Below are 277,127 nucleotides of genomic sequence, written 5' to 3' on the forward strand. Positions count from 1 at the left end.
GGACCAGGGCCTTGGGAGCTCCCTGGCTGGTGGCGTTAGGCCAAGTCTCCGGTCTTGCACCTGTTCCTGTTCCCCCAAAGCTAGCTTCTTGAAAAGGGGCCTTGGGCCACATTGCCACTGCGGCCCTGGCTCATGGAACGCAGTGATGTCACAAGGGCCGGGCTGCAGAAGGGAATTGTTCCAGAGGACATCCAGTCTGGGTGCTTGAAGTCTCTGTGGCTAAAGCGGGAGGCGGTGCCAGAGCCGGACAGAGTCACCACCGCCCTACCGATGACAAGGCAGTGAGAGCCTGTGGGGAGAGGGAGGGCTGAAGGCCCCATGAGCCCCAGCCTCTCTCGGGAAGCGCCTGGCAGCAGTCCACTAGGCACAGAAGGTACTGAGAAACCCCATTCTTGCCTCCTCCTCCCCTCCCCAGGGTCTCCTGTAGCTATTCACCTGAGGATCTGAGTTCAGTCCCCACCCCCGGGTAAAAGCACACCCCTGTGAGAGGAGCCCTAGTTTGCACTGGCAGCTAGCAACAACAGGCAAACTCCAGGCTTGGGTCGGGGGCATGGTGGGGACCGATGATGCGGCTAGGGAAGACACGCGCCTCCAACCTCTGGCCACAACGCGCCTGCACACACCTCCCACGCAGGAGATGCCCTCGCTAACACCCAGTTTGTCTCGTCTCCCGTGCCAGCACCCATAGCTGGTCTGTAGGTTCTCACATCTTTGCCGGGCCAACTCCGCCACTGTCTACTTAACTCTGTGAGGGGGCAGGACCTCTGCTGTGTACACCTGACTCCCCCCACAACCCGACCCCTGTCACCTTGTTTGAACACCCGTGTGCCTGGTCCCTGGCAAGAGGATGTCTGACCCTAAGGAACATGGTGACTCAGAGGGTGGGAGCATTCATGTAGCAAAAGCCATTCTGAAGACCAAAATCTACAACAAAATGAAGAAGTCACAAAGACCTCAAGACGCAGAGACAAAGGCCCCAGGTGGGAGGCCAGTGGGGGTGAGACCTTGTGAAGGGGGCAGCTGTACCCGGGGAACGATGGTATCTGTGGCCAGATGACCAACTATCCAGACCTTGTCGACCTGTGGTCGTAGTCGCCGTGACTCCATGTCCTCCTTTCTGTGGGTCAGGGGACAGGGAACATCAACCCTCCTGTCCTTTGGCCTTGGAGGGTTTGGAGACAGTGACCCCTGACCTCTACGGTCCAACCTTCACGGGGTGGGGGGAAGAAATGACCTCTGACCCCATGCCCTCTTGTGTTGGGGACAGTGACCACCATCCCTCCTCCCGTCCCATGGAATGATCTCTGACCCTGTCACAGGTAGCTGCTACTGGACGACAGAGCTTGATGGCGAGGTAAGGCTGCGCATGAGCAAGAATGTGGAGAATGAGCCTCCGGTCACCGTGCCCGACCTAATCATGAGGGCTGCCACCAAGTACTCGCACTACCTGGCGATAGGCTCCAAGTACAAGAAGAGCTGGCAGCTGCTCACCTACATCGAATACTACGAGGCCTGCCGACGCGCAGCCAAGGCCTTCCTCAAGGTACTGGGCGTGCGCACCCCAACTGCTGTGCTGCCAGCGGCATGGGACCGCGTGACGTGGCTACTGTCGCCCTCGACTTCCGGTTGCTCATTCGCACCACTGAGGGTCACATCTGCCATTAGTCATGTGGATTACTTGTCACTCCCTGCCTCAGTTTCCCCACATACAAGAGTCATTCTGCATATCAGACATGCATTAGTGTGTGAGTCCACAGAGCTTGAGGGTAGTTTTGCAAGTTTCTGTATTACATGTATTTTGTGTCTTTTAATCTTATAAGTGTATAAAATGCAGAGCTCTATCAGGTGTGCCCCATGTGTACTGCCATATCATACAGAAAAATATATTCATATAAATATTGAAATCTAGCGTGTGATACTCATAAATATGAGAACCTTCACACAGGGCATATGTGTTGTGTGTATACTGTATGCTTTCCTACATGCAATATAGAGAAGTAGGGACTGGAGATGTGGCTCAGCGGTTAGCGCCCCGGCTGCTCTTGAAGAGGACCAGGGTTCAGTTCCCAGCCTCCAGGTGGTGGCTCCCAACTGTCTGTGGTTCCAGCTCCAGGGACCCAGATGCCCCTTCTGACCTCTGTGGGCACATACGGTGTACAGGCACAAATGTAGGCACGTCTTTTAACAAAGAATGATTTCTGCTAAAAAAAACTCTCAGTCAGCGCAAGGTTGGACGTGTCTTATGTGTGTGGCCAGCACAGCCATCTCCTTGCCCTGTCTTTCTGGCTACCTGGTGTTGTGATAGCATCTTTGCTAGTTGGCTGTTTCCACTGGAAGTTACCATTCCACCCTCTGGCGTTTGTTGAGTAAATGACTTTAAAAACGTCCATCCTTCAGAATGGGGAAGGGCACAAAACCTGAAGTGACCTGCGGGGTCAAACTGGTAAATAAGGTCAGGATGAGTGATCTGGAGCCTGACGAAGAAAGAGCAGGAGGTTAGAGTGGATTTTTAAAGTGTGATAGCCAAGGAGGGTTTCACTGACAGTAAAATTTCAACCAAGTTGGGGAAGCAGCTATCGGGAAATCTAGGGAGGAACATACCAGGCCAAGGGCACACAGCATGCAAAGGCCCTGGGCCAGAGGCTACATGCTATGCAAAAGATACAGTCTGGGGAGTAGGGAAACATGGGAGATGACAGTGGGTGGGTGGGTGAGTGGATGGGTGGGTGGGTGGGTGGATGGGTGGGTGGGTGGATGGATGGATGGATGGATGTGTGGGTGGGTGGATGGGTGGGTGGATGGATGGATGGACGGATGGATGTGTGGGTGGGTGGTGGATTGACAGCACTGAGGATAATAGGAAGGTGGACAGATGGGTACGGAAGAGTGTGGTAGAGATACCCTGCTTAGCACTACTACTATGTGGTATCTGGAGCTGGAGAAGGAATGGTCCAGGGAAGGAGGCTGAGATTACCAGCTAAAGACTCCTGTGAAGTTAGGGTGAGGATAGCTGAGCCGAGTCTCTCAAAGGTGTCTCCTCTCTCAGGTGGGCCTGGAACGCTTCCATGGTGTGGGCATAATGGGCTTCAATTCCACGGAGTGGGTGATTGCCAGCATTGGAGCCATCATGGCAGGGTAAGGGGCACTCAGCCTGGCCCAGGTGGAAGTCAGTTCTTTTTTTTTTTTATTTTTTTATTTTTTTATTTTTCGAGACAGAGTTTCTCCGTAGCTTTTGGTTCCTGTCCTGGAACTAGCTCTTGTAGACCAGGCTGTGGAAGTCAGTTCTTGACAAGGTTTGTCAATGACACAGCCCTTACTATGCTCATTCTCCCTTCCAGACATTCTCTCCCCCATCAAACTCATATACACTCTCTGGAGCCCAACATTCATGCCCCTGCCTCTAGATATTCTTTCAATATCCTAGCACTGAGCCATCCCTGAGCTCACGTGGAACATTAGTGGAAGCTTTGAAAGGTGTTACCCTGAACCCCACCTTCCAAGGAGGAATGAAGGACCCCAAGAACCACACAGTTCCCCAAAGCCCCCACTCACGAGGTCTGCAGCCCCTGAATTCTGCTTCCAGCGGCATCTCTGTGGGTATCCTGTGCAGCATCTCACCCAAAGCGTGCCAGGTCATTGCCGAAGCCTCCAAGATGGACATCATCTTGGTGGACAATGACAAACAGCTCCAGAAAGTCAACCAGGTGAGAGCCTGGGGCGCACGGGCTCTGGGTGCTCCCAGGGAAAGGACAGGTATCGGCATAAGACACCCAAAACCGAGAGACAAAGAGAAGGCAGGGGAAGGAAACAGGGAGAAGGGCAGGGTGTTTGTCCCAGAGGACAAAGGACAGGACCCAATAGGAAAATTGCAGTTTATAAAGGTAAAACAGGAAACCCTGGTAGGAAGAGGTGTTTCATTTTAATTGTCCATGTTAATTAAGTAAGCCAAAGAGGGGTTCTGACTGCTGGACTTCCATACTTTGATAGCTGGACCTTGGTAGTCAGTCACAGAAGGAGAAAGTGGGCAAGTAAGGGAACAGACCTTGGCATGTAGCTTTAGCAATGCAATCTAACAGTTTCTAGCAAGGCAGAGGGAGTGGGGGAGAGAGGCCAGGCCTGCCCCAGCCACATGCTTGAGTGAGCTCATGCCCCTCCACTCAGGTATGTAGATCTGGGACTCTGTTGGGCAGTCCGTGGGGTCTGGGACCCCGGATGACCATGCCTGCATCATGAACACAGTAAGAGAACTAAATTTTAAAAATTCTATGGGTGGAGAGCAATAGAGGAAAACAGCAATGCCATGCATGTGTGAGCATGCGCATTCGTGCATGTACACACACACACACACACAGTCATAAGTGAAATAAAACAGAAACGAATGGTAAGAAACCGGGCTGGTGGCGTGTCTCAGCAGTGGGGCCTGCTGGGGCAGGGGCCTACGAGCTGGCTCAGAAGCGTGTGCACTTGCAGCATTCCGCTGGCCGCACCTGCAGAGGACCCAGGTTGGGTTCTCATCACCCACACAGTGGCTTGGGACCACCTACTGTAGCTCCAGTTCTGGACACCCCCTTTGGACCTCCACTTTGTACAGGAGCAGTGCAGACGCACATATGATAAAACTAAAAAGAATATGTATTTTAAGAATGAATATATATATTCAACACTGGGACTGAGCTCGGTGGGCACAGTACTCACCTGGCATGGATGAGGCTCTGGGTTCTATGCCCAGCAACATGGAAACCATCTGTGGTAGTAAGACCAGTCAGGATTTCAAGGTCACTTTCCATTATATAGTGAGTTTGAGTCCAGCCTGAGCTACAGGCATCCCCCCCTTTGCTGGTGTTGATCCCATGGTGTCCTGCAGATCCAGGGCTACCTGAAGCATCTCAAGGCCATCATACAATACAGAGAAGACATCCAGGAAGTACAGCCCAATCTATACTCGGTATGCCCAGATAGGGACGTCAGAGATGGAAAGCCAGCCACAGGCCCAGACAGAGAGGCCAAGCCTGGTGCTGGGTGACATTGAGAGTCCAGCAAAGCCAAAGTGGGATTTTTTTTTTAATTTCCCCACCCCAAGTGGGATTCTTTAAGTGTGTGTCCTTACGTGTCTGGCACTATGTTCTTGCAGTTCCTCTATTTTGGAACATTTATCAAATGGCCTTCCTTTTCCTGACTGATATTCCAGGGTACCGATGGAGCTGAGGTGGCTGGGCTGGGTGGGTCTCTGGGCTAGCCTTGACTCCCCCAAAGCCCATTGGCTAGCCTTTCTACAGTGGAAAGGCTTCCTGGACCTCGCAGATGGCATCTCGGATGAAAAACTGGACCAAATCATCGACTCACAGAAGCCTAACCAGTGCTGTGCTTTGGTGTACAACCAGGGCACCATAGGGACCCCAAAGGTCATGATGCTCAGCCACGACAACGTGAGTGCAGCTCCCCGAGGGACCTGAGGGACCGGTCCAGCATGGTGGCTCCTGGAACTAAGGATCCAGGCCTGACTTAGCGAAATGCCTTTCAGATCACATGGACCACAGCAGCCACCGTTCAGAGCCTGGGGTACAAGTGTCCACCTGATGGTCAGGAGGTCCTTGTGAGCTACCTGCCGCTCTGCTACGCTGGGGTCCAGATCTTAGATATGTGGGTGGCCATCTCCGTGGCTGGAACAGTCTACTTCCCCTCATCGGAGGCAGGGAAGGGGAGTGGACCACCACAAGCCCCTGGCACAGTGAGCTCTGGGGGTGAGGGCAGCAAAGGAAAGGGGGCTAAGGATCCTTTGGTGTCTCTGGGCCAGCTGAGGCAGGTATGAGCATGGGGCGAACTAACAAGAGCTGGTACAGCCTCTGTCCTTCCCATTTCTGGCCCTTTTCTTCTCTCCCTCACTTGGGACAGGGGCCTCTGTGGCCTGGTGCTGCCTGTCACCTGCGCTGTCCTTGGCCCCATCCTGGCCCCCATGCTGAAGCTTCCCGCCTCATGACTCTTGTGTGCGTGGGGGTCCCCCAGCACCCCATCCCGTCCCATCCAGGGCTTCCTGACAGAGATGCTCCGCGAAGTCCAGCCCACCACGTTCTGCGGCATCCCGTGGGTGTGGGACCGTATGCTGGACAACCTGAAGACCAAACACCTGGACTCCACCGCCTTCCGCAGGAAGATCGACCGCTGGGCCATGCGTGTGGGACTCAGCACCCACAGGAGGCGGCTGCAGGGGTGCGGCAGGCTCTGGGGGCAGGGAGGACAGAGACCAGGGGCGGGGAAGCAATCACACCATGGCCATGGCTCCGCTTCTAAAGGCAGGTCCACCAGCCACTGTGCTTCGGCATGGCCAAGAGGCTGACCTTCGACCCTGCCAGGAAGTTCCTGGGTCTCAACCATTGCCAGCAGTTCCTGAACCTGGGTCTGGGGCTGCCGAGGGCCACGGTGGACTTCTTCCTCGGCCTGAACATCCCCATCTTTCAGCTGTACGGCTTGACCGAGAGCAGTGGACTGCACACTCTGTCCAGCCACCAGGCTTTCCGACTCCTGAGGTGGGTCGGGTGGGAGGCTCTGTCTCCTTCCCACCCCTCAGGACAGCAGCTGGTCAGGGGTCCCCTGAGCAAGGGACTGCTGCGTCCCGTGGGCAAAGCTTCCCTTCACCTTTCTCCTGGATGTTTCTCTCTGCGGCGAGGGGCAGAGGTGAGAGGAGGTGGAATCCAGGTCCCTCTGAGTACCAAGCAGGTGCTGGGCACCCACACATGAAGGGCAACCTCCCTCAGAGCAAGCCTGGCAACAGACTGGGAGATGGGGCCTCTCTACACATTGCTTCGGGTTGTGCTTGAGGAGAGACACAGCAGTTTTGAAGGGTTTCTCTGTGTAGCTTTGGAGCCTGTCCTGGAACTCGCTCTGTAGACCAGGCTGTCCTCGAACTCAGAGATCTGCCTTCCTCTGTCTCTAAGTCCTGGGATAGAAGGCGTGCGCCACCAACCCCTACCCCTTCCCTGGCTTTGTTGCATTTTGTTTTCTGAGACAGGATCTTCCTGCACAGCTATGGTTAGTCTCACACAGTAAACTTTCCTAAGCACTGTGACGACAGGCAGGTGTCATCACATCCAGCTTTGGGCTGAATGCTAAAACAGCAAACCCATTCTGATTGGTTGTTTAGGATGTGCCCAGTGGAGAGAGGTGGATGACCAGCCTGTCGGGCCTCGGTCTGATCCTGAGGAGGCAGGGGGACATTTGGTTGTATGTCCTGACTGCACGTTGGCACCTTAACCTTAATTATTTCATATTTTTCTGCACTGTTTTGTTTTGACTGAGAGACAGTAAGGGGGGTAGGAGAGGAGGAGACAGGGGAGGCCCTAGGGGGTATCATGTCCTGGTGGGGAGCATGCCATCCCTGCTATCCCCTCCACGCCCACAGCTGTGGGAAGGCACTGCCCAACTGTCACACAAAGGTGGAAAAAGAGAACCGCGAAGGCATCGGAAAGTTGTCTATGTGGGGCCGCCACATCTTCATGGGGTACCTCAAAGACAAGGCAAGCACGGAGAAGATGATGGACAACCAGGGCTGGCTACACACAAACGACCTGGGCTTCTTGGATGTTGACAAGTTCCTCTATGTCATGGGGAACATCAACGGTGAGGAACATGACGCAGAGGTGCAGGCTGCATATGACACAAAGAAGAAGAGCTGGCCCCACTCCCTCCAGGAGGGGATGTCAGGGGATGTACCCCAAGCAGCCCCAAGAAACTACTCGATGTGCCTTTTCAGAGACAAACGCTTCTCGTTCCTGCCACAGATATAATCACGCTGAGTTCGGGCGAAATGGTCAACCCGAGTCCCATTGAGGAGCGAGTGAAGACGCGCATCCCCATTGTGCGCTACGTGATGCTGGTGGGCCAGGATGCCCCATACCTGTGCGCCCTCCTCACGTTAAAGGTACCCAGCGGCTCCCCCAGAGCAAGTCTCTGACAGTACCGAATGAGATGGGCTGGATGGGAGTCATTCAGCTCCTCAGTCACCGTTTTGGTGGCTGTTGTCTCTGTGACTAAATACCTAACCAGAGCCATTGAAGGGCAAGGGCAGACGGTCCATAAAGTGAGTACCGGAGCCTGGGCACGCTGGAGCACACCAGCGAGTCCACAGGCCAACAAGAGACCATGCCTCAAACCAAAAAAGGACACTGCCAGAGGAATGCACTGATGCTCTCTGAATTTCATGCACGCACACACACACATGTGCGCACACGTGCGCGTGCACACACACTTTTGTTTTGGCTTTAGTTTTCAAGACAGGGTTTCTCTGTGTAGTTCAAGCTGTCCTGGAACTCACTCTGTAGACCAGGCTGACCTCGAACACAGAGATTCGCCTGCCTCTGCCTCCTGACTGCTGGGATTAAAGGTGTGCACCACCATCGTCTGGCTTAATTTTTAATTTTTTTTATTGAGTGTCTGTGTTCATGTACCACAGCACCTGTGTGGACTGCATCCTCTCCTCCCACCTGCACACAGTCCCAGAGATGGAACCCACTGCCTTGGCCTAGCAGGGCCTTCACCCACTGAGTCACCTCTCAGCCCTGCTCCCCCCAGGGACCCCTGCCCACATTCCTCTCCGTTATGCTGGAAACCCAGACACACTCCAGGGGTGTGTTGTCGTGGTGACTGCAGATCCTGTTCTGTCAACACTAAACATTTACCCTCTGTCAGCTTTCCTGTGGAGTCACACCCCAGCTCTGGCTGTGGGTTCTGTGGAGAGGTAGAGTGCCTCAGAGCATAGAAGAATCTAGAATATTCCCTGTAGACCAGTGTCCCTCAAAGCATGATCACAGGGCCATTGGCATCAAGGTACCAAGTTGAGGATATCAACCACAGCCAGGCTGAGGGGAAGGTGGGCTGCACTGGAGAGCTGTCTCTGTGCTAAGCCTGATGACTTGAGTTCCATCCCCAGGACACACATGGTGGAAGGCGAGAACTGACTCCCAGATGCCTCTGTAGGCTTGCATGGCCTCTGAGCTGCATGCTCTGCCCCTTCCTAGTGGGTTTGGCGGGACTTTCTGATACACTGGCCACTGCAGCCTGAAGGACGCGCGTACCATGGGAATGGGCCTGGAAGGATGCTCACAGAACACCAACTCTGCCCGCCTGCCTCCGCAGTGTCAGATCAATCCGGAGACTGGAGAGGCTCGGGGCGCCCTGACCAGCGAGGCCGTGGCCTGTTGCCGGAAGCTGCGGAGCCGGTCCACCTGGCTGACAGATGTCCTAGAAAACCGTGACCCCTTGGTCACAGAGTTCATCAACCAGGGCATCCAGGACGTGAATGCGGAGGCACCCTCGGAGGGCGCCAAGATCATTAAGTGGGTCGTTCTAGACAGCGATTTCTCTGTTGGCGGTGGGGAGCTCGGTGAGTGAACGGCAGGTATGGGTGGGTCATGGGCCCGCTCAGCCTCCCAGCCCCAGGCTTCCGCTGAGTATGGGAAGGGTCTGTGGTCATGTGGCTTTAGCTGATTTTTCCAACAAAACACATTTAAAACAAGTGTGGTGGTACACGCCTATGAGCCGAGCACGTGGGAGCCAGGCAGGAGAATCTAGAGTTCAGGAGCTGCCCAGGGTAGAGAGTGAGATCCTGTCTCCCTGGGGTTGGGGAGATGGCTCAGTTTGTAAGGGTGCTGACTGTGCAACCTTGAAGACCTGAGTTTGAGTCCCCAGACACCATTTACAAGCAAACAACAAACCAGAGCATGCTGTTTGACCTTTAAAGTTCCTTTTATTTTTATGTGTATGAATGTATGAATGATCTACCATGTCTGTCCTGTGCCCACAGAGGCCAGACAAGGGCGTCAGATTCCCTGGGACTGGAGTCACAGTGGTTGTGAGCTACCATGTGGGTGCTGAGAAGTGAACCCAGATCCTCTGCAGGAGCAGCAGTGTTCTAACCACTGACTTCTCTCCCAGGGCTAGGGAGGCTGAGACTGGAGAATCCCTGATCCTCCCTAAACCATCATCTTTGCCTACTTGGTCAGCACCAGGTCAAAGAATGAGACCATTTCCAAAAACCGGGGGTGGGGCTAGAAGTAGAGGCACACACCTTTAACCTAGCACTCAGGAGGCAGAGGTAGGCAGATCTCTGTGAGTTCAAAGCCAGCCTGGTCTATAGTGTGAGTTCTAGGAAAGCCAGAGCTACATAGTGAGACTCTGCCTTGGGAAAAAAACCAAACCAAACCAAAACCATCGGGAGCTCTCAGGAGATGCTAGCTAAGTGGGCTAAGGGAGCTGGTGCCTGAGGACCACATGGGCTCACGTAAAAATGGGTGCTGTGGGGACAGAGACAGGAGGATCCCTGGGGTTCACTGCCAAGCAACTTAGCTCAGGGTTGAGCGAGAGCCCCTCTGAGAGTGATGAAGCTGATGAAGCACGACATCTGACGCCCCCTGGGCCGGGTGAGCTCAGAGGTTAAAAGGATCTGCTGCTCTTGTAGAAGATCCAAGTTCTGTTTCCAGTGGCCACACACACACTGGGCAGCTCACAACCATCTGCCAACCCCAACTCCAGGGATCTGATGCCCACTTGTGGCCTCCATATGCACACACACAGAACACATAGTGTAATATAAACCTTTAAAAACACCTCCAACACCCAATCCCTGCTTGTACAAAATGCAGTGTGCTGATCCCAATCCCAACACTTTCATCACAGACGAAGATGGGTCAACTCCAGACACAATTCCTGACTTTCTGGGGGAGGTACAGAGGCAGCATCTGAGTGTTGGAGGATTTGGGGCTGGGCCCACAAAAATAGTACATGAGGCTGTTTGGATCCTGGGTCCCTGGGGTGGCATCTCTATGCCTGTTTTAACCACTGGCCCATGACTGAAGGAAAGGACTCATGAGGTACCTTAAAGTGGGTTTCTACTCTCCAGTTCTCTCCCAACCCCAGTTCCCATGCACCCCTAACATGCACATGGCTCAGATGTCTGTGAAGAACTCCTGGGGTAGAATACGAGGAGACTCTCACAGCCTTGCTTTTGTCACAGGGCCCATGTCCAAACTGAACAGGGCCATTGTGACGAAGATATACCAGGAGGACATCCAGAAGTTCTACGAGATAAGCACCTAGCAGCCCCGTGCAGCCCGTCTTCACTCAGGTGCTGGTAGTTCGTGGTTTTCATTCTGCCTATTAAAGGACAATTTCTACCCAGTGCTCTGGGTGAGGGCCTGGGCGGAAGGCATATCCTGCCCTCTAGTGTTGGAATCAATTGTAAAGGAATAATTAAATGTGTTTGCTTAAGAGGTGGCTCTCACCCAGGGGTGATTTTGTCAAGGGACACTGGGTAACATCTAGCTGTCGTGACTGGTGTGAAGCGGGTAAAGGTCCAGGACACTGCCCAGTGCTCAGCAGGGCCGAGGCCCCTCAGAAGCCTGGATAAGATCCTAAATTGTAGTGACCTCTGACCCAAGGATCATGTTGACACCTCAAGCAAAACTCCCAAACTGAAATGGCTCCCACCCTAGACTTTATTTTTACTTTGAAAACTACACTCTTTTTTCCCGTGGCCATAGTCTGGTGCACAGGCCCTTACACCAGAATAGTTTTCAGTCAGGCCTCCAGCCCTTCACTGGGGTATTCTAGGTGGGACTCCACCCTGACCACGCCCCCAGCCCCTCACTGGGGATTCTATGGGGGCTCCACGCTGACCACGCCCCCAGCCCTTCACTGGGGATTCTATGGGGGCTCCACCCTGACCACGCCCCCAGCCCCTCACTGGGGATTCTATGGGGGCTCCACCCTGACCACGCCTTCAGCCCCTCACTGGGGATTCTAGACTGGAGCTTGAGTTATAGTGTTGTGAGCTGCCAAGTGGGTGCTGGGAACTGAACGTGGGTCCTCTGTAAGAGCAGCAAATGCTCCTAACTACTGAGCTGCTTCTAATCCACTTACACACTAAACGAGAAGTTGAGGAATTTGAGACCTACAGTTGCAGAAACCCCTGAGTATGGGTAGTTCTTATACCTGTCTGGAGGTGGAGATGGCAGTCCAGACCAGCATTAGTAGGAAGGAACACCTCTGTGTGAGGCAGACTAGTGGTTCATGGTAAGGTTTCAAGGCGAGGCTTTGGTGTGGTCCTGTAGCTGTGTTATAAGGTAGGCGACACTAGCAAGAACACACATGAGAAAGAATATGGTGAGCTCAGGGGATGGGATGGCCTCCAGGATAGCAGTCATGTTCACATGAGAACATCAATGATCCCTCAAGGGATATCACCACCACTGGGACATTAGCTGAGTAAGCACTACCACAGGCTGCTGCTGAGTGCAGGGCAAAGTGCTCATTTAGTGCAGGGTCCTGGGCTCTCATCCTCAGTACCATACAGACCAGTGTGGGGTGCACACCTGCCAGCCCAGCATTCAGGAGGGAGAAGCAGGAGGACCAGGAGTTCAAGGCTAGCCTGGGCTACACAACACTGTCTCAAAACAAAACCACTGTTAACAAAAAATGACTGGAGTGTGAAGAGGGCGAGGCTGCAGTTGGAACATGGCCTGCCCTCAGCAGCACTCTCTCAGAGCTTGGCTCTCCATGGCTGTTGGGAGGTTTGGGGATTCTGGGTGCCCTCTCTCTTCATGTGCACACCAACTCTTCAGGCACTCACGGAACGTACATAAAGACTTCGCCAGAAGCCAAGCTGATGTAGCAGCCTGACTGGAACTCACTTTCGGAACTGCAAGCCACACAAATCTTTTCTTATTTATAAATTACCCAGTCTCAGGTCATTTGTTATAGCCACAGACAGTATTATTCAGTGATCCAGATTCCCAACAAACTTGGCTAAGTCCAAATTTAGTAAATTCAAACTTTATGTGCATACATGTCTTTAATAAAAACAGTGCACATGTATGCCTGTGGAGACCAGAGAGCAAACCTTTGTTCTCATTTGGGAACTGTTCTCATCTTTTTAAATACAACAGGGTCTCTCACTGAACTCACTGGCTGTCAGTGAGCCCCTTTTGCTGCCTTGTTTGGGGATGGGGTGGAGAGGGCTCAGTGCTAATGAGTGCTTGCTGCCCTCCCACAATCACACCACACAGCTCACAAGGACCTGCAGCTCTAGCTGTCCTCTGGTACACACCAGCACTTCCCAACGCGCGCGCGCGCACACACACACACACACACTTCGTTACACATGGACTGTGAATTCTGAAATGGAACCCAGGTTCCCAGGCTTATACAGTGATTTTTTTCTCAATGTCTCCCAGCTCTCAGATTTTTTGAATTGCCCATGGATCTCTCTGCAGGGCCCTGCCACCTGGGGTAGACAGCAAACATGAGTGAACACTCGTCTGACAGTTACCACACCAACAGCTTTCTGGAACCATGTCTAGCGGGCTGTATCCTGATAAGCAAAGTGGTCTGGGAAGGAAGTGTCAAGCCCTAGAGGCCCGAGAAGAGTCCATTTTCACTGCTGAGCATGAATCCCCAGCTACTACTCCTGCTAAAAGGACTCAAGAGGTGGCTGCCCCATGGGCATGGTGGCCAAGGCTTTGGGTTTCTGTATGCCACCCATATCCAAAGTCTGTGAAAACAGATCCTGTGAGGGCGACACCAGAGGTTCACAGGCTCTACAAGGTGCAGGAACTTGGGGGTCCCTGCAAAAGGTGCCCTCCTTCCACTCCACCCCCTCCTTCCCATCTCCACCCTTCTGTCGACCCATCGACCCCTCTGCAACCCCAAGCTATGTCTGTAACCAGCCCTCAATACCTGTTCCCAAGGGAAGAGCACAACTGCATCCCCATAGGCTCCTGGTGTGGCTATTTCCAGTGTGACTGAATCAAAGGTGGGCGACCCACTACTCCCATCTCACTTTATTTTCTATAAAACTCCTCCATAATTTCACAATTTAACAAAAAGTTTAAAATGCGGGACAAACAGCCCTGCAGCTCATTACAAATACGGCTCTCTTTGTCCCTCTGTCCAGGGCTCGTCTGGGCCGGTGACATGTCTATTCCTGGAGACATGTCTTGTGAAGCCCTGGGGAGGGACAGGTATCCAATACCTTTGCACCCAGTGTGGTGAGCTGGTTCAGGAGGCTGCAGCACAGGGACTCGGGATGGGGGTGGTCCTGGTACCACCCCTTCCTATGGACCGGTCCCTAGAGCCCTCAGGGCTCTGGGTGCAAGCTGCTTCGTTAGGCTTCCAGACAGCCAGTATGGGCCCCAGAGTGGCTCTGGAGGACAGTGGTGTGGCCTTCTGGCCAGAGGAGGTAACTGAGATGGGTGGGTGCTTCCAGGAGGGCCCCAGAAGCATCTGGAAGGGCTGGACACTGAGGCCCAGGGTATCAAGAGGGCTGGGCCACTGGTGACCGCAAGAGGAAGAATGGTACCCTGGGCTGAGGCTGTTTGTGACCCTGGCACATTCCCTGTGGATGCCGACGGCTGCCACGATGCCAGGGCCTTCTGACCAAAGGCTTGGAGGCTGCAGAACGCCTGGTGGAGAGTATTGTCGGCCTGTCTGGGAAGAGATGTGGACCCAAGCCCTGCCTCCTCAGCTGGAGGGAGTCAGAAAGGGGCTGGGGGTGGGGGTGGGGCTCTCCTTTTCCTGGGGGTAAGGGAAGCCTTAGAGGCTGGGGTGTTCCTGACAGGGAGAGGGAGCTGGGAGGCCAGGCCTCCAGGGGTGAACCCACATTGGGGAGGAAGCAACATCAGAGAGGCAACTGTGAGCCAGCTTGGGCTCTGGCCACTTTCAAACACTTTGGGGCACGAACACTGACAACAATTAGACTTGGGGTTGGGGTGGTACTCCAAGCTCAGGCATGGGAAAGGGGCTGGCCCGGCCCTCGGCAGTTTATAGGGCATAAGCCCAAAGCCTCTCAAGGCCCACTGTGGAGACAGAGGCCATCTGGCTGGGGACAGAGGCAGTCTGGGACTGGGCCCGCCTCGCACACACCATCCTATCATATTTGGCAAAAGCTCGTTTTCAAAGTTCAAAGACTTGATCAGCGAGAGAACAGAGGAGGTGGCCCATGGGAAATGGTGGCCCAGGCGTGCCAGCACGGCCAGCCTTGGAACTGTGGGTGCTTGGCTGGCACATGGCTACACAGGTGGCCCTTGGGAGCCCAAGACTGGTGCCCATCGTAGTGTTCACTGGCCTGGGGCCATGAGAGGCAGTGGCATCCTGGAATCTAGAGGGGAGATCCTCCATGCCTCCAGCAGGGGGTGGCATGAGCCTCCCCGGCTGCTGGACACACTTGGAGCACACACAATACACAAGGCTGCATGGCAGGACACTAGGCACAGGGCCTGCCAGGCAGAGCCATGTGTTCATGGCCAGCCCTGGCCATGCTGACAGACCCTCGAGTCTAGGAGGCAGGCCACAGAGGGAGCTCTGTGAACTGCATGGAAGACTGTGGTCATCCTGGCCACTCAGAGAGGCCCAGGCAATAACCTGCCACTCAGCCCCACCCACAGTGGATAACTGGCAGAATAAACAAGGGGCTGTAAGCCACATGTGTCCTGTGTCACCCCCTCCTGTGGAAGTGTGGCCCACAGCCCCTTTAACACCAACCACTGAGGGGTACCAGGGCACCATGGTGAGCTGGGGGTGGTACCGGGAGCGGGAGTCATGGCGGGCCAGCCCTCATGCCCAGCCCCTCCCGTGCCCATGCCCACCGTGGCTCCACAGTGGTGGCCGGGGTCATGTGGCCACGGCCTCCAGGCAGCTCTGCAGCTTGCGAACGGTGCTCTCGTCCAAGGAGAAAAGGTCAAAGTCGAAGGTGGTGTTGGTGACGTTGAAGTGACCAGTCTCCTCAATCAGATTGACGATCTGTAAGGTGGGTTTGGTGGACTCAGAGGACAGAGCTGGGTGCCCCATGCCCAGGCCCGGGAGGGGAAGGCGCAGTACCTGCTGTAGCACATTGCGCTCACGCAGAGCCATCAGCCTCCGGTGCAGCTCCACCAGCTCGTCCGTGTAAGCCTGGGGAGAAGTACATCAATGGGCTGTGGTCACTCAGGCAGTACAGCTCCAGGACCCACCCACCCCCATCCTCACAGGCCCAGACACGCCCACCTTATCATAGGTAGCCTTCTTCAGAATCTTTTCAGGTTTGCTGCAGGGCTCGGGGCTCCTCCGGCCAGAAACCTGTGGGGACCCCAGACCTGTGAGCTCTAGCACGGCCCCCCAACTCTCCCAGGATAACCATAGGGCCTGGCTCAGAGCCTGACCCCACTCACCTTGCTGCTGGGAGGAGGTGGCTTCTGCGGGTGCGGGGGCTCACGGCCAGGCAGGCAGGAGTCAGCACTATTGTCACTTTCACTGTCGCTGAAGCTCAGCCTAGAGAAGGCAGGTGCTGTCAGAGCTGACTCCTGCTACACTACACTGGTGGGAATGGAGTGCCCTGTGTTCACACTGCCCTGCCTTCACCCCTGGCTGAGCTCCAGAGCTGTCTGACCCGCCCCTAGCTGCAGAAGACCCCATGCTGACCTTGAACACTTTAGTGACCAGCTCTGCTGGTCGCTGTCCTTAGCAGGGATGTGTGCTGAGGGCCAGAGACCCTCGGGGCAAGTCTTAGCCCCTGCTGCAGCCCTGCTGTAACCCCTCCAGCAAAGCAGTCTGTGCAGACATCACACAAAATGATGTCTGATCTGAGTACCCAAGTGACTGGTAGGTATCTTAGCCCACAGCAGGCAGTAGTACTGAATCACATGGTACCCTGACTAGAACATGTCCGGTCGTCACTCACTGATTAGACTACACTCTCAGCCCACTCCTGCTACCATCCTCTCAGTATGCAAGAAGTTCCTGAGGGACCCCGGGCAAGCACAGTGGCCAGTCGTCTCCTGGCACATTCAATAGCACACTTTGGTTCCAGCATTAGTCCTTGCACCATGTGGGCTCTGGGCTCAAACCCAGGTACTCAGGCCTGGTGGCAAGTGATTTTACCCACTGAACCATCCACCAGGAGGACAGCATTTCCTCCCTCAGCTCCCAGTCAGTTGGTTCTGCTCTAAGGCCACAAGTGGGGCTCCAGGCCAGGCTGTTACCAAGCAACCACAGCCTCAGGCTCCCCTTACTTCAGCCTCTTTCTGTGCTCAATAAGTGGCACCTGGGGATGCTGGGCCTCAGATCTCTTTAGGGAGCAAGGTATCCTTGTGTGCGACCCTTTCCTAACAACAGGGACAATTCCAGCTCTGCTGGCTAGCAGGCTCCCACCCAAGGCCTTCACAAACACCCTGAAGATAATGTCCCTACAGGGTAACTATGGCCCCTTTGGAGGGGACTGCCTGTGGACTCTCAAGAACCTGCTTCCCCCTTTTCTCCCAGGGTCAAGTCCTCTCTGTGAGCAGAGGCCAGATCCTTGTGGGATTTAGGCTTGAATCTCATGGTTCTTGGGTGTAGGGTGCTGTGCGGGGTGGCTCACTGTAGATACGCAAAAGCTATAGCCCTGGATGACGCGGAAGGAGCTATGGTCAAAGTTTCTGGGACTCTCCACAGTAAACCATTAGATACACTAACCTAAGCAGCATGCCCAGTTCTGCCTGTCACAGCCTAGTGCTCAGCCTGTTGGAGGCCTGAAAAGGAGAACCCAGGCAGAACTCCCATTCTAGGGACCCAGTGTAAGGACATGCTTACTAGGAGCGAGAAAGGTTGCCTTAACCCTGACTTACCTGGGTAAGGCCACACTTAGCACGGGGGAGGATTATGCTGCTCTGTCTCTGGCTCCTCTAAGTAAGGACATGCTCACCATGGAGGAAGGCTGCCTTAATGCTGGCTCACCCGGACCCCATGCCTCCCACTCTCCAGCACACCTCTGCTATACCCAGTTCTCCAGCAGACAGCTAACCTTAAGCCAGGGTGGTGCATGCCATGATCAAAAGGACAGCCTGGCCAGCTCCAGAGTCCCCCAACCTGTCCTGACAGTGAAGGCCAACACTCAGACGGCTTCTGCACCACCCAGACTCCTCACCTGGACTCTCGGCCTGGATTGGCCTTGACAGTGGTCTCCTCTCCTGACGACGAGTCATCCTCATCCGACTCCTCAGACTGCAGATCCTCCACCATGGAGCGCAGGGGGCCTGCAGCAGACAGGGGAGAGCTAAGCCTCTGGTTGCCTACCCCAGGGCCACCCCAGACTTATCACCATCTGTAGGGTCCCCGACCCCTACCTTCCTGGCCCTCCTCACAGGTCTCAGGCTCCTGATCTGCGACTGGCCTGAAAGACCCCTCCATCACAGCAGCCAAAGCTCAGAGTCCCAGGTGGCCCATAGCTCTGTCTGGGACCACAGCCCCACCCAGCCTGCACTCCTTTGTGAGGGTACTCAGCGCCTCAGAAACCCTGTATAATGCTCTGGGTCCACCGTCCTCAGAGGCACCCAGTTGCAGTCCCCTACATTCGGCATCTTGGTTTATATTCCTGTTGCCAAGGCAACAAAGGGACACAAAGCCCTCAATTACCTTGGTCATGTGATGCCAATTCAGCTGGTTCCCTCCCTAACTAGCAGGCAAGAACCTTGGAGAGTATGAGTTTCAAGGACTCCATCCCCCAGTCCAGCCCCTGTCCCCAAAGGAGGCTGCCACCATGGGAGGTAGGCTCATCTAAACAGCTTGGCCGTGCTTGGACCTGATCCCAGTCTGCTGAGGCAGAATACAGAAGCCAGCCTAAATGCCCCTGGGAAGGCCCAACACACAGATAGATCATCCTGATAGATCAGAACAGGCTGGCTCTACAATGCTGAGTGACCATTTCTCAGGAGTGAGCACCTCTCTGGCTACAGGCCTGTGGTTCCCAGGGAGTGACATGACTACTGGTTGATAGCATGGCCCAGGAGAAGGATGCCAGTCCAAAGGAAGGCCTGGCTAAAGAGCGCAAGCCCAGGCTGTCTTTCTAAAGCAACAAGCAGTCCAATTTCCCGAGAGCCATGCCTCTCCCGGGCTGTGCCTACTGTCGACCTCCATCCACATCTACCACTTCCAGCTCCCCAGACCCACCTTGGCTGTGGTTCTGAGATGGTTCAAAGTCTGAGTCGGAGCTGGAGTCAGAGCTGGAGCTGGCGTTGGCTGGGCTTGACTGGGCCGACTTCAGTCCATGCCAGGGCAAGCAAAGAGGGAGAGAAGAGACTGTCATCTTGTCAGTCGGAGGAGGGGCAGTGAAGTGGTCACATGGCCCCAAGGAGCTAGGACAGGAAGGACGTGCTTCCCTGGGGCTGAGTGATGACAATCAAATGTCCAGACTCTGCCCAAGCCTTCCTACCACCCACCAGATGCACAGGAGTGATGGTGGGAGCTGTGTGTTACATGTCCTGGAGCAGGGCACACCTTGCCTGGTCTTCCTGTGGCTGCACAGGGATGGACTTGGCCAACAGGGGGCAATGACGCCAGGACAAGACAAGGCAGGAGGCTGCCACTGAGTCCTTCAGTGAGTGCTGGGAAAGGTGTGTGTGGTGTGTACAATACCTCAGGTGTGATCTGTGGTGTGAAGTCTGTAGTGTGCAATGTTGTATATGGTGGGGGGACATGATCTTGACACACATTCACGGTGGGGGTAGACTAGTTACTGCGGTCACCAGCAAGAGGCTGGCTACGGGAGGAAGCAGAAAAAGCAGCAGGTTAGTAGATCTTCTAGAGCCTGTCCCTTACCTGGGACCGAGTGGCTACAGCCCTTCCCCTGGTCAAAGGTGAGTGTGGAAACAGAACACACCTGTTGTGGTAGAGTTCAGGACTGAGCTGAGTGGCCCTCAGCCCTGCCCAGAACATGGGGCAGGACAGTTCCTAGTCTGCAGAAAGCAGAGTCCCCTGCCTGGGAGGGAATTCCAGGCTAAAGGCAGAACTGTCCTGCTCAGGGCCCACTGCAGCTTGGCCTACTGGAGGCCAGGTGTGCCCATGAAGTCTCTCCTCACCCACCTTCCATGGCCAGTAGCAGTCCCTAGGGAACCTGTCCTAGCCATCCATGACTGTTGTCCACTGTAAGGCTCTCAGGGTAGGACTTCACAGCCTGGACCTGGAGCCAGGGCACCCTCCCTTGAACACACCCAACCCCATTTATTTCCCCTGGGCAGCAAAATGAAGAAAGATGGCTGCTACCTGACATTGCACCAGGTCAGGGTAGGCTCCAGTTTCAAGCCTGCAGGCTTAGGCACAGGCTAGGAGCTGATGGGGACAGGTGCCCCTCCGAGGCCTCAGTGGGCTTGTGGTGGTCCACAGACCTGGTACCTTTCTTACCACAGAGAGCCCAGGAGCAGAGAGTACCATCATCCTACTGCAGCCACACTTCCCACAACCACAAGAGCCTGGGGTGTGGACAGCAGGTGGCAAGGCCACCAAGCTTACAATAGCAGCTGTGGCAGACACTCTGATTGGGGTGCTCCTGGGCCATATACTGTCTACACTCTGCTCCAGTCTGAGAGGGAAGTACCCACAGAATGGCCTGTGAGCCCTGCCTGGGACCAGAATACCAGCCCACAGCTCAGGCAAGGTGGGCTAAGTGCAGCTGCCCTAAGTGCCGTGCCCTGCCCTGGTACCTGGAGGAGGGTGTTTTATTACCCAGAGCCACAGTTTCATATAGCAGAGGCTGAGCCCTGGCTCAGGTGGTCCCGCACAGCCCAGCGCCTGAGGGCTAAGCCCTGGGAGCTGCTGACAGACTGCTCTGCTCTGTCTCTGCAGAGCTGAGACACTTCCCTGAGAACTGTGGAAGGTGGCCAGCACTCAGCAGGCAAAGTGCCAGAACTCCAGGGGACAGAGCACTCACCTCTGCATCACCTCTACAGCTAGGAGCCCATGTCCGTGACACAGGCAGACAGCCCCCCAGAAAAAGGTAGAATGAATCTGTACCCTGCTGCTCGGCACAGGTGCAGGGGACAGGAGGCTCCCAGAGAAGCTCTGGATGGCTCCCTTCTGATGGGAGGAGAGCAGGGTCAAGGCACACCAGAAAGGCAGGACCTCAGAGAGGGAACTGTCAGGTTCATCTTGAATCAACAGTGCTTGCCTAGCCACCAAAGTCACAGCCTGCCCAGTGGGTGGCACCAGGGCTGGGGTTCTGAACTTCAGTACTACATGGCCCATAGCACCTAGGGACCTCAGTTACTACTGGATGGGCAGGGGAGACGGCAAACTGGCAAGCAGCACCCAGCACGACCTGCTCACCTCTGACCGGAAGGAGGCCTCATCCTCTGAGTTTGAGTCCTCAGCCTGCTGGGTCCGCTTGGCCTCTCGAGCCTCACTGTCTGCCTTCCCCTTGTCACCTTTGCTGCTGCTCTTGTCCCTGGGCACCTTCTTGTCAGGGAAGGAGGAGGAGGCGCGGGGTGAGGTGCCAGGGGCACGCCGGGTCCCCTTCGATCCGCTCTTCTTAGGTTTTTTGGCACTGGGCTTCGGTGAGTCCGTGGCAGCGGGCCGCTTGCTGGAGGCCTTGGGCAGGGTAGGGGGCTGGGGTGCCCCCTTGGGGGACAGGCTTTCCAGCTTTGTCTCCTTTAGGGCCATTTTGGGTTCCTTGAAGGCAGCCTTGGGTGCTGGGGCCTTCTCCTCCTTGGGCAGCTTGCGCACAGCGTCCTTGGCACTCTTGGGCTCGCGCTCTGGCTCCTTGGAGCAGCTCCTGCTCTCTGAGTCCTTGCGCGGCCGCTCGCGGTGCTCCCTGGCCACCTTGTGAGGTTTGGACGCCTTACCACTCTCTTTGTTGGCGTCCTGCAAGGCCAAGGGCAGGGAAGGTGAGGAAGATGTGTTAGCGGCACCTTAGGGCTGCCGGACTTAACCACCCAGGCCCAGGCAAAGGCTGATTTGCCTGTCTGAAATGTGTAGAGAGAACCTGCAGAGTGAAAGGGTACAGCCAACAGATACAGTAGAGCTATGCCCACAAACCTGTGTAGCCACTATGGCCACCAGCGCCTACAGCTACCTGCATCTGGGAGACCCAAGGCTACACCAACCAGGAGGTGTGGTCAGCCTCTCTCGAGGCCCTAGTTCACATTCTTGGTGCTCGCAACCCATCCTGGAGCTGAACCATCCTGGGCAGCCAGCACCTCCAAGCTGATGGGGTGGGTACAGTACAAGGCACATGACCCAGGTGGCTCTTCTAAAACTAGAAGAGCTCAATTGACAGGCATGGGCACCCCAGGGAGACAGAGGCACCACCCAGGCAGAGCAGTCCTGTTCTAGCCATGGAAACCAGTGGGGAATGCCCAGCTTTCTGCACCCATGTTCCCCCCAAATGTGGGAAGGAGTGCCTACTCCAAAGAGCAAGAGCTCAGCAAAGAGGCCAGTGCCCACGACAGCATCAGCAGGGCCACAGCCCGAAAGACAGTGCTCTCACATGCCCTCTCCACATCCCAGTCACCAGATCATTCTGGAGTGCTCAACTTGTGCCTCCACCAGTCCAACCTTCTCTTCAGCAGGTACAGCAGTGGCCAGGCAAAATAGCTCAGAGCTTGCCAGGTGACAGCTCTTCCCATGCAGGCCAGACCCCAGGACACAGACAGGAGAAAGTACCACAGAGGACACCAAGCTCGTGGGAAAAGCCCCTGGCAAGAAGGGCTCTGCAACATGCTTAGACCACTCAGGTGTCTAGGGACAGATGAAGCTGCCTCAGGACTGTGGCCTGTGCCATGGCCATGTTCCTGCAAACTTAACAAGGAACACTGCAGGGTGATGAATGCACCATAGGAACTGGAGGGAGGAGGACTGTGTCCCAGCAAGCCACAAGGAAGGCAAGAAATGGAAAGCAGGTGGGCCTCACCCTCTCTTGCTGAGGACAAGTCTATAGGCAAGAGTGGCCAACGAGAATGTGCCCACAGTTATGAGAGGTTGACAGGATCCACTTCCCTAGGGCCATGCCTGGGCAACTACAAAGTTCCACAACTAGCCCTCCAAAGTGAGACCCAATCTCAAACACTGTGAATGCAGTTGGTGTGGATGGAACCCTCATGGGCTCGATGCTGCCCTCTCTTCAACAGTGATGACAGGCACTTCAGAGAGGCTGCCAAGGGCTGGTGGCCTGGTGCCCATCAAGGTGACACAATCTGTGCCTCCAGGGGACAGGTCTGGGTGGTCCTAGCTCCAGCCACAGGCCATGACAGACTGCTCAGTCAAGTTAGTAGAGGGGCTGACACTCAGGTCTGGACCATGCTCTAAGGCTGGGGCTTCTGGGAGTCACAGAGAAGAAGCTGTGCTGCCTAGAAATCTGTGCAGCCCCAGGCAGCACCCACAGAAGTGGGTACAGAAGATCTGAACACCAGGGAGGCACGTGCACAGGAGACATAGCACCCTTAGCCTTCAACACTTCCGGGGACCCTAAACAACAATGGCTGAGTGAGAAGCCCCAGGCTGCTAGCAAAGCCTGGCCTCTCCTGCAACCTTCAAAAGTCAGTCAAGGGTGACATCAGGGCCTGGCTGGGACTCGAAGATGTGACCAGCTTGAGGATGATACAGGCCTGCTAGCCTTGTGGAAAGAGCTGGAAAGAGCCTGCCTAGTGCTTTCTTCTCTTCCTGTGGTATCCATGGATAAGATGGCCCAAGGGTGCTTGAGTCTCACAGACGCCCCGCTGACAATGCCCTACAGGCAAGTGAAGCAAGAATGTGAAATGAAGGATAAACAAGGTCACGCCGAGAAGTGTCCCCAAAAGGCCAAGCCCACATGTTGTGAGGTCTGGGTGGTCCTAGCCTGGGTGGTGGGCCCAGGGTACTAGGTTCAGATGCCATGGTGGTGCTGATAGCATTGGGCAGCGTGTGGCTGGGGTGGCTGCTCCAGGAGGCCCACCGAGAACCTTCCGGAAGGTCAAGTGATGGAACGAAATACGTGTCCTTGGGATTCAGCTCAATCGCATACATGCTATTCCCTGAATCCCCCAAATCGGTTTTAGGCCAGCACTGCTGACCAGCAGAGCTAGAAGTGGCAAGGGCAGGTTTGGTCTGGCCTTGTTGGAGCTAGAAGGTAGCTAAGGGACCACTGATGGAGATGCCCTGCCCAGTGACCAAATCACTGCTGAGCAGGAAAGAGGGCCCAGGAGGCCTGACTCAAGAGGAGCAGGGTGCAGGATGAACAGCCAGATCACAAGCACTATTCCTTGACGCTAGCTAGCGAAGCGACAAGGATCAGGAGCAGAGGCTCGGGATGTAGGCGGCAGGTGTGCAGGCCAGGCTCAGCAGATGGTGGAAATGGCCTGCAATTGCCAGTGGCCAGGTCCATGCTCCGCAACGTTGGCCTTCCACCTCACTAACCTTGGAGCCGTGGGACGGTTTGTTCTTCTTGGGGTCAGAGAAGGCAGAGAGTGGAATTGTGGGTAACATGGGGTAGTCGGGGCTGGGCCTGGACACCGTGTCCACTCCTTCGGGCATTACCATCACCTAGTGACAAAGAAGAGACAGAGGTTATCCACAGGCCCCAGGCGATGGGCTGGCGGCCGTGGAGCTGGCCTCCTGGGGAGGGAGAAGGAAGCCGGAGGCCAGCTGCCCAGAAGAGTCACAGGTTTATCCTTATGATGGACAGTGGCAGGGACCAAGATGGCCTTAAGGCCTCCAGGATGGACCCTAGCCAGCAGACTGCAACCCTGGTCAAGAAGATTCAGAGTCTGTGGCAAAGCAAGAGATGCAGCTGGGGCCACAGGCTGTGCTGAGCACAGAGGAGGAGGCTGGAGGGAGGCACAGCAGGAGAGGCAGAAGCTGGTGGCAGCAAAGTGGCTTCTGAGGGATTAGCACAGATGTGGCTGGGGACAAACTTTTCTCACTTCAGGTACAGGCAGTTGCAGCTGGCCACATAGAGCCCAAGCAGCAAGGCAGAGGCCAAGAACAGGGCCAAGGGCAAGAGGGGGTAAGAGAAAAGCTTAAGTGGCCAGAGCTGGTCACTGCGAGCACCAGCCAGCTCAGGGTCGCGGGCTGAGATGAGGACTGGCCTGAGGCCCAGAAGTACTGCCCGGCTTCAGCAGATCTCAAGACACAAGCAGTAGTTTGGGAATGGACTCCAAACAGCAAAGTCACATAAAGATGGAGGCCAACAATTGAGGACACGATACTGCATAGAATGCAGCAAACAGAGGGAGGATGGGGCTGTAAGAAAAGGGCTCAGGCTGGCCAAAAAAGTGACGTTCAGCCCTGAGCACCTGGGCTCTGCAACCAGACACACCTGTCCTCTGGGGATGGGGATGCCCCACACCACTCGACACTGCACTGGAAGAGGGCAGGAACTTGACCTGCCCTGCTGTGACTTGCTCACTGGAGCCTGCCCAACCACAACAGAGGTGAGGCTCCTATGAAGGCTGTGTGTCCCCAGCTGGGCCTTGTGAACACCAGTTCCTAGAAGCACCTGTGAGGTTCTAGTCCCAGGACACTGGTCCTATGAGAAAGCGACTTCTAGGACAGGGTAGGAGCAGAGTGCAGGAAAACCCAGCTCCAGGGTAGCCAGGCTTCAATGGTCCCTGCATGGCTTGCATTCTTTTCCACTTGCCAGCCAGCTTGGCCTCCAGGGCCAGCAGCTTGTGTTCCCTGCCAAGATGCCCGAGGCCAGATGGGGACGGCACACAGACAAGACGCCACATGGGCCAGGTTACCTGGTACAAACAACCCCAGGCCACAAGCGGACGAGACCAAGCTGGGCACTGCTGGCTGCCTGGCTATGGCAGTGATGGACCCCAGTCTGCTCCTTCCTAGGGACAAAGTCAAGTATAGAACCTGGAGCCACTGCAAGAACATGTGACCCTAACATGATGTCACCTCCAGTTCCCCAGTGCCCACAGCTCCTAGACAAGCATTACCCCCACAGACATTCACAACCCAGAAGGCCAACAACACAGAGTCACAGTTACCTGGTCCTGGGAGTCACCTGAGAGCCATCGTCCCATAGCCAGGCCACCTGAGGCTGAAAGTGTCTGGCTGGCCAGCTCCCTAGGAGCACTCTAGGACCTCACTGCAGTTTCTCTTCAAGGCCGGCTGAACACAGCTTCCCTCCCTGTTCCTCCTATGCTGTGTCAGATGATGCCCTGAGAACCTTCTCCACAGTTTGGGTAATACCTCCCCTGGCACCTGAGAGGCTTGGAGAGGCCTGAGACGCTGACGCTCCCAAGAAGCTGACCTGGGGCCCTGGGGACGCCCACACACGCTGTGGATGCGCAATTCCTAGTGTAGGGCAGCAGAGGGTGGAGCTGCCTCTGCACACACCCACATACCCTCAGTCATTCCAGGACCTGAATGCAGAGCAGTATCGTGTCTGCACGTCCATCCCAGGCTGCCACTGCCCTGCCACCACATAGGCAGTCAGAGAGCTTCATCGGCAGCACGCAGGGTTTGAAACTCACTTAAACCCTTGCCTGAACACAACCACTTCCATTCTGAGGAGGGAGTTCCTGAGAGACCTGGCTATACAGAACCAAGAGAAAGGGGATGCCTGACTCCAGAAACATATGCTGGCTGCCATGTACCTAGGGAAGAGGGCTAGCCACACACTCAGATACCACCAGAGCCCCAGTCCTACCATACCACAAACCCCCATACCTACACACACACACACACACACACACACACACACACACAATCTCAGACACTACCACATACTCTGTCCTATGTTTACACACATCTCAAACACGACACCACACAGCCCACCCATCTCTACCTCTGCACCTGATACACCACATGATGTGCTTACAGCTCACAACACCATGATTTCTTAAGCCACATATAACCTGCATGCACACATGTGCACTGACATACAAGACGACAGGTAGCCATACAAACTACCCACTGCCCCTCCCCATATTCTCACACCCCTTGCCAGACCATCACAGGCCTAGGCTAGCACCTTGGTATGCTCTGTGACCTTAGGTCACCGAAAGTGGCTTTGCGACCTTCTCCTTCAGCAGCCAGTTGAATCGTAGTTGTCTGCCCTTGTCCATGGGCCCCTCCACGTCCTCAGGCTGCTGCCTGCCCCACCAGTTAAGGGCCACCCAGGCCCAGCCATGCCAGCAGCCAGCACAGAGCAGAGGTGGCGGGCAGGCGCACTCACCCCGCCAGCCATGAGCAGCTTGCAGCGAAACTCTGTGGTAGGATTGTTGAAGGTGAGCTTCTCGCAGCGCAGGTGGTTGACAGGAGGGTTGCCCTCCAAGTTGAGGAACAAGTCATAGGTGAAACAGACCTTCCTCGGTTCCTCCTAGAACACAGAACATGGAATTCCATCAGCAGTGAGCAGGAAGCCAGAGCACTGGACAGGACAGGGCCTTCCCAAGCCTGCCCCACGCCTCCTATCTCTCCAGCCATTAATAATAGAGCCCTTCGCTCCCGAGAGGGCTCCGAGCCTCTGGGATTCCCCTTCAACTCGCGAAGCACCAGTGAGGTTGCTCTTCTTCAAGTCTCATACAGCAAGGCACTCCCTGCACTTTCCTTACAGACCCCCACAAACACACTCCTCAGGTCTCAATCCTGTGAGCAGTGCAGGAATGGGGGTCAGATCCCATGGTTTTACCACAGGAGGTCCTCAGGAGCCACCACAGAAACCAAAACCCAGAGGCTTTTTATGTGCAGTAGTGTGGAAGCCACAAGGAACCATTTTCATGGTGACTAGATGCCCCACTGCCAGGTGTGTGTAAACAAACTACACTCCAGGCTGGCCTTGAACTCTCAGTGTTCCTGATTCCACTTCCTGACAGCTAGGATAAGGAGAGCACTACCACACTGATACCCATCCCCAGATACAGGGCAGACAACTGACTTGTGACATGGGTGTGAGGGCAGTTTCATGGAGGCAAAACAACCTCATCAAACAACAGTGATGGTACAACTAGATAGCAACATGAAGAGAAACAGAACGGAACCCACCTCACCTTGCAACCAGAAAGTGGCTCAGCAGAGACAGGCACTTGACCATGCAAGCCTGAGGACCCACATGGAGGGAGATGGTGGCAAGTTTAAGAAACCAGGGACACCAGATGGTCGTGGCACACGCCTTTAATCCCAGAAGGCAAAGGTATGTGGATCCCTATGAGTTCGAGGTCAGCCTGGTCTACAGAGCGAGTTCCAGGACAGGCTCCAAAACTACAGAGAAACCCTGCCTTGAAAAACCAAAAAAGAAAAAAAGAAAAAAAAAAGAAAGAAAAGAAAGGAAGGAACACATAAACCAACCAGGAACAAGAAAAGAGGGATAGTCCTGGTTCCTAAAAGTTCCAGAAGCTGCTGAGAACTGAAGGTTCAAGAAGGTGACTGTAAACTGGGCATCCAAGATGCCCAAGGCCCAGATGGGAGCTGTAACTGCTGCAGCCATTCATGGCTGATGGGAAGTAGTCATCACATAGCAGCCAAGTGCTGGGCACGCAGGGTGGACACCTCCAAGCTGAACACCAGAGGCTCTAGTAGTCTCCCGTCCGACTCATGGCGGGGAGTGTCTAGTCAGTCTGTGCAGTCCCAGGTGTTGGGGATTCTTGGGTAGGCAATGGCCAGCCTCAAAGAGCCCCTCCTCCCTGATTTCTTCTTTGGATGTATTAGCAGGAGAGCACAGATACTTCAACATCCCTGATGGAGGACCAGTACTCCCTGAGGGATAAGAGGCCTTTGGCCCCACTTCCCCACTCCCAATTCTATGGAGATGGGCCCAGCTCAGCAAATGACAGCAGCGGGAAATTTAAACCCACAGTAAGCTACATGTTAGCTAACCAGTGAGATTTAAAAGTAAACACTCAGCTCCCAGAAAACAAAAGCAATCTTAGCAAACAACAACACCTCACACAGAAAGTCAGGCTGCAGGACAGGAAACCTCTGTGAGCGGCAGCAGGGCAGGCCCCAGTCTGCTAAGTGCTCCTCCAGTGGGTGAGGGAAGGGGCAGGGTCTCCCTGGTTTCCTGGGGATATGTAGGTCACAGTTTGCTCAATGGTGGCGTGTAAGCTCTGGAGACCCAGGGTGACTCACAGCAGGGTCAGTCAGCTATGTGACAACCCTCAGCAGCAGAGTGACCGCTGGATGTCCTTGTTCATCTAACACTAACACAGACACTGGATGGGTCCTCTAGTGTTGCAAGTGAAGGGCAACAGGGGTGAGGCTAACCTTGAGGATGGGGATCTCACTTTTGGACATGGGTTTCTGCAGAGCCTGTGGAACAGACAGGCTGGCCTAGACGAATGGGGACTGTGCCCCCCTCTTGTTCTGGCCACAACACGAAGCAGAAGATGAGGGGACAGGCTAGCACAGATGCGACAAGAAGCCAGCATCTTGCACTGACTCCCTCCCCTGGCCACCCTTAACTGGGTCCCAGATATCACTCCATTCACAGAGGGGGCCTGTCTAGCTGTGGAGATGACCGGGCAGTCAACCTGCATTCCCTATAAAATGGACATCAGGGAGACAAGCGGGCCAAGGAGGAGCGACAGAAGAGGGAGTTGCTACTGTGCAGCACAGGGTCTGTGAGCTCAGACAGTGCCCTTGGCATCCAGTGCCCAGCTGAGAAAAACTGCTCACAAGATGAACCAGTACCCCAAGTGGGTGGGACTGGACAGCACCAAATGGATACCTTGGGTGTTCAGCAAACAAAGTGGGGGGAGGGGCTCAGAGACAGTGACGGGAAGAGGAAAGAGGACTAACCACCAGTTTAGTCACCAACGGGAGGGTCAGGCCAACTGCACCCCATCGTTTCCAGCTGCTGCTCTCTGGCGGTACCTTGAAGGGTTGTGCAGAGCTGGCCCAACAGGGGAAAAAGGCTAAGTTCTTGGACATGTGCACACACACACACACACACACACACACACACACACACGTGTGTGTGTGTGTAAAATGTCTTCCTCAGTTACTCTGTACCCTATTTTATGAGGCAAGTTCTCACCAAATCTAGAACTTACCCTTGGTCTCTATCGGAGCATAGGGATTATAGACACACAACACACATGCAGTGCTCAAGTCCTCATGCCAGTATGGCAAGCTCCTTCCTGGCTGAGCCCTGTTCTCCACTTTAGTTACCCCTGCTGACTCAGGACAGGTGAGGGATGACAGAGGGAGACAGGGGCCTCCCTGAGGACGCAGCATCTGAGAGCTACACTCCAGGACATGAGGGCCAGCAGTGTGCTAACCATCCCCCGAGTTTAAGGCCCACAGACACTTCAGTCGACCCCCAATTTGCCTCAACTCCAAGCAGCTTCAGCACAGGCCCCTCGTGTATGCACTGCAGCCACCTGTAATTGCCACAGTGGGCAGCGAGCCAGCATCTCTCTAGCCTCAGAAAACTGCAATGCCACCCAACTGGCCAGACCAGTGCTGGTGCCAAGGAGTCCAGGAGTGCACACAGCTCAGGAGAAAGGGCTTTGGGACAGGCTGGCCCCAAGCACCTGAGCCCATCTCCCACCCTGACTGTGAGAACAGCAGCCACCACGAGGACCCCAGTATGCTGCGAGCTTGGTTCACAGACTCACAGTTAGCAGTCAGATAATTCTGAGTGTGGCCTGAAATGACTGCAAGTTCACAAGAGATGCTGTAATGGGGCCATCCTCAGCATCATGCCCTTATGTGACAAGCAGCATCACTGAAAAAGAGTGAACAAGGATGGGAGGTGGCAGAGAGAGGAGAAGGGAGGGGAGGGGAGGGGAAAAAGAGCCCCTGAGACCCAGCCAAAGAGCCAAGACCTGTCCTGATTGCTGTTTTAAATTCTGAGCAAAATGGACTAGTAAAAAACATAGATACAAAGCGGAAAAGCCATATAGGTAGACAGACAGACACATACACACAGAGAAAAAAAGACAGATACACACAAAGACATACAGATACAAACACAGAGTCAGACACACACCTGGGTTGGGTGAGGCTCAATAACAGCACATGTACTTGGCATGTAAGAGGCCCTGGGTTCTACCCTCAGCCACCACTTCAGACAGGCTGCCCATCTATGAGGTACCAGGAAGCACAGTGCAGGTCTGTAGACGCCCTGATGAGGCATCAGTCTTATCTCCTACAGACACGCAGTGGACTGTTTACAGGTCACACACTGAGCCAGCTGAGTCGCCAGGGCTCACGTCCAAACATTGTGGGAGTAGCGAAAAGGCGCTGCAGGCGAGTTGGCAGCTGGCAGACTGCTCTCCACTTCTGCACAAATTCTACACTTCTCTATACTACAAACTGCTCAGTGCATACACCCAGCTCTGTCACATTCTCCTCAGAGCTCTTTGGTACCCGTTGTGTCCTATGGGCTTTTCTCCTGCCCTCCCCTGGGTCACCTGTGCCACCAGGCTTTGCTATGTACCCAGGTTTCCGTAGCATCAGGGACAATCTGAGCCCCACTGGCATCTGGTCAGAATCAGGCCACATGTAGGTATACCACCCATACCCACAAGGCCTTCCCAGAGACCTGGTGAAAAAGCTTTCCCTCTAGGGCCCCAGCAATGTGCACTGGCACCTACTTTTGCTACAGCAAGAGAAGTGTCATCTACCCTGAAGGAAGACAGGACAAGAGACTGGAGGACAGGAGATCCTTGGGTGTGAGGGACAGTGAAGTAACGGCAAGAGAAAGACTGAACAGCAACGGACCCTGCAGGACAGAGGACCCATGTGACGGCGGGAAGCATCCTGAGACAGTCCAGGGACCCACCACCTGGCCTGGAGATGACTTGGATTAAGAGCACTTGTTCCCAGCACCCATAGCATGACTCACAATGGCCTGATAACTCCAGCTCCTGAGGACCAAACACCCTCTTCTGGTCTGCACAAGCACACACACGGCACACAGATATACACATAGGCAAACACTCATACACATAAAACAAAAATAAACAAATCTTGCAGAAAAGAGAAGAAAGAATGAATGACCCCAAGCACAAAAGAGTTCAGTCATCCTTGGCCACACAGAACTTGAGGATAGCCAGACTGCACAAAGCCCTGACCCAAAATAAAGCCAACAGACAGGAGGAGGAAGGACTTGGGCCACCGAGGAACACTGTGACAGCAGGGCAGTAAGGAGAGCCACAGGAAGCCTACAGTGCACAGCTCAGGTGAGGAATTACATGCTGGGAATACCTTCAACAAAGCACGGAGCCTGAGCAGACCTATGTAAGAACTGGGAGCTTGGACACATCTTGCCCCGATAAACCGAAGCCCAGTGACAAGTGTTTATAAAGGCATCCATTGCCAAGCTAGGCCCAGACCCACACACAGCAGAGCCAGAGCCAAGGGTTCCTCACACTGCCGCCAGACAACCCAGAGGCAGAGGTGGAGACTGGAAACACATGAGAGGTTGCCAGAATGAGTTCAACAGGCCGTGTTTGGGGAACTGGGGGGATCAGAACCACTATAGACCCAACATGTGGGCCCCTATTTAGTGTGCAAGTGTGATGGGTATGTGACTCCAGGAGAGATTGTAGTGGCACACAATGGACCTAGGAGACTGAGGACACATGGGTCTATCCATCTTCACAGTCAGATCAATCAGCTTCTAGGTGCACAGCCCTAAACCAAGAAAGAGACTCACTGGCTGGCATGTGGTTGTCAGCAGGGAACAACTATCTCGGAACCCGCCAGAGATCAATGTGGCTGTGAGAAGGGCTTTCCTGGTCCAAGAGGAGCGGGACAGGGACATTGAGCACAACCCTGGTTGGCCCCAGCCTCCTTCCCTCCAGTGTAAGGCCCTGAGGTCTCCTGGGACAGGTGCAGGGAAAGCGTGAGGTGGAGATGGGACACAGGCTGCTCTCCAAATCACAACACGAGAAGCAGCTCCCAGCAACAGCACAGGGTTCAGCAACAGAACAGGAAGATGCAGTAGGACCCCCGGAAGAAGGACTGCCAGGTGTTCCATGGAGATGGGGGAGAGGCCGGGAAACCTCATGCCAGGCCGAAACCATGTGACACACTCTTCAGCAAGCAAAGACTCAGACAAGAGTCACCAGGGAGCTGAGCACAAGGTAGCACTTGTCATCCAGTGTGCAGGAGGCTGAAGGAGGAGGATGCAAAGACCAGGTTAGCCTGCACAGAGTGAGGCTTTGACTCGGAATAAAAAGAAAAACGGCACTGAGAGCAAAGATGAGGGGGGGACTCATTCAGCTCCAACTGGCTTGTGTGAGGACATTTACTGTAACCAGCCTGTAGCAGTAGGCAAATCCGCCAGGAGACAGCACGGTAGGCAGTTAAGAGCACTCACGTGACCCAGTACCAGCTTCTTCTGATCCCTGATGGTTCTGGACACACGGTACACAAACTTGTACATTAAAAACAACAAACAAAAGCCCATAAAATAAGATAGCTTCTTAAAACAGAACATACAAAGACCCAAGTGTGAGAGCCAGGAATGGCAGCACATGCCTGTGGCTCCAGCCATGGAGAAGCATAGACAGGGGCTCAGGAGTTTGTTCATCAGCCTGTCCAGCCACCAGTGAGCTCAGGTTCAGGGAGTGAGACCCTGTGTCAAAAATTAAGGACCAGAGGGGCTGGAAAAGTGGCTCAGTGGTTAAGAGCACCAACCAACTGCTCTTCCAGAAGACCTGGGTTCAATTCCTAGCACCCACATGGCAGCTCACAACTATAACTCAAGTTCCAGGGGATCTGACACCCTCACATAGACACACAGGCAGGAAAAATACCAATGCACATAAAGTAAAAATAAAAAAGCTTTTTTTTTAAAAGATAAAGTAAAAATAATTTCTTAAAATGAGGGGCAAGGCAGGGAAGACACTTATGTTGACCTGTGGCCTTCACACACCAAACACAGAGCACACAGAGTAGAGTGGAACTTAAGGGGACACTATGAACAATGCACATGGACAGATTAGTCACCTGGATAAAACATGCATCTTTCTACAGCAAAGCAGACCAGTCACAAGAGAGCCAGCTCAAAAGCTAGAGCATCGAGGTTTGGTTCCCAGCACCCATCAGTCTCTAGGCCTACGGGATCCAATGCCCTCTTCTGGCCACCTTGGGTACCAGGTACACATACGGTGCACAGACAGACATGCAAGCAAACACTGAAACACATAAAATGAAAATTTTCCCTCACACAAAAAAGTAGAAATTCTCAAAAGATTCACCATACACAAGAGACTCAGGCAGCTGTCAGGAATTCCCTGGAAACAACAGGCCAGAAGTAACACCTGCATCTCAGTACTGGGCAGGCTGAGGCAGGAGGACAGTGGATTCTAGGCCAGCTTGGGACTATAAACATATCCTGACACAGACAAACAGAATCTAGGACCACAAAGCCTCCCTGGCACACCCTACGAAACATACAAAGACAACAGCTCATCCTACTGAGCTCAGCAGGGTAAGAAGAGGGGTGAGCACTCCTTAACACAGTTTATGTGACTGGCATCAACCCATATAGAAACCAAGGACACCACAGGAAGCCACCAACTGACACTGCCTATGAACACAGATGCAAGTACCCTGGGAAAACACTAGGCAAGCAAGCGGACTCAAGCTCTGAAGACGGTATACATCACACACCCAAGGAGAGGCAGGGGTGCAAGGCAGAACACACAAAGCCACCTGCAGTGGTGCACTGGAGACAGGAAGGGAGCAGCCTCAGGGTGTTCTTGATAGTGGCAGAAAAAAAGCCTCTGACAAAGTTTAATACCTCTTCATCATGAAAGAGAACTGCACAGGAAGGTAGGGGCAGGTGTGATATAAGAAAGCTGTGTTAGTCCCTGCCACTTCCTCCGTGGTCAGGAAACAGCTCCCACTGAACTGACACAGATGCTGCTGAGGTCCCTGCACTCACAGGTGCTGTGTGCAGACACTGCGCAGGACCATGTGTACAAAGGCAGGAAAAGCTTTTGTTTTTTTAGTTTTAGAACTGGGCTTCCTAATCCAATAGTAGTCATTTACAATGGACCCATAACAGATGTCCCGCTCAACAGTAACAACTGGAAACTCACCAGAGCAATGAGGAGCTGGCTGTGGATGACAGAAGGACACTCAGGAAACCCTATCCATGCACACGCACCTAAGCTCAGCACTAATGGCCCTACTGAAGCGCAGCTGTGGGGCTGTGATGGCTCAGCCAGCTGTCACATCGCTAAGATCTGGAGGTACCCGGGAGGCAGGACTCTGACATACCCATGCGGACTACCTTGATTAGGAAAAACCTGCCCACTGTGGGAGGTATCACTCCCTGTGCCGAGACCTTGTGCTGTATTAAAATAAACCAAACAGTTCAACAAGATGGTCCCAGAGGTAAAGGTGTTTACTGCCAAGTCTGAGTTTGATCCCCAGGACCCATATGGTGAAAAGCGAGAATGAATTTTTGTATGTTGAGCCCTGGCCTCCTGGTAAGCATACACACAAAATAAGTAAGCATAATAAAATGTATGCACATAAAAATGAAGTTGGGCATGATGGCATAAGCCATTGATCTCAGCACACCAGAGACAGACTCATCTCTGTGAACGGAAGGCCAGCTGGGGTCTGATCTACATAGCGAGCTCCAGGCCAGCCAGGGCTACATAGTGAGACCTTGTCTCAAAAAAACAAGTGTGAAAACACACTGTCCCTGGAGGGTCGGGGTTCCACAGGTGAACACATTTCCAGGCATGTGTGAAGCCCAGTCTCCTTCCCCAGCACCAAATTAGTCCACAAGTGAAACTTGTGTAGCGTTCAGGGTCGGCTTCTGTACTGGCTGGTTTTGTGTCAACTTGACACAAGCTAAAGTCATCAGAAGACGGAGCCTCAGCTGAGGAAATACCTCCATGAGATCCATGAGAAATGTAAGGCATTTTCTCATTTAGTGATCAATACAGGAGGGCTCAGCCCATGTTGGGTCCTGGATTCTATAAGAAAGCAGGCTGAGCAAGCAAGCCATGGAGAACAAACCAGTAAGCAGCACCCCTCCATGGTCTCTACATCAGCTCCTGCCCTGTTTAAATTCCCATCCCGACTTCCTTAGATGATGACCAGCAATGCTGAGGTCTAAGCCTAATAAACCCTTTCCTCCCCAGCTTACTTTTTGATCATGGTGTTTTGTCACAGCAATAGAAACCTAACTAAAACAGCCTCTATGACCTCAGACAGCAACTGAGTCACAGACCTGATAACACAGTCATTCACACACACAAATTATATATATATATGGAAAAACCATGCTTGGTGGTGCACACCTTTAATCCCAGCTCCCAGCACTCAGTAGAGAGAGGTAGGTGGATCTGAGTTCAAGGTCAGCCTGGTCTTGAACTCAGAAAAGAAACCTTGTCTTGAAAAAAGCAATCAGATAACCAAATTTCATAGAAAGGTGCGATCTTTGTACATAAGGACACAAATAAGAAAACAACTGCAGACAGAAGAAGACACCTGCCGGCTGCATCAGGCCAGGATACACAAAGAGCTTGTAGCAACAGCAGATCTGAGAATGGAGCATGTTCTCTAAAGAGAAATTACCAGTGACCAGAAGATGCCAGCCCTGTGAGCCAACGGGGAATGTCAAGAATCTCAACAAGAGAATCCATCCATCCATCCTTGGGGAGGGCCATGGCTTAAATAGAGAGCAGGCATGGCTGAGGCCACACAGACACAGGAAGTCTCATCACAGGTGAAAAGAAAAATGGTGCAACCAGCATGAAGGAGCTGGTCACGGAGTGAAGCCAGAACCCAACTCCTACCACTCCCCCCACTCCTCCCAGGTCCCTGCCAGTGCCTCCACCAGCATCTCCCAGAACGAACCAGTGCAAGCGCGTAGACGCCACTGTGGCTGCCACGGTCACTCCATTCCCAACAACAGGTGAAAAGCTGCAGGGCTGATCCCCACCTGGGGTCCCATGTCTGTAACTTCTGCAGGACAGTCTGACATGCAACAAACCTGTCTGCTGCCAGTGCCTCTTGACAAATCTCATCCTTTCTGACAACAGGGTGTTTAAGGGTAGCCCCTGAGAGTATGCTGAGTGCAGGAGACAGGTGGGATGGACCTCAGGTGTGGCTGGCCACGTGCAAACAGCCAAGGTGCTCTCTACATCCTGATAAACACTGTTAGACTCAGCATGATTCAGGCCGGTCAAGAATGGCGGCTCAGCCACCTCAATGATGTCCACAATCAACAGACATTAAATGAGGCACATACAAAGTCACCCACTGACCAGAGACAAAAGGGCTGATATGAAAACGTGGTTTCCCCTGGGACTGACTATCCAGTCTCTAAGTAGAGCTGGCGCTGAAAGCCCTGGAAACACATGAATAGATGTGCATGGAATGCACCACAAAGGGGCCCTTGTCCACTAACCCATCAGAACCTAAGCTCACAGCCCGAGACCCTGAGAGGTCACTTAGCCACTGTGACACCATCAGTCCTGAGATTCAAGCATAGTATGCCAACCAGAGCCCGTGTTTTTTTCTGCTGTTGTTGAGGCGGGGGGTGCCCCATAATCCCGCCTGGCCTCCAAGAACACTGACAACATCCGAGGACCATGTACATCTGCACGTCATGTGCAGTTCCGCACATCATGTGCAATTCCGCACATCAGGGGTAAGGTGGCAGGTAGATCTGAGTGCCTCCAGTGTGTCACCTACACGTCTAGCAGCCACCCAGAGCAAGATGCAAACCACAGCTGTGTGACTAGCATGGCGCCACCCTGAGGCAGGAGATGGTGGAGAATGGTGTAGGCCTACAGTCAGGAAGCTCGTGATTGCACTAGGGCCTGGCTCAAAATTTTTCCAGTGTGGTGCTTAACTGACACTCCTCCCCAGCAAACCTCCCCAGAAGAGATCCACAAGGCAATGTGCAAACACAACCTGCAGACCACACTGAGGTCAGGGCACTGACCTGCAGACTCAGAGCAGCTCCTCTCCCTGTCTCTCAGCATGGCAATATCTACAGCATGGGTGATGAGGAGGCAGGACCATGCTCAACTTAAGCACTGTTGGTGTGACCACAGCTCAGGCTGCTCCCTCCAGGGGACTCACTCCTGAAGGGACACAATTCCCTGGGCCAGCCTTTGTCCTGGGAGTGTGTGCACAGGCAGGAAACCATCATATAGATGTCCATACAAACTCCAAGAGCCTCACCACTTGAGAGAACCTGTGAGGAGTTAGTCAGAGCCAAGAACTGCCCCAGGACATATGGGGACATAACACTGTGTGCATGATCAGCAGCCCAGAGACAAGGGGTTCATGACAGCGCCTGAACTGCAGCTCATATGAAGCCCTAAGGATCCCTGAAGAACACTCAGGGACAGAGAATTCAACCACTTGTCTTGCACCTTCCTGAGGTCCCAGGGCAGTACCTCTCCCCTAAGGAAAGGGTATAGGGACAGAGCTGCCTTGGTACCTAGTGTGGTTGTGGGGTGAAGCAGACCTGTACACAGGCACCTTGAGCTCTGGGCCCAGAGGGCATGGTGGCACATGAGCAACCAGCTCAGCCTGTACTTCATCACACCCACGGGCTGCTGGAAGCTTGAGAGCCCCTCCCCAAGGAGCATGAGAAGCAGAGACCAAGCTCATAGTGGAGCCCACCCCATCTTGCTGACACACTTGACCAGCCAGGTGCAGACACAGCTCTGCTTTTGAAGCCCAGGAATGTGCTGGGTGCCACCCAGTGGCCCTGATTCATCCTATCATGGCTAAAGTAACTAAGAAACACCAGGAGTTTGACACTCCCTTTATTTTAAAGGGTGCCTGGCCACCCTCAGCATGAGGTCTGTCCAAGACACCAGGATACAGATGATAGCCCCACCCTAGGAAGTGCCTCAGATAGACTGGGGGACAGCAATAGGAGAAAACAGCCTCCACCCAGGCCACTGTACAGCGCCCCAGTCCAGGAACTCCATGTTGTCCCACCCCTGGAAACTGGGAATACCAACAGCATGTAAGGACACAGGGACATATCTGACTACGACCTTGCAATCAGAAAGTCAGACCACTCTGTCCTCTGCCAGGCACAAAGTCAAGACCTTCCCCATGCTCAGAGCACTGTGCTTTCCATGGCATGACATGTTCACCACAGTCTCCCAGGCTATGAGCACGACAGGCTCTAGAGCAAACCTCTGAGGGCTGTGGGGAGCTGGGTTGGAACAGTGCCTAAGAACCAGAGCCCAACCATCCCACATGCCTGGCCAGGCAGGGAGATGCCCACAGATGTCAGGGACACAAGGCCTCTGAGCACAGGGGGCTTACAAACAGCCCTTGTGACTCCAGGACGTGGGAGCCTGTCAGCCCAGAAGTGGTTCAACAGCCCCAGGACAGGCGACAGTCCCCTGGCCCGAGCCTAGACCATAGCAGGAAAGACTGTCGTGTGTGTACTAATGCTCAATCACTGAGGGCTGCAGGGAGGAACTCATGACCTTGGCTTCATCCCTGCTGCCACGGCATGGCTGAGACTTGGTGTGCTTACAATCCACTGAAATGGCACTTGGTCCCATGAGGCAGCACACCTGAGCCTGTCCCCAGAAGTCCCTGCCAACAGAATGGTTCGTTGCTACTCTCAAATCTCCTGCAGGCCTGATATAAACAGAATGAAGTGTGATGCTCCCAGATGCGCAATAGGGCCTGGGCAGACGGCTTCACTGTGAAAGTTCACAAGCATGAGGCTGCTTACTCCTGAGCCTGAAAACTGGGAGACAGACAATGCCTGGAGCTCACTGCAGCCAAGCTAGAGAGGCCATTTTCTCACACGGTAGGACGGAGAGCCACTGAGTCTCTGAAGACACACTCTGGCCTCCACATACGCACATGTAAGCATACCCACATACACACTTCAGGAAAACATACTCTCACTGTACCACCATTCAAGGGGTCCACAAGGCATCACAGACCTCCAAACAACTGAAAGAGGGTGTATAAGAAGGTTCACCGGGTGGAAGTGCTTGCTGCCAACCCTGAAGGCCTGAGTTCAAAGCCCCCTGGTAAAAGGAGAGAATCCAATTACCACAAGTTGTCCTCTGGCCTCTAAGTGAGTGCGTGTTTGCACAAGCGTGTATGTGTGTTTCACTCGAGTGTGTACACAGAGTAAATACTTATAAGAAATACAGAGAATTATAAGAAAACTGGCACGGCGCAGATTCCCAGCATCCAGAGTGAAAACTCTGGAGGAAAATGCCTGGGTGCCCTGTGCCACTGCTGGCTGCTGTATGCACTGAGGGAGCAGTACAGACGCAGGCTGTTGAAAATGCACTCATGCTGTGTGCTGCCCTCGCTGACCCTCGCAAAAAAAAAAAAGTCCCTTTCTGCATGTCCACTACTCCTGTGTGCCCCACTCACTCAGGAGCACTGACAAAGCTTCCCCAGCCTCCCCACTTGCCAGTCTAGGGCATTTAGAGAATCAGTAGGTCTGTGCAGGAGAGTGGGGTTCTTTCCTAACTCCATAGCCTCAGGCTCAAAGGGATAGGAAAGTCTTAGTTGGGGGACATACCACACAGCAATTACAAGTTCTCCCCTTGGGTGCTGATAGTCTACAAATTGGTCCCCTACTGAGATTGCTTCTATAGAGAGTAGCTAAATGTGCCTCCCTGTCACACTGTGTGCATAAACATCTCCCCACCCTGTCCAGCCTTCCTGCTCAGTTGCATTCATATCCTCCCCCCCCCCCCCCCCAGGATGCAATTTCTGTTTCGGGACTGGAGATTTCTTCCTTTTTTTTTTTTTTAATATTTATTTATTATGTATACAATATTCTGTCTGTGTGTATGCCTGAAGGCCAGAAGAGGGCGCCAGACCTCTTTACAGATGGTTGTGAGCCACCATGTGGTTGCTGGGAATTGAACTCAGGACCTTTGGAAGAGCAGGCAATGCTGTTAACCTCTGAGCCATCTCTCCAGCCCCGGGACTGGAGATTTCTGTGTCCTTCTTCATTCCCACTCTGCTCCCTTAGATCAGGTGGCCTAAGATCCACTTGCTCCTCTGGGCTGATAGGGACTGAAGCTAGCTCAACCTCTGGTTTTGCTTCTGCTTTTCTTCCTGTCAGTGTCCCCCTAGGCAGTGTGGGCTGGGACCATGATCCTTGCCTCAGCCTCTGAGCTGGGCTGACAGGTGCTTGCCCCTAACCCCATTTCTTTCATACACTGTCCTGCTCCACCCATAGTCACAGGTACTTCCCACCCCCCACCCACCCAGTCTCTCACCTTGTTTTTGAAGTACACTTCGATGAGCATGATGAAGCCTGCATAGCCCGATTCCTCCACTTTGTAGGGGGGCTCCTTGCACACTGTAAAGAGAGTAAAAATCTTCCATCAGCCCACCACAGCCCCTCCAGGCCCTCAGGCTGCTCTGCAGGAGACCTGGCTCCAGGGACAATGGCGCTCCAGGCCAGGGCTTCTGGGAAATGACAGGGCAGAGTGGGGTCAGGAAGAAGGCAGGGCAGGGTCTCTGCATGGTCAACAGAGGGCACATCCAGTGATACGCACCTTGGCACCAGGAATGCCAGGCAAGGGGCTCAGGGGCACCTCCCCAAGATCCTCAGACACACCAGCCTGAAAAGCCTGCTCTACTGTCTACCCAGTCTCCATTCACCCTGCCCACGTGAGGCTGCTCAAAGACAGCAGTCATGGAAGCAAAAGAGAAAGGAGAAAGGAAGATGAAGGGGGACAGGGAGCCGGCAGGAGTCAGAAGGAGATGACAATGACCTTCTACAATTTGTGTGACTGTGGAGACTTAGCAAGACCTATGGGGCTTAGGGACCCCTGAAGGCAAAACTGGGCAGACAACTCTGCATGGGACCCAGGCAGGCAACTGCAAGGGCTGGGCTAGCCTGTGGCTCCTCAGGACTGGAGCTGCAGGGCAGGCATGGGACAGGCAGGCCCAAGACTCCCTTCTCCCTCCTCTGCCATGGCTGGGCTGTGCAGCACACTCACTGTTTCCTCCAGGGTTACCCTGTTTCCCTGCCCTAGCAGTAGCTTGGGGACACCTGCACCAGCACTTCCTGGGGACAACACATGAGTCACTACAGCCACAAAGCAATGCCTATGCTTGTTCACTCATTCTCCATTCACCGCCTTGTTCCTGGGGCAGAGGGGCTAGGACAATGTCAGACGGGCCACTGCAGCAACCACCACCCTTGCTTTTTCCTGGGAGAGCAGCATCTTTGAACTGACGGTGGTGGCCCAATTCCTGGTTCCCACTAGTCTGGCTTCCATTCCCCATACAGGCTTCCTGCTGGAGATACCTTGGCCTCCTGGTACCTGAACTGTTCTTCCTAGTGTCCTCAGTCTTGAAGCACCACATCCCACTGTTTCTCCTAGTGTCCCCAGTCTTGGTGCCTGTCCCCCCACTGTTTCTCCTAAGGTCCTCAGTCCTGGCTCCCCCCACCCCACCCCACCCCCAATTCAAGGCCACCAGGCTGTTCTCTGGTCAACTTCCAAACATGGCAACAGCTCCAGATGGGCCCACGGTGCACTAAGTGCTGCAGGTAGGGTTTCTTTGCTGTTACCCACCCCTGCATTGTCTAGCACCAGGTCCTGCTGGGCAGCTTCTGCTCAATCAGCCAACAAACCAATCAATCTATCACCTGAATCCTGCACCTGGCTCCCCTTCATGGTGCCCACTGTGGCTCTCTACCAACCCAGGGGCCATCTCCTAGCTCCAGCTACCTGCAAGGTACTTCACCACTCTTAGACTCTCCAAAGATAGGCACTGGTTCCTAGGTCCCAGTCCTACTGAGCAAGCAATGACCAAAAGTCACCCCGCCCCCCCCCAGAGCTCAGTACTGTGTTCCTCACACACTGGGTGTAAATCTTGCTCCATCCTTCCAAGTCACAAGATGCTTTGCTTTAGTCTCATCTCTAGGACTCTCCACAGACAACAGTTCAGAAAGCAGCCACCACGTGCCACTAGCTAAGGCAAGCCAGTCTCTCCATATCTTCCTAAGAAAAACAAACCAGACTCTCCACTGCCCAACCCACTGACAGTCTGAAAGCTTCAGAGCACTTCTCAATGAGGTCTATGTCAAGATGGAGGGCAGAGAAGAAAAGTCCTGTTACCTGCTGAGAACAACCCTTTTCTTTTCTTTCTTTTAGTTTTTTGAGACAGGGCTTCTCTAGCTTCGGAGCCTGTCCTGGAACTAGCTCTTGTAGACTAGGCTGGCCTCAAACTCACAGAGATCCGCCTGCCTCTCCCCCGAGTGCTGAGATTAAAGGCGTGCGCCATCACCGCCCGGCTGGAACAATCCTTTTCTACACTATGAATATATATTACTCTCATTGGTTAAAATAAAAAGCAGACAGGCCAGTAGATGGGCAGGAAGTTAGGCAGGAAAGTCAACTGGGATGGGAAGGAGAGTGGAGTCAAGAGAGATGACAGTCAGCCGCACAGGAAGCAGACATGCTAGAAGACAGGTAAAGACACGAGCCACGTGGCAATATGTAGGTTAATAGAAACAAGTTCAGTGATAAGAGCTAGTTAATTATAAGCCTAAGCTATTCAGCCGATCAGTGGTTATTTGGGACTGGGCAGTCAGGACAGGAAAATCTCCATTTACAGTCACCACTGAGCCTCATTCCTACCCACATACTCTAATCCCAACACCTTTCAACAGGACCTTTAGGTCTTGTGTATGAAAGGCCACGTCCCAGCAGGAGAGGTCTGGGTTCCCAGGGTCTCTGACCTCCAGGTCACTAGCTGCTCAGGGGGAATCTCTCCAAGTTTTTTCGCATCTCAACCCACCCACATAAAGGAAGAAGCCCTCCTGTGTGTCTAAGGTTCCGAAAAGACTTCACACCCTCCTCCAGTGTCCAGCAGAGACAGACAGGGCTCTGCAGGGACTCTCTGTGCCACAAAGTCTCACAAGGCAAAAAGGAAACTGAAATCTGGACTAGCAAGATGACTCAGAAGGAAAAGGAGCCTGCCATGGAACTGACCTAGAACCCACATGGTAGAAGAGAAAACACTGTCTTCTACCTTCACACAGGCACCATGAGCACCCCTCCCCCAACACACACAAAAGAAATTAATCAACGTATTTTTTTTTTTTTTAAGGAGCTGGAGAAATGACAGATCTTGCAGAGAATCCCAGTTCAGTTCCCAGCACCCTCACAACTACCTTTAATTCCTGCCCCAGGGGATTCAATGCCTTCTTCTGACCTAATGGAGCACCTGCACTCTGGTACACACGCACACACGCATGCACGCATGCACACACACAGAATGAGAAATGTAAAACTGGTAAAATATTTAAAGAATACAATGTTAGGGGCTGGAGAGATGGCTCAGTGGTTAAGAGCATTGCCTGCTCTTCCAACGGTCCTGAGTTCAATTCCCAGCAACCACATGGTGGCTCACAACCATCTGTAAAGAGGTCTGGCGCCCTCTTCTGGCCTTCAGGCATACACACAGAATATTGTATACATAATAAATAAATAAATATTTAAAAAAAATACAATGTTAAAGATGAGTAAATTCAATGGAAGCTGCTTGGGCACGAAGTGAGCAGGAGCAGCAGAACGCAGGTGACTGACAGCTGTTTGGTAAGTACATGGCAGGCACTACAGCATGAAAGCCAGTGAGCAGGAGCAGGGGTTAGAGCTGGGCTCCTCAGTCAACCATGAGTGCAAACCAGAAGGAAGCAGGTGGGACTGCCAGGCAAAGTGGGCATGGCTAAAACATGAGCCTGGCTGCCCTGGAATGAGAGGAGGTTCCTAGAGCTCAAGTGGAGAGTGCTAGGCTGTGCTGTGCTAGGCTGTGCTGGGTTAGGCTGTGCTGTGCTGTGTTAGGCTGTGCTATGTTGTGCTGTGCTGTGCTATGTTGTGCTGTGCTGTGCTAGGTTGTGCTGTGCTCCCAGCACAGCATTCTAGCTAGAGGAGTCAGAGGTACAAGTTCAAGGTCATTCTCAGCTACAAACTGGAAGTCAGTTTAGGCTGGGGTCCAAGACCCTGACTCAAGAAAATTAAAAAAATCATGAACCAGGCAGTGGTGGCTCAAGCTGATTGCCACAAAGTTTGAAGCCAAGTTGGGTGACACAGTGACTTCCTATCTCAACAGGTTGGGCCTGGCTCACTTGATAGTCTTTACCCAAGGAGCATAAAGCCCTGGGCTCCACAACCTGGGTGTGGCAGTCTGGTGTATTCACACCTGTCACCACACAGCAGTCCAACAGCAGAGGCAGGCAGGTCAGGAGTTCAAGGTCATCTTCAGCTGCAGGGCTAGTTCAAGGCCTGCAGAGGCTCAAGAAAAAAAAAACTAACAATAAAGCTCCAATCTCACCAGCATGGTGTGACTGGGTGGCAATGGCCTTTCCAGTGAGCCAAGGCTTGTGGTCATGGAGGCACTGGGCTGACTAGGAACAACCTCCTCATTAAAAGTCCCCCAAGGTCCCAGAGTGGGAGGGGCGCAGAGGTGGAGGGCACAGAGGAACGTCTTGTGAGGGAGGCCTGAGGGTAGTTGCAGTGCACCACAAACTCTACAGGATGAAGGGAGGGCAGACAAATACACCCAGGGAAAAAGCAAGTCCAGGCCACAGAAGATGTCACTGCGGGGCAGGGTGGGGCACCTGTGACTCCAGCACTCAGGAGGCTCAGGGAACCACAAATGATGAAAAGCACCTGCCTTCTGACCCTGCAATGACCTCAAGTGCTCTCACCTCAAGTCAGAGGTGGGGTCCAGAGAACAACCAGCTGACCCTACCCTGAGCCCGATCCGTAGTCAGAGCTGCAATCTGTACAATCAGCCTCACTATCCACCCCCCCCACACACACTCTGGAAGGGGGAAGCGCATGAATGCAGAACCATGGTGGGGTAAGGGGCAGCCACCCCAAGAGTACTGTGGAGGTTCCTAGAGAGACAAGTCTATGGAAAAGAGGCTATGTGTACTCAGTAAACACTGTGGAGGACTCAGGTCTCTGCAGATGCCAGTCCCACAGACAGGGCAATTGATGTGAGCTTGGCACTGGGCACGAGCAGGACTAGCCTAGATAGCAACACAGGGCCTCATCGTATAGTCCAGGCATATCCATCAATGCATGACCGTCTAGAGTACAGAGGCTGCAGGGAATGCATCACTGCAGCCAGCTGACCTCACTTTAAAACAAAGGTTGACAGGCAGCTTGCACCGCTGAGCTGACTGCTCACCTATGAGGGCTGTCAGGAGGTAGGTGCCCGTCTGACACGTCCACGAACACCTGCTATGCGAGGCAGCCATGCCTGCTATGTTCTAAGATGGAGGAAACCAAGGTGCTGGGGGACGATGAGGGAAGCAGACGGGTGGATGGCTAGAAGGATGGATGGGTGGGCAGGCGGGTAGGGATGGGGAATAGCTGTGTGGCTGGCTAGGTGGGTGAGGAGAGTGGTGACAAATGTGTGGGTGTGGGTGGGCGATGGAATGGTAAGTGGCAGGCAGGTCAGTAGATGGTACCTGAAGAGAAGGAAAAAGAAAGGCAGGTAGAAATAGAGAAGATGAGCACAGGGGGAGAATTATGACGGACAGCACAAAGTCAGAAAAAGAAAAAATAGTAAAGCAGAAAAAAGAAACCCCCACTGCCCTTAGAAGTGCTTGGCCCCAAGCCGGGCGGTGGTAGCGCATGCCTTTAATCCCAGCACTTGGGAGGCAGAGGCAGGCGGATCTCTGTGAGTTCGAGACCACAGGCTCCAAAACCACAGAGAAACCCTGTCTCGAAAAACCAAAAAAAAAAAAAAAAAAAAAAAAAAAGTGCTTGGCCCCAAGCATAACCTTCAATGTGACATCCGTCACCCACTGTGGGCCCATAGTCAATATCCATGAGCTATAGTCCACATAGCAATGTCGAAGGTAAATGGTCCGGGAACAGCTCTCTCCATCTGAAGAATAGATCTTCACTACAGAAAAGCATTCTGTCCATTACTAACACACCCAAGAAAACAGTATTTGTTGGTAGCTGATCCCCCCCAGTGAGGAGCCCCTGCATAGAATCCACCATCCTTGGAGTTGGGGTGTAACCCAGCTGTAAGCACCCACCTGAAGTGCAAACCTGTGTTCCACCATCACACAGCACAAAAAAGAAAAGTGCTATGCACTGCAGGACAGGAGTGTGCTCGGCTTGAGCAGCGCGGAAGGCGATCCAGCCTACACACATACTTGATAGAGACCATCTGCCAAAGTCTGCCAGGACGACTTTCCACAGAAAAGTCACCTTTAATCAAAAACCCCAACAGACTGTCCCCCGGGAAATGTGGAGAAGAGTGATGGGAAGCAGGTGCCGCAGCCTCGGTGAAACGGTACCAGAGAGATGCATGTGCAAGGACAGTAGATATAGGAGTGCCTGTAATCCTACCCTAAAGAGTATACGGTTTTTATTGAAAATAGATTCTTTCATACATTATATTCTGATTAGTTTCCCCTCCCCCAACCCCTCTCAGATCCCCACAACGTCCCCACCCACCCAAATCCACATCCTTTCTTCCCCTCTTTCATAAGAATACAGGCATCTAAAAGCAACAATACAAAATAAAACAAAAACAAACAAACCAGAATAGAAAAACGCAAACAGTAAGAAAAAAAAGGAGCTAAAGAGAAAGCACAAGAAATAGTTGCAGATGCTGAGACATACACGTTCACACACAGAGAAATCCCACAAGTAACATAAGCCAAAGATCTGTAAGGGGGGGACCCAAAGCACTGTAAGATAAAGGGAAAAAAGACCCTCCCAAAATACTACTGAGTTCATTTTGTGTTGGCCATCTACTGCTGGGCATGGGGCTGCCCTTAAGAGTGGTTTGTCTACCCAGCAAGACCCTCAGAATCCTTAAACCATAACCCTGACTGCTTCTGGCCTGGGCTGGTTCTTGGCTATTCCAGTTCCCATGAGTGGGCGGAGCAGTCACTAGTCACACCACCAGGCTAGAATTGGAGGGACACTGGTAGGGAGGACCAAGGAAAGGGCACTCACCACGCTTGGGTTTGGGGAAGCTGTCATGCAGTCGGAAGATGACCTTCTCCACGAAGTGCTGGATGTCACACTGCTCAGGGCCACGTACGAAGACCATCCAGTCATGGGTGAAGCCCTCAGTGGTGGGCTTCTTGCGCAGCTGGGCACGGTGCCCCAGCTCTAACTTCACCTGGACAGTGCACTGAGGGGGAGAGAGAGAGAGAGGCAGGGCCAGGTCAGCATGGAGGCAGAGTTACACACTGCTACCCTGCACTCTGGCCTCCGGGACACTGTCAATGCTGGCTGTGGGAGCTTCTGTGTGCTTCCAGGATGCAAATACACAGGTACTACACTCTCAGCATGAGAAAGGGCGCAGGTCCTGGCTCCTCCCACCAGCATAGCAGCTGTGGCCCCTTCAACTCCATGGACATCCCAGCTGATTCATCACTAAGAGGACAGAAAGGTCCTCTCCACAGGGCAGTTTTCCCTGGTCACCTCCCACAGGCTCTGTGGCCCCTGCTGACCACTTGGACCTCACAGAGCACAGCTAGGTCCTCAGCTGAAGGGCCCACAGTGCCGGCCTAGCCAGCACAGCAGCTCCTGAGGGAGCGCTCTCATTCTCCCCACTCCTGAAGGTGTATGACAAGGGATCCTGAAACCCCAGGTGGCTCAGGCCAGCCCCAAAGTAAATGCAAAGACACTAAACTCCAAGAGATTCCCAACACAAGGGCAGGGCCACCTCCAAAAGGCAATCAACTAGAATGTCTGCAACACGGAAAACCCTCTCTAGGCACATTATTTGTGCACACGTGCGTGTATGTGTGTGAGTGGTGTGCACAGGCCCAAAGTTGACACTGGGTTCTTCCCCACCATTCTCCACCTTATACATCGATGAAGGGCCTCTTGCCTGAGCCAAGAGCACGTTTGTCTGGCTATTACATGTTGCTAGTTTGCTCAGGTGGTCTTAGTTTTTAAAAACCTGACATAAGCCAGAGTCTTCTGAACAGGGAAGTTCAGTTGAGAAAAGGCTTCTATTGGATTGGCCTGTGGTGTTTCTTGATTAATGATTGACATGTGAGTGCCCAGTCCACCATGGGCAGGTGGTCCTGGGACGTATAAAAAAGCAGAACTAAGGAAAGCACGGGGAACAGGCGTCAATTTCCCTCCGAGATGGGCTGTGATTGTGAGGTTGGCAAAATCAACCCTTCCTTTCCTGCCCCAGCTATCTTTGGCCATGGTGTTTACCCCAGCAACAGAAAGCCAGACAAACAGGCCATGAGACCTCTGCCTCCCCAGCACTGGTCTGCCTCTGATATGAGTGCTGGGAGCTCAACTCCACCTTCATACTTGCACAGTGAGTGTTTTAGCCAATGAGCTATCTCCTCAGCCTTTTTAAGTCTTTAATGTAGTGTATGTGCATAGGTGGGTGAACATGTGTGTATACATGGAAATAGTGGACAGCTTTGAACGACACCTCAGCAATACTATTTACCTTTTTTAAGATCTATTTTTACTTTATTTACGTGTTTATCTGTGTATTTGTGTGTGCGGGGCTAGGGACCGGGGGAGGTCAGAAGAGGGAACCAGGTCCCCTAGAACTGCTGTTATAGGTGTTTGTCAGTCATCCTGAGGATGCTGGGAACCCAACTCCAGCCCTCTGCAGCAGTAGCAAGTGCTCTTAACAACTGAGTTTCTCCAGCCCCCCAAGGCTGGAATCACGAATACACACTACATCTAGTTTTTACTCTTTACTGAGCCACCCCTTCAGCCCAAAGAGAACTTTCTTTTTTTTTGCGGGGGGGGGGGTTGTGTTGTGTACTGGGTATTGAACAAAGGCTTTAATGCATGATAGGCAAGCACTGTATCACTGGGCTACAGCACCAGGCGCTCCCTAGACATTGATTTTTGAGACAGGATCTCACTATGGAACCCTGGCTAGCCTAGAACCTGCCCTGTACACCAGACTTGGATGCAGGGGTGAGACTTAAGGTATGTACCACCATGCTCCACCCTAGCCTTCTCCCTCCACTCACCACCAGCTAGGTCAGATAGGTTTCTCTATGTAGCCCTGGCTGTCCTGGAACTCACCCTCTCTATACCAGGCTAGCCCTGAACTCAGAGCTCCTCCTCCCTCTTGAGTGCTGGGATTATAATCATGTGCTATCACTACTAGCTATCCTAGGCTTCTATTTATTTATACATTTATTATTTTGGTTTTCCAAAACAGGGTTTCTGGAACTCACTCTGTGACCAGACTGGCCTCAAACTCAGAGGTCCGCCTGCGGGGATTGAAGGTATGCACCACCACACCCATCTTTACCCCAGCCTTTTTTTAAAGACAAGGTCTCCCTATGCAGCCCAGGCTGGCCTTGAATTCCCCAACCTTTGGCAGCTGAGAGCTGGGATCTCTTTCTCTCCCGTCTGACCCCACAGTTACCCAGGCTAAGCTGGCTTGCTAAGTGCTCTACCTAGATAAGCAAGACAATCAGGCAGGAGGTCCAGGCTGCCTGCCAGGAACTCCACACACTGGTCTCTGCTAGCCCTCTCCAGGGTCCCAGACCCTAGAGGTCCCACCTATGCCCCAACTCCTCTCCCAACACCTGACCACATAGCCCTCCAGAATCTGTGTACTCAGATCTCTGCCAAGACAAGCATCCTTTGGTTTCTTACGAAAAGCTCCATGGTTCTAGGTCTATTGGAGGGCTGGCAAGAGGGCAGGCAGGTAGGAGATGCGAGGGAGTGAGTAAAGGCAGGGCCACCTGAAAGACGTGCTCGACCACAAATGGTGAGTGGGGTAGAGGCTGGAGAAAGGGAATGGAGGACTGGCAGGAGAAAGCAGCTGGACCTAAGTGCAGAGACCTATCTCTGGGACAAGGGGGCAGGGCTGCAACTCTGCAAGGAGGGGAGAGCAAGTACTGGGGACATCCAGGGGAACTACACATCAACTCCTAGACACACATAGCTGGATCTGGTGCCTGCCAGTGACTCAGCAGAGGACCAGCCTGTGTTACATGGATGCCTGTGTGGACACACTGAGCACAGGATGGAGAATGTTCAACCTGACTCTGGAGCAATACTGAAAGCACCCCAGCCATTTGTGATCAATAGGGCCACTGCTGGCTGGAGGCTCCCTGGACTCATAAACACTGGTGACCCTACTCTCTGAGCCACTTTGGAATTTCGGTCTGCTGTGGGCCTGTCTCCCTCAATCTACAACTTGCAGTTGAGCTCTGGGCCAGCTGTCTGACAGTACTGGTGACATGGGGTTCCCAGTTGGGTCACAGCACAGGCAGCACAGTGGCTACTGCGAAAGAACAAATGACCACAGTTCCATCGGAGCTGGGGACACAGATGCCAGAACTTCACGGCACAAGCCAAAGTAAACAGGAGGTTTCAAGGCTGTGGTAGACTGTGCCCAAAGCACTGGCTGATGACAGTGATGCCCAAGGGGCCGGTGTCAACTGGAGCCACAACACCCCTAGCCGAGGACGCCACAGTCTGGACCAGCAGCGTCCCAGTCTCCCATACCTAACCATCTTTGTCCTTCCTGAGCTGGACCCTGAGAGGCCACAACTTTCCAAAAATAGTGGTAGTGTGATGTGGGAGTGATTTCTTATTAATAAAGAAACTGCCTAGACCCATTTGATAGGCCAACCCTTAGGTAGGCGGAGTAAACAGAACAGAATGCTGGGCGAAAGAAGCTGAGTCGAGGAGTCGCCATGATTCTCCCACTCCAGGCAGACGCAGGTTAAGATCATTTCTGGTAAGCCAGCTCGTGGGCTACACAGATTATAAGAAATGGGCTAGTCCAGGTGCGAGAGTTAGCCGAGAAAAGGCTAGATATAATGGGACAAGCGGTGTTTAAAAGAATACGGTTTCTGTGGAATTATTTCGGGGAATAAGCTAGAGCTAGCCATGTGGGCGGCAGGGTGCTGGGGATGCAGCCCCGCCGCTCCTATTACAACAGTAGTGGGGCAGCACAGGACCTGTACCACCAACATGAGAAAGGAACTTGAAGCTGCAGCAGCTTGAGTTGAGCCCCAGCCACCCAGGGGCCATTACCGCACAGGCCCCTCCTTGCTGTCCTCTACCTGGAACCCTTGAGCCCAGCAGAAGCAGAGCCACACTTGAGCAAAGCGAGCAGCTGGTCCTCCAGGAGCGGTGCTGATGCAAACGGCACTCCCACAGCCAGCACAGCTCTCCTCACGCTGCCTTGCCCTAGAAGGTCCTGTGCACTGTGAGCACTTGTTGCATGGATGCCTCTGCACAACCCAGAACTGGGAACTAAAGCGACCCTGCTGCCTGCACCCAGGAAACCCAGGACCTGCCCAGGAAAGTGTCACTCATCCTGCTGCTGGAGATCAGAAGCCAAGGGATGCAGTGGCCTGAAGGCTCAGAGTGCCATCTGGGGACAGTTAAGCTTGGGCTGGAGGCTTCATGCTGCCAAGCCAACTGGCAGAGGGCATTCAGATCTAGAATCCCAATCCAGCCACCACGCAACCAGCACGTGGGGCTTTCCTGAGAGAGACTGCTCTCTCTAGGTGTGGATGGGCAAAGGGCCAACATATCGCATTTCACAGGTCTGTGTGATTCCAAATCCAGCCATCCACCCATCCATCTATTAACCCACCATACATTCACATATCCTCCAATCCACCCATCCACCTACCAATCCATTCATTCACCCACCGCATCCACCCATCTGTCTGCTCCCACCTATCTACTTCTATCACATCCAAACACCCAGCCCAGCTGGGGCCCAGGAGGCAGTCATTAGCTGTTAATTTTCCTATAGGCTTTCACCGGATTTCTGAAGGGAATTCTTTGTAACAAATGCCCTTTCCTCTGGGAATTCACATGTTACCCTATGGTGTAATTACACCTATCACCTGGCTCCTGGAGCCAGTACCTTGGTATGTACCTGGCTCTCCCCTTTAATAAGAAAAAACGTCAGGCCCGCCCCATAGCAAGGTCAACACACACAGATGGGGAAGGAGCCAGAACCCAGACCCAGGACCCCACAGAGCATCGGTGACACAAGACCAAGTCAACTGAACTCTCTAGAACCTTGTCCCTCTAATCCCAGACAGGGCTCCAGGGGAAGCAGGTGCCCTAAGATGATCACTAAAGCGAAAAGCACCGGACTAAAAGACAAGATGAGTCTGGAGGACAGCCAAAAATAAATAAATAAATCAATCTAATCAGCAGCTCTGGCCCCGTGCGCCAACCACTGTCACCCCTTCTGAAAGGGCACAAGGCTCAAAACAGAGGGACGAGAAGAGGCTGGGAAGGAAGAGGTGTGCTATCCACATGGATATGCCTGGTACTGAAGACAGATGGGGAGTGTCCACAACACTAGGACAGACACCATGTGTCTCCTAGGGATGTGGACAACAGCCCTGGGCAGGGGTGTTTCAACTGTCGGCAATCCCAGTCCAGGCCCCTCACCCCTGCAAAGCAGAGTAAGAAAGCCTGAGACTAGCTTCAGAGGACCAGGGATGTGGCTCCAGCTCCAGCACCTTACCCACAGCCTCCTATGGAGAGGCAGTAACACTCAGGACATCAGGAAAAGATGCTGGCTCCGACTGTCCCAACCTCCCCACCTGAGCCAAGTCTCTGCTCCTGGTGTGCAGCACAGCCAGGCTGTGGGCCTGTGTGCCACCTGCGGCCACACTGCACCCCTTCTGAGGCCAGGTCTGTGACTCTGGGAAGGGGGCTCCCAGGTTCTTTGGGGATCAGGAACACTGGATGCTGACACCCTCTCTAGCTGTCTGCTGGGGAATCCCACTGGACTCTCAGACCCTTCCCATTTTCCAGCATTGTACCCAACAAACCAATTCCATTCCATCCATCCCCAAGGTGACTAGCAGTCCTGGCCATGGCCCTGCTCAGCACAGAAATCCAATACAACAGACAGCACTGGAGGGGACAGGGTGGCACGAAGGGAACATCTCAGACACTTTCCCGGCCTTCCTATCCATAAGAGAAGCAAGAAGCCCAGAGGAAAAAGCAAACTACGACTTATGTGCTTGCCTCTGCACTGACCTCAGAGTCAGCACCCAGTGTCCAGCCCACTGCTTCCCTGCAGGGTACAGCCCTGCACTCCCCACACAGGTCTCCCAGCTGCAATGGGGGCAGCTGCTGGGTTCTCTGGAGCTGGCAGAGAAGGAAGGGCAGATGACATTGCAGACCAACAACCCAGCTCAGAGCCACCAGAGCATTTCTGACGGCAGGGTCCTGTCTGGACAGCCTCCGGGATGGCCAGGTGCTCAGTCATGGTGGCTGCCTGGGACCTGAAGTCTCAATTTTTCACGTTACTTGGCTAAAAGCTAAAAGCAGCTATAGTCACAGCTGAGCTCAGGCTGAGAGGAACCTTTTCCCCACTGCCCCTGAGACTGCCACCTTTACTCAGCATCCCAGCCATGAAGTGACAGCACCCAGCACATCACAGAGGGAATGGCCTCCAATCTCTGGTGGAGACTCTGGTAGGGACAGAGGCCATGCCCTGCACTTTTGAGTGCAGAGGGTGCTGAAGGGACAGAGACTTTGCGTGTGATTCAATCAAGGAAGAGCCCAGGTAGCAAGCAGGCTTGCAAAGCAGTCTGTTCGCTAGCAGAAAGCCAAACACACCAGATCCAAGAGTGATGGCACCTGCGACCTGCCCTTGGATAGTGGGACACAGGAAGGTCCCTGGCCCATGCATCTGAAACTACACAGCCACATGGCCAAACCAGACAAAGCCGCCTTCATGGCGCCAGCAGTCAGGAATGCCCCAACCTGCCCTTGCGAACAGCAGAGGAAGCCATCAGCTGCCACCCCCACAGCCCCATACCTTCCCAGGACGAGCGCCCCTGAAAACTCGGGCTTGGGAAGGAAGGGGGAGATGTGACCCTGGTGGGAGTAATTTGAAGATGGGGAGGAGCTCACTTGGTGAGATCTGGATGATACCGGCACAGGGGCCAGAAGGGACTCAGGAACCAACAGCAGCACTGGTTACCAAGTGGGAGGGCTGCCAGTGGGAGCCTGGGGAATCCACCTGTGGCTAGGTGAGGCTGACAAGCGATGGGAGTGTGAGGGGAGGGGTGGGGTAGGGGGAAGGAAAGATGGTACAGCACGGCTGGCCCGAGATCACACAGTCAGATGGAGAACAAAGCTGCACTAGGATCACTGGACAGTCTTAAAACAGGTCCAGGAGCAATGGTGGCCAAACCCAAGGGACGTAACAGGAATCTTAGGGATCTGAAGAGCTTGTGGGGTACCAGATAAGAGCAGAGACTGCCCTTGGTCTGTGTCTGAAGGAAGGTGCCACCCTTCAGCACTGGGCACAGAGGAGGGTGGGCAGCAGGGTGGGTCAATGGGGCAGCAGAAGTCAGTTCCCGGAGGCAGTCATGTGCACAGGGGTAGGAGAGCAGGGGCAGGCTATGCAGAAGAATGGGGACGTGGCCTGAAGTAGTATCTCAGTTGGGAGCAGGTCTAACTGGGGCAAGAAACATTCAAAACATTTGGGGCCAACTGGTACACAAGTACCTGTTTGGAGGTTCATGGAGTTTGGGAAGCCTAGGGCCACAGGTTCAGGAAGAATTCCCTCTGCAGAGGGAGGGCCAGATATGGGGAAGTGTGTGGCATGTAAGGGTATGAAAGGGGATTTGGGCAGACCGAGAGTTCCTGGACGCTTTACTCGAGTCTCCACAGGTTCAGAGCCACGCTGGGATGCCAGAGGCTGGAAGTTCCACTGGAGCTCTGAGACATGTTTCCAAGGGTTCTGGGCCAGACAAGGGTGCCAGGGGCTGTGGGATGCACTGGAGTTCTCTGAGGGGAGTCTGCCTAGGTTTTGATCCACAGGAACTGCGAGTACCCAGGGGTTCCCAGACAGCCTGGGTGGCTCTGGAATTCTGATGGACGCCAAAGGATTCCTGAGGATTCTGAACCAGAATAGGACCCCTAAGGTGCTGTGGGTGGCTATAGGGTTCCAAGTCTTCCTGGAGAGTTGTGGACCCGGCGGGGGAATCCCCAGGGTGCTATGGTAGCACTAAAGCTCCAAGGGGGAATCCCAAAGGGTTCCGAACAGGCTGGGATGGCCAGGGTGCTAAAGCCCTGGGATCCTGAGAGGCGCCTCGGGAGTCTGTGTGTACACTGGGGTTCTAAGGCATGCCTCCGGGACCTCTGAAACGAAATGGAGTTTCCCAGAGTGCTGTAGCCCTGAGGTCCGGAGTGGTGCCCAAGGGGTTCTAAAGGGTGTCTCAGGGGGCTCTGGGCCAGGCTGTGTTGCCCAAGATGCCGTGGCGGCTCCAGAGCGATGTAGATTCCCCACTCAAGAAAAGGGTTCTCCGGGGTGGAGTGGATGTCACTGGGGTGCTGGAATGCCCCCAGGGGGTTCCGTAGCAGACCTGGGGTCGCGGTGGGGGAGGGGCGCGTGGGGTCGCGATGGGGGAAGGGCGCCCCGATATGGCGATGGGGGAGGGTCGTCCCGGGGTCGCGGTGAAGGGGGGAGGGGAGAATCGGGCCGTGCACGCGCACATCGAGCGCGCGCGGGGCTGTGTGCGGGCAGGGCCGGCTGCCGCGCCACAGGAGGCCGGTCCCGGGCGGCGGCTTCTCACCTGATTGTCCATGGCTGGCGCCCGCCCCGCCCCCGGGCCCGCGTCGCTCCCGCCGCCGCCGCTCAGCGCCGCCCCACCGCCCTCATTGTCTGTCGGGCGCCACCGCCGCCGCCGCTCCGGGCCGCCCGCCCGCCCGCCAGCCGCGCTGAACCGGAAACCGCCGCCAGCCCGGGCCGCTCAGCGACCGCGGGCCCCCAGCGGCCGACTCGGGCCCGGCCTCGCCAACAGACACGCCGCCGAGCCTATCGGAAAACCGGACAGCCGCGCGCGGGGCGGGACTTCCGTACTGGTGGGGGCCCGCCAGGCTGCAGGCCGAGCGACGAAGCCGTCAGCCAATAGGAAGCAGGCGCCGTAGGGGACGGGCGGAGGGAGGGAGGAAGGCGCGAGGCGAGCTCGGTCGAGCGGCGCGAAGTGTGCGCTGCACGTGGAGGGGGCGGGGCCAGGAGGCGGTGTGACGCTTGCGCGCTGGGCCCCGAGTGGCCCCGAAATGGCACTACGGCTTCGGGTACGCCGGCGACAAGTCGCTGCCGTGTGGTGCAGCGGGAGGTCAGTTTACCGATCTGGGTCGTACAAATCTAATGGATTGAGCGCGTTTCTCCCTCCCAAGTCTACAGTTTGTGCATCTGTAAAATCCGGATGGTGGCGTCAATCCCGGGTCTCCCGCAGCCGAGGCACGTAACTTCAGCGCCCTCTTATGGCCTCCTGGGGCACTGCACACAGGTGCAGGAGCTTGCACACAGACACACAGAATTTAAGATAATATGTCTTTTTTTTAAAGATTAATTTATTTATTATGTATACAGTATTTTTCCTCTATGTATGTCTGCAAGCCAGAAGAGGGCACTAGATCTCATTACAGATGGCTGTGTGGCTGCTGGGAATTGAACTCAGAACTCTTAACCTCTGAGCCATCTCTTCAGCCCCCTAATTTAAGTCTTTTGAAAAACATACATGCAGGATTGTCCAGTGGTTCTTCCTGTGGCTGTAACAGTGCACATTTGAAGTGGTGCCATTCTAAATGGCCAGCAGTCTCAGCCCCGGGAAAGGACCGAGTCAGTGCTCTTCTGTAGACTAGAGCTGTTTGCTGTTTGTTTGTTTTTGGTTGGCTGGTTAATTTTGTTTGTTTTTATTCAAGACAGAGTCTAACTGGGTAGCCCTGGCTGTCCTGGAACTCGCTCTGTAGAAAAGGCTGGCCTCAAACTCACAGAGATCCTACTGCCTCTGCCTCCAGAGTGCTGGGACTAAAGGTGTATGCCACCACAGCCAGCGACTATGACTATGGCTGTTTGAATACCCTGCCATACTGAGGATTGAACCCAAGGCCCCCACTTTCACGCTGCACACACAGACCTGTTCTCACTTTTTATTTGGAGGCCAGGACTGGGGCTTAAGTCGATAGCCTAGACTCAATGCCAAAGCCTTGGGTCCCAGCCTCACACCTCATAAACCAGGTTCAGTGGCACATGCCTGTTCTCCTAGTGCTTGGTAGGTGGAGACAGGAAGATTGTGAGTGCAAGAGAGCATGGGGAGGAAGCTCCCTGCCCTCCCGTGTTTGCAGAGTCAGGGCGCTAAGCCACTTTCAGAGAGACTAGGTCGGGTAAAGGGACATAACCGAGGAGGGACAGCCGTGCGAATGCTGAGAGGGGCTAGAAGGGAGTGGCATCTGCATACTTTCCTGGAGAGGTGAGCCGAGGGCTCGGGTCTAGTTGTCCAGATCTCACGTTAGACTGGAGGGACTCAAACTCCTAAACGTTCTCCTCTGGCTTCCACGTGTGTGCCACGACAGGCATGCCCACGCGCCCAATAAGAGCCAATGGGGAAGTCACCCCAGTGTGGCTGGTGACTGACTAAACACAGCGTTCGACAGGGTAGCAGAGAAGAAGACGGTATGCTAGGACATCTGCAGACAAATGGAAGGATGTCCTAGCTCCAGTGACATGATGCTCAGTGGCGTGGACCAGACCCAGAGAATACACACTGCAGCATCCCACTCCCAGGGGGCGGAGCTGGAAACACATGCAAGCAACGCTTGAGAAACGGAGGCAGGGCAGTCTCAGGTCCAGCCTGAGCTACAAAATAAAACCGTATCTCAATAACCCTACCAAAACACCAACCTTGCCCATCAAAATCCCAGCAAAATTCTTCAAAGACCTCAAAAGAACATTACTCAACTTCATTTGGAAAAGCAAAAAACCCAGGATAGCCAAAACAATCCTGGGCAATAAAAGAACTTCTGGAGGCATCATAATCCCTGACTTCAAACTCTACTACAGAGCTGCAGTACTGAAAAACAGCCTGGTACTGGCATAAGAACAGACAGGAGGACCAATGGAACTGAATAGAAGACCCGGATATCAATCCACACATCTTCGAACACCTGATCTTTGATAAAGAAGCAAAAAATATCAAATTGAAAAAAGAAATCATATTTAACAAGTGGTGCTGACATAACTGGATGTCAACATGTAGAAGAATGAAAATAGACCCATATCTATCACCATGCACAAAACTCAAGTCCAAATGGACCAAAGAACCTCAACATAAAGCCAGCCACACTGAACCCTATAGAAGAGAAAGTGGGAAGTACACTGGAACACATTGGCACAGGGAATCACTTCCTAAATAGAACCCAAACAACACAGACACTGAGAGAAACAATTAATAAATGGGACCTCCTGAAACTGAAAAGCTTCTGTAAAGCAAAGGACATGGTCAACAAGACAAAACGACAGCCTACAGAATGGGAAAAGATCTTCACTAACCCCACATCAGACAGAGGTCTGATCTCCAAAATATACTCAAGAAATTGGACACCAAAAGATCACATAATCCATTAAAAACAAATGGAGTACAGACCTAAACAGAGAACTCTCAACAGAGGAATCTAAAATGGCTGAAAGACATTTAAGGAAATGCTCAACATCTTTAGTCATCAGAGAAATGCAAATCAAAATAACTCTGAGATTGCATTTTACACCTGTAAGAATGGCCAAGATCAAAAACACTGATGACAACTTATGCTGAAGAGGTTGTGGGGAAAAGGGAACACTCCTGCATTGCTGGTGGGAAAGGAAGCTGGTACAGCCCCTATGGATGTCAGTGTGGTGATTTCTCAGAAAATTAGGAAACAACCTTCCTCAAGACCTAGCAATACCACTTTGGGGTATCTATCCAAAGGATGCTCAATCGTGCCACAAGGACATGTGCTCAACTATGTTCATAGCAGCTTTGTTTGTCATAGCCAGAACCTGGAAACAACCTAGATGCCCCTCAACTGAAGAATGGATAAGGAAAATGGTACATTTACACAATTGAGTACTACACAGCAGAAAAAATAATGACATCTTGAATTTTGCAGGAAAATGGATGGATCTAGAAAACATTATTTTGAGTGAGGTAACCCAGACCCAGAAAGACAATTATCACATGTACTCACTCATAGGTGGTTTTTAAACATAAAACAAAGAAAGCCAGCCTACAAACCACAATCCCAGAGAACTTAGACAACAATGAGGACACTAAGAGAGATTTATATAGATTTAATCTACATGGGAAGTAGAAAGTAGAAAAAGACAAGATCTCCTGAGTAAATTGGGAGCATGGGAACCTTGGGGGAGGGTTGAAGGGGGGAGAGGAGCAGAGAAAAATGTAGAGCTCAATAAATATCATGGAAAAAATTTAAAAAAATAAAAAAAACAAAACCCACCAACCTTTGAAGGTGATGCCTGTCTTAAGTCCTTCCCTCCACTCAAAGGCACAAAATCAAGCCTCAGTAAATGAGCTCTTCAGACAGAGAAAACCCAACCCAAGCAATAAAAATAGAAAAGTCATGGGGGAGGGGGACCACCATTTTGAAATTTCTAGTGAGTTACATATCTAGTTATTTGGGTTTTTTCAACTTTTAAGTTTTCTTTTGTTAAAGACAGGATTTCACCATGTAGGCCTGGCTGGTCTAGAACTCCCTCTGTAGATCAAATTGGCCTTAAACTCACAGACATCCACCTGCCTCTACCCCTTAAGAGCTATGATTAAAGATGTGCACCACCACATCTGTGTTATTTGGGGGTTTTGACCGAGTCTCATGCTGCACTCCAGCCTGACCTCAAATCTCTAGCCATCCTCCTGCCTCTGTATCAGAGGTGCTGAGACGACAGCTGTAGGCCTGGCTCTCAACGACTGCTCCTGTTTTCTAGCGGGTCCCTGCAAGTGCTCTGCACTGTGTCCATGGAGGCCGGAGAGCTCTGTGTCCCCTAGCAGTGGTAAGAGATTGTGAGGGCCCAGCGTGAGTGCCGGGAACCGACTGTGGGCCCTCTGCGAGAGCTGACATCTCTGCAGCCCCTACGTCACCCAGTCATGTGGCAGTTACTGCTGTGTGCTAGCCACTCACCTGAATGGCAGGCAAGCCCAGGCGACAGTTTAGTGCTCTGGGACTCCCACTGGGTTTGGGTTATGCTCACCCACTTCTTTTAATAGTTCACTTGGTGGCCAAATTCCCGAATGTACTCCGCAAGCACACCTGTTTCCAAACAGTACACAGAGCGACTTGGAATCCTTGGTCCACATCTGCATCAGGCTGCACACCTTCCCTTCCCCAAACGAGAGGACGCCTCCCCACCTCTGGTGACAATCGAACTGGGAGAGTTTTTTTTTTTTTTAAATATTTATTTATTATGTATACAATGTTATGTCTGTGTGTATGCCTGCAGGCCAGAAGAGGGCACCAGACCTCATTACAGATGGTTGTGAGCCACCATGTGGTTGCTGGGGATTGAACTCAGGACCTTTGGAAGAGCAGCCAATGCTCTTAACCGCTGAGCCATCTCTCCAGCCCCCGAGAGTTTCTCTTCCAGAGTGTTCCCAATGTGTTCAGCGTTGACGATTAGAAGGGCCAGTCTGCCCTGAACTGGTTTGGGGTGCACGCACACGGTAAGGCAAAATTGTGTCTTCTGGCAGCCTTCTGGGGAAAGCCCTTATTTTCCATTTATTTACCATTGTATGCCTGTGTGTGATGCATAATCACATTATGGGAACGGACATGGACAGTAGAAAATGCTATATGACCTAATCTACCAATCAAAATAGAGAACCAGGACCTGGGAGGATGGTTCAGCTACTAACAACACACCCTATTCTTGCAGAAGACCATGGTCTGGTTCCCAGACCCACCTCAGGTTGCTCACATCCACATGAAACTCCAGCTCTAGGGCATCTGTATTAGTACTTTCCTATTGCTATGATAAAACACCATGACCAGGACGACTTACAGAAGGAAAGGCTTAATTGGGCTTGCAGTCCCAGAGGATCAGATGTAAATGAAGGCTGCCCCAGACCCAAATAATCACACAGAAACTATACTAATTACAACACTGTTTGGCCAATGGCTCAGGCATACTTCTAGCTAGCTCTTACACCTTAAATTAACCCATTTCTATTATTTTATATTTTACTATGAGGCTCGTGGTTTGTTACCTCTTGCTTCTGGGGTGGCTACATGGCATCTCCCTGACTCTGCCTTCTTTCCTCCTCTGTCTCGGCTTGGATTTCTTACCTTGCTACATCCTGCCCTGTCATAAGTCAAAGCAACTTCTTTATTAACCATTGGTAATAAAACATATTCACAGAGGGCTGGAGAGATGGCTCAGAGGGCAAGAGCACTGCCTGATCTTCCAAAGGTCCTGAGTTCAGTTCCCAGCACCCCACATGGCAGCTCACAACCATCGATAGAGAGATCTGGTGCCCTCTTCTGGCCTGCAGTCATACATGCAGACAGAACAGTGTATACACAATAAATTAATAAATTAATTAATTAATTAATTAATTAATTATTTAATGCCGGGCAGTGGTAGCGCACACCTTTAATCCCATGGGAGGCAGAGGCAGGCAGATTTCTGTGAGTTCGAGGCCAGCCTGGTCTACAAGAGCTAGTTCCAGGACAGGCTCCAAAGCTACAGAGAAACCCTGTCTCAAAAAAACAAAAACAAAAAAACAAAACAAAAATAACATATTCACAGCATACAGAGGGGACTCTCACATCATTCAGAGTTCATCATGGCGGAGCAAAGGCAGGGAGGCAGGAACTGCTGAGAGCTCATCTCTAGATCCACAGCTAGGAGACAGAGAATGAAAGCCAAATTGCAGGAGTCTTTTGAACCCTCAAAGCTCAACTCCATGTGGCAAACTTCTTCCAACTAGACCACACCTCCCTAATTCTTACCAAACAGTTTCACCAAGTGGGGACCAAGTAGTCAAACCCATGAACCTGCTGGAACCACTCTCGGACAAATCACCACAGGATCTGATGCGCTCTCGGGTATACACAGACTCTTGCATGCATGTGGGGTACACACACACACACACACACACACACACACCAGATAAATAAATAAACCAGGTGTGGTGGCACATGATGATCCCAGCACTCAGGAAGCAGAGGCAGACAGATCTCCGAGTTCAAGGCCAGCCTGGTCTATAGAGTGAGTTCCAGGACACAGAAAAACCGTCTCTGAAAAAAACCAAAGCCAACCTAATGAAAAAAGATAAGTAAATAAATCATTCCTTTTTGTTTGTTTTTGAGACAGGGTCGTGGCACTTGCTCTGTAGACCAGGCTGGCCTCGAACTCACAGATAGCCACCTGCTACCACCACCACCTGGCAAATAACTCTCTTTATGAGACAAGGTTTCACTGTGTAGCACAGGCTGGCCTGGAACTCACTCAAGATCTACCTGCTTCTTCCCAAATGCTGCAATTAAAGTAAAGTAGCCTATAAACATGCCATGCCCAAGAAAACAGAACTTTATTTACTAAAATTTATTCATTTATTTTACTAAGATTTGGGCTGGGTGGTGGCACACACCTTTGAGCCCAGCACTCAAGAGGCAGAGGCAGGAGGATCTCTGAGATATGAAGTTCAAGGTCATCCTCAGCTAAATAGGGAGTTTAGAGCTAGCCTGAGCTATATGATCCTGACTCTCAAAAAAAAAGAAATGTCATCCTGATGCCTCCTGAGACTTAGGACAACAGTTGATTTCCCAACAGAGACACAGAAAAGGGAGAAAGCACACAAAACTGTCCACAGAGCTATTCCTTTCACCCCCCTGCCTCAAAAGCTCTTTTAGTGGGAGTCTTAACTTTCTGGGATCAAACACCTTTCCCTCAGACGCAACAATTTTACTGATAACATCACAGGTTCACACCAGGTGGTGGTGGCGCACACCTTTAACCCCGGCATTTGGGATGCAGAGGCAGGCAGGTCTCTGGGAATTCGATGACAGCCTGGTCTATAGAGCGAGTTCCAGGACAGCCTGGGCTACACAGAGAAACCCTGTCTCAGAAAAAAATAAAGAGAGAGAGGGTCATAGGCTCACAGGTGTTCCTCCTTCACTCAAGACTGGACATCTTAGGGACACATCTGAAGAACATCTGGATTTGAAAACAGGAAGAGGGAACCTAGAAGCAGGGGCCCCGGTTCCATCCCACTCAAGCAGTCCAAGAAGCTTTTGGGAAGGCTAGATCTGACGTGAAGTCCAGGCTATGTTCTTGGGCAAGGCATTTGCCTTCTCTGAGCCATAGTAGTAAAAGGAAAGTATTCTCGTGCGTCTGAAGCACTGCACGGCAGAGGGTTAGGTAGCATGTCCAGACATTTGTGGCGGATGCCAAATGAACCACAGATGAAAAAAATCCCATCCATTGTGAGAAACCAGGCACAGTTAAGCCTGCTTGTTAGCCTGGGCTAAACAGAAAAGCCCTGTTTGCAAACTCACAACAACACCTGATGCCACGAGTCTTTCTCCCTGGATGAGCTGAGGAAACACTTGTCCTGCCACTTCAGACCCCGCTCCAGGCAGCGACAGCTAGCCTGCCTCTCTTCCCAGGTTGCCTGTGCCGCCAAGGTACTGGAGGGCTTGCTAATTCTGAGGAGGGCACTCCCATATGCCACCCATGAAGGGAGCCCCTTCCCCGTGTGTGACCCCGCGTGTGTGACCCCGCAGCAGCATCCCGCCTGCCACCCATGAAGGGAGCCCCTTCCCCGTGTGTGACCCCGCGTGTGTGACCCCGCAGCAGCATCCCGCCTGCCACCCATGAAGGGAGCCCTTTCCCCGTGTGTGACCCCGCGTGTGTGACCCCGCAGCAGCATCCCGCCTGCCACCCACGAAAGGAGCCCCTTCCCCGTGTGTGACCCCGCAGGAGCATCCCGCCTGCCACCCACGAAGGGAGCCCCTTCCCCGTGTGTGACCCCGCAGGAGCATCCCGCCTGCCACCCACGAAGGGAGCCCCTTCCCCGTGTGTGACCCCGCGTGTGTGACCCCGCAGCAGCATCCCGCCTGCCACCCACGAAGGGAGCCCCTTCCCCGTGTGTGACCCTGCAGCAGCATCCCGCCTGCCACCCACGAAGGGAGCCCCTTCCCCGTGTGTGACCCCGCAGGAGCATTTTCAGTCACTCTGGTTTTGAACCACATATCAGTGTCCGCGAGTGCCCGTGCGGTTTCGTGTCACCGCTACCATGTCAGGAGTAGGGGGCTCTATGTCTGCTGTCGGACAGAGAGGATGGCATCCTATAGATTAGAGTGAACTAAAAATAAAATCAGGAGAGTTCATTTGTGATTTCTTTATTTTATGTATGTGAACGTTTGTTTGAATGGGTGTCTGCACTTCAGGTGTGCAGTGACCGTAAAGGCCAGAAGAGTGCATTGGATCTCCTGGGACTGGAGGTACTGACAGTTATGAGCTTTCAATGGGTTCTGGGACTCAAGACTGGGTCCTGTGCAAGAGCAGCCAGTGCTCTAATTGCTGAGCCAATGCCTCCAGCTCCTTATTTGCATCTTTTACGTTTTAGGATTTTTGTCTGTAAATCTACTACACTGGTCGCAATGTGTGTAACCACAGCATATGTGCGAAGGGCAGAAGACAACTTGTAGGAGTTTCTTTCCATGCCACTTCTGTGGATCAAATTCAGCTTGTCAGACTGGACCACAAGCCATCCGAGCCTTCTTACCAACCCACACTTGCAACTTTAATTTACGTAGGTGATGAATTAAGGGAGGGAGGAATAGAGGGAAGGAGGAAGGTGAATGGATGGGTAGGTGGGTGGGTGGGTGGGTGGATGGATGGATGATGAATGGGTGGATGATGGATGGATGGGTGGGTGGGTGGATGGATGGATGGATGGATGGGTGGGTGGGTGGATGGGTGGGTGGGTGGGTGGATGGGTGGGTGGATGGATGGGTGGGTGGGTGGATGGATGGGTGGATGGATAGGTGGATGGGTGGGTGGATGTTGCGGGAGGTCCTCCCACTCCTCCAGCCTATCACCACTGAGGTACCAGCCCATTGGGGCATGGTTTCTCTCCCTTTAAAAAAGCGGCCACTTCCCTCTCCTCTCTCTCTTCACTTCCTGCTCTGCCGACGACTAGACTCCTTTCCTGGTTGCGTAGAGGGCTGTTGCCTGGGACAGTGATCTGTAAGTTTTTTCCCCTTTAAATAAATACCACCCTAATAATCATAACCCCAAATTGGTATGGCATTGTTTGTGACTTACGCCTTCAGGTGGATGGATGGGTGGGTGGATGGATGGATGGATGGATGGGTGGGTGGATGGATGGATGGATGATGAATGGGTGATGGGTGTGAGAATGGATATTCCCAAGGTTATACTTCACACACATGAGCTAATTTTAATCAACAAAAACCCCAGGAGGAAGAAAATTTTATTTAGAAACAGTGTTTGAACATCTGCACTAGGAAAGGCCACACCCTCATGACTATCCAAGCTGAATACTGTGGAGCAGAAAGTCAGATGTAGGTATGTCTATCTCCGTACTCTTCGTCACCATGGAAACCAACTGTGCTCAGTAGCCTTCCTTCTAAGTGCCTAGAATGGCCACCATGCTCCCCTCTCACACATCCTGCTCCATGATGTCACTCAGGTTGGCCCTCTGTTCTCTCCCACGGCTCTTGTGTGCCTCCAAGGCCTGGGTGTGAATGGCTCAGAGTACATATCCCTGCGCCTAGGGGTGGAGCCTAGAATGTTTTCTAGGATACTTCCCACCTTCCCAGAACACGGTCATGCTCACATTGAATCTATAACATTCATAAATAGTCCCAGATGTGTGAGATGCCAGAGAACAAGCACCGTGCTTCAAGCAGGTGCTGTATCAGCCACATACCCTACCCACCCACCACCGCATCGTGGCTGTGGAGAAGCTGCGGTTCCAAGGCTGAAGGAGGACACAGGCCAGTCATGCAGCACACCAGGCATCCCCCACCCCTCAGTCACCAAATTAGCACTCTGAGCCACAAGAAAATTCATCTTGTGGCCACAGCAGGACAAGGAGTGTGGATGAGGGAAAGGAGAAGCAACCACAAGCGTCCTAACTGAAGTAAGTCCCCGTCTTCTGTCCTCAGAGCGCAGACATCTGAGTGGCTGGTCGGAGAGTGGAGAACCCACCAAGGCTCAGCAGTTTTTGTCGTTGTCCTGGATCTCCACATAGGGTAGCCCAATGAACCAACTATCCCGGGGCCAGTAGTGGACTTTGAGGGTTTGACCTGGCATCTCGTACTTTGCATCCAAAAGGGCCATGGTCACGATACCGTAAGGGAAGGTGATGCTTATGAGGACATGCCTATGGGTAAGGGAAGGGTGGTAAGAAATGAAGAGATGGCCCGGCCCAGTCTTCTTGGATTCTTGTGGATGCTGAGTGGTATCTATAGTTCCAGACTGCTAGGTGTAACCTCTCGCCACCACCACCACAGCCCAGTCTTTGGGTCTTGTTCCTCTTCCCCTCCTACATCCCAGACCTCTGCTCTAAATTCTGGCATCTTATCTCTGACTCGGGGGGTCTTCAGATCCAAAATGGGTGCTTTACCAAATGCTATGCAGGTAGGAGAAGTGGATCCGCTGCCAGAAACTGCAAAGCACACGGTCGCTTATCCAGCTGGTCAGCGCAGCAGCCCATAAGATCACAGACATCTCAATCAGATGCCGAAGGTCCCCATTGCTGGTCCTGGGGACAAAAACAATGGCTGAGTCAAGGGTGTGTGGGTGGATGGATGGACAGATAGACAGAAAGATGGATGTATAGGTGTGTGGTTGGGTGGACGGATGATTGAACAGGTGGATGGATGGGTGATGGGCAGATGGATGGATGGATGGATGGATGGATGGATGGGCAGGTGGATGGATGGGCAGGTGGATGGATAAGTGGATGGATGGATGGATGGATGGATGGATGGATGGATGGGCAGGTGGATGGATAAGTGGATGGATGGATGGTTGGATGGGTAGATGGATGGATGAATGGATGGGTAGATGAATGGATGGATGGATGGATGGTTGGATGGATGGATGGGCATGTGGATGGATGGTTGGATGGGTAGATGGATGGATGGATGGATGAATGGATGGATGGGCAGGTGGATGGATGGATGGATGGATGATGGATGGATGGATGGGCAGGTGGATGGATGGATGGATGGGCATGTGAATGGATAGGTGGGTGGGTGTAAGATATAGGAGAGGTTTGATGAGTACATTTGCATTAACACCGTATCCTAAGTGACTGATGGGAAATTCCTCTATCCAAGAGATGTATCTCATAGGTTGGGAGAGGGAAGGAGCAGAAGTGTTTTCTAGGGACCTGGTTTGCTGTAGGTTGGCTCTGAGGTGTCCCACAAAGTCCCTTGTATTAAAAGATCTTTCTTTGCCTCCACTCTGTAGGGAGGGGACGGAACCTTTCAGAATAGGAGCCTAGATGAGGTCTTTAGGTCACTTACAATGTGTTCTCGAAGGGGGTTGTGGGAATCCCATCCCAGTCAATAGGGTCATGACTTCCAGCTGGCTTGACTAACAGTCTTCACATGTGCTGCTCTGTGGTTTCTGGGCATGATCAATGGCTTCTAATTGGGTTGACCTGTAGTTTACAGTGTGTGACCTATGCTTCATAGGAATTTCACTTAGGAGTTCTGGATGGTTTGGCCTATAGATTTTAGTTGGCTCAACCTATGGTACAGTCACTTAGACCTATTTTATGTGGTTGGCTTGGCCTATGTAGTTCACTGTCTGCTTGTACTATGGTTTGCTGTTGTCTTGACCTATGGTTTGCTGTTGGTTTGACTTAGGGTTCCCTGTTGGCTTGACTTAGGGTTCCCTGTTGACTTAACTTAGGGTTCCCTATTGACTTGACTTAGGATTCCCTGTTGGCTTGACCTATAGTTCGCTGTTGGCTTGGCCTATGGTTCACTGTTGAATTTACCAATGGTTTCCAGATGGTTGAACTATATAGTATACAGTATGGTAGACCAGTGACCTCTGCCGGGATTGGCCAATGATTTCTAGTTGGCTTGGCCAATGTGGAGTCCCAGCAGGAACTGGAAGGATCGGATCAGGGCCCTGTAAAAGGACACTCTCCCTAGCCACCTCCTTATGGCTTCTCAATCCAGCTGTCCCAGCAGCTGGAGGCCAGAATCTCTGCCAAGGTGGTGCTATCCTGAGGATTACCTATTACCAATTCAAGTTAGTTTAGTTGAATTTAGTGTACATTTTCATTTTGAGGCTGGGTCTCACAATGGATGTGAAGCTGCCCTTGAGCTCACCATGTAGCCCAGGCTGGCCTGGAACTCATGACTCTCCTGCCTCGGGATCCTGCACTTCTGCTGCTCATCTTTCCCGGTCCCCCAGTACCATCGAGTCTCCCAATACCCAGAGATGCTACCCTTATGGCCACAAGGATCCAGCCCCACTCTCAGGATTTCCTTCACTCTGTCCTCTCTTTTTGTAAAGAATCTCCTTTTTTGAAATGTTTCTCAGTTCGTCCTATTGAATAGCCCTGAATTGCTAAGACCCAGCATGAGTTACAAATACAAAACATAATTATCATGGCTCTATTTCAGTGGTAGAGAACTTGGCTAGTGTGTAAGGGTTCTAGGTTCACCCGAGGATGGTGGCGCACGCCTTTAATCCTAGCACTCAGGAGGCAGAGGCAGGCAGATCTCTGTGAGTTTGAGGCCAGCCTGGTCTACAAGAGCTAACTGGTTCCAGGACAGTCTCCAAAGCTACAGAAAAACCCTGTCTCAAAAAAACCAAAAAAGAAAGAAAAATAGAAAAAGAGGTTCTAGGTTCAATCCCCAGCACTTGGGGCAAGGGAGGGGAACTATAATTATCAAAAAAAAGTTAAATTCTGCTTTAATACAAGGGCAGGCAGAGGCAGGAGGATTTCTGTGAGTTCAAGGCAAGTCTGGTCTACATAGAGAGTTCCAGGGCAGCCAGGGAGACGCAGTGAGGCCCTGTGTCAAAAAAAAGAACCAAAAGAACATGTGTCTTAAGGAAAGGGGGTGAGCTGTGAGCCCAATGTGGTGCCGCACACCTGTATGGCCAGAAGGAAGGAGTAACAGGAGGTCAAAGTCCTTCTCTGCTTCACAGCCAGTCCAGGTGCACTGAGTCCGTGAAACCCCAAAGCTAAATTTAAAAAAGACACTCTGGGCGGCTGAGATGGCTCGCAGGTGAAGGCGCTTGCCGCTAACCTGACAACCCCAGTCTGATGAGCAGGACCCACTCGTTGACCTCTGGCCTCCACACATCACTGTGACGCACTTAAATAAGACGAATGAATGACTATAAAGCCTGTTTTTAGGTAGACAATGTTTCAGGCAGACAGACTGACTGCTCTGAACCCGTCCTGTTAATGGGTCATCATGGGGAATGGGCGCCCCCTGCAGGAGACTGGAGTCAATGACCGCTAAGAGCACAGGACTCCAAAGGGGTTCAGAACCAAAACCCTTCTAGGCAGCTACAACCACCACTTGTGTTCTATAAAAATTAATTGCTTTTTTAAAAAATAAAATGATGCTGGGAATAGAACCCATATACTACTATATATTAAGCAGGGACTTTACACTTGAGCACCCAGCCCCTCACTGAGAGATTCTAAGCTGGGGCTCCACCCTGACTATGCCCCATCCCATCACTGGGGATTCTGGGCGGGGCTCCACCATGACCACGCCTCCAGCCCCCCCCCCCCGCACTCACTTCTTGTACTCCTTGTGCACTATGTAGAGAATGTGTATGGCGATGCTGTTGAGCGCATATGCATTGATCGTGGGCTTCACAAACGTCAAGAAGGTGCTGATGATAGTGGTCGTAATTACAAGGCAGCTGAAGTAGTACCTGAGGGAGGGAAGGGATGGGCAGGTGTCCCAGAGGTGCTGGAGGATTCAGCGAGGTCACCTTGGGCAGCCAAAATGGATTCTACAAACCCAGAACTCTGAGGAGTTCAGCTGGGCTCAGGAGGAACCTCCGGGTTCCCTCGGGTCTGCTCAGGAAGGACAAGATTCAAGAGAACCCAGAGGTACCAGACCAGAACTAAAGAAAGCCTGGAGTGAGCTGGGAGGAAGAAGTCAGAGGACTCAGGGGCCTGGAAATGTCAGATGAGAGGTTCAGGGAAGCTTGAAGAGTTCAGAAGATGGGGAACAGGTATCAGTGTAAGGATTACGAGGGTTCTTTGGGTGTAGAGGACCCTTGGCATGGGTTCCTAGGATTCCCCTTCCCACAGGTGACTTAAAACTAGGAAAAACTTCCTGCCTTTCTGGCGGTAGAGGAACAGGTATGTGGAAACCCAGGAAAGTCATGAAAGATCTTTGGAGAATTCTCAGGTGGCCTGGTGTTGAGAAGGAACTTGAAGCGCTCTCGAATGGTCTCAAGTGGAGGATCTGGGATGGGAGACGGTCACACGGGGTCCAGAGAGGGCGCGTGTGCGCTACCTGTTTCCTTTGATGAACTTCGGGAAGTAGCAACGGGGCATCCACACGCTGTAGCCACTAGCCAGCAACCACAGGATGGAAATTTCATCCAGCAGCTGCCCCAAAAAGCTGAGTGTCATGTGGAAGTACATGGAGAACAAACCTGTGGGGAGGCGGAAGCAAGCAGAGGCTGTCAAGAAGGGGCACTGTTTCCAGAACACTTTCACAAATTCACACACCAACACATACCTATGACCATGAAGAGGACCGAGACACCGTAAATGGCCCAGGTCCGTTTCTGGGCATAAGGATGCATGAGGAACATTATGATAGGTCCAAAGATGAGGAAGAACACATTGCTGAACTGCAGGAGAAGCAAGATGCAGGCTGGTTAGACGAGAACAGAGCAGGGACTCCAGTCCACCTAGAGCTCCCCCATGGCGATTCCATCATCCGGGCTGTCCAGGAAAGAACCTGGATTTGTCTGTCACTCAAATATCAACTTCCCAGAGCATTTTCCTGATTTTAGTTTACTACTTTTTAAAAACAGAGTCTCACGATATGGCTGTCCTGGAACTTGCTATGTAGACCAGGCTGGCCTCAAACTCACAGAGATCCACCTGCCTCTGCCTCCCAAATGTTGGGATTTAAGGTGTGTGCCACCAACCAGCCTTCCCCTCATTTAAAAAAAATGTTATTCATTAGTATTCCTAGACTTTGATCCTAACATTCAGGAGGCAGAAATAGGTTGATCTCTGTGAATTCAAAGCCAGCTTCATCTATATAGAAAATCCCAGGCAGCCAGGGCTACACATTGAGACTGTCTCAACAAACAAACAAAAATCATTGTTTCTAATGGAATCCTGAACCTTTGGCATACTGTTAAAAAAGAACTCCACCCCGACCATGCCCTCAACTTCTCACTGGGGGATTCTAGGTAGGTCTCCACCATGACCACGCCCCTAGCCCCCCCACTGGGGGATTCTAGGCTGGGCTCCAACCTGACCACGCCCCCAGCCCCTTCACTGGGGATTCTAGGCAGGGGCTCTATTCTGACCATGCTCCCCACTGATCCTGCCGTCCATTCCTTCACTCCAGCCATTATTCTGTTGGTTCTTTCATTTACTCAGTGAGGGTAGTGTTGAGGACTCACTAAATCTTTTGCAGATATTCTCCCTCATTTTTCCCTTAGTGGATTAGAAATGTTCAGGACAGACATGGTGGCGCACGCCTTTAATCCCAGCACTCTAGAGGCAGAGGCAGGTGGATCTCTGAGTTTGAGGCCAGCCTGGTCTACAGAATGAGTTCCAGACATGTCAGGGCTACACAGTGAAACCCTGTTTCAAAAACCAAAATTCAGTGTGGTGATACATGCCTGTAATCTCACAGATCTGGAAGCTGAGGCAGGAGGAATGCCAGGAGTTTCAAGCCATCCTGAGCTATGTTGTAAGTCCCTGTCTTTACTGGACGGTGGTGGCACAAGCCTTTAATCCCAGCAGAGGCAGGTGGATATTTGTGAGTTCAAGACCAGCCCAGTCTACAGAGCAAGTTTCAGGACAGCCAGAGCTGTCAGAGACAAGTAAATTCAGCAATACCTGTGCACAGCATCCATCTTGTCTAAGGAGAAGAGGAGAAGGCTATCTAAACGATATTTAAAGACTATGGGGGCATTACCCAGGCTCAAAACTAACATTCCACCATTGTCTAAAAGGGACATGAGGGCCTGAAAGAGCTCAGCAATGAAGGTGCTTGCTGTCAAGCCTGATGACCTGAACTAGATTCCTGGAGCCCACATAGTGAAGGGAGAACTGACTCCCACAGATGTCACCTGCCAGCCCTGCCAGCATGCATGCATTCCATAACCACAAAGCCTGAGAGCCAAAATAAACTCCTTTTTAAATTGCTTTTGCTAAGTATTTTCTCACAGAAACACAATAGGTAACCACATGAGTTCCTCACCGCCATCCTCTCTTCTTCCCTCTTGGCTAAATGGTGATATGCTGTGGCTTAGTCATGTAAAAGGTAAATCCTAGAGACTAACAACACCTAAACCATGCTGATCTGAGTCTCTGCTTTCTTCTATTGTAGCGAAAGTACTTGTCCGGCTCCCTTGCAGCTACACACAGCCATGTGTCTTGGTTTTGACCAATGAGATGCAGGCATAACTGTTGCTTCCTGTTTGTGTTTCTAAAGGTATGGGAGTTGCTCTCACTCTCTCTCTCCACTTCCTGTCCCTCCCCTCCACTTCCCTCTTTTCCTCTTCTCTCCCATTTCCCCTCTCTTTCTTTCCTTCTCACTCTGCATCCTGACTCAGCCTCCTGAGGGCAGATGTTACAGATGTGCCCTGCCGCGTGAGTAGAAATGCAGAAAGGTAGAAATGGGCTGCCGGCAAGAGGGCCATGCGGGTGATGCTGCTTATGATTGCCGCTAAGGCTGTTCACCTAATCCCATCCCAGGACCGCATGTGGTGGAAGAAAACTGACTCATGAAAGCAAGCCTCTGGCCTCCATATTTCATGCTGTGGCACATGGGAATGTGTGCACACATGTGAATTAATAAAGAAGGAACGAAGCAGTGTTCTCCTAGTGCTGTGAGAGAGCCCAGAATGACCTTGAACTCTTGATCCTTCTGCCTCCACCTCACAAATGCCAGGACGGCAGGTGGTGCCACCATGCCTGACTGAACCAAGCAATTTGGGCTTTATGCACGCTCAGCTATGCCCAGCTTTTTATGCAGGGGCTGTAGATTTGAATTCAGGCCCATCTGCTTGAAGAGTATGTTTATCCCTTGAGCCATCTCTGCAGCCCCTGGAGGTTTTATTGAGTCACAATTAACAGGTGTGGGTGCTGAGTCCTGCACAGACTATTCCTGGAGACTTGATGGGGGCCATGAGGTGATGGAGGAGGGTCATCTGTCTATGTGTTACTTTCATTGGTTAATAAATGAACTGCCTTGGCCCTTTGATAGGACAGAAAATTAAGTAGGTGAAGTAAACAGAACTGAATGCTGGGAGGAAGAAGGCAGTGAGGCAGACGCTATAGCTCTCCTGTCCAAGACAGACACAGGTTAAGATCCTTCCCGGTAAGCCACCACCTCGTGGTGCTACACAGATTAATAAATATGGGTTAAAGCAAGATGCGAGAATTAGTCAATACGAGGCTAAAACTAATGGGCCAGGCAATGTTTAAAAGAATACAGTTTGTGCCGGGCGATGGTGGCGCACACCTTTAATCCCAGCACTCGGGAGGCAGAAGCAGGTGGATCTCTGTGAGTTCGAGACCAGCCTGGTCTACAAGAGCTAGTTCCAGGACAGGCTCCAAAGCCGCAGAGAAACCCTGTCTCGAAAAACAAAAACAAAAACAAAAGAATACAATTTGTGTGTTGTTATTTCGGGTATAAAGCTAGCCGTGCAGGAGCCGAGTGGGAACACAGCCCGCCACTCCACACAACAATGAGTAAATCAAGAAAAGACATAGACACAGACACTTAGAGAAAAGTTGGGGCCAGATGGGCCATGCTCGCTGATGGAGATGTATCAGCAACAGCCAAGATACTCCACACGTTTTTTATTTGTCCGGGTGGAGGAGGCAGGGCTGTGGTACACAGCTGAGATGTGGTTCACCTGGTTCCCAGGGAAGTCTCTGTAAGGGGACCATCTCAGGCTGTGGCGATCTCTGAGGAGGGAGTTGAGATGGCTTGTTTTTGCACACAGTCAGCATCCACACTTGGACCAGCAGCTGGCTCCACTGGTTCCCTGAGTCTCACCACAGGAGGCTTTGCTGCTTCCTTGGATGTGAGGCATCGGGGTCCTTGACACAGCTGTGGTCATGTCAATCACACACAGTCTTAGGGCTTCCTCTGATCCCCACACTTTGGGTCTAAGTGGCATGGACTTTAATCCCTGCTACCTTGCTGACTAGCCATGAGGCTTTAGAATGGTAACTGGTTCCCCAGCACCCACATCTGATCTGTGAAATAGACACAGTCCCCCTTCACGTTGCTGACTCAAAGGCTCCAGGACTTACTGGCCTCCGTGGCTACAGTTTCTGTCTAGTCAAGAGCACTTGCCAGTTAGCAGTTAAGAGCACTGGCTGCTCTCCCAGAGGACCCAGGTTCAACTCGTGACCCCCATAGGGCAGCTCACAACTGTCTGTAACTCCAGTTCCAAGGGATCCAACACCATCACACAGACACACATGCAGGCAAAACACCAAAGCACATAAAATAAAAATAAAATAAACATAAAAGAACACTTGGCGGCTCTGGAACTGCCTGTGAGCCCAGCTACTCCAGAAGCCGGCACAAGAGACCAAGATGAAAGGCAGCCCCAGAGACAGTTTAGTGGGTGAAGTGCCATGCATGTAGACCTGGGTTCAAATCCCCAGAACCCATGCAAACCTAGATAGGCAGTGGAATCCAGGTCTCTTACTGAGTGGCAAGAGACAGAGACTGGAGAAGCACCAGAAGCCCACCAGCCTGGTGTGCTCAGCTCAGAGGCAAACAACCAAGAGAGGCACCTCTAAGGGAGGTGGACAGCAAGGACTGACACCCAGGGCTGTCACCTGACCTGCACACGCATGCCATGGCCTGTGTGTCCCACATCCGTACACATGAGTGCACGCACACATTCACAAATATATATATTCTCCAGTGTCTACATGTGATCTGTGATATAGACCTCAGGCCAGTGCGATGGCTAAAGGTGCTTGCTGCCAAACATTGCTTGCTGATGACCTGAGTTTGATCCCTGGAGCCCACATGGTAGAATGAGAGAAGCGACTCCCATAAACTGCCCTCTGCCAGTCACATGCACACTGTGGCATGTGCATGTGCACACACATGCACAGACACACACACACAAATAGGTATGGTTTTTAAAAATATACCCATGCTCATGCAAACAGGTAGGTTACAAGATAAGAGAAAAAAGATCTGAAGATGAAGGGGACTGGTTGGGAAGAGGAAGGGGACCCACAGGAGTGGGGGGAGGGCAAGCGAGGATGAAGGGCTTTGGTCAGAACATGCTGTATATGTATGAAAGTGTTACGTGGAACCTGTTACACCAGATAATTGACATCTGCTACCAAGAGCTAAGGCTGAGACATCATGCAGAGAGAGCTTGGAACACACAGCTCTAAATGCGATGTCTCCATCAAATCCTTGCCCCTCAGGACTCAGGGAACCGCACGGAAGAGGAGGCAGAAAGGGGGAGAGCCAGGGGTGTTGGAGGACACCAGGAGAGCTAAGCAAGGCTTCCATGAACTCACAGAGACTGCAGCAGCAAGCACAGGACCCTGCATACATGACCCTGCATACACGTTACAGCTGTTAGCTTAGTGTTTATACAAGACTCCTGAGTGTGTGAACATGTAGGTCTCTGATTCTTGTGCCTGCTCTTGGGCTCTTTTCCTTCTGTTGGTTTGTCTTGTCCAACTTCTTGTGACAATTTTTGTTTTATCTTTTTAATTGTTTGATTGTTTGGTTTTTTTCAAGATAAATTTTCTCTGTGTAGCCTTGGCTGTCTTGGAACTCTGTAGACCTGGCTGGCCTTGAACTCAGAGACCTGCCTCCTGGGATTAAAGGCATACACCACCACCTCTGGTGGGTTTTTTTAAATGTTTTCTTTCTTTCTTTTTTTAATGTTTTATTTATTTATTATGTATACAGTATTCTGCCTGCATGTACACCTGCAGGCCAGAACAGGGTATCAGATCTCATTACAGATGGTTGTGAGCCACCATGTGGGTGCTGGGAAATGAACTCAGGACCTTTGGAAGAGCAGTCAGTGATCTTAACCTCTGAGCCATCTCTCCAGCCCACCTCTGGTGTTTTTGTTGCTGTTTTTGTTTTAATTGTTTTTTGAGAAGGAACTTAAAGGTGGATGAGTAGGAAGGAGGAGAGGATCTGGAAGAATTTAGAGGGGAAGATTATGATCAAAACACATTTAAATTTAAAAATTCTTTTTTTAAAAATATTTATTTATTTATTATGTATACAATATTCTGTCTATGTTGTATGTCTGCAGGCCAGAAGAGGGCACCAGACCTCATTCCAGATGGTTGTGAGCCACCATGTGGTTGCCGGGAATTGAACTCAGGACCTTTGGAAGAGCAGGCAATGCTCTTAGCCACTAAACCATCTCTCCAGCCCCCCTAAATTTTTTTTTTTGGTTTTTCGAGACAGGGTTTCTCTGTGGCTTTGGAGCCTGTCCTGGAACTAGCTTTGTAGACCAGGCTGGTCTCGAACTCACAGAGATCCACCTGCCTCTGCCTCCCGAGTGCTGGGATTAAAGGCATGCGCCACCATCGCCCGGCCTAAAAATTCTTTTAAATAAAAGCTAAAAAAATAAACAAGACTGGGTGAGGTAGAGCATGACTTTAGCCGCAGCCTGAGCAGCAGACGCCGGCAGATCCCTGTGAGGCAGCCAGGGTTCCAGGCCTGTTTCTCGTCAGCCTGCTTTCTCTGCTGTGATGAGCTATACCATGAGTGACGCAGCCTGGAGGGTAGACAGCTTATATCATCGTCGCAGACCATCATGAACAGACGCTGGGGCAGGACTGCTAGACAGGAACCTAGGGGCAGGAGCTGACGCAAAGGCCATGAAGGGTGCTGCTTACTGGCTTGCTCGCCCTGGGTTGTTCAGCCTGTTTTCTTATAGAATCCAGGACCACCAGCCCAGGCACAGCACCTCCCACAGTGGGCTGGGCCCTCCCCATCAATCTTTGATGAAGACAAAACCCCACAGCTTGCTCCCAGACTAATCTGAGGAAGGAATTTTCTCAGCTGAAGTTTCTTCTTCACAGATGACCCAAGCTTGTGTCAAACTGACAAACAAGTACAGCTACAATGACTTAGTAGTTTAAAAAGAGGAGGGAGAGAGAGAGAGAAAGAGAGAAAGAAACAAAAAGACCCCAGAAAAATAAAAGTAGCTTGGACTAGGTAACAATAGAAGATGGACACCTCTCAGAGGTGGAGTACCCACCTAGAATCCAATGAGGGACTGAGGGTGTGGCCAGGGGTGGAGCCCCGCCTAGAATCCCCCAGTTAGAGGGCTGGGGGTGTGGTCAGAGGTGGAGCCCCGCCTAGAATCCCCCAGTTAGAGGGCTGGGGGTGTGGCCAGGGGTGGAGCCCCGCCTAGAATCCCCCAGTTAGAGGGCTGGGGGTGTGGTCAGAGGTGGAGTATCCACCTAGAATCCAATGAGGGACTGAGGGTGTGGCCAGGGGTGGAATCCCGCCTAGAATCCCCCAGTTAGAGGGCTGGGGGTGTGGTCAGAGGTGGAACCACGCCTAGAATTCCCCCAATGAGGAGACAGGTGTGTTGTTCAGTCTAGAGCTCCTGGCTTTGAAGAGGTCATAGGTTTCATACCCAGTGTACTGTAAGCCAATAAACAATCACTGTAATCAACCCTACTTCTTGTGCCTCTGAAGGAGGCGGGGAGAGGTGGTAGGGAAAACCTGTTGGGTGTCCCGAGTCAGGAACTGTCTGCAGGAATCACTTTGACACCCTTGTCCTACGTTCTGGCTCTCACAGACTCACCTGTCCTCTACCCCCTGTTCCAGGATCGCTCGCTGCCATTCACTGCCTGCCTGGGTTGTGGGTTGGGGTGGAGTACCTGGAGGCAGCACCTGCTTCAGGACAAGACTTACTGTAGGAATTACTGTCCACGTGGTGGTAATCAGGCAACCTCCCTGCCCAGTTAAGCAAGAAGGGCTTTCAACCGGGCTCCTGTGCAGTGTTTTGCTGTGTGACCCTGGGAAAGTAGCTAAGTCTCTCTGAGCCTTTATTTCCCTCTTGTTAGAATGTGGAAAGAGTCTCTTATCTCAGGACTCAGCACCTGAAGCTGGAGGATAACCAGTTCTAAGCCAGCCCAGGCTATGTAGCAAAACAGAGGGTGGAAAAGAGTAGCTACTTCAAAGGCGTTTTATGAGGGTTACAGTTAAATATACTGCATTAGATAGGATTAATAAATGTCAGTGGTAATTACAATCATGTTTGCTGTGGAAATAGCTTCAATTATTTTTTCATTTATTTGCTTATTGGGGTAAGAGGTTACATGACATACCTGTGGAGTCAGTGAGCAAACTATGGAAGTCAGTCCTTTCCTTTCACCACATGGGTCCCGAGGATCAAACTCAAGTCATCACGCTTAGCTACAAGCCCCTTTCCTGCCAAGCCCTCTTGCTGCACAGTCTCAAGTTTTATCCAATGCTTCAACACACCACGAGCTATAAAGGCTCGTTCACTCCTGTCTGTACTTCCTTGTGTTTTGTTCTGTTGAGACAGAGTCTCTCTGTGTAGCCGTGGTTGTCTTAAAACTCACAGAGATCTCCCTGCCTTTGTCTCCGAGTGCCAGGACTAACGACTTTCACCAACACTGCCTGGTTAGATCCAGTGGTGTCAGCCTGGCTGTGGTGCAGGAATGAGGATCAGAAGTTCAAGGTCATTCAGAGGCTGGCCTGAGCTACACAAGGCCTAACTCAAAACAACAGTTCATTCGTTCAGTCATTGACAGAGAATGGAAAAGTTCAACTCTCCCATCCAGGATCCTGGCCTGACTTCTTGATCCCCTTGACAGCAGCAATGTCTCTCTGCCCTTCTAAAACACCACATCCACCCGGGGAAGGTTTTCTATCTGTTTTGGTCCCCTCTATGTCCCAGAGCCTAGAAGACGCTGGCAGCTTCTTCCTTCCTTGGCTGGTGAAGAAGGAAATGAAGAGACTATTGTCCCATTTACCTGGATGTCTCTATCCACCCCAAGAGCCTAGCAGGGCAGAGGCCACCAACTTACAGAGAACTAGAGGCTGGGAAGATGGCACAGTAAGCAAGTATGCGCCTTGTGAGTTCAAACTCTTTTCTTTCTTTGTTTTTTTCCTCTTCTTTTCATTTGTTTTTTTTTATTTGGTTTGGTTTTCTTTTTTGAGACAGGATTTTTCTGTATAGCCCTGGCTGTCCTGCAAACTCTGTAGACCAGACTGACCTCAAACTCAGAGATCCACCTGCTTCTGCCTCCTGAGTGCTGGGATTAAAGGTGGACGCCATCATCCTGCCAGATAGGGGCTGGAGAGATGACTAAGGGGTTAGAGCACTAGCCATTCTCCCAGAGGACCCAGGTTCCGTGGCACACACCTTTAGTCCCAGCACTAGGGAGGTAGAGGCAGACAGATTCCTATGAGTTCAAGGCCAGCATGGTCTACGTAGTGAGTTCCAAGACAGGTGGAATTCACAAAATGAGACCCTGTCTCTAATAAACCTAAATAAATAAATAGCAAGCTGGACCTCACCTGACATTGACTTCTGGCTTACACACATACGCACACACACACACACACACACACACATACACACACACACACACACACGCACATGCACACACAACCACACACACTCCAGAGAAGTCTATCTCTTTGGATTGGGGCACACACCCTTCACTAGCAATTATGTAATTCTGGCCTCTTATCTGCCAGGGAATACTGTGGGTGTGCCCATTTCCATATCTGTCTCTTTGTCTGAACTAACCTGTATTTAGCCATCCTTACTCTACCAGTGGAGAAGCAGGAAAGCAGAGGCTGCCGATAGTAGACCAGAGAGGGCTAGACTCCCAGCCTTGGTACACAGCGCTCAAGGACGAGCCAGAAGTGACCGACAGTGAGCTAGCTCTGAGGACGACATGGGCAGGGAATGGTGGATGGCAGTCCATGGCCCTTCCAGCGCTCTGCCCTGGCCCCCAGCTCCTGCTTGCTCCTACCTCCTTGTGTGTGCTTGGGCTGTATGATTCCCATGTATCTTCCCAGCCCCCTTGGGGCTGGAGAGAGGACACCTCAGCAATTCGGAGCACTTGCTCTGCTTGTAGGAGCCAAGTTCAGTTCCCAGCACCCACATCAGACAGTTCACGAGCGCCTGTAAGTCCAGCACGAGTCAGCCAGTGCCTTTTTCTCAAGGCTCCTGGACACATATAGCACACACCCACACAGATACACAGACACATAGACAAACAAACACACATGTGCAGGTAAGTAAATAAATATAGTTCCTGGGAGCCTGGGAGCCTTGAAACTCCAAGCATTTGGCAAACCCAAAGCCAGCCGGCCAGTGCAAACAGGGGCAAAGTGTAGGTCGCCCTCCACCCCACTGCAGCCAGCTCTCCTGGGCCTTCCCACAGGTCTACTTGGTTCCTTCAGCCCACGGACATGCATCATCCAGGTACCCCAGCCAATGTCGTGCTGTGACGCCCACCCCTCAAGGAGGGTCCATGGCTCCTTGCTTCTGGCTTGGCCCTGGTTCCGTCCGCATACAACCTGGTCTCTAATTTCTTCCACACCACCAGCCAGGCGCCCTTCTCCTGGGCACCGTGGTCTCAGACCATTTTCACTCCCATCCTGATTTCCTGGTGCTGCCATTTCCATTTCTATTACCCCTTTCCTCAGTTAGCAGTCAGGTGCCTGGAACCTCGGCCACACACCCGGCTTCTGTGTAGTGTATCTTCCGCTTGTCCTGACACACACACACACACACACACACACACACACACTTCTGAGGGCACCCACACGCACATGCACGTACCCCCCCACACCCACACACATATGCATAATTTAAAATTTTAAAGAAGTTTTTGGTTACTTTGAGACAGGGTCTCTTAATATAGCCTTGGCTGTTCTAGAACATGCAATGTAGACGAGGCTAGCCTTGAACTCACAGAGATCCTGCCTGGTTTTGGAGCACTGGGATTAAAAGCTTGGTTACCATTCCTGGCCAAAATAAGTCTTTGCAACGTGTAATTTAAAAGTTTGTTCAGTGGGAATGGTGGCGTGCTCCTTTAATTCTGGAGCTCTGGATGTAGAGGCAGGAGGTTCTTGGTGAGTTTCAGGGCAGCATGGTCTACATAGTATGTTTCAGGACAGCCAGTGCTATGTAGAGAGACCTTGTCTAAAGAAAAAAATTATTAAGAATAGACAAGAAGGCCGGGCAGTGGTGGTGCACGCCTTTAATCCTAGCACTCGGGAGGCAGAGATAGGCGGATTGCTGTGAGTTCGAGGCCAACCTGGGTCAACAAGAGCTAGTTCCAGGACAGGCTCCAAAACTACAGAGAAACCCTGTTTTGGAAAACCAAAAATAATAATAATAATAATAATAGACAAGAAAGCTGAGCAGTGGTGGCACACACCTTTAATACCAACACTTGAGAGGCAGAGGCAGGCAGTTCTCTATAAGTTCAAGGCCAGCCTGGTCTACAAAGTGAGTTCCAAGACAGCCAGAGCTCTCAGAGAAACCCTGTGAGGAACACCACTCTCCCGCCCCCCGCAGAAAAAAAAAAGAAAAGAAAAAAGAGAAGACCAGTGCAGTGGCATTGCCTGTTATTCCAGCAAATGGGAAACTGAGGCAGGAGAATTTTGAGTTAGACTAGCCTGGGCTATGAGCCAGACCCTGTGACAAGTGCAGGTGATTCATTCGCAAAGCCACCTTCTCCTACTCTGGGCTGTGGCTCAGGAGATCACTGTAAATGTACTCCACTTTTTCCTGGAGAGCCTTCTGGTGATTCGCTTGTTTTATTTTGTCCATGTGTGTGTATCAGTGGAGGTTTGAATGGAATCGGGATTTATAGCCCCATAGAGAGTAGCGCTATTAAGAGGTGTGGCCTTAGTGGAGGAAGCGTGTCCTGTGGAGGTCTCAAAGGCTAAAGTTAGGCCTAGTATATCTCAGTCTCCTGCTACCCACTGATCACGACATAGATCTCTCAGCTCCTTTTCCAGCACCGTGTCTACCCGCATGTCACCCTGCTCTTCCCAGGATGACAATGGACTAAACCTCTGAAACTGTAAGCCAGCCCCAATTAGATACTTTCCTTTATAAGAATTGCCGTGGTCGGGCTGGAGAGATGGCTCAGTGGTTAAGAGCATTGCCTGCTCTTCCAAAGGTCCTGAGTTCAATTGCCAGCAACCACATGGTGGCTCACAACCATCTGTAAAGAGGTCTGGTGCCCTCTTCTGGCCTGCAGGCATACACACAGACAGAATATTGTATACATAATGAATAAATAAAAATTTAAAAAAAAAAAGAGTTGCCGTGGTCATGGTGACTCTTTGCGGCAACAGAAACCCTAACTAAGACAAGGGACAACCTCGGGTGTCGTTCCTCAATGGCTCTCCGTCCCTTCAGTTTCCACCCAGTCCCTGAGCTGACTGCCACACTCAGATCACGCCAGCTGCAGACATGCATTCACGTGGTCACAGCCTCCATCACCTGTTCCCATCTATGTGTATAGGCAGTGTGACTCGACGGCCTGAATTGCTTTCTAAGTTTATAAATCCTGTCTGCTGGGCTGGAGAGATGGCTCAGTGGTTAAGAGCATTGCCTGTTCTTCCAAAGGTCCTGAGTTCAATTCCCAGCAACCACATGGTGGCTCACAACCATCTGTAATGGGGTCTGGTGCCCTCTTCTGGCCTGCAGGCATATACACAGACAATATTGTATACATAATAAATAAATAAATATTTAAAAAAAAAAATCCTGTCTGCTGAGATGGTTTCTCATGCTAAAACTAATTGTCAGGGTGCAATGACTAGCCAAGGCTGGACCATGGTTCCTACAGTCTATGTACTGTATGCCAACATGGAGCAACAAGAAGGGGATAGCCCACATACACTAAGAACAAACTTGTATCTGGGTGGTGGTGGTGCACGCCTTTAATCCCAGCACTTGGGAGGTAGAGGCAGGCGTATCTCTGTGAGTTTGAGGCCATCCTGGTCTACAGAGTGAGTTCCTGGATAGGCAGGGCGGTAATGAGAAACTATGTCTCCAAAACAAAGAAACAAACACACTTATTTTTCTCTTTTTTGACAGTGTCTCCTGTAGCCAGGCTGGCCTTCAACTCACCATGTAGCTGAGGCACTCTTGGGGATAATCCCCCTGCCTCAGTCTCTGAAGCACTGGGATGATAGGCACACTGTGATTGGTTTTCTTTCCTTCCTTCCCTTCCCTTCAGTTTCCACCCTGTCCTTTTGACAGCTGCATCCAGTAGTCCAGGCTAGATTGGAAGTCACCACCCAGGCCATGGTGGCTTAGCTCTTGGCAATCTTCCCACCTCTCAGCTTCATGAGGTTGGCAGGCATGGGACATCACCACACCCTGCTTCTGCCAATAAAGTTTTATTGCTTACAACCTTATCCAGGCTCATTTACATATCCCTCAGGGCTCTCTGCCTTGGTGCAGTGGAAATAAACCCTGGAAAAAGACCCAGTTCGCACAGCCAGAAACTCTCACCAGTTAGGTCTCTCTGGTCCCCCAACCTCCACACAGACGAGCGTGCAGAGACAGAATAAATACATGGATAAATAAGATGTATTAGGAAAAATTAAAAATAAGGTCAGGTGTGATGGCAGGCGCCTTTGATAGCACTTGGGAGGCTGAGTTCTGATGGAATGGATGTGGATCTCGAGATCGCTGTCTGGGCTACAGAGTGAGCCCCAGACAAAACCAAAGAACCAAATGGATTCATACTGAGGAACGTTTCATTCTCATTTCCGGACTGCGTGTGAAAATGTCCCAGTGGCTGAGGGTGTGAGGTCTCCCTGTCCTGGGCTGTGTGGTGACCAGATGTGATGGGCGCTGCTGCCCACTAGGGCTGCTGAGGGGGCTGCACGATGGGCATTTGGAGATGAGAGGCCGGGGCCCAGCCAAACTTGACTCAGTACACGCTAGGGACCTTTTATTGGGGACCCACCACAGTGGACTGAGATGACTAGAGAATTTCTGGGCCATAAGGGCGTCTGGGAGAGCAGAAAGAGTAACTGTAGAAACCCAGTTCTCTCCTGCCTCTCCCAAATGGTCTAACCAGTTTCAAACTGGTCTAAACACTAGGTGGTAACGAGAACCATGGACGGACCACACAGACACAAGCCCCTTATTGGGGATTCTAGGCGGGGCTACACCCTGACCATGCCCCCAACCCCTCACTGGGGGATTCTAGGCGGGGCTCCACCATGACCACGCCCCCAGCCCCTCACTGAGGGATTCTAGGCGGGGCTCCACCATGACCACGCCCCCAGCCCCTTACTGGGGGATTCTAGGCAGGGGCTCCACATTGACCATGCCCCAGCTCCTCCCTGGGGGGTTCCAGGCAGGGCAGAGGTCACATGACAACTTTTGATTCTCTCCTTCCAGCATGTCAGCCCCAGAGATTGAATTCAGGTTGTTGGTTTTTATCCCAAACCATCTTATCAGCCATTTCTGCATTTTGTTGCAAGGAAACACACAGACGCACACAGAAACACACACATGCACGCACACACACACATGCACACACAGAAGTGTGCCTTGTATCTGCCAAGCTGAAGCTCAAAGTCTAGTTTTAGGTACTAAGCTAGTTTCCAGCTATCTTGGTCCCCTGGAGCACCTGTTGGAGTCTCCGCGTCTCCCCACAAGGCTGTGTGGATCAAGTGAGATTGTGGAGGTGAAAGGTCTGTACGATGTACACACAGCAAGCGCTGAGTAAAAGCTAGCATTGGGTGTGGTGGGTGCGGGCTTCCAGTCCCAGCGTTCGCATCCAAACGCCAGAGGACACGCGTGGCAGCTAGCCCGGGCTGCATGTTCCAGAACCTGTCTCCAGAGAAGGGAAGTGATGATGCTTGCTGTGGTTAAGCAGCTGTCTTCCAGGCAGTGACAGCAAGCTCGTGTCGCCTCCTCTATCTGCCTGCATCTTTCAAGTTTCTCCAACACTGTCGCTGTGTATGAAGACTGAGAGCTTAGTATGCCCAGTGCTGTGTGTCAGCAGGTATAGGAAGGTAAAAATCGCAGTGGTTCAAATAGGATCATGGAAGGGGGAAAGGGGGATGCGTTGAACATCCTTGGCTGGAGTATTGCAGATAAAAGGACAGGCATCCTTACTTCCCCCAGAAAGTCTACCTAGGTTCAACCTCACTGACTCCAAGAGCCTCCTCTGGGAGTTCCAAAGGCTGCCAATGCACCCACCATCACAGCACCATTCCTCAGAAGTGAGTCTAAAAACCTACATTGATCTCAGTTCTACATGACGACGAATGAATGAATGGATACAAGCTGAGACAGCCAACTGCTCAAACAAGATTCCCTGCGGAGGAGCTGTGTCTTAATCCAACATTTGGTAAGCCTTTCCCATCCCACCCTGGCCAGAGCCCCTGCCCAGGGCCTTACCGTATTGTAGAACTCAGCCACCAGTTCCGAGTGCTGGAAATTACTCTCGCACCAATCCACCTCAGAGCTCTGGTAGGCAAAGATGCTGGACATCTTTGCTCTGGAATCGGTGCACGCGTCTTGTGCCTGGCAGAGGCGCGCCAGCCGAGTGAGTGAGCCTACGAGTGCCCAGCCCAGACGAGGTGGGGACAGAACAGCTCAGGGCCCCTGGAGCAGGCTGAGAGGAAAAACCTGCTGGACGGCTCAAATATTGCACCAGGTAGCCTGGCAGATGTGCACGGCAGGGCACCGAGGCCGCCCTGGGCAGCGGCTGAGGAGGTGGTGCTGTTCGGGTTGGGCGACAATGAGAAGGGTGGAGGCCACCAAAGCAGGCACTTGAGGAGCAAGACGTGAAGGGACTAACAGCTTTAATACTGTGTATTAATACTTTAATACAGAGCAGCGCCCACTGGGTAGAGCGCTCCGCTAACACGTACAAAGCTCCGAGGTCTACCCCAGCACCTACGGAACTAGTTGTGGTGGACACGCTTGACACCCCGAAGTTCAGTAGCAGAGGCAGGAGGATGGAGCATTTAAGGCTGGACTGGGCTACGTAGTGAGGACCTCATCTCCAAAGAAAAGGTAAAAATCAGGCTAAGGTGCTGGAGAGATGGCTCAGGGGTTAAGTGTAACATCAGCTGCTCTCCCAGAGGACCTGGGTTCAGTTTCCAGCACCCGCACGGTGGCTCACAGCCATCACCCATAACTCGGTTCCAGGGGACCGGACTCCCATCTTCTGGCCTCCGTGAGGCACCAGACACGCATGTGGTACACAGACTACGAACAAGCAAATGTTTCAAACACATAGAATAAAATAGCACTTTAAAAATGTCTCAGGAGGAGCAGGGCTGGACTCTGTTGGGGAGGAGGCACTGACCTGGCCTGTAGGAAGCCCCGGGATCCATGGCGGGAGATGACAGCATACACCTGTCAACCCGGTATTCAGGAGGTGGAGGTGGGAGGATCCGGAGTTAAGGCTACAGAGTAAGCCTGAGGCCAGACTAAGCTAATGAGACCCCATCTGGGAGGCAGAGGCATAGGGGTACCTCTGAGTACAAGGCCAGCCGGGTTCCCTGGGTTACACAGAGAAACCCTGTCTCAAAAAACAAAAGAACCAACCAAATAAACAAACAAAAAAAATCACCAAATAATAAGTCTGCAGAGGTTCAACAGTTCCCATTTTGCAGTCAGGGAGTAACCTTCCGTGGTGGTAAAAGCTCTGGTTGGCTTTTTTTTTTTTTTTTTTCCTCATTGGTGTTTGGGACAGGCTCTCATGGTGTAGCTCAGGCTGACCTGAAACTAGCAATTCTCCTGTTTCAGCCTTCTTAATTCTGAGACAGCAGAAGTGAATTCCCATCCCAGGTTCTTTTGACGTAATTATCTGGCTGTCAGAGAACCGGGGCATGTCCCCGGGATCTATCCCCATTGGGCTTAGCTCTGCCCTCTTGGAGACCTTCCTGTGTGACCCTGTGCTGTGGAATGTCCTTTGAGGTGCAGGTTGTCTTCCCGCAGAAGTCATCTAGGGATGAGGGAACCTGGAGACATCCCACGTGGGGTTCCTGAGTCCTGACTTCTCAGGACTGAGGGAGAAACTGCAAGGCACCTACCTGGTTTCCTAACTTGGGCCATAAATTCACCTCTCTGATTCTAAATTTGCTCTCCTGTGGTTTAAGGGGGTTGATAACCAGCTGCTGGGAGCACAAACAGGGCTTCACCTCCATACTCTATGGCAGTAATCCTTTTCATATGCATTGCATTGGTGCATTTATTTATTTGGTGCCTGTGCAGGTCCGAGGACAACTCTCAGGACTTGCTCTTTCTACTGAGAGGCTGGTGGCCAGGGCCTGCAGCAAGTGCCTTTACCCAGAGTCCTGTGGTGCAGCCAGTGAGCTTGCTCCTCGAGGACACCACACATAGGTATGTGCTTTCTTCTTTTTCCCTTTTTTTTTTTTTGTTTAGTTTTCTGTTTTTGTTTTTGTTTTTTTGTTTTTTTTTTTTTGAGACGGGTTTCTCTGTGTAACAGTCTTAGCTGTTCTGGAACACACTCTGTAGACCAGGCTGGCCTCAAACTCACAGAGATCCACCTGCCTCTGCCTCCTGAGTGCTGGGATTAAAGGTGTGCACCACCACTGCCCAGCTGGGCTTGCTTTTCTGCCTGCCTAAGTATAGAATTTAGGATGGACTCCAACATACCATCCTCCTGCCTCAGGCTTCCAAGTATTGGGATAACAGGCTTGGACAACCATACTCTGCTTTAAGTTGTTATTTTCCTGTATATAAGAACTCTCTCAGGGGGCTGAAGAGATGGTTCAGAGGTTAAGAGCCCTGACTGCTCTTCTAGAGGACCTGAGTTCAATTCCCAGCAACCACAGTGTGGCTCACAACCATCTATAATGAGATCTGGTGCCCTACATGCCAGAGCACTGTATATATAATAAATAAATCTTAAAAAAAAAACAAAAAACCTCTCTCTGTGTGGTGTTAATGATTGGGATGAGTGTCTTATTGGGGGATTCTAGGCAGGGCTTCACCCTGACCACGCCCCCAGCCCTTCACAGGGGATCCTGACAATGCCCCCAGCCCCTCACTGGGGATTCTACGCAGACACTTTATGGTTGAGCCATGCCCCAGCCCAGAAAACCATCAGCAAATAGAACAGTACTCAGCATTCAGTAAACATCCACTGAGGCTGAGATGTGGTTCCGTGGTCAAAGCTTGCCTTCCACAAGTCCACAGGGGCTTTGGTTCCATCTTTACCACAGTAGTAAAATAAAATAAAATGTGATAATGCTAAAAGAGAGGAAATTATGCACTCAGAATGCTGAGGGAAGAGGAGATGAGTTCTCTACTGCTCTAGACCACATGAGATGCCATTTAAAAAATATATTAAATAATGCAGATGTGGCAACACACATCTATAATCCTAGCACTAAGATATTGGGGTAGTAGGATCAGAAGTTTGAGGCCTGCCTGGGCTATGGGAGACTGTCTGAAAAAAAGGAAAGAAAAGCCCAGGCATAGTGGCGCACGCCTGTAATCCCAGGGAGGCAGAGGCAGGCGGATCGACAGAGCAAATTCGAGGACAGACAGGGATACACAGAGAAAGCCTGTCTCAGAAAACCAAACCAAACCAAACCAAACAAAAAAATAAATAAAATAAAAATAAATGAATACAATAACATAAGGTAAAATTTTAGCCCGACTTGAGGCATGCACCTTTAATCTTAGCACTCTGGAGGCAGAGGCAGATAGATCTCTGTGATTTTTTTGAGGGGGGGTTCGAGACAGGGTTTCTCTATAGTTTTGGAAACTGTCCTGGAAATTGCTATATAGACCAGGATGGCCTCGAACTCACAGAGATCAGCCTGCCTCTGCCTCTGAGTGCTAGGATTAAAGGCGTGCGCCACCACTGCCCAGCTGATCTCTGTGATTTTAAAGCCAGACTGAGCTACATAGACAGTTCCAGGCTGGGCTACATAGTGAGATCCTACCTCAAAAAAGCCCAAAATATCAAAAATAAAGATGGAGATGCTGCTCAGCGGCAAGTCCATGCCTAGAATCTGCAAAAGCCCTGTATTCCATTCCAGTACTGAAGAAAGTGTGTGTGTATATGTGTGTGTGTGTACATATATATGTATATATGTGTGTCTGTATATGTATGTATGTATGTATGTATGTATGCATTTATGTGTTAGGTTGGGAGCGTAGGCCCCAGTCCCTGGCAGCTATCTCAGCCCCCAGGCCTAGTCTGGACTTCAAATCCAGCAGGCCAGGTCCTGACCCCTCCCTGGGGGTGGGGTCAGGACCACTCCCCAGGGTACTTAAGTGACCCCCCAAAAGAAGAACACGTGGTCTCCCTTTCTTCCTCCCAGGGGTTGCGTTTCTGTGGCTTCCCGGTTTCCCCCTCAGGGCCACCCGAGAGTGCAGATCTCCCATTAAATCTGGATATTTCTTAATTTGGCTTGTTTTGATTTGGCTTGATTGGGAATTTTTGCATCGTCAGGGAGCTCGCGTTAGGAAATATTCCTAACATTATGTATGTGTATGTGTTCGGGAAGACCACTTATTTGTTCCCGGCTGCCCAGAACAAAAATAATCACACAGAAATCTGTATTAATTTCAATACTGTTTCGCCAATAGCTTAAGTATATTTCTGGCTAACTCTTATATCTTAAATTAACCCATTTCTATTAATCTGTGTATTGCCATGTGGCTATGTCTTACCGGCAAGGTTCCAGTGCATCTGTTCTCTCAATTCTGCCTTCTTTCTCCCAGCATTCAGTTTAGTTTTCCCCACCTAGTTCTATTCTACCCTATCACAGGTCAAGGCAGCTTCTTTATTCATTAACCAATAAAAGCAACACATATACAAAAGGAGGCAGGAGCTGGTGCAAAGGCCATAAAGGGATCGATCCCATGGCTTGCTCAGCCTGCTTTCTTGTAGATCTTAGGACCACCAGCCCAGGGTTGGCACCGCCCATAGTGGGCCGAACCCTCCCATATTGATCACTAATGAGGAAAAACCTTACAGTTGGATCTCTTGGGGTCATTTTCTCAACTGAGGCTCCTTCCTCTCTGATGACTTTAGGTTGTCAAATTGACACAAAACCAGCCAGTACATATGTATATGCATATGTATGCTACATATTTGTGACTATATGTGTGCACTGTGTATATGTGTGCATGTATATATGCATGAGTATATTGAGGTATGTATAGACATATGCACTGTATGCATATGTGTATATATGTGTGTATATGTGTTGCCTTAGTTTGGGTTTCTATTGCTGTGGAGAGACAACATGACCACCACAACTCTTATAAGAAAAGCATTTAACTGGGTGGTTCACTTATGGTTCAGAGGTTCAGTCAGTTTTCTTGTCAGGGAGCATGGTGGTAAGCAGGCAGACATGGCACTGACTACATCTTGACCAGAAAGCAACAGGAAGTAGACTGAGGTACTGGGTTGTTGTATCTTGAGCATAGGAAAGCTCAAAGCCTGCCCCCCAGTGACACACTTCCTCCAATAAGACCACACGTCCTAGTAGTGCTATTCCCTATAAGCTTATGGGGGCGAATTACATTCAAACTACCACATACGTATGTGTATAAATGTGTGTACACATGTGTATGTATGTATGTATATATGTGTGTACGTGTGCATATGTATGCGTATTTATATGCACATATGTGTGTGCATACGTATGTATATGCATGCGTAGGTGTAGGTGTCTGATGCTCTTGACCTCTTGTTCCTCTGGGACTGTCTCTGTTCACACTGCCCCCTCCTATCTTTTTGAACTTGGAGATCCTCCCACATCTGCCTCCCAAGTGCTGGCATTAAAGGTGTCTTCCTCATTTTTAAAGTTGTGTGTGTATGTGTTTCTGTGATGTACCTGTGTGGGCCTGCAGGACACATCTGTAGGTCAGAGGGCAGCTGTGTGTAGAGAGTTCTCTCCTCCCCCCTTTCATGGCTCCCAGGGTTCGAACTGGGACGTCGGACTTGGGCAGCAAGCATCTTCATGTCATGAAACATATGCTCACTCCTCTGTTGGCTTTCAAATTACATTGTGTATTACCCCACGCATGCGTGTGGAGGCCAGAAAGGAGTGCCCATCATTCTCCTCCCAGCCCACCCTTCCAGAGCCTGGGGCTGGAGTCCCCGCCCACACAGCAAGCAGTCCCCAGCAGAGCCATCTTTCCAGCCTCTTCGCCTTGGTTTTTTGAGGCAGTGTCTGTCACTGAACCTGGCGCCGGGCTGGCTGGCTAATGATCCCAGGATCCTCCTGTCTCTTCTTCCCCAGTGCTTGGGATACAGGCACCACGCCCAGCACATCAGTGCTCCTAACTGCTGAACCATGTCTCCATCCCAGGGAACGTCTTAATAATAAGCTAAGGGTTGGAGTGACAGCTCAGTGGTTAAGATCACCGGCTGCTCTTGAAGGGGACCTGGAAACTGAACCACATGGAGCAGTTCTCAGTGGCCTGTAAGTCCAGCTGGAAGAGGCTGGAAAGATGACTCTTGGGTAAGAGCCCTTGTTGTGTCATCCTGAAGACTAAGTTCAGATCCCAGTACTCGTAAAACAAGCCAGGTGCATCCGCAGATGCCAGCTACTCTGGCTCTGAGTGGGAAGAGACGGGGCTGCTGGGGACTGCTTGCTGTGTGGGCGGGGACTCCAGCCCCAGGCTCTGGAAGGGTGGACTGGGAGGAGAATGATGGGCACTCCTTTCTGGCCTCCACACGCACGCGTGGGGTAATACACAATGTAATTTGAAAACAAAAGAGGGGTGAGCATATGTGGATGCCAGAATGGAAAGCGAAACCCAGGGATGCTCTCGAACTCCCCATCCTCTTGCCTCTGCATCCCGAGTGCTGGAATGACAGGCATCTACCAGCGTGCCCAACAAGCCCTTCTCTTTTTAAAATTTAACTTTATCTTTAAAAAGAAACGGGTTCTTTAAAATATTATGGGTGTGCTTGCGTCTGTGCAAGTGGACGGAAGGGGGCGTGTGATTTCTTCCGCCCCGCCCCACATACACCTGCAGCTGGAGTTACAGGCAACCTTGAGCTGCTCCATGTGGATTCAGTTTCCAGGTCCCCCCTCTCTTAACCACTGAGCCGTCTCTCCAACCCTTAGCTTATTGTTAAGAAGTTCTCTGGGTTGGAGGCATGGTTCAGCAGTTAGCAACACTAGCTACTCTTCCAGAGGACCTGGGTTCAGTTTCCAGCACCCACATGTCAGCTCACAACTGTCTGTAACTCCAGTTCTAGGGGATCTGATGCCCTCACACAGATACACATGCAGGCAAAACATCAATGTGCATAAAATAAAAATAAATTTTAAAAAATACTTTTTTTAAAAAAAAAAGTTCTCATTATGTAGCCCAGGTTGGCCTGGAATTGGCAGTGATCCTCCTGCCTCATCCTCCTGGGTGCTGAGCTGACAAGCAGGTGCCCTCCTGAGACTCAGACATTAGGGAAGACAGCCAGAGGGAACACTGCATGGCCATTCCTGCCTCTGTGTACCAGGCAGCTTGGCTACAATCAGTCCTACACACCCAGAACCTTTGAACTTGACCATTGGCCAGAAATCCCAGCTGGTGACAGGCGTGGAGGCACACACCTGTTCCAGCACTCTGCAGGTGGAGGCAGGAGGATCAGTTGCACAGAGTGAGGAGACCACGCGTGTCCCAGTGGCTCGACTCCTGTATTCATTATGTGCGCACGGGCCACGGCAGGTGTGCAAGGACAACTGGAGGGAATGGGTCCTTGTGGGTGGTGTAAGGTCTCAACTGAGGTGAATGGCAGAGGTGCCTGTTTAACATATCAAAGCTGGACCCGGGCTTCGGGCTCTCCCAGCATCCCTCAGTCCTTACCTATTGCAGGGTATGGCTGGCATAATCCCACCTTCTACCCTGAACTCTCCAGTCCAGGGGCTGGGCTGCCCTTCCCCAGAAGCTCCTCTGTATATAGGTCAGACAGGTTGGTTACCCACCCCTTTTGTACCTTTGGCCTCCTGGCTGCTACACTGGTTCCCCTCTGTCCCCTCTCCTTTCCCCTTCTTCCGCCTCACATGGCTCAGGGTTCTGTTCACTCTGCACGTGTCTGCTCCAGCTGTGCTCTCCCACATAAGTAGAGCACACTTTCCCCCTCACCACACCTAGAAGCAGTCCTGTCCTTCCTGTCCTTTTTATCTCTTTTCTTCATTCAGGTCCTGGGGATGAACTCGGGTCCGCAGTTTACCGGCTGAGGCCTCTTGCCTGCTCTTGCCTATATTTTATAGGACAGCCTTCTCCCTCTGACTCACAAACTCGACACACTTTGCAAGGTAACGCGACGGCACATGGTGCAATGGCACGGACCCACCATGCCAACACTTTAAGGTCATACTCAGCTGTGGAGCTGGTAGCAGGCCAGCCTGAGCTACATGAGGCTCTGTCTTTAAAAAGGCTTTAAAAGCCGGGCGGTGGTGGCGCACGCCTTTAATCCCAGCACTCGGGAGGCAGAGGCAGGCGGATCTCTGTGAGTTTGAGACCAGCCTGGTCTACAAGAGCTAGTGCCAGGACAGGCTCCAAAGCCACAGAGAAACCCTGCCTCGAAAAACCAAAAAAAAAAAAAAAGGCTTTAAAAAAAAAAGAGAGAGACACTTTTAATAAGAGGGGCTGGGAGATGGGCAGTGGAACAGTGGTGGGCACACACCTTTAATCCCAGAACTCTGGAGGCAGAAGCGGGTGATCTCTGAGTTTGAGGCCAGCCTGGGCTACGAGCGAGTTCCAAGATAGCCAGGGCTACACAGAGAAACCCTGTCTTGAAAACCAATGACAAAAAAACAAACAAACAGAGGGGAGGGTCATAAAACATCTGGGGTGGCAGGAGTCCCTCCTCCTGACTAGCCCTTTGGGGTGGCAGCGGCTTCCCCCTCCTGACTTGCCACAGCTGCATAGTGTTCTGAACAATCACTTGTGGCCTCTGAGTCAAGGGAGTATAAGAGATCATAAACCAAAGTGTGCGGGGCTCTCTCTGCCAACTTTTTAGAGGGTGGTCACCTGTGTTGTGTGGGGCTTCTGCCATGCTTCTGAAAGTGATCCAATAAATTCCACCAAGTCAGACTGGGGTGGGGTGGTTTCCAGGTGTCCTGTCCAAGGTAAGTGACATGTATTCACATTTCCCAGAGAAAAATTCAGGCAACAACTTTCATTCTCTTTTTCTTCCTTCCTTTTTCCTTCCCTTTCCCTTTTCCTTCCTTCCTTCCTTCCTTCCTTCCTTCCTTCTTTCCTTCCTTCCTCTTTCCTTCCGCCATCTCTCTCCTGCTTCTATTACCCAGACTTTCCTTAAACTCAGTACTTAAGGTTGCCCTTGAACTCCTGGCCCTCCTGCCTCCACCTCCTGAGTGCTAGGATGACAGCCGGCTCTCTGAGACTGTTGTGGCAGAGGTGACTCTTGCTAGGACAGATGATTCCCACAAGGACAAGCCAACGCCCACTGGTGTCACTTGTTATGTAACTCTACTTTCAAAATCAGAGAGTTGGCACTATCGACATCTGGAGATTTTAATCTGGTTTGAATTGCCTTGACCTGGATCCCTTGGGGTTTCTCCCCATTTCCCTGTGTGCAGTTTGTGCAAACCACACAGCTATTATAAGCTTAATCACTAAATTCCAGAGGAAAGGTAGTGGTGGCTCCTGTCTGTCATCCTAGCCCTCAGGAAAGACGCTCTGGAATTGGATGCCAATCTTGGCAACATAGTAAATTCCAGGCCAGCCTGAGCTACAGGAGACCCTGTCTCAGACAAAAACCACCAAATAAGGAAATTTAGTAACCCCTTGAAGAATAGAAAGGGGATTCCAACCCCACCACATCCTACTTCAGCTTGTTTAAAAGGGATTACAAGGTTATTGCATTTTAGAAAGAGCCTATGACTTGACAAATTTTTTTTGTATTAAACAATTCATATGTGAAAAGGAATAAGACTTACTAGCAGTGAGCCTGGCATGGTGCTACATGCCCACCATCTCAATAGTACTGAGGCTGAGGCAGGTAGATTGCCATGAGTTCCAGGTCAGTCTTGTCTCAGAAAATCAAAAGTAATACATGCCAATACATATACACAGCTGAACCAAGTCCTCAGCCCACTGAGGTTTGAATAGTGACATTGAAGGACTGTGGAAGTGGAATAGCAATTGATAGTACTTGTTGTGTAGATGGCAGTTTCTGTCCTGTCTGGTCCCGCAGCCATTCAGTCTGAAAGAAACACACACAGGCTTATATTAACTATAAATGGTTTGGCCAATTAGCTCAGGCTTATTATTAACTAGCTCTTAGAACTTAAATCAATCCATAATTCTTATCTATGCTTAGCTATGTAACTTGTTACCTTTTCTCAGTAAGGCATTCTCATCTTGCTTCCTCCGCATCCGGATGATAATAACGTCTCTGCCTTTCCTCTTCCCAGAATCCTCCTTCTCCTTGTCTGGTTGCCCCACCTATACTTCCTGCCTGGCCCATCAGTGTTTTATTAAACCAATACAAGTGACAACTCTTTAAATGTACAAGAGCATTATCCCACAGCAGATAAGGAAAGGGGAGATGATGTGGGATGCTCTTCAGTATATGTGTTGTTTTTATTGGTTGATGAATAAAGCTGTTCAGCCAATGGCTTAGCAGAGTAAAGCCAGGCAGGGAATCCGAAGAGAGATATATAAAGAGAGAGTAGGCAGAGTCAAAGAGACGCCATATAGCTGCTGAAGGAGAAAGATGCCAGAACATTACCAGTAAGCCACAGCTTCATGGTTAAACATAGGTGAATAAATGGGTTAATTTAAGAGGTAAGAGCTAATTACAAACAGTGTTGTAATTAATATAGTTTCTGTATGATTATTTGGGTCTGAGCAACCAGGAAATGAAAGTGCAGTCTCTTTCTAAAAGTGGTGCCCAACCTGGGGCTCGGACCCATGACCCTGAGATTAAGAGTCTCATGTCTCAGTCTATCGACTGAGGTGGCTGAATGGCTGCAGAACTGGGTGAGACAGAAACTTCTGTCTACAGAAACGTTTGGCAAGAATTTCCATATAAAGCCCGAGAAAGCTAAAAAAGAGGATTCTAGACAGACAAGAACTGAGACAAGTGCAGCGTCTTGGTAAGAGACATGGTTCTTATAAAAGAGGTTTCCTGACTCAGGATTAGCAGCAAAAACCTTGCAGCTCTTTTTAGAGGCTTTGCCACCAAACACTTAAATGGTATTTATGAGTAGCTGATGGCATGCTTCTTGGTGGTGGCAGGGACCTAGAAACTCCAGAGTTGTAGCAATATACATGGCTCCCACCTGTACCTCTGCCATAAAGCTAGACTCTCAGGAAGCTAAGGGTGGGACGGAGTCAGCCACCAAAGTCACAGCTTTAATCCTAGCCATATTGCTTAGCAGATTAAAGACTCATGTGGTTAGAAAAAGATAGAGATGTACAGTAAAGACAGATTCAAATGAAAAAAGCCTCTAAACGGTTTACAGTGTGTTTAAAAATAAACATACGTTGGTAGAGAAAAGAAACAGGATATAGAAAGCACATACGGGGAAAAAAAGAAATAGGGTTTGATGGCACACACCTTTAATCCCAACACTCGGGAGGCAGAGGCAGGCAGATATCTGTGAGTTCGAGACCAGCCTGGTCTACAGAGTGAGTTCCAGGACAGTCTTGGAGTGAGTTCAGCAGGAAGTAGCCTTGGAAACTGTAGTAATAGGAGCAGCGGTGGGGCTGTGTCCTGCCACCCAGCTAGCTTTATACCCGAAATAATTACATGGGAACTGTATTCTTTTAAACACTGCCTGGCCCATTAGTTCCAGCCTCTTATTGGCTAGCTCTTCCATATCGATCTAATCCATTTCTAATATCCCTGTAACACCACGAGGTGTCTTACCAGGGAAGATCTTAACCTGTGTCTGTGTCCGGTAGGAGAATCATGGCGACTCCTCGACTCAGCTTCTTTCTCCCAGCATTCTGTTCTGTTTACTCCGCCTACCTAATTTTATGTCCTATTAAAGGGCCAAGGCAGTTTCTTTATTTAACCAATGAAACAACAGATAGAAAGATGACCCTCCTCCATCAGAAAACTACACCCACATTCCAAAAAAATTTGATTATGAATATTTGTCTTTGTTTAGTGTGTTGGTTAAAAGTTGCTATCAATAATGGTCAGGAAAAAAGCTAAACAAAAGAGATTAGATTCAGGGTCTTATTTTGAAAAGAAAAAAAAGGGAAATGCTGTGAGATAATGCTCTTATATACTGTAAAGATTTGTCACTCACATTGGTTTAATAAAACTCTGACTGGTCAGTAGCCAGGCAGGAAGCATAGGCGGGGCAACCAGACAAGAAGAAGGAGGATTCTGGGAAGAGGAAAGCAGAGATGTTGTTATCATCCAGATGCAGAGAAAGCAAGATGAGAATGCCTTACTGAGAAAAGGTACCAAGTCACATGGCTAAGCATAGATAGGAATTATGGGTTAATTTAAGTTGTAAGAGCTAGTTAATAATTCACCTGAGCTAATAGGCTAAACCGTTTATAGTTAATATAAGCCTGTGTGTGTTTCTTTCAGACTGAATGGCTGCGGGACCAGGTGGGACAGAAACTTCCATCTACACTTGCTGTTTTCAATTGGGCCTGTGTTCAGTTCCCAGCCAGGCAGCTCACAATCATCTGTACTTTCAGTATTTAATCCCAGCACTCAGGAAGCAGAAGCAGATAGACTCTGAGTTTGAGGCTAGCCTGGTCTACAGTGAGTTCTAGGACAGCCAGGGCTACATAGAGAAACCCTGTCTCAAAAAACAAAAGAAAAAAAAGTGCACCACCAAGCCTGGCTTGTTTTTCTTTTAACAATTTTTTTTATATTTATTTATTTGTTATATATACAGTATTCTGTCTGTTATGTCTGCGAGGGCACCAGACCTCATTACAGATGGTTGTGAGCCACCATGTGGTTGCTGGCAATTGAACTCAGGACCTTTGGAAGAGCAGGCAATGCTCTTAACCACTGAGCCATCTCTCCAGCCCCCTTTTAACAATTTTTTTAAAAAAATCTTTCATTCTTTAACAGTTTCATACATTTATGCAAAGTATTTTTACTCAGATCCATTCCTGTACCTCCCAGTCCTTCTGGCAAAGCCTCCTCCCACCTTCATGTCCTTTTTCTGCAACCCTCTGAGTCCAGTAGCTGCTGCCTGCTGGAATACTGAATGCTCTTATCCAGGCAGCCACAGTTGCTGTGAGGTCACGAGTGTGCGTCGGACATTTCACAGCCTTCACCCCACCCTCCAGCTCTCGCAGTCGTTCTGCCCCCTCTTCTGTGATGTCCCCCAAGCCTTGGAGGGCAGTGGTGCTGAAAATGTCCCGCTTAGGACTGAGCACTTACACCTGCTTCTTCCTCTGCGTTCTGACTCGTGAGTCTCTGCAAACAGGCAGGAACATTCCAAAGGCAGTTTCACATCCAGTGAGCAATGAGAGGTAGGTGTCTCTCCTTGGCCTGTGATTTCCGAAGGTGGGCTCTGGGTCAGCTTACAGCACCAAGCATAATTCCCTCCTGTAGAAATAGCCTTGACTCCAACCAGAAGGCTGCTGGCTGCCCGTCACTCTCGGGCCACTATTGCACCAGGGTTGCTATCCTGCCATTTGTCAGAGTGGCAGTAGTCAGGGTCCACAACCGGATAACACAACTGATATCTTTTCTTTCCCAATAGACTGAATGTCACCTCCTGGCACTATGAAATCAAACCAGCAGGGAGGAAGGCCCCAGTTCCAGCTTGGCTTCTCTGTGTCCTGCAACCAAAGTAACTGGTGTCTTCAGCAACTAAGTCTTGTCACCTGATTATGGTAGGCAACCAAGAGCCTGTGTTGTTGTTGTTGTTTTGGTTTTTCAAGACAAGGTTTCTCTGTGTAGCTTTGGAGCCTGCCCTGGAACTCACTCTGTAGACCAGGCTGGCCTCGAACTTACAGAAATCCGCCTGCCTCTGCCTCCCAAGTGCTGGGATTAAAGGTGAATGTCATCACTGCCTGGCTCTGAGCCTGTGTTGTTGGAAGAGATCTAGGGAGAAACATTTCAGGCCTTTGATGTGCTTTCCTGGCCTTTGTGCAAATTTAAATGCAGGTTCTCAGTTACCAAAATGTACCTTTCTCAGGGAGCACAGTGGCTGATCAGGAAATCTTTCAGGAATCCTGGGATGCACCAGAGACTCCCATTTTATAGGCAAAGAAACTGAGACTCAGGAATTCAGCAGCGTGCCTCAGTTCATTCTTTGATAGCTGTTGGACCTAGAATAAATTCCTTAACATCTCTGGGCTTTAGTTTCCTTTCAGTGACTCGGAGATGAAGTAGTTGCTATTTCTTGGGGCTGCTAAGGATATTAAATAAGATAATATGGGGCTGGGGCATGGCTCAGAGTTAGAGGCCCCCCCAAGAATCCCCCAGTGAGGGGCTGGGGGGCAAGGCTTGGCGCTGGGAATTGAGATGAACAACTGTGTAGAATGTCTCCCTATGAAGCTCTTGTTCTTTTGTTTTTTGTTTTTGTTTTTGTTTTTCGAGACGGTTTCTCTGTGGCTTTGGAGCCTGTCCTGGAACTAGCTCTGTAGATCAAACTGGTCTCGAACTCACAGAGATCTGCCTGCCTCTGCCTCCCGAGTGCTGGGATTAAAGGCGTGCGCCACCATCGCCCGGCTTTGAAGCTCTTGTTCTACAACTACAAAAGACAAAATCAAAAAGATCAATCAGTGCAACTACTTTAAGTAATGCTTATGTCAGGTGACAACTAATTGGGAAAGTTCCAGAGCGTGCTTCTGGTGGTGGCAAAGGCAGTGAGTTTTTGCATACATGTCTCAGCCTGATATAGGTGTGTTGGGAAAGAGCTCAGCAAAGAGCAGAGGGAGTCCCATTCGGAAGGAAGTGTGGCTACTGGAGCCAAGCGAGTGTGCATGGAAGACTAAGGTGGGTGCAGAGGTGACTGACAAGGAGCCATGATGTCACGGGCTCGATGGCTCAGTTTCACCTCTTCCGAGGACCTCCCAGCACAGGCTAGGCTGGAGGACAACGGAGAAGCAGGTGTGGCCGTGGAGGGAGTTTACGGGATTTGGGTCAGGCGGCGTCAGCTCGAGGTGGAGGGGACAGTATTTCTCGAGGTGGAGGACCGTGCATCCCACAGCAAAAACTGTCCACCTGGAATGGGACAATAAGGGGACGTTTCGGGAGAGCCAGGCACCCTCCAAGAGTGAATACAGCTACAGCGAACATCCAGTGCCTCCGGCAAGATTCAGGACTCCTGCTCTGGGGTCCTTGGAGGCCTCCAGGAGCCCTACCTCAGCGTCCCCACTCCTTAAGCTGCTTTGTTCAATACATTTCTCAGTGTGTCCAAGGCTCGACTTCTAGTAAAGTCCTGCCCCCTTTTTCCGAGCGCCTACACCCGGGAGTCATGGCTGAAAGCACCTGGGAATTGTAGTTCCTAAGACCAGGCGAGCACATGCATGCACCCAGGGATTGCTGAGGGAGCAATGGTGGCGGCAGATGTTTCACCTGAGGCATCACCTCACCCCGCCGTGCGCTGCTTCCCGCGTGGGCACCGAGGAACTGCAAAGCCCCTTGCGGGAACCTGCATGAGACCGAGATACTCTTTCCCTAGTCTTTCGAACGCTAACTTCCGATGAAGACCCCGCCCACAGACTTACCCCCGCCTTCTGCGGCCCCACCCACTCCGTTCTCGGAAGTGGACTAGCGAGCGACTCCCGCAGAGCACGCCGGGAATTGTAGTTCCGGAAGCCACGCCGGGGCGCACGGAGGTATGTGGCCCCGAGTGCTGCTTGGGGAGGCCCGGGCGGCTGCAGGCGGATACGGTGCTGTTTTGTCTCGCTTCGCCGTGCGTTTCTCACTGCCATGGACTGCTGGAACCGGCTCACCCCTGCGGAGGAGCCTCCATGGAACTGTTCCGCGAGCTTTCCCGCTCATCCCCATAGTGGTGGAACAGACGGTACGGGGTCCTGGTAGGGACATAGCGTGGAGACTTGAGGAGGCAGGGCGGCGTGCAATGACCGCTGACCTTTCACCTCTGTTCTTTTCCTACCAGGGTCGAGGCGAGCGCGCTTATGATATATACTCGAGGCTCTTGCGGGAACGCATCGTGTGCGTCATGGGCCCGGTGAGCGACCCCGGTGCGCTCTGGAGACACCTAGCTGTCTCTCCAACCTTTCTCCCCTTGTCAAACTCTTTGCCTCACCGTGCTCTTTCTCATCCCTGGTGACCTCCTAGACCCTAGTCCCTGACCATAAACATTCTTTTTCTTTTGAACCAAACTCTTGCTGTGTAGTCCAGGCTAGCTTTCACCTTGCCATCCTTCTGCCTCAGCTTCCCGGATGTTGGGTGTCAAGTGCATACACCACTGTAGTCTGCTGTTGCCAGCTAGTCTTGTTTTGTTGTCTTCTGCGGCAGGGTCTCACGCTGGCCTTGAAGTCCCTATGTAGCTGATGGTGACGTTTATTGGGGTGAAGGTGTACCACCACACCAGGGTCATGTCGTGCTGGGACTGGAACTCAGTGCCAGCGTTCTACCCGCTGAGCCACAGCTCCAGTTAGATAGTTGAGTTTTTGAGACAGGGTCGTGTGTAGCCCAGGCTGACTTTGAACACTGATCCTCTTGCCTCCAACTCCCGAGTGCTGGGATGACTGGTATGTGCCACCACACCAGGTCCAGGCAGTGCTTAGAGCATGCTAGGTGAGCACTCAACCCAGCCCTGCCCTCAGCTTATTGCCTTCCAGTGTCTGGGGCTCCCTGACCACCCCCTTTCTATGATGGCTCATTAAGCCTCCATCCACCCACCTTCAATCTGGGGACAACTCTGCCCTCCCCACCTGCAGATTGACGACAGTGTCGCCAGCCTGGTGATCGCTCAGCTGCTGTTCCTACAGTCTGAAAGCAACAAGAAACCCATCCACATGTACATCAACAGCCCAGGTGAGCAGGGCCTGACCGTGTTGGGGCTCGGGAATATCCTCTCTCTGGAGAATAGGTGTGAATCAGCTTTCTGCAGAGTCTAACGCTTAAACTCGCTTCGGGCATGGCAGGGTGGTGCACTTGGCAAAGGTGGGCAGATCTCTGAGTTCTAGGACAGCAAAGGCTACTCAGAAATGTAGTATTGTTAGCCAGGTGTGGTGGCGTACACTTTGAATTCCAGTATTCAGTACGCAGGTGCAGGCAGATCTGTAGAGGCCAGCCTGGTCTACAGAGTGAGTTCTGAGACAGTCAGAAAACAAAGAACTAGCGAATTAATTAAAATCGCTCCAAAAGGGCTGTCACTGGCCTGGAACCTTCCAAGTATTCTGGTGTGGCTGGAGAGTGAGCCCCAAGGATCCTCATGTCTCCGCCTCCCCGGTGCTGGAATTACAGGCGTGTGCTGCCGTGTGTATTTTGTGGGTGCTGGGAATCTGAACCCACTGCCACATGCTTGTGTAGCGGGAACTCTGCCACCTATAACCCTATTCCCTGTTGGCTTCTCACTTCAGCTGGGGTGACAGGCATGAGCCCCTGCCCTCTGCAGAAATAGCTGATTTTTTTTTTTTTTTTTTTTTTTTTTTTTTGGTTTTTCAAGTCAGGGTTTCTCTGTAGCTTTGGAGCCTGTCCTGGAACTAGCTCTTGTAGACCAGGCTGGCCTCGAACTCACAGAGATCCACCTGCCTCTGCCTCCTGAGTGCTGGGATTAAAGGCGTGCGCCACCACTGCCCGGCAAAATCGCTGATTTTTAAGAGAAATGTTAAGAGTACATTTATTTATGTGAGTATGTGGTTAGATGGCTGGGTGCATGCCACTCTGTGCGTGTTGGAGGGCAGAGGACAGCCTATGGGAGTCACTTCTCCCCTCCACCATGTGGGTCTCAGGAACTGATCTCAGGCTGTCAGGTTTGGTGGAGCGCGCCCTTACCAGCTGGTCCTTCTCAGTGGCCCAGGGATGGGCAGTGTTGATTGGGCACTAGTCAGGCCAGGGGCCTCTCTCAGAATTTTCTATGTAGTGAGTACACTCATTTCTCAACAAAGTTTGAGTGGAAGGTGAGGATGCTCACCTCTGGTCTACGAAGGGCAGTTGTGCCTTAGAGAGCGGGAGTGCCTGGCCCTACATGGTGATATATGACCTGACCAGAGTTCATAGCCAGGAGGAGGCTGGCAGAGCCGTGTGTGTGTGTGTGTGTGTGTGTGTGTGTGTGCGTGCGCATGTGTGTGTGGTTCCATGTACGTATATGCCTATAACTGATTCTGAAAGAAGGAGTCTCCTTGTGACCCCTCCTCTCATTCCTGTCACCCACCCACCCACCCCTATGATGTTTGTACACATATTTTGCTGGAACAGAACTGGGGTGGAGGAGGATCCTACTGGGCCCTGACTTGCTCACTGCCTGCAGGTGGCGTGGTGACTGCGGGCCTGGCCATCTATGACACAATGCAATATATTCTGAACCCCATCTGCACGTGGTGTGTAGGACAGGCTGCCAGCATGGGCTCCCTGCTCCTCGCTGCTGGCAGCCCAGGCATGCGCCACTCACTGCCCAATTCCAGAATCATGATCCACCAGCCCTCTGGAGGTGCCAGGGTGAGTACAGGTCTTGCTGGGACGTGGGAGGAAGTCTAGGCCGCTGGTCGTTGCTTGTTGAGACAGTATCTCACCTTGCAGCCTTAGCTGTCCTGGAGCACACTGTAGACCAGGCTGGCCTCTAGCCCACTGAGATCTCTCTGCCTCTGCTCTGCCTCTGCCTCCTGCCTCTGCTTTGAGATAGGTGTTTTCATGACTTGGGAGGTGCTCCTTGGGTAGAATGCTTGCTACGCTTCGGCAAGACGCTGGGTCCTATCTCTGCCGCCAGAGGAAAGGATAACTAGCAAAAGCAGAGCCAGGCATGGTGGGCAAGCGCCCTCAGTTCCAGAACTCGGGAGGCAGAAGCAGACAGATCACTTGAATTTGAGGCCAGCCTGGTCTACAGAAAGAGTTCAGGACAGCTAGAGCTATGTAGAGAAACCGTGTCACAAAGCAAAAGAAAAGTAAGATAAAATAAAATTGATCAATGGGAAGGAAGTAGGCTCAGAAACTGCAGGGTTGAAGCACAGGAATAGCTCCTTCACTCTGACATCCCACTGGGGGAGGAAACCCCTCCAGTTCTGGGCTTATCTTCTTCCTGCATTTACCACTCGCTTTTCAGGGCCAAGCCACAGACATCGCCATCCAGGCCGAGGAGATCATGAAGCTGAAAAAGCAGCTGTACAACATCTACGCCAAACACACGAAGCAGAGCCTGCAGGTGATCGGTGAGCACCCAGCCCGTACAGCACTTCCATGGACTGCATTGTCCTGAGCCAGGACTTCCCCAGCTGGACATGACTGTGGTGGGATCACCCTGAGCCTTGGGCATGGGCAGCAGACTCACTGGCTACAAATGCTCTGAGCCTGTGACCCCTTCCAGTGCTGAGAGCCAGGTGTCTCTAAATGGTGGGGGTGAGGCTCAGGGGTGGAGCCCTGCCTAGAATCCCCAATGAGGGGATGGCGGTGTGCCTTAAGTATAGATTTTATGCCAAGTAGTGGTGGCGCATGCCCTTAATCCCAGCACTTGGGAGGCAGAGGCCGGCAGATCTCTTGAATTTGAGACCAGCCTGGTCTACAAACCAAGTTCCAGGACAGCCAGAGCTACACAGAGAAACCTGTCTCAAAAATCAAAACAAAACAAATATACATTTCTTTCCCTTTTTTTTTTTTTTTTGGTTTTTTTTTTTTTTTCGAGACAGGGTTTCTCTGTGGTTTTGGAGCCTGTCCTGGAACTAGCTCTTATAGACCAGGCTGGTCTCAAACTCACAGAGATCCGCCTGCCTCTGCCTCCCAAGTGCTGGGATTAAAGGCGTGCGCCACCACCGCCCGGCCTCTTTCCCTTTTTTTTAAAAATTCATTTTTTTTTATTATATGTATATGTATATGAGTGTTTTTCCAGCATGTATGTCTGTGAATTGCATGTGTGCCTGGTGCCTGTGGAGGTCAGAAGAGGGTGTCAGATCCCCTTGAACTAGAGTTATATAAACAGTTGTGAGCCGCTGTGTGGGTGCTGAGAACTGAACCAGGGTCCTCTGCCAGAACAAGGTCTCTTGGTCCATCTGAGCCAGTTCTCCAACTATCAGCCATGAAAACTGGCTCTGTCGGTCCGTGCTGTTTTGACAGAGTATATTTGGGTGGGGGGAGGTAGCAAGGGATACTGGTGCCAGCAGGGTTTCCCTGGTGCCTGTGACATTCGTTTTTTAAAAATGGTTGATTTGGGGAGCATGTGCCTGCCACAGTGGATATGTGGCAGTCAGAGGACAGTTTGTAGATCAGCTCTCTCCTGATACTCTGTGCATTGTGGTGGTTGAACACACACTCAATGCTCAGCGGAATTGGTGGCAAGCCGTGTGGCTGGCCCACATGCCATTCTTTGATCTCTCTTGTTGCTGGTGAGTGTGGGCATGCGTGTACTGTGACGTGTAGAGGCCAGAGGACAGTGTTCAGGAGGCGATTCTCTTCACTGTGGTAGTGCACACCTGTCGTTCCCAGCACTTGGCAGGTACAGGCAGGAGAATCGGGAGTCATCCCTTTGAGGCCATCCTGGACTACATGAGCTCCTGCCTGAAAACATGTATTTCTTACTGCTGGGGAAACTGAGACACAGAGAAGTTCCAAGCCCCATGGGAAACAATTGTCAGAGTGCGTGTCTTAACTCAGGAAGCTGGAACACGCTGTGGGGCTGGAAGATAAAATGCTAGGAATGGGTATCTGAGTCCTGGGAGCAGGACAGTCAGGGACAGCTGGTGCCTGGAAGGCAACCTTTAACCTTCAGCTCCCAACCCTTTGCCTTGCTGGTGGTTCTGGGGTCGGAATCAGGGCACAGAGCAGGCTAGACCAGTGCTCTATCAATTGACTTTTTTTTAAAGACATGATCTTGGTCTGTATCCCTGGCTGGCCTTGAACTTTGGATCCTCCTGCTCTAGCCTCTCAAGTGGTTTTCTCTTTTAGTAACGGCACTGATCCTGTGGTCCCATCCTCAAAACTTCATAAACCATCTGCTACCTGTGGGGACTTCAAACCTAGGTATCTGGGGAAAGCATCCCAGGTCTCTGCTCTGACTTACGTGTACGTACTGCTTCCCACCAGAGTCGGCCATGGAGAGGGACCGCTACATGAGCCCCATGGAGGCCCAAGAGTTTGGCATCTTGGACAAGGTCTTGGTGCACCCACCTCAGGATGGGGAGGATGAGCCAGAACTGGTACAAAAGGAGACTCCCACAGCACCGGCTGACTCTCCTGCCCCAGCGAGTACCTAGGGCCTGACCTCATCTCTAGGAGTGTGGAGACCCAGGACTGCTCCACACTCTGTCTACTGAGCCCAGAGGTACCCCTGGAGAAGATGTGGACTGAGGCTGCCCGCCAGCTTGAGACACTGTGACTTTACATTAAATCTTTGTGGTTTTTGCCCCATGTCTGAGGCACCTTCCTTACCTCTCCAAGACACCAGGCCGCTTCCACTTTGACTCCACGACAAACCACTTTGTTTGTCTGGTTGTCGAGACAGGGTTTCTCTGTGTGAACCTGGCTGGGTCTCAAACTCATAGATCCTCCTGCCTCTGCCTCCCGAGTGCTGGGATTAAAGGTGTGCTCCACCGTGCATGGCTGTTAGCAAGCTTTTAAGCCAGTAGGTAGAACTATGGTTTTGATTATGTGTGGGTTTGTGTACCTGAGTGCAGTACCCCTGGTGGCCAGAAGAGGGTATTGGGTCCCTGGAGCTTCCCTGTGGGTGCTGGAACTTGAGAGAAGTACATCTTACCTGCTGAGCCTGTCTCTGCCCCTGGAGAGGGTAGGTAGTGTGGGCTGGAGGTCCACCAGACGCGACATGGAGGAGCCACCATCCTCAGACCCATGAGACCTGGCTCTTTGCCATAGGATCCAAAAGCAGGCTGGAGCCAGAAAGAATGGTAGGGGAAATTTTTGTGGACTTTTTACCAAAAAGGGAAGCAGAGGATTGGGTATATAGATATAGCTGAAAAAGGAAATTGGACACTTATTTGTGGGAGAGGGGGCAGGTGCCAGTATCCCTGTGGAGATCTGGAGTGACTTCTCTGCTTTGTGGGGGGTGGGGGGATCGGAGGAGTGGTCCTGGGGATCACACCAACGCTACCAGTGCCTTTACCTGCTGAGCCATCTTCGTGAGCCCAGGTGTTATTAGGGTGGTAGACAGTTTTTTGTTTTTAAATTCAGAAAATTTGAGGTGTGGGTTGTATTAATGGGTCTTACTTGTTTGAGCATCTTATTTTTTTTATTGTTTGGACAGCATCTCCTGTAGTTCAGGTTGAAGTTGCCATTCCCCTTCTCTCCGCCAGGGTGTGCTGAATAGCAGCTGTCGGGCCGTACTAGCACGCGGGTTGAACCTCTAACCTTGACTTTACCCCCACGTGACCCCAAGCCTCGGTTAGCCCAGATTCAGCACCTCAAGCACGAACCGGACAGATCAAGTCAGGGCCCAGAGGCGGGACTAACACTAGACGGTCTGGGGCACAGCTAATAGAACGAGCTCAAGTCCACTAGCGTGCGGTAGGAGGCGGGCTCAGAGCTGGCCTCAGCCAATGGCTTGCGGGAACATGAGCCGTCTTTTAAGCGGTCGCCTGAAGATGGCGGTCAGCGGGCGCCTGGCGATGCGGATGCTTTCTGGGTGCGGCTGGGTTCGCGCCTCGGACCCCGCCGTGCTGAGCCGCCTGCGCGATGAGGCCGTGGTGCGGCCTGGCTTTCTGAGCCAGGCGGAGGAGGACACGCTGACACGCGAACTGGAGCCCCAGCTGCGGCGCCGGCGCTATGAGTACGACCACTGGGATGCGGTGAGTGGGCGGAGCCACAGGGGGCAGGGACTATGATGGGACGCCCACGGGGCGGGGCCGTCTAGTAGACGGCGAGCCCTGGGGCGGGACTCGGTGGGCTCGGCCGGGCTAGGACCGGTGTAGTGTGTCTGGGACTGGGGATTGGTCTCTCGCGGCACTGCTTTGGTGTGTGTCGTGGCGGGTACTTGGCAGCTCAGGAGGGACAAAGTTCGGAACACTAGGATCCGGACATCCTATGGGACAGGGCTGATCTTAATGCCAGAGCTGAGGAAGGGGGAAGGTCTGCAGCTGGGTGGTGTGGGTGGGACCTAGAGCTGCGGGGGCCTGAGCCAGGAAGGTGAGCCAGGAGTGCTGAGTCCAGGGGGATAGAGCAGTGCATGGGCTTGGAATCGGAGGACCTTTGTGGGCATAAGGGAATGGGCTGCAAAGGCAAGATTCCTTTGGACATGAGGTCTTGCAGCTGATGGCTGTCGACAAGGTCAGAAGTAGAAAGAAGACTCGGGTGAGGGGGTGCCAGCAGTTGGGGTCTCTCCAGGGTCTTAGTGAGATTGAATTGAGCCCGGAGACTGAGACTCCGAATACTGGGGCAGCACCAGGGACTAGGAATTGGAGCCTGGAGACCAGATGTGCGGTTGAGACCTCTCTGAGCCAGCTTAGGATTATAAATTAAAGCAGGAAAAACTACCTGTGGACTGTGCCTCATTTCCCTCTCCTGGAAGTTTCCAACTATGACCTGAGCTCTCTGTGCAGGCCATCCACGGTTTCAGGGAGACCGAGAAGTCCCGATGGTCTGATGCAAGCCAAGCCATTCTGCATCGGGTCCAGGAGGCTGCCTTTGGCCCTGACCAGACCCTGCTATCCTTGGTTCACGTGTTGGACCTGGAACCCCGGGGCTACATCAAGCCCCATGTTGACAGTGTCAAGGTGGGCAGAAGGCAGTTCCTCAGAACTCCGAGGATCTGGGTGGGCAGGAGGGCAGATCTGAGCCTGATCCCACCCCCTCTTCCAGTTCTGTGGATCCACCATTGCTGGCCTCTCCCTGCTGTCCCCAAGTGTTATGAAGTTGGTGCACACCCAGGAACCTGAGCAGTGGCTGGAACTGCTGCTGGAACCAGGCTCCCTCTATATTCTAAGGTAATGCCTTGCCCAGAAGCCCTCAGATGAGGTCAGGTGCTTCTAACACCTCTTGTTTGTGCTCTCACAGCAGAGGAAGCAGCCACCACCACTCAGAAAAACTGTAGAAATGCTGGAAGGGTTGGATTTCCCCCCACCCACCCCAGTCAGCCCATCTCTTCTTGCAGGGGTTCAGCCCGATACGACTTCTCCCATGAGATCCTTCGAGATGAAGAATCATTTTTTGGGGAGCGACGTGTCCCTCGGGGCCGACGCATCTCAGTGATTTGCCGCTCCCTCCCTGAGGGGATGGGGTCAGGAAGGCCAGAAAAGCCACCCTCAGCCAGCTGACTTCTACGCCTGTCCTCTGGACTTGTGAATAAAGTTGGAAAAAGAATACTGTGGTTGTCTTCAAATTACCATCTGCCAGGGCTAGGGCCCTCAAGAGACAAGTCTTAGAACCCACATAGCCTGGAGGCTTGCCAGGGTGTACCCCATCACACATACTCCTAAAGCCATTAGAACATTCCTTTTATTGCATTAATTGCTGATCCTCAGTCCCGGGTCTCTTCCTTCTCTTCTTCACCTAGACAAGTTTCTAATAAACGTTACCTGAGCCCTTCAAAGCCCAGGTTCCCTCATGCTTCTGATTCTGAGACACAGAGCTGGCCACCTTCAGCCACCACAGCCACAAGCAGCTGCTGAGAGCTGAGGCAGCTGCTGCCAGCGGTGACGGTCGTCGAGGAAGGTCACATCAGCATAGCTGGTGGGCCGGCAGCAGGGTCGACCATGGGCCCGACCCTGCCCACGCAGTCGGGCCAGCACCAGGCTGTGCTGGGTACGGGCCTCTCGGGGACAGCTGCCAGCACAGTATCGGAAGATGACCTTCTCCTCTGAGGCATAGCCCAGGCCCAGCTCAGCCACCGGCAGTGTCAGGCTCCACAGCTGGCATGGACCAGCCAGAGCTCTTGAAAGGCGGACATGGATGTTACCTAGTGCAGGGTAGAACAGGAATATGAGACAAGAGGGTTTTAGAAGGAACTGGGGAGTCATGAGGCGCCCCCAGGAATTCTTACCCTCCTGGGGCTTCCAGGTCCCTCCAGTCTCTGCCATCTCCTCAAACAAGAGCTCTTCTGCCGTTGCAGCCCTTTGAGGATCAGAGCCCCACCCGAGGCCCAGGTGCAAGGACAGGAGCAGCAGAAACATGAGTGTTAGTCTTCCTGCAGCCATTGTGACAGGGAGGGCCCAGGATGCTAAGACCCTGGTCCCCTCAATTTATTCACTGCCTGTCCTGGGGATTAAACTCACTGCCAACACCATGGCTTAGGGAAGCCACTGGGGTTCCACCCACCTTGTCCCCACATCCTCACCCCTAAGAATTGATGGCTTACCCACCCAGACATTCCATAGATCCATTTCCGGATGCCCCTGATTTATGAATGCCCCACCACCGGCCAGAAACAAAGCCCAGAGCTAGCCACCAATCTGTGTCCCCACCCCACCTGCTTTTGCTGGGAAGTGCAGGGACACCAGAAGAGAGTCTCTTGAGGGGTCATGCCCTAGAGTGTGGGCCATGTGGGGCCAATCAGGACCGGGAAGGGCTCATGGCAGATGGAAGAGTCAGTGGGCTTCCATCCATCTCGGATTCAGTTAGGATTAAGGCATCGCACCCTTGTCTCCGGGCCTGGTTGAGCCAGCATCAAAACAGGAAAAGGGAGTCTAGGCGATAGCCAAGGGCTGGGACTCCCCTTCTTGGAAGGCCAACCTGAAAAGGCACAGCTATAGCCAATCTGGGTTTTAGAGCATCAGACCCAAGGGGAAGCTGGAGCTTGCTGGATCCCATCATTCCCGAGAAGGAACAGGTTTTGCTGACTTTTAAACCCTGAGACCCAGCAGTGGATATGGGCAACATCAAACCAAGGACGTTGGAGGCAAAGGAATCCAAGTGGTGCTGGACGTGGCAGTGCATGCTGCCCACTCCTGGATACCTCAGCGCTCAGGAGGCTGGGGCAGGATTGCTGCAGGCTGTAGCCGGCATAAGCTAGAGCGAGGCCATCTCCCACATTCGAAGCCCTGGGTTCCATCCAAATCACAGCATAAAATGACATGAGGTGCATGCCTGTCATCTCAGCACTGGGGAGGCTGAGGCAGGAGGAGCACTAGTTCAAGGCCAGCCTAGGCTATGTGAGACTCTATCTCAAAAGGAAAAGAAACAACAACAATGGCTTTCAAAACCAAAGGTCACTTGTATGCCATGCAGAATCAAGTTTAAAACAGGTGCCCTGAACACGAGGCCCTGCCCCTAACCACAAGGCCATACCCTGCCTGCCCTGGGTGGATGACACCTTAGACCCAGTCCAAAAGGCCAGAGAGAGTGGGGTAGGATGCTCAGTGAACAGGGGCATCCCAGGGGCGGCTAAAGTGGGAGTGGGTTTCCCCTGGTGCCACTGAGAGGAAAGCCTCTCCCCTCCCCTCCCCCCTTCCTCCCTCCTTCCCTCCCAGGCTGCTCAGGACCCAGTTTTCAAGGTAGTACCTGAGGCCAAGAACCAATCAGCCATGTCACCACCCAAGAATGTAAAGTACTCTCCCTGAGCAACGCCCGGCTGGCCTGGGTAAAATATATCACTGGGCCTGTCGGGAGATAAGGGTGACCCCAGGAATGTCACTTGGAAATGGAAAACAGCATCCAAGTGCCAACACTAGGAATAGGTTTGGGTTCCAGTGGCTATGGAAGGAAGCACCTGAGCCAAGAAATGCAACAGTGGCTGGGCTGGATGCAGCGGTACTGTCATCCTAGCATCTGGGAAACTGAGTTCCCGGATAGCCTGGGCTACACAGCGAGACTCTCTCTCGAAAGATAGAAGAGCCATGCCTGCCAGTGGTACATGCCTACGACCCTAGCACTCCAGAGGTGGAGGTGGGAGGGAAGATCATGAGTTCGAGGGCAGCCTCAGCTCTAACAGTAAAGAGAGGACTGGGCACATAGCTCACTAAAAAGTGCCAAGTAGCGAGTCTGAGTCCCACCATTTCACCACTTGTGCTCAAGCACAGCGAATCCCCAGCCTGCACTCCTGGAAGACTGCTGGGAGCTGAGCATTCCCAGACAAGGTCCATTGTAAACCCCACACAACACAATGGCACAGTCAGGGCTGGGCGTGGGCAGGGCAGAGCTTCTCCAGGTGAAATTAACTCCTGAAGATGGCACAGGGAACAAGCCCTGGCCATGGACTGAGCTCAGCGGGTAGGAAGGCTGTGTCCGCCCCAGGGGAGGGCTGGGTGGCAGTGAGGACTCGCTTGCACTCTGGGCATCTCTTTATTCGCGTCACTCTTTGAGGGAGAAGTGCATCTTGTCACCAATCATCTTGCGCTCAGGGTTGAGGCGCTTGAGGATCTGCGCCAGCACATTCACCGTCTGCTCGCTGCTCAGCCCTGTCTTTTTGGTCTGGAACTTTTTCAGCAGGTCCTTTGTGGTCATGGGCTTGCGGGTCAGGTAGCGGCGCACAGCGTCCTCTGTCACCTGGACATCACTGTGGGAGGTGGAGGGAAGGAGGCTCTGGTCACACAAGAGTCCCTTGTGGCCTAGTCCTGTCTTGTGGTCCCTACTCAGATCTGAACCTACCCGCTGCTGGGTGTGGACTTCCCAGACAGGCTCTGAGGGGCCGTGTCCATCCGCAGGCGCTTGGCTGCTGGAGTCTCACCTGTCCGTTTCCCTGCTGTACAGAGAAATGTCAGGTGGGAGCAGGGGAGCAGATGGGGCATCAGGGGTGCAGAAGGATGTGGGCTGCCATTGGCTCTCAGTTCCCCCAGGGACACTCACCCTGTTCCAGCTTGCTGGCTGCAGCCCGCAGGGTGGAAGAGGTGCTTGCTGCCTCTGTACTGGGAGTTCCTGGTCGACTGGGGCCCTTAGAACTCCCCCCTGATGGCTTCCGCTCCCTCTTGGGGGGGGTCTTCTTCTTCTGCAGAGATTAGGGTGTGAGTCTGTAGGCTGGGACTACCACTCCCATCCCAGCCCTGGGCTCTGCCTTACCGCCATGAAGAGTGCAGAAGAGGTCTCGCTGTCGATGTCGCTGTCCTCCGAACTGTCTGACTCATCGCTGCTGTCTGCAGGGCCAGAGGAAGGTCATAAGCAGAGACCCTAGAGCCCACCCACCACCAGTGAGCAGGAGGATACTGTGACCCTGAGGCTCAAGTGCCCCATGTACCTTTCCTGCGCTTCTTCTCCTGTGGGGTGGGGACCTTCTTCTCTTCCTCCTCCTCCTTGTCTTCCTCAGGGGGCTTCTCCTCCTCGCTCTCCTCACTGCTCTCGCTCTGCTCATCCACGCCTGGGGACACAGGTATGAGCAGAGGGACTGCCAGGAGGGCTCCCACCCCCAGCTGGTCCCTGACACCTACCCTTGGGGCCATCCTCCTGCTGCAGCACTTTGGGCTTGCCCTCTGTCTCATCCGGGGAGCTGCTGTGGGGCAGAGAAGGGCAAACATGAAGATGGATGACCACAGGCCTGCCAAAGCCTACCATGGCCTGCCTCACACCTGCCTCACCTGGAGCCGTCTGACATGTAGTCCACCTCCTGGCCCTCAAAGTCCCCATCGTCACTGTCCTCAAAGGCCTCGTCATCTGAGCCCTTCTTCTTTTTCTTCTTCCTGCCTGCCTTGGTCAGTGGGGCCTTTTTCTTAGCTTTGGAGGCTCTGTTGCCTATGAAGGATAAAGAAGATGTGGGGGGATCAGACTGGATGAGCCCAGAGCGTTGTTCACAGCTAGGTGAGGGCTCCACTGCACCCCAGAGCCATGCCACCAGCCCCTACCTTGTATCACTGTGTTGTGTAGGGTTTGAGGGGGAAGGGTTCTCTATCCCTAAGGCCCAGCTCATCCTTTTTTAGATTTTTTTTGGGCGGGGGCATGTTCAGATAAGATTTCTCTGTGTAGTCCTGGCTGTCCTGAAACTCACTCTGTAGACCTGGCTGTCCTTGAACTCAGACCAGCCTGCCCCTGACTCCTGAGTGATTTAAGGCATGCCCTTTATATTTTAAGATGGGGTCCAGGTAGGAAGGCAGGGCTGGCTGTGAACTCTGGATCCTCTTGCCTAGGCCTGAGGTCTGGGATTGTGGCCAGCACACCAAATGAAGTAAGTCTTCATGTGTCATACCCTGACAAGGAGACTGCACCCCGTGTTAGGCCAATTCATAGAGAAAGCAGAGGCTAGTCTGGGCACTTACCCCTCCCATGCAGGCAGCTCAGCCTGCCGCCCTCACCCCACTCCACCAGAGGGGTGACAGTCACTCAGTCACCCAGGCCTGGGACCTGCAGCAGAGCACCCTCGGAACAGTCAAACTGCTCCCCTGGAAATTCTGCTAAGGTGCCATGTGTCACGTGCTTCCCTGGGAGCCCTGTCCTTGAACTAGGACCTCTAGGTCCCCGCTCACCCTCCTCGCCACTGGCATCGCTGCCATCGGAGGACATTTCCAGGTCATCCTCCAGGTCATGGATACGCAGCTCGCTGGGCTTCTTGCGGCTGCGCTTCTCCTTCTCCTCCTCATCTTCGTCCTGGTCTTGGTCCTTGAGCCGCCGCTGCTGCATGATGCTGAAGTGATTCAGAACCTTGTTCCTCCTGCACATGGGGACAGAGACTGAGCACTCTGGGGATGGTAGAGGATAGTGACCAAGTCACTCAGGCGGGCAGACAGGATGACCCCACAAGGTCGCTGATATGAGCCACACAGTATACCCTATGTAGTCTGTCACTACACAGCATGCTCCAGGAATCCGTCTCCCCAGTCAACCAACCAACCAATCAACCACAGAAAAAGACAACCTGGATCACTTCAGACACCCAAATCTTGAAACCATACAGTGTGAACCCTCAGGTCCATGTACACTGAACACTCCTCCAAGCTCAGGGTCTGTTCCAGGCAAATCCAGCCATCACATTGGTTAGCTAATTAATATTCCTTTCTATTTTTCTTTTGAGACAAGGTGTCTCTACATAGTCCTGGCTGTCTTGGAACTCATTATGTAGACCAGGCTGGCCTTGAACTCACAGAGATCCTCTTGCCTCTGTCTCCTGAGTGTTGAGATTAAAGGCATGCACCACCATGCCTGGTAAGTTTTGGGGTGTTTTGAGACCAGATCTCATATAATCCTGGCTGACCTCAAACTTAATAATACAGCAAAGAATGAAATTCAATCCCTGCTCCTCTCGCTTCCACCTTTAGGGTAACTAGTGTGCAGGTGTACAAACACACACCACATCCTCCACAATTAATTTATCTCATGGATTACTTAAGAGCAGGGGTCTTCTGGACAAGGAGCTGCTATGGACACATGCATGCATGGGGAAGAGGCTGCTTTTGACCTTGTAGTCCTGGCCCCTTGAGAACATGCACTGGTCCAGGCTTGCAAGCAGGCACACAGCAACCCCACACATCACATAAATACCCATAGCCCTCCCTGGACGCCTTATGCTGGGCCTCCCCAGTTCTCTGTCCCAGCTTCCTTGCTTCCGTTTCAACTCTACCTCCTAGGTGGCTGCCATTGGGAAGTTGTGCCCACCCGCGGTCACCACTCACTCAGCTCCCAGCTGTCCTGCTGCCTGTGCTGGGCAGGCTTGCTCCAAGGGTATTCACAGTGCGACCCCTGTAGCTCACCTCTCCCATTCCTCCTCAGCCTCCTCAGCAGTGAGTGTGCGGTGTCGAGCCAGCGGTGTGAAATTATACCAGTTCTGCACAGGAAAAGCCTCAAAGGCACCATCGGCACACTGGGTGAAGATGTAGTAGGCTGTGTTCTCTGTCACCCCACCCTTCTTTATGCCTTTGAACCTGTGGAAAGTCTCGGTCAGGTCACAACCCTACCCACAGGGCTGCCTGCACCCCCAGCTACCTCATCAGCACCCATTTGGGCTCTCCTAGGAATGCCTGGGACAGAAGGGCACAGGACACAGCCTCCTTAGCTCAAATCATCACTTGGCCCTCCTCAAAGCTGCTGCTGGCAGAATATGGGCCATGTTGCACTGTTTGCCCTGCTCCTAGCCTATAACCCGCCATGGCTTCTGTGCACAGAACACTTGTCATTGGCTCCATCAGACCCCACCTCCTTTGCCATGGATGGCCCTCTCCCAGGGGGTTGTCCCAAGTATTAAGACCTCATTTCGAGGCCACACTTGGGCTGCTGAGCCAGGCCAACAACACACAGTTGGCTCACCTTCAAGACTAAACCTTGGTCAGGGCGGTGGTACTGGGACGCCCCTTCTGCTGGAACACACTTGGGGAAGGTGCCCCTCAAGCGTGCACACATGTGTAAGAGCACAAGCTGGCCCTCCCCACCATTGGCGTCACTCACTTCCGGCCAGATTTGCCGTTGACCCGGAGCAGCCAGGGCTGGTCCTCAGGCCGGAACTCCTTCAGGACAATGCCATACTTCTTCCGTCGTGCCTCCTCCCGCAGCTTTCGGTTGAATTCGCTGCCTGCTCCGGACTCCGGCATCTCCTCCTCCTGGTAGATCTTCTTGTTGCTCAGATCTCGCTCCAGCCGGGCCTGGGTGGGCAGCAGGCATGGCCTCTCAGCCTCTCACAAGAACACCCTTCTGTCTCCCTGTGCTGGTTCTGTATGCTCCCAGCATGAGGAGTGGGAGTTCATATCCCCAGTACCTTTGTGCAGCTTAGACCCCAGCAGGGAGGGACAGACAGCAAGGCCCAAGTTCAGTGAGATACTGACTCAAAAACTAATGCAGGCAGAAGGCAAGAACTGACTCCTGAAAACTGTTCTCTGATCTGCACACTGTATCCCGCACACACCTGTACCCCAACAAATGTCACTGGGTAACAACGCGGAAAGTGACTACAGAAGACAGCTGATGTCACCCCCGGCCTTGACATGCACAGCACGCCCACAAGCACATGTGTGCACACACAAACAACATACACATCAAGATTCTGGCCACAGGAAATGGGGAACTCAGAATAACAAGAAAACAGACTGGGACAGAAGACCACAGAAACACACAGGTGGCATAATGTCCCTCCGGCCTGATACCAGACTAAGTAACCGTGCTAGCCATAAACTCCCACTGGGCTAAACCCGGCCTAGCTGTGGAGTTTTCACTCAGCCCCTAATCCATCCTCTGTGTGACAGATACCTTTTGTGGACCTTGTCCAAGAGTTTCGCACGACTTGTCCAAGAGTTTTGCATGAATACAAAGCCTATGCAAAAACTTGGTTTAGAGGAAACCTGGAAAACCATGGTTCCTCATCAATCGGGTATTTACACCTGCCATTGTATTTTCGGAAGTGTCATTCAGTCTGTTTTGAGATACAGAGATCTACTAGCCGAAGTGTAAACGCAGGGAAAATAAAAGTGCCCAGAGGCGAAGGGAAACAGCCACAGAGGCTAAGCTCATTCTTGTGTGTCTGAGTCTTCATTTCACAGACCGGCGGGAACCCACACCTCAGTGTGGTGTTACACACGACACATGTACAGAGAGACTGTAGACAGTGTCCACCTGGAGATGAACAGGAGCAGCCCAGACGGTATGAAAATACATTTTAACATGGCACCCAGAATACTGGTGGGCACTTTAAAACTTTGGTCTTTAAATTTCCTGATTTATTGGTGTTTTTGAGACTGGGTTTCTCTGTGGATCCCTGGCTGTCCTGGAACTCGCTCTGTAGGCCAGGCTAGACTCCACTCAGAGATCTGCCTGTCTCTGCTCCCCGAGTGCTGGAATTAAAGGTGTTTGCTTCTGCCACCTGGCTACTATTAACCAGAGAATCCTGTTGTTTACCAGACTGGCTTCACACTTACAACTCATCTGCCTTCCTGATGCCATGGTAACAATCCCGGTGGCTGTTTCCATCTTGTATTTTGGCTTTATCTTTTTGAGACAGGGTCTCACTGTATAGCCAGGCTGTCCTCCTGACTCTACTGCCCAAGCTGGCATTAAAGGTATGTGCCATCACACCAAGCAGGCTTTATCATTAAAAAAACTTTTTTTTTTTTTTGGTTTTTCGAGACAGGGTTTCTCTGTAGCTTTGGAGCCTGTCCTAGAACTTGCTCTGTAAACCAGGCTAACCTCGAACTCACAGAGATTCACCTGTCTCTGCCTCCCAATGTTGGGGTTAAAGGCATGTGCCACCACTACCCAGCTAAAAAACTTTTCAACTGCATTTATACTTGTTGTGGGGGAAGACTTTATATGTCACGACATGTTTGTGAAGTCAAAAGACAAATCTGGAGAGTCAGTTCTTTACTTGCTGAGCCATCTTGCTGTCCCCTACTTTATGTTTTTTAATGCATGGTCCATGTCTCCCAGGCTTCACTTGAGCTCACTATGTGGCCAAAGATGCTCTTCAATTTAAGATGCCCCACCGAATTCCAGCGCTGGGGTTACAGATGTGTGCTACTATGCTCAGCCAAGTACTCTCTCTTCAACTTAAGATACCCCACCGAATTCCAGTGCTGGGACTACAGATATGTGCTACCATGCTCAGTCAAGTACTCTCTCTGCCTCAGCCTCCTCCAGACAGCTGGAATCGCACAACTGCTGGGCTATAGGTGTAGCCACCATCATTTCAGGAAACTGATTACTGCAACCAGCAGCCCCGCCAGGTCCCTGCCCAGCCGCCCAGAACGACAGACTCACCTGGTTCCAGGTAGCAAAGTTGACCTTGTCCGCCGCATTAAAAGCCATTATGTTGTACTTCTTGGTTGTGTTCCTGGAACGGACAAGACAATTCAACAAATCCACCATGACTGCTGCACGGTTGTAGGTAACGCTGGGAACTCATAGAAGACTCCGGAGCAGTGGTTCTCAGCCTTCCAAACGCTGCGACCCTTTAACACAGCTCCTCACGCTGTGGCAATTATTTTTGTTGCTCTTCACAGCTGTAATTTTGCTACGGATCGTAATGTAAATATCTGTGTTTTCCAATGGTCTTAGACAACACCCATGAGAGGGTCACTTGACACCCAAGGGGTTGCGACCCATAGGTTGAGAACCACTGCTCCAGAGTTTCCCTGTCTAAGAAGCTGGATCCATCTCCTCCAACTCAGAAAGAGTGAGCCAGATCCACGGGCACCAAACATGCTCACAGTGCATATCTGTATACCTAGACAAGACATTCATAAAGAATAATAAAGCTTTAAGAAAAAGTGGGCCAAAGGTATAAAAGACCCCTACTGTAGAGAGGGGCACAAGCAGGCAAGGAGTGAAGGCAGATGGGTCTTGGTAGGTTCAAGCCCAGCCCAGTCAAATCAGCTAGGACTGACTACACAGTAAGGCTGACTTCAAGAACCCGAATAGCTCAGTCGGTAGAGCATCAGACTTTTAATCTGAGGGTCCAGGGTTCAAGTCCCTGTTCGGGTGGAAGTTGTTTTAGACACTCATGCTGCCGGGCAGTTTAATCCCAGCACTCGGGAAACAGAGGCAGGCAGGTCTCTGTAAATTTGAGGCCAGCTGGTTTACAAGAGCTAGTTCCAGGACAGGGACAGGCTCCTTAGCTACAGAGAAATCCTGTCTCAATGGTGGAGTGCTTGCCTAACTAGCACCCACCTAAGATTGGTGTTGAAGGATATCGCACTCTTAACAGATGTATAACATCCGTGACTAGTTCGTGTGTGTGTGTGTGTGTGTGTGTGTGTGTGTGTGTGTGTGTGTGTTTTACGATAGAGGATTTCTCTGTGTACTCCTGGCTGTCCTGAAACTCGCTCTGTAGTTCGAGATCCCCCTGCCTCCGCCTCCCGAGTGCTGGGATTAAAGGCGGCCACCATGTCTGGCCTGAGCGTCTGAAACAGGACAAAGTGGCCGACGCTGACATCAACTAAGGTGTGATTGCTACTGAGGCGTGGGCGGGAAGCCGGCCGAGGAGTGTGTGGCGTGGGTGACTTACTTGGGGACACGGACGACATACTCGGTGACATTCTGGTTGCCGGGGCCCTGCAGAGGATGCACGGGTCTGTGAGGCGAGGAGAGGTCGCGGATCTGTCCTGCGACCCCCCAATTCCCGCCTCATCCATACTCACTATAGCCGCCATGGCCGTTGTTCAAGTGGTTCCGGGTCGATCTGACCCGGGGAAGGCAACTTCCGTGTCGTGTTAGTAGGATCTTGTGTTTCTGATTTCCAAACCCTTAAGTCTCAGAAAAAGCTGGGAGAGTTTTAAAAAGACAAAAAAAACAAAACAAAAAAACCCTCTCGGTGCGTGCGTCACAGCCTGACCCGGAAGTAGAACTGCCACTCTGACGGCAGTTACCTCAGTATCCACTTCAGCTTCGCCTCCAACCTCTGAGAGGAATGAAGCCGCCTGCAGCCGGCGTTCTCTTCTATAGCGTGAATGATTGACTCACGGCGCACGGCCACGCCCTCCGTGACGTCACGGCGCAGGCACCGCGGGGCGTCCTGGGTAGGATGGGAACGGCGCCTAGCGGGCGTGTCCTTGGCGCTCTCGTGCGCGCGTGCGCCGAGGGCGCGTTGCCGTAGCAACCGCGGCCGGCTCCGCGGTGGGGGGGGGCTCTCGGAGTGCCTCCGGGGTGGGCGCGGGATTCCGTTTCCTCTGCGTCCCCTCGCGGAGGGAGTCCCGGGGATCTTGCAGCATGAGCCCCTTGTGACGCAGAGCGGAGCCGAGGGCTCAGGGGTGGGGTGCAGACGGGGTCTCGCGTAGCCCGGCCTGCGGACGGGATGGGTCTGTGTGAGTCCACGCTGCCCCAGGCGGGCAGAGCTCTGAGGCCCCAGGAGAAGGGTAACGCGGGGAAGGGGGCGTGGGAGGGGCAGGCGTCCTCGCCGTCAGGGTGTGCACACTCTAACCGGGCAGAGGTGCAGCTGCGCATGTCCCTGCCCCACCGTTGTGGTGCCTTTGGGAGATAACTTGACGGGTAGCGAAGCCAGTCTCCGAAATGGAAATTACAACTCCAGAGGGAGCGCTCAGAGAAAGGGAGTCAGCGGGACGCATAGGAGTTGGTTAAGCGGGGCGGCGGGGAGACACAGACGTGGAACCATAAACTCCTGACTCCGCAGATCTGTCTAGTAGCCGAGACATTGCTTTCTTCGCCATCAGAGGCCGTGAGCCCTGTGTCAGAGGCTGACTAGGAGGACCAACGCAAGTGGAAAGGGGGAAAGAACCATGGCTGACTGTGAGGGTCTGAGGCAGGGAGAGGAAAGGGCTGAGATGCAAGCAGGCGGGATAGACAGCAGCACCCCACGGTGGGCGGAGCAGGGTGCGGCTGGGTGAGTTTGGAGACCTTTCCTTTCCCTTTCATCATCTGTAAAATGGGGTGGTGGAGTTCCTGAGGTGCTCCGAGAAGGTCTGTGCAAATGGCTCAAGAGAATCCCAGCGATGCATATCCCTTCGATGCGAGGCCACGGTCCCTAAAGACACGCACTAGTACCCGCTCTGTCTTCCCTGAACACCATAGATGTCCTGAAGTCCCTCCTGATCATCTTCGTGGTGGGCGGCCCCGGCTGCGGGAAAGGGACCCAATGCAGAAACATGGCCACCAAGTACGGCTTCTGCCATGTGGGGCTGGGCCAGCTGCTGCGGGAGGAGGCTCAGAGGAGCACCAAGCGGGGCCGGAAGATCCGGGACATCATGCAGCAGGGACTTCTGGTGCCCACGGTGAGAGTTCAAGGGAAAGGGGGGCACAGCAGGACAGAGTCCCCACGACGCCAGGGTGTCCTGGTCCCGCCACTGCCTTGTCATGCTGATGTCATGGCATGTTAAGGGCGTCTATTGCTCCAGCCCAGGACCCACGTGGTGGCTCACAACTGTAACTCTAGTTCCAGGGGGATCTGACGCCTTCGTCTAGCCTGAGGGCTCTACGCACATGCACACATGCACAGACATCCATATAGACATGGATAGATAAATAAATAAATAAATAAATAAATAAAACTCTACCCCCAAAAAAGTCATGTTAAGGGCTGTGGCGGAGGTCAGTTGTCAGAGCGCTCACCTAGCATGCACAAAACCCTGGTCCCATCCCCAGCACCGCAGAAACTGGGTGCACACTGGACAACCCAGCAGTCAGGAGGTGGAGTCAGGAGGATGAGGAGTTTGGTGGTATCGTGACTACAGAAAGAATCCATGCCAAGGACCAGAGAGATGGCACTTTGGGGGAAGGTACTTGCAGCCAAGTCTGACAACCTAGCTCAGTCCCTGGGGCCTCTGTGATGGAAGGAGAGAACCACCTGCTCTAAGCTGTCCTCTGACCCCCACACCTGCTGTGGGATGTGCACCACCCCTCCACAACTAGATACATAATAAAGAGATCTAGTAAACTTTGTTTTTGAGACAGGGTTTCTCTGTGTAGCCCTGTGTACTGGAGCTCTGGAGACCAGGCTGGTCTGGAACTCAGAGATCGCATCCAAGTGCCTCTACCTTCCGAGTGCTGGGATTAAAGGTGTGAGCCTCCACCACCCAACAATATCTAATAAACTTTTAAGAGTCCAGCCTTGAGCCTGGCGGTGGCATGCTTCTTTAGTCCCAGCATTTGAGAGGAAGAGGCAGTTGGATCTCTGCGAGTTTGAGGCCAGCCCAGTCGATGAGTTCTAAGATAGCCAGGGCTGCACAGAACGAATGAAAACCTACAAGCAGAAAGGATGCTAGTGATGAAGGTGCTGGGTCCTGCTGCGGAGGAAGGGGGGGGGGGCACGGGCCTGTGCACTGAGTTCCGAGTCCACGCACTTTCCTTCCCAGGGTCTCATTCTGGACATGGTCAGTGACAGCCTGTTGTCTCGTCCAGAGAGCAGCGGTTTTCTCATCGATGGCTTCCCTAGAGAGCTGGAACAGGCCAAAGAGTTTGAGCGAATTGTGAGTGTCCCGACCCCACAATGTCTAGGATATGCGTGCCCGCGTGGAGGTTCCAGGCTACCTCTCCCCCCTTCACTCCTCTTAAAGCCTGAAAGGATGATGCCTGAGGGTCTGAGGCTGGGAGACCTCCTTTCTTTCAGCTCTCGTAGCCTAGGCTGCTCTCAAACTCACAACTCGGACAGGCTGACCCTGAAATCCTAACTTCCTGCCTCCACCTTTTGGGTGCAGGATGGCAGCCCCGTGCCACCAGAGGGTGGAACCCAGCCTGGGCTGCGTGCTAGGCAAGCCCTCTGCCTGCCAGGACTGTGCCCAGCCTCCTCATGCGCAGTAAGGGTCAGAAGCCTGTGAGGCAGGAGTATTGTGATTTCCAGGCTAGCCCAGGCTACATGTAGAGTTCAGCTGTCTCAGACAAACAATAAAAATTGAACAAAACAGGCTGCAGTCTAGAGGGCTCAGCAGTTAAGAGCAGTAACTGTTCTTTAGCTCAGTTTCCTACGTGGTGGCTCACAACCACCTGCAACTCCAGTTTTAAGGGACCCGACGCCCTCTTCTGGCCCCGACAGGCTTCAGTGTGTATGGTGCACATAAACTCACCCAGGGAAAGCTTATACACATACATTTTTGTTCGTTTATCGAAACAGGGTTTCTCTGTGTAGCTCAGGCTAGTCTCAAACTCTGAGATCTACCTCTACCTCTACCTCCCGAGTGCTGGGATTAAAGGCATGTGCCGCCACCACCTGGCTCACACACATGCACACACAAATATTTTTTAAATCATAAAAAAAAAACTAAGGTGGGGAACAACTGTGGAAGGCACAATTGGCCTCCACACTCGGATGCTGGTGGTGCAAGCTGATGGAAGAATCTAGAGAGTGAATTTACCCATGCAGAGAGTTGCCAATGAGCTCAGTAAGCATTCCCACTGCTGTTGCCATGGGGACGTGCAGGCCCCATGTTCCCAAGCCAGTGGTTTTATGAGAAGCTGGGAGCTTTGCTGCAGAAGTAGCATCCCTGCCCCTTGTTTAAATATCGTCAGATCCTTAACATGTGAAGTTGTGTAACCCAAAGGGAACTGTGGGCTGGGAGTCAGGGTGGAGCAGCCTCAGTCCTCAGTGTCTCATGGCCTCCAATTCTGTTTCTTTCTTTCTTTCTTTTTTCTTCCTTCCTTCCTTCCTTTCTTTTTTTTTTTTTTTTTTTTTTTTGAGAAAGGGTTTTTCTGTGTAGCTTTGGTTCCTCTCCTGGAACTTGCTCTGTAGTCCAGGCTGGCCTCAAATTCACAGAGATCTGCCTGCCTCTGCCTCCTGAGTGCTGGGATTAAAGGCGTGTGCCACCACCGCCTGGATTTGGCCTCCACCTTTTAAGTACCCAAGGGTGACACTGATGTCGATGCCTCTGCCTCCACTTCCCCAGTGCTGGGAGGACAGCAAGACAGCACTGTCCATCTGGCTGGCTTTGTTTTTTGTTTTTTTCTGGAGACAGTGCCTCTCTGTGTGGCCAGGCTGGCCAGGAAGTCTCTGCAGTCCTCCTGCCTAGGCCCACTGAATGCCAGGAACACAGGTGTGCAACATCACAGCAAGCTGCTGGCTGGACAGTAGCAGTTAATTCCTTTTTTCAGATATTCAAATTTATGCAGATATTCAAATTTATGCATGTGAGTATTTTGTTTGCACGTCTGTATGTCCACTACAGTTGTGCCTGGCTCCCCCCTTTGAGGTCTGGGTCTGGAACTAGACTTAGAATGGTTGTGAGTCCTCATGAAGATGAGGTCCTCTCCAAGGACACAAGCACTCTACCACTGAGCCCTAACCATGCACCACATGGGTGCACTCGACGATACCTACACAGAATAAGTCTTTGTCTTAAAGACCTGAAGATTGAAGCCTGGTGGTGCTCTGACCCCCCCCCCCCAAAGTCCCCAAGAGAGGGGCTGAGATACAACTCAGGGGTGGAGCCCCTGCTTACAATCCCGCAGTGAGTGGCTGGGTCAGGGTGGAGCCCCGCCTAGAATGTGGACTTCTGAGGACTAAGAATGTGCCTTAAGTATAGATTTCTTGCCAAGCAGCGGTGGTGCACGCCTTTAATCCCAGCACTCAGAGGCAGAGGCAGGTGCTGATCTCTTTGAGTTTGAGGCTAGCCTGGTCTACAAAGTTCCAGGACAGCCAAGGCTACACAGAGAATACTTCCTTTCTCAAAATAAGAGAGAAAGGAGGAGGGAGGAAGGAGAGATTTTGGCTGAAAAGATGACTCAGTAGTTAAGAACACTCAATGCTCTTTCAGAGGACCTGAGTTCAATTCCCAGCACCCACTTCAGGTGATTCCCAACTGCCTGCACCTCACTCCTCTGTGGGTACCAGTGTTCACTCATGTGTAGCACACACATATACACGTAGTTTAAAAAATATTTTAAAAAAGAATGAAGAGTGGGCTGGAGAGACAGAAGTTAAGAGCACTGCCTGCTCTTCCAAAATCCTGAGTTCAATTTTCAGCAACCACATGGTGGCTCATAGCCACCTATAATGAGATTTGGTGCCCTATTATGGCATGTAGGCAAACATGCAGACAGAACACTGTATACATAATAAATAAATCTAAAAAAAAAAAAAGGATGAAGAGGGTTCAGTGAGATGTCTCAGCAGGTAAGGTGCTTGCCACCAAGGCTGGAGAGACGGGGCGGGGGGGGGGGGGGGGGGAGTGGTAGGGCGGGGCCCGTGGAGGGACAGAGGAAGGGCAGAGAACTGTCACCCTTTCCATGTTTGTCTTACATGCTCTGCACATGCAATGCCCACTACTACAAATCGAGCCTTGGCTTGGGTGGGGGTGGGCTCAGAGGGCAGAGCGCTGGCTTCCTATATTCAATGTCCTGAGGTCCATCCCCAGAGCCTGTGTAGAAGTGAACCCCATTAGTGTCAGCTCAAGATGTGTGGAAGACCTGCCATCCCAGCACTGGTCTGGGGAAGTGGGAGCAGGACAACTGGGGTTCAAGGACAGTGGGGGCTTCTTCTTCTTCTTCTTCTTTTTTTTTTTTTTTGGTTTTTCGAGACAGTGTTTCTCTGGTTCCTGTCCTGGAACTAGCTCTGTAGACCAGGCTGGCCTCAAACTCCCAGAGATCCACCTGCCTCTGCTTCCCGAGTGCTGGGATTAAAGGCGTGCGCCACCACGGCCAGTGTGGGCTTCTGAGACCCTATCCAAAAGAAAAAGGAGAAGGAAAAAAAGAGAGAAAAACAGCAAAGGGTCAGGTGAGGTAGCACACACGTTTAACCCCAGCACCTGGAAAAGAGGCCGATGGATATGAATTGGATATGAACTTGTGGAAAGCCTGCTCTACAAGGTCAGGTCCAGGGCTATATGGTGCAACCCTATCTAAAAAGAAAGGCAGGGTGGGGGGGGGGGAGCAAAAGGGTGTAACTAAGTAACAGGTTTTATGGTATCAGCATTCAGGAGGCCGAAGCAGGAGGAATGTTAAGTTTAAGGCCAGTATTGGGTATATAAAATGAATGACCTTGTCTTAAAATAATTAGATAATAGTCAATAAATAAAATAACAAAGAACATATCCAGTATGGCTGTGCACACCTGTGATTTCATCTCCTGGCATTGGAGACAGGAGGATCAGGAGTTCCATGTCAGTTAGGGTGACATGAGACCCTGTCTCCCCAAGTACATGATATGGCTCAGTCAGCAGAGTGCTGGCGTTGCAAGTGTCTGGGCCTGAGTTCTATGCCAAGAGCCCACATAAAAACCCGGGTGTGGGGGGCTGGAGAGATGGCTCAGAGGTTAAGAGCATTGCCTGCTCTTCCAAAGGTCCTGAGTTCAATTCCCAGCAACCACATGGTGGCTCACAATCATTTGTAATGGGGTCTGGTGCCCTCTTCTGGCCTTCAGGCACACACAGACAGAATATTGTATACATAATAAATAAATATTAAAAAAAAAAGAATGTATATTGCTGTTTCTAGAGGACCGGAGTTCAGTTCTTAGCATCCATGTAGGTGACTCATTTCCACTCCTACACCATTCATTGCCAAGGGCCCTGATGCCCTCTTCTGGCATCCATAGGCGTTGAATTTTTATCACAGTCTCTATCTCTCTCTTCCCCAAGCTCATGGCCTCTTGGGACTCTGTGCAAGATCCTCTCCTCACCCTGTCCTGTTGGTTATTGCCTAGGTGGGCAGGGCCCCCAACGTAGTCATGGTGTTTGACTGCTCCATGGAGACCATGGTGCGCAGAGTGTTGCAACGTGGACAGGTGGAGCACCGGGCAGACGATTCAGAATCGACCATCCACAAGCGTCTAGAAACATACTACACCCTGTGTGAGCCTGTCCTGGCCTTCTACCAGCAAAAGAACCTTCTGCGAAACGTGGGTACCTGGAAGAAGGCCCCGCTTAGCCACTTTGAAATGAGGGGATTCTATTTCATGTAGCCCAGGCTGGCCCAGAACTCATGTCTCCCCAGCACTGACAGATGTGAGCCACTGGATGTGCTTAGCTCCTGAAAGCTACAATGGGTTCCAATGCTGCACCTGTATAGCTATGAAGCCCTGATGCTGCCCATACGTCTGGCTCAGCACAGGGGTGTTAGGTAAGGGACATTGGTGGTGTTCTCATCTCTGTGGGAACAAGCATTGGAGACTCTGTCTTCTGCTCCCTGTACCCATGGGGTCTCAACTCCCCCAACACCCATTGCTGTTACCCAGGCTGCAAACCTGCTCACATCAGGGCTTGCCTTGAAGCAGTTATGGGAGCATAGATCTTGCCATGAGCTGTACCCTTGACCCCATGGCTTCCTTCCCCTAGATCTTGGCTGAAGAAGCCCCCGAGAGCATTTTTGCCAAGTGCTGCTTGGTCATTGAGAGTCTGCAGTGAGGCAGGGAGGGGCCAACGTCCATCCCCCACAGTACACAGGACCCAGGCCTGTGAGGTGAGACCTTGGTGATAACAGGGCCCCTTGTGGGCAGAGGGCACTTAACACAGCCAGAGGGGAACTTCCTTCACCTAGAGGTGGCAGCTGTCACTGCATCATGTGGACACTGGTCATTTTATAGTGTGCCATGGTGTGCAAGGGGTCTGAAGGCAGCTTTGGAGAGTGGGTTCCTTTGGGCCTAGATGCTGTGGCCCATAAGCCCCTCCCCCCATCTGGCTGGGGTTCCAGGGGAGTCAATGCACCTGATTTGGGGACCAGCACTTACACCTGCTATGCCATCTCCCTGTCCCTGACTATTTTCATCACAAAAGGTAACTTCACAGGCTGGCACACTGCCTTAGAGCCCTTGGCACTACCCACTTTGTTCATGCATCCCAAGTGGCTTTCACTCATGCAGGCCTGACCTCTACTTCCCACTCAGTATTAGCCACACAAAGGCAAGTCAGGCCTGTGCCCCAATGGGATGTTTCCACAAGGCAGCCTTAGTGACAAGTGTGGCCACATCCATGGGAACATGCGCCCAGGGGACCATCCTCAGTGCCTGGTTCCCCAGGTCCCAGAGGGAAAGAGTACAGACAGCTGGGCAGGCTCCCCAAAAGGAAGGGGACTGCACTCACTCATCACCTCTACCCCACTCACCCTGTGTGAAATGAAAAGGGACATTGGGAAAATGCAAACTGTCTCCTAAAAAACAAGACAAAATCCCCACAGGAAGCCGCTCACCTCCACCGTCACCAGGGTTAAATTCACAGCATCTACAAAGGTCATCTGCTGCAGAGGTCTACTTGAAGGGTGGAAGACAGACGGCAGCCAGTAAGACACGGGGAGGTTTTGTTACCATTTATTTGTGAAGTTAAAAACGAGCGATAAAAAGTAAAAACTGCCATACAATTTTTTTGTTGTTTTGTTCTCATTTTCTCAGTTTATCTCATCCTCAACAGATGACAACGTACCAGGCCAGTCCTGGGGTTGGGGTGGGTATGGGGCGGAGCCAGGGAAGAGCAGAGAGGAGAGAGGAAGGGAGAGGGGAGATACAGATGGGCAGGGCAGGAGGGGCCTGCGACACCCACACCTGGTCCAAGGAATGTTCCAACTCTAACTAAAAAACGAAAAACAGAGATAGCAAGAGTGACTTGTTTCTTTCCTTTAAAAAGTTTATTTAAAAACAAGAATAGGCCCCGGGCAGTAGGGAGGAAGTGAGCCACTTCCCTCAGAGGGTGGGCTCAGAGGCTGGGGGATAGAGATTTATATATTTCTATATATATATCATTTTATAGGTTTTGTTCTGCTCTTTGTGATTTAATTTTTAAACTTTTTTTTTTTGGCAGAGGTTAAATTCTCGCTATTTTCTAAGGCTGGCTCAACATGAAGGATCCCGGTTTTGGAAGGAAAAAGATGTGAGACACACAGAATGAGAGAGGGAAGGCCTCAGCATGAGGGGAACCCCCTGCACCCCGGGCAGCCATTGCTCTCTCACCAAACCAATCAAATTATAGAAACCAATAAAAGCCCCCAAATGGAACAAAAATGGAGGGAAAAAATATTTTCACAGATGAAGTTCATATCCATTTGCTTCAATTGCCTGCGGAGAGGGAGAGACAGGAATGGTCATGGCAGGAGGGCGGCTGGGCTGCAAGAGGCTGCGACTCCAGGCAGCCGGCCAGGAGGCCGGACCCAAGCCCGCACATGCCAGGCAGGGGGCTGTGGCTGTCTGTCTTGGGTACTCTGCTGAAGTCAGACTGCTCCTTGGTGGAAGAGAAGCAGAGGAAGAGGAGGAGGAGGGGTCTGCAGCAGAAGCCAGAGGCATGGAAGGGGCGCACAAGGGAGAAGTGCCAGGGTAGGGAGGAGGGGGCAGAGGAGGGAGGCGGCGGCTCGGCGTCACAACATTCAGATCATGGTGTCCCCACAACACCCCTGTGAGGTAGGTTGGAAGGTGGCAACGATCGTCATGCCCACTTCACAGACAAGACTGGGACACAGAGGCAAGTGCACTAGAGGTGGCCTTGCCAGGCAGGGAGGGCCCAGTCCCCTCAGTGGGTTCCCCTCCATCCCAGCAGAGCCAAGGCCGCCTGCAACACGCAGTTACTTGGACATGGGGGATAAGGATGGTATCTTTAAAAAAATAAAAGAATAAAAAAGAACAAAACCCAAAATAGTGATGCTGAGAAGGGGAAAAAAATAGACATTTTCTTCCCAAGTGGCCAGATTTTGAGCGAGCGGGTTCGGCAACCGGCATGGGCGCCCAGTACAGTCCCCACTTCCTGCCCCTACCCGGGACACCCCAGCAGTTCAGAGTTCCACCTTTTCGGCCGGTGCCCCCAGCACCCGACAACGTTGCACCAACAGCGGCTGCGACTGCTGGAGGAGCCTCTTCCGTGAGCCTCTGCACCCAGCAGGCGGGCGCTTCCCAGCGGCGGGGCTGCGGGGCTCCGGGAGACTCTGGCCACGCGCCCGAGGCTGGCATCAAGGGCACACCCCGCAGGGGAAAGGGTTTCCGGCGCTACCCACTAAGGCAGGATGGACGGTGGCCGGGGGTTGGAAGGAGAAAGGAGGAGGAGGAGGGTGGCAGTTCCCACTTGCCTGCTGCTGTCCCTGCTGGGTGGGAGGTGGCTGTGGGCCACCAGGGCCTGGGGTCTGTCCGTAGTAAGCGGCCTGCTGTCTGTAATACTCAGCCCAGGCGGCGCTGTAGTCGGGCTGGGAACCAGGGGGTGCTCCAGGACCCCCACCAGTGGCCACTTGCGCTATAGGCAGAGAGGACAATGAGCGGCTGGCAGAAGAACCCACACCCACGCGGAGCCCCATCCCCGGTCCCACCCAGCAGCTCACCTTGCTTCTTGTAGTATTCTTCCCAGGCCTTGGTGTAGTCCTGCTGTGGGGGTGCACCAGGTTGCTGGGGCTGCTGGCCTGAAGAACAGGGTGTCAGGGCAGCTGAATCCTGTGTGCGATACCCCACTGCTCCCTGGCACTGAACTTACCAATTTTCTTGTAATACTCTTCCCAGGCCTTGGTATAATCCGACTGGCCAGTGGGCGGAGGCTGGGGGGGCTCCCCCTGCGCAGGTGGGGCTGCAGGGGCTGGGGCAGGGCCTGGCACAGGACCCGGGGGTTGCTGGTAGTAGTGGGAGTAGTAGGCGGCCCAGGCAGCATTGGGGTCTGCAGCTGCTGCAGCAGCTTTGTCTACAGGAAGAGATGTCAGTTGAGGAAGGGCACAGCAGTTGGTCCGATGTCACCCCCAAATCTCCTACACGGTACTGACACTTACTTGGGTCATGGGGAGCAGGTGGTTGCCACTGGGGGTAGGTATTGCCCCAGCCCTGAGGCGGGTACTGATGAGGAGGGGGACCACCGGCACTGTAGGGGAGGAGAGAGGTAGTCATGAGAGCTGGCTCAAGAGTGTGATATGGAAGTCCCTACCACACTTAAAGCTGGGGCTGACCAAGGTCAAATGCAGAGCAGTCTCTCAGGGCAGGGCTGAGACAGGGCCTGTCCCTCCTGTGCCAGGGGCTCCACAAGCCCATACACAACCCAGAAAACCAATGAATACTCACTGTGGGGGTGCTCCTGGAGGCCCCTGGTTGAAGGGTCCAGGGTTGAAAGGCCCCATAGGTCCAGCAGGGCCTGGTCCTCCAGGGCCTGGTCCAACTGGGCAGAGGGGACCCTGAAGGAAAAAGTGGCAGCTGTGGTGAGTGGACCAAGGTGGGGGGGCACCTTTAACAGCACCCCATGGAACTCACCTCTATCTTTTCCTCAATGAGCTGCTTTGCATGGTCAATCTGCTGGGGCGAGCCCCGGATGACGAACAACTTGAAGTTGGGGTCCCCATTGGGTGGCAGCTGCCGAGATATCTCTACAAAGGCGCCCGTCTGCTGGTTAATGGCCTTCACATTCTCACCACCTGGGATGTGGGATGACAGCTAGTGAAGGACTGACAAGTGCAGAACCAGGCAGGAAAGGGCAGAGAGCCTCAGGGACTCACCTCGGCCAATGACCAAGCCACACTTGTGGGTAGGAATGGAGAAGGTCATCTCTCCTCCAGGAGGGCCCCAGTTGCCTTGGCCCCGGCCCCGACCCCGGCCCCCAGGGGGCATGCCAGGGGCCCCTGGAGGACCTGGGGGCCCACTCCGAAGGCTCTGAAGGAGGTCATTGATGATCCGGGCTGCATGCTCACACCGATCTGGAGGCCCCATGATGTGAGCAATCTTCTCAGGGCCTGTCCCGTCATCTGACAGTCACACCAAGAAACAGTTACTTAAAGCAAAGTCAAGCTTCCTGTCTCTGCCTTAGTTCGAGACCAGCTCCCCTGACTTGCTGCCAACATGCAGGTGGACTTTTGCCCAGAACATGCCCATCCTTTCAGCGTGACATGAGTGTCTTCCCACCTTTGGGGTCCACAGAACTAGCTAAACTTGGGGAGACAATGGTTTCCGAAAAACAACCAACAGGAACTGGGCATCAATTTCTATAAGCACCGAGGGCCTGCGAGAGGGAGGGGCAACACTAGTGCCTGGGCCAAGATGGTGCCCACTGACCTTGCTTGAACTGGATGCGTACACCAGCGTCATTCTGGATCTTCTTGATCATCTCTCCACTCCGGCCAATGACCACACCAACTGAATGCCGGGGTACAGGTACCTGGGAGGCCAGGAGGCATAGGGTCAGCCGGTGAGGCCCTAGCTCTGCCCTGCTCCTGCTGCCCACCTCTCTGAAGTGCTTGCACTTACATCAATGCCTCCACCAACTCGAGATCCGTACTCATTGCGGTCCCCAAAGCCGCCCTGGTCACGTTCTCGCAGGATGTCCATCACCATCTCACAGGCTTGCTGTGGACACACAACATTGCACAATGGGTACAGGCAAGTGTACTGCCCCAGCACCGCCTCCCACACCTGTAAGGGTCCTCCACATCCCTTAGAGAGGTGCTCACCCCAAGGAAGAAGCCGAAGGATTAAGGAAAGAATGCTGCTGCCAGCAGCAAGGTAAGACCCCAAAGCCGGCCTGACAGTGGAGCCTTCCAGAGACCATGCTGTCTGGGCACTCACCTGCACTTTGTATGGGTCCCCGATGATCCGCAGTGGCTTGTCCACATTTGTATTCTGGGAGCCATCTTGAATTAAAATCATCTTTACCCCAGCGCGCTCCTACAATGGTAAGTGCCTGTCAGAAGTGGGCTCTGACAGGGGGCTGGGGAATGTGGGGACAAGTGTTCTGCCCTGCGCCGCTCCGCACCTGCAGCTGCTTGATGGTCTCCCCGCCCTTGCCAATGACCAGGCCAGCCTTGCCAGCAGGGATCATGATTTCCTGCACTGTGCCATTCTGACCCCCATTAGCGTTATCATGGAACTGTCCTGGGGGTCCCCCACGGCCCCGAGACACGATGTCATCCAGCATCATTTTCGCCTTTCTGGAGAGAGAACAGGGTGAGCACTCAAGAGTGTGTTTCCGCTGCACACCCCGCTCAGGTGAGCTATCGGGACCTGGGGCTGTTCAGGATTGAGAGGGGTGTGAACTCATCTACACAGTTCTAGGAGCAGGTCAAGTGGGAGGGACACACATGGGTGTCACTAACACCCAAAGGAGACCCAGCTGGGAACTTACTGGACAGACTCAGGGGCTCCGGTTAGGGACACGCTGCGCTCAGGGAGGCCACCACTATCTGCAGAGAAGAGGAGAGGCTCAGTGCCCAGAGAGCTGCTGTGCGGACAGGAAACTTTCAGAACAGTCTGCAACCCTCTCTGACAAATCATTTCACTCCCCTGCCAGAAGACACCCGGAAGGCTGCTTTTTAAAATCTCACTGGGGAAGAGGAAACTTTGGAGGTAAACACGCAGAGCACCACGAGACCAAGGCAGGAGGATGGTGAGGGGAAGAGGGAGAGTCCAGAAATCAGTTCTGGGGCTCCCTAGCAGCATCCGGGATCCTGGCTCAAGTCTGAAGGGAAAATCCTGAGCAAGGCCTTACAGGAGTGCTCCACAGCAGATCCAAGCAGCCTCAGAGCCACGCTGACCCTACCACTCTGCCTTCTACGGCACTAATCCGTATTCCATGGCACGTTAGGTGACAGCATAGAGCCTGCCACCTCGAGAGAGGTGCCCCATGCCTAAGTCTATATTCGCCTACGCTACCCCACATATAAACAGTAAAAACATCAGGTAGGGATATGTCTCAGGAAGCAAAGATACTCATCACCAACCCCGATGACCTGAGTTCAATATCTGGACCCCATCTGATAAAAAGAGCCAGGAAGCAGTACAGGCTCTGATCACCCTGACCAGAGCTGACCTCTGACCTCCACGTGTGTACTGTGGCAGGTGTACCCCCCACAAACACAAAAGAAATAAGTACAATAAAAATATAAAGTATAGGAGGGTTCCAGCCACTGTGGTGCCTGTCGCTCTTAGTGGCAGTGCATCCACCCAGCAGAGCCAGCTCTGTACCAGGGTCCAGGCAACTTTAGATGACAGCCATACCTGGTGAGATCTGAACTTTGCAGCCCGAGTCCTGCTGGATTTTGTTAATCTGCTCACCACCTCTGCCAATGACTGGGTGGAAGGAAAAGAAGGTAAAGACCAGGAAAGGGCACCCAGACCAAAGATGCCCACCAGTGGCCACTTGGACTCCACCCTCATAATGGGGCCCCACACTCACTCAAGCCCACCATGCCGTCCGGGACCCTATACTCTTCTGTCATAGAGGTCCTGTGGGAAGAGACACTGAGCATCAGCCTCCAGCTCTCCTGGAGATGAAGGCCTGGACCCCTGAAGCCCCAGGACTTCTGCTGTACTCTGTTACTAACAACCCAAGGGCAAAAGCTTCAGGGCCAGAGCGAACAATGAAGATACCAGTTTACAAATGGCATGGGTCGTCCCATTTCCTCAGGTAGGAATAAGCAATTGAATTTCTTTTTTCTTTCTTTGCTTTTTTTCCCTGAGACAGGGTTTCTCTGTGGCATAGTCCTAGCTGTCCTGGAACTAGCTCTTGTAGACCAGGCTGGCCTCAAACTCAGAGATCTGCCTGCCTCTCCCTCCCCAGTGCTAGGATTAAAGGTGTGTACCACTGCCCAGCAGCATTTGAATGTGTTTCTGGAGACAAGAACAGATTCCCTGCCTCCACCTCCCATGTGCCAGGATAAGACACCTTGCCTGTGGTCCTTGTTTGTTTTTTGAGACAGGGTTTTTGTGTAGCCTTGGCTGTCCTAGAACTAACTCTGTAGATCAGCTGGCCTTGAACTCAAAGATCTGCCTGCTTCTGCCTCCCAAATGCTGGGATTAAAGGTGTGTATTACTACTGTTCAGACTAAACAATTTCCTTTCTTCTTCTTCTTCTTTTTTAATATTTTATGTGCATTGGTGTTTTGCCATGGGTGTTGGGTGCCCTGGAACTGGAATTACAGTTGTGAGCTATCAAGTAGGTGCTGGGAATTGAACCCAGGTCCTCTGGGAGAGCAGTCAATGCTCTTAACCGCTGAGCCACCTCTCCAGCCCTGCCTGTGTTTTGTTGGAACAGGGTGCTGGGGAGGGAATCCAGGGTGGGTGGTTCTATTGGCTGAGTTACAGCTTCCCCACCTTGGACATTTTCATACCACATTGACAGTCCAGACATCAGTTAAAAAAAAAAAAAAAAAAAAGAGGCTCACCACACAGTTCATCTCATTCTCCAGCCAATGTCTATTGTCAAGAAATTATAGGCTCATTTAAAGATAGTAAGTGGCCTGTCCCAACAACCTGGTCAGATTCACCCTAGGCAATCTGAGGCAGCCGGGCAGCAGCAGAGACCCACAGGCTCTGACTACCCCTGGAGCATCTGCCCAGTCCTAGCCAGTGCTTCTGAGTGCCCAGCGTGGGAAAGGGAGGGACAGGCAGAGCAGTGAGGAGCAATTTTGCTCCCATGGTCACACACCTTGCCCCCACTGCCAGCACCCAAACCAAAGACACCAGGAGGCCAGGGAACAGCTTACCTGGGGGGAGGATGGATGGGTCCCAGTTGAGAACCAATAGCTGAGGAAAGAAATTCAAAGCACAGCCTAGTTTAGAGCCTATTTAGGCTCCACAACCCCAGCCCATGATGTCCCTGCTTATACCAGGGGCAAACAGTACCCAAAACATAGCCCTGTGCCTGGACCTCATCCGGAGGGCACTGTGGCCTCTTCCCATGAAAGCCCCTGTGTAAGCTTTCCAATGTTTCAAATTCCATAGGCTCGAGGACGCTTAAACCTTCTGAGCCACTACACAGGTCTCCCAGACACCCAATGCCCCCATGCCCACACACCAGCGGACTTACAGTCTCCCTGGGAAGCCAGTTTCTTGCTGTCTGGCTGGTCTGTGGATGAGAGAGACTGTCAGATGCGACACCACCCACCTGCACCGCCTCAACCCCAAAGCTGGTGCATTATGTTCCAGGCATAGTCACCACCATCCCGTATGACAGCAGAGATGGAGGGTTAGAAGGTGCTGGCCCAGAGTGACAAAGTTCACTTTTAACATTAGTAATATCACGGGGTCCTTCCAGATTAGAGCTGGACATACCCAGGGAACAAGTGCCCTGCTTAGGAGCAACCTTGGCGATGCTGGACATACCCAGGGAACAAGTGCCCTGCTTAGGAGCAACCTTGGCGATGCTGTGCCCTGTGTCGTCTCCCACAAGGAAGGGACAATTTTGAGAACCTACAGTTTTCCTTGGTCACAATTGACCTGCCCTTCTCTCAGCTACCTGATACCTCAGGGTGGCAGACGGAACAAAAAAACTGGGCAACTTCCCTGTCTTAGAGCCCCACTGGGACAAAGTACTCCTCTCAGTCCCAGGCTTCCCTCCAGGGTGAAAGCCAGTCACTGTCGCCACCACCAGGAGTTACCTCCATCTTCCAGCTGTCTCTTTTGGCCCCCAAAACCGAAATCGGGAGTGTTGTTATTCACGGTGGTAGCAGCATCACCTCCAATTTTGGCTGCAATCTAGGGTGAGGTAGGAAGTACAGACAAGTTACCTTCTCAAGCAACCCTCGAGTTCGCCCCAGCCTTGGCCTGGAGTGGCAGCTCCGGATTTTGGGTATACACTCTGGAAACTTTTAGGAAAGTCTCCCCGCAGACTCCCTGTTCTCCCCTAATGGCAGAACCTGTGTTCACAGGCTATTCTAAGTGCAAAGGAAACAGCAGCTCAGGAGGACAGGAACCCTGGGTCACCTCACACAAGTGGCCTGGGCAGCAAACAGGACTTCAGCGTGGTCCTTCCAACTTTCCTGTCTCTCACCTGACATCTTTACAAAAAATCCGGAGACATCTCAGCCAAACTTTTGTCTTCAAAGCACCTGACATCCCCATATAACCAAAACAAAAGCCCCTCTGGGATACAGCAGAGTTGAGTGCACAAAGCACCTTCACATTATCCCCAAACGAACAAACACACACACCCCAAATCCTGAACTCAGGAACCAGATTAGTCTATAATGTAAAAACCAGGTGTGCTTATCCTTGACAGCATCACCCCAGGGTAGGCTGCATCTTAATCAACACTGTGGGGAAGGACCAGAAGAAAGGCATGCTAGAACCCACCCCACCTGGCAGTGAGGAAGGCAAAGACGACGGAGGAGCCAGTCCTTAGCCCAGAGACCCCTGAGCAACACCATCCATTGTGAGCCTGGGCCATTTAACTTTTAGATGAAGAGAGTGGGGTTGAGCTGGGTCACACCAGCACATGTCACTTCTATAAGCTGTCACCAAACTGGTACGTTCCCAAAGGGAGACAACTCTTTTGAACTAAAACAGTAAAGAGCAGGTGCCTGGTGTCCGCCTTTCCCATCTCACCCCAAGGCCCAGGCTCACAACAATGGGTCCTCTCTTTACCAACCAATTCCAAGAGGAAGGACTTCTCCCCACGCATCACCAAATCCTTTCCCAGGGAAGAGACAGAAATGTTTGGTTTGGGGACCTGTCTTGATTGGAAATGGGAGTAGGGGTGTGTAAAGGGAGTAGGGGTGTGTAAAGCAAGATCCTCTATCTATAGAGTAGGTGTTGAACTTCTGGGAGGGTCCAAGTACGTGCTAAGCTGGGTCCCCACCTTCAAAGCATGCACTGCCTCTTCGAACCCCCTCTGATAGTGGTCCCCCTAGCATACTTGAACGCAACTTTTGCAAACCCTGACGTGGCTCTTGGGGACCCTAATATGACAAGCTCTCATGGGTTCCAAGAAGGGTCTCCCAGTACCCCTGACCTCATCCTTTTTGAAGTCTTGCTGGCTGGGAGTCCTCATTAGCCCTAAGAGCAGTTCCCTAACAGACTGCAAGCCTTCATGTCTCCTAAGAGGGATCCACGACTGCATACCCAGGAGTGGATCTTGGGGACATCCTCATAATGCCCAAGCTCAGGCCTCTGCAAAACCAGAGGACCTCTTCAAATCACAACCCCTCCGGGATTCTGGGGTGGTTTATCAGAATACAAGGCCGCGTTTCCTGAATGGAAATGCAGAGTGCAAGCTTGGGGGTGGCTCTTGGGGCCACTGTCCCAGACCGCGAGCTTTGTGGGTCCTAGAGAAATCCTCCAGTGCACTCAGGAATGGTTCTGGGGAACTCCGAGCCTGCAACCCTCCTATTCTAAGAGACCTGATGCAAGTTCAGGGCTGGCACTCGGCGACCCCCAAAGCTGCCAACCCTCGTCCAGTGCAAAGTCTGGCTTTCGGGGACCCCCTCTGAGTGAACCCCTAACCCGAAGCACGCAGAGGGTCACCCTCATACCGAGGTGGCCCCAGACTCCCCGCCCCGAGCCCGCCGCCCACGTGACCCTCCCGCGACCCCGCGCGCGCCGCCGCCCCCTCCCCCGCGCGCGCACGCGCCTTCGCGGCCTCCTCACCTGGCGGGCCCGCTGCACGGCGTCGGCGAAGGCGTCCTTGCGGATCCCCGGGCCGCCACCACCGGGAGGCTGCGAAGGGCCCCCGGACGCGCCTCCTCCACCCGGGCCGCCGCCGCCGGGGCCTCCGCCGCCCCGGTCTCCCGCGCCCGGCGGGCCAGGCGGAGGGCCTCCTCCCGCACCCGCGGCTCCTCCTCCTCCGCCGGCAGGAGGCGGAGGGCCGGGCGGGGGGCCTCCGGTGCTGTAGTCCGACATGGAGCGGCGCGGACGGGCCTGGCGTGGAGGCTTCAAGCTGAGGAGGAGGCGGCGGCGGCGGCTCAACGCGGGAACAAGGCCTCGCTCCACACGGCCGCGGAGCACGATGGGAAGCCAGCGGCTGGGAAGACGACAAGGGGGGGCGAAGAGGGGCACCTCCTCCCGCCGCCGGCATGATGGACGGCGCGGAGCAGCCAGTAGGATGCGGCTGTGGCTCTGCGCCGACCAATCGTGGGCCGTGAATCCGGGCGACCAGTCAGACTCCCGCAAAGCTCAGGGGGCGGGAGGTACGGAGTGACTGACGTCTATAGGACTCAATAAACCATGGGCTGCCGAACCAGGGCAGACAGTTCGAAGTCACGCGAGAAGACAGGAGGCCAATGAAGCGTGAGTTCCAGATTCGCTGGGCGGCTCCAGAACGAGAGCGATGGCGCTGTCCAGTCACGTGGGCCTGGCGGCGGGGCTTAGCGAAAGCGCTCCTGGCTGAGCGGGCGGGCCCGCGGGGAGATAGTTGTTAATGCCAGCCAGTGAATGCACGCGGGAGGCGGTGCTTGTCGAGACCGGCAGTCCCTTAACCCAATCTCTGAAGCGCTTTGGGGTGATGTGCTTGGATTTGGACTTGACGGCTTTGCTTAGACTCCATGTCCCTCGACTTCGGAGCCAATGACTGAGCGACAGGAGCAAGCGTTCGATGACCGACGTCTCCCTGAACGAGTAGGAGCGACGGAAGTAATAGCGCCCTGTTTTGATGGGCGCGCACCTGCATTGGGTGGAACCCGTTACCAGACGGCGAGAGCGGATTAGCGGGAGCCCTAGTGAATGGCAGCGGACGTGGGCGGTGGTGCCCTGCCGCCGGAACTACGGCCTGACCTCTAGATCAGCGCGCCAGCAGCCTGTCTCTGGAAGCACTTGCACGTGGCCTGCTCGAAGCCTGGGGGAATCAGTTTATGGGGATGTGGGCGGCCCGAGGGTTGGTGAAGAACCCAGGGGTGTCCCCGGCCTTCCCTCTTATCCCGAGGACCCAGAACCTTTATTTCTTCCAGTAATCAAGGCACCAACTCCTCAAACTTACTGCAAACCTGTTGATAAACTGGACCCAGGTCCCAACCCAGGACCCACTCTAGACAGGATCCCTCTTACAGGGGGTCTAAAACCCCCAGCTAACACCCTGGATCCAAAAATCTCAGCCCTACAGGGACTTTTAAGTCTCTTGTTTCCCAGGCCCTCAGGGTGGGGGTTGAATCCAGGACTTTGCTGGACAAGCTCTCTACACTGGCATACGCCCCCATACTCAGATTCCCCACCCTGAACCAGCTAATCCCAGACAGAGACAGCCAAAACTATCTTTATTCTTTGTCCACACCTTCTGTTGGACGAGCCTGCAACAAAGCAGGCTGGAATGTCAAATCAACTCAGACTGTATCCTGCAGGAGGGAATCCCAGCACTTCTAACCCTAGTCCTGGATGGTTTTTGCAAACCAAAGTGGCCCTAAAGCCTGAGCCTTAGGGGCTTTCTGAGACCCAGAGACACTGGGAATTCCATTCTCTTTCTGTTTGGGGCATGTCATCTGCTCAGGACTTGTACACCCAGGGTTTTCTTCATGGCTTCGTACACCACGTAGCTGATACCTCCTGCTGGTAACACCTTCAGTAATGTGGGTGTCATGCCTCTGTACAGCCCAGGCCAGCCCTGTTGACTCAGTATTCGCCGGAAGACTCCCAGCATGGTGGGGTTGGAGCCCTCCACAGTGTCTGGGGATAGACAAAGACAAGTTCAGCACTGGGTATGGTTTGAGATGTCACTGTCAGTGTGAGAGGATCTGGGTCACATTTTGGGCAGTCTTGTCGAGATCGTTTGGTCATTACCATGTATGTATTTTGAGACGGTTTTAGGTAGTGCAGGCTGGCCTAGAATTCCATGTGTAGCTGAGGCTAGCTTTGGACTCCTGATCCTCTTGATTCTACCTCTTGCTGGGATTACAGCACTGCCACACCCCGTTGACCCCTGGCTTCATGCATAGGCACATGCTCCATACTGTGCCAGGCTAAGCTCCAGCTCCAGCCTCAAGGTATGTCACCAAAGATGATCTGGAATTCCAGATCTTCTTGCCTCCACTTCCCAAGTGATGGGGTGACTTCTAATTTGAGAGCCGGGGTTAGATTGGTGAGTGAACATGTGTTTTGGTGGGTTCAGTACTCAGCATAGGCATTACCGATGGGTTTGTGGAGAGGCTGGAAGTTTGTGGGGAAGGATGAGAAAATTCAGAAAGCCAGGATGAGGTAGAGACGGGGCCAGGCTGACCTTGTGCCTGCATCCGTGTGCGCACCAAAGTCAGCGGGTAACTGGCCATCTGGCCACAGGTCGAGGACAGTGTTACAGAGGACAGACTGACCAGGCCACTGGGGTCTGTCATGTCCCTACCCGACTTCTGCCACAAACACCGGAGAAACTGCAAAAGGAGGCAAGAATGCTTTTTTTTTTTTTTTTTTTTTTTTTTTCTGAGACAGGGTTTCTCTGTAGCTTTGGACCCTGTCCTGGAACTTGCTCTGTAGACCAGTCTGGCCTTGAACTCACAGAGATCAACTTGTTTACTTCCTGAGTACTGAGATTAAAGGTATGCACCAACACCACCTGGCAAGAGTGCCATTGATAATGACTCAGAGTCAAGATGGGCACGATGGTGCATGCCTTTATCCCAGCCGGGGGAGGGCAAGGGCTGGAGGACCTCTTTAAGTTTGAGGCTAGTTTCATCTACATATTGAGTTCTAGGTTTGCTGAGGCTACATACTAAGACCCTGTTTTAAAAAACAAACTGCCGGGCGGTGGTGGCGCATGCCTTTAATCCCAGCAGGTGGATCTCTGTGAGTTCGAGACCAGGCTGGTCTACAAGAGCTAGTTCCAGGACAGGCTCCAAAGCTGCAGAGAAACCCTGTCTCAAAAAAACAAACATAAATAAATAAATAAATAAATAACAACAGTCTTTGGATCTCTGAGTTCGAGGCCAGACTGACTTATCGATCGAGTTCCAGGCAGCCAGGGCTACACAGAGAAACCCTGTTTCCAAAACAAAAACAAAACAATGGTCTGGACAGATGGCTCAGCAGTAAAGAGCATTAGTTGTTCTTGCTAAAGACTCAAGTTCAGTTCCCAGCACCCAAATGCTGGCTTAAATATATCTAGAAAAATAATTTGAGCGAAGGGGCAGGGAAAGAGCTATGGACTGACCTGGAGTCAGTGCTCTCTTCTCTGGGGACACACACCTCATAGACAGCCAGATCAGTGCAAGCATAGGGTACGATGCCCAGCATGTTGGGCAGATAGCCTCGGTACAGTGCTTGGGTGCCATCCCGTTCTAAGATCTGCCTGGCGCAGTCCAGAAGTCCTTTATACTGGCCAGTAAGGCGAAGGGTCAGCCGAGTCTTGAGTACCTGGAGAGGAGGAGGAGGTCTGTTTGGTTAAATACTCTCAGGCAGGCTTGTCACCCGCCCTGGTATTGGTAGGAGGAGATATTGTCAAGGGTACCAGGGTTCAGTTGTGCATTTGCAGCACTGGGCCACCTATATGGAAAGAGGGGGCTGCACTGGCCTGATTGTTCTCGTTATAATACCTGAGGGGTTGAGCTTTTTCAAGAAAAGAAGTTTAAACCCAAGTCTGGTTAATACACCCATTATCCCAGCACTGGGGAGGCTGAAACAAGAGGATTGCAAACTCCAGGCTAGCCTGGCTTACATAGCAAGACTCTCACAAAAAAACAGGCTGATGCAGTGGCTCGTTTGGCGGAGGGCGTGCCTAGTACAAAGCCTTCAGTTTCATCTCGCACCCCCACAAGCTGGGAGTGGTGGCATGCACCTGTGATCTCAGCGCTCAAAAGTAGAGATGGGACAGGAAGTTTAAAGTCTTCCTTCTACAGGGCGAGTTCCAGTTCCGCCTGGTAATGAAACCCTGCCTCCCACTCCTTTTTGAGACATGACCTCACTGTGTAGACCAGGCTGGCCTCAAACTCATACAGATTCTCCTGTCTCTGCCCCAGAGTGCTGGGATTAAAGGCACCACCACACCCAACCTGAAACCTTGTCATCAAAACAAAACAAACACCCAAGCCAACGGGACCCCAAGACATCATCTAACCATAATCAATGCCCAAATTCCCACTCCGTATTTGTTTGAGACTGGGTCTCTAGCAACCCAGGCTAGCCTCTAGTTTGCTGTGTTGCTGAGGAGGATGGAGAGCGCAAGGCCAGCCTGGGTTACATGAGACTTCATTTCAAAGCAAAAGAAGAGGCAGTGCAGTAAGGCATTTGCTGCTAAGCTTGATCCTGGCCCCCATGTGGTAGTTCCAGGTCCTGGGGATCCAATGTACTCTTCTGATCTCTGCAGGCACTCAATGTACATATACAGACACACCAGCAGAATTTCCAAAAAAACAGATGGGGTAGTGGTTGAATGCTTGTCTACTATATGCAGAAACCCTGGACTCAACCCTCATTGGTGCCTCTGACCCCCAAGAAGAGAGGCATCACAGTGCTCCTAACCCCCAAGAAGAGAGGCATCACAGTGCCCCTGACCCCCAAGAAGAGAGGCATCACAGTGCCCCTGACCCCCAAGAAGAGAGGCATCACAGTGCCCCTGACCCCCAAGAAGAGAGGCATCACAGTGCCCCTGACCCCCAAGAAGAGAGGCATCACAGTGCCCCTGACCCCCAAGAAGAGAGGCATCACAGTGCCCCTGACCCCCAAGAAGAGAGGCATCACAGTGCCCCTGACCCCCAAGAAGAGAGGCATCACAGTGCTCCTGACCCCCAAGAAGAGAGGCATCACAGTGCTCCTGACCCCCAAGAAGAGAGGCATCACAGTGCCCCTGACCCCCAAGAAGAGAGGCATCACAGTGCCCCTGACCCCCAAGAAGAGAGCCATCACATTCACACACCAACACCAACACCAACACACACAATTAACAATACAACCCGAAACAAAAACGTAACTTCTGAAATACAAAAATGTCTCCTTTTTTTTGCACAGGGTCTCACTTTGTAGGGCTGGCTGTCCCGGAACTCACTCTGTAGACCAAGCTGACCCTCAATTCGCAGAGATCCACTTGCCTCTGCCTCTGCCTCTGGAGTGCTGAGCTTAAGGATGTGGCCCCGTCTAAACGTCTACTGAGGACTGTAGAGGTGAGTGGCTTGGGCCCTGCAAACCTGGAGAGTCAGCGGACACATATGTCCTTACATGTCTGTCACAGCTGGGGAGAAGGGCACAGAGCCACACTAAGGTATGTCCTGCATTGGTAGGAGAGGAGCGAGCCTGTGGCCTGACGTCACACAGCAGCGCGATCCTGGCAAGCTGTAGGGGAGAGCTGAGGCTGACTTGGGAAAACCTTCAGCTTCTGTAAGAAGGAGAGCTTCTGGTCCCCGCATGCACCTACCATCCCGGAACTCAGGAGGCGGAGTGAGGAGGGTCAGGAGATTAGCGTCATTTTCGCTGCACAGCGTGACCAAGGCCATCCTGTGCTACACTTGAAAACAAACAAATCGTCTCACAATCATTTCTCTCCTCCCCACCCCTAGTGTCAGAATTTGAAATCTCTGAGAAAGTTTTAAGTCCGTAGGAAAGTGCATAGCCGATCTCTGGGGTTGTCAGAGACAAGGGATGGGCCATCTGGGGACAGATCAGCCCAGGGCACGCAGCAAGGAAGAGAAGTGCAGGTAGGGTGATGGCTCGGTGGTGAGAGCTTGCCTAGCCTGAGGGAGGTCCCAAGTCCCATCTCTAGCATCCGAGAAAGAAAGAAATGAAGGGGAAAGTTGTATTTAGTGTCTATGATCCCAGCACTTGGGGCCCACGCAGGGTTACAACTGGTGTTCTGGGCTATGCTGTGCTCAAGTTTGAAAACATGTGTCAAGCAAACAAAATAGAGCCAGACAGTGGTGGCGCACACCTTTAGTTCCAGCACTCAGGACACAGAGACAGGAGAATCTCTGTGAGTCTAAGGACAGCCTGGTCTACAGAGCAAGTTCCAGAAACCCTGTCTCAAAAGCTAAAACAAACACAATGAGAGAGAGACAGAGACAGAGTCAAAGGGCAGGAGGGTAAAGGAAAGTGAGGAGGGAGAAGGAGCGAGGAAGGTAACAGGGCCTCGAGGACAAGAGGGAGAAAAGATGGTGAGGGGGTGGCCCAGCACCAGCCCTGGCTACTCAGGTCCTCCGGCCTTACCTCCATGGGGTTGATGAGAGTCTGGGAGATGGCCACAGCCAGGGATCCCGCCATCACCCGCTCCTGGAAGGGCGGGTAGTCCTGCACACTGCAGAAGAAATTCTTACACTGCAAGTGAAGGAGGAGTGAGAGAAGCCGCCAGCCGCTGTGCACCAGAAGGGCAGAGGGTTGTGCTGCACGCTGGAGCCTTGCTCTGTGGAAAGTCACCTCAGACTTACCTGCTCAAACACAGAGAACTTGATGGCGTATTCCGGGGCGATCTTGAGCACGTTGATGCCATTGCCCCTCCAGAGCGAGCGGACACCTCCCTCCTGGATCAGGCTCCGTAGGCCACTCAGCAGGTGCCTGAAGTTACTCTTGGAGGAGTACACCTGGGAAGCGAGAGGGGTGAGTAGCCCTGAGAAATCCCACCAAGTATCCCCAGCCCCTCACTGGGGGGATTCTAGGCGGGGCTCCACCCTGACCACGCCCCCAGTCCCTCACTGGGGACTTCTGGGCGGGGCTCGACCCTGACCACACCCCCAGCATTTCACTGGGGGATTCTAGGCGGGGCTCCGTTGTGACCACGCCCCAGCCCCTCCCTGGGGGATTCTAGGCGGGGCTCCGTTGTGACCACGGCCCCAGTCCTCACTAGGGGGATTCTAGGCGGGCTCCACCCTGACCACGCCCCCAGCCCCTTACTTGGGGGGGGAAGAGGTCTAGGCAGGGGCTCCACCCCTGAGCCAAGTCTCTAGCCTTCTTTTTATTTTATATTTTGACACATGGTCTTCTCACTAAAATTGCCCAAACTGGCCTTGAAGTGGAGATTCTCCCGCTTCAGCCTCTGGAACAGCTGGAGTCACAGGCCTGTGCCGCTATGTGGATCCACCTATTTAGTTCTAACACTTATCTTTTTTTTTTTTTTTTTTTTGGTCTTTCGAGACAGGGTTTCCCTGTGGCTTTGGAGCCTGTCCTGGAACTAGCTCTGTAGACCAGGCTGGTCTCGAACTCACAGAGATCCGCCTACCTCTGCCTCCCGAGTGCTGGGATTAAAGGCATGCGCCACCATCGCCCGGCTCTAACACTTATCTAAAACCCCACTGTGGCCAGCTCTGGCGAGGCTGGTCTGTGAGCCCAACTCTTTGGGAGCCTGAGTTAGGAACACTGTAGTTCAAGTCCTTTCTGGGCTACAGAGTGAGTTCAGGGCCAACCCAAGCTACTTACTGAGATATCTGAAAATAAAAAGTGACAAGGGGGCCACGGGAGTAACCGTCCAGTGGTCAGAGCCCTGGAGAGCTGGCTCGGGTCAAGAGCACCTGCCGCTGCTGTAGAGGAACCTGACTCCCTTCCCCGCACCCACATGGAGGCTCACGACCATCCAGTTCGAGCGAACCCATCGCCCCCTGTTGGCATCCAGTGGCACTGCATGCATGCGGTGCGTGGACATGGGGTCAAATTCTCACTCATATAAAATAAAAATAAATGTGTTTTCAAAAAGAAATAAAGGAGGGCTGGGAATGTTACTCAGCAGCGAGGGCTTCTCTAGCATGTGTGAAGCCCTGGGGTCCATCCTCAGTCCCTTCCATGCCCGCACGTCCCTCTGCAAGCACCTCAGAGATATCACCCACAACCCGCAGACCTCTAAACCTTTTAACTTGGACTGTGTTGCTCTCTGTGACTGGAGTTCTCTGAGCCCAGTCCCAGCACTACTTCCTGTCCCCATCACCCGCAACTGCAGTCTCATCTCCACTTTACGAGACCTCTATATTGAGACCCAGGCTCTCCTGAGCTCCACCAACTCCATCTCCTCCACCCTTCTCCACCATACTGTTCTCCAAAGGGTTCCAGCTCTGCAGACAAACCTGCATGTATACCCTGGCTCGGTCCAGGGGGGCCGTCCCTGTGCGAGACACTGCCCCAGCCATGGCTCCTGAGAGCAGAAACTTCCACAGGGCCCCCTTGTTCTCCTCTTCCAAGACATCCACAGGGACCATCAGCCGCTCTCCTGTGTCCAGAACCTGCATGAACATCCAGTGTCGGGCCACACTCAGCCCTGAAGGAGCTCACTCCTTACAGGGTCCCCTTTGCTTTTCTTTGCTGCCTTGATGTGGACAATTCTTTGGAGGGGGTGATTTGATGGTTTCATTTGTTTGTTTTGTGACAGGGTTTCTCTGTGTAGACCAGGCTGTCCTGGAACTCAGAGATCCACTTGTCTCTGCTTCCCAAGTGCTGGGATTCAAGGTGTGTGCCACCATGAATGCCCACGTGGACAACTGCTTCCACATAAAGCCTGAGACAGCTTGGGAAGTAATTATAGAACAAAATGAAAGCATTGTGCCTGGTTTCTTGGTAGCAGCAATTTCTCGGTTCTACTCTGCTTGCTAGAGGCAAGCAAGCGCCTCATCTAAGAGAGGCTTCCTGACTCAGCTTTAGCTGCAAAGCCTGCAGCTCATTAAGAGGTCCTGCCACGAAACACTTAAACGGTGTTGACGAAAAGCTGAACACATACTTTTCGGTTTTCAGCCATAGCAGGAAAAAAGCTGCGCCGTTTAAAAATGCCGGCTTTCTGGGCTGTCCTGCCAGGGCAAACTCTGACTCTTTTACGCAGGCGGTTTGTGCGGTTTGCAAGCACAGGCTGCTGAAGCTCGCTTGCTGGCTACAGCCAGTACCTCAGCCATGAGGCTGGAAAGCTAAGGAATGGGCTGGATCCAGCCGGCAAAGCCACGCCTTTAATCCTACTGATATTGCTTGGTAAATTAAAGACTCGTGTGGTCAGAAAAAGAGAGATATACAGTAAAGAGAGATTCAAAGACAGAGAAAATTTCTGAATGTTTTAAATTGTGTTAAAAATATATGCAGACTAAAAGTTGAAGTTCTTAAAGTAAAAAACATAAAAAAAGGAAGAGAGTTGTTGTATGTGGTAGCATACGCCTTTAATCCCAGTGCCTAGAAGGCAGAGACAAACAGATCTCTATGAGTTCAAGGTGTACTAGTGTACACCTTTAATCCCAAATGCCTGGGAGGCAGAGACAGGCGGATCTCTGAGAGTTCAAAGACAACCTGGTTTACAGAGTTACTTCAGGTCAAAGATACAGAGAACCTGTCTCAAAAAGCAAAGAGTTAAAAGTAAAAATAAACAAAATAGAGGTTAAAACAAAGCTGTACAAAGATGGAAAATACACAGAGAATTTTGATACTGTATGCTATTATGCTCTCTTTGAATTATTTGAATGCTGAGGAAGGAGCAACAGATGCTAAAAGATATTTATTTATAAATGCTGCTGAACTAATCCGACATAGATATTTTGATGCCTTGACTTTGAAATTTGGATCTAAGGACATGATGCTTTGGAAAGGAGTTTCTTATTTTGTTTTCACAGAGGATGAGACCCTGTTCATTTCTTCTATTCCGATTTGGTATGATGGACCACACCCTCCTGAAGGGTTGGTGTAAACATCTTCAGAAAACTGCTTCGCTCAACTGCCAACTGAGATGAAACTAGCACACAGGTTATACCATGAAAGACCTAATTAACGACGCCCCCATTCAGCAGGAAGCAGTTTGGAGAGAAAAAACTGCGCTCATGTTCCCAAATATGGTTTATAAATGTTCTTTTACATTTAAAGGGGGATATGATGTAGATGTGAATAATTTGCATTAATATAGATTTTGCTTTATTGATAGAGATTTAAGGTCAATTTTGTTATATGTATAAGTGTTTCTGATTTTGATTAAGGTATTGTGATTGTGTAGTTCATTTAAATATGTACTGTATAATTAAGAAATATAGGTTGTTAATGGATAATCATCGATAATAGTAAAGCTTGTAGTCATGTTAGTTAGATTTTCTAGATATATAGAGATATATTTTAGATAGACATTCTTCATGTCTTTCAAAGATTACAGAATAGGACATTTAATGTTTTAATAACCAAGGAATTTTCATGACAATGAGACACTCTGCTCCTGGCAGCACCAATCTACTTCAAGAGGAAGATGGGCATCGAAAAGGCTCCTTATGGAGTTTGATAGCCATTTGGGCAAGAAACTGCTCTTGCCTGGACTATTGCGTAAACTGGACACAGAGAACCCACAGAGAGAGGACTAATGAGGTGAGATGATCTTTCGGGGTTCCTGATTCATGAAAGAGTCTGCGAGACATTCTGCAGGACACAACAGATAGTGACTGAACTGACTTTGAATTTTCCTGCTTTATGGAAATGTCTGCTGGATAGCATGGGCCTGAAGGCTGAAGATGGATGCCCCAACGGTACAGAGGAACTTTGGGTGACTGTCCAGGCAGCGAGATGTCTCTGTCATTTCTAGAGTTTTAAAAGTTGCTTTTTTTTCTTGTTTGCTTAGGTAGTACTGTATCTTTCTGGAGTCTTTGATGGAGTTAAGAATAGTTAGTTATAGTTTTCCTTAGTTATGATAAAGATTATTGTAACTTTTACTTGATAACTGTTTTGTTATATGTAATTTTGCTATGTTAAAGTTAAAGTCTTTTTTTTTTTGTTTAAACCGAAAAAGGGGAAATGATGGAGGAAGGTCATTGGCTAATAAAGGAACTGCCCTGGCCCATTTTATTGGTTAGAGGATAGGTGGGAGGAGTAAACAGAACAAAATGCTGGGAGGAAGAGGAAGTGAGCTCAGAGACTCGACCGCTTTCCTCTCGGGAGCAGACGCCTCAGAGAGAGACGCCATGCCCCACTCCCGGGATGAAGCTCCGACCCAGGATGGACTAGGCTGGAATCTCCCCGGTAAGCGCACCTTGGGGTGCTACACACAGATGATTAGAAGTGGGCTAAATTAATATGTGAGAATTAGCCTAGAAGAGAATGGGCCAGGCAGTGTTTGGAGGAATACAGTGTCCGTGTAATTATTTCGGGGCATAAGCTAGCCAGGCAGGCGGCCGGGGTGTTGGGGACGCAGCCCCGCCGCCGCCCTTATTACTTCACATGCCCAATTGATTTCTTTCTTTCTTAGTGATTTACTTTTTTTTATTTGTGTGTGTGTGTGTGTGTGTGTGTGTGCATACATGTGAATGAAGGTACCCAAGGGGGCCAGAAAAAGCCATTGGTCTCACGGGAACCGGAACTACTGATGGTTGTGGGCCACCATGTGGGTGCTGGGGCCTGAGCATTCAGCCTCTGAAAGAGCTCACAATACTGTGTGTGTGAGAGTGCAGGCATGTGAGTGTGTGCAGTGCTGTGTGTGATGTGTGTATAATGTGTGTGAGTGTGCAGTGCTGTGTGTGAGAGTGTGTGATGTGTGTATAATGTGTGTGAGTGTGCAGTGCTGTGTGTGTGCAGTGGTGTGTGTTTGTGTGCAGTGCTGTGTGTGTGCAGTGCTGTGTGTGCAGTGCTGTGTGTGTGCAGTGGTGTGTGTGTGCAGTGCTGTGTGTGTGCAGTGGTGTGTGTTTTTGTGCAGTGCTGTGTGTGTGCAGTGCTGTGTGTGTGCAGTGCTGTGTGTGTGCAGTGCTGTGTGTGTGTGCAGTGATGTGTGTGTGCAGTGCTGTGTGTGTGCAGTGGTGTGTGTTTGTGTGCAGTGCTGTGTGTGTGCAGTGCTGTGTGTGTGCAGTGCTGTGTGTGCAGTGCTCTGTGTGTGCAGTGATATGTGTGTGCAGTGCTGTGTGTGTGCAGTGGTGTGTGTTTGTGTGCAGTGCTGTGTGTGTGCAGTGCTGTGTGTGTGCAGTGATATGTGTGTGCAGTGCTGTGTGTGCAGTGATATGTGTGTGAGTGTGTATAGGCCAGAGGTTGACATTTCTCTGTAGCTTTAGAGCCTGCCCTGGAACTAGCTCTTGTAGACCAGGTTGGCCTTGAACTCACAGAGATCCACCTCAGCTTTGAACTTCTGACGTCCTGCCTGCAGCCTCCTGAGTGCTGGGTAGTGTGTGTGTGTGTGTGTGTGTGTGTGTGTGTGTGTACCACCTCATGACCTCACCCCTGAGTCCTGGGGTATTGGGTGTGAACCACCTCATGACCTCACCCCCAAGTGCTGGGACAATGGGTGTGAACCACCTCATAGTCTCACCCCCAGTGCTGGAGTAATGGGTGTGAACCATCTCATGGTCTCACTCACCCCCAGTGCTGGGGTAATGGGTACGAACCAGCTCATGGTCTTACCCCCCAGTGCTGGAGTAATGGGTGTGAACCATCTCATGGTCTCATCCCCCAGTGCTGGGGTAATGGGTATGAACCATCTCATGGCCTCACTCACCCCCAGTGCTGGGACAATGGGTGTGAACCACCTCATGGTCTTACCCCCCAGTGCTGGGGTAGTGGGTGTGAACCACCTCATGGTTCATGTGTGTGGGTGGAGGTGAGGGAGGGGCAGGGATGGGTTGGGTGGACCAGGTGTAGAGCTTTTTTAAATAAGACCCCGACCCTCTTAAGCAAGACCTAAACCCTCGAACAAGGTTTACCTCGGGATGGACTCCCATAGCTGCTGAAGGATTCAGGTCTTGGTCTCAGTGTCCCTCGGGCATCTAGCTGGCTCCCAGCTGAGAGTGGATGATTGCCTGGCTTGTGAATTTAGGGGCAAGGGAGGATGAGGTCACAAGAGTGCTTGTGAGCTCACGGGCATGATGGGTAGGCAGTGTAATTGCTCTTGTCTCCCCATGGTGTGCACATCCTAATCCTGTAGCCCAGGAAGAGCTAGCATGGTCCTCTAAATGGTGCCTAAATAATAATTTTCATTTGTTTTGTTTTGAGATGGGTGGCCTGAAGCCCAGACTTGTCTCAAACTCACCAAGTAGCTGAGGATGACCTTGAATTCCGGATCCTCTGCCTCCACCTCCCAAGGCAGGAAGCAGAATGGAGTTAGTGTTGAAGGAGAGCTTCCACACGACAGAAGGAGAGTTCTGGAGGTAATGATGGGGTAGCTGTGTAGCCCAGTGAACGAGCTCTGGGCTGCCCAATCTGCGGACAACAAATCTTCTTTTCTGAGACAGCATTTTCTGTGTAGCCCTGGCTGTTCTGGAACTTGCTTTGTACACCAGACTGGCCTTGAACTCAGACATCTCCCTGCCTCTGCCTCCCAAGTGCTGAGATTAAAGGTATGTCTCACCACCACTTGAAATATTAATTTTTTGGAGGGTGGGGATCAGTGAGACAGGGTCTCATGTAGTTCAGGCTAACCTCAAAACTTGCTATGCAGCCAGCAATAACTCCGTACTCCTGATCTTCTGTCTTTACCAGTCCAAGTGCTGAGATGACAGGCATGTGCCACCTCACCCAGGTTTAAAGAGAGACAGGGTTTCTCTGTGTAACAGTCCTGGTTATCCTGGAACTCTATTCATAGACCAGTCTGGACTGGAACTCAGAGGTGCGCCTGCCTCTGCCCTTGGAGAGCTGGGATTAAAGGTGTATACCACCACAACCCAGGGTGTGTGTATGTGTGTGTTTTAATTGGAGCTGGAGAGATGGTTCAGCCAGTAAGAGTGCATATTGCTCTCAAACTGGGCAGTGGTGGTGCACACAGGCAGAGACAGGTCTGTGAGTTCAAGGCCAGCCTGGTCTACAGTGTGAGTTCCAGGACAGGCTCCAAAGCTACAGAAAACCCTGTCTCGAAAAACAAAGTCGACAAAAAAAGAAAACATAGTGCTCTCACAGAGGACCTGGGTTTAGTTCCCAGCACCACGTTAGGTGGCTCACAGCCACTGCAGCTCCAGGGGATCTGAGGCCTCTGGCTGTCTCACACACAGATCAGATACACACAACAAATCAAACTTTTAAAATGTATTATTTGGGTGTGCGTGTGTGGAGGTCAGATGACTATTTTGTGGGCTTCATTCCCTCCTTCCACTTGCATGTGAGTTTCAGGGACCAGATTTGGGTGGTCAGGGCCTCACTCGTGGTGTGTCTGTGTGTGTGTGCATGTGAGTGCAGTGTCCTCAGAGGCCAGAAGGGGGCACTATATCCTGGAGTTGCAGCTGTAGGTGATTGTGAGTCATCATGTGGGTGTTGAGACTGCAGCTCGGGTCCTCTGCAGGCGCAGCGGGCTCTCAACAGTGAGCCATTTCTCCAGCCTGCTTGCTGTTTATAAATGGAGTGGAAACTGAAGCTTCCGGCTCTTGGAGAAGAGGGAAGAGGAGAGGGGCAGAGGAATGGGAAAGGAAGGAAAGGAGGGGGAGGCGATAGAGGAGAAGCAAGAGAGTAGTGGGGAGAGGAGGGAGAGAGGATGGAAGGAGGAAGTGGGAGATAAAGGCAGGTGGGAAGCAGGGGATAAGGTAAAAGGGAAGAGAGGATGGAGATAGAGATAGAGAGAGAGAGGGAGAGAGAGAGAGAGAGAGAGAGAGAGAGAGAGAGAGCTGTGTCTCATCTCCCCTCCTTGGGAGTACCCCGGTGCCATTCACACACTCATAAGTTTCTAAAAGTCACAGACCTACAGCGGGGTCAACAAAGCTTCTCGCTGCCAAGTCTGACCACTAATGATGGAAGGACCCACATGATGGAAGGAAAGGGCAGACTCCCACAAGCTCTCCTCTGGCTTCCATATGCCCCTCCCTCAAAGAACAAATGTAATTTAAAAAAATGAAAAAGCAACAGTGAAAGAGCTTAGAAAATTTATTCTCTTCCCTTGAAATGACATACACGGGCAGAGAGACGGACTTGGTGTAGGCTGGAGGGAGAGGTGGAAGCCACGGTGGGGTCCTCTTGCCCCTCAACATCCTAGTTCCTTTCACAGTCCTTTGATGGGGTCCCCAGAGATCGGGGAGTTGAGCAGGGCCCCCCCACTTATCCTAAGCTCAGAATCCAACGTTGAAGTGCGGAGGGTATGAGAATGTGGTGGGGAGTCAGGGGACTTTGCTCTCCGTCTGGTAGAAAAATAGACCCCGAGTCAGTCTGGGGTTGTTTCATTTTGCATACTGGATGCTGGGTTTCAGGAAGGATGCTGTGTATTGGTCCTTAATTGTGACTTTCTGAGGCCCGAGCAGGGCTGGCAGTGCTGGCATGCAGAAGGTCCCCTTGGCTGTGTCGCCTGGCTTCACCTGGCAAGTCCCCACCCATGAGTAAGCAGACCAGACCCTCCCAGAGGAACCTCGGCTCTGGGAAGGTATTAGCCTGGCAGGTGGGCAGGGGTATGGAAGACATTGCAGAGAGGGAGATGGGGAGGGAGGTGATTTGGGGTAGTGGTGGAGGAGTGGAGGTGTGTTCTATCTGTGGGGAGATTCAGCATTCATGTGGGGTATGGTGTGGGACATACATACTATTCCCTTACTGCCTGGTGTGGAGCTACTAGTCCAGGGTCTGGGCTTCCAGAAGGATCCCTGATGGTGTGGGATGCAGTGGGAATCAGCTCCAGGGTGTGTCTGGGATACTGGGTGCCTGTGGGATCTGAGATGCTGCCACTGGGCTGCTGGGATCTAGACTTAGGGAGTAGACTGAGAACTTGGGGTGCAGGAGCAAAGGGCCTGGAACCTGGTAGTGTCTGGGAGAGCTTGGTCTTCTATGGCTGGTATCCAGAGAAGGGGTTGAAGGAATCTGGGATCTGAGATTGAACAGCTGTGGCATCTAGAATCCACCCTGGAGCTCACATGTCGGTGGTTCACGGAACCAGAATCCAGGGGGTTAGGACTTGGGACTCTTGGATCCAGTGACAAGAGATTGAGGGTGTGTTAAAATGTAGATCCGGCAGTTAAAGCAGAAGGGCATGAAACTCCAAGTTGAGGTAAAAGAATTGTTTGGGGTGAGGGATCTGGGATCCAGTAACCCAGGATCTTGGCGTTGCTCTGTCAGGACCCTGTGGCTAAGAGTTCCTGGCTTCTAGAATCCAGACTATGAGGCGAGTGACAGGGAGCTCACCAGCAGATTTAGGGTCTCAGGTCTAGTGAGGCCTGAGGGTCTGGTGCCTGAAGAATCTGAGATCTGGGTTACAGGATACATTGATGTGTGCCTTCATGCTTGGGGCACTGGGACCATCTGTTGTTGCACAGGGTGGCCCAGCACCCAGTGGGTGAGGCAGGGAAAAGCAGGATCCAGCTTTGGTGTGTGGATGAGCAGGGTCAAGGGGCTTAGGGATAAGGGCTCAGGGCCAGAATGTGGATAGTTCTGCATCTCAAGTGATGTGTGAGGTACAGCATTTGGGGTCTGGGAGTCTCGCTGTGAAGTTGAGGATCCAGTACTGGGATCCAGTGGCCAAAGGGTGGGGCCTAGTGGTACAGATGTCAGAACACAGGGCCAACGACCTGGGACTTGGGTACTGGTATCCAGCGGCTTGGGTTGGGGGATTAGGAACCACTGGTCAGGCCATTAGTTTCCGGCGGTTGAGGACATCAGCATAGGAGATGCCGTGATGAAGATGAGGGAATCTTGGGGCGACAGGTTCCCAGTCCCTCACCTGGATGTGACCCCCAGGGCCTGCTTCATGTTCTCGTAGACCACGTAGGAGATGCTTACGGCTGGAATGACCTTCATGAAGTTGGGGGCAATGCCCCGGTAGAGGCCCCACACACCCTCCTGGGATAAGATGTGTCGAAGCAGACCCACCATGGAGACCTGTGGGCCACCCTCAATGGAGGCTGTGGGTGGGTTGGGAGCCAGGTAAGATCAAAGCTTCCCCCTCTCATTTTCCCCCTCCAGTCCCACCCGAAGGGATGGGCTAGGTGACTATTTCAAAAGAGGCAAGAGAGTGATATAAAGGAACAACAAGCCCTACCACAACACTATGGATGCCTGAGGGTCTAGGAACTGTCAGTCTTAGGGCCCACATTTGGGGATGAATGAAAACAGTAACAGTAGGTGTGCGTGTGTGTGTGTGTGTGTGTGTGTGTGTGTGTGTGTGTGTATGTGTAAGAGAGAGAGAGAGAAAGTGTGTAGAATTAGGTGTGTGAGAAATCCCCCTTCCTTAAAGTTAGTCTTCTTCTCTTCAGGGCTAACTTCTGCTCATCTTTCCCTCCTCCATCCCAAAGCTGGCTGTTTGGGGGAGCCGTCTGTGGCACCTCAGTCTAAGTCAGGTTTCTACCTCTCCTCTCCTCAACCCTAAATCAACCCTGAACCGTGGAAAGATTGCTGAGCCTTCCTCCTTCACAGGGGATGAAGTTCATGAGCGTACAAAGCATTTATCTCGTTTGCCGGTCGTTTCTCCAGCAAAAACCAAGGAACACAAACACTAAAGTTCCCAAAAACAGACTCAGGGAAACCGGAAAATAATCAGTGGGTGGCAAATACAGAGGGAAAACAGTGGGGAAGCTGAGGCAGGAGGACTGTCCTGAGTTCCAGCCCAGCCTGGGTCTTAGTGTTCTGTGGGAAAGAGAGCTTCCTGCTCTTCTGGAAGCCCAGAGTTCAGTTGCTGGCACCCACGCAGGTGACCTCCTAGCTCCAGGGAGTCCGATGGTGTCTCAACTCCCCACACCCATGCTCATGCACAAGTGCAGAAATAAAAAGAAATCTTTAAAAAAACCCACCGTGAAATAGAAACAAAACACTAGGTTGTCCTTAAGATTGGGCACGGGGGTGCACACCTGGAGGAGGCAGGGGCCAGTGGCAGATCTCTGGGTTCTGGGCCAGCTGGGGATACATAGTTAGACCCTGTCCCATAAACAAATAAGTAAGCAATGACACTGCCCTTCCCTGACTTTGGCTAGCTCTGTTCTCAGCAGGCCTCACTCCCTTGTTTCCTCTTAGCTTTGAATAACAGCTCAGGTTACTGGCAGGCCCAGATATGCCACCGTGTTGCCTGCGGTACTTCCCTGTACCCGATGCCACTGACTTCTCAGGTGAAGGACTCCCTGGTCAGCATCACTAGTGGGTAAACTGAACTCCAGACAACAAGAAAGACCCACAGGAACCCAGCCCAGACTCTACCTCCACGGACTTAGGGGACAGCAGGTGGGACCCAAATGGCTGACTTTCCTACCCCAGCCTCCCGCCCAGGCTTCTCACCTTGGGCCTGCATTCGGGTCCGGACCAGTGCCAGGGGGTAACTGGCAATCTGGCCGCAGGTGCTGGAGATGGTGCCACAAGCCAGGAGCACGAGAATGCCTGGGTTTGCTGATTCGTGGCTGTACTGCTGAAGCCAGCTATTCTTCAGAGTCTAGAAGAGAAAGGAACAAGTGGGTTTAGAGTTGTAGATAGGAAGACCCTGGTGTAGAAGACCTTGTTACCATACCAGCTCTGTGCGTCAAGGTGCAGTTTGTCTTCCCCACCGGTCAGACGCCCCAGCACCTCACTGGGGGATTCGAGGCAGAGGCACCACCTCTGACGGCCCATCACTGGGGATTCTAGGTGGGCGGTCCACCCCTGACCACGCCCCCGGCCCCTCATTGGGGGATTCTAGGCGGGGGAGGTGAGGGAATCCGTCCCTGACCACGCCCCAAGCCTGCTTCTGGGGAGTTCTAGGTGGAGGCTCAACTGAGGGATTTTTTTAAAAAGTAATATTTTATTTTATGTACATTGCTGTTTTACCTGCGTGAGTGTCTGTATGAGGGCATTGGATCCCCTGGAAATGGAGTTACAGATAGTTGTGAGCCGCCATGTGGAAGCTGGGAATTGAACCCCAGTCCTCTGGAAGAGCAGTCGGTGCTTTTTGCTTTTTCTCTGTTTGCTTGCTTTTTTGAGACCGGGTTTCTCTGTGTAATAGTCTTAGCTGTCCTGGAACTAGCTCTTGTAGACCCAGGTTGGCCTCGAACTCACAGAGATCCTACTGCCTCTGCCTCCTGAGTGCTGGGATTAAGGATGTGTGCTACCACTGCCCTGTGCAGTCAGTGCTCTAAGCAGGTGAACCATCTCTCTAGCTCCCCATTTTTGGATTTTTAAAGAAAAAATCTTGTCCAGATGGGTCCCAAATCTATTAAGTAGCTGAGAATGAACTAGAACTCCTGGCCTTCCTGCTTCTACCTCTCTAGATGGGGTACTGAGGTTCTGGGATGGACCCCAGACTCTGTGCACGCTAGGGGAGTGCTCTAGTCCCTGAGCTATACCCTTTGTCCCTCTGAAGACAAGTTAGTGCCTCATCCCGGGTCTTCAGGTACTTTAGCTGATGAGATTTATAAGGATGATGGGCGTGGGCTCTGAGAGCCACACTGTCCTTATATGAAGAAGAGGGACAAAGAGGGGAGAGTCAAGGGATGTCAGACATAGAAACGGGACTGATGGATCTACTGTGAAGATGGAATGCTTCAGGAATTGCAGTGACCATCTGTGAATCTAGCTGCCCAAGACTGAGGCAGGAGGGCCGATTATGCCCGGGGGCTTGAGATCAGCCTGGACAACAAAGTGAGACGCCGTCTATAATGAAAGTAGGTAAAATTTAAAACAAAAGAGGAGGAGCCAAGCAGATGGCTCTGCAGAGAAAGATTGCTGCATGAGCAACAGGAGCTGAGTTCAGAGCTCAGCGTGCACAAAAGAGCCAGATGTGGCCATACACACCTGTAAACACTGCTCTGGAGAGGCCGAGGCAAGAGGATCTCTGGGGCTGGCAACTAGTCAGCCTAGAGAAGTGAGTGAGCATGGGAGCCGAGCGAGAGACCCTGCCTCCCTCCCGTCTCTACCTCCCTCACCCTCACAGGAGCTGCAACCAGGGGAAGATGCCTATTCATATGGTTCCTATGTAGCATATGAGAAACCAAGGGGAAGGAAGCCATGTGCCCCAAACTCTGGAATTTTCTGGAACCTTCTTCCAAGATCTTCCTCTCCCCCATCTTCCTTCTTTCCTCTTATTATTTTTTGGGGATATATGTGTGTGCTTGTGTGTGTGCAGGGGTGCATGCCGACTGGAGGAAGCATGGAGGCCAGAGCTTGGTCAATCAGGTCAAGCTGTCTCACCTACCTTTGGAGACAGGCTCTCTTACTGAACCTGAAGCTTATTGACTGGCCAGTCAGGAAGCTCCAGGATCCTCCTGTTCTGGCTCCCAGCCCTGGAGTTGCAGATGCTCTTCCTAGTGCTTAGATTCACATCCTCTTCCTTGCATGGCAGGCATATTATCAACTCAGCCAGTCCCCTAACTCCCCAAGCCCCTCTTTTGAGGCAGGGTCTCTCTGTAATTCTGGTTGGCCTAGAACTCGCTACATAAACCAGGCTGGATTCATAGTTATGGAAATCCGCCTGCCTCTGCCTCCTAAGTGCTGAGATTAAAGGTGTGCACTGCCACCACCACCAGTTTAAAAGACTTACCTATTTTCATTTTATGTGTATGGGTGTTTTGTCTCCATGTATGTCTGCCTACCATAAGCATGCAGTACCTATGGGGGTTAGAAGAGGGTGTCTGATCCCCTGGAACTGGAGCTATGGGTGGCTGAGAGCCACCATGTGGGTGCTGAGAATATATATGTTAAATGAGTTGTCAAAAGCTGTTATGGACTGATGAGATGTCTCAGTGGATAAAGGTGCTTCCACGCAAGCCTGATAGCTAGGTTTGGTCACTGGAACCCACATGGTGCAGAGAGAGAACCAACTCCTATATGGTACCTGCTGACGTCCACACACACACTGTGACACAAGGACACACACAGAGACATAAACATGACCTGCTCTGGGCTGGCGAGATGGCTCAGTTGGCAAACCTCTTGCACGCAAGCATGGGGAACTGAGTCTGATCTCCAGCACCCATGTCAAAGCCAGGCACGTTGTATATGCCTGTAAGTACATTGCTGGGGAGGTGGGAGGAGGATACGTGGGTTCACTAATGAACCCCTCTAGCCTCCTTGATGAGCCCCAGGTCCCAGTGAGAGATACCATGTCAAAAAATAAGGTGGACAATATCTGAAAACTGACACCTGAGGTTGTCTTCTGGCCTTCACACACACACACACACACACACACACACACACACACACACACACACACATTCACGTGTGCGTGCACGCACACACAGTATTCTGTTGCCAGGGACAGTGGTCATGCCTTGAGTTAGTGGATTACCCATGAATCCAGGCCATTATGGGATGCATAGTGAGCCCCTACCTTTAAAAACAAAAGAGCCGTGTTCCAGTGGTGGAACATTTGCCTAACATGCATGAAGCCCTGGCTCCACACAGCACCACATTGACTTGGGGTGGTAGTGTAGACCAGTTATCCCTGCACTCAGGAGGAGTTCAAGGTCCTCCTCAGCTACCTAGTAAGTTTGAGGTCAATGAAGGCTATATAAGACCCTGTTTTGCCCGGGCAGTGGTGGTGCATGTGTTTAATCCCAGCACTTGGGAGGCAGAGGCAGGCGGATCTCTGTGAGTTCAAGCCCAGCCTGGTCTACAAGAGCTAGTTCCAGGACAAGCTCCAAAGCTACAGAGAAACCCTGTCTTGAAAAACAAAACAAACAAACAAAACAAAACAAGTTTTTTTTAAAAAAAAAAAAAGGAAAGGAAAAGGAGGGAGACAGAAAAAGGGGGGAGCTGGGAAGATGGCTCAGTGGTTAAGAGCACTGGCTGCTCTTGAAGAGGATCCAGGTTTAATACCCAGCACTCACATGGCGACACACAACCATCTGTGCTAGGCAACCTAGCACCCTCTTCTGGCCTCCACGGGTACCATATGCAGTGTGCAGGCGGGCAAACAACCATACATAATGAAACTTGAAAATAACAAATAATTGAAAAAGGAAGGAAGAAAGAGAATGTGCTGGCCTGGAGACCAGGCCAGAACCCACACATGCTTTGGGGAAGATGGTGTCCGAGGCTTATTTTACACCATGTTCACACTCTCAGAAGCTGGAGGGGCCCCAATTCCTACAAAGCTAAACCTTCCATAACTCCAAAGAGGCAAATGTGAACCCCTAGGCTTCATCTGTAGCACCTTAGGGAGGGAAATGGTTATATTATTATTATTCTTGTATTGAGAAAGGGCCCAGGCTGGCAAAGAGCCTCCTGCCTCTGCCTCCCGAGGCATGGGATTAAAGGCATGTGTCACCATGCCTACTTGTTGTGGTAATCCTCCTGCATCAGCTTTTTGATTGTTGGATGACAGGCACCACCCTCCATGCCTGGCTAAAAGTGGCCTTTTTATATTTTTGGAAAGATTATTTTTTTATTTATGTGTGTGTGTGCCTATGTGAGTGTATATGCATCATGAGAGTGCAGTGCTTTTAGAGACCAGAAGAGGGTGCTGCATCCCCTGGAGCTGGATTTATAGGGCACTGTTAGACCTGATGTTGGTGCTGGGAACTGAACTCAGGTTCTCTGCCAAAGCAGTAAGCACTCTTAATGGCTGAGCCATCTCTTTAGCCCCATCCCCATTCCCATTTTTCTATTTGGTTGCTGCTGATTTTTTTCTTTTTTCTTTGGTATTTTGAGACAGGGTTTCTCTGTAGCTTTGGTGCCTGTCCTGTAACTAGCTCCTGTAGACCAGAGACCGGGCTGGCCTTGAACTCAGAGATCCACCTGCCTCTGCCTCCCAAGTGCTGGGATTAAAGGCGTGCACCACCACCACTCAGCTGTTGTTGATATCTTTTAATTTTTGTTTTTCTTTTCTTTCTTTCTTTTTTTTGCAACTTATTTATTTTTATTGTATGTCCATTGGTGTTTTAGCTGCATGTATGTCTGTGTGAGAGTGTCAGATCTTAGAGTTACAACAGTTGTTAGTTGCCATATGTGTACTGGTTTGAATCCTGGGCTCTCTGGAAGAGCAGTTGGTACTCTTAACCACTGAGCCATCGCTTGAAACCACCCCCCCCCCTTTTTTTTTTCCAGAGTCAGGGTTTCCTCTGTGTAACAGTCCTAGCTGTCCTGGAACTCACTCTGTAGACCAGGTTGGCCTCGAATTTGCAGAGATCTGCCTACCTCTGCCTCCTCAGTGCTGGGATTAAAGGCATGAGCCACCAGGTCTAGTCTAAATTTTGTTTTCCAAGCTGGGTGGTGGCGGCGCACGCCTTTAATCCCAGTACTCGGGAGGCAGAGGCAGGTGGACTTTGTGAGTTTGAGGCCAGCCTGGTCTACAAACTGAGTTCCAGGACAGCCAAAGCTTAAACAGTGAAACCCTGTCTTAAAAAAAAATAAACAAAATTTTGTTTTCCAAGACTGGGTCTTTTCACATAACGAGGCTGTCTTAAAACTGAATACCAAGTGCAGGCCACCCTTGAACTCCAGATCTCCCTACTTCAGCCTCCTAAGTCCTAGGATGGCAAGTGTGCGCCACAATGTGGAACTGGAAACAAGGGTTTTTGCATCAGTGACAGAAGGGAGGTGTGATGTCTGGAGGGGCTCTCCAGGGCTTCAAGACCCACCACAGTTTTGAAGTCTACAATTGTCCTTCCTAGCTATGAGAAGCAAAGAGTGTCCTCGGCCAGATCCCAGAACGAGAAAGAAGGGAGGGAGGGATGGTAGGTTATCCACAGACCTCGTAGACGGCTAGATCGATTCCAGCATAGGGGATGATGCCCAGCACATTGGGCAGGTAACCACGGTAGAAGGCACGGGGCCCTTCACGCTCCAGGATCCGCCTTGCACAGTCCAGGAGCCCCTTGTACTGGCCAGTTTTCCGTAGAGTCAGCCTTGTCTTCAGTACCTGGGTGAGAACTCTGTCAACCCCTTGAAAAACTACTATCAAAAATCATCATGCCCAGAAGTGATATCACCTAGAAGTCGCTACTCCCGAAAGCAGATGTCCTGTGGACCTAGCTGAGTCTGAGGAGGTAGAGTGTCTACTTAGTGTACATAAAGGCCTGATTTCCATCCCGAGCACCACGTAAATCAGGTGTGGTGGCTCATGCCTGCCACCCTTGCTCTTGGCAGGCCTATCCATAAATGGCCCGTTACTATGACTACTATGTCCCTAGAAGTTACATCTCAAATTGAGATACCCAGACAAGCTAGACAGGAAACGGCTCCTGGTCCCAAGTCAGGCAGTTAGGGTTACAGTTAGCTCCACACACAGTGCAGAGCGGGGAAATGGCCCAGTACCGCAGGCCCACCCTCTCATGCTGGGTCTTCCTCAGGCCCCTCCTTCTCACCTCCATGGGGTATATGATGGTTTGAGCTGTGGCCCCGGCCAGGGAGCCAGCCACGAAGCGCTCCTGAACGTGCAGCGTCTCTTGCTGCCCCCTGATGGCCCGCTTGATCTGAGGGTGGAACATGGGGAGGTGTGAGGCGCATAGGAACCTTGGAGATTATTGAGCTGCCCGTGCATTCCACTGTTCTCCAGCTGGCACGGAGCTGGCCAGTAGGGGGCGTGGTGCAAGCCAAAGCCCTTGAGCCCTCGCGCTTAATTTCTGCTTCCCAAGGCTGAATATACTCTCGTCTGGACCAACCTGTTCATAAGCCATGAACTTGATGGCTGACTCAGGGGCGATCTTGAGCACGTTGATACCATTGCCCCGCCAGAGGGACAAGATGCCCCCTTCTTGAATCATGTTCCGCAGGCCCCCTAGGATGTTGAGCCGGTTGGACTTGGAGGCGTGGACCTGAGTGGGGAGAGAAGGTAGCTTTAAGATGCTCTCCTAGGCCCAGAACCTGGATGATGAGGTGGGCCCCTTCAGGTCCTCTCACCTGCATGAAGACCTTGAGACGGTCCAGAGGAGCTGTGCCTGTCCGCGACACAGCGCCGGCCACTGCGCCAGCCACCAGCTGCTTCCACCACATGCCGGTAAGTTTCTCCTGCTTGGAGAACTCATCAGGTACCGTCAGGCACTCCCCAATGTCCAGGACCTGAGGATGGGGGCTGCAGGTGTCATGTCCCAGCAGAGGTGGGGGATGCACCTGGGTCCTAAGTGGGGAAGGCTCCCCTATGAATTCCAGGACACCCCAGAGTCCACCAAAGGACCTTGCTTGGAGAGTCCACCTGATTCCTTTTGGATCCTGCCACTAAAACATCCAACCAGCAGTCTGGCTATGATACCCTCGGGTTCCTCTGGGAGATCTCCGTGGAGTTCCACTGCTTTAGCGGTTCTCAACCTTCCTAACACCGTGACCTTTCAAAACAGTTCTTCATGTTGTGGTGATGCCCAACCATAAAGTTAGTTTTGTTGCTACTTTATAACTGCAATTTTGCTACAAATATTTACTGTAATTTTGCTGTAAATATTTACATTTATATGATGTAAATATTTGTGTTTCCTGAATAGTCTTAGGTGACCCTGTAAAAGGGTTGGTGGTTTGACCCCAGTGGGTTGAGAACCACTGCACTAAAGGATCCATTAAGTACTAAAGATAGTAACTCAGTCCACTGAGCCTTACCAAAGGAGCCACGACTCCCACACAAGAGTCAACTGCAGGGCCTGTGAGAGGGTCATTAAGGTCAAGGCCTGTGTGGCCAAGTCTGAAGACCTGAGTTCAATACCTGGGAGCCACGTGATGGAAGCAGAGAGGAAGACTTCCCCAAGCTGTCTTCCGACCTTCACACACACCCCTCACACAAAATAAGTAATTGTTAAAAATAGAATCCAGGAGTGGTGGTGGTGCATGCCTTTAATCCCAGCACTCAGGGGCAGAGGCAAGGGGGCGATCTCTGAGTTCAAGGCCAGCCTGGTCTACAGAGCTAGTTTCAGGACAGCCAGAGGTACACAGAGAAACCCGTCTTGAAAAATGAAACAAAACTAAACAAAACAAAAAAACCTCCAAAAAAACAAAAAAAGAAAAAGGTGCCACTGGATTTCACCAGAGGGTCCCCTGATCTCACCAGAGGAGCTACCGATTCTTACCAAAAGATCCACAGAGTCCCACCGAAGAATCTATTGAATCCTACTGAAGAATCTACCAGATCCCACCACAGGATCCCAGCAAAGGAGCCAGTGAGTCTTACCTAAGGATCTGCTCTCTCAGCGTCTCCTCCATGGGGAGGCCTCTCCTACAAGTCTTCCCCCAAGAGTCTTTCCCAGGAGTCCTCCGAGGAGGCTCTCCCTCCTAGAGTCCAGCCATAGATTTCCCAACTGTGGATCTTTGGGGGTGAACATCCCTGGATCTCCCAAGAGGATCGCACTGGCTTTTTCCTCAGCATGACATCATCACCACGTTGCCATTTTAAGGCAGCGATTACCGTGGCCTGGTAGCTATGGCAACAAGTTGAGCAGAAAAATCTGGTGATAACTGGGTCTATGGTAAAGGAGCTATCGCACCCCCTGGTAGGGAGGGGCCTGTCACAAGAAATCCACTCACCATCCCACCCCAGCTGCAAGGAATCCTGGGAAGCATTAACTATATAGGAAGCAGAAGGCTAATCGAAGGCTCCGTTTTGCAGCTTCCACCATGGGGGTGCCATCCACCATGGGGTCGGACTCAGCAGTGGCGCAGCTGTTTGGGGGTCACCCAGGACCTGTAAGTGACCCCTCTGGGTGCTCTAGTGAAGCTCGAGCATGGGCTTACCACATCAGACCTTGGTGAATCCTTCTTTTGGGTTGTGTCACCTCACCTGAGGCGAGCAAATATTTGTCCACATTTCCCCGGACAAGCAAATGCAATGAGGACCCTGTCAGATCCCACAGACGGACCTCCTCCAGACACCAACAGGCTCCCTCCCCATCCCCAGTGGACTCCTCTGTCCTCCAAAGACAGTGTCTGCCTACATCTTCCCCTCAGCCGCAGCATGAGCCTCGGAGCAGGCGAGGAGCAGCCGGCAGCTGGCAGTTGTGTGGGTCGAGCGTGGGAACACCATTTGGTGTATTTTCCCCCCCATAACCCTAATTCCAACCAACTGGCCCTGGAATCTGAGCAAGACTAATGGGCTCTGAGCAGATAGCAGGGATGTCCGTTGGGATTACCGGGCTCCTGAACCCCCAGATGTTACTGACACCTCCAGAGTCCTGGCCCAGCCCTGCCGGTGGCCCCCAACTTACCGTAGAATGCTTCCAGAAATACAGGACATCCTCCACATTCTCCAGAGAGTGCAGCAGAAAGTGGTCTCGCCATTCCTGCCAATCAATGGTCATGGTGCCATCGCGGTCCATGCTGGAGGTGGGGTGGGCAGAGGCTCAGTGTCCAGGCTGGCGGAGGGTGCCGCTAGCTTTCATGGACTTGGGGAGCACAAAGTGCATTGCTTCTCTTCAGCACTGGTTTGTTTGTTATTTGAGATAGGATCTCACTCTATTGCCCAGGCTGTCTTGGAATTCACAGCAATCCTCCTGCCTAAGTACCTGAAGCTAGCTAGAACAACACCCCATACCTGCATTTATTATTTTTTTTGGTAGGGTCTTACCCTGAAGATCAGGCTGGCCTCCAATTCATGCGCAATCCTCCTGCCTAGCTTTCTGAGTGCTGATATGACAGCCATGTGCCACCTGGCTAAAGCATTTTAAAACCTTCTTCAAATTATTTATTTTAAATTGTGTGTATGTCCTGAAGCGTGATTACAGGTGATTGTGAGCCAGCTGGCTTGGGTGCTAGGAATCAAACACTGTTAGAAGAATAATTCACACTCTTAACCACTGAGCCACCCGTTTATCAGCCATTTTGTCAATCCAGGCTTTTACTTTATATTCTAAGCTGGCTTGAATCTCAGAGCCTCCTTAATGCTGTGTGCTAGGGCTACACTATTGTATCTGACTTTAAAAAATACTTTACTTATTTATTATTATTTTATTTTTTGGTTTTTCTTTTTTAAAATATTTACTTACTTACTTATTTATTAAGTTATACAATATTCTGTCTGTGTGTATACCTGCAGGCCAAAAGAGGGCGCCAGATCTCGTTACAGATGGTTGTGAGCCACCATGTGGTTTCTGGGAATTGAACTCAGGACCTCTGGAAGAGCAGTCAGTGCTCTTAACTGCTGAGCCACCTCTCCAGCCCATATTTTTTGGTTTTTCAAGTCAGGGTTTCTCTCTAGCTTTGGAGCCTGTCCTGGAACTCACTCTGTAGACCAGACTAGTCTTAAACTCACAGAGATCCACCCCTTCTCTGCCTCCTGAGTGCTGGGATTACAGGTGTATACCACCACCGTCCGGTATTTATTATTATTATTTAACGTGCTTTGCCTGTTTGCACCAATGTTTGTGTGAGGGTATCCTGGAACTGGAGCTACAAACAGCTGTGAGCCGCTGTGTAGATGCTGGGAATTGAAACTAGATCCTCTAGAAGAGCAGTCATTGTTCTCAACTGCTGAGCCATCTTATGTGGCTTTTTAAAACAAATTTACTGTGTGTGTATGTATGTGTGTATGTGCTCATATTTGTGCCACAGCTTGACGTAGAGGTCAGGGAACAACTTGCTGGGTTGTTGCTCTCCTTCCACCATGTGGGTATTGGGAATCCAACTGGCCCCATCAGGTTTGAGGGGCAAGCGCTCTTACCTACTGAACCACCTTGCCAGCTTCACATGCCAAGATGTTTGGAGTTGTTTTTAAGGGAAGTCTCATTCTGAAGTCCAAATTGACCTCTAAGTCATGGCAATCCTCCTGCCTTGGCCTCTTAGGTGCTAGGACGACAGGTTCACACCCCAGGTATGATCCAGTCACATTATCTGACTGGCTCGCCTGTGTAAGTCCTTCAAACCAGCCCCGTGTGGGTAGCTGTAGCACCTACCAGCGCTTTTCGGGGTCAGACAGGGACTTCAGGCCACTGGCCTAAGATCTGTTTGGCTCCGAAGTCCAACTTTTCAGCCCCGCCCTCCCTGGAGCCGGGTCTGGGGCTCAGAGGACAGAACTTTCTGGCAGAGGAGGGGATGGGGGTGGGGATGGGTCTCCAAGGGCCTGAAACTCCAGTAACTCACCTGTGTAGGATTTTCTCTGCCTGCTCCAGCGAGATAGAGATGCCCAGCGCTCGGAAGCTCTGCTGAATCTCAGAGACATCGATGTGACCTGGAATGGGTGCCCCAGGAGACCAAGCCAAAGACTGACAAGGGGGCTCCAGAAGCGTGTTTGTGTGTGTGTGTGTGTGTGTGTGTGTGTGTGTGTGTGTAGGTCAGAATCAATGGCTGTGTCTTCCTCAGTCTCTCTCCATGTTTCTTTTGAGACAAGGTCTCTCGCTGAATCTGGAATTCACTGACAGTGAGCCCCAAGATTCTCCTGTCTACACCTTTCCGGTGCTGGGGTCATAGGTGGGCACCACCCCACTCAGCTTAATGGGTGCTGGGGATTTGAACTCAGGTCCTTGTGTTTGCCCAATAGGCACTTTACCCACTGAGTGAGCTTCTTAGCCTCGGGGGAGAGATTTTTGTACCAGTTGTGGGGGCTACTCAGAGTTGAAACTGGGCAGTATTTGGGGGGGGGTCCTCCATTACCAGGAGTGAATGAGTTCAGGGATGATTGCAGAGGTCCCTATGCTAGAAGAGACTAAAGCAATATTTGCTTATTTATTAATTTTTCAGTTCCTCCCTCCCCAGCGTAGGTTCTAGGGATTGAACTCAGGACCTTGTGGTTTTGTGGCAAGCACTTTACCCCCTGAGCCATCTGTCCAACCTTAAGGCAATACTTAAGGATCCTAGAAGACACTTGGTCGCGGGACTGTCTCTGGATCCAAGAGTCCCTGAAGCTACTATACTGTCCAGAAAGAAACATCTGGGGGGTAGAGACAGGGGTTCTCTTCTAAAAGGGATCAGGAGGTGGGATGGCCGGTTTGGGTTCAGATCACCTAGTTGGGGCTGAGAAGAACTCCCAAAATAGCCTGTGAGTCAGAAGCAGCCCTCCCCTTCTCCCCAGCACTGCGGGTTCTAACCCATCTGCCCATCCCCCAGTTTGGAGCCCATCTCACCATCCTGGTTCCGGTCAAGGCTGTGAAACATGAGCAGAAGGCGCTGCTCCCGCTCCTGCAGGTAGCGGGTAAATTCCTCCAGGCTGAGGCCACCATCTGGATCAGCGTCCCCCTCGGAGGAGATGCCCTGGAAGAGAAAAGAAGGGACAGAGGGGACTGAGCAGACTGCACCCCCACAGTGTGTGTGTCTCAATATGCCTCATGGTCCAGGAACTCAGAGCCCCAGTAACTCAAGAAAGGGGTGCAGGGGCCATCATCCCCCACCCCTCAATCAGCCCACTTTTCAGCAAGATGCCCCAAGCCATAATAGGTGTCTGGTTGCTGCCCAGTACTCCGGGTAGGCAGACTGAGACTTTTCTACGTTTCTAAGTCAAGGGAGCGGTTCAAGGTCATAGAACTGTGAAGCGGCAGCCTTGGGCACATTTTGATTTTACACGCCTCCTCGAATAACCCAGGCTAGCCTCCTTCTCTTCCTTTTGGAGAATGACCTTGAACTCGATTCTCCTGCAACACCTTGTCTCCCGAACCTGCCCACCTAGCTTTTCCTTATAAAATCCATCTCCTTGGCAGTCTTGGGGTGGGGGTGGGCTGTCATGTTAGAAACAATCCTGATTCATATAGGGCCCAACAGATCAAAGCCAATAGCCATGGGACCTCTACATTCCCACGGGAAAAGTGGGACCTTAGACTCAAGGTCAACAAAGATGCAACAGGTCTGTTTCAGGTACATCTAGGGGCTCAGGTGTAAGGGACACCTGTGACACACGGAGGAAGGGCCAGTTCTTGCCTCTTTTCACCGCCATTGCCACCTCCCATGCTGGGGCTGGAATCCAGGACCTTTGCACATGCTCGGAAAGAGCTTTACCACTGTGCTGCACCCAGGCTCAAATTCCTTCCTAGATAGGTCGGACCCCTGTAGAGGCAGGGTGGCCTCAGATAGACTGAATCTCCGGCTGGCCGGGGCAGGCTGGGGCAACCAGCCAGGTCCCAGAAAGAAAGCACCAGCGGGGAATGTAAATAAGAGACTAGGGGAGCCAGCTGGGGTGCCCCAGCAGGGTGGGGAAGTTGTGTTCACTGCAGGTGGGAGCGGGTCACCCATCAGATCGTGCGGAGAGCAGCGGAGGGTGTGTCTCCGGGCAGTGGATGGAAAAGCCTCCCGCTCTACGGTGCATTCTCTAGCAGGCACCCAACAGCCCGGGAGGGGGGGGCATTGGGTCCTGGCAGCCGCAGGCACTGCAGGCCCGGGGCCTTGGCAATCTTGTCTCGCGACGCCCTTAGGCCAGACGCTAGCGGGTAGGGGGAAGGGAGGTGACAGAGGTGGTGGGTCCAGCCAACAGGTAGCGTGCAACCGCATTCAGGTGCACTGGTTACGGCGCGGGCGGGCCCTGCAGCGGTGGTCGCTGCCCGTGGTACCTGCTGTGCACTTTCGGGATCGCCCCCTCCCAGCCTGGCCAGCCCCTGGCGCAACTCGTGCACGTCCACGCGGCCGTCCTTGTTGCTGTCCAGCTCCTCGAACAGGCGACTCCAGCGCTGCCGCCGCTCCGCGTCGCCGGAACCCCCCCTCATGGCGCCCGCCCGGGGGGGAGGGGAGGCCCCACAGCGACGGCCTCGGCGGGGGCTTTCCGGCTCCCCCTCCCCCCCGGGGTCCCCGCAGGGCCAGCTCCCGCGATCAACCGCACCGCAGCCTCTGCACTGCGGGGCCGAGCTCCGGCACTTGCTGGAAGTGATAAACGCTAGTCGTACCCGCCCGCCCCAGAACTTGCGTCTCCTCCTCCGACCCGCATTGCTGGGGGGAGGGGGCCGGGGGCGGAGCAGGGGGCGTGGGGAAGGAGTCTAGGAGGCTCTGGTATTGCACATCTGACAGTGCCCGCATTCCTGGAACGATAGGAAAGGCGAACACCTCAGTACTTGGTTTGCCTCAGTTTACCCCTTTTCCTTAAATGGTTTGGCAGGGAATTATCAGGAATTGGGTTTTGTAATCTCATTCCTTTCGACCTCCCTCTCCTATGGACCCTCATCAGGAATTCAAGTTTTTGCTTCTCCCAGACCTACGCAAGAACTCGGAACCAGTATAAGCGCTTCTTTTGCCCGCCCGCTCTCGTCAGATTCCCCAATCGATGACAGAAACAGGAGATCAACAAGGGGGAGCACTCCCTCCCCAACACTTCATCCCGCCCGCGCGCTTCCTTTTCTCGGTGACTCTGGCAGAGAGAAACGCAGGGTCAACGCGCAGTGCGGCTGCAAAGTCAAATTCCTATTGGTCAGAACCGCCTGAGCTGCGCCCGTCCGCTCCACGTAGGCGGGGCTTCCTGATTGAACCACCGCAGCCTCCAGCCCCCGTCTCCCGCAGCCGGCCTGGCTTTCTTAAAGGGGCCGCGACGCCATCCGGACTCTCAGAAGGCTGCTCTCTGCAGATCTGCCTGGAAGGGGAGTCACGGTCCAGAGTCCTCGGCGCCACTGAGAATAAAGACCGAAAGGCGGCCGGGTTCTGGAGGCGGGGCCTCAGCCGGGGACAGTGGTTGCACCTGCTGAAGTCCCGCCCACAAGTTTCGGGTGCAGTTTCTCGTCTTACCGTCAGGGGGAAGGGAGCCTGCTTGACTGCAAATAATAATAGCTAACGTTGAGTGCGCTGCGCATGCCAGCCTTCCTCTTGCTGCTCAGCAGCCCAAACACTGCGAGGTAGGTAGGTGGCTCTAGTTTTTCCCACGCTACAAAGGAAGCACGAGGAGGCCAGCTGGGGTTCCCACTTGGGGCCAGAGCAGAGATTTAAATAGATTTTAAACCACCACTCCTAGAAGGGACGAAGCCTTCTTTATTTATTCTTAGGGGGTTTTGTTTGTTTTATTTTTGTTTTTCCCGACACGGCCTCGCTGTTTAGCCCTGGAAGTCACTATGTAGACCAGGCTGATCTGGAACTCATAGAGATTCACCTGCTTCTGCTTGGATTTAAGGCGTGTGCCTTGACAGTGGTGTCGTAGGGCACTCCAGCAAGTGGACCCCAGCTTCAGCTGTATGCCCATTTGTTGTTGTTGTTACTGATGTTTTGAGTCAGCGTCTCACTCTGCAGGCCTTGAGCGTGCTGCAGTTCAGCTTCAGACTCCCAATGGCTGGGATGTAATCGCGTGCCACCATATCGTATGCGGTTCATGACTACCTTTTACCCAAAGATGCATCCACCCATATCATATGCGGTTCATGACTACCTTTTCCCCAAAGATGCATCCAGAGGTTATGTAATTCCCACCCAGGCTGCGCCCATACATGTGTGGGGAGCAGACGAGAGTCGCACGCAGCCCCCTTCTACCAGATGTTTCCACGCACAGGTGTTTCTTTGTGTGTGCCATGGGGACACAGGTGCTTTCTTGGACACTTCCCTGACAGATGAACCTCATACACAATAAACCAGTTTGTGGAGCTCCCTCTGCGGATGTCCTTCAGTGAGGATGGAAGGCCTTCAAGAACGAAATTCTGCACAGGCGCTTTGTCTAGGTGTCTTTTTCACACAGGTGTGACTTGAAGCAGGTGTTCTCACTACACTACACTTACAGGTCCGCGTGTGTATCTTTCTAGTCCCATACAGGTTGGTTGGTTGATTGATTGTGGGACTAAAGCTAGAACCCAGGGTCTCATGAATGCCAGGGCGGAATCCATGACGGGGGCGGGGGGGGGGTGGGGAATCCCATCACTATGGCTTTCTAGACAGGAACTCTACTCCTGAGCCATGTCCTCTGACGTTTCGTAGATGATTCTAGTGTTCTGGTCCTGAGCCATGCCCCAGCCCTCTTTTCCTTTTTTTATTTTAAAATAGGGGTTCACAGAGCTGCTTAGCCTGGCCTTGAACTTGGATCCTCCTGCCTCAGCCTCCTGAATACCTGCATCACCAGGCCTGACTTCAGGTTTGAATTCTTCAGTGTTACGTACGCATCAGAGCCGGCCCCTTACAGGTGTGTATCTTCCTGGCTGTCGCCACGCCCCCTGCGCCTGCACACCTGTGCTACCGAGGAACCCCGGTGTGCGGTCCTTGCACCTGCTCACTTCCGCCTTCCGCGCTGCTCCCCGGCGCAATGGGGTTCCCGTTACAGGTGCTCCCGCGGTGCGGCCCCGCCCCCTCGGCCCCGCCCCTCTCAGCCGGGCTCAGGTGCACAAGCCGGAAGTGCGCTCCCTGCCTAGGTGGGTGACTAAACTTTCCGGGTCACGTGAGCGGGCGGGGCGGGTGGGATCGGGAGCGACGGAGTGAAGGACAGCGACTCGGGGTTCCAGCCGGGGACCCGGAATTGGGAACCTGCGCCAAGTTCCTCTGAGACGCCCGGGCCAGGTAGGGAGGCAGGGCGCGCAGCCTGGCCTGTCTCGAACTCCTCCTTCGCTTCTCCTGGCCCAGGAACGCGGCCCGAGAGTTAATCTTTAATCTTTGACCCTTGGCGCCGAGGGCGGGGACCGCACTCCAAGCTCGGTCGCCCGTCGCTGGGGCCTGAGCCCAGCGGGTTCAGCCCCCAACCCCACGCTGCGGCCTCTCCTTTGGTCTGGTCCCCAGGTCCCGAGTCGCAGGTGTCCTCCTCGACCCAAGATGCGGTAGGAATTGGAGCCCTGGGGAAGTCCTGCCCTTGGCGCCACCAACTCATCGTCCAAGCTCATGGCGACCCCAGGCCTGGGGCTACTTCTGGCAGTTGGTCTGCCGATGCTGCCCGCTGGTTGGAGCCAAGCGCGTAGGTACCATCTCGGTAGGCGATGGGGTGAGAGGAGGGTTCCCTGGTAGAACACAGCCGGACTGGGCATTTGCGACCCAGAGAGGGTGAAAGGTCTGAGGAATGGGTTTGGATTGTGTTTGGGGACCAGGTCCTAAAGCATTAGGCATTAGGGCCGAACTACAGGTTAGTCTAGCCTTAAGAATCCTGGGCCAGGGTGATGGTGGTGGTGGTGGGGACACTGTCCTGGAAGCCATTTATTATAATGGTCTGGCTAACAGTGGTGAACCTCTGAACCATTTTTCTTTCTTTCTTTCTTTCTTTCTTTCTTTTTTCTTCTCTCTCTCTCTTTCTCCTCCCCCTCCCTTCCTCCCTCCCTTTTTCTTCTCTTCTTTTTTTGCGTTGCTGGAGCTCGAACCCACAGTCTCCTGCAAGCTGGGCAAGCGCTCTGCCATCATGCAGACCCCACACCCACAGTCCAGAATTCCTGAGTCCTTAAGTCTTGTGGAATTTGGAGCTGGGGGTTGTTGGGCAGAGCCGGGAGGTGGAGGAGGGGAGGAGAGCCAGGGCACCTGAGTCTGCATAGTTGAGAGTCTTAAGCAGCCAGGGGACCTGGAGGAGGCCAGAAGGCCCAGCTGACAGGATTGGCAAGGGCCAGTCAGTAGGTGTGGACCCAGCCAGACCTTCCCTCTGTCTCTCTGGTTCCAGTTTCGGGAGCCTTGGGGGGGGGGGGGAGACGGGACAGTGTGAGTCACACACTCCAGGGAAAGGTTGAGCCCCGCCCAGGTCCTTAAGAATCCTGGGCCAGGGTGATGGTGGTGGTGGTGGTGGTGGGGACACTGTCCTGGAAGCCATTTATTATAATGGTCTGGCTAACAGTGGTGACTTTGGCCAGATTATCCCCTACTGGGCTAAGAGTGGCCACAGAAACCAATACCACACTTGAGGGTGGATTGGGTGGGTGGCCTGGCAGTACCAGCAGTCTCTTCCAACTGGAGACTGGGAAGGAGTTTACAAGGCTGAGTGGGGTGTGTGTATGGGGTGTGTATGTGTGTGTATAGTGTGTGTATGGTGTGTGTGTATGTGTATGGTGTGTGTATGTGTGTGAATGGTATGTATGTATGTGTTTATGTGTGTATGGTGTGTGTGTATAGTGTGTGTGTATGTATGGGGTGTGTATGTGTGTGTATGTGTGTATGGTATGTATGTATGTGTGTGTTTGTGTGTGTATGGGGTGTGTGTATGGTATGTATGTGTGTGTTTGTGTGTGTATGGGGTGTGTGTATGGTGTGTTTGTATAGTGTGTGTGTGTGTATGGGGTGTGTGTATGGTGTGTTTGTATAGTGTGTGTATGTGTGTGTGTATGGGGTGTGTATGTGTGTGTATGGTGTGTGTGTGTATGTGTATGTGTGTGTATTGTGTGAATGGGGTGTGTATGTGTGTATGGTGTGTGTATGGGGTGTATATGTGTTTGTATGGGGTGTATATGTGTGTGTATGTGTGTATGGGGTGTGTGTGTATGTGTGTGTATGGGGTGTGTGTGTGTGTGTGTGTATATGTGTATGTGTGTGTGATGACGAGTGAAGAGCCTGGCATAGACTTTTCCTTTTTCTCTTTCACAGCCACAGCCCTGGACCCTTTCAATAGCACGACTCCATCCCCAGACCCTGATTCCAGTGGGGGCCTGGTGAGTTGGGAGGGGGTGCAAGCAGTGAGCGCAGGTGTATGAGAGAGCATGGGCAATAGAGAGACTCTATTATTAGTAAGGTTGTTCCCAGCCCTAGCCCTGGGGTCTGGCATAGCTCAGGCTGGCCTCTAACTTCCTCTGTAGCCAGATGACCTTGAACTCCCGATCCTTCTGCCTTCCCCTCAGCTCTGGGTCTATGGGATGCTGGAGTCAAACCCAGGGTCCACATGCCAGGCAAACGCTCTACCCATGAAGCCACAGCAACAGGATGACTTATGGTCCCAGACAGTGCTGGGCAGTGGTGGCACTCGCCTTTAATCCCGGTACTTTAGGAGGCAGATGCAGGCGGATCTCTGTGAGTTTGAGGCCAGCCTGGTCTACAGAGTGAGTTCCAGGACAGCCAGGGCTACACAGAGAAACCCCCTTTAAAACAAACACACAATAAGAATCCCAGACACAGGGTAGCAAGACCTTTCTATATAAGGGTGTACAAGAATGTTAAGAATATTGTGTCTTGCTGGGTGTGGTGGCCCACACACTCTGGAGAAAGGGGCAGACAGAGCCAGCCTGGTCTACTAATGAATTCCAGGCTAGCCAGGGCTACAGTAAGTTTCTGTCTTAAAAAAAAGAATACTGTGTCTTGCCTTATGGGTATGGTGATACCCATACCTTAGCACTTAGGAGGCTGAGGCAGGAGGATCGCCACAATCAAAGCCAGCCTGGGGTATATAGATGGGACTATATCAAAATACCATAACAGGGATGGGCATGGTGACTCAAGCCTGTTGTCCCAGCGTTGGCATTATGGAGGAGGAGGCAGGAAATTCAGAGTTATTTTTAATTCTATAATAAGTTCAAGACCAGCCTGGGCTACCTGTGACTCTGACCAAATAAACAGAGAACACAAAAGGAAGGAGAAAAGAAGGGAGGACAAGAGAACCCCGAACCCTCATAGGTAGCCCAGAGTGGGCAGGTGTGAAGGGGACGTGGCTAGAGACAGAGGCACCCGTGTGAGAGGTGCTGAGGTGGTGTTTCTAGGTGTCTGAGGACCCTGCTGGGTGACTAGGTGGGGTGAGTAGGGCCCGCATGCAGGTGGTCACACCGGTCCCCCCTCATGTTCTCTGCAGTCTTCAGAGGCTGTTGTAGCCATCGCTGTGGTCTTTTCCATCCTGGGAGTCATCCTCTTAGCGGTGGGGCTATTCCTGCTGATGCGGAAACTTCGAGAAAAGCGCCAGACAGAGGGCACCTACCGGCCCAGCAGTGAGGAGCAGGTGGGTGCCCGTGCTCCACCACCCCCCAACCTCAAGCTGCCCCCGGAGGAGCGGCTCATCTGAACGCCGGGGTGTCGGCCATAGGCTGCCACCACCACCTAGGACTGCCTTGGCACACCCTGGTCCACAGCAGCCACCTTGGAGACACGCCAGCCTCTGATGGCTCAAGAGGACTCGGGGTGGGGAACGCTGGGGGCACCCGGCTGGTGGGCTACGCAGCATGCTGCCTCCGCTTGGCTCTGCATGAAGCTGGGGTGCTGCAGCCGGGGGCCTCACCTCACCATTCATCTCATGTGGTCTTGCTCTGCTGTGTCTCCTACCGTGACTGCAGGCCCAACAAACCTCCTGTCCTTTCTTTCAGTTTTCCCAGGCATCAGCTGAGGCCCGGGCCCCCCAGGACTCCAAGGAGCCAGTGCGGGGCTGCCTGCCCATCTAGCTCCTTCCCCCTCCTCCCTGTCACCCACCTTCCATACTTTGCTGTGTGACCTTGGGGGAAGGCAGCACCCTCTGGGCGATCAGACTCACCCAATGCTTAAAGATAGAAGGGAAGAAAGTTCTTCAAAGACCTTGACTTTGAGGGAAAGGGAGGATGGGGCTACTCACTTTTATATATTTATGTGAAATTAATAGTAAGGTATAATAAAGCGTTTTTTTTTCTTTCTTTTTTTTTTTTTTTTTAGCTTTTGGGAACATCAGCTTAGATGAATTCGATTTGAAGTGTAAGCTTTTTGAGGTCCCTAACAAACTGGAAATGGGGGTGGGGTGGGGGGTGGAGCTTCAGGTGAACCTTAAAGATGGTTAGAGGTTGCTTCCAGGCATGAATGAGGTAGGTTTCTGAGCTGACGGAGGCCCCAGATAAACTTATCAAGGAGAACAAAATCAGCTTTATTGGGAGCTGGGTGCCTTTGCACCCTTGTTTTTACTTTTCAAAACACTTTTTCAGTTCAGCCACGCGAGGCTGCCTGACTGGGGGCCCCTGCCAGTTGGTTACTCCCAGCTCCTTGAGGGTTTGGGCTCGAGTCTGATTACTCAGGACCTGGAGAGGCTGGTTTCTGGGGCTCTCTGGAGAACTGAGGTGTGAGGGAGACTGAATGGGTTGTAATGTCCCGACAGTGTCAGGGTTGTGCTCTGTGGAGGCAAGAAGTTGGGGGCTGTCTGGAGTGCTGGGCACTATGAGGAGCCTGGAGCAAGGGCTTTGTGGGATTCTAGGGTCCAGCTCGGTGGGAGCAGAACTCTCGGGTTCTCGGCTGCTTGGGTCTACTGAAGTGGCTGAAGATGCTGGAGGAGAGATGTCTGAGGGCTCAGAACAGTTCTCATAATAGTTTGCCACCTCTAAAGATGGGGTGTCCTGCAGAGACGGCAGGTCCTCTGGCAAAGACCAGGGCTGGGCTTCCAGAGATTGTGTATCATCTTCTAGTTGCCATGGTGACCTCGCTGGGCTGTCAGGCTGGGAAGAGCAGGTCAGGGGGTGGTTGAGGTCAGGTGGGGATGGGACAGGTTGGGAGGGCACAGTGAAGGTCTTACCAGGCTGAAGCAGCTCTCCGATGCCTCCTGCTGGCAGCAGTCCAAGCTCTGGCTGGCCCTCAGCCGGCCACCACTCTTGGTTTCCATGTTCAGACTGTCTAAAATCTCGCTCAACAGATCCAGTTCTCCAGACCCCAGGAAGCTGCCATCTAGAGTTTCCTCTGCCCAGGGACTCTGGGTGTCCTTGGGGCTCAAGGTAGGACTCCTGGATTGAGGATGGACATCCTGATCTTCCTTGGGCTGCTCCAGGGTCTAGAGAAATCCCTCTTCATCTGCCATGACCCTTGCACCTCCAACTTTGACCTGCTTTAATTCTTACCTTTCCCTGAGGGGTTGGGAAGGTACCCCTTCCCGCCTGAATCTCCTGCTAGGGCGGAGGGGTCTGTTCTGAAAAAGATAAGGGAGGAAGAATGGGGAGGGGCCCAGGAGCTGCTGGGGCTGGAAGAGCGAGCTAGGTATGTTAATGCTCCTCTCTCCTTTTGGTACCTGCAGCCTGAGGCAGGAGGATCATTGCAAATTGAATCCTGGCTGGCTATGGCTACATAGTGGGACGTTTCCAAAAAACAAAACAAGGACTGGAATGAACCTCTGAGTTTGAGATGAGTTTGGTCTAAAAAACAAACAAACAAAATCCCTCAAACCAAGGAGCTGAGAGGATGCAACTCGGTAGAGGGCTTGCCTACCATGCACTGGGTTTGATCTCTAGCACCTTTTAAAATGGGAGTGGTGGATCAGTTCAAAATCATACTTGGCTGTATAGCAAGTCTGAGGATAGCCTGAGCTACAGTGAGATCTACATTGAAATAAAAGGGGAATAGTTTGGTGAACGTTGGGAATGAGTGGGGGAATTGGGGAGAATCTGTGGTGTGTGTGCATGTATGTATGAATGCATGGTATGTGCGTCTGTGGTGTGTGTGGGGGAACAGGGTGGGCGTCCTCACCTGCCCAAAGTGCTGGCTGATAGGCAGGCGCTGTTGCAGGCGATCTGAGCGGCTGATGAGGCTCGGGGTTCTCAGGGAGCCCCCCCTCTGAAGGCCAGAGTCTTCATCCTGTGAAGGGATGCACATGTGGCCTGAGGTACCATCCCCACATTCCTGAATCACCTGTGAGTGGGGAGGCCCCCCCGAGTCATCTCACCTTAATCATAAGCAGGTTCTGCACACCCTTCAGGCCACTCTTAGCCTAGGACGATGACCAGCACTGTTAGATCTGCCACCCACCCCATCTTTGTATCTTCCAAGCTATTTTTGTACCTTTGACTAATGTACAATATTCTTGGAGGGAGTCGCCCTGCCATAAACTAAAGGTTTGACCATCATGTGTTAGGGTTAAAATCAAATGATCTGAACTGTAAAAGCTGGTCTGCGCTCCAGATTTAAAAAAAAAAAAAAGGATGGAAGCTGAGTAACAAAGGTAGTCGAACAATCCTGGCTGTCAGTGTGTGTGCTTAATTTTACTTATGTATGTGTTTTATTTGGAGGGGGGTACATGAGCTATGGCAGTAGGGAGAGCAGAGTACAAATTGGGGTGTCACTTCTCTCTTATGTGGATTCTAGGGATCAAAGGTAGGTTGTCAAATTTGGCAGTAAGAGCCAGCCATCTTGTCAGTCCTAACTTTTATTATTATAAATTTTCTATCTATTTATTTATTTTGAGACAGGGTTTCTCTGTGTAGCCCTGGCTGTCTTAGAACTCACTCTGTAGCTCAGATTGGCCTCAGACTCAGGAATTTGCTTGTTTGTGGAAATCGAGAGATGGCTCATTGCCTGAGGACACTTGCTGTTCTTGCAGAGAACTCAAGTTCAAGTCCCAGCATCCACATCAGGTGGCTCACAACTGCCTGAAACTGTTGGATCTCCAGTGCAGTGCATCCAACACCCTCTTTGGGCCTCCACTGGTACTGCACACGCAGTGCATGTACAAGCAGGCCAGTAAGCACACCAGCACACGGGTATGCCCGTACACACACACACACACAAGAAATGACAGATGAAAACCAAGCATAGAAGAATTTGCGAATGCTTTTAAGTGTGTTTTGTTTTGTGTAGCTTTGTGTAGCCCTGGAACTAGTTCTGTAGACCAGGCTGGTCTCAAACTCACAGAGATCCGCCTGCCTCTGCCTCCTGAGTGCTGGGATTAAAGGCGTGCGCCACCACGGCTTGGTTTAAGTGCATGTTTAATGTCTGTTGGAATCAAAATGTCCAGTCATCTGTGAGTACTCGAGACATCTCTGTCAGGCTGGAGAGCAGACACAGTTAAACTCTTCCCTTCTACAGAAAAAGCTGGAAGTCGTGGTGTGTGCCTGTAATGCTAGGACTGGGGAGAGAGGGGAAGCTTTGGAGCACTGGTCAGTCAGGCTAGCCCAGTCAGCTCCAGGTTCCTGTTTCAGAAAGCAAGGGGAGGGCCAGCAAGTAGTGTAGTGGTGGGGGCGGCTGCCAAGCCTGGTGGCTTGAGTGTGGTTCCCACGTTTGGGACCCACATGGTGAAAGGACGCAACCATTTTGGTTTTTTGAGTCAGAGTTTCTCTGTGTGTAGCCCAGGCTATCCTGGAACTCATTCTGTAGACCAGGCTGGTCTAGAACTCACAGGAGATCCACCTGCCTCTGCCTCTCCAGTGCTGGGCTAAACGTGTGCACCACCATCGCCTGGCTAATACAAGTTGTCCTCTGACTTCCATACATGCACCGCGGCACACATACTCAACATAAATAAATGTAACCACCCAACTCCCTCTCCCCAAGCCACTAGGTGTGGTGGGGCACACCAGTTCCAGCATTCAGGAGGCAGAGACAGGTGGGTCTCTGTAAGTTCAAAGCCAGCCAGGGCCACATAGTGAGACCCTCTCTCAAAAACAAATCCCAAAGTGGACAGTGTGTAAGAATGCCAATCTCTGGCTTCTAAATGCACAGGCACACACGTGCGCGCACATACACACACAACACAGACTCCCTCTGTCTTCCCCGTGGCCACCCAAGTCTCACCGATCTGTACATGTTTCTGACAGCTGGTCGGGTTTTGGCCTTCATTGAATGCAGGAGGGCATCGCCACCTTTCTGTAGGGGGTTGGGGAAGCAAACACCACAGGGGAGAAACTTGGGCCCCAGAGGTCACCACGGCTGGAGCCCACACTCCACTTCCCCCGCCCCCCGGGTGCCTCCACCGGGTAACTTAACAAAGCCCCTTCATGGGGACTGTGGTGGGCGATTAGGTGATGAAGTTGGTTGTGGACAGGATAAGGGATTGCTTTATTACCTTAAGACTCTCTACCCAGAGCTGGTAGGAGCGCAGGGCGCCTGGAGAAAGGGAGAGAGCTGTGATTACCAAGGCAGGCCTACGCTTGGGGAGCTGATGAAGTGAGAGCCCTGGGGCTCACCTGAGGAAGCCCCACAGCAGGCAATGATCTCTTGCTCGAATTGGTCTGAGAAGCCTTCCCCAGCATTGAGTTTCTCCAGTCGGGTTTCGATGAACTTGGGGTAGGGAGAGAGGGTTAGACACAAGCACCAGGAAGTGCCTGCTGTCCCCTGAAGACATAGAAGGTGCCTCCTGAGGCCTCAGGAATCAACAAACTTAGAAACTAGGCATCATCCAACTTGGCCTCTGAAATCAAGATCTGTTCCCAAATCCATCCTCACCCTGTCCCCTAAGCCCCGCCCCTCAACCCATCCTTAGTCCTCACCTTAGACTCCGCCCCCAGAACGAAGCTGCCTTCCTTTCCCCTAAGCTCCGCCCTCAGGGAGAAGCTTCGCCCCTCTCCTTAGGCCCCGCCTCCAGTGTCAGGCAGTCCATCCTATTCCTCACCTTAGGTCCTGCCCCCAGCCTCCCTAGCTTCCCCCCCCCCATCCCCAACCCCCGTCCAAGGCGCACCTGCTTGAACAGCTGCAGGTGTACTGCCCTCTTGTGGAAGGTCTGTAGCGGCGACCCCGGCTTCTGAGCCAAGAAGGCTTCCTCACTGAAGGTCACCGGCTGACCCTGGAAGAAGGATTCCTTCCAGAGCTCCCTACGGCTCTTCTGTCTCTCACTATCTCCATTTCGGCCTCATAACACACCTAGCAAGCACTGATTGGGCGCCTGCTGTGTACCTGACCCCTGTGCAGAGCCTCATGGGACACCTCATCCTCATCTGTAGTGTGGTTATCAGCATTAATTAACGTTGATAGTGTGGGAAGCTGAGGCAGGAGGATTGCTGCTGGGTTACATAGTGAGCTCCAGAACAGCCTGGATTACAAGAGACCCAGTCTCAAGAAAAAAAATCAAGAGGGTCAGGAGTTCAAGGTCATCCTGGGCTACACATTGAGTTTGAGGCCAGCCTAGGCTACGTGAGACTGTAAACCACAAGGCTTGTCCCTGGGCATCTCCCCTCTCCGTTTGCTCACCGGGATGCAAACAAGCGCGTCGCGGTACCCTCCAAAGAGCAGAGCCTGGGCTTTGAGGAAGAGACGGGACACCCCTTCCCCGGGACTCAGCGCCACCTTCCTCAGCCGAAGCCTCAGCAGGGACACCTGGTAACACAGGAGAGACCCTGAGATGGGCAGGGATTGGAGGCTCCATCTGGAGAAGGGAGTAGGAGGTGGGAAGAGGTGGTACTGACTACGTCTGGGGGCAGTGCTTGCGTGTCGTCAAACGGCGTCTCCAGTGTGTTAGAGTCGGCGTTCAACACCACTACGTCTTCCAGTGCTTTCTCCCGAACTCTCTGCAGGAGACAAACGCGGGCTGTCATTCAGAGCCCCACACAGAGTAGGAGGCTTTGAGGAACTGGAGGTAGGGAAAAGAATCCCTCCCCAGCCCTAGCCTTGGGGGTTTCAGCGGTTCACCTCAGAGAGACTGGCGTGGACTCCGATGAGGTAGGGCATGGGCGCACTGTGGAGAGACGGGAGAAGGAGGTGGTGCTTGCTTTAACCCCACCCCCTAGCCCTTTGCCTATGCTAGCCTTATGTAGACCAGGCTAGCCTGGAACTCGTTTTTTAACTTTTGTTTTTTTTAACTTTTTGTGAAATAACCTCACTATAGACATGGCTAGCCTGGAATACAACGAGATCCTCCTGCCTCTGTCTCCCAAGGATTAAAGGTTAGCAACGCTCCAGGCTCTCCCTCTGCCTACCCTTCCTCATCTCCCCCAACCCCCTCTTTTCTCACCAGCAGTAATCCAGCAGGTGTGGGGGCAGCGTGGGGATCAAGACGTGCTCCCAGCGCATGGGGTAGAGCAAAGCACAGGATGCATGAACGCAGGCTGTCAGCTGTGGGGTGAGAAGGAGGGGGAGGTGGTGGAATTAGGCCTTAGATTCCCACTTCAGGGACCTGGATCACTGAGATGGGAGCTTAGACCTCCCCAATCTCTCCTGTCCCCTCCATCCATTGCTAGGGAGTTGAGTGAAACTCAGACCCCTTTAGGAAGGAAGTGGAGACCAAGATTTTGGCCATTTACAACTTCTTGTGCTCAGATAAAAAACAAAACAAAACATAACAAAGAAAAAAACTGAATTCCATGCGGTGGTTCTGCCCTGCAATCCCAGCGCTCAAAAGGTGGAGTCAGGGGAGTTGCTGTAAGTTTGAGACCAGGTTCAGTTACAGAGCGAGTTCTAGGTCAGTGTGGACTGGAGTGGGACTGTCTCAGAAACAAAATAAAACAAACAACACCCCAACAAAACAGGGTGGGAGCAATGACTCAGAGAATAAAGGATCCTGTGGCCAAGTCTGAGGATCTGAGTTCGATTCCCAGGACCCCATATAGTGAAAGGAAAGGAACAATTCCTGCTGTGGATGGACACAGGCCCCATCACAAGCAGAATCAGTAAGATGTAATTTCACAAAACCAGCACCAAAGCAAGCAAATAAACAAACCCTCACACAAAGCTAATACTGAGGATCTGGGCCGGGAATAAGGGCTCGCTTGGCTCATGCAAAGTTCTGGGTCTCAACCCAGAATCATAAAACCCATAAAACCAAAACCCAGCTAGGCAGTGGTGGCATACACCTTTAATCCCAGCACTTGGGAGGCAGAGGCAAGCTAATCTCTGAGTTCAAGGTCAGCCTGGTCTACAGAGAGAGTTCCAGGACAGCCAGGGTTACAGAGTGAGACCCTGTCTTGAAAAACAAAACAAAACAAAACAAAAAACCAACAAAGCAAAAATGCAAACAAAAGCCAAAACACAGAAATACACTTGAGGGACAGGAGAGGCGGCTGAGGAACCAGTTCTCAGCCACCACAAGGCTGCTCACAACTGTCTCTAACTCCTGCTCCAGGGCATCTTCTTCCAGCTCGCAAACAGACAGACACATTAAAAAAAAAAAAAACAAGCAAAAACTTTAAAAATACTGTAGAACATACAATAAGAACAGGAGCCCTGGCAGTGGTGGCGCACGCCTTTAATCCCAGCACTCAGGAGGCAGAGGCAGGCAACTCTCTGTGAGTTCGAGGCCTGGTCTACAAGAGCTAGTTCCAGGACAGGCTCCAAAGCTACAGAGCAGCCCTGTCTTCAGACACAAACAAACAAAAAAGCAGAACAGAAAATAATAATAAAATTGTGTTTACTTGTGCGTGATTATGTGTGTGTGCGCGCACACACACGCTCACTTGTACACATTGGAAGACAATTTGTAGGAGTCAGATCAGGTCCATCTTCCTTTCCACCATGTGTGCCCTGGGTATTGGACTCAGGTCCTAAAGACTTGGCTGTAGGCACCTTTGCTCCATATCACTGGCCCTAGAATTTTTTTAATTTCTCTGTCTATGTATCTATGTATGTATCTATGTATGTATGTATGTATGTATGTATCTATCTATCTATCTATCTATCTATCTATCTATCTATCTAGACCTGAATCTCATGTGTCAGGCTAGCCTGAAACTAGGTATTTATTTCAGGGTGATCTTGAACTTCTGATCCTCCTGCCTTAGGCTCAGGGTACCAGGCTTGGGGTGCTGCGATCACAACACCGTGCCTGCTAGGTCTGGTTAAGGCCATCATGGGAATGGAACCCAGGGCCTCATGCTGTCTAGGCGAAGGCTCTACCCATTGAGCCACATCCCCATCTGGGGCAGAGCTAGGCCAGGCCTGGTCCTTGGTGGATGTGCCTGTACTAGATTGTGCTGTCAGTGAGGAAGGGCCACTGTGCAGCATCCTCATTTAGGAGCCTAGAGTCCCAAAGGGAGGAGGTCCCCGCCCTCACAGTGCTGAGCTTGCTGGCGGTGAGCAAGACCCTCCTCTCAGCCAGCAGTGCTGCGAAGAGCCCCACGATGTTCTCATCCTTAACGGCAACCACCAGCTCCGTGAGATTCCTCTGGGGGACGGAAAAACACAGCGCCTGGGAGTGGAGTGAACAGCCGAGATCCACCATCCCACCTTTATCCTTCACTCTGCGTCCTCCTTACTCACGTTCTCAGGAATAGATGGCAGGCCGGCAGAATCCGGGGCCACAAAACAAGAAAGCTGATGGGGACATCGGGGAGAAGAGTCAGTCAGTCTGCGCTGATGATGGTGGCCTCAACCAAGGCGGCAAGGTGGGGGCCTGTGGGGTGGGGGGAGGCAGCCTCACTCACCAATTTGCTATTCCCCAGAGTAGGCGGCAGGATCCCACACTTGCTCCAGATGGTCGAGCTGCTGCCCTAGGGGACAGGAGTAACTGTGTGGTTGCCCCTGCCCAGCTCAGCTGGCAGCCTCCACCGCCAAGAAGCCAGCGCCAAAGACCTGGGAGCTACTCACCATCTCTGGTTCTCCTGAAAACCCTGGTTCAGGAAGAGGGTGTTGCTGCAAGTTCTGTAGTAGTTCTTCAGCCTCTGAGACCTGAGGGATTTGGGAGGAGTTTGCCCCGAGGGTCGATTTGGGATTCTGAGGGTCTCCACTCAGGCTGTGGGGTCCTGAGAACAGCCTCAGCGAGGGTGAGAGGAATGGAGGGGTGGGGTGGAGCCTGTGGGAGGGGCTGCTCTCACTTGGTTCTGGGCTAGGAGGTCCCCCACAGTATTGAGGATCTTGTAGAACACTTCAAACCAGGGAAGGTGGCTGGAGAGAGAGAAGGCAGAGGGGTTGGGGGCTAGAAAGTGCCCTTGATGGACTCGGTGATTTTATAGGTTTACAGTTTGAGAATTTTTGCACACCATGTATCTTGATCAAATCCACCCTATACCCACCCTTTATTGTCCGCCCCCCCCCCCCCCGCCACCACCACCTTTCCCCTTTCAACTTCATGCAAAGCTGTTTTTAAAACCTACTAAATCAGTCAAGTGTGGTGTGCACATCTTTAATCCCAGCTCTCTGGAGGCAGATCTCTGGGAGTTTGAGGTCAGCCTGGTCTACATAATGAGTTCCAGTCTAGCCAGGGCTACAGAGTGAGACCCTGTTTCAAACTCGCAGAACAACCCCCCCCCCCCAAAAAAAACCCATTGAGTCCACTGGGTGTTATCTGTAAGTGCATGGGATTAGGGCCATCAATTACAAAGTGCAAGTCTCCCAAGAGAAGAATGCTCCCCACCCCGCCAACCATGCTGGGAACTGGGCTGGCTTGATGGTGTGTTCATGAGCATGGGCTCTATTACATCCAGGAGACACTTTTATTCTGGTCCTTCTGGCCTTTGGCTCTGATAGTCTCTTGGCCCCCATGTCCAAAATAGTCCCTCAGCCTTGTGTAGAGGGCAGTGATACACACGTCCGTCCCGTTTGGGGCTGGACACTCTGCAGTCCCAGACATTTTGACCAGTGTGGGTTTCCGTGTTCATCACGAGGCCTGGTGTTTGTTCCCATCTGTTCTTACTTGGTTTCAGGTCCCCAATGTCACCCACCTGAGGATGCAGAGGCAACTCCAGGCGCCGGCCCGCAGGCGGCAGAAGCCAAATCTACGGTTGCCGGCCAGGTCAGTGAGGGCGAAGGTGAAATGCTGGACCGCAGGGCTGGGCGGCTCCCTGCGGGGGAAAGGCTCTGGTGGAGACTGGGCATTTCTCGCGTGATTTCCTTGCCTCCCACTCCTCCTGCCACACCCCACAGATGACCCAAGATAGCATGGTTTCTTTGTTTGCTTGATGTCTGAGCTCAGTATTTTGTGGGTTCCCTTGAGTCAGGAACTCTGAGTCCTGGAAGCCAGTCTCACAGCTCCATCCCCAAGATGCGTGCCCTGTAAGACCAAGGACCTGAGTTCTAACCCCTATGCCCATCTTTGGAAAGAAAGAAAATCTGGAGGCCAGGGATGTGGCTTATCAGAAAAAAAGGTGCTTGCCATACAACCTGGAGGTGAGAGTTTGATCTCTAGAGAACCACATGGTGGAAGGAGAGAACCAACTCCACAAAATTATTCTTTGACCTTGGACTCCTATGGCACAAGCACACACGCCCACCATACACACACAGTCATAATAAAGAGAAGAATTAAATCTGGTGTCCTGGTGAACACTTACAACCCCAGAGCCGGCAGAGCCAGGGAGGTAAATCATGAAAGCCCTGGGGTTGGATGGCTGGCCTGTACAGCATCCTTGAAGGCCTCCAAGCCGGTGAGAGACCTTGTTTCAGAAATCCAGGTGAGTGTGTGTTTAGGAACTGGAGAGACTGCTCAGTGGTTAGACCACTGGCTGCTCTCGCAGAGTTTGGCTCCCAAACCCACAAGGTGGCTCACAATGTTTGTAACTCCAGTTCCAGTGTATCTGATGCCCTCTTCTGACCTCCCTAGGCACCAGGAATGCATGTGGTACACATACATACATGCAGGCAAAACTATCTGTACACAGGAAAGAAATCTAAAACACAAAATCAAACTAAAACAGTGTGGGGCTGGTGAAATGGCTCACGAAAAGAAAAGAAAAGGTGGCCATGTTGTGGTGGCGGCAACAGTGGCTGTGGCCAAGGTGGCACAAGCCTTTAATCCCAGAGGCTGAGGTAGGCATAGCTCTGTGAGTTCAAGACCAGCCTGGTCTACATAGTGAGTTCCAGAATAGCCAGCGCTATGTAGAGAGACCCTGTCTCACAAAAAAACAAAAAACAAAACACCCCAAAATAAAAATAAGTAGAGAGAGAGAGAGAGAGAGAGAGAGAGAGAGAGAGAGGACTGACTTCTGGGAACTGGCACTAGATCTGCCTCTGGCCTCCACATGCAGGCCCCCATGAGTCCCCTCTGAGGGAACACCTGGTTTCCTGAGTCCGTCAGTTCTTGGGTCCCTGTGCCTTTAAGTCTTTACTTGTCAGGGTCCTTTTTAGACCCTGGGAGTCCTTGGGACCCAAGAGCCTGGGAGTCCCCACCTCTCTGTCCCTTCCATACCTTTCTATGTCGAAAGGGAAACAGAACCTGGGCACCATCTGCATGGCCTCCTAGAGAGAAGAAGAAATAGTATCCCAGGGTTCATGTCAGTCTCGCCCCACCCCTCTGCTGGGCAAGACCTGGGGTGACAAGGATGCTCTCTGAATACCTGTTCCCGGAAGTCTGGAGGAAACTGCCACCGGATCTGGGGATCTGCAGGGAGGAGCAGGCTGCCAAGCTGACATCTTACAGCCCTCGGGTCCTCCCTCCCATCCTTCCAGCCTCAGCCCTTCATACTCACCATCCTCCAGGGTGTGGGGGCGGCTCGCTTCGAAGAACCAGTCAAACGCTGCAGGGGGTTTTCTGTGGGCGTGAGGGGTCTTTAGCAGAGGGAGGGGTTCCAGTTCTATGTCTGTGCTTCTCTGTGTGTGTGTGTGTGTCCTCTATTCTGAACAAGTGTGTGTAACTAGGTGTGTTCGTGAGGGCGCCCTGAGGGGTGGAGCTGGGTGGATGCTGCTGAAGAAGAAGGGGGGTAGGCAGAGAAGAGAAGGAAAAAGAGAGGAAGCCAGCATGGTGACCATAACTTTAATCGCAGGCAGATCTCTGTGGGTTCAAGGTCGGCCTGATCTATATATGAGTTCCAGGTCAGTCAGGGCTACATACTGAGACCCTGTCTCCAGATAGATAGATAGATAGAGAGAGAGAGAGAGAGAGAGAGAGAGAGAGAGAAAGAGAGGGAGAGGGAGAGAGACTGGGGACACACATACACACACACACACACACACACACACAGAGACAACAGAGATGGGGAGGTACATTCGTGCCTGTGATGGTGTGTCTGAGTGTGAAAAGCACTTGTGTATGTGTGTGTGTGATTCATACTTGTGATTCTGTCTGACATCTGTAGATTCTTAGATCTGTAGGGCAGAGCTGCAGTGTCTCAAGTGTGTAACCAGTGTCTTGTCTTTTTTCTCCCTGTGCCTTTGAGCATCTTTAAGGCTCGCCCTTGTCTTTCTGAGGGAGATTTCGTGAGGTCCACACTTCACAGCAGAAAAAGGAGAGTAAGGTACTCTGGCATTGAACTGCAAGCCCCTCAGCCTCCCCTTTCCTGCTGCTTCTCGAAGAAGATGCTGGTGTCTCAGCTTTCAGAGGCCGACACACTTTCTCACCCAATTACACCCTGACGTGGGTACCTCCAGCATTTCATCATCATGCGGGTACGAGGCACCCATGAACACCCCCCGCCCCAAGGTTGACACACAGCCTCCCACCATAACTTCTCCCACCTCACTGCCGACCATCCCCTCCGGGGAAACTACCTTCCTAAAACACCTGCCCTTCCTGCGCTTCCGACTCCTAAAATTCCTGTTTCCTTTATACAGATCCAGAGCCAGGAAAGTAGAAGAGGAACCATAGATGCCCTGAGCATACATGTGTGTCCATCCCTATGGGTGGGTGGTTGTGCCTCCTGGGCCCTCCCCTGCCATGGTTTTAGTTTTTTAGTCTCCCCCCACCCCCATCTCAGGCCCAGTAACCTTGCAGCACAGGATGGAGGAGAAAGAGCTCTTACTTCTCTGTGGATCCCATGGTCTCCGTAGGGCTGGCCCAGGTGGGCCCTTTCCCTACCGGGGCTCCTGGGGCTGGGGAGCCTGTGCTTGCTTGGGGCAGGGCCCCTGATCTGCTTAACTTCCTGTGTGGCTGAGAGAGGAAGTTTAACAGGGTGACGTCCCAGGCAAAGGAGGCCCCTGCCCCCACCCACTGCATGCAATTTAGGCGTCCTGGCTTCCTAGCCTAGGTGGGGACAGGGTGGGCGAGAAGCAGGCTGGGAGGTCCCTCTTCACCCTTATGGTCCCCATGGTCACACCCAGGTCCTCTTTCTGAGTCCCCTGAGTACTAAAGGTCTGTGAAGACCACCCAGATAATTTCTCCTTGTTGTGTCTCTGTTTCATTTACAGGGGTGCAACTATATTGAAGGGCAGGGTGAACGCAGGAGTCCTGATGGGGTCCCGGTGGAGGCCTGGTGGAGGCCTGGTGGGGTCCTGATGGAGGCCTGGTGGAGGCCTGGTTGGGTCCTGATGGAGGCCTGGTGGAGGCCTGGTGGAGCCTGGTGGAACCTGGTGGAGGCCTGGTGGAGGCCTGGTGGAGCCTGGTGGAGCCTGGTGGAGCCTGGTGGAGGCCTGGTGGGGTCCTGGTGGAGATGCAGAGAGGCTCAGAACTCAGGTAAAGTGGTGTGTGCACACACCTCATCCCATATACATCCCTCATATATGCACCTCATGCACACACACACCTCATACACACACCAAACCTCATATACAACATACCTTATACACATACACAAGCGTCTCATACACATCTCCCATATACACCCCTCATACACACACACACACACACACACGCACGCACACCCTCATACACCTACCTCACTGAAAGAAGTCACAGAACTGACCAAAGACAAGCCTGGGTGTTACTGACCTTAGGGTCCCCATCTGTACCCGAGGACACTGGTGGCGTGGCTCAGTAGTTGAGAGCGAGGACTGCTCTTGTACAAGATGCAAGTTCAGTTCCCCGCACACATGGGAAGTTCACAACAGCTTCAGTTCCAGGGGCTCTGATGCCTCTGGTTTCCATACACCCATGCATATAATCAAAATTAAAGCCAGCATAATATTTAAAAAAATATATAAAATGATTAAAGACAAGTCAAGTGGGGTTACCCTTCCTTGAAAAGCCAATTAAAACAGCGCATTTAGCCACAACTTTAATCCCAGCACTCAGGAGGCAGAGGTAGGCAGAGGTCTGTGAGTTTGGGGCTAGTCTGGGCTAATAGTGAGTTCCAGGATGGCCAGGGATACATAGTTAGAGCCTGACTCAAGAACACCAAGAAAACCAACCAAAAAAAAAAAGAAAACCAACCAAACCAAACTGCAGAAAAAGAAGATGTATCCAGTGTGGCCACATTGGGAAGAGAGACAACGAAATCCAGGGGCCCTCAGGTCCATTTTCCCAATGTGGGCCACACTCAATAAATCTTACTTGATGTCTTAGCATACAGACTGTGGCCCCACTTTTAGTAACAAGGGAAGAGAGTAGACACCATGTTCCTGGTGTGCAAATGATCCTATTCTAGTTCACAGATAAGGGATCTAGCCTGCTCTGCGATCCCCGTACCCTACCACCCCAAGATCTGGTCTTTGTTAAGTTTCAGACCTGGTCCAACATAGCAAAGAGGACCTGGCCTTCAGGCTCTCCCAGCATCCCTCAGTCCCTGTGCGCTACAGGGTGTGGCTGGCACATCCTGCTCTGCCCTGAGCTCTCCAGTCCAGGCTGGGCTGCCCTCCCCCAGAGGCTCTTCCGTAGATAATCCAGACATTTTAGTTGCACACCTTTTTTTGGACCCCCTGACTGCTTCACTTGGCTCCCCTCCCCGTCTCCTCACATGGCCAGCTCCGTCTGCTCCTGTCCACTCTGGACTCTCCCAGATGCCCCTCCACACATCTACAATAGACCCTCTCTCCCACCACACAGAGGAGCAATCATGTCCTTCCGTTCTTCTTTCTCTTCTTCATTCAGTCTTCAGTGCCCCCCTGCCCCCCGTGGGCCAATCCCCTCCCCAACTGCTCTCAGAGAAGAAAATAAATTGAACAGAAAGCCACATCAAAGCAATGACTCATTTATTGATTGGGGGGGGGGGGTGTCAGCAGAAGCAGGGTGGGGTGGCCAGCGGGGAGGAGCTATCTCACCCCAGGCCACAGGCCTCTCTTTCCTCTCCCTCCAGTTCTTCCCTGGTAAAGCCAAGCTGAACTAAGGCACAAGGGCAGGGACACACAGGGTCTCACAGGAGCTGGGTCAGGATGGCGGAGCTGTGAGGTCAAAGGTAAGGCAAGGTGAGGGGGTTGGGGCATGGGTAAGTCAAGATCTAGAGAATTCTCTGGGGTTATCAGAGGTGGAGAATGGTTTGGGAGCGCAGGGGAATAGCCTCAGGATAAAAGACACGACTGTCAAGATCCAAAGAAGTGAAGCCTGTGTGGGGGCTTATGGGTATTAGAAGAGCTGGGCAGGGGTGGAGGGAAAGTGGGGTTCAGGGGCTAAAGGGGAAACAAGTAGAAGCAACCTGGGCTCTGGGCTTGGTCGGTGCTAGTAGGGCCATGATGAGGATGCTCATAGGGTCTGAGGGGAGGAGGCAGCTTGGGGCAGGGTCAAAGCTTTGCTGGTCTGCCCCAGGGGCAGAGTGATGGCAAGAAGCCTAGGCCACCTCCTCTTCGGCCTCCTCCTCGAACTCTCCCTCCTCAGCTGTGGCATCCTGGTACTGCTGGTACTCGGACACCAGGTCGTTCATGTTGCTCTCCGCCTCAGTGAACTCCATCTCGTCCATGCCTTCGCCCGTGTACCAGTGCAGGAAGGCCTTGCGCCTGAACATGGCGGTGAACTGCTCCGAGATGCGCTTGAACAGCTCCTGGATGGCGGTGCTGTTGCCGATGAAGGTGGCTGCCATCTTCAGGCCCCGGGGTGGGATGTCACACACGGCCGTCTTGACGTTGTTGGGGATCCACTCCACGAAGTAGCTGCTGTTCTTGCTCTGCACACTTAGCATCTGCTCGTCCACCTCCTTCATGGACATCCGTCCCCGGAAGACGGCAGCCACGGTCAGGTAGCGGCCGTGTCTCGGGTCACACGCGGCCATCATGTTCTTCGCATCGAACATCTGCTGAGTGAGCTCAGGAACAGTGAGGGCCCGGTATTGCTGGCTGCCCCGGCTGGTCAAGGGTGCGAATCCCGGCATGAAGAAGTGGAGACGAGGAAAGGGTACCATGTTCACCGCCAGCTTGCGAAGATCTGCATTGAGCTGGCCCGGGAAGCGCAGGCAGGTGGTCACCCCACTCATGGTGGCCGACACCAGGTGGTTGAGGTCCCCGTAGGTGGGGGTGGTGAGCTTGAGCGTGCGGAAGCAGATGTCGTACAGGGCTTCGTTGTCAATGCAGTAGGTTTCGTCGGTGTTCTCCACCAGCTGGTGCACAGACAGCGTGGCGTTGTAGGGCTCCACCACCGTGTCAGACACCTTGGGCGATGGCACCACGCTGAATGTGTTCATGATCCTGTCGGGGAACTCCTCCCGGATCTTGCTGATGAGTAGGGTCCCCATGCCGGAGCCAGTGCCACCACCTAGCGAGTGGGTCAGCTGGAATCCCTGGAGGCAGTCGCAGCTTTCTGCCTCTTTGCGCACCACGTCCAGGACAGCATCCACCAACTCCGCGCCCTCGGTGTAGTGACCCTTGGCCCAGTTGTTGCCGGCTCCGGATTGACCTGGGAAGGGACAGGTTTGGATTCTCAAGCATGGGAAAGGGTGGACCCTCCAACCGGTCAGTGCTGCACCCTAGTGTCTGAATCATTAGACCAGAAAATGACAAGGGTGCGTGGCCAGGCTAGGAGGGTAGAGCCCTGCCTTGCACACGGGAGGCCCTGGGTTCCTTGCCAGAGCAGAAGCCAGATATGCTGGCTTCACCTGTCATTGCAGCACTCAGGAGGTGGCTGCAGGAGGATCAGGAATGCAAGACTAGCCACAGCTACATAGTGACTCTGAGGCCAGCCTGGGCTACATGATGCCCTGTCTCAGTAATTAATAATAATGAAAAGACTCGTAGAATAATGGTAGCATTATTGTTATTTTAATTATTGAATTTACTTTTGGGGACTGTGGTGGCTAATTTTATTTATTTATTTATTTTTACTTTTTGTTTGTTTGTTTGTTTTTCGAGATGGGGTTTCGCTGTAGCTTTGGAGCCTGTCCTGGAACCAGCTCTGTAGACCAGGCTGGCCTCGAACTCACAGAGATCTGTCAGCCTCTGCCTCCTGAGTGCTGGGATGCTGGATTAAAGGCGTGCGCCACCACTGCCTGGCTTTATTTATTTTTACTTTAGTAGAATTATTTTAGCTGTGTACAGTGGTGTGCGTCTTTAATCTCAGCACTGTGCAGGCAGAGCTCTGAGAATTCAAGGTCAGCCTGGTCTCCATAGCAAGTTCCAGGACAGCCAAGGTTACACAGTGAGACTTTTTTTTTTAAATGAACAAACAAACAAAGCTCTATTTTTATGTGTGTACATGTGAGTTCATCAGAAGAAGGTGTGGATCCCCTGGAGCTGGAGTTACAAGTGGTTGTGAGCCGCCTGATGTGGGTGCCGGGAATCTTCGGGTCACTTGGAAGAGCTGCAAGTGCTCTTAACCATGAAGCCATGCCTCTAGACCCCCAGTTGTTTTTCTTAGGTGGTTTTATCTACCTATTTTTTTTTTTTGAGACAGGGTGTCTTTGTGTAGCCTTGGATGTCCTGCAGTTCACTTTGTAGATCAGGCTGGCCTCAGAGTCACAGAGATCCGCCTGCCTCTGCCTCCTGAGTGCTGGCATTAAAGTCGTGTGCCACCACTGCCCGGCTACTTTATTTTTTATACAGGTTCTCACCATGCAGCCCTGGCTGCTCATGAGCCCTGCCTGCCTGCCTGTTAAGTGCTGTGCTGACTGGGATAGGCTGCCACGCCGAACTTGGATCATTTGTTTATTTACACGGGATCTCATGTAGCCCAGGCTGGCCTCAAACCCCATGCGTAGTCAAGGAAACCCTCCTGCTCCACTGAGCTCTGAGCTGTTGGCAGATATCAGGAAACCATGGGACCCAGGGATTTGTGTATGCCAGGTGAATGCTCAGGTGAGTGCTCACCAGGCCGTCTTCCCCCCTGCCTCTGCTTCCATCTGTTCCCCTCACTTCCTCTACCCCAGCCACAGAGGCCTCCTGGTTCATTTTATAGTCAAGACATAAGAATCATACACATTTGTGGAGGGCCACACTGCATTTGGATACAGGGCTATACTGTCCAACGTTTGAATTAGGATAAAGAGAATTATTCCCCCCCCACACATCACTGTTTTATTTATCTTAAAAACATTTAAAATCTTTTCCCTCAGCTGCTTGAGATCCTGTATATTGCCACTGTCTGCAGTCACCCTATGTAATAATACAGCACAACTATTATTATTAACAGCAGTCAGGTGCAGGTGGTGGTGGAGCACGCCTTTAGTCCCAGCACTTGGGAGGCAGAGGCAGGCGGATCTCTGTGAGTTCGAGGCCAGCCTGGTCTACAGAGCTAGTTCCAGGACATGCTCCAAAGCTACAGAGAAACTCTGTCTCGAAAAGCCAACTCCCCCAAAAAACCAAAACCAAAACCAAAACCAAGCAGCAGTCATTTAGTATAATAATAGGCATAAATAATAACTGACACTTTACTATCAAGCAATCATTATTAAGATATGATTAATTTAATTATATGGTTATCTTCAAAATATTATTTTATTCTTTTATTTATTTAATTGAAATTTTTTTTTCTAAGACAGGGTTTCACTATGTAGCCCTGGCTGTTTTGGAACTCCTCAGGTTGGCTTCGAACTCAGATCCTCCTGCCTCTGCCTCCCGAGTGCTGGTTTATTCAAAATTTTTTATGTGTGCGGGTGTTTTGCCCGCGTGTTTGTCTGTGCACCATGAATGCAGAGCCCTCAGAGGCGGGAGCTGAAGATGGCTAAAGGGCCACCAGGGTCCTGAAAGCCAAACAGGATCCCCTGCTAGAGCTGATTGCTGTTAACTGTTAAGCCATCTTGCCAGCGTCGATTATTATGCTATAATAATTACTATAGTTAATAGTGTTTCAATTTTGCCAGTTTCATCCAGAAGCTAGAAGGCTCCTATAAAAAAAAACTAAATAAAACCATGCCCCATAAACTTGAAAATCTCTGCTTTCTCACAGTGCCCAGACCCGGCTCTGGCCTCTCACGTCTGTGTTTCCTGAGGCGGCGACCAGAGGGCGCCCGTGAGCTGAGTCCCTCTGTCCCGTCCCTTCCCAGCAAACCAACCCCCCCCCCCTCCCCCGCTTCCTCAAGACCCCGCAGCCAGCAAGTTTTTCTGGCCCTGCCTTGTTCCCTCCTGCCTCCTTCTCCATCTGCCTTCATTCCCTCTGCTAATGTCACGCGGGCCTCCTTGATGCCCCTCTATCAGCTCGGAGACCTTTGCACTGGCCAGTCTGGCTGCCTGGAATTCCTTCTCCACCGGTATTCAATCCCCTGCCTCACCTCCAGCGGGCCTCTGCTTCATGTCACCTGTGTGAAAGTGAGTGCCTCTGTGTGTGTGTGTGTGTTTGTGTGTGCGTGCCTGTGTATACACACGTGTACGGAGGCCAACGTCTGGTGTCTTCCTGTCTCTCCCACCTTATTTATTTATTATTGAGACAGGGTCTGCTGCATTGCTAGACTGGCTGGCCAGTGAGCTCCAGGGTGTCACCTGTCACCGACCTCCCCAGAGCTAGGGTTACAGACATGAATCCCTGTGCTTGTATTTTTAAATTGGTGCTGGGGTTTGAACTCACATCTTATTCTTGCACCCTGAGGACTTTACCAACTGAGTCATCCTTTGAATCTTCCCCTTTCTTTTCTCTCTGCCTCCCTTCCTTTATCTCCTCCTCCTCTCTGTCTCTCAGACACACTCTGTGCGCATGCTCTCTGGCCCACCTCACTTTTTGTATCTTTCTCTCTTCAGTCATTTCCGGATGCTCCACACTACGCAGGCACAAGTTACCTTCCACAAACTTTGTATCCATCCAAAAGGGAAACTCACTTGTCAAGGCCAGTAGCTGGGGCTGCAGCCTGGAACAAGACAGTCTGCTGCTTGCTCCTACCCCTCCCTGCTGCTATTCACGTGTAGTTGACATTCTAAGGACGGAGGCTGGAGATGAACGGCCAAACACCAGCCCTGTGTCACGGACTCAGAGCCCTTCTAGAAGACAGTGCGTTGTCTGCACAGAACCTGCTCATATCCTTCCTAAGGATGCCATCTCCAGAGGGCTGGGGCTCAGTGGCTGCATGCACGAAGCCCTGGGCTCCAACCCCAGCACCACAGAAACCCACCTGACATCTCAGAACTGGGAAGGTGATGGCGGGGAGTCAGGAATTCAGGGTCATCTTAGGCTCCATAAGTTAGTTCAAGGCCAGCCTCAGCTATATGGAGAGTTTGAGGCTAGCCTAGACTAGGCTGGTGTCCCTAATCAAATCTCCAACTGCCCTGTCCACTCTGACTCTGCAGTAATCGGCTCTTTGATGGTAGCTAGAAAGGAAAGGAAACATGTTGTGCGCCCACAGCGGAGAGGGACTTACCAAACACAAAGTTGTCTGGCCGGAAGATCTGGCCAAAAGGGCCAGAGCGGACGGAGTCCATGGTGCCAGGTTCCAGGTCAACCAGCACGGCTCTGGGAACATAATTTCCACCTGTGGGGATGGCAGATGGAAGATGGCTGGGGTGAGGGCCAGGCCCAGCAGGCTCCAGGACATATCCCATCCCTTCTTGCCAGCCCACACCCCCACAACAGAAGGCGTCCACCTTGCTAGCTGCCCTACCTGTGGCCTCATTGTAGTAGACATTGATTCTTTCCAGCTGGAGGTCACTGTCCCCATGATAGGTCCCGGTGGGGTCAATGCCGTGTTCGTCGCTGATTACTTCCCAGAACTAGAGAGACGTGTGTGATGGCAAAGTTGAGCAGATTTTCCTTTTGCCGTTGTTATTATTTAAAAACAATTTATTTTTAAATAACATGCTTGAACGGAGGTCAGAGGACAACTTGCCAGAGGAGGCTGTTTCCTTCCGACACTTGCGTCCTGGCCATCAGACTCGGGTTGTTGGACTTGGCCATGTTGCCTGCCCTATTGTTTGTTTGTTTGATGTTGGGGTTGACGATGGGAAGGGTTGAGTAGGCTTTTTTTTTTTTTGCAAAAATTTATTATTTATTATTTTTTAGGCAGGGTCTTCTGTAGCCCAGGCTGGCCTGAAATCACCAGCTAGCCTAAGATAATACTGAACTCCTGAAACCACCTTCCGAGCGGCTGGGGTGACAGGTGTGTACCACAACACCCCAGTTTATTTATGTATTTATTGCCACAGGGTTTTACATAGACTAGGCTGGCCTCCCACTTACTCTTTATGGGAGGCTGTTTTGGGGCTCCTGTTTCTACCTCCCAAAGTGGGTCACAATGATAGCCAGGAAGAGCTGAGGATGCTGTGTCTGGAACACCCTTAGCGCCACTTCTCCAATTGTTAACCGTCCTCCCACGGGGTGACTGGGGAACTCAGAGGCACAGCTAAGCGTGAGCCAGCAAGAAGCAAGAGAAGTGGGGGTAGGAACAGGCCGGGACCCCCCAGAGACACTTGGTGCCAGCCCATCCCTGAGGTTGCCCTGGGAGGAGGGGCCGTACCTCTTTGTGCCTGCAGCTGATGGTGACAGTGGCCCAGCTGTGAGGTCAGCTGTGGCCAAGGGACACAAGGCCAGGCCCTGCCCCCATCACCGGCCCCTTTGTTCCCGGCCTGGCTCTGCCCTGGCTCCCCTCCCCCACCACCCTGAGACGCAGAATTCCTGGGCGAGTCTTAAGGGAGCTAAAGACCCCTCTCTCCGTCCTTCCCGTAGCCACCCCCTCTCCAGTTCTGCGCACCTTGGCCCCGATCTGGTTGCCGCATTGCCCGGCTTGCAGGTGCACGATCTCCCGCATGGTGGTGGCGTTGCTGGTAGCTGCTGATGGACGGGTATCGATGGACCTCTGTGGCTCTGGCTCTGGAGACTGGATGAAGTGGCTGCAGAGCTGTCTCTGAGCACCCGGGCGCCTCTATTTCAGCAGAGCGATACCCACGTCACGGCCGGGTCACCCGCGAGCTCCGCCTCCTGGGCCCGCCTGGGATGCTCGCATTGAAGGATGGAAGGGTGGAGGGGAGGATATAGGGAGGAGCCCGGGGATGCAGGAATCTCCCCCCTACCCCGCCCTGCCCAGACCCCGGCAAACGCCTTGTCTGAGACCTCAGGGTCTTGATGTAGCCTCATTACAACTTCCAAGTGCCATCAGGGACTTTTTGTCCCTCTCCACTCTGGTTTCATAGGGACTGCGTGGAGAGATCAACACCATCTAGGACCCACCACACCCCAGCCCCTGCCTCAGTGTCTCTGTCTGCTTCTCTCCTCTCCATCCCAATCGAGCAATTGAGCCCAGCTACTTCCTCAGAACCTTTTTATAGGCAGGGAAGGGTGTTGTCTCTGAGGCCCAGGATCTCCAGAGTTGCTTGGTTTCAGGGTGGCAGGTGTGTGTGGGAGATACCCTGGCTCCTGGTGTGTGTGTGTGTCTTCTGAAACCTTCTACAGCATTCCTTTCCTATTTGCGCATGTTGAGGACAGTTCTGAGGAGCCCTGGAAGATGGATGCCACCCCCAGGAGGGCTTGAAGACTGGCATAAGTGGGCTAACACACACACACACACACACACACACACACACACACACACAGAGAGAGAGAGAGAGAGAGCTAGACCCCACAAACAGCAGGGTGCACCCCACATCAATATGTCTTTGTTTCAGTGTTGATGTTGATAATTCTTTCTTTCTTTCTTTCTTTCTTTTCTTTTTTTTTTTTTTTTTTTTTGGTTTTTCGAGACAGGGTTTCTCTGTGGTTTTGGAGTCTGTCCTGGAACTAGCTCGTGTAGACCAGGCTGGTCTCGAACTCACAGAGATCCACCTGCCTCTGCCTCCCGAGCGCTGGGATTAAAGGCGTGCGCCACCACCGTCCGGCCGATAATTATTTCTTTAATTACAGGGTTTCCTATGTAGCTCAGGCTAGCCTGGAACTAACTATGTTGCCCAGGCTGGCCTTGAACTCATGATGTTCTGGGCTTCAGCCTCTGGAATGCTGGGGTTGATCAACAAAGTGACATCTAATTTTTTATTTATTTTTTTAAAGATTTATTTATTTATTATGTATACAATTTTCTGCCTCCATGTATACCCACATGCCAGAGGGGGGTGCCAGATTTCATTACAGATGATTTGGAGCCACTATGTGGTTGCTGGGAATTGAACTCAGGACCTCTGGAAGAGCAGACAGTGCTCTTAACCATTGAGCCATCTTTCCAGCCCCTCAAAGTGACATCTAAAACCTTTTTTCTTTTTTTTTCTTTTTTTCTTTTTTTGGTTTTTCGAGACAGGGTTTCTCTGTGGTTTTGGAGCCTGTCCTGGAACTAGCTCTTGTAGACCAGGCTGGTCTCGAACTCACAGAGATCCGCCTGCCTCTGCCTCCCAAGTGCTGGGATTAAAGGCGTGCGCCACCAGTTCATGAGTTTGCCTGAGCACTTTTGGAAGTCAGAGCGCAGCCGTGCATGTCGGTCTTTATCTTGTTGGCCATGGGCTGCCGGATTCTTGGGGCACCTCTGCTTTTACCTCCCACCCTCTGCAGGGACTCTGGGTTACACATACTCCCTGCTGTGTTCCTGGCTTTTATGTGAGTTTAAGGGATTTGAACTCTGGTCCTCAGGTATGCGCGAGTGCTTTCACCCATTCAGCCACCTCCACAGCCCCTCTGCCATCTGAGATAGGGTTTCATGAAGCCCAGACTGGCCCTCCACTTGATAAGTAACCCAGGGTGGCCTTGAACTCCTGATCTTTCTGCCTCTACCTCCCGAGTGCTGGGATGTCAGGTGTGTACCGTCATGTCCTGGGTTTATATGGTGTTGGGGATAGGACTCAGGGCCTCATACATGCTGGGCAAGTGTTTGACCCATCGAACCCCAGTTCCAGCCCTACCATGCTGCTTCTCCCTCACTGCAGACCCAAATGTGATATTGCCAATATCAAGGCAATATCAAGCCAAGGACTGAAGATTCTTCCCCCCGCAACCATTTCTCCTTCTCTTCTGCCCTCCCTCCCGTCCTCCCTTTCTTCCTTTCTTTGTCAGATTCACTCCCAGACCAACCTCCACCTCCCCAACCCTCCCAACTTCAAGCCTTCCTGTTTTGTTTATTTCATTTATTTATTCATTTTTATGTAATGTGGGATTTCCCTCTATATGCTGTGATTACCATTGGTTAATAAAAAAAAAAACCTGTCCTGGGCCTGCGCAAGGAACAGAGCTGGGAGTGGGGGAAACTAAACAATGCTGGGAGGAAGAAGGTGGAGAGAGAAGCCTTGTAGCCCCGCTGGAGACAGCTGCTGGGAACTTTAGCCAGTAAACCACAGCCATGTGGTGATACACAGATTAATAGAAATGGGTTAAATTAAGATGTAAGAGTTATCCAATAAGAAGCTAGAGCTAATGGGTCAAGCAGTGATTTAATTAATACAGTTTCTGTGTGATCATTTTGGGGCTAAGCAGCTAGTGACAAATAAGTGGCCTCCTTACTACATTTATGTGTATGTGTGTCTTGCCTGCATGATATGCCTAACCACATATTCATGTAGTGCCAGCAGAGGCCAGAGAGGACATCAGATCCTCTCTGATCTCTTGAGTTGCCGGGGGCTGCTGGGACTGGTCCTCCTCTCTTCCATGTTCCCTTAGCTGTGGGTACTAACACCCTGTTTAGGTGCAACTCAGTCATTCCCCATTCTCAGCTTGTTGAGCATCCATGAGGGGCTTTCACCACTGTTTGCTGCAGACAGGCGTCTCTGGTCAAGGTTGGGGGTAGCTGTTGTCTGTGGGTATATAAACATAAACTTTCAGAAGTCAGTCAACTTAGGAACACAACAGTAATAAACCCTCCTGTCCCCACCCTCTCCCACTTTAAGCCTACGACGTCCCGACGGTGAGTTTTTAAACAGCATGGAATTAAAATTCTGAAAATGTGAAGCAGTAGAACTGACCAGAATCTTCAGTGAGAACCTGGGGGCTCGGGTTGGAGCCTCCACCTTGAATCTCTCAGCAAGGAACTAGGGGCATGGTCAGGGGTGGGACCCCTCCTTAGAATCCCCCCCAATGAGGAGCTGGGGCATGGCCAGGGGTGGAGTACTTCCTAAAGCCTCCCCAGTGAGGGGCTGGGGCGTGGTCAGGGGTAGAACTTCATCTAGAATGTGCTGACCCTTAGTCACATCTCCATTCAGTACTGCATAAAAAAGAAAGGAGCAAGCTAGGCATGGTGGTGCATGCCTTTAATTCCAGCACTAGGAGGCAGAAGTAGGTGGATCTCAGAGTTCGAGGCCAGCCTGGTCTACATAGAGAGTTTCAGGACAGTCAGGACTACAAAGAGAAACCCTGTCTCGAAACCAAACCAACCAGCCTGGCGGTGATGGTGCACATCTTTAATCCCAGCACTCGGGAGGCAGAGGCAGGTGGATCTCTGTGAATTCCAGGCCAGCCTGGTCTACAAGAGCTAGTTCTAGGATAGGCTCCAAAGCTACAGTGAAACCTGTCTCAAATAAATAAATTCAAACCAATCAACCAACCAACCAAACAAAAGGAGCTATTTTACTGAATTCTATGGCAACATCCTTTTGTAGCTGCATTATGGGTATCTGTTTAGGTTTTATTGCAGTGCTTGGAGGTGCCAGTACATGGAGATAGGAAATAGAGGCTCAAGGAGGGTGGAGCGCCTCACTACAGTGAAGAGACATTGCTGGTGCTGGGAAAAGGCGGTGAACCGGAACCTCCCAAGCCTAGGCTCTTATCACTTCACGACCTCAGCTACTTTGTTGCTTGGTATTAGTCAAAACAAAACAAGCTGGTGGCCAACTGGCTCCCCTCTCAAGAATACAATGTTGCCAGGTTCCCGAGCCATCATGTAACCTGCAACAGGACCTCTGCCTGTACATGTCACATGTCCTGTGTTCCCCGTGTCCCCAATCCCCCATCCATGCCGTGTCCACTCCCCCTTTCCTGCCCCCGCGCGTGCTAGGAATTGGCTGCACATGTGCTGTTGACTAATCCTGGATCTGTGCTGTCTTTGTAAGGGGCGGGGATCTGTGCTCTAAGGGGTGACTGTGCTATTGCTCTGCCCCCCACATCCCACTCATGGCCTCTCCCTGGAACATTCTGCTGGTTCCTCACCCTGATCTTAGGATACAACATGGTCTTGTTTCTCTGTGTCCTGGTGGTACCCAGGTGGTGGCCCTGGCTTGGCCTGAGTCCTCTGCAGCTGTGAGAAGAGAGAGGGAGGATTCTGAAAATGACTGTTGTCTGGGGTGTAATGCAGGACTAAGTCCAATCCAAGCCATGTCTGTCACTGTGGAGTATGTGTGTATGCATTTGAGTGTGTACCAGGGGAAGTGTTAGCCAGGGCTGCACTGTGGAGTGTGTGTGTATGTATGTCTGTGTGTGTGTGTGTGTGTGTGTGTGTTTGCACATGTGTGTGGAAGGGGGAAGGTGTGTGTGTGTGTGGACAGAGGAGGTGTTAGCCAGGATCACTCCATTTTTGCCAAACTGACATAGTGATTTGGTTTCCCAGCTCCAGTGACTTCTTTTAGATTCCTGTCCTTTTCACCCTCAGCTGATTCAGACATCCAGAAGGCCAACCCCAGCACATACCAGGGCTGTTCCTCAGTCCTGTGATTTAGAACCTCCCCCTCCAATGTCTAAGGAGGGCCTGGACTCTGCCACGGGTCCCTGGTCTCTCCTCAGAGCCCTGCTGTATTGCTGTCTTGTCTTTCTATGGAGTTAATAACTCTTCATGACAATCTCACCCAGAAAGCACAACACGCCCTCAAATCCACCCTGATTTTATGTCTACTGCTACAGGAAAACACTGGCAGAAAACAATTTAAGGGAGAAAGGAGCTTATTTTGGCTTAGAAGTCCAAGTTATGTTTCAACAGTTGTGGAGAAATCAAGACAGGAGCTGGTCATGTGACATCCACAGTCATGCGCGGAGGAATGAGTGCCTGCACGCTCATCTGCCTGCTTGCCTATGCTCAGCTCTGTGGCCTCCTCTTACACAGTTCAGAATCCCTGCCTAGAGAATGGTGCTGCTCATTGTGGGCTGGGTCTTCCCACGTTGACTAACTCAAGACACTCCGGGTGGTTTTAGGTTGTGCCGTCAAATTGACAGTGAGTGCCAATCTTCACGGATCCAGAAGTGAACAGGACTCGGTGTATTGTGGGGCCTGGCAGAGGGTGTTTGGAGCAGGGAGATTCTCAGAGAGGAGAGAGTCAGTGCTGAGCTGTGTCTGCCTCCTTAGCCTCTTCCTGCAACAGCCACAGGCTGCATGGAAAGCCGGGGAATCCACTGCTCTTGCCCTGGAAGAGGTGGCTCTAGGGGGTGCACTGCCAAAACGTGGGGTCACAAGCAGCTTGTGGCCAAAGAGGGACTGGCCACACCACTAAAGATGATGGTGTTGCTTATCACAGACCTGAGCAGACCAGGACTTCTCTGGTCAGTGCACATAGCTGCAGGCATGGGAGGTAGGTCACATTTTCCAGCTTGGTCCTCTCTTCTTATGGAAAAGGAGTAGACTTTTCACCCAAACCACGCAGAAGCCCGTGGCTCCATCCTCAGCATCACATAAACTAAGTTGGTGACACACACCTGTCACCCCAGCACTCAGGAGGCAGAGGCAGGAGAATCAGGAGTTCCAAGTCATCCTTAGCTATGTGGTGAGCTTGAAGTCTGCCTAGTCTACAGGCATGGTCCTTGAAAAAAAAAAAGTTTGCTGGGCATGCTAGTGCGTGCCTTTAATCCCAGAATTTGGGAGGCAGAGGCAAGGAGATCTCTGAGTTCAAGGCCAGCCTGGTCTCCTTGGAGATTTCCAAGCTAGCAAAGGCTGCATAGTGAGACCCTATCTCACAGCCTCCAAAAAGTTATGCATGTATGTTTCTGGATTGTTCTGGTACATGCTTGGGGTCATATATGGAATCAGTGTATGTGTCTGAGCCTTGGTCTGTGTCTAACAGTTTGATATTACTGTGAAGGTTGTATGTGAAGGTATGTGAGCAGGGGCTGGCGTCTGTCACCTCCTGACATCACCAAACTAGTCAGGCAGGAAAGGGGTTGATGTCAAATTGGTGCCAGCTCTCTGTGAGGATGGTCCACACCAAAGGCCTCCCTGGGTTCCCCATTCCTCTCTTGAGTCTACTTGCCTGCTTCTCCCCTCCCCTCCCCTCTCCTTTCTCACCCCTTTCCTTTCACACATCCCATGCTGCACTTGAACTCCTGATCCATGTTTTGGGAGGACAGAGGGGTTGCATGCAGTTTGTGCCATGCTGGGGATGGAACTTTGAGTTTCATACAAGCTAGGCAAGCCCTCTGCCAGCTGAGCCATGTCCCCATCCCCAGCCCCTTGAGTCTCTTCAGTGTACCACTCGTTGAAGTCGGGTAAAGCCAGGTACCATGAACTCAGCCTCCACAGCCCTGACTCCCTTCCTGGCCTCGAGGATAAGGGGGCTGGTAAAGATGCTTTCCAAGTCTAGCCTCTGCTCCTCAAGAAGGGTGCTTTGGTCACCATCGGTGTTCCTTGTGTGTGTGGGTGTATGGTGATCTGACCCCCCTGGATACTCATAGACATTCCATCTATGTATGGAGGGGGATGGTGGCTTGTGACTGTTGTATTGGACACTTGTCTTGTCACTGGGACAAAACACCCTACAGAGGGAGGGTTTATTGTGGTTCACAATCTAATACATCATGATTTTCTTCTTCTTCTTCTTCTTCTTCTTCTTCTTCTTCTTCTTCTTCTTCTTCTTGCTTCTGTTCCAGCTCCTGCTTCTTCTTCTCCTGCTCCTTCCCCTCCTCCTCCTCCTTCTCCCCCTCCTCCTCTTCCTCCTTCTCCTTCTTCTTGAGACAGGGTCTTAAAGAGCTCTGCCTACCTCTGTCTTCTGATTAGAGGTGTTTACCACTACCGCCTGGCAAAGACTTCCTTCTTATTCAGTCCTGGACTCCATAGGCCTGGGTGGACTTTTCAGTAACATAACAAGATAGAGAGGGCATCAACAGGCCAAAACAAAAACAAAGAAATAAAACAGTCCCAGCCAGTTGTGGTGGCTCATACCTTTAATTGTGAGGAAGAGGCCTGTGAATCATTCTGAATTTGAGGCCAACCTAATCTCCAAGAGAGTTCCAGGGCAGCCAGCTTACATAGTGAGACCCTGCCTCAAAACAACCTAAGGGTCTGGAGCGATGCTCAGCCATTAAGAGCACCAGGGTTCAGTTTACCAAATCTACATGGTGGCTCATAGCTGTCTGTAACACTAGTTCCCTGGGGATCTGTTGCCCTCTTCTGGCCTTCATGGGCACTGCACACAAGTCATGCACAGACATCCACACGGGAAACACATAAAAAAACAAACAATAAATAAAAAATGATAACTCAAAAAAAGAAAGAGAAACAGAAACAATGACACTTGTTTTCAGTTTGGTGAACCAGTGAGCCTATTGGGTTTCTGGGTTCTAGTTAGGGTGCCTCCATCAGATTGGCCTGTGGGGCATTTTCTTGATTGCTGCCTGACGTGGGAGGGTCCAATCCACTCTGAACAATGCCATCCCTGGGCAGGTGGTCCTGGGCTTCCTAAGAAGGCAGGCTGAGCTCTCAGGGGAAAGTGAGTGTTTTCATTTCCTCTGTGGTCTTTGCTTCAGTTTCTGCTTCCAGGTCCTTTTCAGTTAATCCCTGAATGGTGGACCTTGAGCTGAAAGACAAAAAAAACCGCTTTCCTCCCCAAGTTGCCTTTGGTCCAACAGGTTCGATCAGACATGCAACACACAGTCCGGGAGACAGATACACACCTCGGCATGCCAGCATGGCGGGCTGGAAGCCACGCCTGTGCAGAACCCTCTTCTCTCCCATGGACACAAACACACGCTGAGTCCTACAGGGAGGGACAGGCACACAGCCCAAGCACACATACTGGGGCAGGGAGTCTCCCTCTTGCCATCACCCCTTTAGCTTTGGGAATCAGGGAGCTGTGCACGAGGCTGGGCCATGTGCAGATGTAGTGATCGATCTTCTGAACTGGGAGTAGGGGGCTAAAGAAATGGCTCAGTGGCCAAGAGAGCTTGCTGCACTCAAACCCGGTTCACAATTACCACTAACTCCAGTTCCAGGTGGTCTGACCCCTGTCTTCTGGCCTGCCTGAACACTCACAGCATCCACTCACAGACATCGCACACACGTACATGGTGGCGCACGCCTTTAATCCCAGCACTCGGGAGGCAGAGGCAGGCGGATCTCTGTGAGTTCGAGGGCGGCCTGGTCTACAGAGCTAGTTCCAGGACAGGCTCCAAAGCCACAGAGAAACCCTGTCTCGAAAAACCAAAAAAAAAAAAAAAAAAAAAAAAAAAAAAGCAAACTAAGTCTTAGGGAGAATAAGTGACATGGGTGTGTCCAGCAGCTGGAAGGAGGCTTGGAAGGCACAGAAGGAGGTGGAAGCGCAGAAGATGGCCCTGGTGGATTTAGGAGTGCGACTACTGGGAAAGGCAGGCAGGGAAGCAGGCCTTTCTCACCTAGGTGTTACCACGCACCCACCAGATGACTGTGCACGGACCTGGAAGAAAGGCAGGTGCAGTAGGGAGAACGAAGGGGGATGTGGGAAAGACGAGGGCGGGGCCCGGGATGTGGATAGAGAAGTCGGTGAAGCCTTGGGAGAATGGACCTAAGAAACCCACCTTTGGAGATTGGCAGGGAAGTGGGCGGGACGGGCAAGTTGAATAGGCTCCGTCCGGGAAGCTAATGGTGGAGGAAGTAGGTAGGGCTAGGAGAATGAATAGGTGGGAATCCGGAACCCGGAGCAAGCGGAAGGCTGGGGAAGTGGGCGGGGCCGCTGGGAGGGACTGAGAGAGCAGGCCGGCAAGGCCAGAGAGGTTGATAGTGGAAATTGAGCCGAGCCTACGGAGATTAACAGGGAACTGGGTGGGACTTTGGAAGCACCCAGTGGCCAGTGAGCGGGGACCCAGAGAGAATAGAGGAGTCGTTGGGAGGAACTGAGAATCAAGGTCCAAGAGAGAGTGACAACTGGGAAGTGGGCGGGGCTTATGGAGAATGACAGAGCAGGTGGGAGGAACTAAGAGGCGTGAAAGGAGGGGCCTTACGGAGACTGGTAGGGAAGTGGAAAGGGTCAAGGGAATGGGGAGGGACCGGGAGTTTGACATTAGGGAAGTGGGCGGGGCCTGTCCTTCTACAGCATCCTCACTGACCGCATCCTGGGGTCATCCAGGCTTCTCCGGGGTCCGGTCTTCGGGCTGGGGTCCTCCTGGCGTCCATGTTCTGGTGTTATATCCTTTCCAAGTCCCCCATAAGGATGCTGAGCGGATCATGAGCGTCCCTCACTCCATCACCCCGTGCAACCCTGGGGTGAGGCTGCCGTCCACTAGAGGGCGCGCGTGTCCCGCTCTGGGAGCCAAGGCTGAGCAAGGAGCCTGAATGTCTTATTGAAGTACTGTTTTTTTTTTTTTTTTTTTTTTTTTTTTTTTTTTTTTTTTTTTTTAGATAGGATCTGTCACTGGTCTGGAGCCCCAGCTATTTGTCTAGAATGGCTTGCCCGCGAGTTCAGGAACCCTCTAGTGTCCATCTTCCCAGAGTTGAGTTTACAAGTATTTGCCTTTAAAAAACAAACAAAAGGGGGGGGGGAGCTGGGGTCCTCAAGATTATGTAGCTGAGTTATACCCATCAGCATTTAAAATATTTTAACATTTATTTGTATTTTAGAGTATGTGTGTGTGTCTGAGGGTGAGTGCAATGCCTATGGAGGCCAGAGAAGTTTGTCAGATCCCCTCAGATCTGGAGTTACCGGAGGTAGTGAGCCATCAAGTAGGTGCTGGGGACTTCACCACAGCTTCCCAAATACTCAGATGGCAGGTATGAGCCACCTCACCTCAGCTATCCTATTCTCATTCTCTCTCTCTCTCTCTCTCTCTCTCTCTCTCTGTGTCTGTATGACTGTGGGGTATTTGTGGTTGGTGTGAGTGTCTGTTCTATGTCCTGACCGTGGGTGGCATTTATATTCCTGTGTCTAACTGTGGCCGTCCAATGGCTGTTTCCCCAGCGGTGCTGGAGAGTCCCTGCCAGGTGTTGGCCACGCTGGGATTCCCTTTCTACCCAGCTTGGCTGATTTCCCATCAGTGAGCTAGCTCCTGCCTCTCTGAGGGGTCCCCAGTCTGCCCAGCACCCACCCCCATCTTTCTCAGGGGAACACCTATTGCTGACGTTGGAGTTTCCATTCTTCCAGACAGCTGTGGCTACTTTTTCTTTCTTAGTGGTGTTTAGTTGACCACAGGCTGTTAACAGTTGAAAGGAAGGAGGAGGAGGTGAGGAGGAAGGGAGGAGGGGAAGAGGAGGAGGAGGAACCCAAACAAACTCTGTACACTTGGAAATACAAGCTAGTGCTGCCCAGTGATCTCCAGTGTCTCAGGGAGTGTGGAATGGCATTGCAGAGGCCTCTCCACCGTGAACACACTGTCCTGCGAAGCCCTTTGTTTGCTCAGCCCTGAGAGATCTGGTCAAAGGGTGTCACGGGGGTTCAAAGACCTGAGCTACTTGTCTTTGCCGCCGCGTGACTGCTAAACTCGTCTCACTGACATTAATTTGGCCAATTCCCTCTTGAAGACTGGAGAGATAATTTCCGTTCTATGTGTTTTTTTTTTTTTGCTGCTTCTGAGTTTTTTTTTTTTTCCCTTCCTCCTTTGGTTGGTTGAGGAGTCTCCTGTAGCTCAGGATGGCTTCCTTGAAACAAAGGATGATCTTGAACTCTTGATCCTCCTGACTCTACCTCCAGAGTTCTGTCTCTGTGTAGTCCACTTCAGACACAGGTCTTGCTGTCTGCACGCAGGGACTGTGTATCGATTTCAATGGTTCACACTCCACATGCAGAGTGGTCACAGACACACGCGTGGCTGTTGGTGACAAGGTCGGCTGTCCTTCCTGAGTGCCTGCTGTGTGTCTGGTAATGCTTGGGCTCCCTCAGTGTGGCCCTTCTGCTTTTTCACTTCATAGATGGGGAAACTGAGGCACCAAAAGCTGAAGGAATTTGCTCAGGAGGTGGGGCTGGAATTTGAACCTACCCTATGTAATTTCCATGTGCCCACCACGGGGAGCCTGTCTGGTGGAGTGTACCTGTAAGCTCAGCTCACAACAGACTGAGGCAGTAGGGTGGAGAGTCTGAGGCTTCCCCTGGGCTGATAGTAATCCCTTTGATTCAGCAAGATAAACCACAACAGGAAGAAGTTGACGATCATTGATCCTAGCCACTCGGGACGCTGAGGAGGGAGGATTACATGAACCTAGGACTTGGAGGCCAACCTGGGCGATTTAGGGAGACCTTATATATAAAAAACAAAGCAAAATAAACAAATAAAAAGTTGACACTAGTTGCATATGGTAGTGCACACTTATCCCAGGTTCTTAGGGGTGGAGACATGAAAATTGCAAGAGTCTGGCTTAAAGATATGTCTGAAATCCCCCAGTGAGGGGCTGGGGGCGTCGTCAGGGGTGGAGTCCCTGTCTAGAATCCCCCAGTAAGGGACTGAGAGCGTGGCTAGACTTTTGCCTAGCATGTGTGATGTGACTTTGGGTGACAGTAGGAGAGAATGGGATCCTGCATTCCTTCTGATAGGAAACTTTGCTTTTCTTCCTAGAAAATACCAAGGGTACCAGTCTGTTCGGCAGACCGCAGAGGTGGGAGAGGGGCCTCTAGGCCAACACTGCAGCTTTCCTGGTAGCTGCTTTCCTCTGTTGGGCTCTCCCAGGATGTGTGTGGGGAGGCCTGCTCTCCTCCACAGGTCAGGACAGTCTCTGGAGAGACAGCTGGGCAGGAGGTGTGGCTACACCACAGTGGGGCCCTGGCAGGAGGGGAAAGCTCCGCTCGGCACAGTGGGCGGAGCTTACTGCCTCAGACTCCCCGGCACAGCCCCGCAGGATTCCCCTTGCGCTAGGTAGCTAGGTGCGCAGGTGGCTGGTGCGTTCTCTGCTTTCCCCGGAGGGACGGCCCGGAATTCTGTGAAGACACACAGCTCAGAACTGTCCTTGGGTCTGTCGGTCAGCTTCTTTCATATTTCATATTTCAGAGTGGATCTCTGGACCTACATCGTGTGTGTGTGTGAGCGCGCGCGGATACCCACTTAGGTAGGAAGCAGGGAGTCATTTTTATTTAAATTGATGGTGACCCAAGCCTGTCATTCAGTGTTTGGGAGGTGGAGGCGGGAGAACAGGAAGGAGTTCAAGGTTGGCCTTGGTTAGGAAGTGATGTGGCCAGCCTGGGCTACATGAGACCCTGTCTCAAAACATATTTGGGAAGAAGAAGGGATCAATGAGAGTCGGGTGGGACAAGAGGAGATCACGGGGTGTGGGTGGAGAGATGGCTCCATGATTGATATTTTTGACATTACTGCTTTTTTAGAAAACCTGGGTTCTGTTCTTGCACCCACATGGTGGCTCACAACCATCCTTACCTGCAGTTCCAGGGGATGTGACCCTATCTTTCCACGGGGAACAGTCCACATGTTGGTACTGCAGGTGTGCAGGTGTGCAAGCAAAACACCCATACACTTAATATACATAAACATAAAACACTGAAACAGACACCATCACATAAAAATGTGAGAGGGTAATGGGTGAATATGGAGTCAAAATAAATTATATACAGGAATGAAAATGTCCTAATGGGATCTATTGTTACATATAGCTAATATGTATTCATAAAATATGAACAGTGAACAGCTCTCCTTTGCTAAGAATGTATTCTGTGTTCAGCACCACACACAGCAACTTCTCAGCATCCTGAGAGATTTCCCGTTATCTACCAATTTTTGTGGTGCTGGGATGGAATCCACAGGAGGGCTTGCAGAACTGTCAGGTCCTGCAATTGCATGCAGTTCCTGAGTGTGATGCGTTCACACTGACAGGCACCACAGCACATCGAACATTGCAAGACCCATGCTGTTTGCTGCAGCAGGCTCTAGTGCTGCACCCGCTTTACCCACGTTCTTGCAGAATCAGCAACAGTCGTCCTACATGTATCTCCTTCTTTCCCTCTATCCACCTATCCATCCATCCATCCATCCATCCATCCATCCATCCATCAACCCATCCATCCATCCACCCATCCATCCATCTGTCCATCCATCCATCAATCCACCCATCCATCCATCAACCCATCCATCCATTCATCCATCCACCAACCCATCCATCCATCCACCCATCCATCCATTCATCCACCCATCAACCTATCCATCCATCCATCCACCATCCACCCACCCATCCATCCACCTACTCATCCATCAACCTATCCATCCATCCATCCATCCATCCATCCATCCACCCATCCATCCACCCACCCATCCATCCACCTACCCATCCATCAACCTATCCATCCATCCATCCATCCATCCATCCATCCATCCACCCACCCATCCATCCACCTACCCATCCATCAACCTATCCGTCCATCAATCCATCCATCCATCCATCCATCCATCCATCCATCCACCCACCCATCCACCCATCCATCCATCAACCCATCCATCCATCAACCCATCCATCCATCCATCCATCCATCCACCCACCCATCCATTAACCCATCCATCCATCAATTCATCCATCCATCCATCCATCCACCCACCCATCCATCCATCAACCTATTCATCCATCCATCCATCCATCCATCCATCCACCCACCCATCCATCCACCTACCCATCCATTAACCTATCCATCCATCCATCCATCCATCCATCCATCCATCCATCCCTGTTCTTTCCTTCCTTTCCTCTTTCCCATCCTTTTTTCATTTCTTCCTGGGAATACAGTGATCAAGATGCTGCAGAGGATGCCAAATATCAGCAGGGGTAGAAGGCAGTGATAAGGAAGGAAGGTAGTTAGGAAACAGAGGCAGTGCTGTAGAGATCACCGTGTGAAGTTCTCATGGAGCTGGAAGTGACAACACACACTTGTCATCCTGCACACATACTCGGGAGGCTGAACAAGGATGGTCAGGGCAACAGGACAAGCCGATGTGAAAACAAAAGCGAAGAAGTCATTGGGGGTGGTGTAATGTCGGCCTTTGAGGGTGGGGTTCTGTTATCTGCATTATTGGAGTTCTAGATGTTTTCTTCCCAATTCTTCTGAACGACAGCTTAGGCAATACTTGGCTGTGGTCTTAATTGTTAACAGATTGGCCCAGGGCCTGGGAACTTGGCCGATGCTGTTCAAGAGTTGTTGAGATGTTAAATCTTTCTTCCTCCAAGTCAGCTTCTTCTGGAGCAATGTTTTAGGTTTTGGATCCTGTATGGTGGGGCAGAGGCTGGACAGCAGTGTGTGTGTGTGTGTGTGTGTGTGTGTGTGTGTCTGTGTGCGTGTCTCTCTCTCTGTGTGTAGTTCAATATTCAGGGGCAGTGGATGTAGCTCACTTAGTACTTGCCTAGTGTCCATGAAGCTCTGAGTTCCATACCCAGCACCTCACACACCAGTCATGGTGACACAGACCTGTCTGTCACTAGCACTCTGGAGGTAGAGGCAAGAGGATCAGACGCCTGTTTATCCCTGACTACATAGGGAGTTTCAGACTAGCCTTGGTTACATGAGATTCTGTGTCAAAAAACCAAATTAATTTCAATATTGTAGTTTTATTTCCTTTTTTGGGGAGAGGGTTCTCACTACATAACACTGGCTGTTCCTCGTTCATTATGTAGTTTAGACTTTCCTTGAACTCACAGAGATCTATCTGCCTCTACCTCATGAGTGCCACACACCCCTCCCCCATTTTGCTTTAGTTTTGAGACAGTATCTCTCTAGGTAGCCCAGGCTGGTTTTGAACCTCCAACCTTCCAGCCTCAGCTTCCTGAAAGCTGGGCTCAGAGGTGCACACCACAAAGCATGGCTTGTTTTAAATTGTATAAACTTCTCTCTCTCTCTCTCCCTCTGTGTGTGCGTGTGTGTTCTGTCCAGAAACTCGACCAATTTTCCAATCTTCCTGGGAGAATAAAGGCCCTTCCTGGCTCTTCAAGAGAGAAAGATCAAGTGAAGTAGAGAAGTTGTGGCTGAGTCAGGGTAGCGATTCCAGTTCCTCGGTGATGTGGTTGATGAATCCGTGGAGTGGAAGCCTTCACATGGGTGGTTTGGAAGATGTTATAGTCTCCGTCCGTCATTTTTACTCACCGCGATGACAACTGAGATATGAATGAGGATGAGAGGGTGTCCTTACTGCACGGCAGACTCGGGGAAGGGGAATATTCCAGGCAGAGAGGGTCCTGATGTGCCAGAGTCACGTACGTGTGGCCTGGTTCTGAGCAGGGTGAGCATCCAGCAGACATAGGTGGTAAGGCGGTCGTGTGTGTGTGTGTGTGTGTGTGTGTGTGTGTATGAGAAAGGGTGTGTGTGTGTGTGTGAGAAAGTGTGTGTGTGAGGGTATGTGTGTGTGTATGAGAAAGTGTGTGTGTGTGTGTATGTGTGTGTGTGTGTGTGTGTGTGCGCGCGCGCGCGCGCGCGCGCGCGCGCACGCCAGAGCTTCCTCAGCTGAATCACTATGGGTGCCCTGCAGCCACTCGGGCCGCCTGCTGGGTGGATCCTCCAATCTCTCGGGTCACCCAAGTATTTTGCATCTTGTTAATGCCTCCACTCCTCTCAGCTGATGAAGTAGTAAGGGCGGCGACGGGGCTGCGTCCCCAACACCCCAGCCGCCTGCCCGGCTAGCTTATGCCCCGAAATAATTACACGGACACTGTATTCTTTTAAGTACTGCTTGGCCCATTCTCTTCTAGGCTAATTCTCACATATTAATTTAGCCCATTTCTAATCATCTGTGTGTAGCACCCCAAGGTGCGCTTACCGGGGAGATTCTAGCCTATGTCCATCCTGGGTCGGAGCTTCTTAGCGTGTGTCTGCCCAGGAGCCAGGAGCATGGCGTCTCTCTCAGGCGTCTGCTCCCGAGAGGAAAGCAGCGGTCGAGTCTCTGAGCTCACTTCCTCTTCCTCCCAGCATTTTGTTCTGTTTACTCCTCCCACCTATCCTCTAACCAATAAAATGGGCCAGGGCAGTGCCTTTATTAGCCAATGACCTTCCTCCATCAAGCTGAGGTGTGTTTTTTGTTTTTGTAATTCCCCCGAGAAGCTGATGTAGGCTTAAATGGAAGGAAGGAGTGGGTCCGTGGACCTTGTGTTTCTCCCATGCTGAGGTAGGGATCTCAGTGGGTTCTATCCCCAGTATGAAAAACAGCCGACCTGGGGTTATAGGCCAGTTGGTAGAGCCCAGGCCTAGTGTGGCTCTAGGTTCCTTCCCCAACACTGAAAAAACTGGGTGTGAAGCTGCGTGTCTGTGTGTGAGAGTACATGCCTGCGTGTGCGGGTGCGTGCCTGTGTGTGAGGGTGCATGCCTGTGTGTGAGGGTGCATGCCTGTGTGTGAGGGTGCGTGTCTGTGTGTGAGAGTACATGCCTGCGTGTGCGGGTGCGTGCCTGTGTGTGAGGGTGCATGCCTGTGTGTGAGGGTGCATGCCTGTGTGTGAGGGTGCGTGCCTGTGTGTGAGGGTGCGTGCCTGAGTGTGAGGGTGCGTGTCTGTGTGTGAGGGTGCGTGCCTGAGTGTGAGGGTGCATGCCTGTGATGTGTGGGAGTGCATGCCTGCGTGTGAGGATGCGTGCCTGTGTGTGGGGGTGCGTGCCTGCATGTGGGGGTGCATGCCTGCGTGTGAGGATGTGTGCCTGTGTGTGGGGGTGCGTGCCTGCGTGTGGGGGTGCATGCCTGTGTGTGAGGGTGCATGCCTGTGTGTGAGGGTGCATGCCTGTGTGTGAGGGTGCATGCCTGTGTGTGTGGGTGCATGCCTGTGTGTGAGGGTGCGTGCCTGTGTGTGAGGGTGCGTGCCTGAGTGTGAGGGTGCATGCATGCGTGTGGGGGTGCGTGCCTGAGTGTGAGGGTGCATGCCTGCGTGGGGGTGCATGCCTGTGTGTGAGGGTGCATGCCTGCGTGGGGGTGCATGCCTGTGTGTGAGGGTGCATGCCTGCGTAGGGGTGCATGCCTGTGTGTGAGGGTGCATGCCTGCGTGGGGGTGCATGCCTGTGTGTGAGGGTACATACCTGTGTGTGCCTGTGTCCCAGCAGTCAGGAGGGTCAGGCTGTCTAGTGAGTTTGAGGATGACCTGTGGTACGCCAGACACTATGTCAAAACAGTCTCCCCATTTCATAGTTGTTTCCTGCAGGTGCAGAGGTAAACCAACTGGTCCCTCTTTGGGCACAAAACAGCTTAAAATTATTTTAAATTGCATTTTTTTCTTTTCTTTTTTGGTTTGTTTTTCGAGACAGGGTTTCTCTGTAGCTTTGGAGCCTGTCCTGGAACTAGCTCTTGTAGACCAGGCTGGCCTCGAACTCACAGAGATCCGCCTGCCTCTGCCTCCTGAGTGCTAGGATAAAAAGGCGTGCCACCCCCCCCCACCCCCCACCCCCCCGCGCTTGTTTTTGTTTTCAAGACAGAGTTTCTCTGTGTTGTCTTGGCTGTCCTGGAACTCACTCTTTTTTCTTTTTTTTTTTTTAACTTGTGCTCACTTTTAATGATGATATACCATAAAAAAACAGCATACCAATCATTTTAAAGGAAGACATTACTTTTGCATGGTGTCTGGCTGTGTAAATTACTGACTAAAGAACACAGTATTCACCCATGCCTTGGAACTCACTCTGTAAACCAGGTTGACCTCTAACTCAGAAATCCTCCAGCCTCTGCCTCCCAGGTGTCATGATTAAAGGTATGCACCACCAGCACCTAGCAGAATTACATTTTCTTTCTTTCTTTTTCTCTCTCTCTTCTGTTTTTGGAGACAGGGTTTCTCTGTAGCTTTGGAGCCAGTCCTAGAACCAGCTCTTGTAGACTAGGCTGGCCTTGAACTCACAGAGATCCGCCTGCCTCTGCCTCCCGAGTGCTGGGGTTAAAATGGGATTAAAAGTGCGAGCCACCAACGCCCAGCAAGATTACATTTTCTTACCGCATGCTGGTAGTGGTCAAAGGACGTCTGCAGGATAGCTCTGTAGGTGCCAGTTCTCTCTCTCCGTCAGGTGGGTCCCAGGGGCTGAACTCAGGACACCAGGCTAGGTGGTTACGTCATTACCGGCTTGTCTTTTCAGCAGATCAAGACATTGAGGAGTCTGTCCCCAGGGCTTGCCCAGCGTCAATCACCTCTCATTTCCTCTTTTGGGGGCCTTTTCTGATGTTTCTGCCTCCCCTGGGCCTTCAACTCACACAAGAGCAGTGAAAGAATGGGAAATCGAAAATGTGTCGGTGGCCCAGGGGGAATTTCTCCATCTGGGTTCTCCAGTCTTCTGCTTCTGGGGTCCTAAAAGGTTCCTGACAGGAAGCCCCAAGAAGGTGGGTGGGGACAGGCCAAGAAAGGCCACTGGGGTCTTGGGGAAGAGAGGCTGGGTGGGGGTGCTCAGGAGGGCTCTTCAGTTCCTCTGGGAGTGGGGAGTCGATGAATCTTGGATGTCCCCAGAGTTCTTTGCAAAAGCCCTGAATTTAGGGGAACCCTGGGGGCGTCCCAGGGATGGGGAGCTAGGGGTTGGAAGAAAGGGGAGCAAGAGAGACAGGGAGACAGAGGCTTGAGAGTCAGAGACAAAAAACGGAACTGAAGAGCTGAGATAGAGACAATTAAAGACCTCCAGGCAGGGCAGTCTCTGTGAACAGTCCCGTTATCACGCCTCCTGTATATATCCAAACCTCAGGACAGCGAAAAGAAGGGAAACAGACCGTGGATCCAGGAGAGGCTAGGGAGGGAGTGGATCCCGACATCACATGGTCCCATCATATAAACAGCTGTTTAATGTGTCAGTGTTAAAAAAAAAAAAAGCACACACACACCTCAGAAGGAGGAGGAGTGGGGAGCAGAAGAAGGAAGGGGGGAGGAGGGGGAGACAGAAGAAGGAGGGAGGAGGAGGAAGGGAGGAAAAGTAGGGGAGGGGGAGGAGAAGAAGAAGAAAGAGGACAGGCATAGGATCTGGATACCACGGTGGGACTAGAGTGGAAGAGGGGGGAGGGAAAGTTCCCGTAGTCGTGGGGCGGAGCGAGGAGCCCGGGAACCCCGCGGCCGTTCTCATCCGCCCGGAAAATACGCCTCCGCAGCCTATAAAGCTGCCTATAAAGCGCGGGCGCAGGCCGGAGAGAAGCACTGCCCGACCGTGGCCATGGATCAGAGCACACTGGATGCGGAGGACGCCGCGGAAGCTCGGCATGCCTCAAGTACTGTGTGCCCGGCGGAAGCTGCGATTCCCGCCGTTGCTGCGCTCCCATCGGATGCTGCGCTCCTCGCAGGTACCGTGCGCCCAGAGAATGCTGAGCACCCTAAGGATGCTGTGAGTCTCAGGGTTAACGTTCAGGACCCCGAGCTCGCGTGGCCGCCTGCCCCGCACTCGTGTTCCCGCTGCCAGCTGCTCTACTGGCTAGGCGCTTTGCTGTTGCTGCTCGGGGTCGTCTGTGGCCTGATCGTCCTCTTCACCCGTATCCTGACCCCGCCGGCGCTCACAATCCCCACCTCGACCACCCAGGGGACCTTAGAGAAGACTTCAAACCTGACAGTCACCCCTGTCTCCCAAATTGGCTACCCCATCACTACAGGGCAGGTGAGGCACGTCCCGTTCCCGGGGGAATCCTTTCTTCTAAAAGCACCCCTCTGCACCGTCGTGGGGGAAACACCTTCCCCTAGAGCCCTCGAGCGACCACGTTTGACACGCCCCTTCTCCGTCTCGCACTCAGAGACTTCTTTGCGTCTTAACCCCCTCAACTTCCTATGTACATATCGGACCCGGGAGAGGACTACCGAGGGTGCACCGCATTTCCCTACAGTCCCCTCTAGGTCCCCGGGGCTTTCCTCCATCCAAAGTTGAAGGACACCTCAGTGTGGACTGGGCCTTATGAACTCCCACCTGGCCCTCTAAGACGTAGGGGAGCCCTTACTTTGTTTCTTCTTTCCTCCCAGGGGTCTTCCGTGTTCGCCAAACTACAGACTAAAAATGGTGAGTGTGCCTGATGTATCCCCCGCGGGTCCTGCAGAGAGGCTGAACAAAAGGGCCATTGGTGTCACGTAATCTGTGCCCCTCTCTCACCTCTTTAAACCCCCCCCCCCCCCCCCCCCCGCTATCATAGCACGCACCAGCTGTCACCCTAATTGGGACTTCTCCCTCCCCCCTCCCTTCCCCTTCCCCTCCCTCCCTCCTTCCCTTCACCCTCCCCCTCCCCCTCTCTCCCTTCCTCTCGCTGTCCCTCCCTTTCACGTAACCCAGGCTTCCCTTAAATTCATTTTGTAGCTGAGGCTAGCCATTCTCTTACCCGAATAACCCAGGGCTTCAGGCGAGCCCTCTCCTGCTGAGCCCCAGCCTTCGTCCCTTCCTGCCTGTCCCTAAGTTCTTGATCCTCTTCCCAATCTCTTTGCCCTCCTGGATTCCCCCTTCCTGAAGTCTCTCTCCTTCCTCCCCTGTTCTCTTGCTCTTTCTTTCTCCTTTTCTCCTCTCACCCCTCCACTCTCCCCCCAGCACTCCCCTTTGCTTTCCCTCCTCACCTCACCCTCCCACCCCTTGGCTCTCCTCACCTCCTCCCTTGGAGCTTGCCTGCATCTCCACCCTAGACCTCTCTTCCCCTCTTTTTTTTTTTATTCCACACCCACTTTCTTGAGGCCTATCTACCTCCTTCCCTCAGTTTCCTTCTGTTCTGTTTCCTTTTCCCTACCCCCACTCCCAAGGTCCCATTTCTCCATACCTGACTACCCTCAGCAACTCCTTGTTCTTTTCCTAGAGGCATTGCTGAACAACAGGACCCTGAGGTGGTACAGCCAACACGGAGCTGGGCGCACATACCTGTCCCAGGGTCTGAGGTATAATGATGACAAAAACGAGCTGGTGGTGGACCAGGCTGGTCTCTACTATGTGTCCTTGCACCTGAAGCTCAACCCAGTGTCCAAAAACATGGACCACAAGGTGTGGGGTCAGGTCTCTCTTGTTCTGCAACTGAACCCCCGGGAAAACGACCTCGACAGCTGGACCCTGACTGTGGACCTGTTCCCTTGCTCCGTGGAGGCCAACTTAGTCGAAGGTTCCCGGAGTGACCTGATACACCTGAAGGCTGGCCACCGTCTCAGCGTGGAGCTGAGGGCCTATCTGCATGGAGTCCAGGGGCCGTACCATGACTGGCAGCTCTCTCAGACGGACACCACCAGCTTTGTGCTCTTCCTTGTGAAGCCTGGCACCTCGTGAGAATTGTCACCCATATGATAATGGCAAATGGCTGCTGCCAGTCAGCCTTCTTATGACCCCTGGTTGCTGAGGCTCCAAGCTGCTATATCTCATGGGGCCTGAGCAGGGGTCCCCTCTTCCAGTACTGTCCCCACATCCTGTCCCTGACTGGACTCTGTATTTATTGTGAGCATAGCTCAGACAACACTTTATGTAATTCATTGGACAGCATTAGCAAACTACTGGGCAGGGTGCTATCGAGAAACCAGTCACCAAGGATATGAAAAGGAAAGTCTTTATTTATACTAATATGTGAGAAATAAATATATTTGTAAATAAATTTTTTAGAATTACTTTTGTTGTTTAATTTTAAATTTTCACGTCCATAGCGTGGTGTTCGTCCATGAAGTTGGTGCGCGTGTACTGTGTGTGCTTGTCCCTGTGTAGGAGGATAGAGGTTGGCGTGAAGGGTCTTCCTTGGTTACTCTCCATCTTGGTTTTTAGAGAGAGCCTCTCTGAACCTGGAACCCACTGTTCCTGTAAGGCAGTCTGGCAATCAAGTCCCAGGAATCCTGTCTCCATCCCTGGCATCATCCTCCACTCCCTTGGGATTGGGGGCACTACTATACTGTGGCTTTTATGTGGGTGCTGAACATCCGAATTTAGGTCCTTAAAATAATTGGCTAAATAGTGCCACTATTCCTTTTTTGAGACAAGAGTCTTGTGTAGCCCAGGCTGGCCTAAAAGTCCATATGTAACATAGGCTGGCCTCAAACTCAGGCCTCTTCTGAGTCCTGAGATGACAGGGTGGTGGGCATGGTGCTGGGGATGGAACCAGAGTCTCATACCCACGAGACCTGCACTTTTCCTCCGAGTAGTCTATTTCTGGGAATCCAGCTGCGAACAAGCAAAAAAAAAAAAAAAAAAAAAAAAAAAAAGAACAAAGCAACCCCCCCCCCCCCCCAGCCATCCAGGTTTGGCAGAACCAGCAGCACACACCATCTCTAGTGCGAGTCTATGATTTATGATGTGAAGGCATGGGGCTCTGTGCTAGGCCAACACCTTCACATTATAGAGACAGAACCCATTGGAGCAATATAATTGTAGATTTGAAGGAAAGAAGGAGACTTTGTTAAGGAAGTTATCCCTTCCCCCTATGTGCCGGCCAACGAGTGCTGCAGCCTTCATCCGGGACTCCAGGTAATGGCAAGGATGGGAACTGTGTGTGTGGCTGGGCATGTGGAGTGTGAGTCCAACGACAGCCACACTGCCAGTCTCCCAGCGGAAGCCGAGGGTGATGTAATCCACTCGGGCAGTGTATTTGTAAACTCAGCTGATAGAGTGTTTCCTCACTGGTGTGAGTCACCGAGTGCGAAACCCACAGCCACCGTGTCTCAACAGATTTTTAAAAAGTTTCCATTTTATTGTTTCCTAGCTGTGACTTCAGGTGACTTACCTTGCCTATGGGAGGGGGGAGTGGAAATCCCTTTGTCACCCCACCTAAACTGGATTCTGTGCTTTGGGACCTCCGGTTGGGTTTATTGCTTAATTGGGGATTTAGCCCAGAGGAAACAGCAGTGCTGAAGTTAGCTTCTGATTTGTTCTTCGAGGGTGATGGTGGAAGAGTCTGAAAATCAATGTACAGTAAAGCACTTGCTCACTGACACATAGCATGTGGGGTGCCTGTTACCTTCTGAGAGAGATGCTGGGGCTGGGATGCCCGGGAGACCCTGGCTTCCATCACAGCCCCGCATACATTAATACAGAAACACACACACACACACACACACACACACACACACACACACACACGTCTGGATTTGCATCAGACAGGAAGCAATAAAGCAGACAGGGGTTTGCTGCCCACCTGTGAATCAGAGGTTGGAGTCAAATGTCTTCCTTAATCTCTCCATTTTATTGTTTAAGGCAAGGTTTCTTTTCTCAAGCGATATATCCTGACTCCAGTTTTCCCTCCCTTTTGTCTTCCCAGTTCCTGCCCACCTGTCCTTCCCTTCAGATTGACTCCTCTGTCTTTCAGAAACGGGCTTCTTAGAGATAACAACTAATCGTGACAAAATAAAATATAATAAGATGAAGTAAGAGCTTCCATATTGAAGTTGGACACAGCAGTCCAACAGGAGGAAAAAAGTCCCAAGAGCAGACATAGGACAGAGACCCACTCGTTCTCAGCCAGGATTCCCATGAAAACACTAAGCTAATAGCAATAATACTGTGTAGATTGTGCAGGCCCAATGCTTCCTCTGCCCTCTGTGAGCTCAAATGTGTCTGCTTAGCTGATTAACAGCACCTTGTTCTTCTGCTGCCCTCCAAGCCCTTTGTCTGTCGTCTGTCTGTTTCTCTTTTGTTTTTTTGAAATAGGGTTTCCCTGTGTAACTCTGGCTGTCCTGGAACTTATTCTGTAGACCAGGCTGGCCCCTAAAACACAGAGATTCACCTGTATCTGCCTCTCAAGTGCTGGGAGGTGTGGGTCTCCCCCACTCACACACTCACACGAACACACACTCTTTCTCTCTCTCTCACTCTATCTCACACATACACTCACACAACAGCACACTCTCTCACATACACTCACATGCACACACTCACATGCACACATACTCTCTCACACACACTCACATGCACACACACTCACACACACTCTCTCACACACACTCTCTCACACACTCTCTCACACACACTCTCTCACACACACTCTCTCACACACACTCACATGCACACACACTCTCTCACACACACTCACATGCACACACACTCTCTCACACACACTCACATGCACACACACTCTCTCACACACTCACATGCACACACACTCACATGCACACTCTGTCACACACACTCACATGCACACACACTCTCTCACACACACATGCACACACTCTCACACACACTCTCTCACACACACTCACATGCACACACACTCTCTCACACACACTCACATGCACACACACTCACACACACTCTCTCACACACACTCTCTCACACACACTCACATGCACACACACTCTCTCACACACACATGCACACACACTCTCTCACACACACTCACATGCACACACACTCTCACACACACTCACATGCACACACACTCTCTTGAAGTAATATGGGCGGCGGGGCTGCGTTCTCAGCACCCCCAGCCACCTGCCCGGCTAGCTTATGCCCGAAATAACAACACACAAACTGTATTCATTTAAACACCACTTGGCCCATTTCTATCTAACCTCTTCTAGGCTAATTCTCACATATTAATTTAGCCCATTTCTAATCATCTGTGTTGCGCCCCTAGGTGCACTTACCGGGAAGATTCTAGCCTATGTCCATCCTGGGTCGGAGCTTCTTAGCGTGCGTCTGCCCAGGAGCCAGGAGCATGGCGTCTCTCTCAGGTGTCTGCTCCCGAGAGGACAGCGGTCGAGTCTGAGCTCACTTCCTCTTCCTCCCAGTGTTCTGTTCTGTTTACTCCTCCCACCTATCCTCTAACAAATAAAATGGGCCAGGGCAGTTCCTTTATTAGCCAATGACCTTCCTCCATCACTCTCTTACACACACTCACATGCACACACACTCTCTCACACACACTCTCACACACACACTCTCTCACACACACTCACATGCACACACACTCTCACACACACTCACATGCACACACACTCTCTCACACATACTCACATGCACACACACTCTCTCACATACACTCAGATGCACACACTCACATGCACACACACTCTCTCACACACACTCACATGCACACACACTCTCACACACACTCACATGCACGCACACTCACATGCACACACACTCACATGCACACACACTTACATGCACACACACTCTCTCACACACACTATCTCACACACACTCACATACACACACTCACATGCACACACACTCTCTCACACACACTCTCTCACACACTCACATGCACACACACTCTCTCACACACAACTCACATGCACACACACTCTCACACAACTCACATGCACACACACTCTCACACACTCACATGCACACACACTCTCTCACACACTCATATGCACACATAGCACACTCTTTCACACACACTCTCACATACACTCTCACACACACTCTCACACACTCTCACACACACTCACACACACTCACATGCACACACACTCACATGCACACATACTCTCTCACACACACTCACATGCACACACTCTCTCACACACACTCAGATGCACACATAGCACACTCTTTCACACACACACTCTCTCACACACACTCTCACACACACACTCTCTCACACACATTCACATGCACACACTCTCTCACACACACTCACATGCATACACTCTCTCACACACACACTCACATGCACACATAGCACACTCTTTCACACACATGCTCACAAACACATACACTGTCTCTTAGACTCTTCCTGCCTCCTCTTTTGTGGTTCTGAGCGCTGAGAGGGAGGGATTTGTTGGAGATGTCTTATTTAGACTTTCTCTGCACAATGTCTGGCTGTGGATCTCTGAGGCAGGGTTCCTTGCTGACTCCTGTCTCTGCCTCCACAGGACATACTGCTAAACCTGGCTGTTTCCATGGGTGCAGAAGATTCGGACTCAGGTCCGAGCATTTTCCCTGCTGGGACATCTCCCGCAGCCTATGGGGTTTCATCTGCTCTGAACACTCCAGGAGCTGGCAGTGAAGATGCAAGTGTCTTCTGTGGGTCATACCTTTCAAAGATGGAGGCAGAGGGGGATGCTGGCAGCCTTCCATCATCCCTTAGGAGTGTGTATATGGTGGACCGTGCAGTGTTGATGGAGCAGAGACAAAGTTTTCTCTCTCCAGAGCACTGTATACCTGGTCAGAGCTGAGCTCAGCCTCTACTTCAGCTGGTGCCAGCTAAGCTGTGTATACCTGGGCAAGTGCCTTGGCTTCTCTGGGCCTGCTGTTTACAGTGACAACCACAGAAGCTGAGTTCATCTCAGGGGCTCTTGGGGCTATTGCATGAGATAATAGGCTTCCTGGTTATTTATCAATAATGAAAAGTTTTGCACCCCATAAGCCTCTCCACAGATGCAATAATCCAAATTAGACCAAATCAAACTGAATTAGAAAAAGCCCAAGTTGAATGGATATAAAGGCTCCGGAATGGCTTTCCAGTCCCCCTCCACCCTCAGAGAGGAGGTGGGAAAAGAAGACCAGAAAACCAGGTGTTTGTCCTCTGGTGGGGGCAGTTTAAATACCCTGTGGGAGTAGTCATCTCAGGGGTGGAGTCTGGACTAAGGCAACTCCCAGGGAAGGAGGCTTGGGGTGGAACTTCCACCTGAACATTCCACACTCTTTGGATATGTGAATGTGAGGATCTGGGGTGTTGTAAGAGGCTGCTTGTTTGTTTCTGGCTGCCCAGACCCCAAATAACCACACAAAATCTGTATTAATTAAATCACTGCTTGGCCTGTTAGCTCTAGCTTCTTATTAGCTAACTCTTACATCCTAAACTAGTCCATCTCCATTAATCTGTGTATCACCATGTGACTCTGGCTTACCAGGTAAAGTTCCATCCGGTGGCTATCTGGTGGGGCTACATGGCTGTTATTCTTTCAGTCTGTGCCCTAGCCACACCCACTCCTTTTTAACCTCTGACCTCCGCCCACCATCGCTCTCTTCTTGCTTTTCTCTCCCAGTGTACACATGGGGCTTTGCCTCTCTCCTCCTCTGTCTCTCTCTCTTTCTCTCTCTTTTTCTTTCTCTTTTTCTCTCTCCCTCTTTCTCTTTCCCTCTTTCTTAATAAATGTTTATGGCTATTTCCTGTGTTTATATGTCTGTTACTGCCGCCACCGCCAGCGCGGCTCGTGCCCTCCAGGTGGGAAACTGTAGCCGCTCGTTGATTCCGCTAGCCCGCCCCGGGGACCGACAAAGGTCTCTTGGGGGCTAGCAACTGCTTTTATGGCTCCATGGATCTGCTCACATGCGCCCACTGCATTGGGGGTTCCACCGCGTGGCTTCCCGCTGCCGCTGGGAACCCCCCATGTATTTTTTAAGAATAACAATGGCTTCTCTCTGACTCCACCTTCTTTCTCCCAGCATTCAGTTTAGTCTTCCCCGCCTGAGTAAGCTCTGCCTTGCTATAGGCCAAGGCAGTTTCTTTATTCATTAACCAATAAAAGCAACACATAGAAAGAAGGGCCTCCCACACTTTTCTGTCTAAATCAAAAGGAAGGTTTTAACTTTAACATAGTAAAATTACATATAACAAAACAGGTTTTAAGTAAGATTACAGTTATAACATTTATGTTTACTTTATCTTTTATCATATCTAAGGAAAACTATAATTATAAATATTTGTTCTTCAACTCCATCAAAGACTCCAGGAGGATATAATATTACCTAAGTAAACAGGAAGTGCATTGTAAACAACTTTCAAAACTCTAGAGTTGACAAAGATATCTTGCTACCTGGACAGTCACCCAAAGTTCTTCCGTACCATTGGGGCATCCATCTTCAGCCTTTAGGTCCATAGTATCCAGCAGACTTTTCCATGAAGCAGGAAATTTCAAAGACAGTTCTGCTTGTATTGGCAGTTTGTCAGTCATTTTCTTCTGTGTCCTGCAGAAGGTCTGGCAGATTCTTTCATAAAGCAGGAACCCTGAAGGACTGTCTCGCCTTTAGGAAACTTCAGCAGTCATTTCTCTGTGGTTCCTGCATGTCCAGTCATCAAGCAGTCCAGGCAGGAGCAGTTTCTTGCCCAAATGGCTATCAAACTCCATAAGGAGCCTCTTCAGTGCCCATCTTCCTCTTGAAGCTATTGGTGCTGCCAGGAGCAGATGTGTTTCATCGTCATGAAAAGTCCTAAGTTATTAAAACATTTAAATGGCATATTCTGAAGGTCTCTGAAAGATTTGAAGAATCCCTATCTAACTGAAATATATCTCTATGTATCTAAAAACCTAACTAACTTGACTACAAACTTGACTATATTTATAGATGATTATCTATTAACCTATATTTTTAAATTATACATTACATTTTAAAATGAGCAGTACAAACACAATACCTTAATCAAGAGCAGAAACATACATATACCAAAATTGACCTTAAATTTGTATGAATAAAGCAAGATCCTTAACATTGCAAATTTCTATAGCATATCCCCCTTTAAATGTAAACAAACATTTATAAATAGTCATTTAGGGAATTTGGGTGTAATTCTCTCCAAACTGCTTTCTGCTTTTGATTGGGTGAAGTAATTTTTTGGGAGTGTTTGTAGGCCCATATTTCATACAAGATATTTACAGCCAGGCTCTCTGGCCATGCTTAATTTCCAAGGCAGCTGCAATCCTGCCAGACAAGCTAGTCACCTAACAAAGGCGCCTGGGGAGAGGTGCTAAATCCAAGCTGGTGACTTAAGTTGCAGGTGTTTCAGTAGTCCTGTGTTCCCAGAAAGAGAATATTAATGAGTTTCCACCTTGGTTTACCTGTGGGATAAAAGGTGTTTGAATAATAAACATGGGTAGATCTTCAGGAATGGATGAAGCCTGAGATGCCCTTCAGATATTGCTGTGTGAACTGTGTCTCATTATTTCCCATGCCTCCATACCGGTCCAGTTAGGGAAAAATAGTTTCTATGTTGGGGCCACGAACCCTGACATAATGGCGCCAGCAATGTGGTGCTGACCACTAAACCCAGAGAAAAGCTGGAGAAAGGACAAGAAGTATGAAAGACAGGGACCAGATGAGTTCTTCCAGGACTTTGTTTCCAGACTGACACAGGCATCTAATAGGTTGATTGGAGACTCAGAAACAGGACAGATAATAATTAAACAGTTAGCATTTGAGAACGCCAATGCTATATGCAAGGTGGCTATAAGACCTTTTAAGAAACAGGGTAATGTTGCAGATTATATCCAATTATGTTCAGATATTGGCTAATCATATACAAAAGGAATGGCATTAGCTGCTGCTTTATAGGGAAAGACAATTAATGATGTCTTATCCCAGCAGGGAGACCTAGCCCCAGGGAGAGCTCAAGCTGCAGGAATGCCAGGAGGCTGTTTTGGATGCGGTCTTATGGAACTTCAGGTCAGACAATGTCCTGATAGGAGAGCAAGCCCTAGAACTAGAAGAGAACCAGGATTGTGTAGGAGATGCAGGAGAGGAAAGCATTGGACTCGTGAGTGCAGATCAAAAAGAGATGATCTAGGAAATCTCCTTTCAGGAAAAGGAAGCAGGGGCCAGCCTCAGGCCCCAAGACAAAATTATGGGGCAACCCAGCAATCTGCACCCCCACAAGGAGATCTATACAGGACCTTTTCAGAGCCACCCCAGGTAACGCAGGGCTCGACCTCAGTTCAGCCGTATACACGGTTATAACGCCTGAGATGGGGATGCAAGCTCTCCCCACAGGGGTCTATGGGCTTTTACCAAAAGGCTCTGTAGGATTACTGCTAGGAAGAAGTAGCTCAACTATGCAAGGGATCTTAGTGGCTCCTTGAGTCATAGATGCTGACTTTGAGGGAGAGAGCAAGATGATGATTCACTCACCAAATGGAGTTTCTGTAGTAAAAGCAGGCCAGAGGCTTGCACAATTAATCTTACTTCCCGCTGTGCAAACCAGTAATCAGAGTAAGAAAGAAAGGAGAGGGAAGGATGGATTTGGTTCATCTGATGCATTTAGGGTACAGACCATAGGTGGTCCTCAGAGACCAGAACTTACTTTGTTTATAAATAGAAAAAGATTTTCTGGCCTTCTAGATACTGGCACAGATATTTCCATCATAACCACCAGCCAGTGGCCTTCTAAGTGGCCAAAAACAGAGACTATTACACAGTTATAAGGAATTGGCCAGACTAGAAATTCTGAACAGAGTAGCAATGAACTGCACTGGAAAGATGAGGAAGGACATGAAGGAACTTTTAAGCCGTATATTATTTCTTATTTACCTGTGAACTTGTGGAGCAGAGATATCATGTCCAGAATGGGAGTATATTTATATTTCTCCAGCATGGCTGTTACTAATCAGATATTTCAACAAGGATTATTACCTAATCAGGTCTAGACAAGGATAATAAGGGAAAGGTTGATCCTGTCATACCAGACAGTAGACTTCCTAGAGTAGGATTAGGGTATTTTTAAGAGAGGTTGCTGAAAGACCTGCACTCCATGCAGACCCAATAATATGGAAAAGTGCCGGGTGGTGGTGGTGGCGCACGCCTTTAATCCCAGCACTCAGGAGGCAGAGGCAGGCGGATCTCTGTGAATTCGAGGCCAGACTGGTCTATAAGAGCTAGTTCCAGGACAGGAACAAAAAGCTGTGGAGAAACCCTGTCTTGAAAAATCCCCCCCCCCAAAAAAATGGAAAAGTGATGAGCCTGCATGGGTGAGTCAGTAGCTTCTAACACAAGAAAAATTATGAACTTCCCAGCAGTTAGTGCAGGAACAGCTGGATAATGGACATATTTCACCACCTAATTCTCCATGGAACTCTCTAGTTTTTGTTATTATAGAAATTAGGAAGGGATGACTTAAAAACTCTTAATGACTTTCAAAGATTATTAAGAGATATACAATGGCTAAGGCCTTATTTAAGGTTTCCTACAGGAGACCTCAAGCCTTTAAATAAAATGCTTAAAGGAGACAGTGATCCAAATTCCAGCAGACAGCTTTCAGAAGCTGCCAGACAGACTTTCTCACAGATAGAGCAGGCTATACAGGAACAGCAGGTGTGCTATATCGATTACAGCCATACATGGCAGGTATGTATTTTACCTACAAGACTAACTCCTACAGCAGTTTTATGGCAGAACAGACCACTTCTGTGGCTACACCTTTCTGTATCACCTGTATTAAAGTATTAAATCCTTATTTTGAAGCAGTACCATGCTTACCACAGAAGAGCAGAATAGAATCTAGGAAATATTTTGGCAAAGAACCAGCTGTAATCTATGTTCCTTACACTAAGCAGCAAATTGAATGGTTATTTCAAATTAGTGATTCTTGGGCAATTGCACTTGTTCAATTTTAAGGTCAGATTACTAATCTTTTCCCAGCTGACCAGTTACTGCAGTTTACTCAACAGCATTCATTCATTTTTCCTAAAACAGTGGCAAAAGATCCCATAAAGGATGCTTTGTTGATTTTCACTGATGGCTCTTCTAATGGAAATGCTGCTTATGTTGTCAATGGCGAAGGACACATAGTACAGACAGAACCAGCTTCAGCTCAAATAGTGGAGCTGCAAACTGTAGCTCTAGTCTTTAAGAATTTTGCTAATAAGGCTTTTAATCTATAGTCTGATAGCCGGTATATTTATAATGCATTTCAAGTGTTGGAAACTGTGCCATATACAGGAACTAGCAATGAACAAGTAAAGATATTGTTTCAGCAGATTCAAGAAGCCATACAACATAGAAAGTTACCGTGCTTTGTGGGACATATCAGAGCACATTCAAGTCTTCCATGTCCATTAGCTGAAAGTAATGCTCTAGCTGAATTTACAAAAATAATTGCTCTATCTCAGATTGAACTCGCTCAGCAATCACATGCTATACACCATGAAAATAACTCAAGTTTAAGAAAACAATTTAAGCTGACCAGAGAAGCTGCTTGTCAAATCGTTAAACAATGTGAAAGATGCCCACAATATCTACCTGTGCTTCATTTGGGGATAAATCCCTGAGGACTGCTTCCTAATCATATATGGCAGATAGATGTAACCCATGTTACTGAGTTTGGAAAATTGAGATATGTGCATGTGACAATTGATATGTATTCAGGATTCATAATGGCTACAGCACAAACTGGGGAAGCTGCCAAGCATGTTTTAACTCATTACTTAAAATGTTTTTCATACATGGGAACCCCAAAGGTAATAAAGACGAACAATGGATCCGCATATGTTAACAAAGCTTTTCAAAGATTTTGTACTCAATGGAATATCATTCATAAGACTGGTATTCCATATAATCCTCAAGGGCAAGGAATTCTGGAGCGTGGACATAGCTCCTTGAAAACACAACTCCAAAAAATAAAGACAGGGGAGTTCTATCCTTAGACGCCACACAATGCCTTAAATCATACATTGTTTATGCTAAACTTTCTAAATACGGATGTCTGTGAGCAATCAGCTGTGGACAGATTGTGGTATAATAGTACAAAGACCACCACCAGATCCCATATTAATATGGGGTCAAGGGCACGTGTGTGTTTTCTCCCAGGATGAAAATCCAGCCAGATGGCTTCCAGAGCGACTAATTCGGTGCATTCAGCAGAAGGACAGAAGACCTGAGGACAGCATAGCTGATAACCACCCAGCAGGAGAAACGGAATAAGAAGAGCTCTAGGAGGAACTGGTGATCCAGCTTTCCCAGCCCCCACAGAGAGGAGTGCCTGATTTGGACCTGCTGCTGCTGACTCGTTACACTATAGGATGCCATTCTGCCTCCAGAGATTTCGGACAAAAACCCTGCTGAGATGAGCTTGCTGTGGTTTGAAATCTGTTTGCTTTAGTACAGACTGAACATTTGAGTGTTCTCAATTTCTGGGACACAGAACTCATTTTGGTTAAAATATTAAACCTAAGCTTTCTCCTCAGGGAAAGAAAGACTCAAAATAAGGAATGACTAAAACCCCTCTTCACTTAAGAAGGGGGCAGACTAAGGGCTTAACAGCTGCTCAGAGACGTGGTATTTGATAACAACAAATGTTACTGTACTCTTACCAGTAATGACCTGATATTTACAACTGCATATAAGATGATGAGAAAAATTGTTATTGCCCAATGGTGCTAAAAACAATGGTACTGACAAAAAGAAATTTAAAAAAGTCAGTACTGACCAGCAATATGAAGTTATGCTATGGAAAAAGATAATTGGAGAGTCAGTATTGACCGATGATGTGAAAAAACTATGATTTTGACTTGCTGTTATTGGCAATTACTGAAAAGAGTTTGTGACACTGTAAATGTTGGGAGTTAATGCACATGCTGAGAATTTTAGATCTAAGTGGTGCTCTCAACCAGCACATTTCAACCCGAGCGATTCTCTTCTTTAAATAGGAGACTATAGCCTTTGGGAGTATAATTACCCATAAAGCATTATAATTTATCCTGACAAAAATGGCTATGATACACAGGACCTGAAAGTATATTTCTCTCCACTAATCTTTTTTATTTACAGAGATCAGCAGTCAATGACAGATTTGAAGCTTCTCCTCCCCAGATGCCTAAGATAGGAGCTCACATACGACAATGTCTGTTCCAAAGACAGGAAAATTTGGGTAAAGGAAGAAGACTTTGCCCAAGCCAGGTGCGTCTATCTGTCCTGTTGCAGAAGCACAGGAGTTATTAAAATTAATAAGAGAGAGTGGATTGTAGGCCCATATTTCATACAAGGTATTTGCAGCAAGGTTCTCTGGTCATGCTTAATTTCCAAGGCAGCTGCAATGCTGCCAGACAAGCTAGCCACCTAAGAAAGGCCAGGATGTATGGCTCCTTCTCTTTTGTTAAAATGTAGATCACCTGGGGAGGGGTGTTAAATCCAAGATGGTGACTTAAGTTGCAGGTGTTTCGGTAGTCCTGCGTGTCTCCCAGAAAGAGAATATTAATGAGTTGTCAGCTAAGCTGTGCTCAGGTCCATTGTCCTTCTGCTGAGTGCATCGAATTAGTCGCTCTGTAAGCCATCTAGCTTGATTTTCATCCTGTGAGAAAACACAGACGTGCCCTTGACCCCATATTAGGAAGGAATCGGGTCCCTTCCAAATCCCATTGCAAGGATCTTTCCATTTGGCTTTAGCAAATGTTGTTTTTGTACCATTATGCCACAATCTGTCTGCGGCTGATTGCTCATGGACATCTGTATTTAGAAAGTTTAGCATAAACAATGTATGATTTAAGGCATTGTGAGGCGTCTGAGGATACAACTCCCCTGTCTTTATTTTTTGGAGTTGTGTTTTTTAGAAGCTATGTATATGCTCCATAATTTTTTGTCCTTGAGGATTATAAGGAATATCAGTCTTGTGAACAATATTTTATTGAGTATAAAATCTTTGAAAAGCTTTGTTAACATATCTGGATCCATTGTTTGTCTTTATTACCTTTGGGGTTCCCATGTATGAAAAACATTTTAAGTAATGAGTTATTACATGTTTGGCAGCTTTTTAGTTTGTGTTGTAGCCATTATGAATCCTGAGTAGGTATTGTTGTTCCTTTTGCAAACTACAGCTCCCAGCATTCCCCTGGACCAGAAGCCGCAAAGGCACAGGACACTTCTCCCAGATGCCCTTGTGTTCCCCGTTAAATGCGGGTGTCGCCACGAGCCCCCTCTCTCTCTTCCCCCCTCTCCTTTCGTCTCTGCACACCCATACCCTACTTGTCGTTACCCCTCCCCCATTAAAGTGCACCCACGTGGGACTGCCGTGTGTCTGTGTCTCCTTCCTAACCCCGCACTGCCTCATGTCTTGCGTGATGTCTCCACTCTCTAATCCTGCAGACAAGAAAGGCAGAAATAAGAATAACAATTGGTGCTGTCATTGACTCAGTAACCTTTCTGTCCAGGTGCCTGAGGCTTTGCCTCTGGGCTTTCTGGCGCCTCCCAGTGCTCGGGGCCTCACCGGAACAAGGTCTGGACCGACAACCTGTGACTGCCCCCACGTGTTCAACGCAGCCATCTGAAAACAACATCGACTGATTCGTGAGTTCACCTGGGTTGGCTTGCCTTCCTATTACGCGCCCAGAGACCGTCTGGCCGGCTCTCTTTGGCACGTCCTGGGTAAGGTTGCTGACTCCTTCCCCCTTCCCCCCGGCCTTCTGCCCTGGGCTAGAACCTGCTTCCGTACACGCCTGGAAGTTTGGTGCTTCCAGCTCTCACCTCTCTTTTTCTGATCTTTTTCTGTCCTCTTTATGGGCCCGCTATGGGGCGGGTGCCTCCCGGCTGCACGGGAAGCCCCCCAAAAACTTAATTGTCCCCTCCCAGCCGGGGTTTTCCCCGTCGGTAGCTGGGTTTGGGTCGATTGGGCAATAACATGGCCCCCTGAGTACACGGATGCCTGTACTCAGGGCTGCCGTGTTCGTGGTACTTCCCGGTGCCTTCTGCGGACAGTTTCACGGTTCTAGCCATGGGTGCTAAGCCTTCTAAAACAATTCCCCCAGACTCTCCTCTCGGGCAGCTTCTGGAAGCTCTGAAACCTCACGCCCTGATTCCCTCCGTAAAACTATCTACGTTAATCCATCTTTGCTCTAAAACTTAGCCAAAGTACAATTTACAGGGTTCCTTCCGGTGCCCTTCTCAGGGTTCATTTGACCCCGACATTCTACGGGAATTGGCTAATTTCTGTCACCGTTCAGCTAAATGGAAAGAAATGATGTACATTATGGCATTTTTTTACGTGGCCATTAAGATTGACCCCTCCGTTGCCTCTCACCGTTCACCTGCACACATGTTCTTATCAATGCCATCCCTCCAGGAACCCTCTGCTCCCGCCATGGATCCCGTGGACAAACCTCCACTCCCCTGGCCTCCACCCCCCCCCCCCGACCTTGAGGGGCCACTCACTCTTGCTCTGCCCAGTTGAGCGACAGCTACGGCTCACCCATTCCTCTTTCCTCCAAGGTCTCTTCTAGGCACAGAAAGGACTCACCTACCACCTCTAAACGTTTCCCTCCCAGGTCCCCAAGAAACTCCCGCTCCAAGACTTTGCCTAGCCCCTCTGATAGAGTCCCTCATAAATATTTATCCAACAGGTCTCGCAAGCAGCTGGAAGTTTCTCCCCGCCACAGGTCACACAGGCAGCCAGAAGCATCTTCGGACTCCTCCCTATCTCTTCCCCGCCACAGGTCGCAAGTTTCTCCCTGCCACAGGTCACACAGGCGGCCTAAAGCGTCTCCTCCCTGTCCTACGCTTCCCCCTCAATCTTCCAAAGCTCCTCTAGGCTCCCTCCATCACTAATCACCACTCTCCCTTTGTTATTCTCTTAAAACACCCACACCTAAGGATATCAGGTTCCTAAAAGCTACAGCAGCCTCCTGTCAGATCTGCCAAAAGATAATGGCCCCCAGTTTACTTCCCAGATTTCTTAGGAATTCACTAAAACTTCCACATACCGGACCACCCTCAGTCTTCAGGTAAGGTAGAACGGACTAACTGCTCTTTAAAGGAAGCTCTCGTTAAGCTGTCACAGGATCTCCACCTCGACTGGCTGCCAAGCTTGAAGGAATTCCTCATTGGATTCACCTGTCACATCTTAAACAGTTCATCTCCATGGCTCAAGATAATCCTTCATACATTGTAACTCAGACAGGACCTTGTTCTCTTAAGTTCCAAAGGACACCGGGCTCAGCCCCCTCTACTCCAGTCTAAGGAAAACAGTGGTCCCAACTGTCACTTCATCCTCCTGTGTTAACACACCCTCCCTTCTTTAAATTCATAAATAACCATCCAGCTGTCGTTACAGATACCATCATCAAATACGGAGTCAAGGGCTCAGGCGGTAAGCAGATTCTTAACAAAGTTCCTTGACATAACAGGTCAGTCGCTGACTGCAGCAGTGACCCCTGAAATGTTAAGGAATATACTGTTAAAATCTATTTCTTTTGAGACACTTTCTTTAAGCTCCAGGACGCCAGCCCGACCCACCTAAACAAATCAAACACAAGCGGATCATTAACGGAATAAGTATCATTTAATTTTTTATCATTCTTAACCCCAGACCTCCTAAGACTCCCCCACCCCAGATCTCCCCTTTAATTTTCCAAACCTCCTCTCCCCTTTAATTTTTTTCCTCTCTACAAATGCGACTTTTGTCTTCCAGTATATTAACGATGACCCAGCTACTCAGAAAAAGCCAGACAGATGCGATTTCTTCCATCAGCCACCTCAAACGCCAGTGGACAGGACATAACCAATGGGACACCAGCCACCTCAAACGCCAGCGGACAGGACATAACCAACAGGACATCGCCAGAATAATCGGATACTCCCTGGATCCCTCGATGCCCAAAGCCAGCAGGAAGCAGTCATGAGAGACCAGGCTATGCCCCCATTCCCTACCCTTTAAGACCCCCCCCCCAATTTTTTAAATAAAACCCAAAGGGTGAAATGTTGTTCCTTTTGCAAACTACAGCTCCCAGCATTCTCCTGGGCCAGAAGCCGCAAAGGCACAGGACACTTCTCCCAGATGCCCTTGTGTTCCCCATTAAATGCGGGGGTCGCCACGAGCCCCCTCTCTCTCTTCCCCCCTCTCCTTTCGTCTCTGCACACCCATACCCTACTTGTCGTTACCCCTCCCCCATTAAAGTGCACCCACGTGGGACTGCCGTGTGTCTGTGTCTCCTTCCTAACCCCGCACTGCCATGTGTCTTGCGTAACATCTCCACTCTCTAACCCCGCAGACAAGAAAGGTAGAAATAAGAATAACAGGTATCAACTGTCATATGCATATATCTCAATTTTTTAAACTCAGTAATGTGAGTTACATCCATTTGACATATATGGTTAGGAAGCAGTCCTCGGGATAGGTAGATATTGTGGGCATCTTTTATATTGTATAACAATTTGTCGAGCAGCTTCTCTGGTCAGCTTAAATTGCTTTTTTAAATTTAAGCTGTTTTGATGGTGTAAAGTATGTGACTGCTGTGTAAGTTTAACCTGAGATACAGCAATTATTTTTATAAGTTTGTCAGCTAGAGCATTATCTTTAGCTAACAGACCAGGAAGACTTGAGTGTATTTTGATATGTCCCACAAAACATGGTAACTTTTTATATTGTATGGCTTTTGAATCTGTTGAAACAATATTTCAACTGTTTATTGTTAGTTTTTATATATGACACTGTTTTTAAGATTTTTAAAGCTTTATAAATATACCGGCTATCAATATATAAATTAAAAGCCTTATTATCAAAAATTTTAAATACCAGAGCTACAGTCCGTAGTTTAATTATTTGAGCTGAAGCTGGTTTTGTCTATACCATGTGTCCTTTGCCATTGACAACATAAGCAGCTCTTTCATTAGATGAGCCATCAGTGAAAATCAACAAAGTATCCTTTCAGGGATTTTTTGCTATTATTTTAGGAAAAATGAATGAATGCTGTCGTGTAAACTGCAGTAACTGGTCAGTTGGGAAAAGATTATTAATCTGACCTTGAAATTGAGCAAACGCAATTGTCCATGAGTCACTATTTTGAAATAAGCATTCAATTTGTTGCTTAGTGTAAGGAACATTGATTACAGCTGATTCTTTGTTAAAATATTTTTTAGATTTTATTTTGCTCTTTTGTGTTAAGTATGTTACTGCTTTAAAATAAGGATTTAATATTTTTGCTGGTGATACAGCCAGATGCACCCATAAAAGTGGTCTGTTTTGCCATAAGACTGCTGTAGGAGTCAGCCTTGTAGGTAAAATACATGCTTGCTATGTCTGGCTGTAATCAATATAGCACACCTGCTGGTCCTGTATAGCCTGCTCTATCTGTGAGAGAGTCTGTCTGGCAGCTTCTGAAAGCTGCCTGCTAGAATTTGGATCACTGTCTCCTTTAAGCATTTTGTTTAAAGGCTCGAGGTCTCCTGTAGGAAACCTTAAATAAGGCCTTAGCCATTGTATATTTCCTAATAGCCTTTGAAAGCCATTAAGAGTCTTTAAGTCATCCTTTCTGATTTTTATCTTTTGAGGCTTAATTTTTTTGGGGGTATAACATATGACCTAGATATTGAAAAGGCGGGTGTCTCTGTACTTTCTTAGGAGTGATAACCAAACCTGTATGGCTTAGACATTGTTGTAACAATCCATATGTCTCTAGTAAAGTATCTTTATTTCTATGAGCCAGCAAGATGTCGTCCATGTAATGAACTGTGTAAACCTGTGGAAATTGATTTCTAACCTCTGTATAGCTTGGGCTATGAATTTTTGGCATAAAGTAGCATTATTTAACATCCCCTGGGTTAAGACACTCCATTGATATCTCCTCATTGGCTCTTTGAAATTAACTGAAGGAATGCTAAAAGCAAATCTTTGACAGTCTTGTGGTGCTAAAGGAATTATATAAAAACAATCTTTTAAGTCTAAGATAATCTTATGCGTGTCTTTTGGAATGGCTGCCCGGGATGGCAACCCTGGTTGCAATGTTACTATTGGCTGCATGGTTGCATTAACCTCTCTTAAATCCTGAATTAATCTCCATTTTTTGATTTTTTTTTAATAACAAAAATTGGAGAGTTTCATGGAGAATTAGGTGGTGAAATATGCCCATTATCCAGCTGTTCCTGCATTAACTGTTGGGCAGCTTGTATTTTTTTTTGTGTGTGTGTGTGTTAGAGGCCATTGACTTACCCATATAGGTTCACTTTTTTATATTATTGGGTCTACATGGAGTGTAGGTCTTTTAGTGACCTCTCCTAAAAATACCCTAATCGTGCTCTAGAAGGTCTACTGTCTGATATGACAGGATCCACCTTTTCCTTATTATTCTTGTTTAGGCCTTGATTAGGTAATAATCCTTGTTGAAACATCTGATTAGTAACAGCCGTGCTGGGAGAATATAAATATATTCCCATTTTGGACATAATATCTCTGCCCCATAAGTCCACAGGTAAATGAGGAATAATATACGGCTTAAAGGTTCCTTCATGTCCTTCCTCATCTTTTTAATGCAGTTCATTGTTACTCTGTTTAGGATTTTTGTCTGACCAATTTCTTGTAACTGGGTAATAGTCTCCGTTTTTGGCCATTTAGAAGGCCATTGACTGGCAGTTATGACGGAAGTATCCGCACCAGTATCCAGGAGGCCAGAAAATCTTTTTCCATCTTTAAACAAAGTGAGTTCTGAGTTCTGGTCTCTGAGGACCAATAGTCTGTACCCAAAATGCATCAGACAAACCAAATTCATCTTTTCTTTTCTTTTAAGACCTCAACATAAAACCAACAATACTTAATCTCATAGAAGAAAAATTTAGAATTAACACATCCTCAGTGGCATACATATTGAGTGAAACAATTAACCAGATCCCTTGAATTGAGAAGCTTTTGTATAGCAAAGGACATAGTCAACAAGACATAATTGAATATACAATTGGAAAACATCTTTACTAATCATTAACCCATTTTAAAAATATATACAGGACTAAGGAAATTAGTCACCAAAAGAACAATTAATCCATTAAAAATATATGTAACAGACCTAAACTGAAAACTCTTAATAGATGAACTTAAAATGACTGAAAACATTTAAAAATTGCTCAAATATAACATCCTTAACCATTGGAGAAATGTAAAACAAAATAACTCTGAGACTCCATCTTATCTCTGTAACATGACCAAGATTAAAAATATTGCTCACAACTTATGTTTAAGAGAAACTCCTGGGGGCTGGAGAGATGGATCAGGGGTTAAGAGCACTGACTGCTTTTCCAGAGGTCCTGAGTTCAATTCCCAGCAACCACATGGTGGTTCACAGCCATCTATAATGAGACCTGGCGCCCCCTTCTGGCTTGCAGGCACAGGTAGAAGGAATGCTATACACATAATATAATAAATAAATATTTTTAAAAAAAGAGAGAGAAACTCCTCCATTGTTGTTGAATTCTCAGAAAATTAGGCAACAAACTACTTTTAAACTCAGCTATACCTCTTTGAGGCCTATAAACAAAAGATGCTCAACCATGCCACAAGGGCACATGCTCAACCATGTTCACAGTAGAATTACTTTATCATACACAGAATCTGAAAACAACCCAAATGTATCTCTTCTACACACATCATAAATGAGATAGCCATAAATATCATTAATACAAATATTTTTGAGTAACTCTAATCACACAAATTGAAAAACCTGTTTAAGAACTTTAAATCCTTGAAGAAATTTAAGCCATCAGAAAATGCAAAGCTCTCCTATTCTCATGTAAAGACAGTGCCAACATAGCAAAACTGACAATGTTACTGAAAGCAATCTACAGATCTAATGCAAATGCCCATTAAACTTGTAACAAAATTCTTTAGACTTTGAAAAAACAATCCTCAACCTTTTGAGAAAAGACAAAAACTCAGGCTAGCCTGAACAATCTTTAAATCCTGTACAATCAAGGAACTTTTGAATGTATCACAACCTCTGACTTTAAACTTTATTGCAGAGCCACAGTACTGAAACAATCCACCTTGGATACGAATTCATTTGCCTACAAACAGCAGACTTTTGACAAAAAGGCAAAATTGTGACATGGAAAACAAGCATTTTAACCTGTTTATCTCAGAGGCTACCTTAATTTAAACCTGGCTTTTTTCTTTCAGTTGAAGCTGTGCTGCACAGCAGGGGGTAGAACACAGGCTCACTTTGTTAGACTGTCTTTCTGAGCTCTGGCGGAAGGATTTTTAACTATCTTTTTTATTTTAACTCGTGAATCATAAAATTAGGAGAATTTCTGAATCCTCTCCTCTGCTCTATAGACTGTGTGAGGTTAAATTTGCTCTCTAGACTTATTCTTGCTTTTGCTTGCCTTTTACCTGCAGGCGGGTTAGATTAACTGGCTACTGTGAGCACGTGGCCTTTTACTGCAGGCGGGTTAGATTAACTGGCTACTGTGAGCACGTGGCCTTTTACTGCAGGCGGGTTAGATTAACTGGCTACTGTGAGCACGTGGCCTTTTACTGCAGGCGGGTTAGATTAACTGGCTACTGTGAGCACGTGGCCTTTTACTGCAGGCGGGTTAGATTAACTGGCTACTGTGAGCACGTGGCCTTTTACTGCAGGCGGGTTAGATTAACTGGCTACTGTGAGCACGTGGCCTTTTACCTGCAGGCGGGTTAGATTAACTGGCTACTGTGAGCACGTGGCCTTTTACCTGCAGGTGGGTTAGATTAACTGGCTACTGTGAGCACGTGGCCTTTTACCTGCAGGCGGGTTAGATTAACTGGCTACTGTGAGCACGTGGCCTTTTACCTGCAGGCGGGTTAGATTAACTGGCTACTGTGAGCACGTGGCCTTTTACCTGCAGGCGGGTTAGATTAACTGGCTACTGTGAGCACGTGGCCTTTTACCTGCAGGCGGGTTAGATTAGCTGGCTACTGTGAGCACGTGGCCTTTTACCTGCAGGCGGGTTAGATTAACTGGCTACTGTGAGCACGTGGCCCCTCTATCTCAGCAGTAACTTGGCGATTCTTTGGCCAAAAGTCATTTTTCCTTTACCTTTTTTACCCATTAGTAATCAATAAAAGTTGCAATTCTGCATCTTTTACATTTACAGATTCTCAATAACTCTGCCATTGCTTTGCTCCATTCTAACTTAAGTTACCAACATATATACCCAAATATTTTTCCTTATCCCATATATATAACTTATTTACAAAATTTTTACACCCAATTTAAATTTGTCCCGCTCTTCTACATTTCTTTTTCTACTCTACATCTTTAGTTCTGAGCGCTCACTACTCATGCATCCACCAATTTCTTTTCTCGTGGGTTTTTTACATCTGGTCATCTCTTTCTTGCTTTTTGGGGAGCGCCGATCAGCCTTACGTTCTCCTCCGTCCATTCTCCAGTTTCTCTTGGGGTTCAGCAGACAGCATTCGTGTTGTCTTTAATCTTGCGGTTTAGTAGTCAGCCCCACGTTGGGCGCCATTATGTAGGAGCCCATGTGGGTCCAACACAGGTTCCCTAACTAGACTGGAACGGAGTCGCGAGAAATAATCAGAAGCAGCTTACACGGTCATCACAGAAGGGCAAGATCTCTCTCCAAAGATCTCTCATTTATTCTCCAAACAGCTTATATATCCTCACATCAATAGAGCGGGAACACATTAGGCTGTTTCCTAGGCAACCAGGTGCCTGGGCTCAGGTCACATCCGCATCTAGCAGTCAGGTAGGCCATGAATTAGCATCTCTATAGGACATCCTCCAAATTACAAAGGAAGGAAGCACCAAACATCCTGACCAGTTTCAGCCAATACCTCTCCTCAGGAGATCTACATCCTTGCTATTGTTAGGTAGAGACAGCTTGTCTGTAGAGCTACATGATCAGCTCAGACTGGGCCTATGGCTTTTGTGCCATGCAAAAATATAGGCCTACAGGCATATGAGAAGGCAGGAGCTAGAAGAAAAAATAGATTGTTATTATTGGCCCTATGAATGGGGCTGGTCATGGGAAGGGGTGATTAACAGCCAGAATGAATGGGGCAGAGAAGTGCCCTGGTTGTGGAGAGGCATGGGTGAATGAGTGAGATGAGAGCAGATGTGCTCTTTAAAACCAGATTTCAGTTGTTGGGTAGGTGCCCATTTGAGCCAGGAGAGGTGGCACCAATGGTGAAGTCCCAGGAGCGAGTGCAGGTGCTGGCGTTATCTGGTCTTGGCCTAGACAGCAGGAGTGGCCTGCTTGAAAATGGGTAGGTCAAGATAGACTCCAGAGACTGTTGTTTTCACCAGACCAGATTTCTTGATACAGCAGCAGAACTTTCCCCAGGAACCTGCAGGTACTGGTAAGACAGCTGGAACAGATTTACATCTTGGTGTCATAGCAAAAGGCTATGGCTTTAGGTTAAAAGGCATGGGCATTTTATTTATTATTTATTTATTTGTTTTGTTTTTCAAGACAGGGTTTCTCTGTAGCTTTGGAGCCTGTCCTGGAACTTGCTCTGTAGACCAGGCTGGCCTTGAGCTCGTAGAGATCCACCTGTCTCTGCCTCCCGAGTGCTGGGATTAGATACATGTCACCACCACCTGGCAAGGCACGGACATTTTAGGAGACAACTAAAGGAAATGGAAAACTCGGAACCTCTGAAGATACATCTGAAACCTGTTAATTTTGGACTATGGAGCCTGTGAAAGAGGCACACCTGTCTGTATTTTTAGCAGGAAACTTAACAAATGAAGTAATGAACTACTAGTACCTTAAGTCGTCCAATTCCGTAGACAGATCTGAGAGGGAGAAGCAAATGAGCAAAGTGAGACAGCTCTTCCAGCTACCCGGGCTATCCCAAGCTTGGCTTTTATTATTTAATTAATTAATTAATTTATTTATTAAAAATTTCCACCTCCTCCCATGTCCCTCTCCCTTCCCCCTCCCCCTTGCTCTCCAGTCCAAAGAGCAGCCAGGGTTCCCTGCCCTGTGGGAACTTCAAGGTCCTCTCCCCTCCATCCAGGTCTAAGAAGGTGAGCATCCAAACAGACTAGGCTCCCACAAAGCCCACCCATGCAATTGAATCAAAACCTAGTGCCATTGTCCTTGGCTTCTCGGTCAGCTCTCATTGTCAGCCACATTCAGAGAGTCTTGTTTGATCGCATGCTTGTTCAGTCCCAGTCCAGCTGGCCTTGGTGAGCTCCCATTAGATCAGTCCCATGGTCTCCATGGGTAGATGCACCCCTCGTGGTCCTGACTTCCTTGCTCATGTTCTTCCTCCTTCTGCTCTTCATCTGGACCTTGGGAGCTCAGTCCAGTGCTCCAATGTGGGTTTCTATCTCTATCTCCATCCATCGCCGGATGAAGGTTCTATGGTGATATGCAAGATATTCATCAGTGTAGCTATGGGATAAGGCCAGTTCAGGCACCCTCACCTCTGCTGCCAAAGAACCTAGCTGGGGACATCTCCTTGGACACCTGGGAACCCCTCTAGAGCCAAATCTCTTGCCAACCCTAAAATGGCTCCCTTAGTTAAGATATCTTCTTCCCTGCTCCCATATCCACCCTTCCTCTATCTCAACCATCCCATTCCCCCAAGCTCTTCCCAATCCTCCCCTTCTCCCTTCTCTCTCCCCATCTCCTCTTCCCCCCACTCCACCCCACCCCCATGCTCCCAACTTTTTCCTGGTGATCTTGTCTACTTCCAATATCCAGGAGGATAAATATATGTTTTTCTTTGTGTTCACCTTCTTATTTAACTTTAGAAATAGTACTTGCCTTTAGTTGTTAAACCCAGGGGGCCTGACAGATTTTCTTGTGGGGGTAGGGTTCAGTCTACCTGTCTTAGCAGGATGAGATGACTGATTCTCCAATGTACTATCGTCTAATTTAGGCAGAGTTCAGGCAGCTGATGAGGTAAAAGGTAGCTTTTTGCTCTGTGGGTGGCTTTGCCATATCCAAAGGCAAGCCAACCATGCATCTTCTTGGAGGAGCTATAGGATGCTGCAGGAGCGGGCTTGTCTATCATAAAAGGCTCTTTTGTTAAATGCCATACTCTCGGATCTGTAAGGGCCCTTGAGAATCAGGGTACCATTACCTGTCAGGTATATCTAAATTTGACTTGTAAGTTAAATTTAGACATATAGTTTACCCTGTCAGTTACAGCCTGCCAATGTGTGAAGTGATGTGGGAGTGATTTCTTATTAATAAAGAAACTGCCTGGACCCATTTGATAGGCCAACCCTTAGGTAGGCTGAGAAAACAGAACAGAATGCTGGGAGAAAGAAGCTGAGTCAAGGAGTCGCCATGATTCTCTCACTTCAGGCAGACGCAGGTTAAGATCTTTCCTGGTAAGCCAGCTCGTGGAGCTACACAGATTATTAGAAATGGGTTAGATCAATATGTAAGAGCTAGCCAATAAGAAACTGGAACTAATGGGTCAGGCAGTGTTTAAAAGAATAGAGTTTCCATGTAATTATTTTGGGGCATAAGCTAGCCAGGCGGCCAGGGTGCCAGGGACGCAGCCCCGCCGCTCTTATTACAACAGAGTGGCGCCCGACGTGATGGACTAAATCCACTTAAAAACCTGAGAAGGCTTAAAAATAAGGGAGAGAGAGTTTAACACAGATTTTTGCTGTTTGTTGGTGGCGTGCTATAAAGAGATTTCCTGATTCGGCGACAGCAGCAGAAAAAACGCTGTCATTTTAAAGCGCAGCTTCTTGGGGCTGTGCTGCCAGTGTGAACTCTGGCTTTAAAGTATTTCAATGGCTTTTATGGGACTGGATGTTTGTGTTCCCGCTTGGGATTGAAAGGACAGTGCTCTGAGACCGTGCTGATGGCTCAGCGCTCCCCGCCTGGACCTGGGCAGATGGCAGAATTAGGCTTAGGCAGGCGGAAGAGCATGGCGGATTCCTTCGACATACAGAGATGTGTTTTCAGACTGTGCAGTGCTCTGTGTGTCAGATTTTGCTGTAACTTGGATGAAAAGAGTTTCTGTGCTGCATGCTCAGTCTCACAGTTAAACTGCTGACTGCAGAGCCAATGTGGACTTGCTGTGTGCCTGGAACTGTGCGCAGCTCAGGGGCACCAAATGGATTTGAGGCAGGAGCGGCTGCTCTATGCTGAACTGTGCTGACCTCAGGCAGGAACTGCCGTAATTACCATAATAACAGCACAGTTAAGGTTTCAACTGGGCAGGACACAGGCGGTACCGTATTACCTGTACATGGTGAAGAACTGCTTAACATTTTAAGAAATGCTCCTGGATAGTAAAAAAATTACAGATTCACAATAAAACAGATTCAGACAGACCACTAAATGGATCACAGTGTTGGATGAGTATACATAGGCTTGAGAGAGAGAGAAAATAAAAATATAGAGAATAAAGTTAATGGTTTTAAAAAAAGGTAAAGCCTTTAAAGAGACAGAATAAAGTAAAGTGATAGAGTAAAAATAAGCCATGTAAAAATGGAAAATTCACAGAGAGTCTGGATCCTTTGTATTATTGTGTTTTCTTTAAAATTTTTGACTGTGAAGGAGCTAAGTACAGAGAGACATTTTATTATATGGGCTGCTAAGCTGAACCTGCACATATGTTCTAAAGGTATCTTGACTTCAGAATTTGGATCTAAGGTTATGATGCTTTGGAAAAGTCCTTCTTTTGTTTTTGCAGAAGATGAGACCCTGTGGATTTCTTCTATCCCAGTTTGGTATGATAGACCATGCCCTCCTGAAAGGTTGCTGTGAACACCCTCAAAAAATTACTTCACTCAACTGCCAACTGAGATGACCTTGGCACTCAGGTTATACCATGAAAGACCTAATTAACGACACCCCCATTCAGCAGGAAGCAGTTTGGAGAGAAAAAACTGCGCCCATGTTCCCAAAATATTGTTTATAAATGTTCTTTTACATTTAAAAGGGGAAATGATATAGGTATGAGTAATTTGCATTGGTGTGGATTTTAAGGTCAATTTTTCTATATGTATATGTATTTCTGCTCTTGATTAAGGTATTGTGATTGTGTAGTTCATTTAAAAATGTAATGTATAATTAGGAAATATAGTTTGCTAATGGATAATCATCAATAATAGTCAAGCTTGTAGTCATGTTAGTTAGATTTTCTAGATATATAGAGATATAGTTCAGTTAAATAGGCATTCTTCATATCTTTCAAAGACTGCAGAATATGGCATTTAATGTTTTAATAATTTAGGGCTTTTCATGACAAGGAGACATGTCTGCTCCTGGCAGCACCAATGTACTTCAAGAGGAAGATGGGCATCGAAGAGGATCCTTATGGAGTTTGATAGCCATTTGGGCAAGAAACTGCTCTTGCCTGTACTGATGCATGAACTGGACACAGAGAACCTGCAGAGAGAGGACTGCTGAACTTGCCTAAAGGTCAGATGGTCTTTTGGGTTTCCTGATTCATGAAAGAGTCTGCGAGACATTCTGTAGGACACAGCAGATAGTGACTGAACTGTCTTTGAAATTTCCTGCTTCATGGAAATGTTTGTTGGATACTATGGGCCTGAAGGCTGAAGATGGATGCCCAACGGTACAGAGGAACTTTGGGTGACTGTTCAGGCAGCGAGATGTCTTTGTCATTTCTAGAGTTTTGGACCTCTTGTTTGCTTAGGTAATATTATATCCTTCTGGAGTCTTTGATGGAGTTGAAGAATGGATAGATAGTTATAGTTTTCCATTGTTATGATAAAAGATAAGGTAGATATAAATATTGTAACTGTAATTCTTACTTGATAACTATTTTATTATATGTAATTTTACTATGTTAAAGTTAAAGCCTTTCTTTTTTGTTTAAACAGAAAAAGGGGAAATGATGTGGGAGTGATTTCTTATTAATAAAGAAACTGCCTGGACCCATTTAATAGGCCAACCCTTAGGTAGGCTGAGAAAACAGAACAGAATGCTGGGAGAAAGAAGCTGAGTCAAGGAGGCGCCACGATTCTCCCACTCCAGACAGACGCAGGTTAAGATCATTCCTGGTAAGCCAGCTCGTGGAGCTACACAGATTATTAGAAATGGGTTAGATCGATATGTAAGAGCTAGCCAATAAGAAACTGGAACTAATGGGTCAGGCAGTGTTTAAAAGAATAGAGTTTCCATGTAATTATTTCGGGGCATAAGCTAGCCAAGCGGCCGGGGTGTTAGGCATGCAGCCCCGCCGCTCTTATTACAACAGAGAAGGACTGGTCTCGACAAAAATATTTCTAACCAGGATAGGGGCATGGGAATTGAAGAAATATAAGTAAAGAATATGAAGACACTTAAAAATAATAAGACAGAAAACAGAAAGTATTAGGAGGGCGTTCCCATGACTGAAATCCTGGAATTTCACATGCGTTTATTTTTCCACAGCTTTTATACTCAACATAAACAGGTTGTGGGGGGAGAAGGTAACAAAAGACGTTATTAATGTGATACAAGGATAACTCACACAGTCAATGGCTTTATCACTCTGAGACATCAAATCATTAGCATTCTGTTGTCTAGGTAGTGAAGGTGCTCTAGGTCACGTATACTGAAGGTGGTCCTTCCCTAGGTGATCTCATAGTTACAGCGGAAGGAGCAGGAGTACATCTGCATATTCTGACCTTCCATCAGGATGGCACTGAGCTATCTTAATTTCAAAATAACCAAGCCATCACCTCCTGAGTTAGGACATGCAACTGCGCCTGTCAGTCTCCAAACTCTCTGACCATCAGAGAAGGTGGAAATCGGCCTGCATTTTGGCCTCCACCTTGATGTCAGTAGAGGCGAGAATATTGGAAGAAATAAATCCGTAAGCCAAAGTATACTGAAGGCTGAGTGTCTCCTTGGCAGGGCCAGCACACGTGGGTCCTCTTACCAAAGATGATGGCTATACAGGCATTTGTATTTTTTCAGAGATGTTGTAATCTGGAGTTACAAGTTTGACAAATTTAATACAAGCACACACACACAGGTACAAAACAAGTATATGGTGGCCACATTATTTACACATACATATTAACAGATGAGTCAAACTTTTTTTTCCCGAGGAAACGGTGCTAGTTGTCCAACTTAAAATTCCTGGAGGGGGCTGGAGAGATGGCTCAGTGGTTAACAGCATTGCCTGCTCTTCCAAAGGTTCTGAGTTCAATTCCCAACAACCACATGGTGGTTCACAACCATCTGTTATGAGGTCTGGTGCCCTCTTCTGGCTTGCAGACATACACACAGACAGAATATTGTATACATAATAAATGAATAAATATTTTTTAAAAAATTCCTGCAGTAGACTCACACTCTGCCACCGTTTTCACTGCATGTCTTTTCGCTGCTCCGTCTCCCCAGCCTTCACTGATCACAAAAGAAGAAGAAATGGCTGGACCTATCACTGACAACGGCTTCGGCTTGTGCAAAGCTGGCTTTGCTGACCGTGACACCTCCAGGGCGTCATTGTGGGCATGGACCAGAAAGACTCCTACGTGGGTGATGAGGCCCAGAGCCAGAGAGGTATCTTGGCCCTGAAGTACCCCATCGAGCATGGCATTGTCACCTGCTGGGATGACATGGAGAAGATCTGGCATCACACCTTCTACAGTGTACTGCGTGTGGCCTCTGACCGAGGCCCCACTGAACCCCAAAGCTAACAGAGAGATGACACAGATAATGTTTGAAACCTTCAATACCCCCACCATGTACGTGGCCATTCAGGTGGTGCTGTCCCTGTATGCATCTGGGCGCACCACTGGCATTGTCACGGACTTTGGTGATGGGGTCACACACACAGTGCCCATCTACGAGGGCTACGCCATTCCCCACATCATCTTGTCTCTGGGTCTGGCTGGCCGGGACCTGACAGACTACCTCATGACGATCCTGAATGAGCAGGGCTACAGCTTCACCATCATGGCTGAGCGGGAAATTGTGTGTGGTGTTAAGGAGAAGCTGTGCTACGTTGCTCTGGATTTTGAGCAAGAAATGACTACTACTGCATCATCCTCTTCCTTGAAGAAGAGCTATGAGCTGCCCGATGGGCAGGTGATCACCATTGGCAATGAGTGATTTCCGTGTCCGGCCTTCCTTCCTGGGCATGGAGTCCTGTGGCATCCATGAGACCACCTTCAACTCCATCACAAAGTGTGATATGGACATCCGCAAGGGCCCGCATGCCAGCACAGTGTTGTCTGGTGGTACCACCATGTATCTAGGCATTGCTGACAGGATACAGAAGATCACAGCCCTAGCACCCAGCACAATGAAGATTAAGACCATTGCTCCCCGTGATCGCAAGTACTCAGTCTGGACTGGTGGCTCCATTCTGGCCTCCCTGTCCACCTCCAGCAGATGTGGATCAGCAAGCAGGAGTATGACGAGTCGGGCCCCTCCATTGTCCACCGCAAATGTTTCTAGATGGACTGAGCAGGTGCCAGTCATGAGGTGATTCTGAAGTGTCAATTTTCCCTGGCAAATGTACACACCTCATGCTAGCCTCATGAATCTGGAATAAGGCTTTGAAAAGAAATTTGTCCTTGAAGCTTGTATCCAATATCAGCATGGGATAGTAGAACTTGTTGCTGATTTTCAACCTTGTATTCAAGTTAACTGCTCCTTTGGTATATGTTTAATACTCTGTGCTTCTCTGGATTTAGTCCTTAGTCATGTGGCTTGGTCACTTGGTGGCTGGGGAGAGCATGCTATGGAAGAGAAGAGAATCCCCAGCCTGGTGGATCTATGTGTGCACCGTGCAGTGATCTGGGCTGACTTCCAGGATTTCTCGAGGCTGGCAAGGGTTCCTGAACCAGTTACCATTTCTTGCCAGTCTGACAGATGGGAAAGTCCCAGTCTTAGGGCTCAGTTTCCGTTCTGGTGTTTTCCCTCCTGACTGCCGTGGGTTGTTACTTGCCTTGAGTTGGGAATGTTTGCATTGACACCTGCAAATGTATTCATTCTTTCAATTTATGTAAGGTTTTTTTGTACTCAATTTAAGAAATGACAGATTTTGGCTTCCTACTGTTGAGAACATTAGGCCCCAGAAACATGTCATTGTGTAAAGAAAAACAAAAGTGCTGCAGGAAAAAAAAAAAAAGACCGGTGCCGTGAGACACTGGCCACTGAGGGGAGGATGGGAACGCCAGTACCGTGGGCATATGACGGGTTTGTTTACTTGTCCCTGTGTTGCCAAAATCTTTAGGCGTTAAGGACATATGGTGTCAGATAGCCCCAATTAAAAAGATTTTATAAAAGGCAGCCCAAGGGCGTTTGGGGATCAGGTCTTGAATTGTAGGTATCCATGTCTCAAGTCCACGCCAGGACGTGAAGCCTAGTGCAATACATCCAGTGTGGGGAGGCTTTGGGTCAAAAATATCAGAGGGGTGTGGGGAAGTCCCTTGAGGAGAATATCATCTGAAAAAGGGGTCCTACGAGACAAGGCAGGTTGTTGTCCTGTTAACAAGTCGGGAGCCTGGCATGGCCACATCGCTGGCAGGACACCCCGAACATTGCAGGAGGCCCTGGGCCTCTGAGGCAATGACTTGGAAAGAACAACTTACCCAGTTGAAGCAGATCTTAGCCTGGTGGAGAGCGGGTGCTGGGGAGAAGGGTGTTTCCCAGTGAGCAAAACAGCTTCCTCGATGGACCTCCAGATGAAAAGCTTCTCTGCTGACGTAATGAACCCAATCAGACCAAATCAAACCAAACTAGAAAAAGCCCAGTTTAGTAGATACAAACGCTCCTAGATGACTTTCCAGCCCCCAGAGACGAGGTGGGAAGGAAGACCCGAAAACCAGGTGTTTGTTCTCTAGGGGGGCAGTTTAAATACCCTGTGGGAGTGGTCCCGAGCTACTCTGGGGAGGGGTCATCGTCTGGTGGGCTTTCTGGGGGGCGGAGTCCAGATTGAGGCAACTCCCAGGAGAGGGGGCTTGGGGTGGAACTTCTACCTGAATAAATAAGATCCCGGAGAGCTGGATTCAGAGGTTCTTCAACTGTGTGCCAAGGTGCAGAGGCAGGAGGGTGATGAGCTGAGAGATCAGGCAGCAATCAAGTGGAAAATTGAAAATGGGTCAGATCATACTGGTTTGTGGATGTTGGCCCCAAACCTTCTCATAAAAGCAATAGAGGACCTGGGGAGGTAGGCAGTGTTATTCTTTCGGTCCCCGCCCTAGCCACGCCTACTCCTTTTAACCTCTAACCTCGCCCACCATAGCTCTCTCACCCTGCTTTCTCTCCCGGTGTACACACGGGGCTTTGTCTCTCTTCTCCTCTCTCTCCCTCCTTCTCCCCCCTTCCCTTTCTCTCTTTCTCTCCTTTTTAATAAATACTTATGGCTATTTCCTGTGTTTATATGTCTGTTACCTGCCGCCACCACCCGCGTGGCGCGCACCCTCCTGCTGGTGGGAAGCTTTAGCCACTTGTTTCATGGCGACTCTGCCAGCCCACCCCGGGGACTGACAACCGTCTCTTCGGGGCTAGCAGCTGCTTTTATGGCTCCATGGGTCTGCTCACATGTGCCCGCTGCATTGGGGGTTCCGCCGCGTGGCTTCCCACTGCCGCTAGGAACCCCCCATATTTTTTAAGAATAACAGGCAGGTCAGACAATAAAGTCTTTCTTTCTTTCTTTCTTTCTTTCTTTCTTTCTTCTCCTTCCTTCCTTCCTTCCTTCCTTCCTTCCTTCCTTTCTTTTTTCGAGACAGGGTTTCTCTGTGTAACAGCTCTGTAGACCAAGTTGGCCTCGAACTCCCAGAGATCTGTCCACCTCTGTCTCCTGAGTGCTGAGATTAAAGGTGCGTGCCACCACTGCCTGTCATCAGTAAAGTGTTTCTTGAAAGTGCAAGGAACCCTAGAACTCATTTAAAAATGCCAAGTGCAGAGCCAGAGAGATGGTTCAGAGTGCCTGCCACTCTTACAGAGGATCTCAGTTTGGTTCCAAGCACTCATTCCAGGTGGCTCACGAATGCCTGTGACTCCAGCTCCAGGGCACTCTCACGCCCTCCTTTGGCCTCTGCTGGCACTGCGCACATATTCCCCACTCCACACCCACATAGTTAAAGTAGTTCTTAAAGAACGTTGAGTGTGGAGGTGCAACCGTGTGATTGGCCTGTCTGAACGGGTAATTCTAAAGACACATGGGTGCTCCCTGCTGGGTACCAAAGTACTGAGGTACTCAGAAAACTCAGAATCACCCTAGGAATCCCCAGGGGTGGAGCTTACCTTCTGGAGAAAGACTAACACCTATTTAGTCAGGGGCTTCACCCCAGCTTCCTGGCATCCAGTTTTGAAATGCTGGGCAAAAAACTCCATTCCAAGCTTAGCTCCCCTGGGAGTGGCCTCAGTCCAAACTCCACCTCCAAGAAAGCCCGCCAAATGGTGACACCCCCCCCCCAGGGTCAAGACCACTCCCACAGGCTATTTAAACTGCCCCCCCCCAGATAACAAACATGCCTAGCTTTGTGCATTTAGCACTTTATTAAACCAACCCCAGTGAGATGTTGGGAGCTGTTGGGGACTGTGGACCCCCAGACCCTGAAAACAACTTATTTTCCTCTGCTCTGAACATGAGACCTGCAGCTGAAAGATCCCGAGAGCTGGGGTGTGGCTAAGAATCCTGATATAAGCTTCTCAGGTGGTCAGTTTTGGCTTTCCTCCCATTCACTCTGTTTTTTCCTGGGACCACCCGAGAGCACAGGTACCCAATTAAACCTGGGCATCTTTCAATTTGCTTTGATTTGGTCTGATTGGGATTATTTGTGTCAGCAGAGAGGTTTGCAAGAAAATACTTAACATTTGGAGGTACCTTGCCTGAGACCCTTGGAGCTTGGAGCTGAGACAGTGACGGGCAGCACCAATGTGGTGGTCGACTCCTAACTCAGCATTTCTAACCGTTTAAAAAATTTAGTTATTTTATGTAAATGAATGTTGTCTGTGTGTATCTATGTACACGGTTTGTGCCTGGTGCCCACAGAGGCCAGAACAAGATGCCAGGTTCTTCAGAATTGTAGTTACTGGTGGCTGTGAGCCACTGTGTGGTGCTGGGGGCTGAACCTCAGTTCTCTGAAAGAGGAGCTGGCGCTCTAACCACAGAGTGGCTTCTCCAGCTCTCCTCTTGTTTGTCTCCTGCCTTCTCTTTAAACCTTGCTGCTGTGTTAGGCTCACCCAAGAAGAATTTGGCAGGGTAGGGGTCATGGGTGTCTGTAGCGAGTCTTTCTCTGTCTGGCCAGTCAGTTCCCAAATAACCACGTGGAGACTTATTATTAATTGTGAAAGCTTGGCCAATAGCTTAGGCTTGTTTCTAATTAGCTCTTATAACTTAAATTCCCCAGGTGGTGGTGGTGAACACCTTTAATTCCAGCACTCAGGAGGCAGAGGCAGGTGGATCTCTGTGAGTTCAAGACCAGCCTGGTCTACAAGAGCTAGTTCCAGGACAGGCTCCAAAGCTACAGAGAAACCATGTCTTGAAAAACCTTAAAAAAATAACTTAAATTCACCCATTTTTATTGATTTATATACTGCCTTTATATATACTATATCACGTGGCTCATGATACTTTCTCTGCGTCTCCTTGTGACTCTGCCTTCTGCTTCCCAGCATTCTCTCTGCCCCCAAAATCCTGCCTAGCTTCGTGCATTTAGCACTTTATTAAACCAACCCCAGTGAGATGTTGGGAGCTGTTGGGGACTGTGGACCCCCGGACCCTGAAAACAACTTATTTTCCTCTGCTCTGAACATGAGACCTGCAGCTGAAAGATCCCGAGAGCTGGGGTGTGGCTAAGAATCCTGATATAAGCCTCCCCTGAGCACAGTAAACTTGGCATTCTTGTATCAAGGATGACCCATGTCTGTCTCTCTCTCTGTGTCTCTGTCTATGTGTTTTTAAGTCTCCAGCTTAGCTCTTGGCTCATGTACTGACCTGTACAGGCATGGGACAGGTGTAATACCGTGTAGGGTGTAATACCATATAGATTGTAGTACAGAGACCTTTTGGGTTTTTACATAAAGGATTATTCTACAACAGGTGTCTGCCCCTTTTCTCAGTGTGGCCACATAGAATTAGTTTTCTCCTTTTCACTACTAATTTGTCTATTTATTTATTTGAGACAATTTCTTACTATGTAGCTCAAGCTGCCTGGACCTAGATTTTTAGAGCAGGCAGACCCAGAACTTGCAGAGGTCTGCCTGCCTTCACCTCCCTGGGGATTAAAGGTGTGTGCCACCACTGTCTGGCTAATTGGCTATTTTAATAGACTTATTAAAGTGCATAGCTGAACCTGGGTTATTGGGGCACAGGTTGTGACCCCTAAGACCAGTAGTAAATTTATAATCCCAGTACTGGGGAGGTAGAGACAGTGATGGAGGAAGGTCATTGGCCAATAAAGAAACTGCCTTGGCCCATTTTATTGGTTAGAACATAGGTGGGTGGAGTAAACAGAACAGAATGCTGGGAGGAAGAAGAAGTGAGCTCAAAGGCCATGCTCCCCTCTCCCGGGCAGACACACGCGATGAAGCAAGCCGCCAGGTCAGACATGCTGAATCTTTCCCGGTAAGACCAGTGCTACACAGTTTATTAGAGATGGGTTGATTGGGATATCAGAATTAGCCAGTAAGGGCTAGAGCTAATGGGGCAAGCAGTGTTTAAATGAATACAGTTTGTATGTTGTTATTTCGGGGCATAAGCTAGTCAGGTGGCCGGGAGCCGGGTGGAACACAGCCTGCAGCTCCATCAACAAGACAGGAGGGGCCCTGGCAGCTTAGTTAAGCCTAAGCAATGAGTTCCAGGCCTGTAGGAGACCCTGTCTCAGAAATGAAAGGGAAATGGGACTGGTCATGGCACCTGAGGTTTACCTCTGGCCTCCACATGCACATGGCATGCACACATGTGTGCACTCAACATAACACACATGCATAGAGTGATGTCTTGTCAAGCAGAAGTCTAGTTAGCTTGTTGGAGGACTGCCTGCATTACAGGGCAGGCTTGAAAGGGGTAAACAGGAATGGAGACAGAGACTCACAGAAGAGGAATGTTCTAGAAGAAGGACAGTTGGATGGATAGGTTGCCCGATATGATGATGGAGAGGCAATGAATGGATAACAAGAGAACTAGTTCCCCCCTTCCCCCTCCCCACAGGGTTTCTCTGTGTATCCCTGGCTGTCCTGGACCTCACTCTGTAGACTGCTGGCCTCAAACTCAGAGCTCCAGTCCTGCCAGGGATATATAGGAGACCTTGTCTCAAAAAAACAAGGGCAGAGTGCTTAGGCTCTGGGTTCCACCCCCTATGCTGGCAAAGAGTGAGGGCATCAGGGAGTTTGTTTCGAGAAGAAAATGAGAAGTCACGGGCTGGGGTGTCCGGTGCAAGGAGAAACGAGAATGCCAACCAGATTTTGAGTCACGAGGCCTGTGGTGGTTTCCTGAGAGTTCTTTCTGGTATGAATGGATGTGGTGGCATCATAGCAACTCCCAACACTGGTAGCACCTAAGGAACTGGAGAGATCCTGCACACAGCTCCTGGGTTTTAGTCATCTTTTGTGGTGGTAAGGGTTGGACCCAGGGCCTCCTGCATGATAGCATGGCAGATAAGTACTGGAGTGCTGGCCACGCCCTTTCACTGGGGGGTGGGAATTCTAGGCAGGGCTCCACCCTGGCCATGCCCCCAGCCCCTCACTGGGGGATTCTAGGCGGGGCTCCACCCTGACCACACCCCCAGCCTTTCACTGGGGGATTCTAGGCTGGGTTCCACACTGACCACACCCCCAGCCCTTCCCCTGGGGGGGGAATTCTAGGTGGGTGCTGTACTGCTAATCCATGTCATTGGGTCTTCTTTTTTAATTTAATTTTTATTTTGAAATAGTGTCTTACTAAGTTGCCCAGACTAGTCTTGAACTTTTCATCCTCCTGCGTTATCCTTCTGAGTGGCTGGGATGACCTGGCTCCGACATGGCTCTCCTAAAGGTGCCTTGAAAGGTCTTTTATGTGGAGAGACCCTGTTCCTCCTTGTTGCAGTGAGGCTTGGTCTAGTTGCTGGGGGTGAGAGCAATGACACCAAGGGCACAAGCATGACTTCCTCCTTTGCTTGTTGACGCCAACCCGTGACAAATCCAAACAGGCTCTGACTTCTGCTTCGTCGGAATCATTGATGGGTTTGTTATTTGTATCTTCCCACCGATGACTGAAGAGGTCAACAGACAGGAAGCAAAAGATGCCTCCTGGGTCCCAGGGGCCGTTTGAGAGCTCACTTCTCATGGGTCGTATCTTGGGCTTGATGTTATGGGGTCTCTGCCACTCAAGCTTATGCATAGTTCTTGAGGAGCCAGAGGAGAGGTCAGAGAGATGTCTCAGTGGGTAAAGGGCTCGAGGACCCGAGCTGGAATAAAAGCTGGGCGCAGTGTTGTGAGTCTGTCACCCCTGAGCTGGGGAGGTGGAGATCTGGGACTCAATGGCACCAGGCTAACAACAGTCAGGCTCCTGGTTCACGCAGGCCCAGTCTCAAAATAGAAAGCCTGGCAGGCTGCCAAGCCCTTCATCACAGCCCTAGGGAGGCAGAGGCAGAGGCAGGCAGATCTCTGTGAGTTTGATGCCAGCCTGATCTACAGAGAGAGTTCCAGGATAGTCAATGTTGCACAGTGAGACCCTGTGTCAAAAAAACAAAACAAAACAAAAACAATAAAAAACAACACAAAGTAAGGTAGAGTGTGACAGACGAAGATATGTGAACCTCTGACCTGGATATATCTGCACCATGAACACATCTGCCCACTTACATACACAGGTTACAGACATATCAAGCATTTTATACCCACAGATACACACTAGACATTACACATACATCCCAGATGTTACACATACAGGCACAGACACACAGATACACACACAGAGACGCACACAGACACACACCATATACACACAGATACACACACATAGACACACACAGACACACAGATACACACAGAGAGACGCACACAGACACACACCATACACAGACACAGACACACAGATACACACACATAGATACACACACACGGACGCACACCGTACACACACACACACACACACACACACACACACACACACACACATTCAGTGAGACCTGGAGACCAGGCCCTCATGCAAGCTGGGAAACCCCTCTAAGGAGTCCCATCCACAGTCAAGAGACTACGTTCTGCAGTGCCTTTAGTTCCAGCACTCGGGAGGCAGAGACAGGTGGATCTCTGTTCCTTCAAGACCAGCCTGGTCTACAGAGTAAGTTCCAGGACAGGCTCCAAAGCTATAGTGAAACCCTGTCTTAAAAAACCAAAACCAACCAACCAAACAAAAAAGGGAGCCTATGTTTTGAAAACAAGTGTCAATAATCATTCTTTTGTTTCTTTTTCAAGCAGGGTCTTGTGTAGCCCAGGTTGGCCTCTAACTTGCTTGGTTAATTTGTTGAACACAACCTTGACCTTCTAACTCACCCCGCTTCCCATCTTCAGAGCCCCATCAAGCTGGTTTATCTGGGGCTGGGGCTGGAGCCCAGAGCCTTCTGCATGCAAGGCGGTACATACTACCAGTCCTTTAAATAGCCACTTCATAAAGAGATGTGAAGCCAGTATCTAATGAGCCTTCTGAGGCACTGGGAGGAGGTTTGTAGGCGAGGAACCAGACAGAACCAGACAGAGGCATGTGGTAGAGGCTTTTGGCACTCAATTAAGCCACAGTTGACAGGGACATTGACTCATGCTTGTCATTTAAGAGCAGAGAAGCGCTGAGAGACCACTATACTCTCAGACTTGCCTCCTGACCCACAAACCCACGGGGGTTGCTCCTTCCTCAGTCTCGGGGCCTGGCAGAGTAGAGTCACTGCAGAGCGGCTGCAATGGGTCTGGAGGACAGACCCTGAGCCCTGTGGGGTTGTTTCCACAGAATCACAGGCTCCAAAGATGGCTCAGGGGGTAAAGGGCTTGCTCATATCAGGGTGAGGAGCCATTCTCAGAAGTGACATAGTAAAGCCGGGCATGGTGGCACAGGTCTATAATTTCAGCCTTGGGGAATGGAGACAAGAGTACCCCTGGGGTCAGCCTATTAGAATCTGAGCTCCAGGTTCTGAGAGAGGATCTGTCTCCACAATCAAGCTGGATCAATGACAGCTGGGGTTGATCTCTGACCTTTACACACACACACACACACACACACACACACACGCACACACACACACGAGAGGGAGAGATTTAATTTCCAGTGGTAACACATATCTGTCATCCTAGGACTCAAAAGACTGAGGCAGTGTTAGAGTGGGGGTTGAGGGGTAGGGCGGAGGGTGGGGTGGGGAGCGAGACGGCTCAGCGGGTAAAGGCACTACCAGCCATGCCTGATGGCCTGAGTTCAGTTCCTTGGACCTACATGGTACAAGAGATAACTGCCCTTTGTGAGCTGTCCTCTGACCCCCATATGTGTGCAATGACAATAGTGTACACACTTGCACAGAGTCTGAGGCAGAAGGATCGGTGGGAGTGTGGAGACACCCTAGGTTGCACAGTGAAACCTTGTTTCAGTAAAAACAAATAATACAAATGTAACAAAATAATAAGCTAAAACAGCAACCTAAAAGACTAGGAGATTTACCTTGCCGATCTCATGAACCAGTTCTCCTTAGACTGTTTGGAGACAGTGTTTCCTGTAGCCAAGGTCGATCTGGAAGTGACTCCTGACCCCCCCCCCCCATCTTGGACGATAGAGGTGCACCACTGTGTCTGGGGAGGAAACCGGAAGCAGGGGCTTGAGCATGCTGCCTGAGTACTCTGTCTACCGACTGCCATCTACAGCTCCAGAGGCAAATGATGTTTCACTGTGCAGACGGGCAATGGCTCATCTTCCCTCCCCTGAGGATGGACTTGGGGCTGTTCCAGGTCTTGCCTGTGAATGAACGCTGAATGCTATAACCGTCTCTCATGAGTGTCTCCCTAAACAATGTCCATTTCTCCCAAGGCCGGGAGGTTGTTGGTGTTTTCTGAGACAGGGTTTCTCTGTGTAACAGAACTCGTTCTGTAGACCAGGCTGGCCTTGAACTCACAGAGATCCGCCTTCCTGGGATTAAAGGTGTGTGCCACCTCAGCCTGAATGAAGTTTTGGTTTTTGAAATAACATCTTTTTTTTAAATTTATTTTATTTATTTATTATGTATACAATATTCTGTCTGTGTGTATGCCTGCAGGCTGGAAGAGGGCACCAGACCTCTTTACAGATGGTTGTAAGCCATCATGTGGTTGCCCGGAATTGAACTCAGGACCTTTGGAAGAGCAGGCAATGCTCTTAACCTCTGAGCCATCTCTCCAGCCCCGACATAAGATCTTTTTGTAACTCAGACTTGCCTCAAGCTTGAAGCAATCCTCTTGCCTCAGCCTCCCAAATATTGAGGAAGTGAAATAATTGACTCAGTATTCATACACATGTAATTTTCTAAGATTAAAATAGATTTTTTTCCTTTCTTTTTGCTTTTACAAACTGCGATTTATTTTAATTTTATCTTTTTATTTTTTATCTTTTTGGGTCAAGATAGGGTTTCTTTGTAGTCTGTTCTGAATTCACTCTGTAGACCAGACTGGCCTCACAGAGGCCTCCCAAGTGCTGGGATTAAAGGTGGATGCCACCACTGCCCAATTTAGGCCTAGAGAAAGGGCTCAGTGTTAAATCATTGGCTGTTCTTGGCTCACAGCAGCTCACAACTCCAGCTCCAGGGTATCCAGTGCCCTCTTCTGGTCCCCGTGAGTACTGCAGCTACACGTGCACATACCCCCACATAAACATATACACATGAAAGAAAGTAATATGAATCTTAAAAAATGAATCAGAAACTAAAACACATGCACAACATTTGTGACTCACAAAGCCTCAGTTGCCGCTATTATTATGCAATGACACAGTGAACCTGTATATTTTGTTATTAAAGTTTTTATTGTGATAAAATCCACACAGAGTGACATTTCCCATGTTTTCCTTATTGCTGGAACGACAAGCACCTATCCCAGTTCCTGGCTTCAACTTTTCTCATCATAATCATATTTTCACTTGAGTATTTGAGAGAGGGACTCATGCATGCCAGGCTCGTCTCCAAACCCTCCATCCTCCTGCCTCAGCATCCCCAGGGCTACCTGAATCACTTACAGATTTTAAGGGATGTGTTTCTTTATTGGGTGTGTTCATGTGGAGGTCGGAGCACAACTTTCACAAGCTGCTTCTCTCCTCTACCATGTGGGTCCCAGGGATCAAACTCAGGTTGTCAGCCGTGGCTGCAAGCACTTTTCCCAGCTAAGCCCTCTCACTGGCCCTTCATTGATACTTTTGATGGTATTCAGCTTCATTCAGTGGCTCTTCAGTTCTTCACAGCATCTGCCACAACTGCCTATCTTTTTTTTTTTTTTTCCAAGACAGGGTTTCTCTGTAGCTTTGGAGCCTGTCCTTGAACTAGCTCTTGTAAACCAGGCTGGCCTTGTACTCACAGAGATCTGCCTGCCTCTGCCTCCCAAGTGCTGGGATTGAAGGCGTGTGCCACCACCGCCAGGCTTACAACTGCCTATTTTTAGAACCTTTTGATTGCGCTATGTTTGGGGGTGAACGCTTGCCATTCTGGTCCTAGGGATAGGACGGACAAAGAATCAGGAGTTCAAGGTCATCTCTGGCTCCAGAGTGAGTTTGAGGCCTGCCTGGACTCTATGGGACCCTGCCTCAAAAGCTGAAACAACAGAACAGCTCCCCCACCCCCGCATCCTATGCTGTTCCAGATGGCACTCATTTTTTAGGGATGTATTTTTGGGGGTGTGATTAGGGACTGTGAAGGTCTAAGCCTGACATCTGATAGAACATTCTCTTCCTCTCATGCCTTGCTGCTCCCCCCCCCCCACCCCCGTAAAACCTGAGCTTTAGTTGCAGTGGAAGGAAGAGGTCTTGGTAACCCCAGTGCGGTCAAGGAGGGCCCTGGTTGGGTGATGTCTCACTTTGTGAGGTGGTCTGGAGAACTTCTTGTCTCTGATGTCACTGGAGGGGACCAATCTGAGGGGCTAGCACCAGGACCTTGGTTTGAATCTCCAGCACCCATTAGAAAAGCTGGGCATGGCTGCAGGTGTCTGTACCCCTACCATTGGTGGGACAAAGACGGGGTGCTGAGAGCTCACTAAGGCCAGCAGAGCTGACCCGGTGACTCCTGGTTCTCGGGAGACCATATCTGGGTAACAAGACCGAGCATGAAGAGGAAGATACCGACTCCTGCTCCCATCTCCATGTGAGGGTGCATACGCACACTCTCGTGGATGCACACACAGTTACATACGCTCATTCACACACTCATGTTTACACACAAAAACATACATACATAGATACACCACAGACATGCACACATAGACTCACACACTCACATACACACACTCAGTCACACACATGAATGTATCCCCCCCACACTTACACACACATGAATGCACCACAGGCATATACTCACACACCTATGCACACACAGACTCATACACATTCACATAACATACACACACTCACATGTACACTCACACATATATACACACTTACATATATATACTCATATGTACATATGTGTACTCACACAATACACTCATACATGTGCAGTACACACACTTAGTAACACACACCACACACACACACACACACACACGAGTTCAGAAGTAAAGTGAGCCATCAAGAGTTTAATAAGCAGAGGGCTGGGATGATAACTCGGTAGTGAACAGCAGTGGAGTCCAGGTGTAGCTTCGGGGAACAAGCTGGGTGTCCTGCAGCAGCGTTAGCGCCAGCTCTGCGTCACCTGCAGGTTCAGTAGAGACCCTGCCTCAAAGGAGCAATGTGGAGAGCGATGAGAGGGAGGCTGTGGCTCGGTACTGGCCTAGCCCATCCATCGTGAACTTTCACAGAGGCTGCTCTGGAAACTGTGGGCAAGAAGTTCTGGAGAAGGCCGGAGTGTGTGCCCAGCCTCCCGAATGGAAAGACGCCCTGGATGTGGTGGCACTGCCCGGCAGCAAGGAAAAAGAGGAAGAAAGGGAAGTTCAAAGATCCATGTGTCTGAGCCCTTGTTGAACTTGTGTGTGTGAGTGCATGCGAGGGAAAGTGTGTGTGAGCGTGCGTGAGAGTATGTGAGTGTGCATGAGTGTGTGTGAGTGTGCGTGAGTGTGTGTGAGTGCAGATGAGGGAAAGTGTGTGTGAGTGCAGGTGAGGGAAAGTGTGTGTGAGTGTGCATGAGTGTGTGTGAGTGTGCGTGAGTGTGTGTGAGTGCAGATGAGGGAAAGTGTGTGAGTGCAGGTGAGGGAAAGTGTGTGTGAGTGTGCGTGAGTGTGTGTGAGTGCAGGTGAGGGAAAGTGTGTGTGAGTGCAGGTGAGGGAAAGTGTGTGTGAGTGCAGGTGAGGGAAAGTGTGTGTGAGCGTGTGAGTGCATGCAAGTGAAAGTGAATGTGTGTGTGAGTGCTTGTGATTGGAAGTATGGGTGTCTGAGTACACATGTATGAATGCATGCATGTGAGTGTGTGATTGTGTGAGAACCTGTGAGTATGTCTGTGTGTGAACGTGTGAGGGCCTGTGAGCGCGGGTGCGCTTATGTGTAAGTTCATGTGTCAGAGTGTGTGAGTCCATGTGAGTGTGAGTGTGTGCGTACAGGAGGTGTACATCATCCTGTGGCAGTTAGGAGAGCTCCGGGTGTCAGCCTTCGCTTTCTACATTATTCGAGTCAGGGTCTCAGGGTCTCTGTTTCTGTCTTGCTCACGGCAGGAGGTTGCCCCAGAGAATCATGGGATTTCCTTGTCATCCCCTCCCCCTCCCCAGGAGGAATGAGACAGGCTGTGTGTGCCTGCTGGGACCAGCAGCACGCCTTTGTCCACTGAGCCATCACCCGAGTGGAGAATGTGTGTTTTCGCATTGCCTGTGGTTGTGTGACTCCAGGGTCTTTAGCCTTTGAGTGGGGGCTGGTTCCCCAGGTTCTTCATGGAGGTTTCCAGGCATCAGGCTCCAGACTGAGGTTGTGCTATCTATGCCCTGCTCATTCAGAGACTCCTCGCCAGGTGGTGGTGGTGGCGGCGCACACCTTTAATCCCAGCACTCGGGAGGCAGAGGTAGCTAGCGGATCTCTATGAGTTCGAGTCCAGCCTGGTCTACTTAGTGAATTCCAGGACAGCCAATGCTGCATAGTGAGACGGCGTCTGAAATAAATACACTGTATACATGTATGAAATTTATGTCTGAATACATGTATAATAAATGAGCAAAGCTATCCCACAGTTCTCCCAGACTTGGACACAAAGGGGGCGGGAAGCAGAAGCTCTTCAGTGAAGTGTTTGGAGGGTCACCGATAACTTGCAGACCTGGATAGGAAGGACGCTGGCTCAGGCTGGACGCCTAGACTGCAGCCATGCAAGCATCAGGTCTGCCTACGAGTTTCCTGTTCGTGGGGAGACAGCCTGGAGCCCCCATTCTGCATTCTGTGACTGAGCCGGTGTGTAACTTACTTGCTCACGGCTATGACAGCAGCCCTGACAGACGGCAGTGTAAGGAAGAAATAGTTTGATTAGAACATAGTTTGGCGCTGTGAGGTGGTGGCACAGGGCTTTATTCTCAGCACTTGGGAGGCAGAGGAAGGTGGATTTCTGTGAGTTCAAGGCCAGCCTGGTCTACATAGTGAGTTCCAGGCTAGCCAGGGCTAAAAAGAGAAATCCTGCCCCAGAAGACCAAAAGCAAAGCAAAGCAAAACAAAACAAATAAACAAAAAACCCAAAACAGTTTGGCAGAGATGGGTGAGAGGGCTCAGCGATGGGTGAGAGGGCTCAGCGATGGGTGAGAGGGCTCAGCGATGGGTGAGAGGGCTCAGCGATGGGTGAGAGGGCTCAGCGATGGGTGAGAGGGCTCAGCGATGGGTGAGAGGGCTCAGTGATGGGTGAGAGGGCTCAGTGATGGGTGAGAGGGCTCAGTGATGGGTGAGAGGGCTCAGTGATGGGTGAGAGGGCTCAGTGATGGGTGAGAGGGCTCAGTGGGTAAAAGAGCCTGCTCCCAAGCCGGACCACCCGAGTTCTATCCCAGCCACCTCGTGGGTGAAAGGAGATAGCCCGCTCTGAGAGATTTCCCTCTAACTTCCACGAGTGCCGTGGCCCGCTCTGAGAGATTTCCCTCTAACTTCCACGAGTGCCGTGGCCCGCTCTGAGAGATTTCCCTCTAACTTCCACGAGTGCCGTGGCATGCTCTGAGAGATTTCCCTCTAACTTCCACGAGTGCCGTGGCATGCTCTGAGAGATTTCCCTCTAACTTCCACGAGTGCCGTGGCATGCTCTGAGAGATTTCCCTCTAACTTCCACGAGTGCCGTGGCATGCTCTGAGAGATTTCCCTCTAACTTCCACGAGTGCCGTGGCATGCTCTGAGAGATTTCCCTCTAACTTCCACGAGTGCCGTGGCATGCTCTGAGAGATTTCCCTCTAAATTCCACGAGTGCCGTGGCATGCTCTGAGAGATTTCCCTCTAACTTCCACGAGTGCCGTGGCATGCTCTGAGAGATTTCCCTCTAACTTCCACGAGTGCCGTGGCATGCTCTGAGAGATTTCCCTCTAACTTCTATGAGTGCCGTGGCATGCACACACCTACCACTGCCACTTCCAAGTAACTAGTACAGGTAATAAAAAAGAGAAAAGTTTACAAAGCTGGGTGCGGTGCCCCTTGTCTACAATCCCAGTACCGGGAGACACAGATCTAACTTGGCAGCCTGGAATAAACAGTGACCTAGGGCTGTTCCACCAAAGCTGAAGTGGGACTGGGACATCAGCTGGCCCAGCGTGTGTGGGTCCCTCAGTTCAGCTCTCAGCACTGAACACACAAAAGAAAAGAGAAATAAAAAAATAAGGCTGAGAATTGATTGAGAAAGATGCCTATGTTGACTCTGGGGGCCACAGGCACATACACACATGTGCATACACTTCTGGGGACACACACACACACACACACACACACACACACACCATAAAATTCTCAGGGAAGTGTATTCCCCATCCTCTTTCTCCCAACCATGGTCTCATTATGACCTCAAATTCATGGTCCTGCTGCCTCAGCCTCCTGAGGGCTGGAATGGTGGCCATGCTCCACCATGACTCATGACCTCCAGTGTTTTGAGCATCCCCCACTCTCTGCACACACAGCCCCTAGACCTCAATCTGAACCCTGCCTTACCACTGTCAGCAGCCACAAATGGGCCTTCAATTCTATTTATTTATTTGTTTGTTTGTTTATTTATTTATTTATTTATTTAGGCAGTCTCACTGTGTAGCCTTGGCTGGCCTGGAACTTTCTATGTAGACCAAGTTGGCTTTGAACTCACAGAGATCCTCCTGTCTCAGCTTCTTGAATGCTGGGATTAAAGCTGGACACCATCATGATGCTAGTATGGGTCAGTTTTATTTTTTATAATATGCAAAATACCCCCAAACTTGCAATATGTTCATTAGTGTTTTGTGAGACTTTGGACATTGTCAAATCACATTTGAACATGTAGAGTCTTCTGGGGACAGAAGACACTGGCTGGACTTTTCACCAACACTCGTAACAGTAGCAAAGATACAGTTATGAAGTAACAATGAAAATAATTTTATGGTTGGGGGGGGTCACCATACCATGAAGAACTGTATTAAGGGGTCTCAGTGTCAGGAGGGTTGAGAACCACTACTCTGGGGAGTGCTCTCTGTCTCTCTCACCTGTCCCCCTTGCCTGAAGTCCAGTTTATATTTACATACTATTTATACTGCAACCCAGCAACTTGTGAGAATCCTGCAGAAAGCTGGCTATGGTGGCCCAGGCCTGTGACCCTAGCACTTAGGAAGATGAACCTGAAGGATTTATTAACCCAGCACAAGCCTGGGTTGAAAATTGAGGCTTCATATCAAAAGTAAAATCATGCAAATTTTTTTTCTCTAGTGTTGAACATACATCACCCTGATGACTTTTGGAATGATTTCAAGTCTGACTTAGACAGGGTTTCTATTGCTGTGATGAAACACCACGACCAAAACAATGTGGGGAGGAGAGGGTTTCTTACGCTTCCACATCGCAGTCCGTCACTGAAAGAAGTCAGGACAGGAACACACACAGGGCAGGAACCTGGAGGAGCTGGTGCAGAAGCCATGGAGGGTGCTGCTTACTGGCTTGCTCAGCCTGCTTTCTTATAGAACCCAGGACCAGCAGCCCAGGGATGGCACCACCCACCAGAGCTGGACCCTCCTCATCAATCACTAATTCAAAAAATGTCCTACAGGCTTGCCTGCAGCCCGATTTTGTGGAGCCATTTTCTCCATTTAGTCTCCCTCCTCTTAAGTGATTGTAATTTGTATCAGGCTGACATAAAAGTAGCCAGGACAAAATTCTTGACTTCTTTCCTGCTCCCTCCTGGTGACTATGAATCAGCCATGTGTCCCTATAGGGCTACCTGCTCAGATACTTTTTTTTTTTTTTTTTTTTGGTTTTTTGAGACAGGGTTTCTCTGTGGCTTTGGAGCCTGTCCTGGAACTAGCTCTCTAGACCAGGCTGGTCTCGAACTCACAGAGATCCGCCTGCCTCTGCCTCCCGAGTGCTTGGATTAAAGGCGTGCGCCACCATCGCCCGGCTCAGATACTTTTTATAAAGGCTTTAGGTACTATGTGACCTTCTGTCTTTACTGTCACTTCTTGAGTATAATGATGTATATGTCACCAGTGGTAGGATTTCCTGCCTAGATGGAGAAGGCTGCTCATCAGGGGTCCTGCATGGTCAGGGTGGGGTCCCTCCTAGAATCCCCCAATGAGGGGTGGGGCGTGGTCAGGGTGGAGCCCTACATAGAATCCCCCAGTGAGGGGCTGGGATGTGGTTAGGGTGAAGAACATTTGCCTAGAATACAGAAAGCTCTGGGTTCTTTCTCTAGTACCACAAATTAAAAAAAAAAAAAAAGCCCAAAAGAACCAAAGGCAAAAGTCTATAAGCATTGCAGGCAAATTTTTCTTTTATGGAGAGTAGGGAGGCAGAGAGGAGCTGGTTGCAAGGAAGGGTCAAGTAGTGGGGTAGTCAGTCAACATTAGGATATTTTATCTAGATGGCATATGTCAGCCCTTCCCATAGGGAGATGTGCTAGTGGGTAGGGTTCTGGGAAAATTAATTTATGTATATGGTGTGTGTGTGTGTGTGTGTGCGTGCGTGTGTGTGTGTGTGTGTGTGTGTGTGTGTTTGAGATGCAGTTCATCTGTGTGTTTTGAGGCAAATATTAGGAAACTGGGAGATCTGGATCAGACTTCGCATAGGGCAAACATGACCACACCCTGATTCTCAGGGAAGTCACATGGGAAAGAACCATTTTCTAGAACACACATGGTGAAAGAATTACTTGAGGGCTAATTCTGCCAACTCACCGTGAGTCTGGAGGGAAGAGAGCTGCAGGAACAGAGGGAAGGCTGAGGGAGGATGAGCTTTTGATGCCAGCAACTCAGAGGCGTGGAAGAAAATCTCATAAATGTCATTAGATTTGCCTGCAATTTTGGAGAGCAGAGATCAAAAGGAGGGTTCGTCTGGGAACATGACAGTGTTGCCATGTGGCTTAGGAAAAGTACATATATGTGTAACCACAGCCATCTGGTATTTGATAAAGATGCCAAAAAAATACACTGGAGGAAAGAAAGCATCTTCAACAAACTGTGCTGGGAAAGCTGAGCCTGTACGCAGAAGCATGAAATCAGACCCATAGCCATCTCCTTAAACTAATTCCATACTCTGACCCCAAGCCTGAAACCTGAGACTCCGAACTGCTTAGGAGGAAACATAGGTGGTGCCCTACAGGATGCAGGGGCAGGATAAGAGTTCTGACCAGGGGTTAAGGCCAAAATTGACAAGCAAGATCTCATAAAACCAAAAAGTTTCTGTGTAGTGGCATTTCAATTGTATTTTAATAACTAAAGACTGCCTGAAGATCTGAGAGGAAAACAGTGGCACTGGTCAGCCTTACAGACAAGATTATGGTAACACACACCTTTAATCCCAGTAGCCACAATGACACACACCTTTGATCCCAGTAGCCACACTAGTTGCCATAGAAACTGGGCAGTGAATTTCTTTAATCATGGTGGTGCAGCCTTTAATCCCAGCCCTGGAGAGGATTATAGAATAGCTCTCAACACACAGTCGCATTCTGAGATTCCGGGACTCAGGATCACCATTTTGGACAGTGGCTGGCTGTTTTGCTTTTCAAATCTTCAGATTGAACCCCAATTTCTGACCCTGAGTTTTTATTAATCATGCTTCATTTCTGCAGAGCTAAAGAAAAAAATCAACTGGAGGAGGAAGAAACACACAGAGTGGGAGGGTCTTCACCAGCTCCACATCTGACGGAAGATTAATATCCAGAATATGTGCCTAGGAAGAAAATAGAGAGAGGGAGAGAGGAAGAGACAGAAAGAGAGAGACAGAAAGGGAGAAAGAGAGAGAGAGAAAGGGAGAGAAAGAGAGAGAAAGGGAGAAAGACAAAGAGAGAGAGAAAGAGAGAGACAGAAAGGGAAAAAGGGAGAGAGAGAGAGGGGGAAGGGGGCAGTTGAAAATGTGCTAAGGGCCTGGCGGTGGTGGCACACGCCTTTAATCCCAGCACTTGGGAGGCAGAGGCAGGTGGATCTCTGTGAGTTCGAGACCAGCCTGGTCTACAGAGCGAGTTCCAGGACAGGTTCCAAAGCCACAGAGAAACTTTGTCTCAAAAAACTGAAAAAAAAAAAGAAAGAAAAGAAAAATGTGCTAAGGATGTAAACAGAAAATTCTCAACAGAAGAAATGTATATATATCCAATCCAATGTAAAACATTTAAAACTAGTAGTTGCTTTTTAAAAGTAGATTAAGTAATCTACCTTTTTATTTCATCATATCTATATCTTCCCCTTTTCTTTTCAGAATAGATTAAATAATCTATCCTTTTATCCTCGCATATTTGTATCCCGTTTTTTTTCAAAACAATAACTCTGTTCCTAATCTCTTTTGTTCAACTTTCCTCTTGACCGTTACCAATAGCAACTTGTAACCACCCCCCTAAACAATGACAAATATCCATAATCCAATGAAAGATCAAAAACCACCCAACCCACCTTTTGGGAATGTGGGTGTAATGTTCTTAAATTTACTTCCTGCTGCCTGGGGTGATGGCATATTTAGGGGGTCCTTAATAGAAATGGTGTGGGACCATGGTCTATATTCTGTCAACTAGATTTTAAATAAACGCTGATTGGCCAGTTGCCAGGCTGGAGGTATAGGTGGGACAACCAGACAGGAAGTAGAGGCGGGTCAAGGAGAACAGGAGAATTCTGGGAAGAGGATGTAGTTTTGGGCCCAGACACAGAAGAAGCACGAGGTGATTGCCTTGCTGAAAAAGGTGCCGAGCCATGTGGCTAACATATACTAGAATAATGGGCTAATAGAAGTTATAAGAGTTAATAAGAAGCCTGAGCTAATGGGCCAATCAGTTTATAGTTAATGTAGACATCTGTGTGATTTCTTTGGGACTTAATGACTGTGGGAACTCAGCAGGACTGAAACCCCAACAACACAGAAACCTTTGGGTTAATTGTCAAGTCCTGGGAAAGTTAGCTGTATCATTTGTTGTCCATTCTCTGTATGGTGGAAAGTGCAGGATTTGTCTCAAGTCCTGGCTAGAATAGTCTGTTAGGCTGGTTCATCTCAGCTAGCCACTTTGAAATTGTTCTAAGCAGTTTGTAGTTCAAAGCCAATCTTTAGGTGTTGTTTTTCAGAATAGTATTGCTATCATAGCCCTGGAGGAAGCTTCATTGTGGTCCCCATCCTCCTTTTGGAGACTTCAAAGGTCATTGTTAGGTGTGCTTATGGTTCACTGGAGAGAACTGATAGAGACTCAAACCCAAAATCAAGTACAGAAAGGCAGATGAAACCTTTTTCTAGAATTAATATTCACTATGACCTTTAATATCATGACAAAAAGTTTAATATATTTATGTGACATATATATGTATAATATTATGAAAGTTTGGCCTTAGCTTAGGCTTTTTTCCAACTAGCTCTTATAACTTAATTAACCCATTTTTTAAATCTACTTTTTGTCATGTGACTTGGTTACCTCTTCTTCGTAGCGCACATCTAACCTGCTCTGGGTCTGCCCAGGAGTCCTAACTATTGACTGTTCCATTTTTATTACACCAATAACAGCAATATGTCTTCACACAGTGTACAAAAATCCCACAAAAAGATGCTTGGTCCCCAGTTGGTGCAACTGTTTGAGAAGGATTAGAAGGCGTGGCCTTATTGGAGGAGGTATATCACGGGGGGGGGGGGGAGGAGGGGGGGATAGGCTTTGAGGTTCCCAAAGTTCACCTCATTCTCAGTTAGCTCTCACTCTCTTTTTCTCTCTCTCTGCCTCCTACTTATGGATATGGATTTAAGTTCACCCTCTGAAATTGTAAGCCCCTAATAAACTCTATCTTTTAGAAGTTGTCTTGGTCATGCTCCTTCATCAGAACAGTAGAAAAGTAATTAAAACATAATGGCACACACCTACAATCCTAGCATTTAAGTTAAGGAAAAGGGATCACAAAAAAAATCACCCTCATAAAAAAAAGCACAATAAATTTAATACTTTTGGCCTGAGGATGTGGCTCAGTATAAAGCATATGCCTAGTATGTGAGAGGCCTGTCTTGATCAGTGTTCTGTTACTATGAAGAGACACCATGATCACAGCAACTCAAATAAAGGAAAACATTTAATTGGGGCTGGCTTTATGCTGTACAATAGCTCTGAATGCTTGGGACAGAACCGAAGAAGTAGGAGAGAAGATTGAATCATTTACTAAAGTCACACAGCGTCCGAAAGAAACCTTCCCTGATTTCTTACAAAGATTAACCACAGCAGTAAACAGAATGATACCAAATTCAAAAGCTAGACAAATAATAATTGAATGTCTGGCTTTCAAAAATGCCAGTTCTCTACACAAAAGGTAGCCTTTCTACCGTATCATAATTTTCTTCTCCAAGAATTTTATCTTTGGAGATTTCTTTTTCTTTTCTTTTTTTTTGGTTTTTCGAGACAGGATTTCTCTGTAGCTTTGGAATGGAGCCTGTACTGGAACTAGTTCTTGTTGACCAGGCTGGCCTCGAACTCACAGAGATCTGCTTGCCTCTGCCTCTCTAGTGCTGGGATTAAAGGCGTGTGCCACCACCACCTGGCCCAGGCTGGTCTTTGAATTCTCCAGTGTAACAGAGAGTCCTGCTGGGCTAGCGCTGGAGGGTAAACAAGCTTCTTTCTCTATCCAGTAGCCACAATCCCTGCTGGGCCATAGCTGACTCTTAGCTCTGGAGTCAGCACCCAGCCCCTAATCCATCCTTTGTGTTACAGATACCTAAGTGAATCTTGTCTGGGAATTTCCCTGGAAACAAACCCAAAGCAAAACTTGGTTTAGAGGAAACCTGGAAAACTGTGGTTCCTCATGAATCAGGGATTTGCACCTGCCATAGTATTTTCGGAAGCTACATTCAGTCTGTCTTGAGATATGGAAATCTACTAGCTAAAGTGTAAACACAGGAAAACACAAAAATGCTGAAGGGCTAGGAAAGCCTTCAGTCCACAGAGGTGGAGCCCCTGCGGCCAAGAGGCTAAATTCATGCTCAAGGGTCTCCGAGTCTTCGTTGCGTTTCATGGACCCCCATGAAGGCACACACCCAGGCCTGTCCTCCAGCCAGCAGTGGGAGTTTTATATAAAAGTTTGTGCTATCTGGAAGCCCCTGGGCTGAAATTCTTGTTTCTTAGCTGGTTAAAGGGTTCAACCAGTGAGGTGGAAAAAAAAGGCATCCCTTTGTTTTCTGGCCTCCACCTCCCCAGTGCTGTGATTACAAGAACCACTGTCGTCAGTGGGTACAGGAATAGGTGGCTTTTATTTGCTGTGAATTAACAGATGCTGGGCGGTGGTGGTGCACGCCTGTAATCCCAGCATCCAGGAGGCAGAAGCAGGCAGATCTCAGTGAATTTGAGGCCAGCCTGGTCTACAGAGTGAGTTCCAGGACAGCCAGAGCTACACAGAGAAACCCTGTCTCAAAAAAAAAAAAAAAAAGGAGTTAACAGACAAGAGAGTGTGGAACTCAAGCAAAGCCAAAGTTTGTTCATAGTGAAAGTCACAACACAAGCAAGAGGCAAAGTCCTTAGAGAGGTCTAAGAGCTGGAGTCAGAGACAGAGTCACAAAAGGACAGAGGGAGAAGGAGAGAGATACAGATAGAGACAGAGACAGGGAGACACAGAGGGAGAGAGAGACAGAAAAACAGAGAGGGAGAAACAGAGAGACAGAGAGTGGGGAGGGAGAGAGAGAGAGAGAGGACGCACTTGAGGGCTGCTCTGGTCTCTCAGAGTGACCGCTGTCAAATCAGACCCGGTCATGCTCTAACACCTCACCGTGCCGGTGGATAACAACCGGTCCAACAGAAACAGGTGCCAAAGAGTCTTGCTACTGCCAAGTCTATTACAACAACGAATCCGTTAGGTTTCGGATGGGCCCTCCTCAAGTCTATCACAACAATGAACCCGTTAGGTTTCGGATGGACCCTCCTCAAGCGGGCCCTGAGGCTGATTTCGGCAGAATAAAGAGTTTATGAGAAGAGCCATCCATGCTGTGGACAGACAGAATGACCACAGAATGGGGGAAACAGACAGTGGGGCAGGGGTTCATGACAGGAGAGAGAGCCTCTCATCGCTGAGGAGGGTCTCAGAGGGAAGGGGCGGGAAGCAGGGACAGGCCATCCATACCCCTCCAATATACTCACTTCTTCAGTGAGAGATCCTGACACCAGGAACTCACAGGGTCCCATTAGGAGTTTGTGGGAACTCCTGAGAGGCTGCTGGCAGATGCTATGGGCCTATCAGAAGCTAGATCATATTACATCCTTATAGACCCCAGGAAATTTGAGTTTTCCTAGAAAAGCCTGGATGAATGGACCAGTTATCAGAAAAGTGGTTGGTGTGGCTGCCGGGTGGGGGGGGGGGGGAGGGAAGTGTGGTGGAGGTGAGCTGGGCATGGGGGTGGGGTGTGAGTCCTCTTCTCTCTCCAGGAGACAGTGACTGGTCAGGGACCCCACCTTGGCGTGGATTGCTATACCCTCATTTCAGGAGCCTGTAGATGGACTTGCCCTGGATAGCCCTGGCTGTTCTCTCTGCAGGCCAGGCTGACCTCGAACTCCAAGACCCGCCTGCCTCTGCCTCCCAAGTGCTGGGATCAAAGGTGTCTGCCACCACCACTTGGCTAGTCCTTTACTATTAAGTTGGCTGTTTAAATTAGCGTCTTGAGAATGGGTGGCCCGATCTGGCTGTTGGGTAATAAACTGTGCCCCCACATTCACTAATAGGTGTCAGGTACTTTCACTGTATCTGAGACCAGATGGCCTGAGACACCAAGGAAATGGTTGGGTTTGCCAGGGCTCATTTGCATAACGACAATGAATTCTGACCATTTGGGGTGCATTCTGAGAAAGGCTTTCCGAAAGTGGTGGGAGGGCAGGTGCCTTCCCCAGGCCCTGGGGGCAGGGACTCTTAACATGCAGTTGGCCCTGCCACTAAGTGGCTGGAGAGACGGCTCCGTGGGTAGAGCATTGGCTGCTCTTGCTGAGGACCAGGGTTCAGTTCCCAGGACCTACTCAGGGGGCTCACAGTCACCTGTGACTTCAACACTTACACACATGTGTGTGCACAGATACATAATGAGAAAGAAAAAATAGTTTCAACAAGCAACAGACAAAGCAGGCAAGGGTTGGCAGCTGCTAGGTCATGTGATAAAGTGTGCCGGGGTCCCCGAGTATGGGTGCCCTTTCCTGGAGTGCTGTGTGGGAACTGGGGGAGCTCTACTCCCCTCTACAGGCATGGTTCTCGGATGTCAGTTCATCACTGTTGAGCTTCCCAGGAGGGTAAATGGTTGGATATGTGAAGCCTGCAAGGCCAAGTTCACGGTGGTACCAGGCCAAGTTCACGGTGGTACCAGGCCAAGTCCACGGTGATACCAGGCCAAGTCCACGGTGGTACCAGGCCAAGTCCATGGTGGTACCAGGCCCATCAACCACAAAGTGCAGATGTTACTGGAGTTGAAGGCAGACCTTTCACATCTGGGAATCTCCAAAGGCTATGCTGCCTAGGGCAATATGCCAATTAAAAACAGAGGAAATGACAGGAAACTGCGGGAAAAAGATATACTACCCACCCCATGCTGGAACAAACCCCTAAAACAAGAGACTGAAGGACGGAAAGTTTTGATATTTTGTGTGTATGTGTGTGGGTGGGTGGGGGGCTTTCAAGACAATGTTTGTCTGTGTAGCTCTGGCTAACCGGGAACTCACTATTTATACCAGGTTGGACCTGAACTCACAGAGATCTGTCTGTCACCACCTCCTGGCTAAGGAAAGATTTCTTCTGACTCACAATTACAGCTACAGCCCCCATGGGGGAAATCGAGGCCACAGGAGAGCGAGCCAGCTGTGTCAGAGATCAGAGGCATGGAGGCTGGGGCTCAGCTCCCAGTCTCCTCCTTGCTCCGCCAGAATCTCAGCCAAGGGAATAGTGCTACCCACATTTAGTGTCAAGTACCACAATCTAGACAGTCAGACAGGCTGACAGAGCCACAGGTTTCTTTCCTAGAAACTTCGGTGGGGTTGCAATGTATGAGAGAAGAATTTAAAAACAAGTTGTATGGAGGAGGCAGAGGCAGGAGGCCGAGGAGCTCAAGGCCCTTCTTAGCTACACATTGTCTAAGCACCTGCCCTCCTAAGATATGTGTGTTGGTGTGGGCATTTCACCCAGGAGCTTTGCATGCTAAGCATGTGCTCTCAGCTACTGAGATTCATCCCGAAGTCCCCTAAAATGTGTTTCTGTATTTTTTTTTGAAGCAGGGTCTCACATAGCCCAGGCTGGCCTCAGATTCATTATGTAGCTGAGGATGACCCTAAACTCAGTCTCCTGCCTTAGTTTCTCCAGTGCTGGGAGGACAGGCATCCACCATGGCACCTGATTTATGTGGTGCTGCGACTGAACCCCAATTCCTCATGATTGCCAGGCACATCCCAAGTCTTCTTCCGGCTGAAGGTGTAGCTCAGAGATACAGGACTCGCTTGGCGTGCACGAGGCATTAGACTCTATCCTCAGCTCTGAATGAATGACGGCACGCATGAATGATGTTGCACCATGCAGGAATGTTAAAACCATGACACCCAGTTTCCAATAATCCCAGTTCAAATCCTGGCATTGTTGTCTCTGAGCTGGTGACAGCGGACGTGTCTTTAAGCTTCCTGGAGCCTAGGTTTCTTTACATGGAAAATTGGGGAAGTAGCCATGACAAGGCCACTGGGTTAATGTTACCCCTGAGCCGGGCTGCGCTAGTCAAGATCCCTTCTCACTGTGTGACCTCTCTGTCCCCGTTTATCTTCTACAGGGTGGTGACAGACCACATACACACCGTGACAATCAGAGCCCGTGGTGTGCGCAGAGAGCAGGCACACGCGTCGTGTCCTGATCAGACCTGGAAGGTGTGAGTAACAGCAGCGTGGGTGAGGGTTTGTTTTTCTCAGGAGGCTTTCGAGAATTTCTGCTGGGCTTTTACCAAGTTCCCTGGGGAGGGTGGGCACCATTGCACCTGCTCTGCTTGTGGAATGGTCCCTACAGTGTAGTCTGTCCCCCTCCCTCTCCTTTCCACTTCCCTTTCCTTCTTCCCCCATCTCCTGCCTGGACCTCTCTCTCTTCTCTGCTTTCCCCATTTTACTTCACTTTGTCTGATGGAGACATGGCCTCACATACTAGTCCAGGCAAGACTTGAACCCTCTACATAGCTGGATGTGGCTTGAACTCTGGACCCTCCCCGCTCAGCCTTCAAGGGTCCGGCCCTTGTTAACCTTCTCTCACTGAGCTGATTCTGCTGGAGGCAGGGGAAAGGTGGGCCCGAGTTCTTCATCTGAATGATACCCTTAAAATAATCCAAAACTGAGGTTCAGGGGTGCTTGGTGGGTGAATTGGTGACAAGACACCGTCACAAAAGCAGCGGAAAGGAAGGGTTGTTCTGACTCAGTGTTAGGGTGCAGCCCATCGCTCTAGGAGGCAGTGGTGGCAGGAGGATAGCATTTGAGAACTCCCTCCCTCCCTCCCTCTTTCTTTCTTTCTTTCTTTCTTTCTTTCTTTCTTTCATCAGGCCAGCTTTGAACTCACAGAGATCCGCCTGTCTGTGTCTCCAAGTGCTGGGATTAAAGGTATGTGCCACTATGTCTGAAGAGAACCCTATTTCCCAAAACAAAACCAAACAAAAATGTCAAACCGGACCAGCATGTCAGCACACACCTGCCATTTGGGCACTCAGGAGGCAGAAGCTGGACCATCAGGAATGTAAGGTTGTTTTAGGCTACACAGTGAGTTGGAGGCCAGCCTGAGCTACATGAGACCCTGGACTCAACAAACCGAACTCCAAATAAAACTGTGCACATGTGAGAAATTGTAAAAATAAATAAAACTGCCCTTTTCTGGCTTCTGCAGGCATGGCCCTCACACAAGCACCATGTACATAAA

At 50.9% G+C, this 277,127-nt stretch overlaps 15 protein-coding genes, 2 non-coding genes and 1 pseudogene across 33 annotated transcripts; 8 read left to right on the top strand and 10 right to left on the bottom strand.

Moving 5' to 3' along the window:
- The first annotated feature begins 318 nt into the window (after positions 1-318).
- On the top strand, positions 319-11,088 carry LOC121459600 (long-chain-fatty-acid--CoA ligase ACSBG2-like). Its single transcript, XM_041669493.1, has 13 exons — positions 319-373; positions 1,320-1,543; positions 3,047-3,135; positions 3,584-3,704; positions 4,865-4,945; positions 5,277-5,426; positions 5,522-5,728; positions 6,026-6,207; positions 6,291-6,524; positions 7,397-7,614; positions 7,776-7,915; positions 9,130-9,376; positions 11,006-11,088. The coding sequence occupies exons 1-13, from the start codon at positions 319-321 to the stop codon at positions 11,086-11,088; spliced, it is 2,031 nt and encodes a 676-aa protein (XP_041525427.1).
- A 2,686-nt stretch (positions 11,089-13,774) lies between these two features.
- On the bottom strand, positions 13,775-56,432 carry Mllt1 (MLLT1 super elongation complex subunit). Of its 3 annotated transcripts, XM_041669665.1 has the most exons (13): positions 56,225-56,432; positions 47,649-47,829; positions 40,920-41,002; positions 26,936-27,079; positions 24,163-24,288; positions 21,100-21,633; positions 18,949-19,036; positions 17,927-18,035; positions 16,194-16,293; positions 16,030-16,101; positions 15,865-15,936; positions 15,633-15,786; positions 13,775-14,475 (listed from the first exon to the last, which is right to left on the bottom strand). In XM_041669665.1, exons 1-12 carry the CDS (start codon positions 56,234-56,236, stop codon positions 15,658-15,660), a joined length of 1,650 nt encoding a protein of 549 aa, XP_041525599.1. In that variant the 5' UTR covers positions 56,237-56,432; the 3' UTR covers positions 13,775-14,475; positions 15,633-15,657. The 3 variants fall into 3 exon arrangements, with proteins under 3 accessions (XP_041525599.1, XP_041525598.1, XP_041525600.1); XM_041669664.1 differs by having other exon boundaries at positions 13,777-15,786; XM_041669666.1 differs by lacking the exon at positions 24,163-24,288 and having other exon boundaries at positions 13,778-15,786; positions 56,225-56,430.
- Positions 56,433-65,831: 9,399 nt separating this feature from the next.
- Acer1 (alkaline ceramidase 1) lies at positions 65,832-86,297 on the bottom strand. Its single transcript, XM_041669649.1, has 6 exons — positions 86,122-86,297; positions 71,205-71,319; positions 70,977-71,118; positions 70,246-70,383; positions 67,088-67,225; positions 65,832-66,844 (listed from the first exon to the last, which is right to left on the bottom strand). The coding sequence occupies exons 1-6, from the start codon at positions 86,212-86,214 to the stop codon at positions 66,676-66,678; spliced, it is 795 nt and encodes a 264-aa protein (XP_041525583.1). The 5' UTR covers positions 86,215-86,297; the 3' UTR covers positions 65,832-66,675.
- A 15,131-nt stretch (positions 86,298-101,428) lies between these two features.
- Positions 101,429-107,164, top strand: LOC121459451 (caseinolytic mitochondrial matrix peptidase proteolytic subunit). Its single transcript, XM_041669235.1, has 6 exons — positions 101,429-101,663; positions 101,760-101,831; positions 102,547-102,643; positions 104,082-104,269; positions 104,871-104,976; positions 106,841-107,164. Exons 1-6 carry the CDS (start codon positions 101,478-101,480, stop codon positions 107,008-107,010), a joined length of 819 nt encoding a protein of 272 aa, XP_041525169.1. The 5' UTR covers positions 101,429-101,477; the 3' UTR covers positions 107,011-107,164.
- A 989-nt stretch (positions 107,165-108,153) lies between these two features.
- Alkbh7 (alkB homolog 7) lies at positions 108,154-110,065 on the top strand. Of its 2 annotated transcripts, XM_041669239.1 has the most exons (4): positions 108,175-108,555; positions 109,306-109,479; positions 109,565-109,689; positions 109,857-110,065. In XM_041669239.1, the coding sequence occupies exons 1-4, from the start codon at positions 108,307-108,309 to the stop codon at positions 110,017-110,019; spliced, it is 711 nt and encodes a 236-aa protein (XP_041525173.1). In that variant the 5' UTR covers positions 108,175-108,306; the 3' UTR covers positions 110,020-110,065. The 2 variants fall into 2 exon arrangements, with proteins under 2 accessions (XP_041525174.1, XP_041525173.1); XM_041669240.1 differs by lacking the exon at positions 109,306-109,479 and having other exon boundaries at positions 108,154-108,555.
- Positions 110,066-110,194: 129 nt separating this feature from the next.
- On the bottom strand, positions 110,195-112,114 carry Pspn (persephin). Its single transcript, XM_041669241.1, has 2 exons — positions 110,745-112,114; positions 110,195-110,660 (listed from the first exon to the last, which is right to left on the bottom strand). The coding sequence occupies exons 1-2, from the start codon at positions 110,896-110,898 to the stop codon at positions 110,344-110,346; spliced, it is 471 nt and encodes a 156-aa protein (XP_041525175.1). The 5' UTR covers positions 110,899-112,114; the 3' UTR covers positions 110,195-110,343.
- Positions 112,115-112,967: 853 nt separating this feature from the next.
- On the bottom strand, positions 112,968-120,978 carry Gtf2f1 (general transcription factor IIF subunit 1). Of its 3 annotated transcripts, none has more exons than XM_041669216.1 (13): positions 120,679-120,978; positions 120,546-120,592; positions 119,300-119,372; positions 117,002-117,195; positions 116,311-116,481; positions 115,090-115,274; positions 114,208-114,361; positions 114,061-114,119; positions 113,871-113,990; positions 113,696-113,769; positions 113,486-113,624; positions 113,288-113,381; positions 112,968-113,195 (listed from the first exon to the last, which is right to left on the bottom strand). In XM_041669216.1, the coding sequence occupies exons 1-13, from the start codon at positions 120,688-120,690 to the stop codon at positions 112,991-112,993; spliced, it is 1,527 nt and encodes a 508-aa protein (XP_041525150.1). In that variant the 5' UTR covers positions 120,691-120,978; the 3' UTR covers positions 112,968-112,990. The 3 variants fall into 3 exon arrangements, with proteins under 3 accessions (XP_041525150.1, XP_041525149.1, XP_041525147.1); XM_041669215.1 differs by having other exon boundaries at positions 113,288-113,378; positions 114,061-114,122; XM_041669213.1 differs by having other exon boundaries at positions 114,061-114,122.
- Trnak-uuu lies at positions 119,950-120,022 on the top strand. The gene has a single exon. It is a non-coding gene; the product is annotated as a tRNA-Lys (tRNA).
- A 327-nt stretch (positions 120,979-121,305) lies between the features above and the next one.
- On the top strand, positions 121,306-128,063 carry LOC121459916 (adenylate kinase isoenzyme 1). 2 transcript variants are annotated; one of them, XM_041670009.1, is made up of 4 exons: positions 121,306-121,392; positions 122,066-122,265; positions 123,346-123,459; positions 127,623-128,063. In XM_041670009.1, the coding sequence occupies exons 1-4, from the start codon at positions 121,332-121,334 to the stop codon at positions 127,878-127,880; spliced, it is 633 nt and encodes a 210-aa protein (XP_041525943.1). In that variant the 5' UTR covers positions 121,306-121,331; the 3' UTR covers positions 127,881-128,063. The 2 variants fall into 2 exon arrangements, with proteins under 2 accessions (XP_041525943.1, XP_041525944.1); XM_041670010.1 differs by lacking the exon at positions 123,346-123,459.
- A 1,142-nt stretch (positions 128,064-129,205) lies between these two features.
- On the bottom strand, positions 129,206-139,598 carry LOC121459377 (KH-type splicing regulatory protein). 2 transcript variants are annotated; one of them, XM_041669066.1, is made up of 19 exons: positions 139,215-139,598; positions 137,228-137,324; positions 136,657-136,695; positions 136,334-136,373; positions 135,025-135,074; positions 134,847-134,918; positions 133,975-134,032; positions 133,606-133,780; positions 133,419-133,517; positions 133,101-133,199; positions 132,909-133,011; positions 132,356-132,601; positions 132,114-132,274; positions 131,928-132,037; positions 131,642-131,730; positions 131,356-131,556; positions 131,207-131,284; positions 130,961-131,121; positions 129,206-129,962 (listed from the first exon to the last, which is right to left on the bottom strand). In XM_041669066.1, exons 1-19 carry the CDS (start codon positions 139,464-139,466, stop codon positions 129,927-129,929), a joined length of 2,166 nt encoding a protein of 721 aa, XP_041525000.1. In that variant the 5' UTR covers positions 139,467-139,598; the 3' UTR covers positions 129,206-129,926. The 2 variants fall into 2 exon arrangements, with proteins under 2 accessions (XP_041525000.1, XP_041524999.1); XM_041669065.1 differs by having other exon boundaries at positions 129,206-131,121; positions 139,215-139,597.
- A 1,285-nt stretch (positions 139,599-140,883) lies between these two features.
- Positions 140,884-152,564, bottom strand: Slc25a41 (solute carrier family 25 member 41). 4 transcript variants are annotated; one of them, XM_041669442.1, is made up of 7 exons: positions 152,404-152,564; positions 147,515-147,670; positions 145,892-146,044; positions 145,674-145,781; positions 142,728-142,895; positions 141,769-141,916; positions 140,884-141,218 (listed from the first exon to the last, which is right to left on the bottom strand). In XM_041669442.1, the coding sequence occupies exons 2-7, from the start codon at positions 147,644-147,646 to the stop codon at positions 141,031-141,033; spliced, it is 897 nt and encodes a 298-aa protein (XP_041525376.1). In that variant the 5' UTR covers positions 147,647-147,670; positions 152,404-152,564; the 3' UTR covers positions 140,884-141,030. The 4 variants fall into 4 exon arrangements, with proteins under 4 accessions (XP_041525376.1, XP_041525373.1, XP_041525375.1 ...); XM_041669439.1 differs by lacking the exon at positions 152,404-152,564 and having other exon boundaries at positions 147,515-147,878; XM_041669441.1 differs by lacking the exons at positions 145,674-145,781; positions 152,404-152,564 and having other exon boundaries at positions 147,515-147,878.
- A 1,641-nt stretch (positions 152,565-154,205) lies between these two features.
- Positions 154,206-171,347, bottom strand: Slc25a23 (solute carrier family 25 member 23). The gene is made up of 10 exons (XM_041668889.1): positions 170,615-171,347; positions 169,202-169,328; positions 168,222-168,309; positions 166,352-166,463; positions 164,070-164,228; positions 163,832-163,984; positions 163,535-163,642; positions 162,922-163,089; positions 157,539-157,689; positions 154,206-156,175 (listed from the first exon to the last, which is right to left on the bottom strand). Exons 1-10 carry the CDS (start codon positions 170,765-170,767, stop codon positions 155,991-155,993), a joined length of 1,404 nt encoding a protein of 467 aa, XP_041524823.1. The 5' UTR covers positions 170,768-171,347; the 3' UTR covers positions 154,206-155,990.
- A 319-nt stretch (positions 171,348-171,666) lies between these two features.
- Positions 171,667-177,502, top strand: Crb3 (crumbs cell polarity complex component 3). Of its 6 annotated transcripts, none has more exons than XM_041668892.1 (8): positions 171,667-171,884; positions 172,525-172,749; positions 173,010-173,145; positions 173,284-173,371; positions 173,733-173,904; positions 175,506-175,570; positions 176,698-176,841; positions 177,203-177,502. In XM_041668892.1, the coding sequence occupies exons 5-8, from the start codon at positions 173,832-173,834 to the stop codon at positions 177,275-177,277; spliced, it is 357 nt and encodes a 118-aa protein (XP_041524826.1). In that variant the 5' UTR covers positions 171,667-171,884; positions 172,525-172,749; positions 173,010-173,145; positions 173,284-173,371; positions 173,733-173,831; the 3' UTR covers positions 177,278-177,502. The 6 variants fall into 6 exon arrangements, with proteins under 6 accessions (XP_041524826.1, XP_041524829.1, XP_041524828.1 ...); XM_041668895.1 differs by having other exon boundaries at positions 172,583-172,749; XM_041668894.1 differs by having other exon boundaries at positions 171,667-171,880.
- A 149-nt stretch (positions 177,503-177,651) lies between these two features.
- Dennd1c (DENN domain containing 1C) lies at positions 177,652-188,645 on the bottom strand. 2 transcript variants are annotated; one of them, XM_041669163.1, is made up of 20 exons: positions 188,602-188,645; positions 187,139-187,258; positions 186,293-186,362; positions 186,066-186,146; positions 185,903-185,968; positions 185,739-185,792; positions 185,533-185,643; positions 183,499-183,599; positions 183,177-183,222; positions 182,954-183,055; positions 182,739-182,864; positions 182,230-182,334; positions 181,739-181,832; positions 181,618-181,658; positions 181,347-181,418; positions 179,503-179,547; positions 179,307-179,414; positions 178,685-178,752; positions 178,366-178,570; positions 177,652-178,288 (listed from the first exon to the last, which is right to left on the bottom strand). In XM_041669163.1, exons 1-20 carry the CDS (start codon positions 188,643-188,645, stop codon positions 177,761-177,763), a joined length of 2,187 nt encoding a protein of 728 aa, XP_041525097.1. In that variant the 3' UTR covers positions 177,652-177,760. The 2 variants fall into 2 exon arrangements, with proteins under 2 accessions (XP_041525097.1, XP_041525098.1); XM_041669164.1 differs by lacking the exons at positions 187,139-187,258; positions 188,602-188,645 and having other exon boundaries at positions 185,533-185,667; positions 186,293-186,317.
- A 3,592-nt stretch (positions 188,646-192,237) lies between these two features.
- On the bottom strand, positions 192,238-199,289 carry Tubb4a (tubulin beta 4A class IVa). Its single transcript, XM_041668967.1, has 4 exons — positions 199,094-199,289; positions 198,008-198,116; positions 197,768-197,878; positions 192,238-193,884 (listed from the first exon to the last, which is right to left on the bottom strand). Exons 1-4 carry the CDS (start codon positions 199,148-199,150, stop codon positions 192,827-192,829), a joined length of 1,335 nt encoding a protein of 444 aa, XP_041524901.1. The 5' UTR covers positions 199,151-199,289; the 3' UTR covers positions 192,238-192,826.
- Positions 199,290-216,836: 17,547 nt separating this feature from the next.
- Positions 216,837-216,967, bottom strand: LOC121459954. Its single transcript, XR_005976015.1, has one exon. It is a non-coding gene; the product is annotated as a small nucleolar RNA SNORA15 (small nucleolar RNA).
- Positions 216,968-218,334: 1,367 nt separating this feature from the next.
- Positions 218,335-220,780, top strand: Tnfsf9 (TNF superfamily member 9). Its single transcript, XM_041669944.1, has 3 exons — positions 218,335-218,912; positions 219,269-219,305; positions 220,081-220,780. Exons 1-3 carry the CDS (start codon positions 218,478-218,480, stop codon positions 220,536-220,538), a joined length of 930 nt encoding a protein of 309 aa, XP_041525878.1. The 5' UTR covers positions 218,335-218,477; the 3' UTR covers positions 220,539-220,780.
- Positions 220,781-242,779: 21,999 nt separating this feature from the next.
- LOC121459601 lies at positions 242,780-249,995 on the top strand (annotated as a pseudogene).
- The last annotated feature ends 27,132 nt before the right edge of the window (positions 249,996-277,127 follow it).

This window comes from Microtus oregoni, unplaced genomic scaffold (genome assembly GCF_018167655.1).
Source record: "Microtus oregoni isolate MIOR12 unplaced genomic scaffold, Mior012 000019F_ref0000042, whole genome shotgun sequence".
In the NCBI taxonomy this organism is placed as follows: Eukaryota; Metazoa; Chordata; class Mammalia; order Rodentia; family Cricetidae; genus Microtus; species Microtus oregoni.

What these genes read in the sequence shown, in the direction of transcription:
- LOC121459600 (XM_041669493.1), top strand. Translation starts at nt 319, where the DNA reads ATGAGCCCCAGCCTCTCTCGGGAAGCGCCTGGCAGCAGTCCACTAGGC. An exon ending in CAGTCCACTAGGCACAGAAG is followed by an intron (nt 374 to 1,319) that starts GTACTGAGAAAC and finishes ACCCTGTCACAG; the next exon opens with GTAGCTGCTACTGGACGACA. An exon ending in CACCACAAGCCCCTGGCACA is followed by an intron (nt 5,729 to 6,025) that starts GTGAGCTCTGGG and finishes CGTCCCATCCAG; the next exon opens with GGCTTCCTGACAGAGATGCT.
- Mllt1 (XM_041669665.1), bottom strand. An exon ending in AAGTGTACTTCAAAAACAAG is followed by an intron (nt 27,080 to 40,919) that starts GTGAGAGACTGG and finishes TCTGTGTTCTAG; the next exon opens with GAGGAACCGAGGAAGGTCTG. An exon ending in AATCCAGGCCGAGAGTCCAG is followed by an intron (nt 16,294 to 17,926) that starts GTGAGGAGTCTG and finishes TGCCTTCTCTAG; the next exon opens with GCTGAGCTTCAGCGACAGTG.
- Acer1 (XM_041669649.1), bottom strand. Translation starts at nt 86,214, where the DNA reads ATGTCCAGCATCTTTGCCTACCAGAGCTCTGAGGTGGATTGGTGCGAG. An exon ending in TGGCTGAGTTCTACAATACG is followed by an intron (nt 71,320 to 86,121) that starts GTAAGGCCCTGG and finishes CTTCTCCTGCAG; the next exon opens with TTCAGCAATGTGTTCTTCCT. An exon ending in GTGCACAAGGAGTACAAGAA is followed by an intron (nt 67,226 to 70,245) that starts GTGAGTGCGGGG and finishes TTTTGTCCCCAG; the next exon opens with GACCAGCAATGGGGACCTTC.
- LOC121459451 (XM_041669235.1), top strand. Translation starts at nt 101,478, where the DNA reads ATGTGGCCCCGAGTGCTGCTTGGGGAGGCCCGGGCGGCTGCAGGCGGA. An exon ending in TCGTGTGCGTCATGGGCCCG is followed by an intron (nt 101,832 to 102,546) that starts GTGAGCGACCCC and finishes CCCCACCTGCAG; the next exon opens with ATTGACGACAGTGTCGCCAG. An exon ending in GCAGAGCCTGCAGGTGATCG is followed by an intron (nt 104,977 to 106,840) that starts GTGAGCACCCAG and finishes GCTTCCCACCAG; the next exon opens with AGTCGGCCATGGAGAGGGAC.
- Alkbh7 (XM_041669239.1), top strand. Translation starts at nt 108,307, where the DNA reads ATGGCTTGCGGGAACATGAGCCGTCTTTTAAGCGGTCGCCTGAAGATG. An exon ending in CCCATGTTGACAGTGTCAAG is followed by an intron (nt 109,480 to 109,564) that starts GTGGGCAGAAGG and finishes CCCCTCTTCCAG; the next exon opens with TTCTGTGGATCCACCATTGC. An exon ending in GGCTCCCTCTATATTCTAAG is followed by an intron (nt 109,690 to 109,856) that starts GTAATGCCTTGC and finishes CTCTTCTTGCAG; the next exon opens with GGGTTCAGCCCGATACGACT.
- Pspn (XM_041669241.1), bottom strand. Translation starts at nt 110,898, where the DNA reads ATGGCTGCAGGAAGACTAACACTCATGTTTCTGCTGCTCCTGTCCTTG. An exon ending in GACCTGGAAGCCCCAGGAGG is followed by an intron (nt 110,661 to 110,744) that starts GTAAGAATTCCT and finishes ACCCTGCACTAG; the next exon opens with GTAACATCCATGTCCGCCTT.
- Gtf2f1 (XM_041669213.1), bottom strand. An exon ending in TATGTCGTCCGTGTCCCCAA is followed by an intron (nt 119,373 to 120,545) that starts GTAAGTCACCCA and finishes TGTCCGTTCCAG; the next exon opens with GAACACAACCAAGAAGTACA. An exon ending in ACTTTGCTACCTGGAACCAG is followed by an intron (nt 117,196 to 119,299) that starts GTGAGTCTGTCG and finishes CTGCCCACCCAG; the next exon opens with GCCCGGCTGGAGCGAGATCT.
- LOC121459916 (XM_041670009.1), top strand. Translation starts at nt 121,332, where the DNA reads ATGGGTCTGTGTGAGTCCACGCTGCCCCAGGCGGGCAGAGCTCTGAGG. An exon ending in AGGGACTTCTGGTGCCCACG is followed by an intron (nt 122,266 to 123,345) that starts GTGAGAGTTCAA and finishes TTTCCTTCCCAG; the next exon opens with GGTCTCATTCTGGACATGGT. An exon ending in CCAAAGAGTTTGAGCGAATT is followed by an intron (nt 123,460 to 127,622) that starts GTGAGTGTCCCG and finishes GTTATTGCCTAG; the next exon opens with GTGGGCAGGGCCCCCAACGT.
- LOC121459377 (XM_041669065.1), bottom strand. Translation starts at nt 139,466, where the DNA reads ATGTCGGACTACAGCACCGGAGGCCCCCCGCCCGGCCCTCCGCCTCCT. An exon ending in CCGTGCAGCGGGCCCGCCAG is followed by an intron (nt 137,325 to 139,214) that starts GTGAGGAGGCCG and finishes ACCTCACCCTAG; the next exon opens with ATTGCAGCCAAAATTGGAGG. An exon ending in ACCTGCTCCCCATGACCCAA is followed by an intron (nt 131,557 to 131,641) that starts GTAAGTGTCAGT and finishes CTCTTCCTGTAG; the next exon opens with ACAAAGCTGCTGCAGCAGCT.
- Slc25a41 (XM_041669439.1), bottom strand. Translation starts at nt 147,682, where the DNA reads ATGTTCATGCAGGTTCTGGACACAGGAGAGCGGCTGATGGTCCCTGTG. An exon ending in GAGCCAGGGTATACATGCAG is followed by an intron (nt 146,045 to 147,514) that starts GTTTGTCTGCAG and finishes CTCGCTTCCCAG; the next exon opens with GTGTACTCCTCCAAGAGTAA. An exon ending in AGTTCTCTGTGTTTGAGCAG is followed by an intron (nt 145,782 to 145,891) that starts GTAAGTCTGAGG and finishes CTTCACTTGCAG; the next exon opens with TGTAAGAATTTCTTCTGCAG.
- Slc25a23 (XM_041668889.1), bottom strand. Translation starts at nt 170,767, where the DNA reads ATGAGGGGGGGTTCCGGCGACGCGGAGCGGCGGCAGCGCTGGAGTCGC. An exon ending in CCTTGACCGGAACCAGGATG is followed by an intron (nt 168,310 to 169,201) that starts GTGAGATGGGCT and finishes CACCCATTCCAG; the next exon opens with GTCACATCGATGTCTCTGAG. An exon ending in GTCTCAAGGTCTTCATGCAG is followed by an intron (nt 163,985 to 164,069) that starts GTGAGAGGACCT and finishes CTCCCCACTCAG; the next exon opens with GTCCACGCCTCCAAGTCCAA.
- Crb3 (XM_041668892.1), top strand. Translation starts at nt 173,832, where the DNA reads ATGGCGACCCCAGGCCTGGGGCTACTTCTGGCAGTTGGTCTGCCGATG. An exon ending in CTGATTCCAGTGGGGGCCTG is followed by an intron (nt 175,571 to 176,697) that starts GTGAGTTGGGAG and finishes TGTTCTCTGCAG; the next exon opens with TCTTCAGAGGCTGTTGTAGC. An exon ending in GGCCCAGCAGTGAGGAGCAG is followed by an intron (nt 176,842 to 177,202) that starts GTGGGTGCCCGT and finishes CCTTTCTTTCAG; the next exon opens with TTTTCCCAGGCATCAGCTGA.
- Dennd1c (XM_041669163.1), bottom strand. Translation starts at nt 188,645, where the DNA reads ATGCAGATGGTGCCCAGGTTCTGTTTCCCTTTCGACATAGAAAG. An exon ending in TGCCATCTATTCCTGAGAAC is followed by an intron (nt 185,644 to 185,738) that starts GTGAGTAAGGAG and finishes TCCGTCCCCCAG; the next exon opens with AGGAATCTCACGGAGCTGGT. An exon ending in ACGCGCTTGTTTGCATCCCG is followed by an intron (nt 182,335 to 182,738) that starts GTGAGCAAACGG and finishes TCCTTCTTCCAG; the next exon opens with GGTCAGCCGGTGACCTTCAG.
- Tubb4a (XM_041668967.1), bottom strand. Translation starts at nt 199,150, where the DNA reads ATGCGGGAGATCGTGCACCTGCAAGCCGGGCAATGCGGCAACCAGATC. An exon ending in GCAACCAGATCGGGGCCAAG is followed by an intron (nt 198,117 to 199,093) that starts GTGCGCAGAACT and finishes ACGTCTCTCTAG; the next exon opens with TTCTGGGAAGTAATCAGCGA. An exon ending in GCCAGACAACTTTGTGTTTG is followed by an intron (nt 193,885 to 197,767) that starts GTAAGTCCCTCT and finishes GTCCCTTCCCAG; the next exon opens with GTCAATCCGGAGCCGGCAAC.
- Tnfsf9 (XM_041669944.1), top strand. Translation starts at nt 218,478, where the DNA reads ATGGATCAGAGCACACTGGATGCGGAGGACGCCGCGGAAGCTCGGCAT. An exon ending in ACCCCATCACTACAGGGCAG is followed by an intron (nt 218,913 to 219,268) that starts GTGAGGCACGTC and finishes CTTTCCTCCCAG; the next exon opens with GGGTCTTCCGTGTTCGCCAA. An exon ending in CAAACTACAGACTAAAAATG is followed by an intron (nt 219,306 to 220,080) that starts GTGAGTGTGCCT and finishes TTCTTTTCCTAG; the next exon opens with AGGCATTGCTGAACAACAGG.